Source organism: Pelophylax lessonae, assembly GCF_965119305.1.
Source record: "Pelophylax lessonae genome assembly, chromosome: 1".
NCBI lineage: Eukaryota > Metazoa > Chordata > Amphibia > Anura > Ranidae > Pelophylax > Pelophylax lessonae.
This window is the reverse complement of record NC_138768.1, coordinates 554253943-554537926: the sequence shown is the minus strand read 5'-3', so window position 1 is coordinate 554537926 and position 283984 is coordinate 554253943. Positions and strand designations below refer to the sequence as shown.

Here is a 283984-nt window from a genome sequence, read left to right as displayed (position 1 = left end):
AATATTGTGAGCTAAAGCTCTATTTGTTTGTTGGGCATACTTTGCTAATTAGCCAAGTATAAGGGATATATATATATATACCTTCAGTTAAATGTGTAGTAAAATGGTAACACTTGGCCATACCCATATGGAAGAAAAGGTAGTATTTGCAATATATTTCTAAAAACATTCTTTGGAAACACATAAAATATTGTCAAAATTGTGACATTTCCTTGATATGTGTGAAATGCTAATAATCTTTCTTTGAAATATGTTTTACATCTATTTTTTTTCTATCTGACGACCAATTCCCCAATGTAATATTTTGTGGGTTTTTTCAGAGAATGTGGAGGTTCTATATAAACACTGTAGATTTGACTGCTATGATTTCGGAGTTAGCAGGAAAGGTGTATGGAATGTGATGGTGTTTACTAAAGGATCCCTTGTTGGAAGTGTGCATGTTTTTCCAATTCCGCCGGTTTTTGCCATTTTCTATGGGCGAGACAGCGGATTTGCAAGCGGTATTCAAAAAAAAATTGACCCAAAATCGCGCTGGCGAAATTTTTTGAGCCAATTTGACGTTGCGCATGCGCACATTCGCGAGTTCGCAGCTCGCGGCTGGAGGAGCTGTTTAACCTTTCCACACTTTCGCAGATATCTCTCTTTCTAAGTCAGTTTTTGAGATTTTTTAAACGCAAGTCATCTCCAAATTGACTTCCACACCTTCCACAGTGATTTGGGATTTTTGGGGGTACAGGGGAAAATTTGGCTAAACTTTAGTCGAGCTTTTAGCTGGCGTGGTTTTAAGTCGCGCTCTGACCATATTGCATCTTAATGAATCTCACACTAGGCGCTATTTTCCGCCCGCCGTTCTTTGAATGCCAATTTCAGACTTAAATAATCGCCGCTTCGCAAAATCACGCCGAAACGCCAATTCGCCGTACTATGAATCAGGCCCTTATTATTTATGGACTCATGATTTATATAATCTCTGGACCCTTATATTTATTCACATTATTCATCATCCCACACATATGTTTTTGATTCACATATGTTTTATTGCAATTTTTGAGTTGTATAGGTTGGATTCACCACTTGTTTTAGCGCACCCTCGCTATTTATAATATACTGTATATACACTATATTACTAAAAGTATTGGGCTGCCTGCCTTTACATGCACATGGACTTTAATGACATCCCAGTCTTATAGGATTAAATATTGAGTTAGACCACCCTTTGCAGCTCTAACAGCTTCAACTCTTCCGGAATGGCTGTCCACAAGGTTTAGGAGTGTGTCAATGGGAATGTTTACCCATTCTTCCAGAAGCGCACTTGTGAGGTCAGGCACTGATGTTAGACGACAAGGCCTGGCTGGCAATCTCCGCTCTAATTCAACCAAAAGGAACAGCATTGGGATGAATTAGAGGGGAGACTGCGAGCCAGGCCTTCTTGTCCACATCAGTGCCTGACCTCACAAATGCGTTTCTGGAAGAATGGTCAAACATTCCCATAAAACCACTCCTAAACCTTGTGGACAGCCTTCCCAGAAGAACTGAAGCTGGTAAAGCTGCAAAGGGTGGACCAACTCAATATTGAACCCTACGGACTAAGACTGGGATGCCATTAAAGTCCATGCGTGTGTAAAGGCAGGTGTCCCAATACTTTTGGTAATATATATAGATATATATATATATATATATATACATATACTGTGTATATATATATATATATATATATATATATAAAATATATAGCCTGAAAAGTGAAACTTCCACCCTGGGGTGCCTTCCTGGTTTCTTCAGAGGTGTCTTGCCAAAATGTCTAAAAGTTGACCCAAAATTGTATACAAGCCGATGGGTGGATGAAACCTACCTTTTAGTTACTGAAAGCCATAGGTATTCATTGTACACCATTACAACCTTCTAGCTGCCAACCTCCTAGTGACCAATGACATCATCATTTGATAAGGAGGATGTCCATTGCCTGCATTTTATCCTTGTTTGGCTCTCTCTTTCATCTCTCCATCAGCTTCGGGCACTCATTAGCTAAGTGATGGGGAGAAAACTGAGGGAGAAGAGAAACATTGGAAAATTAATCAGTACCAGTTTGCAAAAGTGTATTTGCTTTGTAAGAATATATCACCTCTTACATGTAATGATGTTGCTGCATCATGTAAAACTATTCAAACAGTTTTTACATTTTAGAATGGAGTGCCTCAGGACTGTCCATAGTTTTGGAGGGTGCCTGGAGATTGTCAGTAATTTTAAAGGGTGCCTTGACTGAGAAAAGTTTGAGAAACACTGCACTAGAACAGAAATAAATGCATTATTTCCTGGCGCCATCTAGAGCAAATTGTTAGTATTTTAGTAGAATTAATACATGTATGTTGGAAAGTATTGTGTTCAGCAGAATGTGATGTTATTTTCTGGCATCGTATGCTGTGAGTTTTCTTTTACAGGCTGAACTAATTTGTTTCACTAAACACATTTATATGATTATGAACAGCTGTTTTTTCTACTCTTCTCATCATAAATGTAATTAAATAAAAACTATGTCTGACAAAAAAAAAAAAAGCTGAAAGCAGACCTTTAAGTGAAAAGCAAGGTCTGCTTATATACATAGGCCCCTCCCCCATAAAAAGCATTAGTAAACATAACCCCCATCTTCTGTACTACAGGGGCTGATGCCAGGGATTGCTGACCACACAAAATCCCATGAGATAACACCCCAGGGGCATATTTTTGCAAGATTGGGGATAGTCTGCATTCCCTTGCCATAAGAATTATGACACTCTTGCCTAGACAGTGTGGGAAAAAGCTGAGGGTAAGTTAAAGTGACATTAAAGTCTCAGTTTTTTTTTTTTTTTATTAAAATCATAAACATGTGTATACTTACCTGCTCTGTGCAGTTGGTTTTGCAGATCCTCCTCTTCTATGATCCCTCTTTTGTGCTCCTGGCCCCTCCCTTCTCCCGAGTGTTCTCACAGCAAGCAGCTGGCTTTGGGGGCACCCAAGCCGAGCCGCAGCTCCCTGTGTCCCTTTAGACACGGAGCCTCGGCTCGGCCCTGCCCCTTCTCTTTCCTCCTCGGCTCACAGATTTTAATTGACAGCAGTGGGTGACAGCAGTGGGTCCCTCAGCCATTGAGGAGGGAGAGTGCGGACAGTCGAGGCCTTTAATGCAACATCGCTGGAGCGAGATGGGACTCAGGTAAGTATTAGGGGGGCTGCACACAGAAAGCTTTTTATCTTAATGCATAGAAATGAAAATAGAAAATGAAAAATGCCTATAGTTCTACTTTAAGCTGGCCATACATGTATAGAAAATCATTAGCGAAATCTTTTGTTTTTGATAAAGATCTGTCAAACAACTATGTGTTAATACCATCATTGTAGCGAATTGTTTTCCATATATTATCGATTGTTAATGACATAAATTGTACATTTGTTGCCGTTTAATGAAAAATGAACATGCTCTGTACAATTTTACGAGTTATTTACAATCGTTTTTTCTACTAATGTTTGGAAAATCATTAGATTATGCAACAAAATAACATGACGGATCTTTCTTTTTGCATAAAACTTTGCATTTTGAGAATTGAAGTGCGCCCACTAACGTTTCAGAAGTCAAATGATCAGACATATTGAATGTTTTTTCAAAACAATTTTCTATCCATATATGGCCAGCTTTGTATGGTGGGTTAATACATCTTATCAAGCAAACTATGAGTCAAAGAATGGGTGACATGTAAAATTTACCCTCTATCAGCAGACAGGTGTTATACATTTCAGATATCAGTCCTCCTCCACCTGGCTCCACTGATATTAATAAACCTGTTTCCTCTTCCCCTTGGTTTCTATATTACAGCCATGGCTTCATTACTTCCCTCCCACTCTTCATACCCCACATCTTATACAACTTAAATGTGGGGACAGTCCCCTTTTTTTCTCCCCCTTTCCTTTGTTTCTTTTTCAAATGCTTTTAATTTTCTTCTCCTCCACCTAATATCTGATCTTTACATCCGCAACATGTAGCACTGTCCCTGTAGGGCTTCCTGTGTGATGACATGTTGGGCTTCCTCTGATTACCTGCAGACAGTCACTTAGGGACAGTTCACACATCCATCCTTATCGCCAATGGCTTAAGGAAAACTCTCACTTGGCCTCACCAGGTTACTTGTTGAAGTGGTCACACTGCTTTAACCATACTGCAACTTGAATGGGAAGAGTTAAGTCTTCTTACTCTCTCTTCAGCAATAGACTTGATGAACTACATTATCTTCAGGACACTCTCTAGAATCCTTTTTACTGACACCCATCCGCTGACTCTTCTAGCTGAAGGGATGGCCCCTTCAGGACAGGCCCCTTGACACAAATCTGTACTCACTGTATGCAGAATCAGATCTTTTCCAGTGTCTCCCTAGTCAGCTCTGCAGGACTTCTGGTTTCAGTTCCTCTCTTAATCTTAGACCCTCAGGTCGACCACCTGAGGCCACATGGCAACTTCTATAGATTAGGGGCAGCCTCCCTCCAGGACCCCGCTCTCCAGAATTGATACAGTATCCCAGCATGCACAGGGACACGTTCCTCTGCCAATCACCAGGGCTGTACTAAATGTCTGTGTACTCATTTATCAGGTTCTCTGGACAGCCGGAAGAGAGGATTCGGAAACCAGATCAAGTAAGAGAGTAGGGTGAAATCCATAATTAGAAAAAAAATGGGGACTGCTTGATGGCAGAATGACTGCCATTGTTGTATGCGAACTCTGCTAACAGTAGTAGTGGCACACTGTCATCCTGGACTAAGGACGTGAAGCACCGTATGTATTGCTCCAGGGTTTGATTAGTCCCCTCTGTCTGCCCATTGGTTTGGCGATGGTAAGCCAATGATAATGAAAACTGGATCTTTAAAGACTCACACAATGCCTTCCAAAATCTTGATGTAAATTGGACCCCTCGATCTGACACAATGTTTGCAGGGACATGTTGAGCTGTCTCAACAGCAGATGGTGTACTTTTTAGGGGCAAGAAATGCGCCATTTATGATAAGCGATCCACTACCACAACGATAGTGGTACAACCTTCAGATGTCTGAGGTTAGACTATAAAATCCATGGCAACCATCTTCCAAGGTCTATCAGGTACAGGCAATGATCTGAGCAACCCCCAAGCTTTAATATGGGTACTCCTACTCCGGATACAAGTGGTACAGGCGTTTACATAGGCCTTGCGGTCTTTCTCTAGCCCAGGCCACCAGAATGTGCGCTGCACTAAATGCATAGTCTTGTGAATCCCAAAATAGCCTGCCAGCGGGTGAAAAAAAAAAAAAGGACCCTAGGGCAATACCCCAAACATTTTCTGGCATGAAAATCTGCTCACCATTTCACAACAGCCCGTCTTTTGCCTGCAATGTGACCCCTGGAGGACTAGATGTTCCTGCTGAAGCTTGCTGCAACTGTGACAGAAGACCAGTTTGTAATAGTAGAAAGCTCCCGGCTGGCAGGATGGTGTCTGGCATTGGTATGTCTTTAGGATCCTCAAACATGCGTTGATAACACATGGGCCTTGGTGTTCTTTGACCCTGGTCTGTAGGTGATGTGGAAAGAGAATCTTGAGAAAAACAGAGCCCAGGGGCCTGGTATGGTCTGGGACATTTTGCAGATCACAAATACTTAAGGTTCTTATGGTCTGTGTAAATAATATCGAATGAGCAGCTCCTTCCAGAAAATATCTCCATTCCTCCAAGGCTGCCTTGAATGCAAGGAGCTCTCGATCTCCCACATCATAATTCCATTCTGCTTGGGTAGGTTTCTGTAAAAAGAAAGCGACTGGATGGTCCACGTCTTTGAGACCTTAACGTTGTGACAGGACTGCCCCAACTGTGCTCTTTGATGCATCCACTTCTAAGATATAAGATAAAGTGGAATCTGGGTGGCTTAAGACAGGAGCAGCAGTAAACCGTCTCTTTAACGTTTCAAATGCAGCCTGCGCCTCAGTAGACCAACAGAAACGAATGACTTGCTTGGTGCGTTGCGTGATGGGAGCGATGATGGCTGAAAAGTTCTTAATGAACTTGCGATAAAAGTTGGTGAAGCCCACAAATCATTGGATCCTCTTTTTGTCTGTGGGAGCTGGCCAGTCTAAGATGGCTGAGACCTTCTGCGGGTCCATTTTGATTCCGTCAGTGGAAATAATCAAGCCTAAAAACTGGATGCTTTGTTGCTCAAAGTTACATTTTTCATCTTAAGGCATACAGTCCATGCTGGCGGAGGCGGCAAAGAACACTTTTAACATGTTCCTGGTGCACCTCCAGTGATACAGGAAATATCAGAATATTGTCCAGATAGACAGTGACAAAGATATCCAGGAAGTCTCTGAAAATATCATTGATGAAGTGCTGGAAGTTGTCTGGTGCATTTCATAGGCCAAATGGCATGACTAAGTACTCGTAGTGTCCGAATCGAGTACGGAACGCAGTATTTTAATTCATCGCCCTCCCGGATACAGAGCAAATCATAGGCTCTTCTTAAGTCAAGTTTTGAAAAGATAATTGCAAATTTGAGTCTCTGGAAAAGTTTAGGAACCAAAGGAAGAGGATAACGGTTCCTAACGGTAGTCCACACATGGCCTCAGAGACTGGTCCTTTTTCTCCACAAAGAATATACCTGCACTGGCCAGTGAGGTGGAGGAGTGGATGAATCCTTTCTGCAGATTTTCATCAATATACTTCTTTAACACCCCCAACTCACATTCAGACAAAGGAAAGATGTATGCAAAGGGAATTTCGACTCCTGGAAGAAGTTTGATGGGGCAATCATAAGGTCAGTGTGGGGGAAGAGTGTCTGCACCCCGTTTACTGAAGACATCCAAGTACTCATGGTATGGCTTGGAAACTACTTGGCACAGATCTGTGTAGGATTCCATACACAAGGTAGTGGGTGGTGAAGGTGAAGCTGTCATGCAATGTTTCTGGCAGTATGGTGATAGAAACTTAATGTTTCCTGATTTCCAGTCGATATGAGGGCTATGGGCCTGCAGCCAGGGTAGGCCCAAGATGACAGGGAATAGTGGTGATGAGATTGCATCCAGGCGTAGTATTTCCCGATGATTGGTGGAGGTAGTGGTTAAGAGTAGTGGGGTCTCTTTAGTCACAAGTCCTGATTTGATGCAAGACCCGTTGGCCAGGAATACAGTGAGTCATTGTTCTTTAGATAGTAGCTGGATGTGTTGCTGAGCTGCGAAAGACAAGTCGGTGAAGCAACTGCAAGCTCTCTAATCAATAATTGCGGTCACTGACATGATTCTTCCCAGAAGCTGGAAGGAAATAGGCACAGCTATGTGAGCTGAGCTAGCAGACAGTGTTGACTAATTTGTTGAAGAAAGTGGAAGAAAGTGAAAGACACCTACACAAGTTAGCAGGGCAGATGCGTACGTAGTGACCAGTCTCCCCGCAGTATAGACAGAGGTTGTTCAGACATTGGCACTGGCGTTCTGCCGGAGTCAAGGAAGGGCGGATCAGGCCTAGTTGCATGGGTTTAGGTGCCTCTGGGACAGATGAAGTGGTATTTCCAAATACCGTGTTAGAAGGAGCAGGAATCTTGGGCAACATCCATACCGGACGGAACTGTTGCGTAGATCCTTCAGATCTTCGTTCGCCTGGGCGGCAATCAATCTGGATAGAAAAAGTGACTAAAGCTTCCAAAGAGCTTGGCAAGCCAACCTGAGCAAGTTCATCTTTAAAGTGTTACTAAACCCACAACAGTAAAATCTGTCTGTAGATGCAGGATAGCATGCTTGTTATACTCACTGTGTAACTTAAGTGATTAATTCTCGGCATTGTGCAAAAAGGCTGTGTGATCCTGTATCCACAGATCCTCCCACTCCTGCAAGTTCACTCTGGACAAGTCCAGATAAGCACCGTAAGTGTAGTTCAGCTGCACATGCTAAGTTTGGTCTCTATTGCTGGATAGAACACTGCCTGGTTTTAGCTGAGCTATTTAGGTCACATGATATTAACATCACACATTTGGGCATTCCTAAATGACAGCCCAGTCCTTCCCTTCTCCTCCATGCCCAGTAACTAAAAAAGAACACAGTGGGTGGGATGTCACCTCTTGATTAATGGATGATCCGCCTCCAATAAAAGCATGAGGATACAGACTGTAGTGGATTTCAATAGGCAATGATTCCATAAATGAGATAACACCACTGTACTCTACATCTTTTTACAGTGTTCTTTTTTGACTTCTCAACATCATCAGTTACAGCCTGCAGATGTTCATATTGAGGTCATTGATATTTCTGAACTTTTAAAAATATATTTATTTCTAAATTCATAAATAATAATAATAAATAATACAGATCATGCCAAAAATTTGTTATGTTTTCTTTTTTTCATATTTGTGATCCTTCTTTCTGTGCCTTTCCTATTTTTCTCTTTTTCTCTCTCTCTCTTCCCTATCATCCTCATCCCACCTGGCAACTAGCACCCCGCTCCATTATCTCCTGGGGAGCGCATGGATAATCATATCCATACTCCATGGCCACCTTCCTTTGGACAAGGTGTTGAAAACCTCAGAACCTAAAAAGTTTTTGCCTGTCTCCTCTCCCAGGTGGGGTGTAATGGGTCTCCACTTTCTTGATCAGGCTGGAGTAGGCGTCGTTCTGTGTCCAAGCCCGGGCATAAGTGCAAGGTGGGGATAGATCTGGGACCCTAGTGGCATAGGACATACAGAACCCCAAGTTCCTTGCACACTTTATCCTAACAACTGCTGCCTCTGTCTCTTCACTGAGTGAACTGGAACTTGCAGGACTTCTTCTTAATTCAGTTCCTCAGTCCCACTCAGCCTCCACTTCTGATCCCCAGTCATGGATTCCCTCTTCCAGGGATCTGTAGTGATACTGGAAACTGGGTGACCCTACATCAATGGCCCCTGCCTCCCCCTCACTGGAGGACTTCACCTTCTGGGTCCTCTGCCTCTTTAAGGGCTGGACTGCAAGTTGCTGCAACTGTCACCAATACACCTTGCGACCGCTGCTAGGCTCTTGTGTGCATTGCACCTCTGAGATGTGGGTCTCCCTAGTTTGGCAGATGGTAGTGCAGGTTTGCATCACTGGTCCCAGCACCAACGGTACTCTCGGCACTCCCTGTCCTCTCCCAGCAGGAATAGCTACTTTGGGTGTCAGCAGTTCATAAGTGGTTCCTACTTCCCAGTTCACATACAATCTTCTGGGCTGGCAATCACTCTGTTCTAGCTACAACAACATGTCACCGCAGTGCCCACACTGGCCTCACACTCACAGCCGCACGGACACATTCAGGCATCTGCCACAAACCAGTCCAAGCAGAGGCGTAACTAGAACCTTCAGGACCCAGTGCAAGAAACCATGAAGGGCCCCCAACCCTGGCAGGGGCCCTTTCCCCTGAGTCCAGAGCCCTCAATCTCCATCTCTGCAGCCTCAGCTGCACAGAATGAATGGACAGAAATAGCTCTGTACAGAGCTTCCCATTCATTCACAAACTGAAGCATAGTAAACAGTTACTATGCTTCAGTTATAAATAGACACAGTGAGGTACCAATCACTCACTGTGTCCATTCAGAAACAAAAGGGGCCAGAGGGGGGCACTGTAAAAGGAGGGTGTTAGTGTAACAAGAAGGGGTTAGTGACAGGAGGGGGTCAGTATGACAGGGGTGGTAGTGTGACGGATAAGTAGTATGATAGGGGTATTGTGACAGGAGGGGGGCAGTGTAACAAGGGGGCAGTGTGACAGGGGGCAGTATGATGGGGAAAGTGTGATAGAAGGGGGCAGTATTATGGGGTATTGTGACAGGAGTGAGGCAATATGACAGGTGTGGAGGGGGGAAGTGTGACAGGAGAAGGGTATCTGAGAAGTATGACAGGAGGGGGGAGTGTGATAAGAGGGGGCACTGTGAAAGAAGAGGGGCAGAGTGACAAGAAGGAGCAGTATGATGGGGGGGAGTGTGACAGGGAGCAGTATGACAGGGGGGCAGTGTGATAAGAGGGGGTGGTATGATGGGAATATTGTCAAAAGAGGGGACGGTGTGAAAGTAAAAGGGTACCTGGGAAGTATGACAGGAGGGGGGCAGTGTAATGAAGGAGCACTGTGAAAGGAGGGGGCTGTTTAACAAGAGGGGAGCAGTATGATGGGGGTAGTGTGACAGGAGGGGGGTAAATATGACAGATGGGGGCAGTGTGACGAGGGGCAGAATAATGGAGGGACAGTATTACAGGAGGGGCGCAGTATGACGGGGGGTATTGTGACAAGGGGGCAGTGTGACAGGGGACAGTGTGACAGATGGGGGGCAGTGTGATGGGGGACAGTATGACATGGGCAGTGTAATAAAAGGGGAGCTGTGTGACAGGTGGGGGGAGTGTGACAGTTGGGAGGGCAGCGTGATAAGAGGGGGGCAGTGTGACAGGTTGGGGGCATAGTGATAAGAGGGAGGAGTCTGACAGGTGGGGGCAAGTGTGACAGGTGGGGGGCAGTGTGACAGATGGGAGGGCAGTGTGATAAGAGAGGGGCAGTGTGACAGGAGGGGGGAGCAGTGTGACAGGTGGGGGGTAGTGTGATAAGAGAGGGACAGTGTAACAGGTGGGGGGAGGAGTGTGACAGGTGGGGGGCACTGTGATAAGTGGGGGGCGGTGTAATGAGGGGCAGAATGATGGAGGGGCAGTGTTACAGGAGGGGCGCAGTATGACAGGGAGATTGTGACAAGGGGGCTGTGTGACAGGTGGGGGGCAGTGTGACAGATGAGGCGCAGTGTGACATATGGGAGGGCAGTGTGACAAGTGGGGGGCAGTGTGACAGGTGAGGCGCAGTGTGACATATGGTAGGGCAGTGTGACAGGTGGGGGGGCAGTGTGACAGGTGAGGGGGCAGTGTGATAAAAGAGGGGCAGTGTGACAGGTGGGGGGGCAGTGTGACAGATGGGGGGAAGTGTGACAGGTGGGGGGCAGTGTGATAAGAGGAAGGCAGTGTGAGAGATGGGGGCAGTGTGACAGGTGGGAGGCCAGTGTGACAGGTGCGCATTGTTACAAAATATCACACACCCTGCTCAGGTGCCAGGCTTACCTTACAGGAGAGAAGCCTAGAAGCAGCAGCCCTTGTAAATAATGCTTCCCTGTGATGTCCACGGGATGTCCCTCGGGCTAGCAGTTCACTTCCCGAGTGTCAGTGTAGACAGTGGAGAGGCCTCTGACCCAGGCAGCTATCGGCAAGAGTGTACAACCAGAGCGACTCACTTGACATTTTTTACTCTAGACATGTCACTTGCCCTTCAGGCCAAAGAGTTCAATCTTTGTTTCATCAAGCCAGAGAATTTTGTTTCTCATGGTCTGAGAGTTCTTCAGGTGCCTTTTGTCAAACTCCAGATGGGCTGTCATGTGCATTTTACTGAGGCGTGGCTTCTATCTGGCCACTCTATCATACAGGCCTGTTTGGTGGAGTGCTACAGAGATAGTTGTTCTTCTGGAAGGTTCCCTGACTAAGGCTGGCCATACATGTTCAATTTTCTTGTACAATTTTCTGTTAGATTTACCAAAAAGCACATAATATGAGGTCAAAACTAACCAAAACTTTCAATTGTATCAATTTAGGCAGACCTTTGTACTACATAGTTGAAGGTAAATTTCAAGAAAACTGTACAGAAAATTGTAAGAAATTGTATAATGTATGGCCAGCCTAAGGCCCTTCTCACCCGATCGCTCAGTTTGGCCAGGCGACCCGCTCTAGGAAGAGTCCTGGTGGTTCCAAACGTCTTCCATTAACGGATGATGGAGACCACCGTGCTCACTGGGACCTTCAATGCTGCATACATTTTTCTGTACCCTTTCCCAGATTTGTGCCTCGATACAATCATGTCTTGGAGGCCTACAGAAAATTCATTAGACTTAATGGCTTGATTTGTGCTCTAACATGCACTGTTAACTGTGGAACCTTCTATAAACAGGTGTGTGCTTTTCCAAATCATGTCCCATCAACTGAATTGACCACAGGTGGACTCCAATCAAGTTGTAGAAACAGCTCAAGGATTATCAGCGGAAACAAGATGCAATTGAGCTCAATTTTGAGTGTCATCGCAAAGGCTGTGAATACTCATATACAGTACATGGGATTTTTTGCTATTTTATTTTTAATAAAAGTGCAAAGATTTTAAACAAACTTCTTTCATGTTGTCATTATGGGGTATTGTTTGTAGAATTTTGAGGAAAATAATGAATTTAATCCATTTTAGAATAAACCTGTAACATAACAAAATGTGGAAAAAGTGAAGTGCTGTGAATACTTTCTGGATGCACTGTACTTTCTCCGCCGACACTCCAGCTTCATACTTGAGAAGACATGGTGTTTCTTGAGTAAATGTCCGGTCGTTGCTGATAGCAACCGCTGCTGTGACCATGATTTAAAAGCCCACCTGCACTGATCACTGTAAAGCAGACATTACTTTCTCCACCGACGCTCCAGCACTTTAATGAGAAGACATAGCGTTACTTGGACAAATACCCAGCCGTTGCAGGTAGCAACCACTGCTGTAACCAGGGGAAATCCCGGACGATGCCCCCCAAATGTAGCACTGTCCCCTTAGGGCTTGCTGTGTGATGACTTGTTGGGCCTCCTCTGATTACCTGCAGACAGTCACTTAGGGACAATTCACACATCCATCCTTGCTCCCAGTGGCTTCTTACTCAATAAACAGTCCAGGGGTTTTGGTTTGTGAAATGTATTCCTCTCACTGTCCAATAAGCCTCCCTATTGGACCTGTGTAAAACACTTCAGACAAACTGAGTTGCACCTGAGCACCATGAGCAGACCTCACAAACAGATCCTGCTCTCTGGTAGGGAGAGAACAATGTAGATTTACCTGCAATCTTTCTGGTAAGCAGAAAAGATCCAAAACTATACTCTCTCTCTAGCATCACCCTAGGAGGGTGCTACAAACATATGTTATATCCTCCCTTAATGATTTATTTATATTTATTTTATTTACAGGTACTTATATAGCACCTTCAATTTATGCAGTGCTGCGACCTTAGTGCTGCTGGGCAGAAGTGTAACCACTTAGCCACTGTTTTTTATTTATTATTCATTCTCGCCATGCACGCAGAGATACACAGGTGCCCACAAACTGCTCCGGCTGATTAAGGATACCATTACTGTAGCTTTTTCTCTTTCCTGTGTATGTGACTTTTATTTGATTCTTCATAGTATTGTTTCGCTCAGTGTCAATTCATTTTATGATCTGCTTATTGTGCTCAAACACATGTGTAGCACCCTCCTAGGTAGGTGCTAGTGAGAGAATATCGTTTTGGCTCTGTCTGCCTATCAGATGAGCAGCAGGAAAATCTATATTGCTTTCTGCCTACCAGAGAGCAGAATCTGTTAGTTAAGTCTGCTCAGCGTGCTCAGTGTGTGATTCATTGGGTCTAGATAGTTTTTCACGCTGGTCCCATAGGGAGGCATGTTGGACAGTGGGAGGAAACCTGACCAATGGGTACACAGGCTTTAAATACAGTCCCAATGATTGGTAGAGACTGGCTGTCTCGGTGCATTATGGGATACATTTGGGAGCTTGTCCGAGATGCACTCCTGGGTTTCCGTAACGGTTGCTAGCGGCAACGGCCGAGAAATCCCATCAAGTAATGCCATGCTTTCCCAAGTAATGTACTGGAGTATCAGTGGAGAGGATAATGTCTGCCTTACAGTGATCAGTGAAAGTGTGCTGACAAGTCAAGTTAGTAACGGTGGTTGCCATGGGCAACAGACGGACATTGACCCAAGAAACAGTATCTGTTTTCAAGTAAAATGCAGGAGAGTTGATGGAGAAGAAATGCACTGTATTGTACAAAAAGACTGTGTCTGCTTTACAGTAATCGGTGCAAGTGTGGGTGAAGAGAGTGGTGACCCGGGACATAGGGATCGGTGTGTCGGGGGTCATGTCAAGTGTTGACCATGCAATTCATGACAGCGGGACAATTTTCCTTAACAGTATGGGAAGTCATGTCTGTACATATGCTGTAGAGAAAAGTGTTGACCGTGCAATTCATGACAGCGGGACAATTTTCCTAAGCAGTGTGAGCGGTCAGTTGGCTTGGCAAGATAGAGGTGCAACCGAGGCCCAAGTACAGACATAGATGGCGGGTGTGTGTGGATTGAGGAACACAGTCTGCCAGGTAGGCAGTGACCTTCGTGCTGGCTGAGCAGAGTTGGAGCAGCAGTGAAGAGGTTACTGCACCACACAGGAAAGCGCGCGCTGAAGAGATCTGCCTAACAGAAGGAGCCACCGCCAGATAGTCAGTTAGTCTGGAGTTGTGGGCGGGGTTGGCGCCCACAGACTGCCAATCTGAATGGAGGAAGAGAGCAGAGACATCACTTCCACCTTCGGGTGTAGCTGAGGAGCAGACACGTGTGTAGAGGAGCAAGATGGTGGATGCCAGAGTGAGCTGGAGCGCAGGGGCTGTCCCACGTGTTGGCCTGAGAACTTGGTAGAATCACCGGAGTGCGTTTGGTGCCCAAGGGAGGACTGGCGCTGCTCAGCGGAAAGGACAAGGAGCATCTATACGGCTGCAGGCCTGGAGTCCATGCGGACAATGCGGTGATTAACTTGTGCAGGCAGTGCAGAGTGAATGTCAGCCCAGGAAGCTGTGTGTGAGCTAGGAGACAGGATTCACTCAGGAGTTGCTGGTGCCCATGAGGATCCCTGTAGGCAGAGGAACAGTGGCGGAGCTAGACTTTTAAAACAGGGGTGGCAAAGGGGTGGCAAGGTATTATTTTGGGGGGTCAATATACAAAGTGTTATTTAGTGTCAGATTTGTCCACCGCAATGTAGCAGTCCCTCTAATAATCGCTGATCGCTGCCATTACTAGTAAAAACAATTAAAAAATAAAAAGTTCCATAGTTTGTAGATAACTTTTTTGCAAACCAATCAAAATACACTTAGGATTTTTTACAAAAAATATGTGGCAGAATACATATTAGCCTAAATTTATGAAAAAATTTGATTTTTTTCATTGGGAATGTTTTATAGCAGAAAGTAAAAAGGATTTGTCGCTAATTTTATGTTTATAGCGCAAAATATAAAAACTGCAGAGGTGATCAAATATCACCAAAAGAAATCTCTATTTGTGGGAAAAAACACATCAGTTGTATTTGGGTACAGCGTCGCACGACCTCACAATTGTCAGTTAAAGCAATGAAGTGCCGTATCGCAGAAAATGGTCTGGTCATTAAGGGGGTAGTAGTTAAAGGGTCAGTTTTTTCAGATAATTTTGCCCATTTAAGACTTTTTTCTGAGCGGTCAGGGGATGGTAAAAACAGGCAACTCAAAGTCTAGATCACAACTGGAACCCCTCTACATGTTATTAGCCCCATAAAAATGTGCCACTCTGCTAAAAATAAAAAAAATTGCGTGACTTTGAGGTTGCAAAAGTAAGAAAGGGGCCTTCAGTAATTAAGGTATAGTGTGCCCCCTTTCAATGCAGAAGACCAGCGTGCCCCCTTTCAATGCACAGTGACCAGCGTGCCCCCTTTCAATGCACAGTGACCAGCGTGCCCCCTTTCAATGCAGAGAGACCAGCGTGCCCCCTTTCAATGCACAGTGACCAGCGTGCCCCCTTTCAATGCACAGTGACCAGCGTGCACCCATTCAATGCACAGTGACCAGCGTGCCCCCTTTCAATGCAGTGACCAGCGTACATGCCCCCTTCAATGCAGTGACCAGCGTACATGCCCCCTTCAATGCAGTGACCAGCGTACATGCCCCCTTCAATGCAGTGACCAGCATACATGCCCCCTTCAATGCAGTGACCAGCGTACATGCCCCCTTCAATGCAGTGACCAGCGTACATGCCCCCTTCAATGCAGTGACCAGCATACATGCCCCCTTCAATGCAGTGACCAGCGTACATGCCCCCTTCAATGCAGTGACCAGCGTACATGCCCCCTTCAATGCAGTGACCAGCGTACATGCCGCCTCCTCCTCGGCTAATGGCAAGGGGTTTGCCTTGCGGCCAATCAAGAAGCACGTATCAGACGCGCTTCCTGATTGGCCAGGATCGGTGTGATAATAGCGAATTTTCATTCGCTATTGTCACACAATGGGTGGGCTCGGGACGCACTGCTCTGCACCCTGGGTCCACCCTTTGCATCGCCCTATTAGAGCCTCTGGCTCTAATCAGGTGATGCAAAAAAAAAAAAAATCCCATTGAACTCCATGCGTCCAGCACCTCTGCATGCAGATTAGGGGGCCGGACGCATGGATGTGGGGGCGGCGCCCCTGCGCCCTCTGTACACCGGCCGCCACTGTGGATGGATTCCAAGGATGCCCCTCCTATCCAGTCACACAGGGAGACTTGCTCAGGCACTCACCTTCTTCCTCCCCCCCCTCAGGCACTCACCTTCTTCCTCCTCCCTCCCCCCCTCAGGCACTCACCTTCTTCCTCCTCCCCCCCTCAGGCACTCACCTTCTTCCTCCCCCCCTCGGGCACTCACCTTCTTCCTCCTCCCTCCCCCCCTCAGGCACTCACCTTCTTCTTCCTCCCCCCCTCGGGCACTCACATTCTTCTTCCCCCCCTCGGGCACTCACCTTCTTCCTCCTCCTCCCCCCCCCTCGGGCACTCACATTCTTCTTCCTCCCCCCCCCTCGGGCACTCACCTTCTTCTTCCCCCCCCTCGGGCACTCACATTCCTCTCCCCCCCCTCGGGCACTCACATTCCTCTTCCTCCCCCCCCTCGGGCACTCACATTCCTCTTCCTCCCCCCTCAGGCAGTCGGGCACTCACATTCCTCTTCCTCCCCCCCCTCGGGCAGTCGGGCACTCACATTCCTCTTCCTCCCCCCCTCGGGCACTCACATTCCTCTTCCTCCCCCCCTCGGGCAGTCGGGCACTCACATTCCTCTTCCCCCCCCCCCTCAGGCAGTCGGGCACTCACATTCTTGGGGTGGAGGCGGAGCCAATGCTAGCCTAGGCGGCAAGGAGAGGAATTTGAAATCCTCCTCCTCTCGTCATGTGACAGCAGAAGAGGTTCTTGGAGCGGAGGAGGATTTCAAATTCCTCTCCTTGCCGCCTTGGCTAGCATTGGCTCCGCCTCCACCCCCCTCCGTCTTCTTCTGGCTGCAGCGCTGCTCAGCTGAGAGCCGAAGGAAGGAGGAGCAATGGCATATTTGACACTCGGGGGCTACGATCCACACGAGACCCGGGGCTTTTTGGGGGCACACTCGGGGCTGAAGCAGCCCCGTTCAGCCCCCCCTGCCGAAGCCACTGCTCCCTCATGACATGATCACCGAGAATTGGGAGGACACAAAGTAAGACACGATTGTCCGGTCTTCCTGTCTAAGTGCTCTCCATCCGCCTCCCTCCTCCCCCCGCAGCTCCCGGCCATACGGCGATCCCCTGTGTGATTCCTCCGCTGCCATGCACCCACCCAGGATTGGGGTGGCAACAGGGGTGGCAATGACTTCTTCTGGGGTGGCAATTGCCACCCCAGCTAACCCTCTGGCTCCGCCACCGCAGAGGAAGGGGAGTGCTGCGATGCTGCTGGAGCCAAGGTCAGTAGTGCAGACTTACACTGCCATATGCCAGACCAGGGAAACTCACACCTCGGAGGTTAAGTTCACCCAGGTGATTCAGGCCAAGTTGCAGCCAGGAAGAGGGCCAGCTACACCTGCACAGGCAAAACTAACTTCTTTTAAGGCAGAGGGGAATCAATGGGCTCCCGGGAAGAGGGCCTCCAGTGTGACGAGTGAAGGGGAGGCCTGAGCCATTGATACGTAGTCCCCCAGCTTTCAGCATCGGTTTGGATCCTTGGAGGAAGGGATAGATGTCTGGAAGTCTGAGGAAGAGACAGAATGGGACTGGGGAGCAGATGAAAGGAGCAGCTCTACAAGTCCCAATTTGCCTGATGAGACAAGGGATTCGGTGGTATGCATGCAGTGTGCCAGGAATTTGGGGTTCTGTGAGGCCAATGCTACAAGGGCTCCAGATTGGTCATCACCTTGTACCTATACCCAGGCTCGGGATCAAAACAAGGCCTATGCCAAGCTCATCAGGAGACAAGAGGCCCTGTATTCCCCGCCTGGGAGAGGAAACAGACAAACCCTCCCCAGTTTCTCAAGATGCTATCATCTAATTCAGAGGAAGGTGGCCCTGGAGTATGGGTACGACTACCCCTACGCTCCCCAAGAGATCATGTTGGATACAGAGGCCAGAAGAAAAGAGTGGTGCAGTGATGCAATTTGGGACTTCCGCTACATTTCCAAGCCGTACCGTAACAAAGAAAGGCCTGAACTATGGGACACCTTCTGCTCTGTGAAGACCAACTGGAACCTAGTGCGGGCCATCTACATAGATCGTGTAGAGGTTCGCCGTCCAAACGGAACAGGTCAGTCCATCCGAATCCCTCATCCTGACAATTACTGCTAAGGATGTAGGATCCCACCCCTGCAGAGGTACAGTTGTAAGGCTGGCTAGCCTGAGAGTTCTGTGGAGAAAAAAAAAGGGGCTGGAGGGCCTGAAGTTCAATTACAATTTCAACTACAGAATTCAAGTTGTTGTTGCTAGGCTCAGAGCCCTATACCCAATTACCCATTTCCCGTCTATCCTTGCAAAAGGGATCGGGAAATCAGCAAAACTGCTACCACTGGGCAGTACCATCAAAGAGGGATGACCCTCTAACACACAACGGACTTCTGTTCAAAAGGACTTAAGTAGTCAATTAATGTCATGCTTCAGTCACTATCAGAAGTTAGCTTCACCACATGCTCTATCAAGATCTTTTGGGTCATCGGGCCAGGATCACTTAATGGAACAAGTTAATGGACACTTTGCAAAGAGACTTGGGCCATCGGGCCAAGGGAAGGAGTACAGAAGAAGAGGATCCCTTCACAAAGATACTTTGTTCAAAAGACACTTTGTGAAGACCCTACTGGGCCAGTGGGCCGGTTGGAGAAACTTTGTGCAAGTTACTACCTCAGGAGAGCTGGTAGTGTCTCTTCAAAGAAGGAGAATGCCAGAGTGAGAGACCCCTTGAAGAGAATCATAACACTCACAAGTTGGACAAGTTTGCTCAAGCTCCAGCAAAACAGCTTGTCACAGAGAAAAGACACGTTTGCCTCGGTGTTACAGTAGGAAAGGTCACTGTGAACACCAGTCGGGTGAACTCTGCATGTCTTGGTTCCCGAACTTGTGAAAAAAAGAAAAGCAAGGTAGTGTTCTGTAGAGGGCTCAAGAGAGGTACACTTGAATTATGGTGGACACCTCATAAATTAATAAAGTACCTTAATAATTTACATAACCTTAAGTGGTGACCATTGGCATCAAACATATGAGCAAAAGAAAAAAGGGAAAGAGGTTGGGGAATCGTGAAAATACAAACACAAGTCTGTTATCCACTACCCCAACTACCAACTAAGGGCACCACAGGTATGTATTCTTTAAAAGATATAAGTTTATTAGGCACGTATGCCTGAAGGCAAAAATATGACAAAAACAAAGGCAGTGAGCCGTGGTGTTACAGGACAATGATTTAAAATCAACAATTGAAAGCACCCATGCACATTGAAAATAGAACCTTCTATCTAACTACACATGGACCCGACGGATATCAGCATGCAGTGGAGGCGGAATTATCCATGGGGTGCAGTGTGAGGACCTCAGTTATGTAGAAAACCCCTCCAATTCCCTATGGAAAATGAGTTTAGCTTGATTGTACCATGGATATATTCATTGCAGTGGAATGATCAATTCCTTGATAAGAACATGAATAGCACAGAAAGATTTAACTCATTGAGCACACTTTGGCCCGCCAATAGAATTGTCCATAAACAGTTAATAAGCTGTAAAAGATGATATAAAACTATGAAAAGCAGTGCTTTGAGTGGTCTGCTAAAGATTCAATGGTGAGTTTTCACAAGGGAATCCTAATGGATGAAGTAGTTGAAGGCCGTAGAAATCATTGAACAAAGCTCAAGATGAATCCCAAAGGAGCAATGGATATGATTAATGACATGCCGTCCTTACAAGTAGAACAGACCGATTAAAGGTGGAGCAGGTCAGGGAGTTACCTTAGAATATGCTTCATTCAATTGCGGCATGTACTTCATGTAGAAGGGGGAGGATAGATAGCGGTGTATCACGACAGGAGTTCCCGGTGTCCGGTTAGCCTGTTGCTATCGTCTTCAACCCGCGGCGTTCTTACCCTTCCGTATGGCTGAACCGGCGACTGCGGGGCTTGACTTCCGGGTCGGAGGTGTCCTCCCGGTCGTCACTTCCTGTTAGACTAGTCAGCCGGATGCCTTCTCGGGGAACAGCCTGGGGAGCGATAGGTGGCGGATCCCGTGCAGGGGATTCAGCTGTCGTTAGTGCATGGGTGCTCTGTGCACAGTGCTGGACGCTGACGCGTTTCACCAAAAGACGTTGGTTTCTTCAGAGCTACTGAATGGCCATAGGGTGCATCGATATATACCGCCCTTAATTGGCAATTATTGCTTAATTATCCATTGATGTGCGGGGGCAAAGGGAAGCGAACTCCCACAAACCTCCACAAGATGTCTTAGTTCTTAATGAACGGTGCGGTATAATACTTCGGTGCAACCTGCCATTCTACCAGCAAAGTAATTAGCACCCTCTCCAGACATATCATCATGGAGATGATGCCAAATCTTCATGTTGAACAAAGTGAACATATAATTAAAGGTGATTAAAAAATTACACAGCATAGTGTACATCAAAAATATGAGTAAATGACAGAATCTGCATTCTCTGACATGGTGAACTTTCAAAAGTTAAACAATAATGAGTTAGGAGCAATCATCCTTATAAATTCCCAGGGGGCGCAGCCTAAGACCGATGTATGTAAGGGAAAAATTGCAATTAGGTATGGGAGGAAATATCTAAATTCACTATATATTAGCTGCTTGTGATAGTTTTGTTTAATCTGATCTCCTAATCTACCAATTATATTTATAATATTTGGGCTAGCTAAAATCCACACTTAAGTGGAGATAATGGCTACTTTTGACTTATTAATAGTCAGTATTCGTCCAAAATTTGGATTACATACGACCGTTATCCCTATTCCATACCCTCTTTGAGATTTGCACTAAGGTTCCCGATTTTGGATACACAGCAACATTGATGGCCTATGGCAAATACAGTTAACCCTACGATTCACCGATAAAGCATCATATGGGTATCCAAGTTTTTACTCCTTACATAATGAGATGTAATTGACTAACTGGGAGAGATAGGTACTGAAGAGCATCACGATGCCACCCGCAAGGGACCCAGGGTTCAGGGGTTCAAGAAGGGCTGTAGGCTAAATTCCACGTTTAGTCCCATTGGTGATAATGATCCCATTTTATAGATCCACATCTTCTCCTTCTGGAGGAGGATCTTGTCAAAATCTCCCCTTCTAGCAGGTAATTTAAGAGCATAAATCCCCCTGACCCTGAGCCCCTCGGGACTGGCATCATGATGCTCTATGAAATGGAGGGGTACCGTTCTCTTATCCACCCTCTTTTTAATGTCGGCGACATGTTCAAGGATGCGTGTCTTGAGTTGACGTTTGGTCTTGCCAATAATCGGATTTTTGTAAGATCTTACCGTAAAATGCTTTTCTCTTAGCTCATTGACAGATGTAGTCTTCTTGATTCACAAGAACTGGGTTATGTTGTCTCCGCAGGAGCAGGACTAGGCAGAAAGAAAAAACGTTCTGGCTCCACCTTAGGGGCAGTCCCTGAGGGTATATCCTCCCTCTTTCTGCTACAAGGCATCAGTTCTGTCACAAAGCAGCAACAGAGAATTTAACCCAACCCAACTCAATGATAGAGGGGCGGGTACTACGTCTGTCAATGAGCTAAGAGAAAAGGATTTTACGGTAAGATCTTACAAAAATCCGATTTTCTCTGTCGCTCATTGACAGACGTAGTCTTCTTGATTCACAAGAACTGGGACATCCACAAGCAGTGCCACAAATGAGGGGTGGGATTGACCGAAATCAAAATCCAATCTAGAAGGCCCAACCGGTGCCAAACTAGAAGTTTTAAAGGCTCATTATAAACAAAGAATGAGACTCAAATGAAAATTTCCAACGGAAAAAAACCCTCGAGGCAGACCACTGGTCTCCTCAAATGGCGGCCTGCAAAACCTTGCGGCCAAACGAGGCATCAGACGATGCCATTACATCAACTTTATAATGTTTTGTAAAGGTATGCACCGACGACCAGGTAGCCGCCTTGCACACCTGGACCACTGACGCCTGATGGCGAAAGGCCCATGACGCACTAAGTGCCCGAGTGGAGTGCGCCTTAACAGGGAACGGGGGCTCCCGACCCTTAATAGAATAAGCCTGTACCACCGTCTGTCTGATCCATTTGGAAATAGTCGCGGCAGATGCAGGCAACCCCTTTTTGGGTCCATCCGGGATCACAAAAAATGAATCCGTCTTGCGAAACGAGTCTGTCGTTTTCAAGTATACCCTGATCGCCCGGACCACATCCAAGGAGTGTAAAGCAAACTCCCGAGGATGACTGGGCTTAGGACACAGGGAAGGTAATACAATTTCTTCATTCAGATGAAATTCTGAAACCACTTTTGGTAGGAAGGATGGATTCGGACGAAGAACCACCTTATCTCTATGAACCACCAGATATGGGGAACGACAAGATAAAGCGGCCAGTTCTGACACCCTGCGTGCAGAAGTGATAGCCACCAAGAAGGCCACCTTCTGGGACAACGTAGGTAGAGGAATCTCCCTAATATCTTCAAAGGGAGGTTTCTGAAGAACCGACAATACTAAATTAAGATCCCAGGGTGGTAACGGCGCGCGCACTGGCGGAGCCAGATGTCGCACCCCCTGGATGAAATTCCGCACCAAGGAATGAGTAGCCAAAGGCTTCTGAAAGAAGATAGCTAATGCTGAGACCTGACCCTTGATAGTGCTCAAGGCCAGTTTCTGCTCAACCCCTTGTTGCAGAAAAGCTAATATTCGACTAACCGAATAAGACCGTGGACGGAACCCCAGAGGTTCACACCATGCAATGTAGGACTTCCATGTACGATGATAATTCTTTCTGGAAGTCGCTTTCCCTGCTTTAACTAGAGTAGGAATAACTGAAGCTGACAATCCCTTGTCCTTCAGCACCTGGGTCTCAATAGCCAGGCCGTTAAAGCCAGCGATCGTAAAGCAGGATGGAAGATCGGTCCCTGAGACAGTAGGTCCTCCCTGAGAGGAAGTCTCCACGGGACGTCCGCCACCAGTCTGACCACGTCGGCGTACCAAGCTCGGCGAGGCCAGTCCGGAGCTACCAGGATTACTGGAATTCCTTCCTCCTCTATCCTGCGAAGAAGTCTTGGCAGTAACCCGAGAGGAGGGAAGGCATACATTAGCTGGTATTGCCCCCACGGGGCGATCAGTGCGTCTGCGGTCTCTGCTAGAGGATCGCGGGAGCGAGCCACGAATCTCTGTACTTTCCTGTTGAATCGTGATGCCAACAGATCCACATCCGGGGTGCCCCACCGTAGGCACAACTGGTGGAAAATTTCTGGATGGAGGGACCATTCCCCCTGATCCAGAGTCTGACGGCTGAGATAATCTGCCTGCCAATTCTCCACTCCCGGAATGAACACCGCAGAGATAGCTGGAACAAATCGTTCCGCCCAGCGAAGAATGCAAGCCACTTCTTTGGCCGCTCGGACACTCTTGGTGCCCCCCTGGTGATTGACATAAGCCACGGCCGTGGCGTTGTCCGACTGGATCCGAACCGGGCTGTCCTGGAGCTGCTCGGTCCAGTGAATCAGACAAAAGTCTGATCGCTCTCAGTTCCAATACATTTATCGGCAACCTGGATTCTTCCAGGGACCAAAGTCCCTGGACAGATAACTGACCGAGAATTCCTCCCCATCCGGATAGACTGGCATCCATGGTCACTATCGTCCAATATATTGGCAGAAATGACTTTCCCTGGCTGAGCATCGGAGACCGAAGCCACCAGACCAGAGACTCTCTGGTCTGTTTGCTCAATCGGATCCGATTGTCCAGGGATTCCGGATTCCGATTCCATCTGAGAAGAATCTCTTGCTGAAGAATTCGGGTATGGGACTGGGCAAATGGGACTGCTTCGAAGGAAGCCACCATCAACCCCAGAACCCTCATGCAAGATCGAAGAGAAGACCAGCTGTTGGATAGTAACAACTGGACTGCTGATTGAATCTTCCGGAGTTTCCCTACCGGAAGGAAAACTCTTGACCTGACTGTGTCTAGAATTAGACCCAGATATTCGAGCCTCTGGGTGGGAACCAGAAATGACTTTTGCTGGTTCACCAGCCACCCGAATTCCTGTAAAGAAATTATAGTAATTTCTATATTTTGTAGCAGGGTCTGAGGAGACTCTGCATGAAGCAGGAGATCGTCTAGGTAACCAAGAATCGATATGCCTCTTTGGCGCAGTAGTGCCAACATTGGGGCCAACACCTTCGTGAAGACCCGAGGAGCCGTGGCGAGACCGAAAGGTAACGACACAAACTGATAGTGGTTCTCTTTTACGGAAAAGCGTAGAAACCGCTGATGTCCTGCGAAAATGGGAATGGATGCAGGAAGGCTGCTACTGTGCGAATGGATTCCATCTTGAATTTCCTTATGTTGAGAAAGGAATTGAGTGCCCTTAAGTCCAGAATTGGACGCACTTTGCCCTCTTTCCTGGGTATTGTAAATAGGTTTGAATAAAACCCTTGAAAACGTTCTGTCCCAGGAACGTGGACTACCACTCCTTGTTGTAGTAAATCCGTGACTGCTCTCCGCAGATCTTCTAAACGATCCGGGGATAGTCGGATATTGGAAGGGAAGAATCGCGCCGGTGGGAGAGATCGAAACTCGATCTTGTACCCTGACCTTATGACTTCGCAAACCCACTTGTCCGGGATTCTGGAAAGCCATGGATCCGGGAACCGGCGAAGACCTTCAGGCTTTGGACGATTTATCTTCAGGTCTGGAGGGGGCGGACTTTTGCTTGCCTGACCAACGTCCCCTGAAGCCTCCTGAAGGAGCTTTGGAGGACTTAATTTTTTCACCCGCGGGACGAAAAAACTTTTTGTGAGCAGAGAAAGAAGGCCCTCGTCTTTGACGAGTTCCTTTACCCTTAACATTTTGCGGTAAAAAGGTGCTCTTTCCATCCGTGAGATCCTTAATGATCTCATCAAAGTTGGCTCCAAATAGACGCTCTCCTAAAAAGGGGATATTAGCCAATGCTTTTTTGGAACCTTGGTCGGCTAACCAACCTTTTAGCCACAGTGTACGCCTGAGAACCACTGCTGAAACTGATGCTCGCGCCAATAATGGAGTAGCGTCTAACGCCGCATCACACACAAACTGTAACCCCTGTATCATTTGTTCCAACAAATCTGATACCGCCTGAGGGACCTCTTGTAAGTCCCGGCGTAACCACTTGGTCCATTCAGTTACAGTCTGCGAAACCAGACCAATAGCAATTATTGGTCTGAAAGCTGATCCAATCAAGGAAAACATGGTGCGAGACATAGCTTCTATCTTGCGATCCACTGGATCTTTAAAAGACGGAGCGTCTTCTAAAGGAATAACCGTGGCTTTATTCAATCTAGCAATTGGTGAATCCACCACAGGTGGTTCTGTCCATTTCTTAATGAGGGTTTCCTCAAACGGATAACGCCTGTTAATGCGTTTAGAAATAGCAGAGGTGCGTTTTGGCAGACTCCATTCTTCTTTGATTGGATTGCCAAAACATTTGGGCAATGGAAAAACCTTCGCCACTTTGATGCGTTTTTTAGTCCCAAAAGGGATTTCAGTTTCAGCTATTTCCGACGGAATACCCTGTAATCTTAAGGTTTCTTGAACAGATACAATGAGTGCGTTTACCAACGCTTCCTCTCGGGCTATGGCTGATGCCGAAACATCCTCCTCACTGTCTGAAGAGACAGTACCCGAGACACCAATCCTAGATGAAGTACCTGCAACTGCAGAAATAGGCTCAGATTCTGAATCCGAAGTTTCAGATAATAAGGGGTTAGGCGGGGGTCGCTTTCTTGCGCCCTGTCCCTGACAAGCCACTTCCACCCGGGACACAAAAGTTTCCATAATAGCCGACAATGATTCAACCGTCAGTGGGGTGCTGGAGGATCCTGCAGACACCTCGAGGGGATCCGGTGGAGATACATGAGTGGCAGGGTCCATGTTAATTCAGGACACCTCTGCCAGAAAAAACAAAAAACTTTTTTTTTTTTTTTTTTTTATGTGTCTCCCCCTAGCGCAATAGCGCCCCTCAGAGTACCTGCTTCTCGATCCCCACAGAGAGAGAGAGGGACCCCCAAGGCTCACCACCCGATGCAGAGAAGTTTCCAACCAACTGCAGTCAGCGTCTGTCTTTTACAGACTGGAAAGAGCTGTGTTCGTTTTCCCGGGTAGAAGGACGTGGCTCCGCCCCCTGTGTACGCCTTCCGGCGTTCCCAGCTCTCCACGAGGTAGCTGGGCTCATCAAACATGGCCGCCCCCATACGGGAGACAATAGACTCCAAAAACATGGCGGCCGGCGTGACCTGAGGACATTCATGCACCCGGTCTTTGGCAAAATGGCGGTGGACTGCCGAAATCGTTTTTCCCAGCACATCCACCTGCATCTCTGCTAAGTGGCGGTTTATCGATCTGCAGGAGGTACACTACAATTAAGGTAGGATTATACCTCCTATGTCTGCTGTAATACTACAGTCTGCTGGGTAGAGTGTTAGCTCTCAAACCAAGTCCACTTCCCACCAAACACATACTGTATTTACAAGGGGGACTTTAGTGTCAGATATATACTGACCATGTATGGAGGGGCCCATAATTCATACTGCCTCATAACGAGGAAAAAAGGGAACGTTTACTCACCATACCGAACCGACAGGCACCCTCTCTTCACAATACCCTCTCCACCGGGGTGGGGGGTTGTGGACCACTCCGGACGCCTCGACTCTCTGGTTCCTGGCGTCCAAGCGAGACTTTTAACTCGCAAGGTCAGTCCCTCCAATGGGACTCCGTCGCGGCCGACCCAGCGCGGAGCTCTGGTCTGCACGCGCTCGTAGGCAGAAACCGGGGTGACCACTGGATCTCAACATCCAGCCCGTCGCCCGGCCCCGCATACTTACTTGAATGTGTCGCGGCCGACCAAGCGCAATGCAATGGTCTGCGCGCGCTCGTAGGCCGGCTGGGGTGACCACTAGTGTCGCCCAGTCCGGCGTATTTGCTTGAAGATCTCACAGGAAAAAACACTGGAGAAAACTACCTAAAAAATATTTTTTCTAAAGAAAAAATCTTGCCAGGACCAAAAAGATCCCAGCAAGGAACTTAGGTCCTTACTCCTGACTAGACAGAAAAAAACTGATGCCTTGTAGCAGAGAGAGGGAGGATATACCCTCAGGGACTGCCCCTAAGGTGGAGCCAGAACGTTTTTTCTTTCTGCCTAGTCCTGCTCCTGCGGAGACAACATAACCCAGTTCTTGTGAATCAAGAAGACTACGTCTGTCAATGAGCGACAGAGAAATATGATTTTTGACAGGGACATATTATTTCATAAATGACTTTTTCTGTTTGGCAATTAATAAAGTCATTAATGATGAAATCTTTTTGCCCATTACAGCTTTTGAAGGTTTTTGACTTTATGACCAATTTGCACATCTGACAGTGGCCGCATGGAAACATTCCTTGTAGACGTGGTAGAGAGGTCAACCAGTTGTCATCGCCATGTGATTTGACAAACTCTGAGTGGCAGAGTGTATCTTTTAAATTTCTTGCCCTTTTAGCTGTAAGTAGGGGTCTGGGGCCTACCAATTTTTCAATGAGGGGGGATACCGTCAGGACCTGCCAGTGTTTGGTTAAGATTGTTCTAATTTCTTCCCATTGTGTTCCGTACTGGGTAATAATACGGGGATATTTTTCATCGGTGGCCGCCACATGTGGGGTAGGAACTTGTGGACCCCCGAGTAAGGTGGATCTGGGTCTTGACGCTGCTCTTTTGCGCGCTTTCTTAATCGTACCGTGAGAGTACCCCCTCTCCCTGAATCTTTGGTGTAATTGCTTTGCCTCTTCCTGGTAGTCAGCCAGTTCTGAACAGTTCCTTTTGAGACGTAGGAACTGTCCGACCGGTATACTACTCACCAGGTGTTTCGGATGATGACTACTTGCGGCCAAAAGGGTATTAGCCGCAGTGTCCTTTCGATAGGTTTTGGTCTTAATTCCCCCATTATCCAAAGAGATAAGGAGGTCAAGGAAGGGGAGACAGTTTGTACTGGCCGTGTAAGTCAACCGTATGTTGCGGTCATTCTGGTTAAGATCGCCCATGAATTGGTCCAATTCAGCAGATGTACCCTTCCAGAGGAGCAGGACATCATCAATGTACCTCAGCCACATGTGGGAGTGGCTGAGGTACATTGAGGATGGATAGACAACCTGCTCCTCCCAGAGGCCAAGATGGAGGCACGCGTAGGCCGGAGCCCACGGTGCCCCCATCGATGTACCTTTAATCTGCTGATAGTACCCATTCATGAATTGAAAGAAATTATGATTCAAGAGGAAGTCCAAAAGTTCCATTACAAATTCGTTATGGGCACCAAGTTCAGGGAACTTGCTCTCCAAAAAGTGTGTGACTGCCCTCAGACCCCACTTGTGTGGGATATATGTATATAGACTCTCCACATCTATGCCAACCAGGAGTATGTCCAGGGGAGTAGAGGTCAAGGAGAGTCTACGAAGTACATCCCTGGTATCCTGTACAAAGGATGGGAGGGCAGTCACTAACTCCTTGATGAGAGCATCGACAAATTTGCCCATCCTTTCCAATGGGCCACCCACTGCCAAGACGATGGGTCGCCCTGGGGGATTGTTAAGTGATTTGTGTAATTTGGGTATTATATAAAACGTAGGGATGTTAAACGTTTTGACAAAGAGATATTCAGCTTCCTTTTTGGAAATCAGGCCTACTTCTTTGGCAATGGAAATTTTGTAGTTAAGGGCAGAGACAAGGGAGGGAAAGGGACTGTCACAGAGTTTTAGATAAGTAGTACTATCGTTCAATTGTCTTTGAACCTCCTGAATGTAATAGTCCTCACTCAACAGTACCACATTGCCTCCCTTGTCGCTGCCCTTTATCACCACATTGGGTGCCTCAGTGAGTTCTTTCAGGGCAATCCTCTCCTCATTACTGAGGTTATCGGATCTACCCCTTTGCCAATTTACCCTACCAAGGTCCTCCTTAACTAAGTCAAGGAAAACCTTGATATTACGATGTTTCGTAAGGGATGGCATTTTAGTCGATTTAATCGGTAGCTGCGCATCTCTTCTTATCACCCCCATTGGGGATATATCATCTTCAAGGTCTTGACCCTCATCCAACAGAGATGTAAGGATCTCAATTAATTCGGTGTCATCATCAGTCAATGGTATCTCCGCTTTGGTACTGCTTGCCCCCCTATCATGCCAGATCTTAAAGACGATCTTCCTAAGATATAGAGCTATGTCCTTAAAGACTTCAAACTCCGTCATTGCAGACACGGGGGCAAATGATAGACCTTTGCTGAGCAGACTGACGTGCCTTTCCTGCAGATCAAAGCTGGAAAGATTCACAACCTTGAGATCTCCCGAAGGTGAACTTACCGATGATTTTTGCGGCTGCTGGACCTTAGAGTCCTTTGTGAGCCTCCCCTGAACTGGCCCTCTTGGTTCTTGATTTTGGGGTTTCCCCTTTCTCTTTGTGATCCCCGTGGGAGTTCTGACTGCTGGGGGTAAGTGTCCTCGGATGGGGGATCCAAGTCCGGGACTAAAAAAGAAACGGACTTTTCTCCCGCATCCGATTCACTTCCGGATGACCAACCCCAGTTCCTATTCCTTCTACCTCTACCCCTGGATCTACTCCTATTCCTATTAATAGTTGGATTAAACAGGTCTTCACTTGCGCAGTCCTGGAGGTTTTGTTTACATTTATTTTGTTTATTACTTTTAAGATTTTTTTGAGTCTTTTCTACCTCTTTTTTAAGGATCTCGTTTAATTTTAGGAACTCTTCCCTCTCTTTATATTGTTCGAGGATAGCAGAACTTGCTTCAATTTCTATTTGTAAATCCTGAAGCTGTAGCTTTTCCTCTTCGATAATTAGGTTCATAACCTGAATGCCCCTGTCGATGCAATTTTTCTTCCACACCTCCAGAAATCTGGGGGTGTGTAGATGTTGTGCAGGGGTCACTCTTTCTCTTAAACCTCTGGGAATAATCTGATGCTTGATATGGGACTGCAATGATGCAATATCCCACTTCCTATTTAGGGATTTCAAGATTAATTTTTTATGCTGTTTAAAGAGTTCCCCTATTGGTTCTTGGGTAGAGGAGTCGGAGTTGCCTTGGTTATGGAAAGCGACCTCTATCTCCTGATCTATATCTGCATCTATGCAGTAGGCCATAGTAGGGGATAAAGATCTATCGTATTTACTTCCTGTGTTCACCAATAGAGAGCGCAGAAACTAGGCAGAAACACTTCTAATATAAATAGAATAATAAAAATGCTGTGTAATATTAATTGCCCTAATAACACATAGGCTCACAACCCTTCATGTTTTTGTCAGAGAAATAGGATAAAGTATCAAAATTTGTTTGGCCCAGAACACTGGAGGATCACAAGAAAATCCAAATTGAACATATAGCAAAAAAGAAAAGCAAGGTAGTGTTCTGTAGAGGGCTCAAGAGAGGTACACTTGAATTATGGTGGACACCTCATAAATTAATAAAGTCCCTAAATAATTTACATAACCTTAAGTGGTGACCATTGGCATCAAACATATGAGCAAAAGAAAAAAGGGAAAGAGGTTGGGGAATCGTGAAAATACAAACACAAGTCTGTTATCCACTACCCCAACTACCAACTAAGGGCACCACAGGTATGTATTCTTTAAAAGATATAAGTTTATTAGGCACGTATGCCTGAAGGCAAAAATATGACAAAAACAAAGGCAGTGAGCCGTGGTGTTACAGGACAATGATTTAAAATCAACAATTGAAAGCACCCATGCACATTGAAAATAGAACCTTCTATCTAACTACACATGGACCCGACGGATATCAGCATGCAGTGGAGGCTGAATTATCCATGGGGTGCAGTGTGAGGACCTCAGTTATGTAGAAAACCCCTCCAATTCCCTATGGAAAATGAGTTTAGCTTGATTGTACCATGGATATATTCATTGCAGTGGAATGATCAATTCCTTGATAAGAACATGAATAGCACAGAAAGATTTAACTCATTGAGCACACTTTGGCTTGCCAATAGAATTGTCCATAAACAGTTAATAAGCTGTAAAAGATGATATAAAACTATGAAAAGCAGTGCTTTGAGTGGTCTGCTAAAGATTCAATGGTGAGTTTTCACAAGGGAATCCTAATGGATGAAGTAGTTGAAGGCTGTAGAAATCATTGAACAAAGCTCAAGATGAATCCCAAAGGAGCAATGGATATGATTAATGACATGCCGTCCTTACAAGTAGAACAGACCGATTAAAGATGGAGCAGGTCAGGGAGTTACCTTAGAATATGCTTCATTCAATTGCGGCATGTACTTCATGTAGAAGGGGGAGGATAGATAGCGGTGTATCACGACAGGAGTTCCCGGTGTCCGGTTAGCCTGTTGCTATCGTCTTCAACCTGCGGCGTTCTTACCCTTCCGTACGGCTGAACCGGCGACTGCGGGGCTTGACTTCCGGGTCGGAGGTGTCCTCCCGGTCGTCACTTCCTGTTAGACTAGTCAGCCGGTTGCCTTCTCGGGGAACAGCCTGGGGAGCGATAGGTGGCGGATCCCGTGCAGGGGATTCAGCTGTCGTTAGTGCATGGGTGCGACTCCTCTACCCAAGAACCTATAGGGGAACTCTTTAAACAGCATAAAAAATTAATCTTGAAATCCCTAAATAGGAAGTGGGATATTGCATCATTGCAGTCCCATATCAAGCATCAGATTATTCCCAGAGGTTTAAGAGAAAGAGTGACCCCTGCACAACATCTACACACCCCCAGATTTCTGGAGGTGTGGAAGAAAAATTGCATCGACAGGGACATTCAGGTTATGAACCTAATTATCGAAGAGGAAAAGCTACAGCTTCAGGATCTACAAATAGAAATTGAAGCAAGTTCTGCTATCCTCGAACAATATAAAGAGAGGGAAGAGTTCCTAAAATTAAACGAGATCCTTAAAAAAGAGGTAGAAAAGACTCAAAAAAATCTTAAAAGTAATAAAACAAAATAAATTTAAACAAAACCTCCAGGACTGCGCAAGTGAAGACCTGTTTAATCCAACTATTAATAGGAATAGGAGTAGATCCAGGGGTAGAGGTAGAAGGAATAGGAACTGGGGTTGGTCATCCGGAAGTGAATCTGATGCGGGAGAAAAGTCTGTTTCTTTTTTAGTCCCGGACTTGGATCCCCCATCCGAGGACACTTACCCCCAGCAGTCAGAACTCCCACGGGGATCACAAAGAGAAAGGGGAAACCCCAAAATCAAGAACCAAGAGGGCCAGTTCAGGGGAGGCTCACAAAGGACTCTAAGGTCCAGCAGCCGCAAAAATCATCGGTAAGTTCACCTCCGGGAGATCTCAAGGTTGTGAATCTTTCCAGCTTTGATCTGCAGGAAAGGCACGTCAGTCTGCTCAGCAAAGGTCTATCATTTGCCCCCGTGTCTGCAATGACGGAGTTTGAAGTCTTTAAGGACATAGCTCTATATCTTAGGAAGATCGTCTTTAAGATCTGGCATGATAGGGGGGCAAGCAGTACCAAAGCGGAGATACCATTGACTGATGATGACACCGAATTAATTGAGATCCTTACATCCCTGTTGGATGAGGGTCAAGACCTTGAAGATGATATATCCCCAATGGAGGTGATAAGAAGAGATGCGCAGCTACCGATTAAATCGACTAAAATGCCATCCCTTACGAAACATCGTAATATCAAGGTTTTCCTTGACTTAGTTAAGGAGGACCTTGGTAGGGTAAATTGGCAAAGGGGTAGATCCGATAACCTCAGTAATGAGGAGAGGATTGCCCTGAAAGAACTCACTGAGGCACCCAATGTGGTGATAAAGGGCAGCGACAAGGGAGGCAATGTGGTACTGTTGAGTGAGGACTATTACATTCAGGAGGTTCAAAGACAATTGAACGATAGTACTACTTATCTAAAACTCTGTGACAGTCCCTTTCCCTCCCTTGTCTCTGCCCTTAACTACAAAATTTCCATTGCCAAAGAAGTAGGCCTGATTTCCAAAAAGGAAGCTGAATATCTCTGTCAAAACGTTTAACATCCCTACGTTTTATATAATACCCAAATTACACAAATCACTTAACAATCCCCCAGGGCGACCCATCGTCTCGGCAGTGGGTGGCCCATTGGAAAGGACGGGCAAATTTGTCGATGCTCTCATCAAGGAGTTAGTGACTGCCCTCCCATCCTTTGTACAGGATACCAGGGATGTACTTCGTAGACTCTCCTTGACCTCTACTCCCCTGGACATACTCCTGGTTGGCATAGATGTGGAGAGTCTATATACATCTATCCCACACAAGTGGGGTCTGAGGGCAGTCACACACTTTTTGGAGAGCAAGTTCCCTGAACTTGGTGCCCATAACGAATTTGTAATGGAACTTTTGGACTTCCTCTTGAATCATAATTTCTTTCAATTCATGAATGGGTACTATCAGCAGATTAAAGGTACATCGATGGGGGCACCGTGGGCTCCGGCCTACGCGTGCCTCCATCTTGGCCTCTGGGAGGAGCAGGTTGTCTATCCATCCTCAATGTACCTCAGCCACTCCCACATGTGGCTGAGGTACATTGATGATGTCCTGCTCCTCTGGAAGGGTACATCTGCTGAATTGGACCAATTCATGGGCGATCTTAACCAGAATGACCGCAACATACGGTTGACTTACACGGCCAGTACAAACTGTCTCCCCTTCCTTGACCTCCTTATCTCTTTGGATAATGGGGGAATTAAGACCAAAACCTATCGAAAGGACACTGCGGCTAATACCCTTTTGGCCGCAAGTAGTCATCATCCGAAACACCTGGTGAGTAGTATACCGGTCGGACAGTTCCTACGTCTCAAAAGGAACTGTTCAGAACTGGCTGACTACCAGGAAGAGGCAAAGCAATTACACCAAAGATTCAGGGAGAGGGGGTACTCTCACATTACGATTAAGAAAGCGCGCAAAAGAGCAGCGTCAAGACCCAGATCCACCTTACTCGGGGGTCCACAAGTTCCTACCCCACATGTGGCGGCCACCGATGAAAAATATCCCCGTATTATTACCCAGTACGGAACACAATGGGAAGAAATTAGAACAATCTTAACCAAACACTGGCAGGTCCTGACGGTATCCCCCCTCATTGAAAAATTGGTAGGCCCCAGACCCCTACTTACAGCTAAAAGGGCAAGAAATTTAAAAGATACACTCTGCCACTCAGAGTTTGTCAAATCACATGGCGATGACAACTGGTTGACCTCTCTACCACGTCTACAAGGAATGTTTCCATGCGGCCACTGTCAGATGTGCAAATTGGTCATAAAGTCAAAAACCTTCAAAAGCTGTAATGGGCAAAAAGATTTCATCATTAATGACTTTATTAATTGCCAAACAGAAAAAGTCATTTATGAAATAATATGTCCCTGTCAAAAATCATATATTGGCAAGACCAAACGTCAACTCAAGACACGCATCCTTGAACATGTCGCCGACATTAAAAAGAGGGTGGATAAGAGAACGGTACCCCTCCATTTCATAGAGCATCATGATGCCAGTCCCGAGGGGCTCAGGGTCAGGGGGATTTATGCTCTTAAATTACCTGCTAGAAGGGGAGATTTTGACAAGATCCTCCTCCAGAAGGAGAAGATGTGGATCTATAAAATGGGATCATTATCACCAATGGGACTAAACGTGGAATTTAGCCTACAGCCCTTCTTGAACCCCTGAACCCTGGGTCCCTTGCGGGTGGCATCGTGATGCTCTTCAGTACCTATCTCTCCCAGTTAGTCAATTACATCTCATTATGTAAGGAGTAAAAACTTGGATACCCATATGATGCTTTATCGGTGAATCGTAGGGTTAACTGTATTTGCCATAGGCCATCAATGTTGCTGTGTATCCAAAATCGGGAACCTTAGTGCAAATCTCAAAGAGGGTATGGAATAGGGATAACGGTCGTATGTAATCCAAATTTTGGACAAATACTGACTATTAATAAGTCAAAAGTAGCCATTATCTCCACTTAAGTGTGGACTTTAGCTAGCCCAAATATTATAAATATAATTGGTAGATTAGGAGATCAGATTAAACAAAACTATCACAAGCAGCTAATATATAGTGAATTTAGATATTTCCTCCCATACCTAATTGCAATTTTTCCCTTACATACATCGGCCTTAGGCTGCGCCCCCTGGGAATTTATAAGGATGATCGCTCCTAACTCATTATTGTTTAACTTTTGAAAGTTCACCATGTCAGAGAATGCAGATTCTGTCATTTACTCATATTTTTGATGTACACTATGCTGTGTAATTTTTTAATCACCTTTAATTATATGTTCACTTTGTTCAACATGAAGATTTGGCATCATCTCCATGATGATATGTCTGGAGAGGGTGCTAATTACTTTGCTGGTAGAATGGCAGGTTGCACCGAAGTATTATACCACACCGTTCATTAAGAACTAAGACATCTTGTGGAGGTTTGTGGGAGTTCGCTTCCCTTTGCCCCCGCACATCAATGGATAATTAAGCAATAATTGCCAATTAAGGGCGGTATATATCGATGCACCCTATGGCCATTCAGTAGCTCTGAAGAAACCAACGTCTTTTGGTGAAACGCATCAGCGTCCAGCACTGTGCACAGAGCACCCATGCACTAACGACAGCTGAATCCCCTGCACGGGATCCGCCACCTATCGCTCCCCAGGCTGTTCCCCGAGAAGGCATCCGGCTGACTAGTCTAACAGGAAGTGACGACCGGGAGGACACCTCCGACCCGGAAGTCAAGCCCCGCAGTCGCCGGTTCAGCCATACGGAAGGGTAAGAACGCCGCGGGTTGAAGACGATAGCAACAGGCTAACCGGACACCGGGAACTCCTGTCGTGATACACCGCTATCTATCCTCCCCCTTCTACATGAAGTACATGCCGCAATTGAATGAAGCATATTCTAAGGTAACTCCCTGACCTGCTCCACCTTTAATCGGTCTGTTCTACTTGTAAGGACGGCATGTCATTAATCATATCCATTGCTCCTTTGGGATTCATCTTGAGCTTTGTTCAATGATTTCTACGGCCTTCAACTACTTCATCCATTAGGATTCCCTTGTGAAAACTCACCATTGAATCTTTAGCAGACCACTCAAAGCACTGCTTTTCATAGTTTTATATCATCTTTTACAGCTTATTAACTGTTTATGGACAATTCTATTGGCAGGCCAAAGTGTGCTCAATGAGTTAAATCTTTCTGTGCTATTCATGTTCTTATCAAGGAATTGATCATTCCACTGCAATGAATATATCCATGGTACAATCAAGCTAAACTCATTTTCCATAGGGAATTGGAGGGGTTTTCTACATAACTGAGGTCCTCACACTGCACCCCATGGATAATTCAGCCTCCACTGCATGCTGATATCCGTCGGGTCCATGTGTAGTTAGATAGAAGGTTCTATTTTCAATGTGCATGGGTGCTTTCAATTGTTGATTTTAAATCATTGTCCTGTAACACCACGGCTCACTGCCTTTGTTTTTGTCATATTTTTGCCTTCAGGCATACGTGCCTAATAAACTTATATCTTTTAAAGAATACATACCTGTGGTGCCCTTAGTTGGTAGTTGGGGTAGTGGATAACAGACTTGTGTTTGTATTTTCACGATTCCCCAACCTCTTTCCCTTTTTTCTTTTTTTCCCGAACTTGTGAGTCTGACTGTGATGGGAGGAGAGTCAGTGCCCTAGTGATGAGAAGGGAATGTGCCTATATCTAGTCACTAAGAATGGTTCACAGAGATTAGACAGATAGTTAGCTTGGCAGGGTTTAATTGTTACCTGTTCCAGGAGTAACAATGAAACGCTGAGTCAAGTGTGTCCGGAGGGGACAGGAATTAAAGATCTGAATGTGCAGTTAGGAACAATATGGTGAGAAAGTCGCCTCTGAGGAGAGGACAGTCTCACTGGTGTAAGTAGTTATGTATTAACCCATGCTTAACTTAAATTCCTTTGCAGGCTTGCTTTGGATTTCCGGGTCTGTCTAGGCCCTCCATCATTTTATGCAATGTACATATTGTATCTAGTTAGCTAGACAGGATAATGTTTGTAGTATGGTAAGCAACGGGTTAAGTTGTTTTGTTACAATTATGTATATGTCTGGGAGCTGGGTGTGGCTGAAGTTAGTTGCATGCTGATGTGCAGTGAATAAAGAAGCAACCTGTACAAGCCTGTCTGTGTTAATACACTACATTTTGGCGACGAGGATGGCTAGTTTTCTGGATTTACCGGCTATCGGACCGTTTAATGTGTCTGGAGACCACACTAGTCTCTCACAGCGCTGGGACAAGTGGAAGAAGGGATTTCAGCTCTATGTTATAGCCACAGGAGTGACTGCACCTGCTCAGAAGAGAGCCATGTTGCTGCATCTAGCTGGACCTCAAGTTCAGGACATTTTTGAAACCCTGGGAGCAACAGGGGAAGATTCAGACTATGAGACAGCTATGAATAGACTGAGTGAGTACTTTGAGCCAAAGAAAAATATTCCCTATGAAAGATATAAGTTTAGACAGGCTGTGCAAGAACTGGGAGAAACCACAGACAGTTATGTGACTAGGCTGAAATATCTGGCAAAGTCTTGTGATTTTGGGACTGTAACTGAGGAGATAATCAGAGATCAGGTCATAGAGAAATGCACATCTGTGCACCTCAGGAGGAGATTATTGAGAGAACCTAGTCTCACACTTACTAGTCTGCAGGAGATTGCAAGAGCCATTGAACTGTGAGCTCCAGGCTCTGCATATTGAAACCAAGAACACTGCATCTGTCAATACAGTCTCCAAACCTACCTATAATAATAGGAATATCTGGAGTAGAAAAGAGAGTTTTCCACAGAGGACTTTACATATCACCTGCAATAAATGTGGCAGGGCGGGACACACAAGTCAGGACTGCACTGTGGTACAGAATAAAATGTGCTATGCTTGTGGAAAGACAGGTCATTTTGCAGCTGTGTGTAGAAGTACAACCAGAGATAACAAAACCAAAGGACAATCTGCACAAGTAAATGTTATAGCTGAGGATAAAGAGAGTGCTCCTGACTGTGAATTTATATTCTCCCTGTGTTCTCTGCAAGCCGGGACATTAACCATTAAGATTGGAAATACAGATGTGTCAGTGTTGATTGACTCTGGAGCTACATGCAATGTTATGGACTTGGCTTCTTGGCACAGTCTTAATGGCAGAGAAAATCACCTTAAATTGTGTAACACCACTAAACAGATTTATACTTATGGCTCCAGTACACCACTGCAACTTAAAGGCAAATTTTATACCTCTGTTCAAACACATGAGACTGGTCCTCCATTGCAGACCGAATTCTATGTTGTAGATGGCACAGGGTCGCCTCTGCTTGGTCGTCAAACCGCAATGGCACTAGGGGTGTTACAGATTGGCCGTGATGTAGGCAGCGCAAGAGTGAATATGGTGTCTCCTGTTATTTCTGCATTGAAAGAGGAATTTAAAGATTGCTTCTCTGGGTTTGGAAAATAAAAGGATTTTCAGTTGGAGCTTTACATTGATCCACATGTAAAGCCTATTGCACAGCCAGTACGCAGACTTCCTTATAGCCTGAGATCACCTGTTGAGCACAAACTGGCAGAGCTGTTAGACCTTGACATTATTGAACCTGTGGAAGGGCCCACTCCGTGGGTATCGCCGTTAGTTGTTGTACCAAAGGGCACAGATATTCGGATTTGTGTGGACATGAGATGTGCTAACCAAGCTGTGCAGAGAGAGAGACATCCAATTCCCACTATTGAAGATGTTCTACATGCAATGAATGGGGCAAGTGTCTTCAGTAAACTGGATTTGAAATGGGCAGGTGGTAATACGTACGGTGATACAGAGGGCGTGGACAGCCCAGGACCCTGGGTCCATTTAATTGAAATATATGTTTATATAGGTCCTATTTCCCTGCCTGGAGCACCTTTTAGTTTGAGGAGAGGTCAACCCTACTGCCACCTAGGACAAGTAGATTGGGGATACTTTCCCTACAAACTGCATAGAGGTCTCTAAAACCTGGCTCAAACGAGTGCAATAGTGACACTAAATGGAATGTACCTGAGGGTCATTGCATATATGGATAAACAATCCAGGAAGAGGACAATTATCTGCTAAGATTGGAGCTATTTATAGCAGCCTTGACCTTGATGATACAACTATAATTCAACACATCGGATATAATAGAAAAGTGTTTTACGTGACACCTATATAAATTCTGTATGGTAAAAATGGAGATATTATCTTCCGAACATTATATGCACCGCCACAGCCCTGCCGCCCACACAAGTCACTGTTAAAAAGGAAACATCGGTCTGTTAGGGTCTCTCAGGCCCTGAGGAAGCCTTAAGCGAAACGCGTCGGCTTGCTGGGGACCTATCGTGACCGAATCCAGCTTGAGACCTACCTTCCACCTATACAGGCTTTGTTTTTTCTGCTTCTAAACCCTTATGGGATATGTTTCTATAATCACAGTGACACTATATTTTTATCATTGTATGTTGTAATTGTTCGTTAATATACACGCATGGTCATCCATGCTTGTTTTTTATACCTTGAGAAACCAATAAAATGTAATTTTGATTTTACTACTGGTTCTATTTTCTGATCCTTCCACTCCCACAGGCCCGTAAAGCCCCGTCTTTCTCTGTCCCAAAATTTGGATTTGAAATGGGGTTATCATCAGATTGAATTGACCCCAGCATCTAGAGTCATCACTACATTTGCAAGCCATAAAGGTCTTTTTAGATACAAGAGGTTGATGTTTGGCGTATCGTCCGCACCGGAGGCCTATCAACATGTGATTCAGCAAGTGCTACATGGTTGTGAAGGCACGCATAACATTTCTGATGATATAATTGTGTGGGGAACAAACACACAGGAGCACGATGAATGTCTCCGTGCAGTGCTAAATCGCTTGAAGGAGAAAGGGTTGACATTAAATGAGAAGAAATGCACATTTCAAATGAATAAAATGACTTTTATGGGCCATGTGCTGTCTGACAGGGGCATTGGTCCGGAGGACTGTAAAATTAAAGCTGTGTCTGATGCCAGAAATCCTGAAAACCCTGCAGAAGTACGCAGTTTTCTTGGGCTAGTGAATTACTGTGCCAAGTTTATTCCAGATATGGCAACTGTCAGTGAACCTTTGAGAGTGTTGACTCGCAAAGCAGTCCCTTGGAAGTGGGGCTTTTTGGAACAAGGTGCATTTGATGAACTTAAGAGACGGCTGACTTGCGCCACAACTTTGGCTTATTTCAATCCTACTGCACACACCCAAGTTATTGTCGATGCTAGCCCTGTGGGGTTAGGCGCCATCTTGGTTCAGAGACAATGCACAGGCGATTACAGGCCTATTCAGTATACAAGCAGATCCCTCACTGATGTAGAGAGGCGTTATTGTCAGACCGAGAAAGAAGCTTTGGCTGTTGTTTGGGGATGTGAAAGGTTTCACACCTATCTCTACGGCCTTGATTTTGAAATCATCACAGACCACAAGCCTCTGGAAGTGATATATTCGCCACGCTCAAAACCATCCGCCAGAATTGAGAGATGGGTTCTCAGATTGTTACCATATCGCTTTACAGTGCGGTACAGACCTGGACCGACTAATGCGGCAGATGCACTTTCCAGATTGCCTCAGTCTTCTGCACCTGTTCATAACCTGGCAGAAGAGTACATTCGTTTTGTGGCTACTAACGCCATGCCTCAGGCATTGACACCGCGGGAGGTTGAAGAATTGTCATCTGTGGATCCGGAAATTGCTCGGTTGAGGAAATGTGTAAGACAAGGGGTTTGGGTGGATTGTGACCCAAGCTATCACAGAATCAAACAAGAGCTGAGTATTGCAGGACAACTAGTTCTACGTGGCAATCGTATTGTGATGCCTAAAGACTTACGGAAACGTACATTACATTTAGCCCATGAGGGCCATCAAGGCATTGTACGCACCAAACAAAGATTACGTGAGAAAGTCTGGTGGCCAGGAATTGACAAGGATGTGGAACGTTTGGTTTCTTCATGTCGAGCATGTCAGTTGGTGGGCAGCAAACCTAAACCAGAACCAGTAACTCACACTGTTCTACCTGAGGGACCATGGGAAGATTTAGCCATTGATCTGTGCGACATTCCATCTGGACACCATCTTTTAGTTGTTGTGGACTATTATTCAAGGTGGCAAGAGGTGGTAGTTCTCACTAAAGCTACATCATCAACTGTAATTGAGGGGTTGGAGAGCATTTTTGCATCTCATGGGTTTCCTAAACGGATTGTGAGTGATAATGGTGCCCAATTTACTTCTCAGGAATTTCAGGATTATCTGAAATCAAATGCTATTGAACATCATCGTACAACTCCATACTGGCCACAGGCTAACGGGGAAGTGGAACGCCAGAATCGAACCTTGCTGAAAGCTTTGCGGATTGCTCATTTAGAGAGAAGAGACTGGAAAAAGGAACTGTGGCGTTTTCTTTTGGCTTATCGCACAACTCCGCATACTGTCACTGGCGTTAGTCCTGCGGAACTTCTTTGTGGTCGCAAATTCAGGACAAAATTGCCAGACATTGGGGGTCCTCCTACAAGTCAGAAACCTTTTCGGCATATTGATGAGGAAAGGAAGATCCGGGCTGAACAGTATGCAAACCACCGCCGCCATTGTCAACCTAGTGGCCTTCAACAGGGTGATAAGGTGTTGCTTCAAAGTGATCGGTTTAACAAACTGGCTCCGTCCTTTGAACCTGAGCCTTATGTTGTAAAGGAGAAAAGAGGTACTCAAGTGGTTTTAGAGGATTTAGATGGTCACACAAAAGTGCGTAATTCCTCATTTGTGAAGAAATTTATTGAGTCAGAAGGTCAAGTATCGGAAGATGGCGAACAGGCAAAGAGTAGTGATGATACTGCCAGTGATCCAGACTTCAATCCACAACCATCCACATCGGAATGGCCAAGAGAAAAACGAGCAACAAATCCACCGGCCTACCTTAAGGACTATGTGTATAGTCAGGAGTTTATAGTTTAAATTTTTAGTTGTTCATCCATGCATTTTGTTAATCTTATTAATACGTTGTGCATGTTATGTTTTATTCAAAGAGAGGAGGGAATGTAGTATGGTAAGCAACGGGTTAAGTTGCTGTCTGCAAAATGTTACAATTATGTATATGTCTGGGAGCTGGGTGTGGCTGAAGTTAGTTGCATGCTGATGTGCAGTGAATAAAGAAGCAACCTGTACAAGCCTGTCTGTGTTAATACACTACAATGTTCTTTACCTGTCCAAGCAGATTTTTGTTTGGCGGGGGGGGGGGGGTGCATTGACCTAAATGCACCTGCTGTGTGAATATTTGTACAGCAGATATATATATTTTTTTCACGTAATCTATTATATCTATTGGCCACATATTGGGTATGCCCCATGGCCTTGTACATTTGTTATATCCCTTTTCCCCCTTTCCAGGTTTGTGGGATACTCCATAGGAATTTTTGGAAAATAATATTTGTAGGGGCGGCTGCCCAGAGCCAGTGAGGACATGGCTTCATTTGGCGGGGGGTGAGTGTAGCACACTCCTAGGTAGTTGCTAGTGAGAGAGTATAGTTTTGGCTCTGTCTGCCTATCAGAGGAGCAGCAGGAAAATCTATATTGCTTTCTGCCTACCAGAGAGCAGGATGTGTGAGTTAGGTCTGCACAGTGTGCCCAGTGTGTGATTCATTGGGTCTAGATAGTGTTTCACACTGGTCCAATAGGGAGGCATGTTGGACAGTGTGAGGAAACCTGACCAATGGGTACACAGGCTTTGATACAGTCCCGGTGATTGGTAGAGACTGGCTGTCTCGGTGCATTATGGGATACTATAAAAAAGACAGAAGCACATGTGCTGCGGAGTCTTTGGCTGGTGAGCAGAGTCCTGGAGGGAGGGAGGGTGGTGGCTGCCTCCTCCCCGGTAGCAGTGGCGCGTGGTCACAGGCAGTCGGCCTGGGGGACTAGAGGAAAGGAACTGAACCCAGAGGTCCTGGAGAACTGACTGGAGGGGTAGAGACACTGGAGACCCTTGAAAAACAGTATCATAAGTACAGGGGATCCTGGCTAGGGGCCTGACCTGAGGGGGGCCACCCCGGTGTAGGATATTCAGAGGACGGGTGTCAGTGTGACGAATGAAAGGGGATACTAGGCGGGTATCCTGAAGATAATTTACCCAACTAAGTCATCTGTACAGAGACTTAATCTAAATTTATCTAGTGGCAAGATGAATCTGCAGCCGGCCTGCATCTTCAGACAGAAGTCCTCATCCATTGTGAATAGTTTATTCTGGAGTATCCCACTCTTCCCTTCTCCCATCCCTTTTTAAAATAAAACACCAAAAACAACTACATACCCCTGGATTGATCATTGACTGAGCAATGAAGTAAAGTGTTAATCTGTGCATGCCAGTGTTCCAGTGTTGCTAAAAGTAACCCAGGGGGACCCGAGAGTGTGTTATTCAGCAGTCTTCAAGGGGGCAGTGCTACACATGTTTATGTCTCAGTCATTATCAGCTCCTGCATGAGCATGAATCTACTGTTTAATATAATCTTCTTTAGTTACATGCTGAGTCTGTGCGTTAACTTCTTTATTGCCTTTAAAATATTTTGGTACCTGAAAAATATCGCCACATGTTAGAAGGATTAACAGATCACCTCCTATGGGCCCTTGGGGAAGCTGCAGCCATTAAAAATTTCACCAATTAGCCCTGGTTCACACTGATGTGATGCCGGACACCGCACTTAATTCGTGCAGGAATCGCAGCACATTTCTGTGCAAATTACATGCGGTGTCTCTGGCGTACGATTTGAGCCATAGATTTGTATGGCTCAAATCACACTGCATTCACACCAAACTCGTGAAGGACCCTTTTTTTGTCCACACCAGAATCGGATTGCACGGGTATTCACATTTTGCAAATTACACTGCGTTTTGCAAACTGATTTCGGGGTGTGGTGGGGTTTCGGGGTTAACTACACTCCGCAATCGGTTTGCATAAACAGGTTGTGTTTATGATGCAGTGCAGTATCTGCAACTAATTCACTGTGAATTTGCACCGCATCTAGTGTAAACCGAGGCTCACACCCAATTCGTGTGTGGATTATGACACTTACAAGCCACATAAGACTTTGGAACCCCACATACACAGAATGACTGTCTTTTTCTTCAGCCAGCGACATGATCTGTTCCTACCTGCCCCAGCACTAGACTATGATCATTTTGAACAAGTAGCGCAGAACACTAACTTAAAAGGATTGTAAAGCAGAAGGTTTTTTTTAATCTTAATGCATTCTATGCATTAAGATAAAAAAAAACTTCTGTGTGCATCAGCCCCCCTAATACGTACCTGAGCCCGTCTTTATCCAGCAAAGTTGCCAGAGTTTCTCAGCTGCCCGGGATTCCCTCCTGATTGGCTGAGACAGCAGCGTGGCACGATTGGCTCCCGCTGTTGTCAACCAAACTCAGTCAGCCAATCAGGAGGGAGAAGAGGCGGGCCGGGTCGTGGCTCCATGTCTGTCCGAGAAATGCTAAACATGGTCTGGAACTAACAAGAAAAAAAATCTTAAACAAACTGTTGCCTCATTGATTCAAGAAGGTTTGTTTTATTTTATCTGGTGAATCCACCGACACTCTTTTTCTAATCGCCAATGATAGTAATAATCGCTAAAGTCATACAAAACTGCATCTTCTTTGTATTTCCATTCCATTACATCATAGATATAGCACCCTCCTAGGTAGGTGCTAGGTAAAGGCATTGTTTTGCTCCATCAACTTATCAGGGTAGCCTGATCAGTAGTTTTGCCTGTTACATGTGTCCATGTGTGATTCACTTGGTCTGAGGGAGTGTCCCCACTGTATCCAATAGGGGAGCCTGTTGGACAGTGGCGGAAACCCAGCCAGTGACACACAGGCTTTTGTGGCTGTCCCAGGGGGAGGGCACAAGAGTGGTGCATCCTGGGATAGGCTATAAAAGCCAGGGGCACATCTGACAGGGCGTCTTTGGGGGGGGAAGTCAGGTCCCAGGAGGAGGGTGATGTTGGTCTCTCCTCCTGTCAGCAAGGAAGGTGGTCACAGGCAGTCGGCCTAGTGGACCTAGAGTATGATGCTGAGCCAAGAGGTCCAGTATACTGACAAGTGGAGCTGAAGGCAGAGCAACCCAGGGAAAAACAGTGTCCCTGAGTACCGGGAAGCTTGCCAGAGGTCTGCCCAGGAAGGGGACCACTCCAGTAGAGAGTCAGTGGACAAGGGGCTAGCATGCACGGAAGTGAGAATAGGGAGTGCCAAGTCAGAACCCTGAAGAGAAATTCAGTCAGGAATCTATTTTCTTCATAACTTCAGTGGCAAGGTGAAGCGGCGGCCTTGCCGCACTCATTACAGATAGTGTCCTCTGTGCATTTGTGCATAGTTCAAGTTGGAGTATCCCACTCATCCCTTCTCCCATCCAAGCTCTAAAATAAAACACCAAAACCAAATCCCCTGGACTGTTCATTGTCTGAGCCACGTCTTAAAGTGATAGGTTTAATGGACTGTTGGGGAATCCTCACTCAGCAGCTCCCTAGGGGGCAGTGCTACATTTGGGGGCCCTTCCGGGATGTCGCCCTGGGTTACTGGAATGGTTGCTAATGCCAAAGAAAATTTGTGAAAATGTAATTTTTCTTATAAGGACTATGTTTTAATGCTCAAGAGAAGTGTGAGGCATGCTCTACAGGAGATAGGGAGAGTGGGATGAAGAATCAAATGCACAATAATGATTGCCTGTGGCAACGGAAGAATTCCTGTCAGAATCGCAAATTGTTTATTCAAGTGATGTGCTGGAGAGCGGGAGAGTTGCATCTTGCTGTGAAAATGGATTGTGCCTGCCTAACAGTAAAAGGTGAAAGTGGATAGTAATGCGCTTCAATAGTAAACCAACAATATTAATGTGTAAAACAATCAAATCTTGTAGGTGCAAAAATAGTGCACAAAATTGGAGGACTTCAGAATCATGTGTAAACAAAATACAGTTCATCAATTAAAGTCCATAATCAAACGTGCAAATAATATGTTCATTGGTGAGTCCACATTTAAATGGTGACTGTTTTCAAATTCCAACGTAGTGAATGGCCTCTTACCATGTGTTAGACAAAACAGAGCCTCCAAATAAACTTGACAATGTGATAATAAAATAACTCCCAGTGATAAAGATGGACTCTTACCAGAGATGATGGAGGTAAAAACTTCAAGCAAAGTAGGTAGATGATCCCGTGTTAGCAGGACTGAAGAGGTGGAGCACTCTCCTTGAGGATCCTCCAGATCACATCCACCCACAGCATCCAGAAAAAAACTTGGTGCGGCTCAAGATGAAATGGCCCAAAGATACATTCCCAAAAGAAAGAAAGGGACTAATGGTGCATTATCCTTTAAAACCAAATTTAATAAAGGCAAATACACTTACAGCAATCCAAGTTAAAAAGATGCAACAAGCTGAAGAACGTCACGCCCAATTTTTCAGTTTTTTATTTGTTAAAAAAGTTTGAAATATCCAATAAATTTTGTTCCACTTCATGATTGTGTCCCACTTGTTGTTGATTCTTCAAAAAAAATTACAGTTTTATATCTTTATGTTTGAAGCCTGAAATGTGGCAAAAGGTCGAAAAGTTCAAGGGGGCCGAATACTTTTGCAATGCACTGTAAGGCTTTGTATTTACAACAGGCTACATTCTTGCTACCATAACACTTAAAACTAGTCTGTGTTTCAATGACTTTTCTTGAAGGATATGACAGTTTTTTACTAAAGAAGTTTCTGGACATGGTGTTCTGTGAAATGGGTGATAATTCTCACTTTATTTTACTAGCAACTCTTTATGTATGACATTTTTGTTGCTCCGTTACCTTAATGCATGCCATACATTGCAGTATCACAGTAGTAGTGGACCCTCTGCATCACCATGTGAATGTAGCCTTGAAGAGGGCTGAGACTTAGAATTTAAGGAACTGCCCGGTCTTTCTTAAAACAGGCAGAGGTTGGCAACCAGGATCAGACATTTAGAAAGAGGTCACAGGAACAAGGCTAAATAGTTTTCCTGAACAAGAAGTGCTGAGTAGCATTTCTCAATAATAACCAGCAGGGGGAGAACCAGCATGCCTAAACATACAAATGAGTATGGGCTTCTTGCACAGGCATGAAATAATTCATTTATTTTATACACAGGATCATAAACGTGTGTATGATATACACGCATAAAATTATTTTTCAGCCTCTTCTACCTGTTAGTGTTTTAATGTACACGTACTATTATTATTATTGTTCAGGATTTATATAGCGCCAACAGTTTGCGCAGTGCTTTACAATGTAGAGTGGGGACAGTACAATTACAATACAGTTCAATGCAGAAGGGACAGGAGGGCCCTGCTCATTGAGCTTACAATCTAAAGAGCATATAAACCTAAATACACTTGCATATACATGTGTATAGGTTTTTTACTCTTTAACTACCTCCCACCCACTGTTTAGTCAAATGACGGCAAGCAGGATTCACACTCTGTCTGAGACAACACCATATGACATCGCCCCAATCTCACTGCTCTCGCGCGCCCACAGGGACACGCAGCGTGGCGATCACAGGCGCACTATGTTTCTGGGACACGCCACTACCCTGATCTCGGTAAAGAGCCGATGACGTGGCTCCCTACCCATCTGGTCAGCTGTGTCCAATCACAACTGATTACCTGTAAACAAGGAAGTGCTGATAATCTGATAATCAGCTCTCCTCGGCAGGTGAGTCTGCACTAATCTTTCCAATAATTCAGGAATTAAAGGCAGTGGATATTTATATTTAATGGTAATAGCATTAGTTGCTCGGTAATGCACACGTGAACGGAGGCCTCAATCTTTCTTTACTACAAATAAAATCCCAGTGCCAGCAGGGGAGGTAGATGACCCTATGAAACCCTTCTTTAAATATTCTTTCAAAACTTGTAATTCAGGCTCGGAAAGAGGATATGTCCTGTAATAAGGTATTGGAGCCCCTGATAACAATTCAATAGGACAATCATAATCTCGGTGTAGAGAAAGAGTATCAGCCCCATTCTTCTCCAAAATATCAACAAAGGCCAAATAGTGTACAGGAATCTTTGACATATTGTTATCATTAGTAGTAGGTTCCAACGTCAGATTCATCACGGCTTGAGGTATTAGACAACTAGATAGACAGTGTGTAGAAGAAAACTTTAATACATCAGTTTGCCAGTCTACTGTTGGGTTGTGTCTCCATAACCAATTTATTCCTAATACCAGTGGAAAAATGGAAGAACAGACAAGGTTAAAAGAGAGTGTCTCTCATTGGCATGATCCCAGGGTCATTTTTAGAGGAATGGTTTCTGTGGTAATAGGACCAGATTTTAAAATTCCATCTATTAACTGTATTTGTGTAGGTACTTCTTTATTGGTAGTAGGCACTGACAAAGCTTTAGCTAATGTAGTGTCCATAAAGCAGCCACTTGCTCCGGAATCAATCATTGCATTAAGATTCAGAGGCTTTTTATTCCACTGTAAAGAGAGGGAGATGATTAAGAGCCCATTCACACTAGCACGACTTGTGAGGCGACTTGTGTCGCCCCAGGTCGCTTGACATAACAAAAGCAATGTTAATCAATCAGTGCTGTCTTAAATGGCACTACTGAAGTTGATCCGACTTCAGAAAAGGGTCCTGTACTACTTTGAGGCGACCTGTGATCCGACTGTCCCATATACTTCAATGGGAGTCGCCTCCTTATCTTAATTGACACGACTTGTTATCAGACTTTCCAGGAAGAAGAAAGAGATTAGCCAGGCATTCCCCACAGACAAAGTCGCCTGTCTCTTCAAAGTAGTGCACAAGTCTCTAAACAAGTCTCTTCCAAGTCTCTAAACAAGTCTCTTCAAGTCACGGGGCGACTTTCTGGTCGTGGTAGTGTGAACCAGCTCTAAATGAGAGGACATGGTATGTAGCAATTGTTGTGAGACAGAGGATATATTAGATTGCTTACCTCCCCTCCCCTAGAACTTGGCTTAGCTTTACATTCCTTGACTTGATGTCCTGGCTTTCCACAAGATAAGCATAGTCCTTTAGTTCTACAATGAGATTTCTCTACATCAGAAAGAGGTCCTCGGGCTATTCCAATCTTCATTAGTTCATCTGTGGGAGCTTCGGAGGATATGGCAGAGAAGATACTGCGCCTCTGAGGAATAGTCTAAGTATTGGCCCGTTCTTGTCTTCTTTCCCGTAATCTGGGATCAACTTGTATACACAAGGAGACAGTGCTTTCAAGTGTGGATGGAACACAGAATCTGGCCAACTCATCCTTCAGGGCTTCAGAAAGTCCTAAGCAAAACGAATCTAGCAGAGCTGGTTCTACTGCCAGATGACAAAATTCTGTAATATATTCCTCAATATTTCTTCTTCCTTGATTGAGGGCTCAGAGTGAAGCTGTGGCAGAGGCATATGTGGATCTTCCTATTGTGCATCCATGGCTTGTATGAGGGAACTCCAGGAGTTCAAAATAGGTGTTTGTATATGTAGTAAATGATGTGCCCAGGTCTGAGGTTAACCTGTCAATAAAGACATCACAGTTTGTATCCTGACAAAATCTGTAGCATAGAAAAGAGGATCTGGCACGAGGTAAAAAAATGTTTGATAAGATGAGCGATCATTATTGAATTTATAAGTGTGCAGTAGGCTGCAGTCTGCTATCTCTCTCTCTGTACAGCAGACTGATGTGCACACGATGTGTTCCCGGAAAGCAAGAGGGCCCAGGCCTGTTCAGCAGATCCCTTTATAGCCTCTCCCAAGATGCTCCTCTGTAATCCAAAGCTTGCTGGGAAAAATAGTTCTTAAACAATCCAGTCACATAGTCATAGCCTTAAAGAGGATTACAATTCCCACAATGTCGCTCTCCCAGTCTCTTCAATATGATGATTTAACCCTGAGACCAACACTAGAGCGATACAAAGACAATCTGAAAGAACAGAAGGTGAGTCTGCACTATCAGATAATGGTGGTCCGGTCCCAGGCTACATCTATGTTGCTAATGCTTCAGCCAACCCCGCGGACTCCATACTGGCTCCGTTGTTATGTCAGCATTTAGATAGGGGGAGCCCATTAGCAGGGGTACACACCTTAGATAAGGATACTCAGGAGGTGAATCCGGCATAGTTTCCAAAAGCGTGGTACAAAAAGGGAAAGTCAAAAATCAAAGTCAAACATAGAAAAAGGTCAGGGCAGGTAGAAAAGGATCAGAGTCAATAAACGTAGGTCAGGTAGCGTAATCACACGGAAAGCAACAGGTACACACTGTGGACAGCTCTAAAACAATTGAGCACTCTCGCTCTCTCTCTGGAACCTTTTAGCTTTAAAGTGATCCAACAGGAAATTATCTCAGGAGGTGTGGTGGGAGTGATGCAATTGCTGTCTGAACCAAGAAGCACTTCAGTGCTGCCATTTTGATATGAGGATGCCATCAGACATGTGCTAGAGGTCTCACCATCCTAACACGGGGGTGCCACAGGACACAGACCACCCACAAAAGTGCCAAGGATTGACATGCTGCAAGTGCCAGGACCCCTGCGGTTAGTACAGGTAGTTTGCGGATTGTGACACATTGACAGAGTGTGAGGAGAAGAGAGCCAATCAGCAGCATTTCATTGCAGGGGAGACCTGTATAGGCAATCAGGGCATTGATTATCAGTGCCCTATTGATCAGTGCAGCCCCAACAGTGCCCAGCAGTGATGCCAGTCAGTGCCCAGAAGTGATGCCAATCTGTGCCCATCAGTGATGCAAGTCAGTGCTGCCTTTCACTGCTCATCAGTGCCGCCCATCAGTGCCGCCTATCCATGCTGCCTATCATTGTCCATCAGTGCCACCTATAAGTGCCCATCAGTGCTGCCTATCAGTGCTCATCAGTGCTGCATATCAGTGCCACCTATCAGTGCCCATCAGTGTGGCATATTAATGACTCCTTATCAGTGCCACCTCATAAGTGCCCTTCAGTGCCGTCTCATCAGTGCCCATTGGTGCAGCCCATCAGTATCCATCAGTGCCGACTCATCAGCGCACATCAATGAAGGGGAAAAATTACTTACAGTAGGGGAAATAAGTATTTGATCCCCTGAAGATTTTGTAAGTTTGCCCACTTACAAAAAAATTAAGGGTCTATCATTTTTATCATAGGTGTATTTTAAATGATAGAGACAGAAAAATAACCAAAAATCCAGAAAAAAAACTCATAAAACAAATGCTACAAGTTAAGTTGCAGTTCGGTGAATCAAAGTTTCAGCTCCCTCCGTAAATTTTCACTCCATGATCTTAATGCTCTTCTTCTTGAGCCACTACTTTGTTGCCTTTGCAGTATGTTTTGGGTCATTGTCATGCTGGAAGACCTATCAATGACCCATCTTCAGTGTTCTGGCTGAGGGGAGAAGGTTCTCCTCTAATATTTTATAATACATGGCCCCATCCATTGGCCCCTCAATGTGGCAGTGTCGGTCTGTGCCTTTAGCAGAGAAACAGCACCAAAGCATAATATTTCCACATCCGTGCTTGACTGTAGGGCTTGTGTTCTTAGGGTCATAGTCAGCATTTTTCTATAAATAAACTATATTTACTATGCTTTAGTTTGTGAATGATCAGGAAGCCACTGAGCAAACATAGCTCCCAACTGTCCCTGATTTTGAGGGACTGTCCCTGATTTGGAAAAAAGTCCCTCTGTCCCTCTTTCCTCCTCATTTGTCCCTCATTTTGGTCTGATCTATAAAGTTGTATATAAAATGCACTATTTATCTTTTAAAAAGTGTTTCCCAGTGCTAAACCTTTCATCAAATGTCTAAATTGCTGCAATTGGAAATTTCAAAAGCCAATATAAAAAAACTAGAAGTGGAAAAGAAAGCACTTTTAGGTTTACTAATATTTTTTTTTTGCATAATTTCCCTTTAAAGGGGTGTGGCGGGGGGTATGTCCTATTGCTACATACTTTTGCTAATAGGTGCCCCTTATTCCCATGTCAAAATGTTGGGAAGTGTGACAGGAGTCACTTTGGGTGGGGGACTCGTGGAACCCAGATTACTTTAGAGAAGTCGGGAAACTCCTTGTCCAGCTTCCCTGTCCCTTCTTATGTGTAAGTTACCCTGTGTCTATTAGGGGCACAGGGTGACCAAGAACCCCAGACGGGTCTGCACTAATCAGACTCGCTGTACAACCACACCGCATTTTGTGTTACCTCGATTATCCTGGGTTCTATATGTGTGGTTTGTGTTGAAAGAATGAAGGGCTTCTTTCACTTGGGACAATAATATTTCTGAACAATATCCCTCAAGAAATATATAAAGATAAACAATTTGACTTTTCAGATTGCTTGAATGTTGGAGTCTCTCATAGACCCTTGCTAGATAGTGAGGTGGGGTGGGGTTTGTTATTGGTAAGTGACTGTATCCCATTGTTCTATTGTTTCTGTCTGCCTTAAAGTGGAGTTCCGGCTTCAAATACCTTTTTTAACTAAAAATACCCCTATAATACTAATCCAGCGCCCTTTACAGAACCGATATTCTCATACTTACAAGTTGTACAGTATTGGATTTTAGTCAAAATCTTACTTTTAAAAATGCTGTCTGAGCGTGGCCATCTTGGATGTGGGCATCTGAAGCCGCAGTGTAATCTGCTGTGTCCTTCTTCCTGATTCCAGGGAGTGTTCTGGGAGTTCTTCCTGATTCCAGCCTCCTGGGAGTGATGACAAACAGCTCCCAGGATGCAATGCAAAGGCGGAAGTGATGTCGGTGGCTGCGGCCACAGAGGGGGGAGAAGGAGGAAGTACAATCAAAAATGCCCTGAAAATAAGGTAAGGGACCCCTGAAAAAAATTGAAAATGCCCAATTGTTGATCAGCATAGCGAGCACTCCAGGAATCACTAAAGTTGCAAAATAGGCCCGAACTACACTTTAAGATCAACCTATTATGGGATGTATATGTGTATGTGAATTGGCTGCTAAGGGGGAGGGGGGGGGGGGTTGTCCCACAGTGTATATCTCTTTGTGCCTGTGTTTCAATAAACAGTTCTTATTCTGGAAGGTTCCAAAATGTATACAAGCGAAGTTGTCGGCTAAGTTTGTCTGAGGACAGCTGGGAAAATCTGATATCTATGTTCACGACTGGGAGGAAGCCGTATACTGATGGAAGTCCACAAGTATAGTGTGGGTTGCGGTTCCGTTACAGGAGGTATGAGCACAGAGCACTTCCCATTTATTCACTGCCCCGTGCAGCTGGGGCTGCTGTCAGGGAATCAATACCCTGCGCAGGCGCACTGGCGCCGCTAACCGGCGAATGCCTATGCGCTTGCGCTTACGAAGAGGCACCTTGAATAGCTAGAGGCTACCTTACAATAGCTCGAGGCTACCTTGCAGTAGTTCGAGGCTACCTTGCAATAGTTTGAGGCTACCTTGGAATAGTCAGAGGCTACCTTGGAATAGTCAGAGGCTACCTTGAAATAGTTAGAGGCTACCTTGGAATAAGTTCGAGGCTTCCTTAGAATAATTCGAGGCTACTAAATTGGCGCCAAAACAGCCTATTTAAACACAGCAGTCACTCCCGATGGTTGCTGTGTTATCATCAGCTCTCTGTTTCCTGTGCCTGTTTATATTCTGCTGTTCCTGTTTACCTGACCCGGCTTGTCTTTGGATTCTGATTACCTGCTGCCCGCCTTGACCTTGGCTTGTCCTGACTATTCTCCTGCCTGATCCTGATCTGTTTATCCGCTACCAGCTATTGGTCCTGGACCTGATCCTGGCTCCACCAGGGAATCCGGGGGACTGCGACCTGGTGTTAGCAAGCAGCCAAGTCCATCCCCACCATCTGGGGCCCTGGTAAAAACCGGCTAACACTTAGACTCCGCACCTCTGGTGAACCTGTGCCACGCCAGTTACCCGGTAAGCCACTCCTCTTACGTCAGGCTCTGCCACATTACCCCGTGACAGCTGCAGAGAAAGCCATGTGTGTATGAGCTTTGGGGTGCACATCATAATGCAATAGGCTGCACACACCTATGATCATCATCATAATCAGACTTTATTGTCACTGTATAAAATCATACAGTGACCAGTGATGGGAATAACGGCGTTCTAAGTAAACGGTGTTACTAACGCTGTTTCTTTTTACAGTAAAAAGTAATCAAAAGAATTGCTGTTTCCCCCGTAGTAACGACGTTACCATTACTGACAATAAAATGCGTTGTTACTATAATTGCAGTGGCCTGCAGTGTAACATCCGATCCTGCATCCAGTGACTGGTAGGCAAGCAGGGGGCAGGCCGCAATGAAAGTAAGTGGAGCTGTCAAAATGAAACACTGATGTTGGGGTGGATGGGGCCAGTATGTGGGGCTCCACCCCCTTTTTCCGTACATAGACAAACAGCTGGCTGGGGAGGAAGGTGGCAGGGGGCGGGACCAATTGTAACTACTCTATGTGCATCCACAGAGGTGTGTAATAAACCTTAATTATACACCGCTGCTGGTGCACATACAGTAGTTACAATTGGCCCTGCCCCCTGCCACCTTCCTCCCCGGCCAGCTGTTGTTTGTCTATGTTTGTCTATGCATGGATGACATACACAGCTGGAACAAAGGTGCAGAGACCCGCATATCGGCCCCGCTCATCCCCGACATCACTGCTTCAATTTGACAGCTCCAATCACTCTCATTGTGGCTGCCCCCGGGTTGCCCACCAATCCCTGGCTGTGTTGGAAAGATCTTACACTGCTGCATGTTCTGCTCGGCTGCACTTATTTATGTTCCAACGAATGCCGCCATTGTTCCTGGCTCCTGTGTGCTGCTAATCAAGATTTTAAGATAAATGTGCAATGTTTAACTAATTCCCATACCTTGCACTCCGTACAATGCATTCCTGAACCTTGCACCCCGTACAATGCATTCCCCCGTACAATGCATTCCTGAACCTTGCACCCCGTACAACGCATTTCTGAACCTTGCACCCCATACAACGCATTCCTGAACCTTGCACCCCATGGAGCGCATTCCTAAACCTTTCACCACGTACAACGCATTCCTGAATCTTGCACCCCGTACAACGCATTCCCGAACCTTGCACCCCATACAACGCACTCCTGAACCTTGCACCCCATACAACGCATTCCTGAACCTTGCACCCCGTACAATGCATTCCTGTACCTCGCACCCCGTACAATGCATTCCCCCATACAATGCATTCCTGAACCTTGCACCCCATAGAGTGCATTCCTGAACCTTGCACCCCATACAGTACACTCCTGAACCTTGCACCCCATACAACGCATTCCTGAACCTTGCACCCATACAACGCATTCCTGTACCTTGCAGCCCTTACAACGCACTCCTGAACCCTGCACCCCGTACAACGCACACTCCTGAACCTTGCACCCCGTACAACGCTCTCCTGAACCTTGCACCTCATACAATGCACTCCTGAACCTTTCACCCCGTACAACACACTCCTGAACCTTGCACCCCGTACAACGTACTACTGAATCATGCACTCTGTATGTAATGCATTCCTGAACCTTGTACTCTGTAAGTAACACATTCCAGAACCTTGTACTCTGGGGGGGGGGCTGTGTAATGCAAAAGGGGTCCAGGGGTGTAGGGGGGGGGCGCTGTGTAATGTAAAGGGGTCCAGAAGTGTGGGGGGGGCTGTGTAATGTAAAGGGGTCCAGAGGTGTCGCCCCATCAAAATGCTCTAATTGGTGTTACACTCGCCTTTAACCACTTTACCACCGGAGGATTTTGCTGTCTTACGTCCAGGCCACTTTTTGCAATTCGGCGCTGTGCGACTTTAACTGACAATTGCGCGGTCGTGCGACGCCATACCCAAACGAAATTTACGTCCTTTTTTCCCACAAACAGACCTTTCTTTTGGTGGTATTTGATCACCTGTGCGATTTTTACTTTTTGCGCTATAAACAAAAAAAGAGCGTTTATTTTGAAAAAATAACAATATTTTTAACATTTTTTTATATGAAATTCCCCCCAAAAAGATGTAAAAACCAATTTTTTTAAAAATTTTTGGCCAATTTGTTTTGCTACCTATGTTTGGTAAAAAAAAAATCACAATAAGCGTATTTTGATTGGTTTGCGCAAAAGTTATTGCGTTTACTAACAAAGGGAAAGATTTCTGTCATTTTTGGTGTTTTTTTTTTTAACGCGTAATGGCGGCGATCTGCGATTTTTTTTGCGGTACTGCGACATTGCGGCGGACAGATCGGACCCTTGACTGACATTTTTGACACTTTTGGGGGTACCAGTGACATTACTGCAGTAATCAGTGCTATATATATGCACTGTTACTGTAAAAATGACACTGGCAGGGAAGGGGTTAATTTTATTGGAGAGGGAGGGGTTAATGTATGCCTGGTGCTTACTGACGTGTGTGGGGGGAGGTGACTGTGTGAGTCATGGACAGATCGGATGTCCAGCTATGCTGAACAGTCCGATCTGTCACTCCCTGTCACTATGGAGATCCGCCCGCTTTTGTTTACACAGGCGGGCGGATCTCCACACTAGATCCCCGACGATCGGGGGAAGAGCGGCGGCGATCGCCGCTGCTCCTCCCCTGGCCCGACTCCCGCTGTGACTGAAAACAGCGGGAGCGAGCCTCCGGCGGCGCGCAAGCGCCGCCCAGAAGGGGGAGTGTCTGACGACGTAGTACTACGTCGTCAGACGATAACGAGCCACTCTGCCGCAGTAATATTACTGTGGGCGGTGGTAAAGTGGTTAATCCAGCGCCGGGCAAAGCTCCCTGACGCTGATCTTCACGCCCACTTCTGATGTCAGAAAGGGACATTGTGGGATCAAATTTACCTTTAGGCTCAAGCCTCTGGTCTTTTTCCTACCTAGCAACACCCCTGTTGAGCCCACTGAAGCAGTTTTCATCCGAGTATGCTATCTCCCAGCAGTACCTGCAAAGTTTTTTTCTCTGGTGTGTGTGTTGGTGGGTGGGGTGGGACGGTACACATCACTGATGATTATTGGGGTGTGTGTGTGTGTGTGTGTGTTGGGGGGGGTGGTAGACAACCACAACTGATGATGATCGGCTTAGGGTACATTTCCATCGTTTGCCAACCAACCAGAAGCAGAGTAGTGCAAAAATAAAATAGTGTAGATTAGTGTACAATGTTTTAAAATAATAATTGATTCTATTTAGTGTCCATTTCATTCATTTAACATATTTAATATTGGAAGCATCCAAGTTATTTTTTAACGCAATAGTTACTTTCCCTGGTAATTAGTTACTTTTTTAATGATGTAACTAAGGTACTAACTTAGTTACTTTTTGTGAGAAGTAACCAGTAACTACAGTATAACTAATTACTTTTTTTTTAAGTAACATGCTCAAAACTGACAATGACATTTCTACTTATCTGCCAGTATATATCTGCCAGTAAGGTAAAAAATTTTCCTGGGCGCTATGATTTGTAGCTCATTTCTTGAATAGGCTACACAGATTTAAATAAGCCACTGTGGCAGGAATCAGTGAATTCATTGCATCCTGTGTTCTGAATACATGTAGGTGGATTAGGTGGATCAATGCCAAGCATTCCTTTACCACTAATAATAGAAAATAATGCATTATATAGTCACCTTTACATTTCTTACATAATTCAGGTTTCTTAGACAACTTGAGAAAAATAGAAAGGCATCTGCATCTGAAAAGTATGTTACACATGCTAGGTTGTAACTACATTTTTTGGTAAATTAGTACATTTTTTATAGGAAGGCTTCTTCACCCAACTCTCAGATCATGCAAGTCACAATGGAAGAAGTGCATCTATAATCAAAATATTTTTGGAAGACTTAAAATCCTAGTCATTTTTTTTTCTCTGCCCGTGTCCCATTGAGGAGATTGACCTTTAATTTCTGTCCCTGCAATGCAAAAGAAAGTGAAAAAACATATATCTAAAGAGAGGGTGAATCCCTTCTTAGACAATTTTCACTGGAACAAGTCACAGTTTCCTTTCTGAACCCAGCTAATTTCCTGCCTGTGAACTGGGACATTTTTCCCTGCTCATTATCTTTTTGGGCGCTGGTCCCCTTAATGCCCCCTGCACATTCTCCTGCCTCTGGAGCCTATAAGAGGGACCACGCCTCTGGACATATCCCCTCCACCAATAGGAGGTGCCCAGATCAAGCAGGGAGTGATGTGGATAAATGAAGAAGGACCCTAGGTATTAACCACTTCTGGACCGGAAGATTTTCTTTCTTAATGACCAGGCCATATTTTGTGATTCGGCACTGCGTTACTTTAACGGACAATTACGCGGTCATGCGACACTGTACTTAAATAAAATTGACGTCCTTTTTTTCCCACAAGTAGAGCTTTCTTTTGGTGCTATTTGATCACCTGTACGATTTTTCTTTTTGCGCTATAAACAAAAAAAGAGCGACAATTCTGAAAAAAAAAATATATATTTTTCATATTCTGCTATATAACATTCTCAAAAAAATAAAAATAATAATAAAGTTTTTTAACATTGTAGGCCAATTTGTTTTCTGCTGCATATTTTTGTTAAAAAAAATCACAATAGGCATATTTTGATTGGTTTACGCAAAAGTTATCACGTCTACTAACTACGGGAAAGATTTATGTCATTTTTATTTTCTTTTTTTTTTTTAAACTAGTAATGCCGGCGATCTGTGATTTTTAGCGGGACTGCGACATTGCAGCAGACAGATCGGACCCCTAACTGACATTTTTTACACTTTTGGGGGTACCAGTGACATTACTACAGTAATAAGTGCTAAACATCTGCACTGTTACTGTAATAATGACACTGGCAGGGAAGGGGTTAACATTGTGGGTGATCAAGGGGTTAAAGCGGAGTTCCGGCCACAAAAAAAAAATTTCAATGAACATACCCCCGGGACAGTCAGGGCTAGTACATTCCACAATGGCTAGCCTCTGATCTGTCCCGGTTCGCACTTACCTGCAAGAAAAAATACTCACTTTTAAAATTTCTTCTCCAGTGTTGCCATCTCTGTTGTGGGCAACTGAAGCCAGCGCAATCCTCTTCTGCGTCCTCTTCCATGTCTTCTTCTCCCAGAATGCGCCTGCACCGGCCCCTCTCGTCACTTCCGGTGCGGCGCCGCATTCCTTCACAGCTTCTGGGCAGGGAATGCGTCGTCGCACCGGATGTGACGAGCGTGGCCGGTGCCGTCGCATTGATTCCTGGGAGCGATGGCGTTCAGCTCCCAGGAATCATTGCAAACCGGAAGTGACGGCGTGGGCCGCGGCCGCCGAGGGAGGAAGTGGAAGAAAGGTGAGCATTTCTTTCTACAATAACAAGGTAAGTAAAAAAAAAAAATCCTAACTATCCATTTCCTTTTCAGGTGAAGAAAAGCAAGCGGATGGCCACAAAATCAATTATGTCGATTTTGTGGCCGGAACTCCGCTTTAAATGTGAGCCTAGGGGAGTGATTCTAACTGTGGGGGGCGTGGCTTCTGAAATTAATCATAGAGACCTGTGATCCTATATAAAAGGATCACAGGGGGCTCTGTGATCATTCCAGGGAGAAGAACGGTCAGCTGTGTTTACAACAGCTGCCGTCCTTCTCTCTCAGCGGGTAACAATCGAGGGTGTTAGGCGGCAATCGGAGTCGCCTGACCCATGCTTCGACTTCCCCGCTACCGAGTGGGGGTGGGAATACGCTGCCATTGGTGCGCGCTCGTCCCTTAGCTGCCTGCTCGCGACTGATGTAGACCTACGTCGATTTGCGCAGCAGAGCCACATCGCAACCGTAAATAGGTGGCGGCCGGTTGGGAACTGGTTAAAGGATGTTCACTTTAAAAAAAAATAATAATAAATGCTCTTTTTAAAATGTCTTTGCAGGTTAAAAAAATGTGCATTTACTATTTTTTTTTTTTTAGGAGCTTGGAAAGCATTATACCAGTGATAAGCAGATCGCTGATGCCATGTAGGTCTCCTGCAGACTGCCATTGTGAACTGTCTGCCCCGTACATTGTACAGTTTGGAAGACTTAATGAACTACCAGAGCTCTCAACAGTGGCGTGGTAGTTCATTGAGAACTACAAGTCGACAGCTGCAAAGGATGTTGGGACTTGTAGTTCATTCATACACAGAACTCTGTATATGAATGATACGGCAGTGTGGGTGGAGCCCCGCACAGCGGCTCTGTTTTCAAAAAGTGATAGCTAGTACGGGGAACTTTTTTCCCGTACTGCTGTCACAGGGAGAGGAGGGAACGGTGAGTGGCTGCAGCAGTGGGAACATGTTATTTGTTCCACCCTAAAAGCGGCCGGAACATGTAACATGTTCCCAAAGGTGAACTTATCCTTTAAGCTTAAAGAGGAGCTCCAGTCTGTAAAAAAAAAACTCAACCAGTTTTCTACTGTGCATGTCCAATGACATCATCAGTTGATAAGGGGGACATTGGGCCCCTGCACAGCATTCTCGTTTGTCCCTCTCTTGTCCCTTTCTGTCACCACTGGGGTCATATCAGCTGAGTGAGGGAGAGAAACTGAGGGAGAAGAGAAACATTGGAATACTAGTCATTGCCAGTGTGCAAAGGTGTGTTTGCTTTAAAAGAATTAATCAACACCAACGTTAGATGTTCTACGTGTGTTTATGTTGCTGCATTATGTAAAACTATTAGTTTAGTTTTAATTATTTTAGAATGGGGTGCCTCGAGATTGTGCAGAATTTTAAAGGGTGCTCTGACTGGAATAAGGTTGAGAGACACTGGCTTTGAGAACTGATTGGAAGTACCTCTCCGTCTATATGGAATTCTCTACCACAAATGGTAGTCACTGCAGGGAGTATGGCTACGTTTAAAAGACTCTTGGACATACATCTCAAGGATAAAAACATTCAGGGGTATGTAAGATGATTACGGCCACACACACACCTACACATGTTGAACCTGATGGACTATAGTCTTTATTCAACCTCATCTACTATGTAACTATGTAACTATATATACATATTTGTTGTTCTCTTAATAGGGTGGTATTGATCTGCTGTCTCCAATCTTCAAACGTAGGGGAGGTAGAAGACATCCAGCTCATGGCTATAGTTTTACGGGCTGTAAACAATAGCTGTAAAACTGGCATTCTAACCTCTGGTGGAAATTGTTCCTCATCTATGTCTCCCAGCAAGCTGATCCCTGGAGAGAGTTCCAGTTGCATATGAAATACTCTATTAATTGTGTCCACAACCTCTCACCAGTATCGAACAAGCTTGAGACATCGCCAAAGCATATGAAAAAAGTTGGCTGTGTGCCTCTGGCATTTTGGACAGTCCGGAGTAGATCTATAGCTCCATTTATATAATTTAATGGGGTTTCGACATACCCTATAGAGGATAAAAAAATTGGGTGAGTCTCTGCATTGGGGATAGAGTATTTTTGGTCACGTTCGAATTTAGTAGGCCAGGATTCATCTGCTATCTCGCCCAGGTTTCTCTCCCACCCACTATGTCCTGGGAGAACTAACCTAGCCAGGTACTTTTCCATATTACTGTTTATATAGGAATGAGATAAAACCCCTTTTTCTGGTTTTCCTTAGAGGGCCCTGCAACTGATCTTTGCTGCAACATTCATCTGGAGGTATGCTTATTAATACCTATAGCATATGTCTGGGTATATGTGCATAGTTCCACCAGTTTTCCTTTGACAGTAATACCTGTTTGTACATTAGGACTATATACTATTATTAATCTTTTCTTATATAAAGCTTTTATTGTTCCATACTGGTGTGCATCTATTTACCTTTGGATAGGCCCCATGCACACAAGACGTTTATTTTCCTCCACTGAACACCTATGCTCCAGGGGAGGAAACAGCAGCATCAAAAATGCACCTAAAGCCTAATTTTGCAAACATGTTTAACCACTTACCCACTGGGCACTTAAACCCCCTTCCTAAGCAGGCCAATTTTCAGCTTTCAGTGCTCTCACCATTTGAATGACAATTCAATTCATGCAACACTGTACCCACATGAAATGTTGGTTCTTTTTTCACTCAAACAGAGCTTTCTTTTGGTGGTATTTAATCACCATTGGGTTTTTTATTTTTTGTGCTATAAATGAAAAAAGACCGAAAATTTTGTAAAAAAATGAATTTTTCTTTGTTTCGGTTTTAAAATTTTGCAAATTTAGTAATTTTTCTTCATAAAATTTTGAACAAAATTTATACTGCTACATATCTTCAGTAAAAATAACCCAAATAAGTATACGTTTTTTGGTCTTTGTGAAGGTTATAGAGTCTACAAGCTATGGTGCCAATCATTGAAAATTGATCACACCTGATGTACACCCTATCTCATTTCTTGAGACCCTAACAAGCCAGTAAAGTACAAATACCCCCCAAATGACCCCTTTTTGGAACATAGACATTCCAAGGTATTTAGTAAGAGGCATGTTGAGTTTTTTGAAGTTGTAATTTTCTTCCACAATTCTTTGCAAAATTAAGATTTATTTTTTTCCCACAAAATGGTCTACTACCAAGTTATTTCTCACACACTTTATTGGCATACTTGCAACTACACCCCGAAATACATTCTGCTATTCCTCCTGAGTATGGCGATACCACATGTGTGGTGCTTTTCCACAGCCTGACCACATACAGAGGTCCAAAATCCAAGTAGCACCTCCAGGTGCTCTAGGAGCAAAAATTACATATATAATATCCTGACAATGCACCAGGACAATGGAAACACCCACAAAATGACCCCATTTCGGGAAGCAAACACCCCAACACATAATCTAGGAGGCTTAATGCATCTTTTAAACATGTCAATTTTTCCCACAAGTTTTTGGAAAATTGAGAAAGAAAATGACGCATTTTTTTTTTACACAAAGTTGTCCATTTATAAGACATTTCTAACACATAGCATGTACATAGCAAAAATGATACCCCAAAATACATTCTGCTACTCGTCCTGAGTAGGGGGATACCACATTTGTGACACTTTTACACAGCCTGGCCACATACAGAGGCCCAACAAGGGCACTAATAAGCACTGTAGTGGCACTGATGTGGCATGGATAAGCACTGATGTGGCACGGATGAGTAATGGTGTGCCATGGATGTAGCACGGATGAGCACTGACGTGGCATGGATTTGGCATGGATGCGCACTGATGTGGCGCGGATGTGGAGCGGATGAGCACTGACCTGGCATGGATGTTGCACGAATGAGCACTGACATGGCATGGATGAGGAACAGATGACCACTGACTTGGCATGGATGTGGCACGGATGAGCACTGATGTGGCATGGATGTGGCACCAATGACCACTGATGTGGCATGGATGTGGCAGGGATGAGTACTGACGTGGCATGGATGTGGCACAGATGAGCACTTATGTGACATTGATGAGCACTGACGTAGCATGGATGAGCACTGACGTGGCATGGATGTGGCACGGATGAGCACTGGCATGGCATGTATGAGCACTGATGTGGCATGGATGAGCACGGATGTGGCATGGATGAGCCACGGATGAGCAATGAGGTGGCATGGGTGGGCACAGATGTGGCATGGATGAGGCATGGATGTGGCACAGATGAGGCATGGATGTGGCGCGGATGAGGCATGGATATGGCATGGATGAGGCACGAATGGGCATAATTGAGGTATGGAGGAGGCGGGGGATGAGTGCAGCTGCAGTCTCTCTCCTCTCCTCACACACTGTACTGAACGTTGTGTACAGTGTGCGAGGAGAGAAGAAAAATGAACCGGACATGCACCGGTTTGTTGACAAGTGATCGCTCCGTCATTAAATATTGTATTGGAGTGCTGTGCTACTACATTTGAATGCTGCCCTGAAGGTTATTAATCCCTATTTAAATGTATGCTGCTAGCCTGCTACATTGTAGTCCTGCTGAGGAAGTTGTTGACCCTTTCCATGCGATGCTAGGCCTACTGGTCTTAGCTTAAAGTGGTAGTAAACCACAAAAAATCTTCTCCCTGAAAGTTAATGACATAATGTGCTAGTATGCATCGCATACATTATTATTATTATTATTTTTTTATTACTATCACATTTTTTTTATTATCACTTTATTTTTGCGAGGCTCTTTTGTAACTTTAATGTATTCTGTGTTATTTATCTCACAGCAGTGCAGAGTCGCTGCCACACCCAGATTCCAATCCAAATCGCACGGCAATGCTAGCAAAATGCAGCACATGTGTTTGTGTTCTATTCATTTTTAGTGTGGTTTTGCTGTGATTGTTGAGCAATTTATCACACAAGGATCCAAAACCACACCATGTTTTGGTGCCACTAAAAATGAAAGGAACACAAACACACGTGCTGCGTTTTGCCAGCATTGCAGTGTGATTTGGAATTGCAGGCAGAATCACAGGGATACTGCCAGCCCGTGATCCCAAATCACTACATGTGAACAGGGCCTTAATGACATTTACTAAGGCTGGGCTGAGTCTTCCGTTGCTGTTGTGATACTGTTGTGTTTCCCGGGTGCACCGCATTCTAAGTATCTTCTCTTTTTCTGTATGTATGGACTCTGCGGTGTCTGCAAAGTACCACTTCTCTTGTCCTGTATGCCTGTTTAACAAAAAATCAGTGTGTACTTTTCTGCTTCCTTCCACAAGATGGTGCCCTTTGCATCTGCCCAGTAAAAATCTCAAATTGCTACATGTGAAAGGTCAGGGCCTAACAGGCTAACACAACAGCAATTATAGAGGCCCTGGCCTCAATGTATTTTAAAGGTACAAGGAAGCCCAGGTAGTGTTTAACCATGTCTCTTAGACCCTCCCACTCTAATGTTTTGCCACACCGACTTTTTTGCGCGCCGCAAGTCACTTCCTCCCTGTCATGTCCCTCATTCTCTTTTTTTTAAATTCTTTTTATTTCAATATGTGCATAAAAACGAACATTCCAAACATCCTTTCAACAAAGGGACAAAACAATATAAAATAAAAAAAATTATACAATATCCAAATAATTATCTGTTTACTTAGTATTCATATCTCATATTCAATCTCTTTATGCCAAGGTATATCCATTTAGCTTAATTGATCGTCGTTGTCCCGGTGTGCCCCAACCCCTTGCTCCATTGCATTCATAAATTTATTTCCTCATCATACTATGTGCATCCCTCTATATCCTCTTAGTTATCTCCTTATATTCAACCATTGGTTAATGTTGATTGACTCCAATTATCCCAAATTTTATTATATTTCGTTGAGCATCCTCTATGCATATACAATACTTTTTCAAATGGTAAAATCTGATTTACCGCTCTTATCCAGTTCTTAACAACAGGGGGCTTCACTTGAATCCACTTAACTGTGATTGTTTTCCTTGCCATAAACAGCATTTCTCTAAGCATTATCTTGTGATATCTAGACCATGTTATTTCATCTAATATACCCAGCAAACAGGTTTCTGGGGTCAAAGGTACAGGCATATTCAGGACAGAGGATAATATTTGAATTATTTCCTGCCAGAATCTTGATATCACTGGACAAAACCACATAGTATGTATAAAGTCTGCCCGCTTAGCACTGCATCTCAAACATTTAGGAGATGCAATGCTTTGCATTGCATAAAGTCTACTTGGAGAGAGATATGATTGATGTAGCATATATAATTGTATTAACCTATTGTTTGCTGCTGGCGATACATATAAATGGAATGAACAGGCTTCTTTCCAATCTTCATCAGTTAAATTGGGAATTATTTCCTGCCATTTTGTTCTTATTGCCAAGGGATTCATTCCTGAATTAACCCTGGTTAAATGTGCATATATTTTAGAGATTAATCCTTTAGGGCCCTGGGACCTAAGGATACCAATCATTGGATATCTAGAGATCCCAGGTCCCAAAACTCCAAATTGCGCTTGTAACGCATGTCGCAACTGTAGGTATCTATATAATGAGGTATGTGGTATATCATATTTCATTTGTATATCTGAAAAAGAGTACATATGTGTTATGTCATATACGTCTGCAAGGACTGATATCCCCTTTTGTTCCCAGAACTGATACTCTACCAATTGTTTCAGTTGATTAAACATTGGGTTTCGCCATAGTGGGAGATCCATGTTTATTTGTGTGTTTCCCTCTATACGTTTTGCCTCTCTCCATATTGTACGAGCTAATGTTAACATTGGTATTTGCTTATATTTTAATTTATTCAAAGGTGCTTCTAGGGCTATAAGTAAATTATCGATTTGTAAAACATGAGCCAGGTGTGATTCTACCATCTGTAGTGTTACTGGTACTATCCATCCTGTTAGATGTTTAAGTTGTCCAGCGAGATAGTATCTGTATATATTAGGAAGTGCCATACCTGCTTCTGTTTTAGCTCTCTGAAGTGTGGTTAACTTTATTCTATTTCTACCCTCTCCCCAAATAAATGTGGTAAATAGGGCATCTATTTTTTTAAAAATAGTTTTAGGGACTATAACCGACATATGTGAAAAAATGTATAAACATTTCGGTAATAGGACCATCTTGATTAAATTTATTCTCCCTGCAACTGAAAGTAATTTAGCCCAAATAGCTAATTTAGTTTTAATTGTTGTCATGAGTGGATTAAGTTTAGCCTGTAAAGCTGCTTGTGGTAATCTTGTAATATTTATTCCCAGGTGTTTGAAAGAGGACATTACCTTTAATAAACTTGAATCCTTGCTTAGTGTGAGTAGTTGTGGTTGCAATGGCATAAGGGAGGATTTTTGCCAATTAATTTTAAGGCCTGAATAAGAAACAAATAGTTCTATTATATGCATAGCTGCTTCCAATGATCCATGTGCATCATTTAAATATAAAACAAGATCATCGGCATATAATCCCACTATATCTATCATTTCTGCCAATGTAATGCCCCGTACAGAAGGGGTTTGCCGAAGTCGAAGTGCCAAAGATTCAATAGCTACTGAAAATAAGAGTGGTGATAGAGGGCATCCCTGCCGGGTGCCTCTATATAATTGTATGGCCTTGGTTAAAAAGCCATTTACCAACAGCTGAGAAGTTGGATTTAGATACATTATTTCCACCCAAGTACAGAATTTCTCCCCAAATCCAAATGCCCTAAGCACTGCCTGCAAAAAGGGCCATTCAATAGAATCAAAAGCCTTTGCTGTATCAAGAGAGGCCAAGACACTTAAGTCTGGTAGTTGATCTCTAAGCTGAGCTATAAGTTGTGTTCTTCGAAGATTTATAGATGTGGATTCTCCTGGCATAAATCCAGTTTGATCTGGATGTATAATATTAAGTATTACATTGTTTAATCTATGGGCCAAAATTTTTGCAAGAATTTTGTAGTCTGTATTTAATAATGATATGGGTCGGTATGAAGCACAGTCTGTTAAATTTTTATCTGGTTTTGGAATTAGTACTACTGTAGCTAAATACATGGATTCAGGAATTCTTTTTACCCTGAAAGCTGCATCAAATACTTGAACTAGCACTGGGGCAAGAATATCCACGTATTTACTATATACTTCTAACGGAAGTCCGTCTGGTCCTGAAGCCTTTCCTATTGCTAGACTTGTTATAGCTCTTCTTACTTCTTCCTCGCTTGGATTTTCCTCTAATGATTTAACCTGCTCGGTCGTTAAGGCTGGAAAGTGTATTTCACTCAGATAAGTTGAAATTTCATCTGCATTATACGTAAGAGAGGTGGCATACATATCAGTATAAAACGAGTGAAAGCATGACATAATACCAGCCACATCCCTTACGCATTCCCCGTCAGGGCGCTGTATATTAGTTATAACTAAACTTGTACTTTGTTGCTTAGCCATATGTGCTAAAAGACGACTTGAAGTATTCCCTTGTTCAAAGTACTTCTGTTGATATTCAAATTGTTTGTATTTAGCTATTGCTGCTATATGTGTAGTATATTTTCTTACTGTCACTTCCCATTTTTCCCTATTTATTTCAGTTGGGGTTTTCAAAAACGCAGCTTCTGTATCTCTACATTGCTCTTCTAGATCTTCCGTTTCCTGCCTGGTGGCTCTTTTAATATATGATATTGTTGATCTAAGTGCCCCCCGTAGATATGCTTTCAAGGTATCCCAAAAGATCAAATCTCTTTGGGATCCATGTGTTTCTAAAAATATCTGCAATTGTTCAGGTAAAGGATTGTGCGTTCCAATCTGTGATAACCAATATGGCTGAAATTTCCAGTTTTGCTTCATTCCCTCAATTCCTATTGCTATATTTACCAGGAGTGGTGAGTGATCAGACACTCCTCTAATCAAATATTCAACAGAGACCACCCTAGAAATAATTTTATAATTTCCCAGCGCAAGATCTATTCTTGACAGACATCCCCTTCCTGGGATGGCCCAGGAATAAGCCCTGGTCTGGGGATTAAGCATTCTCCACAAATCTCTCCATCCAAATTCCTCCCCTAACTCACGAAACATAAGTGGTTTTCGAGTTCTTTTTAGGAGGGGTCCATGCCTGTCCACCAGCGGGTCCCACAGAAGATTAAAGTCTCCCAGGCATAGCACTAATGCCTCTGGGTATAAACTTGCAAATAGCATAGCTTCTTTAATTACACTTAATGTAGCAGTTGGTGAATTATATATACCTAAAATAACAAATGGTATATCATACACTTGAGCTCGTACAAATACATATTGCCCTTCAGGGTCTACCTTTTTTTGAAAGCACTTCCATGGTACCGACCTATGGACAAGCAATGAAACCCCCCTTGCATATGTTGAATAGCTCGAGTGTATTGACCATTGGATCCAGGGTTTACACAATTGGTTTGTTGTATCTGGGATCATATGTGTCTCTTGCAGGCATATAATTTGTGCTTTAGTTTGTAATATATTTGTAATTACCTGGGATCTCTTCTGGGGGGTCCCTAGACCCCTAACATTCCATGAAGGGAACCCACATTTTGTTGTCATCTTAGAGGTTTTTTTTCTATATATAGCTGTAGGTTCACTTCCCAAAAGGGATCCCATATATCTAACCGTCTATCTATGAAATTTATCATGATAATACCCCATAGCAATGTACTCCTTATATTTTATGTCCCTCATTCTCAGAAGCTCGGAAGTTGTGAGGTATGTTCTGCATGTATGAACAATGCACAGTGCTGCTTCTCTTGTCTGGTATGCCAGGTTAACAAAAAAATCAGTGAGTGCTTCCTTCCACAACATGGTGCCCTTTGCACCTGCCCAGTAAGATTGGCTATTACAGTGCACCACCCTGTGGGCAGTCCAATGGCTGAGGGCACTGTACACTGTGTTCTGGTGAGGGGGGAACACAATCGCACAGCTGGGGAGATCGCTGTACTAACACAGCAAGTTTTAGTACAGTGATCTTTTTATTATTATATTATATAGGATTTATATAGAGCCGACAGTTTACGCAGCGCTTTACAACTTGAGGGTAGACAGTACAAATACAATACCCTTTAATACAGAAGGAATCAGAGGACCCTGCTCGTTAGAGCTTACAATCTAAGACAGATGGTTAAGAGATACAAGAGGTAATAACTGTGGGGGATGGGCTGGTGGAAAAAATAACAGTACAGTTGTTAGGTGGATGCCAGATAGGTTTCTCTGAAGAGATGTGTTTTCAGGGATCCTCTGAAAGTAGACAAAGTAGGAGATAGTCGGACAGATGGGGGTAGAGCATTCCAGAGGATGGGAGAAGCTCGGGAGAAGTCCTGGAGGCGAGCATGGGAAGTGGTTACAAGGGAGCTAGAGAGCAGGAGGTCCTGGAAGGAACGAAGAGAACGAGTTGGTCAGTATTTTGAGACCAGATTAGTGATGTAGCTGGGCGCCAAGTTATGGATGGCTTTGTAAGTTATGGTTAGTAAGTTGAATTTAATTCGTTGGTTGAGTGGCAGCCAAAGGAGGGATTGGCAAAGAGGGGTAGAAGACACAGAGCGGTTTGCAATGTGGATGAGCCTGGCAGCAGCGTTCATTATGGAGTGGGATAGTCTTTTTAAAGGTAAGCCAATGAGAAGGGAGTTGCAGTAATCGAGACGAGAGATGACCAGGGAGTGGATTTAAAGCTTTGTGGTATCATTGGTTAGGAAGGGATGTATCTTGGAGATGTTGCGGAGGTTGATCTGTCAGTTTTTTCCTTTAGCCAGTACCCAGCTTTAGGCTGGACAATAGCCAACCAAACTGGGCAATGTTCATAAGAAGTGGAAGAAGGCAAAACTGAAATCAGGCTCAATTTTCAAGAGGATCTGAGAAAATAGAATTAAGAATGTGATTGCTTACTATGAGCAACACATAGTTTTTTTTCCTTTTTTCAGCTTTTTTTAATTTGGCACAACTAGTTTTTTAAAAAAAAGACTTTTACTTAGTACCTACTGCTGAACGGCCCTGGAAGGCACTATCCTATTTGGAGAGGGTAATTTCTCATAACCACCCCCAAAAGAGCACAAGGATTCACGTACCTTTGTCAAATACAGTGCTCATTTGCATTCTTTGCACAGAAACCCAGAAACATGCAAAATGTGAATGTGCTTTGCTATTAAATACATGTCTCAATAACTTTATTATTACAAAAACACAGTAACAGCAAGCAGTACTAATAGTGGGGGAGGTCAGTTGCTTACTAAGCCCCTGCTGTTTGCTAGAAGTAGCACTTGGCCAAGCTTTGAGCTTATATACTAATCCCATAAAATTATGTTTGCTAATCTTTCACTAGCTAGGTTACTGGGTCATTCACAGTACCTGGAAAAAATATTCACAACCTGCAGCATGCTGAAACAAATTTGCAATTGTTTTTCTTTTTTAACCACTTAAGCTTTTTGACTTTTTCAAAAATCCACTGCTGTCTGCTCTCAAAGTGCACCAATTACAGTAATTCACTAACCACACTGGTCACTGCAAAAAAAAAAATCAAAACAAAAAAAACAAAACACCTCCAATATCATTCACTACATTCAACATATAAAACAACATTCCTTTTCACATTTCGCAGAAAGTATAGTGATTTTAAACTTATGCTTTAAAGCCAGGACTAAAAAAATGAAATAAAAAAAAAGTTCCTTGTTTAGTCAGGTAAATGTTGCAAATTAATATTTGTATTATTTTCTAAGTCTGTAGATGGAGCTCCACTCACTTTTCACATATTTCAACTGTGCTAAAACAAGCCAGCCATTTACAGAACTTTACTAGTAGCTCCAGATGATCAAGTCAGAAGGAGATTGGCTCATTCCCAGGTTTCAATCTGACAAATCCTGCCTCAAGGCAGGTTTCTTCTGCTGCGCTTTCTTAAAGACATTTTTACCTCAATGTATTCCCTGCATTTAAGTAAAAAATGCCCTCCTGTGGTATTGCCGCCTCACCTCCCTAAATACTTACCTGAGTCCTATCTTGACCCAGCTCTGTGCTCATCTGCAGCGGCTCTCTCCTCTCTACCCTCACAGGAGATGGAGGCAGCAGTGGGAGCCATTGGCTCTTAATGCTGTCAATCAAATCCCGTGAGGAGGGAGTGAGGGGATGGAGCGAGCCCGCATGTGCACCTTCCTAGGAAGTGGCTTCTTATGGTGGCTCACCGAGAAGAGGAGTGGAGAGTGCCGGCAGGAGACTCCACCAAGAGCAGGTGTGTAGCTCAATCTTGACCCACCTACAAGCCTACAATCTCAACCTTGCACCACCTTTCCAACCAACTTATCATTCAGACTGCACCAGCAACCACAAAGCTCAAAGGGACGATATATCCGTAGTCGCTGATCCCAAGCATTGACCTACTTGCAATCCTAAACATTCTGGTCTTCTTAGGACTGATGAGAACCATAGTTCCTTTTTTAATGAAGATGATCTCACCTGCCCTTTTCACTTCTATTTATTAATGTCGCACACTTTGTTTCTACCTCTATGTTTGGCCTAGAGCATTAGAAACTTCACCCCTAGTATGGCTTATACCATTCTCCCTGGATTTTACTCATTGGCTGTACCTGTTACCCTTCTATAAGTGCACCTGTTCTTACTGCTCAGGGCATTAGCATAGGTTATGGAGCAGAACTGACCGCCATGCCAACTGTTACTTTCTCAAACAGCAAGAAAAAAAAAAAAAAGCAAAAGAATCCAGACAAGGGACTCATCATATTAACTGTAATTTAAGTCCATTGTGCTAATTTTTTTGTTTTTAGTTTTGGCTAAACTTAAGCCTTAAACAAATAATGTATCCATTCATGCTCACAATAAAGAACTATGCAACATTAACAACTGTGCAGTTTTGCAAACTCACACCTTGACTCCTCAGCCAGGGTTCCTTCTGCGGTTGCTAGTGACTCCTTTAGCAGTAACACAATGAACTCTCACCTACACTGGCTACCAATGCAATGGGGCAATTTTCCAATGGCCTTCAAAGTAAAGAGATTACTTGTACAATGACCACTAATGTAAGGTAACACCACAATATTCCCTTTCTGCTTTCTCTCCTCCTAATATTGTTTATTTCGCTTCAATATTTGTAATGAATGGGTTTAACAAAATGATCTGCCACAGATGTCTAATACTCTAGGAAACTACATCACTTCAATAACTTACAATCACACTATGTTATGTGAGCTGTGGGTATAATTATTTTCAGTGTTGGGGTAGTTACTCAAAAAATGTAACTAGTTACTAGTTACTTCTGTAAATTGTAACGAGATTACTTTACTAGTTACTGCATTTGAAAAGTAACTTCACTACTTTTTACTTTACTCTTTCTTAATTGACCGTGTAGAAGAAGATACATGACACTATTTCTGCATAGAGTTTATTGTATAAACACAGGCTTTGGGAAACATGAGAACAAAAACAGAATAAAACATAAAGTGCAACAAAAAGTCATAAACTTTGTTAGCTCATTCACGTCAGGAGGCAGTTGCAAGATGATTTTGCATTTAGGTCCCGGACCTAAGACCCTTCAGTTCTGACTCCCTCATGTAGTGAATTTTCCTTCTCTGGCCAGGAGATGTAAAAGCATACAGCACTTAAGCTTGATGAGAATACATCTGATTTATTTCATTTCAGCTCACATATTTATGGGCCATTTGAGCGGGAAAAAACAGTTTAAACTAGTGTACAATCCATGGGTCAGTTTAACAATAGAATATATCTACTAAGAAAATACATGAAAAGGTTTTTGTTTTCCCTAACACATTGCTGTAAATGTGGGGCGTCTTGTGTCTGAAGTTGCGTTTGTGGAAGGGCCTTTCCGGCTCAGCTGTCTGATGTGTTAATATCAAAAACGAAGAAATTTCCAGTCACAACTTACCAACCAGTCAGCGACCAATCGAATTGACCTGTCTAACAGTATGCGTTAAAAACAGGGGTTTGGTTGCACACATTTGCAAATGTGTAAGCTGTAAACGTAAGCTGCAGGCCCCGACAAGGCACCCTGTGATCTGCAGTCCCTAACTCTACAATTTAAAGAGTCTCTACAGTGAGAGCACATGTATTTAATGGGATAGATGGAGGACAGGTGACTAGAGGGAGCCCACCCCTGCTTAAAGGCACAGGGTCACACTGAACACCCAGCACATCGCACAATGGCGGCAAAGGTGTCAGTGCCTTGCCTGGCTCAATATAGATATCAATAATGCATAAAGTGGTCACCGCCTCCATCTATAACTGGTCTTGATGGTAAGAAGCACTGGAAGGGCGGAAGCATATCAAAAACGAAGAAATTTCCAGTCACAACTTACCAACCAGTCAGCGACCAATCGAATTGACCTGTCTAACAGTATGCGTTAAAAACAGGGGTTTTGGTCTAGAGCCCTCACTCCTTTTGAGACCCTTTGTGGATCGTCGGACCCACAACGGCATCTTATCTCCCTTCTGTACTCCATCCTCTCCATGCCATTACCCCCTCGCCTTGTCCGGTTACGGGCTCAATGGGAGGAGATTTCGGCCAAAACCTTGTCGGATGATGACTGGGATCGTATTTTCTTTCACATCCACAAGGGTTCCAGGAACGTCCTCACGCAGGAGACTGGTTTTAAAATCTTCGCACACTGGTACAAGACGCCTGAGCTCTTACATAAAATTTCGGCAGATCTCCCCTCCCTTTGCTGGCGTTGTCAACTTCACACAGGCTCCCTCCTGCATATCTGGTGGGACTGCCCTCGGATCCAGCCTTTCTGGAAGACTGTACATGCCCTCATATCCCGTATCACCACCTTTACTCCAGACCTCAGCCCGGCGCAATTCCTCTTGCATCATTCCTCCCTTCCACAACGAACGTATAGGAAGTCCCTGGTCTTTCATTTGATCTCCGCCGCCAACATGTGCGTCCCTTGCCTCTGGCTGTCTCCTTCCCCACCCACTGTGGTTGACTGGCTGCGGAGGGTGGGAAGGGTCTCCCGTATGGAAGATCTCACTTTTCAAGCCCTTGACACCCCCTCCAAATTTTACAACATCTGGGCCCCGTGGATTGAGTTTGCTGCATCGGATGAATACCGCCGCCTAATGAACGCTTAGTCTGCTCTGCACTTACCACACCCTACTTACATCCTGGTCGTCCTAAGGGGGAGTGCGCCCGCGCTCCTCTCTTCCTTCCCTCCCCAGTTCCTGTCTCCCTTATACTCCTCGCTCTTACTTTACTATCTCTACCCTACTATCCCCCCTTTTTCTGCCAATGTTCCCTCCACATATTGTCCCACGACGCTTCTGGCGCACGCCATTACCTTCTCTCTTTCCGTAACCCCCCCCCCCCTCCTGTCACCAACCCCACCTTCTCCTAGCGAGGTCTGGTCCATTCGCGTATGTGGACGATGCGCCTCTGGTTCTGGACACAGCTTGTTCCCCTCGGGGGTGTCCGTTCCGGGGGTGCTCCTCACAAGATTGTCACCTTTTTGCCTCCTGACCGCCTCACTACACGTATCTCCAGTTAGAGGGGACAGATCCCCTTTCCTTCCTTATTACTACCCTACCCAGTGGATTCCCAACACCCCGTATGATTGATCTTAACAGCACTACACACTGGCTTGGGCACATGCGACTGGGGTCTTTACCCGAGTCGCATCGGCCCTCTTAATCTGATCGGTTCTACTGATTTCCGTGCCGTTTATTCTACCTGGATGGGTCGATGCAGGCCTGTTTATATCTTAGTACTTATCACAGATGACATCTTACTGCTCCTAGGTATAGTCTAAGGTGCTTTTTGATGTGTGCTGTTATTTTGTATTGGATACTGCTTACTGTGTTATAATGTCATCACTTGTTAATGTTCATTTTTACTCTTCTCAATAAAAAACGTTTATTTAAAAAAAAAAAAACAGGGGTTTGGTTGCACACATTTGCAAATACATACGTAAGCTGCAGGCCCCGACAAGGCACCCTGTGATCTGCAGTCCCTAACTCTACAATTTAAAGAGTCTCTACAGTGAGAGCACATGTATTTAATGGGATAGATGGAGGACAGGTGACTAGAGGGAGCCCACCCCTCCTTAAAGGCACAGGGTCACACTGAACACCCAGCACATCGCACAATGGCGGCAAAGGTGTCAGTGCGTTGCCTGGCTCAATATAGATATCAATAATGCATAAAGTGGTCACCGCCTCCATCTATAACTGGTCTTGATGGTAAGAAGCACTGGAAGGGCGGAAGCATATCAAAAACGAAGAAATTTCCAGTCACAACTTACCAACCAGTCAGCGACCAATCAAATTGACCTGTCTAACAGTATGCGTTAAAAACAGGGGTTTGGTTGCACACATTTGCAAATACATACGTAAGCTGATGTGTTAATATGTAAGTATTTGTCAATGTATTCAGGTGTCGTCTGTAATCCATATGCAAAAGTCTAACTGTTAAGTGTCCAGGAGGTATGAATGAGATGTGTTAATGTAATTGCAAGAGACCACATTCCATTGTAAAGTGGGCACTAGCTGAAATGTATTTCTCTGGTATCATGAAATTTAATATTTCATTAAGGCACATTGATATACTCTTTCAACCCAACCTTATTCATAAGGGTGGGGTCACCTAGAGTCTGAGAATAGCACTATGTGCCCTCCTGGGTATGTTTGCTGTGCTCTTGCTGTAAGTATACATGTCCTACACATAGCTATGATATTAGGGATGCACTGAGCACATAACATGATGATACCCACAATCACCCCCACTAAGGTCATTAGTATCCGTTGGATACCTGGGATATATGTCCAACTATGAGTCCCACATGATAGTAACCATCCCTTAGGGTGCTGGACATTCTTGACATAACTGGGTTGCATTATTGTATGAGTGCACGTCATATTATTGGTAACTGACTTGCACAGACGAGGTTCTAAACAGGTGACATTATATTCTAAGATGTATGTAGGCTGGCGACTTGGTTGTGTGCACATAGGGATATAACTTCTATTGCAGGTCATGTTGTAACATACCTCAGCGGAGGTTACATATCCTGTATCTACCTCTACCATAGTTTCTGTGAGTGAATATGAGGATCTGTCACTACAATAAGCATATAGATTTGGATGAGTGTATACATCAGTGTCTTCCATACTTGAGTCGGCCCACACCCCACTATAATAGACTTTTAAAACATTAACTGGGGTAGGAACAGCTAGCAGGCAGGTAGAGAACAAATCATTGGAATTGTAGTGATCAGAAAGGCAAAAATCAGAAGAGTTCAGTATGTTGGCAGCAATAAACATCCATATGTTATCCTTTGTGTCCAATAGGCTTGACTTCAACTGGAGACATGAATGTCTCGTGTCTCTCTCATGTCCTGGGGTGAGGAAGGGCATAATAAGGAGAGGTTCTCCGGGTGGTGAGCACATGTTGCAAGTAACCAGACAGTGGCTACTAGTGTTGAGCTTGCTACAAAGAGTACCACTGCTGCACGAATGGGAAGTCTTACAGGAGTAGGGGTGTCCATTGGCATTGTACCAATGTGTCTGTCTGGATCCAACTGGAATTCGTCTGGTACTCGTCACAATCTTCGGTCTGCAGTCGTGGGATCCAGAGGTGGGGCTTCCTTCAGTCGCGATGCGTGGATCCAAACCGGGGAGTCATCTGTCAATACCGCTGTTCTGGTCACTGCTTGACCTGTCGCAGGAGGTTTGTAGGGTGGGTCTAGTGACTTCAGCTTATGGAGAGCCTTCACCAGGACTCTGTCTCCAGGCTTGAATGGGTGGGTCGGTGCACCTGTTGGCAAAGGAAACGAGAGCGAAATATCACCATAATCACTGTTTAATTTTTCAATTAATTTTGCCACATATTCCTCTTGCATCTGCTGCAGATCTCCAGGTATGAGAATTAATGGATTCATTGTCCATGGGGTTGGGGAGGGCCTCCCCATAAAAATTTCAAAAGGAGATAGCTTGGTTCTTGGGTCTGGAGTCATTCTGACTTCAGCAAGAATAGCAGGTAAGTACAGAGACAAGAACTTGGATAGCACAGAATACAAGATTTACAAGAATGGCAGCACTGGGCTTCAGGGCTCACAGGAAGGCAGGTCATTTTAAGACAGGAAGGATACCTAATGGCACTATCTGCGGAGACCACAGCATGTCCACACATGCAACAATGGTGAGGGCCCTTGGAAGGGTTGAGGTGCAAAGTCTAAGGAACTGCCTTGTCTTCTCCAAAGGTGGAGATGGGTTAACTTGCAGCCAGTTCCCAGGTTGCAGTCCTCTTACTCACCCAAGCAGGCAGCTGCCTAGAACTAAAAGCCAATAGACAACTGAGAATCCCTTGCATGGCTAAGGTGCTGGGATCACTAAACAGTAGGGAGTAAAATTCAAGCTGTCTTGTGTACATGGACACACAAAACAGCTAGAAGTGAGTACCCATGCAAACATAAATTTATAAGAGATGGTACAGTTGACCAGTGACACCAAACAGGAAATTGAAACCAAACAGGTTTGAAATAGACTTGGAGACAAGGCTTGACTACTAGGAACATTAATATGCAAAGCCTGGGGCAATGAGTCACCTTAGAATGAAAAGAGATGGCTTGGCTGGCCATGCAGCTAATTGAATTAACAACAGGAGGTTAAATCTTAGCAATACCAAAGTAACCTTAACAACTTGTAGTGACACTGACATATATTCATTATAATTCTTAGCACACTATAAGTGTAAAAATAGAGCAACAATTTATCCAATTCCATCCTATTCTTCCATCTCACAATATAATAAAAACTTTATAAGACAGGAGATGCTTAATTATCTAAGGCATAGAAACTCATTAATGCCATAGCTCATATATGTCAGATTAGAACACATCAAATAAATAAGAAATTTGAAACTGCTACAAGCAGTACAACACCAATATTAGCTATATGGGGGATGAAGTCCATAAACATTTACATATGAAAACAGTCTAATAAACCAGAAAAAAACAATTTGGAAACAATACTCCCATTGGTGAATTGTCTTTGAAGGCTGTGATCTTCTTTCGTTCTGAAAGTCTTAAATCAATAAAACCAGGGCATAGAATTTATCTGAGAAATAAGCATAAAAAAAATTTAGTAACAAAACATTATATTTTCCTCCTAAAAATAATCCAAAGGTTAGAGGAATTTAGCATACAGTAAGCATGTTAAACATTTTCTCTTTCTTAACAGTGCACTTTTCCAATACCAAAAATTGTTGACGTCAAATTAATTATTGCCACGTGGATTTCTGTTTTTTTTTTTTTGTTATGGTATACCATAAATTTAAAGAAAAAAATTATTGTTCACCATGGTTAACCTCCCTGGCGGTAGGATTATGTCAGGAATTACATACCAAAAGCGGTACAATTGTTTTCATGGAAATTTGGCTTTATGTATTATAGGCCTACAATTCTTAGTAATTACTAACTTAAACCTGACCAAAACAAGAGTATAGTAGACATACCAGATGTGATCAATTTGAAACACAAACGCATGAATTATAATCAAATCAATAATATAATTTTATTATTTAATATATAATAAAATTATATTATTGATTAGATTATAATTCATGCATTATATATAGATATATGTGTGTATACATACATACCGCATGAATTATAATTGAATCAATAATAGAAACATACATACATACTATAAAATGTGTTTTGTGCAACTTTTTTTTTTTTTTTTTTTTTTAATTTCCCTCCCTAGTTCCGCTCCCATGCAGCATTGCTGCTGCAGGGAACGGAACTAGGAAGTGATCAGACCGACGGAGGACGGAGGAGCGGCGGGACTCTCGGCTGGCGATCTCAGCAATGAGAGATCATCGCTGGATCGCCAGGAGAAGGTAAGAGAACACCGCTGCGCTCTCTGCACATCCACCCCGAGCGTGACTCGGGGTTACCGCTCCTGCAATGAAAAATCCACCCCGAGTCACGCTCGGGTTTACCGCCAAGGTGGTTAAAAACTGAGCAGCTCAAAAATACACATTAGTAATTTCCCATTTGGCTACAAGAAATTATACTTCACCATATTGCACCCATTTGGAACATTCTTCAAAAACTGTTTTTTTTTCTACAAAAGCAAAAATTATAGTTAATACACATCTGTATATTCAATTAACATATTCTTTTGTACTTTCCTCTTAAAATTTACTCGGCTCAGTCAATTTGCATGACAATACAGCTGTTTACACTCCCTAAGCCATGCAATTAACCAAATATATTTTCTTGCTTCTAAAAGTTGCCATGACCAGCATAGCACGGATTTGTTACCTTTAGTTGTACTTGTGGCAAAGTCACATCACTTTAAAACATAAGTAATAAACACAAAACAAATTATGCAACCAGTATTCATTCAGTGTTATCAAATGTTTTGCTGATACAGCAATTTAGGAACATTATTAAAACTAACACAACATAACAATCCATGGATCTCACACACCTCTACACGACTAAGGTTGCCCATACACGATACAATTTTCTTTAACATGACTTTCAGTTCTAACCTTAAATTTCATTTTTCCCTTGGGATTCTCCATACCTTGAGAATTGCCCATTATTCCAAGCTCAGAATATGAAGTGAGATTAGCTGAGTTTGAAGGTTTATCTAGGGACGTTGATGTCAGTATTTTAGACTTTACTGGCAAACCTGGTTTTCCAGCTTATGTGGTTTCCTTCGTCTTTCTAATCAGATTTATCTACACCCAATTTATGGTTTGCTTTTAACTATTCTCAGTGGGCAAGTTTATACCTTCAAGCTCAGCTTGATCTCACATACAATGTACATATACATCTATACAATGGCATGCAAATTATATATAACGACTAAAAATACACTTAAGTGTCTATACAGCAATATACAATATTTAGAGGGAAAATTCACTATCACACAGTACTGCTTTGTAACCGGGGCATCAGACCCTCTATTATCTTTCTAACTGGGGCATCAGACCCCCTATTATCTTTAGGAATATCAGATTCCTGGGAGGCGCTACAGTAGCGCTAACCGGGTACTGTTAATCTGCTCTGACAGTATAGGGTGGCAATAATAAAAAAATAATTACTCACCCGATATTGTATATGGCAGAACCCGCATTAAGACACCAAACTGTTAGCTCGTTCACGTCATGAGGCAGTTGCAAGATGATTTTGCATTTAGGTCCCGGACCTAAGACCCTTCAGTTCTGACTCCCTCGTGTAGTGAATTTTCCTTCTCTGGCCAGGAGATGTAAAAGCATACAGCACTTAAGCTTGATGAGAATACATCTGATTTATTTCATTTCAGCTCACATATTTATGGGCCATTTGAGCGGGAAAAAACAGTTTAAACTAGTGTACAATCCATGGGTCAGTTTAACAATAGAATATATCTACTAAGAAAATACATGAAAAGGTTTTTGTTTTCCCTAACACATTGCTGTAAATGTGGGGCGTCTTGTGTCTGAAGTTGCGTTTGTGGAAGGGCCTTTCCGTCTCTGCTCAGCTGTCTGATGTGTTAATATGTAAGTAATTGTCAATGTATTCAGGTGTTGTCTGTAATCCATATGCAAAAGTCTAACTGTTAAGTGTCCAGGAGGTATGAATGAGATGTGTTAATGTAATTGCAAGAGACCTCATTCCATTGTAAAGTGGGCACTAGCTGAAATGTATTTCTCTGGTATCATGAAATTTATATTTCATTAAAGCGGAGTTCCAGCCATTTACTCACCTGTCCAACGGTCCAGCGATGCGGCCGCCGGAAGCCTCGATCCTCTCCCTCGGCGCCGGCATCACTGCTGTGGGCACCCGGCTGTTACAGTTTGCGGCTTCACAGCCGGGTACCCACTGCGTATGCGCGAGTCGCGCTGCGCGCCGTGATTGGCCGGCAATCTTCTGGGACCTCTGACGTGTCCCAGAAGATTGCAGGGAGGGAGGGGGAGAGGAGAACTTCCGCTCAGGGCGCCGCAGCGCTCCGAGCGGAAGTGGGAGCGGGTACCTGTCAAAACTAGGTACCCGCTCCCCCCCCCAAAAAAATGACATGCCAAATGTGGCATGTCGGGGGGTCAGGACTCCCTAAAGCGGAAGTTCCACTTTTGGGTGGAACTCCGCTTTAAGGCACATTGATACACTCTTTTAAACTTCATCCCTCTCTATTCTTCGAAATAACGATTGTATCGCACGGCTTGGGTAACACAGGAAAGTGCGTTCCTACAGCCTAGTAAAGTAGTGTAGTTACCTCCTATAGCCTAGTAAAGTAGTGTAGTTACCAATATTAGTATTGTAACTAGTAACGTTACTTAATTACCAAAAAAAGTAATGTAGTTACTGTAATCCGTTACTTTGTAACTCGTTACCCCCAACACTGATTATTTTTATCAGGGGTTCCCAAGACCTGAAAATTATTTAAAGAATTCCTTGTTGGTTAAAAAGTAAAAACAAAAACTGCTCAAACTGGATGTCAGTTATGCATTCAGAAAAGGAAACCAAAATTAACCTGGGGGCAGAGGCAGCAATATGTGATCTTTTTAGGGAGCGGTGAATACCTATTACAGGAATAAATAAAGAAGCTTAAGGGGAAGTATGTATGTTTGCAGCTGGAGATGACACAATCTATATAGTTCATCTTTAAACCAAGAACAGCTTTCTGTTTTAGCAGGTCTTGGTAATTAATGTGAATAAACGTCAGACAAAGGTACAAAATACACCTAATTCATAAAGAACGTCTAAAGCACTCACGTGGTTGGTCACACTTCTCTGCCGGTAGTCCATGTTCCAAAATGGCAAAAGGTAGCTCTAAACCTGGGGAGACTTGTTCCCCCCAGCATAATTAAAGTGACATTGTTGCCACAAAAGAAAAGAAAAAGCCCCATAATCTATCTCTGCAAAAAAAAAAAAAAAAAAAAAGTGGTCTTATTCTTACTTCTCTGCCACCTGTCTTCTAAATCAGTCTTTTTACCAGCTACAGTGGCTAAAGAATCTTCAGCATTCATAACAATTCTGGGTGTATTGGAAGCCTGAGAGTGAACATAGGAGTACAGGAGGTGAAGATGTAAGTAGTAGACCTCTTCATTTTCAGAGACCTTATTGAGTGGCCATAGTGTCATTTTAAAGTAAATCTTTGATTATCACAACAGTACTGAATCAGCTATAGCACCATAAAGCACACACCTTTAAATATCCTCTTCTGCATACCACATGACCCAAATACGAGGTGCTGCAATATGCATATTTCCCACATATTCCTAGTGGCCTGTAAATCTGGCCATCAAAATGATGTGCCAATAGAGACATGTTGGATACAGGGTAGTGAATGTGCCCGGGTTTGATTTTCAGGAGTCTGTCAAATCCTGAGTGAAGTCCAAAGATTGGACCCTATTGAAATCAATAAGGGGCAAATTGTGATAATTAGTTCTAGCCATTTCCTGGACCAATAGGCAAGTAATTGTCAAAAAAGGTCATGGGTCGCTGGACACTGCTATGGAGGAAATGTACTAATACAGAAAACGATTTAAATACCATACAGTAGGGAGAGGGTCATCTCTTTAACTGCAACTTTTAAAACACCAATCCTTTAAATGACATGCCTAGGAGATGTCTTTAAACTGTATGTGGTAATATGGAATGATATGATTTTTACGGACAGCATCATAGTTCCATAGTTGATAAGGTTGCATAAAGATATAATTCCATTCAGTGTATGTATGTTTTACTACCATTTTCCATATCCCTGTACATTGTATTTGCTAAGAAACCAATCTAAAAGTGTTTAGTTTATCCCCACTCCCCACTGGCACAATTGTGGAAGGGAGTTCAACATCCTTACTGCTCTAACAGTAGAGAACCCCTAATGCAGTTTGAGATTGAATGCTTTTTTGTCCAATTTCATTGTGTGACTGTCCGTGTCTTTTTTAGAGACTTTAGGTTAAATCGTTTCCTCAAAATACTGGAGTCCCCTTTTAAAGATTTGTATGTTGCGATCATATCCCCTCTTAAGGAATGACTCTCCAGGGAGAAGTATGTTAATGCTTGTAGTTGCTCCTAATAATATTGGTCCACCAGCCGACTTTATAGCTTTGTTGCCCTTCTATGGACTCTCTCCAGATTAAGCATATCCTTCACAAGGATTGGTGACCAGACTTGGACAGCATACACAAGATTTAGCCGAACCAGGGTTTTATAAATTGGTAAAATTATAGTCTTATCTCCTAAAGGGTAACTCCAGTCAAAAATGAAAATTTTCCTAATATAAGTATGTTAATTATCTTTATCTTTGACATTATTCATTTACTGGCTAGCTGATTTTGTAGCTTAAAAAGTCTTATCTAAGCTAGACAATTTGCTTCTTACTGTTCTTTACCGACAACGCTATCTCCCTTTATCTGAATTTGCTAATCTGTCTTTCACTTCCTGAAAAGGTTGTCTGTTTTCCTTAGACAGGCATGCCTAGACCTGCCCAGCCCCAACCCCATCCCTCCTATCCTTCACAGAACATGATCTCCTCCTTTCTTCGTAGCCTCGTTTAGGCTAGCAGCTTTTATTGAGAGGGAGAGGGCAGGCTTTGGAAGCTGGTATGTTATGCTCACTCTTCATGGTTCAAGCAGCATTTAACACACACACACACACACACACACAGTTTGTTAGAAACTGTGGGATAGATTATGCAACACGCTGAAGATTTTCCAGAGTGTAGAACCACGTGGTTGTTGCTGCATGACACTATGATGGCACTGATGAGCACTGATGGGCACTGTGTGCATGGTGTGCATGGTGTGGCACATGCCCAGCTACTGTGGACTAAAGACTTGCCCATCTACTGTGGACTAAAGCTGGGGAAGAAATGTCACATGACCGGTGCAATATATGAAAGAAATAAGATACAAAGGAACATTTTTAAAGTTTAGAAGGATACAGATCAATTTCTATTGCTCATTACATGTAAGTAAGGAGTTTAAGGCTCCATTTCCATTAGCTTTGATCCAACTTTACACTCTTTGGATCAAAGTCGCATCAAAGTAGTGCAGGCACCTTTTCAAAGTCACTGATTTTCAAAGTCGCTTAGAACAATGGAACAGGTGCCATTGAAATCAATGGGCTGTGACTTGTCATGCGAGTTTATGTGTCCAAAGTTGCATGACAAGTCACATTAGTGGAAACGTAGACTTAGTGTAGTTGCCTGTACTATTCTTTTAATGCATAGTGATAATTGTAGACTGTGAGCTGAGGCCCCAGAGCACTTTCAGCTACACTGACAGTCCCCCCCCCCCCCCCGTGTCTAGCTTCCATCCCCTGTGGTAGTCTTCATTCAAAAGTCCAGCACAGCTATACTGTATACGTTTATGCACTGCAATGCCAGCCCCCCCCCCCCCCCTCCTGTGTGAATGGGTCTTTTTTTATGTCTTAATTTTCTCATGAATTAGGATGTACAATGCATCCTTACTGATGAGAGAACACTGGACAGGAACCTATGATCAGCTCCTCCCATTCTGTATACGCCCACTGGCTACACAGGGACAGTGTCCCCTCCTGGAAGTGATATCACTAGCTTTTAGTAACCACACCCTCTTGCTGTTCTGGGACTCAGAAGGAAGAGGTATTGAAGTCATGTGACAGCACTGGATACTGTAAAATAAGGTAGAAAAACTGGGATTCTTTCATTTTGAGTCATAGGTGGTTGTAACCCCCCCCCCCCCCAAAAAAAAATAATGATGCTCCTGTTCCTTAATGTGCAAACTGTAGCATAGTGCTTTTGTTTTTTCAATTACCCATTTGTATCTCCTACGTTTGATCCTGCCTGGTCCTGACTTCCCCCCCTGAGAGGAGACTACATTTATCATGACTGTTGAGCTATGAGATCGTGGTCAGGATACGTGTCTCCGTCATCCGCTCTGTCCTGTGTCCTGCTCTCCCCTCCCCTCCCTGCCTGTCAGCTCTGTGTGTGTGTGCATGTGAGCTGCCCCTCCTTCCGCTATTAGTATTCATTTAAACATTAAAAAAAATGACTGCCAGCCCCTCTCTTGTATTCAGCTATAACACACTAAGTGTATGTGGAAAACGATGCTTCTAAATACCATTTTTGAAGATATCTGCAGGCCGGTCACGTGACTCCCGGCCCCTCTCCTCCCCCATCTAAGGGCTACAGCAGGAGGAGCCAAATAGCCAGCACAGCGGTCACATGACCTCCCGGCTGATATCAGTGGGAGATCTCGGCTTTTCCTGCTGTAGCCCTGGATCGGAGTAGAAGAGCGGCCAGGAGTTACGTGACTGGCCTGGAGATATCTGCAAAAATTGTATTTAGAAGCTTTGTTTTCCACATACACTTACACAGTGTGTTATAGCTGAGTACAAGAGAGGGGCTGGCAGCATATCGCAACCCAAGGTTACAAACACTTTAATGATTGCAGGGGATGATTTAAGTATTAGGCTTTGCTTCCACTTTAAGTAAATACCCTTCTGGTCTTGCTTGCTGCAGCTTGGCATTGCATGGGTAGCACCCTCTAGTGTGCTGCAGGAAAATTTATGTGGACTCATGCGCACCCTGTGAGTCTTAAATTGGGTCATGGGTTTACTTCAGGTCAGGGCTGGATGACTCATGCAGACAAGTCTCTGGTGCCTCCCCCTGGGTCTGGACATTTGGAGAAATTTCTAGAGGCTAGTGGGCAGAGGCCAGGAGGATTAATGTGCATACTTAGGGGAGCTTGATCAATCCCCAGGCGGTGGGACTTAAAGGGCGGTTGGGCCAGCCCATAAGTATGGATGAGTCATGTGTGCAGGGAATCAGGGGGAAGATGGAGATGGAGTGCTGAGGGGACTGTCGGTGGCCCTTGAGGCAAACACCCTAGTCTGGGGGGGGGGGGGTGCTCTGCCTCGGGCCGGAGCTTAGGTGCTGGTCTGGAAGGATCCTGAAAACAGGACCGGTTTGGAGGGAGTCTTCCCTGGGAGGCAGCGGGAGCAAGAAGGACAGTGTGAGTACTACAGCACAGTCAGGGACTTACAAGGGAAGAGACTGCCACATGTAGCAGGTCTCTTTTGAAGATAACGCTATGCTCAAATCTTCCCTAACCTTGCCCTGGGAGATCTCCAGAGTCAGTCAGGTATACTGGTGAAGAGTTAGTCGGATAGACTGGTGAAGAAGCAGCCAGGTTGGCTGGCATTTCCTGCAGTGGGTAGAGCTGGGATCAGTATCTACAAGGGCATTGGATGTACTCCAGGATGCAGTTTACAGTCCTAGTCCTTAAGGGGCTTTTGCATCTTTTTTCTTAGAGACTGTCAGTGTCGGGAAGTGAAGACACAAATCAGAGTTGTGCAGAGAGAAGGGGAGGAATAATTCGGAGTTGTACATAGGCAGGAAGTTGTGCATCCCATAATTCCTATTCCCCATCCAAGTTATTACCCCTAATAAAACATAAAAACAAATAAAAACAAAGCTCAAAGACTGTTCCTTGCCTCTGGATGAAAGCTGAAAATTGCTGCTTGCCTGGCTCTGTAGGAGTGGGGAACCCAGTCATCTGCAACCCCTGCAGGGGTAGTGCTACACATGCTATACTGTAGATGCGCGTCCTCTATTCTATGTAGGTCTTCTTGTAAAGTTGCTATATCATGTTGTGAAGTTATTGCCCTGCTTAGTTTTGTATCATCAGAAAACACTGAAATTGAACTATTCATTCCAACCTATATAGTTTATGAACAAGTTAAACAGAATTGCTTCCAAGGCAGAGCACTGGGGCACACCGCTAACAACTCTAGACCATTAAGAAAATATGCCATTCATCACCACCCTCTGGACAAACTCCGGTAACCAGTTTTCTATCCAGATATATACAATATCATCAAAACCAAATAAACCTAATTTGTAGGTTTATGAATATAAATGCAAAAATGGCATATAAATGCCGTAGGGAAATCTAGATACACCATGCCCACAGACCTTTCTTTATCCAAATTACGGCTTACCTCCTCATAAAATGTCAAAAAGTTGGTCTGGCATGGTTCTTCATAAAACCATGTTGGTTACTATTAATGATACTATTCAGCAACACCATATTCAGGCATCACATATTTTAAATGTGTAATTAATTTTTTTTTTACTTTTTCATTCAGCAAAATACCCCAATATGATTAATTTCCCCTTGAAAAAAAGGCCACCTGATATTTTTTCTACAGCGGTAATAAGCCTGAATTGACTGCTTGTACTAGCCACAACAGATCTAAAAAAAAAGTTTATGTATGGACTTTACATTTGTACTCTATTTTTTCACTTGTATTTATCATATACTGTTTCACCCACATTGTGTGTTTTTAAACGAAAACTATATTGTTTCTTCATTATTGAAGAAACAATATAGTTGCACTATGCATCATTTGTGATTTTATTGTAATCATATACATTTTTGCACAATTTTTTTATAGCACCATATGCCTCCTATCAGGATCGAGTGTGGGCTTCTTTGCTGTTGCTTTTAAAACCTGAACGTGGATTATACATTTTACAATAAAAAATAAAGCTAAAGCCTTCAAAGCTAAAGCCAGTGGCAAAACAGTTTAAAGCGGAGTTCCGGGCAGAAATTTTTTTTTTACCTAAAAATTACCCCCAGTAATGGCTAGTGCATTTAAACAATAGCACCTGAACTGTCCCCTGTTTCACTTACCTGTAAGAAGAAATACTTACCTTGAAAATGTCTTGTCCTGCGCTGCCATCTCAGGTGTGTGCAGCTGAAGCCGGAGCATCCCTCTTCGTGTCCTCTTCAGTGACGTCGGAGTCCCAGAATGCCCTGCTCTTCACTTCCGGGGCATGTGCGTCATCCCAGAAGCTGTTCAGCAGGGAATGACGCGCCTGCACTGGAATTGACGAGTGTCTCCGATGCAGGCGCATTGACTCCTTGGATCGATGACGCTCATCTCCCAGGAGTCAATGCAAGGAGGAAGTGACGTTGGGGGCCACGGCCACAGAGGGAGGAAGAGGAAGTATATTATCATTAAAAACAAGGTAAGTGAAACAAAAAAATGTTTAATTATCCAATTCTTTCAGGTTTTTTTAAAGCAAGCAGACGGTGCAAAGAAAATTTTAAGGGTGGAACTCCGCTTTAATACTATAGTCTGTGAGCTTCTTTTTTTGCAGCTTCACTTTTGTCTCAAAATGTAATTGTCAAAAGAGAGTGCACAAAAACACTTTAAAACCAAAACCCCACATTCCCGCTCCCACCACCGTATGCTCAATTATTCCCAAAATATTCAAAATAGAGACATCAGCTATGCGTTTGGTAAAAACTGGCTAGCTTCAGGATGGTATGCGAGCAATTGAATAAGCAGCAAATAGAAAACGACAAGGCAGGTTTTACCTTGCAATAAAAATTCAAAGGTATTTGAGAGACAATAGCCAAAAGTATTGTTCAGTTGCTAGACATTATGTTAACACCTTGGTTAGGCTTTAATATGAGGGAGAGATGACAGATTTATTTTGCAATAAACATTAAAGTATTTTATCTGAGACAATAGCCACAAATATTTTTGCGTCCCAGGGCCCCTATTCTGGTGCTCCAGCACTCAAAACTATTTGTGGCTATTATCTCTCTTAATTTCAAGATAAGCGCTGTCTCATCTCTCCTTCTTACATTGTGACCTAAAGAAGCTGCTTACATACTGTCCAGCCACTTTACAATATTTGTGGCTATTTTTTAAAGAAAATATACTCAAATTTCTGCTTCGTCCCTCCCTCTTACATTGCAGCACCACTGTACAATATGTGTGGCTATTTTACCAGTTTTACAAAGTGGCGTTATGGCTGTGCCAAATTCATAAATAATTACCTCCCGTTTGAAGATAATGAAACTGGAGGTATCTAAGGCCAACTCTAAGTTGACATACAGAGACAGGCAAAGGATAAAGAGTGTCCCTGCCCATGTTTGCTGGACCAGGACAATCATCATGGCATTTTACCCTCTTAACCACTTGAGGTGGCATCATGTAAGCCTCTGAAACCCCATGTGAGACTTCCCTGCATATCACTAAAGGTAGCAGATGTTGCTGCAAATGCAGCAGACCAATATTGTGAAGGGGAGAGGAGGGAGGTAGGGAAAGCAGTAAAGATAGTACTTAAAAAGATTGTTTGGGTCTTTGAATGGGGATCAGGGGTACATAAAAATATGTTGAGGGACTGGCACATAACAAAAGCCCTTATTATTGGCCTCCTAAAGCCCCTGGGTTTAAAGACCAGTAACTGCATTACTGGTTGTTGGTTACTACTTTAAAATTGCACATAGAACACTTTTAAAGTAGTTGGAAAAAGAGCCATGAGTAAATAGCTACCGCTGCCAAGGTAAAGACCTTATAACAGTTTCATCTAGTTACATTATCATGCATGAGTTGGGCCTTAAAGCAACTCTGTTACTAACTCAAGGAAATAATGCTGACAGCCTGCAAAAGAAAAGGAATACTCTCCTTTCTGACTAGCAAAGTGTGTTGAAACATTTTTCTGTCTTGCAGAGCACCACTGCTATCCCATACTTGTTTGATAGTGTGTCCCCACCACTGGCCACTATGGTTCTTCCTAACGATCCCCATGTTATAGCAGGACAAAATAGTTTCACAGAATTTGGTGGAAGTAAAACTCCATCATGGGACGCACTGTCTAACACACTCAAAAGTGTCTCCAAGGGAGCAAAGTTCTAGTACAACAACCACCTGAAGGCTTTGGATCCCATTTCTTCTTTTGCAGGCTACAGTCATTGCATTAGTGACATGATTGTGTGTGTTTCCATACCTGGGAACTTGCTGCATGTGACATGACAATGATGGAATTTTGTAAACATTGCTAAACGTTGCTACTTGCCAATGCGGGAAGCCAGTACCGGTGAGAAAGAAAACTGGGAGGAGGTACGGGTGTACTCTCTCCTTCACCAGCTCATCAGGCCCACATTTCACCTCTGCCTTTTATGCTGCTCCCACAATCTTGAGCATTTTATGTTCCTGCTAGCTTTAGCCACCGCTGGAAACAGAATACAGTCAGGGCCCCTTTCAGTGCTAATGAACATATCCTCTGCTTAATGGTAAAGGCTCGTGTCCATGTGAAAGGGCCTTTAGGTATGTAACTTACATTATAACAAATCTGGGGATTCTGTGACGAAGGTTCTCTTTCAGGCATTTCTGGTATAGGATAACATCTATCTCCCAAGTGTAAAAAGGGAGCAAGTGTGAATAAAACAGGGGGACTAACGAAAACCTGCTCACCCGGCGCTTATACAGTAAATTGTCTTAAATTACAAGATTAAAATAACATATATCACATAAAAGTGTAAGCTGCTGCTATAACACAAAATCAAATAAATACAGGTGCATACAGAGATTGTGATGATCAAACTCAGAAAACTAAAGACGCACTAACAGCGCTCAAACAAAGTGCAACCCTATAGCTGGGAATACAGTCAATAAGAAAGTTCATGCATGGTGCCCAAATGACCTCCAGAAATGGCAGTCCAAAGCAAGTAGGTATCCTTAGACGTTCACCACACAGGACCCTTCACCTCACCACGGTGCTCACCCCTAAGGTAATACACTCACCAGATATCATGTCATAGAAAGCCCAAACAACATGCCGTTCGCCAGCTGAGAATGGACCATCCGACCTCCACTGTAAAGGGAATCGACCTCCACCAGAAATGCTCCTGATTGGTCTCAGATAACCCCGTATTCATTTGGTGGGGTGATCTCAAATTAGGCCCAAACGGTCAAAGGCAGTACATGTGAAAATAATAAGGTCTCATAGAACAGTACTGTTTGGCCAAAACCTCTTTATTTCCCAAAATCAAACATTCTCCTGTAGCAATTGCACTTACACAAAATGGTAAAAGACAGGCTTTAAAAGCATAGTGAGGTGTAACCTGCGTGTTGCAGCCGGTCCCTGTGCTGGGTGTTCGCCGCTGGTACCTTAGCTGGAGCGAGCATCCGGGTCCGGCCTCTGACGCAGGCGTACCTTGTGACCACGCTCTGACGCGTTTCATCAGTGACTTCAACAGAGGGCGTGGCCACGCGGGAACGGTCACCGCTATTTAGCTGTGCTGAGATGTGGCTCCAAATTAAAGTCCCCTATTTGTGAATGGGTCTGAAGACTGGATCAGCTGTTCATGTCAACCAATCAGTTTCTAACATTCATTTTTAAAGCGGAGTTCCGCTCCCCCTCCAAAAATTAAAAGTCAGAAGCTACACATACCGGAGCTGCTGACTTTAATATTAGGACACTTACCTGTCCTGGAATTCAGCAATGTCGGCACCGCAGCTTATGTTTCCATTGGCTGTCAGGTGCTCTCGCCTCCCATTGCCGGTCAGGGAACCTGTCAGTGAAGCCTTGCGGTTTCACGGGCGGGTCCCTACTGCGCATGCGCGAAGCACGCTGCACATTCGGATTGGCTCGGCCATGGAGGGTAGGAGGAGGGGTCCTCACTTCGCCTTTCTCGGAAGTGGGGGAAGGGTACCTGTCAAAAACAGTACACGTTCCCCCTTCCCCCCTGAAAGGTGCCAAATGTGGCACTGGAGGGGGGGGGGGAGCAAATGAGCGGAAGTTCCACATTTGGGTGGAACTCCACTTTAAGTACAACTAAACCCCTTATCCTTTACAGCCAAGGAAGCTGCCATCTTAGCCTCTGTTTGATCTGCAGTTGCCATGGTGCTGCACATGGGATCAGTTATGTGACCAGCCGTTTGATGGCTTGGCATTTCGGTTGAGAGCACAAACAACTGTGACACGTATTATTCATGGCTTGCCTTAAATGTAACTGTTTTGGAAATCAGTAAAGCGGAGCTAAACTTACCGTTACTTCACCGGTACCTGTTCCTTGTTGTCATCTTTTTTTTATACCGGCCCTTAACTGTCTTCTTTGGCTGCTATAGAATGATGTCACTTCTGCACATGCGACAGTCTGTAAGATTCTGGTACCTTTGGTACCCTTATTGCCCATTTTCCTCTTCATATTGCGTCCCACCTTTTTAGTTAGGTGGAACGCATATACATTTAAGCCGGATGACATCATCGCTGAGCGCCGCTCTGAGCGGCTATTTCAATCGCCGGCTTTCTCTCTCACGTTGTTCGTTCAATGTTACCGCATGCTCACAAGCCTTGTCTTATGCTGCCGGAGCCTCCAGCTATTCTCTTTACCTGGAACAGACCGGAACCTCGCTACTGATCCCGTATCTCGCTACCGGATCACTCCCTCACTACCGGACCCCTCTACTTACTAACCTTACTAGTGATAAGTACCCCACAGGGGATTCCTCCATAACTAACTTACACTATCTACCTCTGCACATTAAGGACTGTTACTATCTATGCATACTAATTCTATCATCTGCACTGTTACATAGATTGCTAGCTCTTGAGTCTACTACCATCTATCCTTGCACTGGGTTAGTCTATCCTGTATATATCATCTGCTGTCCTCACCACCTGTTACCATACATGATCACTAACCTATCTGCATTCTACCTATTACCATCTACTACTCTCCTGAACATTACTATCAAGTGCTTATCATTGCTGTCACTGCTCACACCTGTCCCTTCAGCACATCACCTCCATACTGTCATATACATCCCATCACTCCAGGAACATCTTATTGAGTGTGTGTGTATATCTATATGCTGAAGCAGACAGGCCCACAGTGATGAGTCTGGAGAGTTGGATCTGGTATTTCAACACATCTCTACATGACTACTGAGTGGAGATTCTGCAGCTGCAAATCCAGCTTACTATAAAAACGCAGGAGCGTTACAGTCATCCCGGCACACAGGGATCATGACAGTGATGTAAGCTGAGCTGCGCATGCGCAGCCTCAGTTTACATGCCAGGGAATGCTGCAAATAGTTAGGTAGGTGTACAGTATTTTAGTGCAGAAGAGACATTGCATGCCTCTTCTGCAATCCATGGCCCTACTGACATTGTCCACTGCCCTACTGATACAATCCACTCCCCTACTCATACTGTCCACTGCCATACTGATACCGTCCACTTCCCTACTGACATCTTCCACTGCCCTACTGATACAATCCACTGCTCTATTGACACTGTCCGCTGCCCTACTGATACAGTCCACTGCCCTACTGACACCTTCTACTGCCCTACTAACACCTTCCACTGCCCTACTGTTATAATCCACTTCCCTATTGACACCGTCCACTGCCCTACTGATACCGTCCACTGCCCTACTGACACTGTCCACTGCCCTACTGACACCGTCCACTGCCCTACTGACAACGTCCACTGCCCTACTGACAACGTCCACTGCCCCACTGACACTGTCAACTGCCCCACTGACACTGTCAAATGCCCCACTGATATAATCCACTGCCCTCCTTACCCCTTCCACTACCCATATTGACACCATCCACTGCCCTACTGATATCGTCCACTGTCCTGATACCGTCCACTGCCCTACTGATGCAATCCACTACCTTACTGACACCTTCCACTGCCCTACTGATACTGCCCACTGATACCATCCACTGCCCCACTGACACTAAACTGCCCCGCTGATGTAATCCACTGCCCTACTTACACCTTCCACTGCCCTACTGATACCGTACACTGTCCTACTGATATCGTCCGCTGCCCTACTGATATCGTCCACTGCCTTTCTGACACCGTCCACTGCCCTACTGATAAAATGCACTGCTTTACTGATACCATCCACACACTGTTCACTGCCCTACTGACTGACACTGTCCACTTTTAAGGTAGGCTAGCTATATACACAGTGACATTTGATTTATTATATTTTTCTACGTTTTCCTTACTATTTAGTTAGTCCTTGCTAGTAATTTCTTAAAAAAAAAAAGAAGGGCACCGAGCCCCTGTGCTGTGATCTTTGATCTCTTTCATGTTGTTCAGGTAGATCTCTATCTCTCAAAGGTTGGCTATCATCGGGCACTAAAGCATCTCGTACAGGAATTCATGTAAGAAGCTGATTGATAAGAACGGTTCCGGTGTGATGCCTTTCTTCAGTAAAGTTACCATTAACCGTTTAATGCCTGGTCAGAAGTTTCTCTCTTAAGTTGTGTATTTTAAGGTGTACCCAAAGTAGGCTAGAGTAGATACAGTATACTTTAGTCCAGCATGTAGTTTGCTTTTTAGTGTAGGCCTTATTGCCATTGCTAGGGTTAACCGTATATGTATCATAGCTTTAAGTGTAACTAAACCCAAGAGCCTTCATTCACTATATCTGCTCTCCCACAGTACACAGAACATGGAAATGCAATTATTTTAGTAAATACAAACTGCTAAATATCTTTTCTCATCAGCAGTATATAGCAGTCTTGTGACTTCTATCAGTGCCTGGTTAAAGCTTGTAAGAGGAGTTTTCATACTGCACTGGCTGTCCGATCAGGATGCAGGACCCCTGACCCTCTGTCTGGACAGTGCTGATTGGCCCCGTGCTGATCACATGCACTCTCCTAAGAAAAAATAAACTCTGTAGCAATACACACCAAACTGAGCATGTGCAGCCTGACTCCAAAGGCTCTGTCTTATTCAGACAGGTTTTGGAGTCAGTGGAAGAAGAGGAGCATCTGTGCATACAGGATCAAACAGCCTTTTTACGCAATGCAGAGGATAAACCCCTTAGGATCCACAACGAATATAACAAGCATGCTTTACTGCATATGCAGACTGATTTTACTGTTGTGGGTTTAATAACACTTTAAAGGATAAGTTCACTTTTTAGCAAAAAATAATAAATGCACATTTTTTTGTAGGTAAATCCAGTAGCACAGCTGGAGTCTGCGGACCCGGAAGGAAGAACAGGCGAAGATAGACGCGGCCTACAGAGGGGACAACGTGGGCTTCGTTTGTAGGCAATTGTCAAATAATGGGCTAATATGCTTTGCATACTAGCCCATTATGCCTTTACTTTGCAGGTAAGAAAAAAAAAAGAGAAAGCAGACTTTTAAAGACTATGGGCAGACAGGTAAGTGTGTCTTATTGCAGTGGAGACATAGCAAGTCGCAATAAAGAGCTACCTCCTCACAATATTTACAACTTTATGTTTAGTTCCAGTTTAAAGTACAACTAAAGACAAGTTTTTTTTTGTTTTTAGTTTTGGATAGATGGCCCTGTCAGGTTTTTGTTTTGCTGTATGTCCCGTTAGGAGATTGGCTCTCTCTATTTGTCCTGTTTACGATTATCATTAAAAGTGAAAGAAAATCACACATTTTGGGTTGTCCCCAGAAAAGTAATAGAAGGGAAATCTTCCAATGGGGACACTAGTTCTGGTGACCTGGAGGACCCCAAAGGATTCTTTAACCACTTCCCCCTGGGTGGACATCATATGACGTCCTAAACTTTGCGGGGGTATACCGGGATGATGCCTCTAGCTAGAGGCATCATCCCGGTACCGTGGTTTAAAGCCGACGGTCGGCTTTCCGTCGGTACCGATCGATGCGGCTCGGGAGCCGCTCGATCGTTACCCGGGGGGGGGGGGCGGGAGGGGACGTCCCCCCCTCCCGCGGCTTTTACCAGGGCTCCCGTCCCACCGGGAGCCCCGAGCACCCAGCCGGCGCGTCCGCCGGCTGGATGGAGTCCCGATGAATGCCGGAAACGGCATTGATCGGGTCTCCGATGACGTAACCCAGAGGCGGCGTCCATGACGTCACTTCCGGGTTAGTTTGCTGCAAAACGGCGGCAAATTTGAAAAAACGGCTGTATGCAAAAATGCCGTTTTTGGCGTTTTGCATACAGGGAAGTGTAGTGGAGGGGTCTAGGGTCCCTAGGGTTTTAGACCCTCGATCCCTCCATAAAGTGTACCTGTCACCGCATATTGCTGTCACAAGGGATGTTTACATTGCTTGTGACAGCAATAAAAGTGATCAGATTTTTTTTTTTTTTTTTTAAAAACTGTAATAAAGTTAAAAAAATAAATGGGAAAAAAAAAAAAAAAACCTTAGTTACTTACCGGTGACGGTATTTCTAAGAGCCTTTCAGGATAGCACCTGGAGAGAGCACAGCTCCACCCAATTCACAGGAAACACTGCAAGATAAAAACTCCTCCTCCACCATGCCTCAGTCATTTAGAGTAACCTCCGACATGCTGGAAAAAATAGAACATAAACAACAACTACCGCAGGTTAAACATTTACAAAAGATTATAAACAAAAAAACCAGGGGGGGGTAGCTGCTGCTGTCCTGAAAGGCTCTTAGAAATACCGTCACCGGTAAGTAACTAAGGTTTTCTCAGGTCGCCTTTCAGGACAGCACCTGGAGAGGATAAGCGAGTAACTTACACTTAGGGTGGGACCACTGCCTGCAGAACCTTTCTGCTGAAGGCTTGATCCTGAGCTGACAACAAGTCCAACCTGTAGTATCTAAGGAAGGTTGAGAAACTGGACCAGGTAGCTGCCTTGCAGATCTGTTCAGGCGAAGCCCCGGCCCTTTCAGCCCATGAGGTTGCCACAGACCTTGTGGAATGTGCTAGAATGCCTTCTGGAGGTTCTTCACCTTGAGCTACACAAGCTTGCTCAATAGCCCCTCTGAGCCATCTGCCTAGAGTGCTCTTAGATGCCTTTTCTCCTATGCGAGATCCCGAGAAAACAACAAATAATGCATTTGATTTTTTTAAATTCTTTAGTTACGAGGAGGAACTGAAGCAAACATCTCCTCACATTCAATGTGTGAAAGGATTCCTCACGAGTATTCTTAGGAGTTGAGGAGAAGGTTGGTAACAATTTCTTGTGACCTTGAAAAGATGAAGCAATCTTTGGAAGAAATGCTGGGTCTGTACGCAGCACAACTCGATCTGAAAAAACTGTCAGAAAGGAGTCGGACACTGAAAGGGCCTGAATTTCACCAATTCTTCTGGCCGAGGTAATAGCTATCAGGAAGATAGTTTTCAAAACCAAATTCTTCAGAGAAGCCTCTCTAATTAAAGTCTCTTGGGACAATGTCCTTTCGAAAAAACTGAAAGAGCCGCCACTTGCGTTTTTAGAGTGCTGGCTGCCAGTCCTTTCTCCATTCCTTCATGGAGAAACTTCAGCACTGAAACTAACTTTTAATCTCAAAAGTTGTTGCTGGAACACCAGGAGTTATACTTTTACCAGACTTTCATATAAATGTCCCTGGTCACCTTCTTCCTACTGGAGAGAAGGGTAGAGATGACCTTTTCCGACAGGCCTCTGGCTCTTAGGAGGCCTTCCTCAGAAACCACACTGTCAGTTGTAGACGGTCAAACTCCGGATAAATCAGGTTCCCCTGTGTTAGTAGATCTCTCCTGGATAGGAGCTTCCAAGGAGGCCGTGAGGCCAGATTCACCAGGGGAGCAAACCAAGGCTTTTTTGGTCAAAAAGGTGTGATCAGGATTAAACTTGTCTTTTCCTCCCTGAAATTCTTGAGAACTAATGGGATTAGTTGAAACGGAGGAAATGCATAAGACAAAGGGAAGTCTCATGGATGAGCTAGAGCATCCAAGCCCCAGGCCTGATCTTCCCTGTGGAGGGAAAAGAATCTTTGGACCTTGGCGTTCTGTTGACAAACAAACAGATCTATCTGGGGAAGTCCCCAGGCTTCCACCATCTCCAAAAATACTTCCTGGTTCAGACTCCATTATGATTCCAGTACTTTTCTTCTGCTCAGTAAAACTGCCAGAAGATTTTGTGATCCCTTTAGGTGAACAGCTGTCAAGGAGGCAAGATTTTTCTCCGCCCAGGAGAGCTGGATTGCCAGATATGAAAAGCAGCCTGCTTCTTGTGCCTCCTTGTTTTGACACGTAAGCTACCACTGTCATGTTGCCCGAGAGAACTTGGACATGATGGCCCTTGACTGCCTGTTGAAAAGACCAAAGACCTAGGAAAATGGCTTTCAACTCCCGCTGTGTTGGATGACCTCCTGGCCTTGTTTTGGACCATGTCCTTTGCATTGTCCGACCATCTAAGTGGGCTCCCCAGCCCCAGGCACTGGAGTTCGTGGTCAGAAGTTTGTCCGGATGGAAGGACCACTGCAGACCGTTTTCCAGATTTCTGGAATTCCCCCACCACCACAGAGACCTTTTTGCTTTTGTGGAAATTTTGACAAATTTCTCCAGAGGGTCCAGATGTGACCATTTCTGCAAAATGTCTCTTTAGAGGAGGCGAGAATGTAGCCTTGCCCATTGTACAGCAGGGATAGCAGCTGTGAGCAAGCCCAGAACTGCCATGGCTGACCTGACTAACCTGATGATTGGTTTGCATCCGGGCCCCGGCATTCTGGGTCTTCACTATCTTCTCTTGTGGTAAGAAGACTTTTTTGGAGGACAGAATCTATCCTGTACCCGAGAAGTTTTATCTGTTAGGATGGAATTAAACTGGATTTCTCCACATTCCTGAGCCACCCCAGACCCCTGAGGTGGTCCTGAGTCTCCTGAAGGTGTCCCAACGTCTGGCTTTTGGATTCTGCAAATATTAGCAGATCATCTAGATATGGGACAATGGAAATACCCTTCAGCCTCAGAGACTCTAGGGCATCTGCCATCACTTTGGTGAACACCCTGGGAGAGGATGAAAGACCGAAGGGGAGGGCTCTGAACTGCAGGTGCCAGACCGATTCCCCCAGATTTACTGCCAGCCTCAGAAACTTCTGGTAGTCTCGATGTATTGGGATGTGTAAATAAGCAACCCTCAAATCCAGAGATGCCAAAAAGCAGTTTGGGAACAGCAGCTTGGTCCCCGAGTAGATGGTGTCCATCCTGAAATGTTTGTACCCGATAGATCTGTTTAGAATCTTCCGATTCAAGATCATCCGATACTTGCCTGAGGGTTTCCTTACCAGAAAAATGGGTGAATAAAAACCCACGGCCTTGTTACTCCTTGGGAACTTGAAAGAGTACTTCCTGTTGAATCAGCTCTTGCCACAGAGACATGATTGAGGAAGCTTCACCACACAAGGTGAACAAACAACTCTTGAGTCTGGTGCCTTAGACCACTCGGCCATGCTGACAAGACATTCCGGATACCTTGAAAGTAACAAAAAATCTGCTTGGAGGAGTCTCTAGGAACTCCAGCATGTATCCCTAAGCCACAACGTTCTTTACAAAAGGGGCTTGCGGACACTTCTCACCGTGGGAGGAACCCTAAAAGTCTTCCCCCCACTGGAAAGCAGCTGTCACTTGCTTTGGGTCTGCTTGTCAGGAGGTAAAGAGAATTCCACTTTTTCCCTTACCTTTCTGAGAGGCCCATCTGGGTCTCTGGTCCTGTTCACGCTTTTTGTTGGATTGCGGGATAGGACGAAATCCCTTGCTTGGGATTGATTTCTTTTTGGACGGAAAGGCTCTTTTTATCTGCCGTTCTGTCAAAGAATTGTTTTTAATTCAGGCCCAAAAGCAAGTCACCAGAAAAGGGCAAACCACAAAGTTTGGCCTTAAAGGCTGAAACTCCCGACCAATTTTTCAACCAACTGCCCTTCGGAGAGAGTTGACAAGGGCTGCCGCCTGGCAGACATTATGATCGTTTCAGCAGAAGCCTCAGCCATGTATTTACTGCTTTTAGGATCAGCAGGAAAGACTCCAGGAGATCTTTCCTTGATGCACCAGCCTCCATATGTCCCTTGAGCTGGTCGAGCCACCACTCTAGATTTCTGGCTACGACCGTGGAGGCCATGGCCGGCTTTAGGCTGGATGTAGTAGAATTCCAAGCCTTCTTAAGGAGAGAATCTGCCCTTTTATCCATGGCGTCTTTAATATCCCCATATCCTCAAATGCCATCCGTGCGACAAGACACCTGTGAGAAAACCGCCTCTGGGTTTTTGTGTTCCACAAATGTGTCTGATCCCCTTCAAAAGGGAAACCTCCTTTTTAGAGATTTTAGAAAAGAAAGAGACCCCTCTGGGTCCTTCAATTCATTTCCAAAGAACCCTGTAAGGACCCTATGGCCCGGAAAGACCCTTTCCATTATGGATAGCCATTTCAAACGTGGAATAAATCGCTCCCAGATCTTTAACAATTTATATCTAGAGGATTCAGCCACTCTGAACTTTGAGGAACAAGAGCACATTCGCCCTTTCATCCTTTGAAACACTTAATACAGTGATTAGAAGTGCACCGATTGTTTGGTAATCTGAGGATAGGGTGCCATAAATGGATAAATTCACTATTCAGCTGAACAGTCTCTTTATAATGACACACAGCTGTGAGCACACAAGGTGTTATCATGGTTGGGCCTTGAACTCATGCCTATGAGCATCGACCACACCCAAAGAAATTACTACTGCAAACTGCAGAGGGGTTTCACCAGGAATCTCTTAAGTGGGTTTTAAACACAAAGGACACTTCCTTCTTGGTGTTGGGGCTCTGGTTTTCACTGTGGCTTTAACCTAATAAACAGAGAAGCCACCATGAATCCCCATGAAGCATTTAAGAAAACCACCACTCTAGTGATTAACAAAGCAGTGACCCACTTTAAAAGTAACAAGATTCCCAGAAACACATATCCTGCAAGACCGAGAACCGTATACCCAGTAACTGCAGGGCAGGACTCCCAAGGAGGCAAAACAGAAAACCCAATAAAGCTCAATAGTAAGGGAAAGAGGCACCACTGTACCTCTCCTACCTGAGCCTGGCCGGTGCTGGCGGTGCCTGCTTCCACCGATGCTGCAATCCTTTCTTCCATGTCAGAAAAGGTGCAGCGTGCCGACAGATTCTCTCCGAATGTTTGTACATTCAAATGCTGCTTTCCCACGTCCCCCACTGTGGACCGGAAGCACCGACCTTCGACCTGCCTCCTGACCCCTGCGAATGCGGCCGGAGCTAGAGCCGTCACGCCCCCTCCGGAAGTCTCGTCCACCGGAACTGACGCCACGCGTCCCCGGGATCAGGGTCCGAAAAATGTGGGAAATTTAAACGAAAAAACGATTCCCCGCCTGCTGCCGGTTAAGCAGCCGAACCGCGGACCCCCGACACCCGGACAAGGATCTTCCGAAGGGTCTCTGCTCCCCTGAGCGAGAGAGGTCAGTGGCTCCGGAGCGTACCCCCTTTGTACTCAGGGAGGGGAGCTGGGATGGTCCTCGATATACATCAACAAAAATGGGCATCAAACTTTTCCTCTCCCCCTGGAGAGAGCGCAGCCCTTCCACCAAGCTCCTGCAATGCTTCCACCATGGAGGAGGAAACACAAATGACTGAGGCATGGTGGAAGAGGAGGAGTTTTTATCTTGCAGTGTTTCCTGTGAATTGGGTGGAGCTGCGCTTTCTCCAGGTGCTGTCCTGAACGGCGACCTGAGAAAATTTAGCCGCCCCGGTCACCGTTAGCTCGCGCACAAAAAAAAAAAACGTATACGGAAGTCGAGCCGCGAATGAAATCGCTGTTCAAACCACACATGTGAGGTATCGCCGCGATCGCCAGAGCGTGGGCAATAATTTAAAAAAAAAAAAAAAAAAAAAAAGAGCTACACTAACTCTAAACTGGTAACCGTTAAATAAATTTAAAGTGTCGCCTATTGAGATCTCTATTGAACGTAGTTTGTCGCCATCCCACGGGGGGGCGCAATTTTAAACCGTAACATGTTGGGTATCTATTTACTCGGCATGACATCATCTTTCACAATATACAAAAAAATGGGCTAACTTCACTGTTTAGTATTTTTTAAATGCAGTGAAATGTAATTTTTCCCAAAAAAATGGCGTTTTAAAGACCGCTGAGCAAATACCGTGTGACAATATATTGCAATGACCGCCATTTTATTCTCCAGAGTCTTTGCTAAAAAAATATATATAATGTTTGGGGGTTCTAAGTAGTTTTCTAGGAAAAAAATACTGATTTTAACTTGTAAACAAAAAGTGTCTGAAATAGGCCCGGTGGTGAAGTGGTTAAATTTACAGGGATTTCTTCTCACTTTCTGTTTTGTCTGTGGGACAAAAGTGAAGGCAAATCTCTCCAATGACAAAGCTGTCTTTTTTTAAATGGTGGAAAAAAAATTGTATTTAAATATGTTTGTGATTTTTAAAACTATTTTCATTCAATAGTTGACATTTATAAAGATACTTTGTATTTGCTTAACCACTTAAATACAGGGCACTTTCACCCCCATCCTGCCCAGGCCAATTTTTAGCTTTCAACGCTGTTGCACTTTGAATGACAATTGTGCGGTCATGCTGCAACACTGTACCTAAACAAAATTTGTACCATTTTTTTTTGAGATAGATAGTTTTCTTTTGCTGGTATTTGATATCACCACTGGATTTTTTTATGTTTTGCTACACAAATGAAAAAAGACAGAACATTTTGGAAAAAAAAAAAAAAAAAGTTTCTTTTAACAGAAACTCTTTGTTTCTGTTATAAAATTATGTAAATAAATATGTTTTCTTCTTGCCTGATGAGGCTGCACTGACAGGCACTGATGGGCACTAACAAGGTGGCACTGATATGTAGCACGGCTAGGGTGTAGACATGTGCAATTTGTTTCGGTCCAAATAATAACTGGGACAAATTTTTGGTTATTTGAAGATTCAGTGTTACTATTTGTATGAAATAGTAACAAATTTAGTTAAAAATCTATTAAAATGTATTTTGTTTATTTGTTTTCTAACGAATTCCAACTTTTCAGTAGAATTAGAATCCAGATCGATTGAAAAACAATCAACCGAACCATATTCTGTGCGAAGAAAAAAAAAAACTGGTTGTTAAAGCGGAGTTCCGGCCTCAAAAAATCTTTTGGGGTAAAAATACCCCCGGGACAGTCAGGGTTAGTGCATTTCAGCAATGATCGCCTCTGAACTGCCCCCGGGTTCACTTACCTTTTAAAAGAAATACTTACCTTAAAAAGGTCTTGTCCAGCGCTGGCATCTCAGGTGTGGGCAGCTGAAGCCAGAGCGTTCTCTTCGGTGACGTCGGAGTGCCAGAATGCCCTGCTCGTCACTTCCGGAGCAGGCGCATTATCCCTGCACAGCTTCTGGGCATGCCCAGAAGCTGTTTAGCAGGGAATGACGAGCAGGGCCCTTGCAGGTGCATTGACTCCTGGGAGCGATGACGTTCGGCTCCCAGGAGTGAATGCAAGCAGGAAGTCACAGCGCGGGCCGCAGCTGAAGAGGGAGGAAGAGGAGGGAAGAGGAGGGAAGGTAAGTATATTTTCTTCAAAATCAAGGTAAGTAAAGCACAAAAAAAAAAAAAAAAAAAAAAATCGTGATTATCCAATTCTTTTTCAGGTTACTTAGAGCAAGCGGATGTCAAATTTTCATTTTCAGGCTGGAACTCCATTTTAAGCAGCGGGCCAGGAAGCCGGCCGCCCACGTCCTTAACAACCATGAGTCATCATCTCTCAGCCTGCTTCCCCACTGACAGATGAATGTAAAGAATAGAATGCCGGCAATAGAGAAATGTTAAAAAAAGTGGCGTAGGGCCCCCCCAGTCCATACCAGGCACTTTGGGCCAAAATTAAAAGAGAAAACGGCATAGGGTCCCCCCAAAAAAACCATACCAGACCCTTATCTGAGCATGCAGACCTGCAGGTCAGGAAAGGGGGGGGGGGGAGCAAGGGCACCTCCTGAACCATACCAGGCCACATGCCCTCAACATGGAGGGGTGGGTGCTTTGGGGCAGGGGGCTCTGCGCCAAACCAGAACCATAGGGACGTCCCCATGCAGTGCCAAACGTGAGGGATGGGACAACAAAAAAGATCCCAAGGCTAAACACAAGAAGCCAACCAGGTAACAGGAGTTCAACAAAAAACAACTAGAGCCTGATGAAGGAAGGCAAAATAAGCATTAAGCGCATAAGTTGTCACAAGGCTTACCTTTGTCGGAGTCTGTAACGCAGAGATGTACGCTCACCCTTGCAGATATCCACAGTCCAGGGTGACCAGGTAAGAAAGCCACCTGGCCTGTGAATTTGTGCACGGGGGCTTGGCAGAGTAGGTGCTCCAATAGGCAGGACCGGCAGGAATGCAATGGAAAGGGAAGTCCAGGAATAACAGAAGTCACTGGAAGACAGGAGTCCGGATAAGGATCACAGGAACAACAAGGTAAGGATGGAAGCCGGAGTCAGTCTGGAACACACGCTTGGGAAGCAGGAACAATGTCTGTCAACAGGAACAAGGTCTGGAACATAGATCAGCAACACAGGAACAAGGAAGGATCAGCAATGAACTGACAATGCTCTCAGTGAGACAGTGTTTTATAGCTTGCTTAATTGAGCAATTAGCTTCAGGTGGACAATGATAGGCAAGAGCACACTCAGGTGAAGTCCAGCCCCCTAGTGCTGAAGGGAATACCAGATTAACAAGACTGGATCCATATGAGCTGAAGTGTGGCTCAGAGGCAGGTTAACAGGACAGAATGACAAAGCACACAGGTTCAAATCCCATGTCAGGCACTTAACGGCGACCACGCCTGAAAGCCATGGCGAGAACCGTGACAGTACCCCCCCTTCAAAGACACCCTCCAGACAGGAACAGGTTCTTTGCAGAGGTCTTTTTCAGGATAGGCATTTGCAGCTTTTAATACTTCCTCGAACAACTTCAGATCCTCCTTACGTACCACAGTGCCATTAGAAGCATAAGTGCAGTCAGGTGAAAGAACTTCATTGTCAGGGCAGGAAGTAATAAGGGTGCTTGCTAGAACAGGAGTTTCTTTAGAAAGAGATACAGATGTTACTGGAGCTGGAGGAGGGACTTCCACAGGGGTATTAGTTTCCACGATTGCCATAGTCTGGGTGCCCTTTTCAGACACAGAACGGGGACAGGGCTGGCAGCAACCTTGGCAGTTTCCAGGCTGTGTTTCTGGGAAGACAGGACGGATCTGCATGGTATCCACTGGGAGAGCCGTAGGCCTGGATGGACGAGTTGGACAAAATGTGATAAAATGTCCCCTCTCGCCACAATAGAAACAAAGGCCACAGTTTCTCCTACGGTCTCTTTCTTTGGAGGACAGCCTGGTGCGCACGGCGCCAATCTCCATGGGCTCCTCTTTAACCTCTGGAGGATCAAGGCATACTGGATTAGTGTCAGGGTGACAAGGCCGGCTGGTGCAGGCAGCCTTGTACTGTGACCAGGCAGAGTCATATTGGTATGGGTTTGCTTTTTCTCTAGGTACCCGAGGTCTGCGGGAACCAGGAGCAGGCTTGGGAGTAGCTTTCTGGGAGGTATGACACTGAGTCCATGGCAATTATAAATGACTCCCAATTGTCCAAGATAGGACTTTTATCCTGCAGCTTCTGGTATGCCCATGTCTTCATCCTTCCGGAAAGCAGATTAATAGCGGAATGAACCTTGATAAAGTCACTGTAATAGGTCCTGGGCTTAAGGACAAACAGGAGCTCACAATCCATCCGGAAGTTTGTAAATGAGGAATGGGAACCATCAAATCTGTCAGGTAACAGGACATAGGGTTCTGGATGTGCAGGTTCCAGGGCTGGGCGTACTGTGCCTTTAAGTATCAGCACCTCTTGCTGCAACTCTGATACAGTCTGGGCCAGGCTGGACACCTGCTGGGTGAGCTGCTTGCACATCTCTGCGGACTCCATATGGTCAGTTTATTATGTCACAAGGCTTACCTTTGTCGGAGTCTGTAACGCAGAGATGTATGCTCACCCTTGCAGATATCCACAGTCCAGGGTGACCAGGTAAGAAAGCCACCTGGCCTGTGAATTTGTGCACAGGGGCTTGGCAGAGTAGGTGCTCCAATAGGCAGGACTGGCAGGAATGCAATGGAAAGGGAAGTCCAGGAATAACAGAAGTCACTGGAAGACAGGAGTCCGGATAAGGATCACAGGAACAACAAGGTAAGGATGGAAGCCGGAGTCAGTCTGGAACACACGCTTGGGAAACAGGAACACAGGAACAATGTCTGTCAACAGGAACAAGGTCTGGCACATAGATCAGCAACACAGGAACAAGGAAGGATCAGCAATGAACTGACAATGCTCTCAGTGAGAGACAGTGTTTTATAGCTTGCTTAATTGAGCAATTAGCTTCAGGTGGACAATGATAGGCAAGAGCACACTCAGGTGAAGTCCAGCCCCCTAGTGCTGAAGGGAATACCAGATTAACAAGACTGGATCCATATGAGCTGAAGTGTGGCTCAGAGGCAGGTTAACAGGACAGAATGACAAAGCACACAGGTTCAAATCCCATGTCAGGCACTTAACGGCGACCACGCCTGACCGTCTGAAAGCCACGGCGAGAACCGTGACATAAGTAGAGTGCGCCGTTACAGGGAAAGGAGGAACCTGACACTTAGAATAGGCCTGAGTCACTGTCTGTCTGATCTATCTAGAAATGGTCGCAGAAGAAGCGGACAGCCCTTTTCTTGGCCCGTCAGTGATCACAAACAGTGAGTCTGACCTCTGAAAAAACTCCATGGCTGCCAGATACATCCGAATCACCCACACCACATCCAGGGCATGCAACGCAAATTCCTTGGGATGAGTGGGCCACAAAGAAAGCAACACAATGTCTTTATTCAAATGGAAGTCAGAGACCACCTTAGGTCGGAACGACGAGTGTGGACGAAGAACCCCCTTATCTTTGTGGACCACCAAGGAAGGTAAACGACAGGGTAACGCCGTTAATTCCAACGCCTTGCGCACAGAGGTGAAAGCCACCAAAAAAGCTACCTTCTGAGACAACGTAAGCAGGGGAATCTCCTGAATATATTTTTAAAGGGAGGCTTTTGAAGAACTGTGAGCGCCAAGTTCAAATGCCACGGCGGTAGAGGTGTCTAACCTCTTGAATAAAAGTACGCACCAATGAATGCCTGGCTAAGGGTCACTGAAAGAAGATCAACAAGGCAGACACCTGTCCCTTGATAGTACTAAAGGCCAACTTCTGCTCAACACCTTGTTGAAGGAACGTCAAAATCCGAGCAACTGAAAAATAATGAGGTTGAACAAAAATAGACTCACACCACGAAATGTACGCTTTCCACGTACAATTGTAAATCTTCCTAAAGGTAGACTTCCTAGCTTTCATCAGTATTGGAATCACCGACCCAGGCAAACTTCTATCCCTCAGCACCTGGCTTTCAACAGCCAGACCGTCAAAGGAGGGCTTGAAAGGTTTTGAACACTTGTCAGTGGACCCTGAGGGACAAAAAAACTTTTTGTGTTTCGAGATAGAAGGGCCGCATCTGCGACGAGAGTCTTTCCCCTTCCCAGACTGTGGAAGAAAGGTGTTCTTCCCCACGTGAGACTCTTAATGATGAGGTAGCTCTAAAGAAGAGGAATTCCTCGAAAAGCGTCAGCCCACGGGGTCTTCAGTGACTGTTATATCTATATGTGTTGATACATTGGATAGAACTTAGTGAGATCCGTGATACACATTTTACTGTTGCCTTTGTGAGTACTGTATTATACTTACTGTGTTTTTATACAATAAATTATTTGTCTCAGGATAATGCACTAGGTCTGTGTGCCCTCTGTGTGTTTTCTATAGTCTTAATGATGTCATCCAGGGAAGCCCCAAACATGCAATCGCCTTGAAAAGGCAAATCAGTCAGAACCTTTTTAGAAGTCTGCTCCACAGACCAACACTTAAGCCACAACACACGTCTATGCACCATAGATAGCTTAGAAATCAAGGGATCCCGTCCAGAGAGGCATCGCAGACAAATTGCAGCCCCTGAACCAACTGGTCTGCCAATCTTAACAAAGGCAGGGGGAATCTGCTCACCCCCCAGATCATGGCGCAAAAGTTTAGCCCACTCAGTTAGTGTATGCAACACCAGGGCAATGGCCAGGACCGGCCGGACACTGCTCTATCATGGTTACCTTGTTCAACCTGGAGACAGGAGGGTCCACCACTGGTGGGACAGTCAACTTCTTGAGGAGTGACTCTTTAAAGGGGTATCTCACTGCAAAGAGTTTAGGAACCACAAAGGGATGTTTTGGCAGCTCCCAATCTTTATAGACAAACTTTTCAAAATAGGAGGAATAAGGGAAAACCTTTGCCGTGCAAGACGGCTTGTGGGTGCCAAAAGGGATGGCCACCTCCGCAGCTGCTTCAGCTGCATCCTCCATCTTTAAAGTCTCTCACACGGATGTAATCAGTGCGTCAACCAGCACCTTCTCGTGCACAGCCACAGCTTTGGAGGAATCATCCTCACTATCTGAGAAATCAGGAAGCATGGCTACATACCCTGCAAGGTGGGCCTCGTCCATGGCAGCAGAGCCAGATTCAAGATCTGAAGAGACAGATGAGGCAGGGGAGAGCGGGGGTGCTTTCTACCAGCCCGTCACCCAAAGGCCACCCTCATCTGGGAAATTAAGGACTCCAGGACCACCGTCAATGCATCAATAAAAGGCTGGGACCCCCGAGAGACCTGCTGCCTCTGGGAGGGGGGTAAGGTGGGGAAACATGCTCCTGAGACTCCATGAGTTAAAGGGGAAACCCACCAGAAAAAGTGTCTAGCACCATTAGGGGACTGACCCACCGCAGGCACTGCACCCGTATCGCCACAGGGACACCCGAAAACAGAGCACCCCACAACCTGCAAGTCAACACCAGGGGAAGGGAGGAGCCCCCACAGCCATAATTGCTGCCCAGAGGCTCCAGTGTCATGGCCGCCACTCTCAATGCACACCGGACCCACCAAAAAGGTCCTCCGGTATAGAGAAAAACACAGGCCCCAAAGCAATGGCGCTGACCATGGCAAAATGACCACCACACGGGGCGCCCACGATGCTCCCAGGGGCCCAGGAGGGACCCCTTGAGCCCAGACCACATATACACAGCAGAAGGGGGACCCCGGAACAGGACCACAAAAGACTGTCAGCGCCCACCCTAGCAGGGAAGTCCGTCCCACCAGCGGCATGCCCACCAGCCCCCCCCCCCAGCAGTACAGTGCTGCACACCAGTCCCATCCACCTGTCCACCCACCGCGCTACCCCAGAGGAGGGGGGGGGGTGTGGGGGTACAAAGATGGCCCACAGGAACAACACACAACAGAAGGGGGCTTGTAAGGGGAACCTGCAGGTCTGACCGTCCCAGGGGGTGCCCATGTCCACCCCACATCGTATCCAGGGGGAGAGGGGGGACATCCTACTAAATATATCACAAAACCAGGCGGGCACCACTCCAGACAGAACCCCTCACCATTAAAATGGGGGGCTGTCGGCCAGGAGGAATGCTGCGACTCGGGCCCAGACCCGTCGAATGCGACCTTGCGAGGCCTTTAACTCGCAGGCCAGCCCCATCCAGTGGGGCTATGTCGCGACTAACGAAGCGTGGAGCTCTGGTCTGCGCGCACTCGCGGGCCAGACTGGGGGGACCACTGGATCTAGCTATACAGCCCGTCGCTCAGCCCAGCAGTTGATTGTAGATCTCACAGGGAAAAAAAAACAGGAGAAAAAAAGCCATTTGAAATGAATAAATTGCCAGAACCAAAGATCCTGGCAGGGAACTAGGTCCTTACTCCTGACTAGGCAGAAAATAACTGAAGGCCTATAGCAGAGAGGGAGATATAATAAACAATATTTTTTAGTTTCTGCTATATAACATTCCCCAAAAAAAATTATTTAAAAATCAAACTTTTTCATCCTTTTAGGCCAATTTGTATTCTGCTACATATTTTTGGTAAAAGAAATTTGCAATAAGTGTATTTTATCGGGGAAGATATAGGGGAAAGATTTATGTCATTTTTATTTATTTATTTTTTACTAGCAATGGCAGCGATTAGCGATTTTTAGCGGGACTGCGTCATTGCGGCGGACAGATCGGACTCCTAACTGACATTTTTGGGGGGACCAGTGACATTACTACAGTAAGCTGTATACAGTACATACATACGTATACAGTAATAGTAAGCTGTAGCGATTGCGGGTACCCGTTGAGAATCGCAGCTGCCGACCCCATGGATCGGCATCCTCACTGCCTAGTGGGGGGCGGAAGTGCGCCACCTGAGGTGCGCACTCTCTCCCCAGCACCACGCGACCGATGTAGGGCTACGTCGGTTCGCGCAGGAGAGCCAGCCTGCTGCAAAAAAAGTGCGGCGGGCGGTCAGGAAGCAGTTAAACAGATTAAAACTTGAAACTGACTGATTATTTCTCTAGAATTCTCTGCTCCAGTTTTGATAAAGTTCTCCTTGTTGCTACGTCAGCAAACTGTATAATATCTAGGTAGACTTTAGGCCCCTTTCACACTTGTGTGACTTGGGACTGCAAAGTCGCATTACAAGTCGTACTCCATGATTTATAATGAGTACTGTTCATATCTGTGCACTACTTTGGTCCGACTTTGATGCGTTTCGAGGTCCCTTACACAGGCATTGCTTCAAATCCAGTCACAATCCCGTCAAAAAGTCACGCGATTTCGACTGGACTTGAAGCGATGCCTGTGTAATCCTGAAGTCTATGGACCTCAAAACACATTAAAGTCGGACCAAAGTAGTGCAGGGACTACTTTGAAGTCGTTGCGACTTGAAGTCACACAGATATGAACGGTGCTCATTGGAAATCATGGATTACGACTTGTCATGCGACTTTGAGATTCGACTTGAAGTCGCACAAGTGTGACAGGGACCTAAACCACGTTGAACAATTACGTAAAACTGGTCAAAACCAGCTCATTGCGCTGCAGCCGATAGTAGAGCACTCAGCACAGCACTTTCAGTCAGCGCGGAGACTACGTCATTTTCACGACAGTACGTAAGTGACGGCTCTACCATGCGCAATCCCAGTACACCGGGTGTGGCGGTTTACTTGTAGTTCCCGCCCAGCACAGCCCGCCCCCTGCCTGTGAAAGCTGCCGCTAGGAATTGTGGGTGCGGCTGAGGCGGTAAAATGGAGGACCTAGCAAACGAAGGTAAGTAGGAGAAAGCTGTGTTGTGTTAGTTGTGAGGCGGCCAATGTTGGACGTGCCTGGTACAGAGCGGAGGTGTTGTGCCGCTCTATGGAGGCAGTGTGGCTGTAGCCGTACTCTTGTCTCGAGGCTGGGGGCGCGGCTCTGACGCTATCCTGGTTACTGCAGGCCTCTGCTCAGCCGGGCCCTGTGTGTGGGGACGGTGGCCGCTCTCTTCCACTCTAGTACTGTCCTATGGACTTGTGGAGGGGAAGTGCTCTCCTGGTGAGGTGTGGGGGGCCTTCCTACCATGGCTCACACACCTGCCACTGCAACTTCTCCCTCCACCTGGGGGAATGCCCATTCATGGCACTGAATGGCTTGGACATAGCAATGGAATATCGTGTGTAGCAATGTTTGCTGGCACTAGAAAAGGGTTACCAAGGCCTCTGTTTACATCTTATTGTCAATAAAAATGAATTAGTATGTGTCTGTATTGTCATCCTTCATGACTGAAGAGCTGAACCTATGGAGATAAAGGGCACATACACATACACGTGTGTTCACTGACTGCAGTAGCCAATGATATAGAACTATAGGGTGGATGTTAAGTACCATCTTAAAGTGGTTCTAAAGTTTTAGTGCTGGGTTCACACAAGTGCGATGCCAGACATCCCGTTGTGATTCGCACCGCATTATTGTGCAGATCACATATGATCTCAGTCATATGGACTGTATGGGTGAAATCGCATCATATTTGCACCAAAATGGTGCAGGGCACTTTTTTTTTATGTTGGAACTGGAATCAGATTGCGTGGGTGCGATCTGATTCCTGCATCGTTTCACAGTTCACACTGCGATCTGCGAACCAATCTGGGGGGCGTCATTAACTTTACATTGACACCCCCCCCCAGCGATTTGCAGAACCCTATGTGAACCACTGTACGATTCTGGTGTAATGCGGGAGCAGGCACTGATTTGCAGGGTTTCCCGCATCGCACCAGTGTGAACCGGTGTAACGTGAGAATTGCCTACCCCGTGAGAAAAACCTACCCTCGTCACTTCCTGCCAGGAACAGCTGAGCAGTGCGCATGCTCACAGCCCCGGATACCTAATGGAACAGCTGAGGAGCTGACTAGTGCGCATGCGCACTAGCATGAAAAGATCACGGTGTACCGTGAAAAAAACCTACCCACGCGGCGGTTACATAAAACAGCTGGGCTGCAATACGAGTCATCTCTGCTCCTGTCCCTGTCACTTCCCTGATCTGGGCTAGTAAATATAAAAGCGGCTCTCGGCTCCGTGATTTATGTTTTCATACACCCGCCGCCGCTTTTATATTTCCTTGCAGAGATCAGGGAAGTGACAGGGACAGGAGCGGAGATGACTCGTATTGCAGCACAGCTGTTTTAATGTAACCGCTGCATTACATACAGTGCCGTGCACCCGGAAGTGACGAGGGGTAGGTTTTTCTAACGGGTAGGTAATGCTTACGGAACACCGGCACTTTTTTTTTTTTTTTTTTTTCCACCGTAATGCATTTTCTGCATTAAACGGGATCTTTAGGCTGTACAAAAAAAAAATGTAAAGTCAGCAGTAGGGATAGACTGATTATTGGTGGGGCTGATTATTGGAGGTCGATATTCACTTTTTTTTTTTTTTTAAGTATTGGCCACAAACTTGCTGATATGACCAGTTTGTCTTTAAAGCGGTTGTAAACCCAAAAACACAAAAAAAAAAACCTGCAAGACAAAGGCATAATGAGCTAGTATGCATCGCATACTAGCTCATTATGTATTACTTACCTTAGAACGAAGCCCCGACACGGACCCCCGGACATCGCTGCGGGCGCTGCCATGATCCCTCGGTGTCTCTTCCAGGTTTGGCGGCTCCGGCGCTGTGATTGGCCGGAGCTGCGATGACGTCACTCCCGCGCGTGCGCGATTTTCCGGCAAGCTCCCGGCAAGGGAAGCTGAAGGTCCGCCGGACCTTCAGAGCGCATGCGCGCTCTCTTGAGCGGCTGCATGCACTGCAAATATCTCCTAAACCTTGCCGGTTTAGGAGATATTAATTGTACCTACAGGTAAGCCTTATTATAGGCCTACCTGTAGGTAAAAGTAAAAAAAAGCGGGATACTACCGCTTTAAGTGGTTGTACTGGTGTTCTCTAGTTTTTATGTTTTGTTGAGCCTGGGTATGCCCACACGGCTCTGTTTTGTATACTCTTTTTTTAAAAAAACTACAATAAACAGAATTTTCAAAAAAAAAATAAAAGTGGTTGTACTGGAGTGATTCCTGCAGCTACAGGCATCGCCCCGATACCGTTGTTCAGAGCTGACTGTCGGCTTTTTTGTAATGACAACTGATGCAGTAGCTCGATTGTCATTACAAGGAGCGGGAGGGGACATCACACCCTCCCGCCGCCTTCTGCGGCTTGCCCAGGTCTCCTGTTCCACTGGGAGACCTGAGCGACCAGCCAGCACTTCCGCTGGCTGGCCGAAGATGCAAACAAAGCCGCATTCACATCTGATCGGGTCTCTGATGAAAAAATCTGGAAGCCATTTCATGTTGTGGGTACTGGAGTCTTAAAGGCACCAGATTAAAAAAAAAAAAAAAGACCGCATTCAAAACAGCGAAAAACTTGGCGTTTTTAATGCTTTTAAGTGCAGAGGAGGGGTTTGGGGTCTTTTAGTACCTAGGGTACCTGTCACTGCCTAATACTGTCAGAAAGGATGTTTACATTCCTTGTGATAGCAATAAAAGTGATCAAAACATTTTTTTTTAAAAAGGACAACGTAAAAATAAAAACTTTAAATGTGCAGAACATCGGCACCTAATATCGGCCTGAAGGGTGGCCGGAAAATCGGTATCAGCCCTAAAAAAAACAATATTGGTCGATCCCTAGTCAGCAGCTACAAATCCTGTACCTGCTGACTTCTTTTAAAGAGGTTCTAAACCTTGTGAAAAAAAAAAACCTGTAAGACCGGCATAATGAACTAGTATGTATCGCATAATAGCTCATTATAAATACTTACCTTAGAATAAAGTTGTCTCAGTAGCGCCCGCACACTGCTGAGATGGCTGACATCTTCCCTGGTGTCTCTTCAGGGCTCGCGGGTTCCGGCGTTGTGAGTGGCCGGAGCCTCAATGACGTCACTCACTGGCATGAGCGCCGGAGCCGCCATATGCGCCACGGGTTCTGAAGGTTCTGGAACAGTAAGCTGGACCTTCTGAGCGCATGCTCCGATGATGTCATTGGCATCATGCACTCGGCATGTTTCCTAAACTGTGCAAGTTAGGAGATATTCACAGTACCTACAGGTACATGTGGTAACTACAGGCTTACGAAAAACCTTAGCTCAGATCGCATAAGCGGGTCCTTTTCAAACAGGTTCCTGCTCTCCCACAAAAATAAAAAAAAAAAATGTAGTCTGAAAAGGGGAACTTTCCTCTTTGGGTGAAGTTCTGTTTTAAAGTGAGAACTTCCAACGACTTGTTTTCCCTCTCTCAACGTTCAAGCCCTCTGCTGCCTGCAGCATCACGATCCCCTCTTCCTGCTCATAGGAGACACAGGTAGCTGTGGGGGGTCATCGGCTTCTGCAGCTGTCAGTCCAATTCCTATGAAAAGTGGGGGTGTGGCTTACTGGCACTATGTTTAGAGCTATTGAAGCACACAGCCCAGATCAGGGACATGCCTGCCCGCGTGCCCTATGACACACAGCTTGCCGAGAGGGTACCTGGAGGAGAGAAGTAGCAAGACAGCACCTATGAATCACTCTCAAAAGATGAGGTAAGGGACCACTCTGTGCAGTACCATTGCACAGAGCAGGTCATTATAATTTTTTTTTTTTTTTTTTAGCTCCCCAGAAAATGGCCTTTACAGAAAAAATGTAAAGTCAAGCTATTACCGGACACTCTTTCCATCCCTCTAGCCCCTGCTGTACTTACTTTTATGGCTGTTGAGCTGTCTGTTCCCAAGCAACCACTCCAGTGGCTGTGAAATCTACTTCTCTATGCAGGGCTTGTGGGATTAATCACCAAGATGATCGGTGACGGAGCTGACTAATCGGCATCACTTTGATCATCCTGGGTGCGCTGCACAGAGGAGAGGTAGAATAGTGGGGATTTCCAGTCACTGGACTGATAGTTTTGCATCCCTGGATGTAAGTGTGGCAGGAACAGGGTTTGTGGGCAGGGTGTACAATATTCGTTCACATTTACATTTATTTTCTGTAAAGGTAAACTAACGCTTTAACCACTTGCCTACTTGGCACTTTCACCCCCTTCCTACCCAGGCCAATTTTCAGCTTTCAGTGCTGTCATGCTTTTTTCTTTTAACTAAACTGTCAAACCATCAAATGGCTGGTGTCATAAATGATCACATGTGGCAACTGCAAATGAAACAGAAGCTAAGATGGCAGCTTCCTTGGCTATAAAGGATAGAAGGGTTTAGTTCAGCTTTAACCCCTTCCTGCCCTGTTCCAGGGAGGCCTTCTAGGGCAAGCGGTTGGCTGCTACAGTGCTCACACGATAGGGCGCTTGTCTCACTGGCTCCCGGTTATTAGCCAGATACTGGTTATTAGACTGATAACACAGTTTGCCGGATACTGGTTATTATGCTGGCGATACACTAGCCGAAAAATAGTTTCGAAAATCTGTCATTTGGTCTGTTGGTCGTTTTTCGTCCAGTTACTGGGAACAAATAGAAAATCGGTTTTAACTTTGCAGAGCCAAAAAATGGAAGGTACAGTTTGGAAAATTCTGTCGATTGAACGATAAATTTGAAAGGTTAACCACTTGCCGACTGCCTCCTGTACATTTACTGCGGCACGTACTACGTCGTTTGCCAAAGAGCATGTAGGGGGTGCCGGGGGCGAGCGCGCGCCCCCGCTTGTTCCCTGCCTAGCCAGCGCGTGTGACCGGCGGCTCTGATGGCCGCTGGCCACTCTCGATCTCCCACAGGAGAGGGAGAAAGACAGATGGCTGATGTAAACACAGCCATCTGTCATTCTCACTAAAGTAGGCACAGAGGCTATGCGATCCTGCTATGTAGGATCGCGTGTCTCTGTGGTTTCTTCACTAGCCACGCCCCTAACAGTTAGAATCACGCCCCTAGGGACACACTTAACCCCTTGATCAGCAATAAGTTAACCCCTTCCCTGCCAGTGTAATTTTTACAGTAACAGTGCATATTTATAGCACTGATTACTGTAATAATGTCACTGGTACCCCCCAAAGTGTCAAAAATGCCAGTCAGGGGTCCGATCTGTCCGCCGCAATGTCGCAGTCCTGCAAAAAAAAATCGCAGATCGCTGCCATTACTAGTTAAAAAAAAAAAGATAAAAATGACATAAATCTTTCTACTCCCCCTAGTATGTATGATGCATGCATATTCTTAGCCCCCAAGTGCATAACTTTACATTTATCAACATTAAACCTCATTTGCCACATAGTTGCCCAATAAAACAGTGCATTGAGGTCAGCTTGTAAGTTGGAGACATCCTGTAAAGAAGTTATTCCTCTGCAAAGCTTGGTGTCATCTGCAAAGACTGAAATGCTACTTTAATCCCAGACCCTATATCATTTATAAAGATATATATATATATATATTTTTTTTTTTCAGCAGCCCCTGGACTCCCCTCTGTTATCTTATCTGTCCATGTACACTTGAGTATTTTATAGTCGTTTAGTGGCACAAAATTGCGTTCAGGACAGAAGTTTATTGGAATTTGAAACGCCAAATGCTTGTAAACCGCATGCAAATGCATCTAAACTAGGGTTGCCACCTCATCCCTTTTAACCAGAACACATTAATTACACAGGTTCTGAGGCTGATATAATTCACATAAGGGCTCTTTCACACACTGAGTCCATTTCTTAGATGTCTTAACAGGAGGGAGTTGAAGAGGTGCGATCCCAGGTGGCTGAAATGCCCATGCTGCGAGCCTGTGCATGGCTAGGGGAGCACTGGATATACATTCCCGGACAGCGCAGCCCTGTCCATACTCGGAGTCTTTCTATTTACACTAGCCAAATGCCAGCAGGCGAGTGTAAATTTTGAGGGCTGGTAAGACTGTGGGTGACCTCACTGCTTCAGGCTACTAACCATTGTCGAGTGCTCCCTCCTATCCCCTGCAGCACTGCTGGCAGACACTTAAGTATGTGCATCTTTCTAAAGCTGGCCATAGGTGGATCAAAGTTCACCCGGTTTAGCGGGGACCGGGCGAATTTCGATCTATGTATGGCTACTGTGGTTGAACTGATCGTTTTTCTGTTCAACCGCCCTGTTGAAGGGGGTGGGGGTGAGAATTATTGATCAGTACCCCTACCCAGTCATTGATCTACAGTCCTGATCAGTGTATTCTGACAGAATACAATAGCTCAATGGGGAGGATTTCCCCATCCACATTAAATGTGTATATGGGGGAAGCAGATCACTAATTGAACAAAAAACCTGACTTCTCTATATCCAGCGTTTAAACAGGTTAGGGAGCATAGGTCTCAGGGAGGCAGTATTGTTGAGATTAGCTAGGGTTATCGTGGAATTCTATTTTACAGCCCAACTCTGGGAAAACAAAATAAAACCTTCCTTGCAGCGGGAATGTGCCTTCGCCTGCACTGCATAGGTTAACTGCTTGTTTCTGTCTAGGGGATGAGAAAAGCACCATAACTTGATCTTCTGTTCCTTTTGCAGATGTTGCCCCCCCCCCCCCCACTCTGGTAGTGGACTGTTCCTCCGCATCCTCATGTCCAAGGCAGGTCTATGGGCTCTGCATCAGTCTTGATGTCATCAGAGGACCTTAGACCACCGTAGTGTAGGGGAGAGGAGGCTGCAGGGACTGGTCTAACACAGCAGATGATCAGATATGTAAAGGTGCTTTACCCAGTTCCTGGAGTTCAGCTATAGATTTGAACCTCCTCCCCTCATTGACATCTCTCCTCTTTTGGATCCTAAGAGAACCCCACCGTGGCAGAACCAGTAGGAAGTGTCAATGTGACCCAAAGAAGCAGCAAAAATGATCCTCTTTGTGGTGTTTGTTGGACAATATCATATTCCCCACGACTCACTCTTCAGAGAACACAAATGTAAACAAGCCCTTAGAAGAATGATTTAACAGTAGACCAACTCAAAAACTAGTTTTTTCTGTTTGGCTTCACCTTCACAAATGCCATTTAACTAACTAAAAGTGGGCTTACCTCTGAATTCTGACCCCTGAAGTGAAACATCAAAAATGTACACAGTGCTTGTCTTTCTGTCCCAAACCTAATGGCACGCATCTTGTGTTGTCTGAATTTTAGGGAGGATTTGTTAAATTTGAAAGTGGACCTATACTTACTATCTAATGTTTGGCTGTCTTAAGCCAGCCACACATATATCGAAATTCGGATGGTTTTGCGGTGACTGGCCAAATTTCCATCCATGTATGGGCAAGCTGGTTGCACAGATGTTGATGGACTTGTGTACAACCAGCCTGTCAGATATTCCCTGTTTGATCAGCGCCACTGGCTTTTTGATGGGTGGGTGGGTGAGTTGAATTCCACCATCTGCCTTAAATGTGTTTAGCCTGCTGGTTTAACAAGAAAAACGAATTTATGGCCTGCTTAAAGTGATTGTATACTATCACCTCTAAAACAACCCATTCAGTTTAAAAATGAAATTAAAGGCAAAACATTTTTGTATAGATGCAAAAAAAAAAAACGTTCTAAAATACCTTTTTTTTTTTTTTTTTTTTTTTTTATGCAGTGCACCTGGAAAGTATTCGCATCGCTTCACTTTTTCCACATTTTGTTGTTACAGCCTTATTCCAAAATGGATTAAATTCAATATTTTCCTCAAAATTCTACAAACCATACCCCATAATGACAATGTGAAAGAAGTTTGTTTTGAAATCTTTGCAAATTTATTAAAAATAAAAACCAAAAAAAGTCACATGTTCAGCGGGGAAAATAATTATTTGATCCTCTGCAGATTTTGTAAGTTTGCCCACTTCCAAAGAAATGAATGGCCTATAATTTTTATCTTTGGTGTATTTTAAATGATAGAGACAGAATATCAACAAAAAATCTGTAAAAAAACACATAAAACAAATGCTATAAATTAAGTTGCATTTCAGTGAGTTAAATGAGTATTTGATCCCCAAGCAAAACTTGACTTAGTACTTGGTGGAGAAACCCTTGTTGGCAAGCGGAGGTAAGACGTTTCTTGTAGTTGGTGACCGGGTTTTCACACCTCTCAGGAGGGACTTTGGTCCACTCTTTACAGATCTTCTATGGTTTCTTCACTGTCTCTTGGCAACTCGAAATTTTCAGCTCCCTCCACAAATCTTCTATAGGATTAAGGTCTGGAGACTGGCTAGGCCACTCCATGACCTTAATGTGCTTCTCCTTGAGCCACTCCTTTGTTGCCATGGTGAAATGTTTTGGGTCATTGTCATGCTGAAAGACCTATCCACGACCCATCTTACGTGTTCTGGTTGAGGGAAGAAGGTTCTCATCCAAGATTTGACAATACGTGGCCCGTCCATTGGCCCCTCAATGCAGCAAAGTCGGCCTGTACATTTAGCAGAGAAACAGCCCGAAACCATCATGTTTCCACTTCCATGCTCGACAGTAGGGATGGTGTTCTTAGGGTCATAGTCAGATTTTTTTTCCCCTCTAAACGGGGTGAATTGAGTTGATGCCAAAGAGCTCAATTTTGATCTCATCTGACCACAGCACTTTCTCCCAATCCTTCTCTGAATCATTTTAGATGTTCATTGGCATGACTGTGCCTTCTTGAAGGGGGGGACTCGCCCTGTTTGGAGGAAGAAAAATGACTATGACCCTAAGAACACCATCCCTACAGTCGACCACAGAGGTGGAAACATTATGCTTTGAGGCTGTTTCTCTGCTAAAGGTACAGGCTGACTTTGCCGTATTGAGCCGATGGATGGGACCATGTATTGTAAAATCTTGGATGAAAACCTTCTTCCCTCAGCCAGAACATTGAAGGTGGGTTGTGGATGGGTCTTTAGGCATGACAATGACCCAAAACATACCACCAAGGCAACAAAGGAATGGCTCAAGAGGGAGCACATTAAGGTCCTGATGTGGCCTAGCCGGTCTCCAGACCTTAAAGTGGATGTAAACCAAATTCATGAAATTTTACCTACATCTATCTGTAGTGTTTACCCATCTATCTTCAGAGCCCTAAGTCCTGTGGCTTTCTCCTGCACTGTTCTTCTCTGATCAGCATGATAACTTGTGGCAAGTTCTCTGTCAACTGAGATAAAACCAGGCTGAAATTTGTGTTGGGGTGGGTGCTGTCTCCATGCCTGCTGTGGAGCAGATTGCACAGGGGTTCTGTACTTCTTTGGCTCTGTTTTAGGTCCGAATTCAGGCAAAAATTTCAGGCCTGATTCGTCCCTGAAACAGAGAACAGGGGACGCACCGGACCCCTGCTGTGAGCTGCATTCGGTATGAACCCAGTATAGAGTGAGTGTAAAGTCTTGTGTGTGATTTTTTTTTTTTTTCTCTAAATAACAAACATATTATACTTACCTGCTCTGTTTAGTGGTTTTGCACAGAGTAGCCCAGATCCTCCTCTTCTATGGTCCCTCTTCTGTGCTCCTGGCCCCTCCCTCCCTTCGAGTGCCGCCACAGCAAGCAGCTTACTATGGGGGCACCAGAGTCAAGTCACAGCTCCGCGTATCCATTCAGACAAGGAACCATGACCCAGCCTGCCCTCTCTCTCCTGATTGGCTGACAGACTTTGAGAGCAGCGGGAGCCAAATGCGCCATGCTGCTATCTTAGCCAATGAGGAGGAGAGTCCCAGGCAGCTGAGACACTCCTGCAACTTAGCTGGATAGAGATGCAACATTGCTGGATAGAGATGGGGCTCAGGTAAGTAATGGGGGGGGGGGGGCTGAGGGGAGCTGCTGCACATAGGTTTTTTCATCTTAACCACTTACCCACTGGGCACTTATACCTCCCTTCCAAACCAGACCAATTTTCAGCGTTCAGTTCTCTCATTTTGAATGACAATTACTCAGTCATGCAACAGTGTACCCATATTAAATTTCTGTCCTTTTCTCTTTCGTTCATTGATGGACACAGCTCCTGATTTTCTTAACCATTGTGTTATACTGCCCCCTACAGGAGTCGGACACTAGGCAGAAAATATCGGGCTATGCCTATGGGCAGTCCAAGGGGGTATACTCCCTCTCTCTGCTATAGGTACTCCACTTTTTTCTGCCTATTCAGAAGCAAGGACCTAGTTCCTTGCTGGGATCTCTGGTCCTGGCATTTTTTTTTTTTTTTTTTTTCTTTTTAGGTAGAATTTTTCTCCGTTCTTTTTTTTTTTTCCCCTGTGAGATCTACAATTAACTGCCAGACTGGGCAACGGGCTGGATAATCTAGATCCAGTGGTCACTCCAGTCTGGCCAGCGAGTGCGCGCAGACCTTAGCTCCTCGCTAGGTCGCCCACGACATAGCCCCACCGGGCGGCAGCTGGCCTGCAAGTTAAATGCCTCGCGAGGTCGCAGCGTTCCTCCTGGCCACCAGCCCCCCATTTCGATAGAGAGGGGGTTCTGTCTGGAGCAGTGCCTCCCCTGGTTCCTGGTATGGTAAGTGACTGTCCCTCCCCCTGGAGGGTTTTGGGGTGGAAGTGGGCCCCCTCATGATACTGTCGGACCCCTGGGTTCCCCTACTTCCCGTTAGGCACCCACCCACATCGGTCTGGTGGTCCCTGTGGGCCATATCTGCCCCTCCTTTACTGACGCTGGGGCTGTGGGGTGGCCTGGTCCACCGCCTGGGGTGGGGGGCAGGGTGCTGTGCTGGCGATGGGGGCGGGGAGGTGCGCTGCCGGCGACTGGGCGATCGGCTGTGGGGGGAGGGGCTGTACCTAGTGGGGTTCCTACCAGGGGCCCCCGTTCCTGCCTGTCCTGTTTTCTGAGGCCTTGGGATGCCTCGTGGAGCCGCCATTTTCTTGTAGCCTGTGTGCTTAATACACGACAGCCATGTTTGTGTAGTCTGGCCATTTTCGGTAGTTTGCCAATAAAAATAGAGGCGCCCATGACAGTGGAGACCTCTGGGTGGCGATTTCGGTGGGGGTAGCCCCTCCTCATCCTCTAGTGCTGACTCATGGATCTTTTTAGTTTCCTGATGTGCCGTTCGTGCAGTGCAAATTCTCCTGTGCGGGGTAGTGAGTCTGGAGGGGTCCTCTCCCTCTCTACTGAGGATCGATTGGTGCTCTGTGGCTGGCAACCAGGTGGGCTGCCAGAGTGGTGGGGGTTGTCCCTTAGCAGTGTTTTTACACTTTTTTTTTTTTTTTTTTTTTTGTGGGGTCCCCCTGGTGACTCGTGGAGTCTTTGGAGCACATCTCCCTTCCTGATCCCATCCGACCATCGATGCACTGACGGCATTTCTGAAGTCCTTGGTGTCCCGAGTGGAGTTGGCTTTTAGGCGACAGGCTTCCAAAAAGCGCACCCACCTTCCCCTGCCTTATCTGTCTCATTAGATCCTCAATCTGATTCGGCCGCCGTGGATGTGGGTCACCCTGCTGGGTCTGCAACCATGCGCCCAGAATCCTTAGTGAGGAGGATTCCTCCACTTCTGCAACCGCGTACAAAAAGGCGCTGGTGAACGCACTGATTGTAGATGTGCGTGAGATCTTAAAGATGACCGACGCAGCTGAAGCTGCAGCAGAGGTGCAGGTTCCCTTTGACATTCACAAGCCATTCAGAGCGGAAAAGGTGTTCCCTTTCCCCTCCTATTTTGACAGATATGTCACTAAATAGTGGGGACAACCAAAGCGTCTCCTTGGGGGCCCCTAAGCGATTTTTGCTAGGCGATACCCCTATGAGGAGTCCCTTCTTAAGAAGTGCACCCTCCGGTTTCTAGATTGAACAAGGCAACGAAATTTCGGTCGAAGAGTCCCCGGCCTTTAAGGACCCGGCTGACAGGAAGACGGAGGCTGTGGTCCGCAATATGTACACCCTGGCTGGTTCAGCCCTGAAGCGGATATTCACTTTTTTAGGCTTTTGCACCATGACCTTGAGGGGTAGTAGCTCCCCCTGCCTTTGCTGAGCTGGCGCACCAGCTGGTCCAGGGGCTGCAGTTTAACTTTGATATCTCTTTGGATGCAGCTCCCATAGTGACTCAGCTTTCTGTTTCAGCAGTGGTCCTTCGGGGTGTCTTTTGGCTCAAATGCTGGTCTGCGGACCAGACTTCTTCTAAAAAAGGCCTTGACTGATCTTCCCTTTCAAGGAGATCTCCTGTTTGGTGCTACCCTGGATGACATCATTAAAGGTCTCACAGGGACCTTTCTTCCGAAGGCTACTAAGGGAAAGGACCCTCGTAGTAGACGTTGGCCATCCTTCTTGGTAAAGCTGAGACTTTTTTCTTTTGGATTTAATCATTTTAAATTATAATGCACAATACTAGTAAACTTTTACTTTAGACTGCATTCACATTGATCCGACTTGGACCGTGACTTGTCAGCCTGACAAGTCGCGGTCCGTCACGCTCCAATTGTGTAGTACAGGAACGGTTCTAATAGGAGCGACACAAGTCGCTCCGACTTAGAAAAAGGGTCCTGTACTACTTCGGGGGTGACCTGGAGGCGACTTGCATAGACATTGATTTTATGAAGTCCGTGCAAGTCGCGCCGAAGACGCGCTGCACGTGACTTCACAGGTCGCCCCCTAAGTCGGAGCGACACAGTGTGAACCGGCACTAAATGTAATTGTAATGCCTTATATCACCTCTAGTCTATCGGCCTCCACCTTCTCTGGGTTCAGATGCTGATCTTCCCTGCACAGAGCCCTAAAGTGATTGTGAACATTGGATTTTCTTCTTTTTAACAACAATCTTGTCATACTTATCCTCTTTGTGTAATGATTTTTCACAGAGCAGCACTGATTCTCCTCTTCCCCCTCCCACGGCACTTCTAGCCCCTCCTGCCTTCAAAGTGCCCCTATAGGAAGCAGCAAAGTAGAATACTGTATAGTGTCCCTATAGCAAGGTAAAAAAAAACCTCTGCCTTTATAATCACTTGGTTCCTTCTCTTGCCCAGGACTACATTTCCCATGAGGCATTGCTCCTCACACATTCACAAGTTCTCTGCCATCTACATACATGTATGGACGGTGTACTGAGCTGTATGTGCGTTGCACTGTATTTTATGATATTTAAACAAATAATTTATTCTGTATGCAGGACAACTAATCGGCTGACCGATTAATCGATTACGAGACAACTATTTTCATAGTCGATTAGTTGTCGATTAGTTGTTTCAGCCCTACATGACACTCAAAATTGTGCTCAGGTGCAACCTGTTTCCACTAATCATCCTTGATGTTTCTACAACTTGATTGGAATCCACCTGTGGTAATGTCAGATGATTGCACAGGATTTGGAAAGGCGCACACATCGGTCTATATAAGGTCCCACAGGTAACAGTGCATGTCAGAGCACAAACCAAGCCATGAAGTCCAAGAAATTTTCTGTAGACATCTGAGACAGGATTGTATCGAGGCACAGATCTGGGGAAGGGTACAGAAAATTTACTGCAGCATTGAAGGTCCCAATGAGCACAGTGGCCTCTATCATCCGTAAATGGAAGAAGTTTAGAACCACCAGGACTCTTCCTATAGTGGGCTACCCGGCCAAACTGATTGATCGGGGGAGAAGGGCATTAGTCAGGGAGTTGACCAAGAACCCGATGATCACTCTAACAGAGCTCCAGCGTTTCTCTGTGGAGAGAGGAGAACCTTCCTGAAGAACAACCATCTCTGCAGCACTCCACCAAACAGGCCTGTATGGTAGAGAGGCCAGACGAAAGCCACTCTTTAGTAAAAGACACATGACAGCGCACCCGAAGTTTGACAAAAAGGTGCCTGAAGGACTCTGACCATGAGCTACATAATTCTATGGTCTGATGAAACCACGATTGAACTCTTTGGCCTGAATGGCAAGCGTCATGTTGAGGAAACCAGGCACCACTAATCACCTGGCCAATACCATCCCTACAGTGAAGCATGTTGGTGGCAGCATCATGCTGTGGGGATTTTTTTCAGGGGCAGGAACTGTGAGACTAGTCAGGATCAAGGGAAAGCATTTTGCAGCAACGTAAAAATACTCATAATGAAAACCTGCTCCAGAGTGCTCTGGACCAAAAACTGGGGCGAAGGTTCACCTTCCAACAGGACAACGACCCTAAGCACACAGCCAAGATAACAAAGGAGTGGCTATGGGACAACTCTGTGAATGTCCTTGAGTGGTCCAACTAGAGCCCAGACTTGAACCGAATTGAACAACTCTGGAGAGATCTGAAAATGGCTGTGCACCGACGCTCCCCATCCAATCTGATGGAGCTCGAGAGGCCCTGCAAAGAATGGGAGAAAACTGCCCAAAAACAGGTGTGCCAAGCTTGTAGCATAATACTCAAAAGACTTGAGGCTGTCATTCTGTGCCAAAGGTTTTTCAACAAACTATTGAGCAAAGGCTGTATATACTTATGTGTTGTGTTTTTTTTTTTTTTTTTTATCTTTTTAATTAATTTGCAAAGATTTCAAACAAACGTCTTTAATGTTGTCATTATGGGGTAATGTTTGTAAAACTTTGAAGAAAATAATGTATTCATTTATTTGGAAAAAGGCTGTAACCTAAAATGAGGAAAAATTGAAGCGCTGTAAATACTTTCTGGATGTGCACTGTTAGGCTCCATGTACACGGGACGTTGTAAATGGCCGTTTAGGAGCAGTTGGGCGTTCTTTTCAGAAGCCCCTGAACGCAGCTCCATGTTATCTTATCTGTCCATGTACACAGGGTCGTTTACAGTCATTTGCAGGCAGTTGCGTTCAGCGATGTTTTTTTAGAACGCAATTATTTGCGTTCGAACGTGTGTTTCCCGGCATTTCAAACACAAAAACGCGACCAAACGAGATGTGGCAGCTGCATTTGATTTATTTTCGGACCAGAAAATTAAAGCCTAATTCTTGCTTCCCACTGCCTTCAGTAGGGCTGCCTCCTGCAGCTCATTGCCCACTGGGGTTCTCTCCTGTACAGTAATCAATGTTGGGCTGATTTGTTGGTGTGACTGTAGCCTAAGCTGAATAAAATCTGACCATTGTAAGCAATTGTCATTGCTAAATGGTTTGTTTCAACCCTCTAAAGCATAGGTGTCCAACCTTTTGGCTTCTCTGGGCCACATTGAGTGTAGAGAAATCTCGGGCCGTATATAAAATATATACTTAAGTTAAGGTATATAAGTAATAAAACGCTCCCCTGCGCCCCCCCCCCCCCGCACTAATTTAACACAACCAGAGGATAATCCAATGAAATGGAATCAGTATACAGAGGATTACTTCTTCTGAGAGATATTAAAGGATCACTCTAACCACCATGATCACTTCAGTGATTTGAAGTGGTCCTGGTGGTAGGAGTCCGAAACACTGCACATGCTTGCCTTCCTCCTCTCCGAGGCAGCCTCTGCCTACCGTTAGTTGGAAGCCGCTGTGGTCCTGCCCCCGTCCAAACTTCCTTCCCAGCAAAAAAAAAAAAAAAATTGTCAGGGTAGTGGGCCGCATTGCCTTCGGTTCCGGGCCGCAGGTTGGACAAGCCTGCTCTAAAGCTTTATGCAAACTGCCACTTTTTTGCATTGCAGCTTTTCTAAACGCAGGAGAAGTTATCTAGGAAGTATAAAAAGTTTTTGCACCCTCAGAATTTTTTCCTGCCTTTAGATCTTACTGCCCTAAAACAGGTAAAGGGCTGGTTTACACTAGGAATTGCACCAACGCATTTTGTATTCCTGTGTGATTCACATGCAGTTCTGTGTGCGCCACACTTTTGGAATCTCACTGGAACCGCATCACTTTATACTTCTGTACCATGCGGACTAGTGTGGGCAGACATATTGCATTTCTGGTCTGTGTTTGAGGTGTCATTTATTTATTATTGACACCTGCTGCAGATGGCAAATGTAGTGCGTTTTTACTGGAAACATGCATGGAATGTGGATTTTCCTTACCATGTTCTGGCGTGAACTTGCCTTTTTAGATGCTTTTAATTACATTTACATGTGATAACATCTATTCAATATATAATACTTGAATATAATTTAGTTTTTTCTGTTTTTACTCTAAACAGCGCTAACCTATGTACTATATCCCATCTATTTGCAAATATTGCTAATACAAATAAAACGTATTTGAAAAATTATCCACAGTGAATACAAAATTACATTTTTCCAAAATCAAAGTGTCAACGTGCTGTGCAATACATTTTTAGTATTAGAATATTCCACAAAAAAGTGCAAAATTAGACTAGAAGTTCCACATTCATCAAAAAGTACCAGCGAGTTGTGCAGCTAAATTTTTGCGACCAAAATGTTCCACAGTTTTAGTGTCAAGAATGTTCCACCATAAATGCAATATCCAAATCCTCAAGGAAACATGCTGGTACAAGTGAAGTGCTATCCAACAATATTAAAGGGGCTTTAACAAAGTGCTTTAGTGCTCCATCACCTTTTTAAAATCTAGAAAACTCACCAGATCACCATGAGCACCCATTATAGATAAGTCATGGAAGGCATATTTGTAAGGAGTTTCCTTTTTATCTGTGGTGTTTTTTTTTTTTTTTTGTTTTTTTTTTTTTCAGTCTCCAACAGAGGATCTCATTCCTCCTAGGTTAGTATCCTTTTCACATGGGTTTATCCGATCTTGCATAAGAAAGGGGGGGTCGATACAGTGTAAAACCTTTTTATTTAGGCACAAACCCTTTTCCTCTTTCCACTCAAATTGTGTGGTGCTTCACCTCACACTGAGGAGTTTTCACTATAAGTACATAAAATCACTGCAGTGTTAATGCTGTTGTCTAAATGCCGAGTGTATAGTATGCATACTACAGTATCTCCTCTCTTGGTTCTCCCGGGTGTACCAAGGTCTACTTCCAGGTGTATGCTGCGTGATCGTTTCATTTCCAGGCCCTCCCTAATGCGTTTCGGCACATGGACATTATTAAGAGGCATGGCTGGGAGGTCCCCAACCACTATATTGGACACACAGCTCATACCTCGGGGCCAACCCAGCCACATGTGGTATTTTACCTCATTTTATTAGCTGTTATTTAACTCTCTGTGAATTGACCCCAATGTCTTCAAACATTGAAAGCATCAATGTGGCATCCAAGCAACTACTAACCTTTCCAATAATCCATGAAAGCGCTATACTGGACATATTTCTGTCATGACAGGTTTCAACTGTGCATCCATTCATGTTCCATACAGCTTCTAGTGTATGGAAACTTAGTTTGTTGGGACATGACCTGATGAATAGCCTTTTCATTAATGGTCTAATTACCTTTTTAGGGTCATTAAAATACACCTGTCATAAAACAAATGTAGTGCCATTGCTGGCCTCCATGTAAATATTTGTGTTCTCCTCAGGGCTTTTTTCGCTGGATGCTCCACCTTGCTGTTGGCAGCTACCCAGCAAATAAACCCGTTCACTTGGCTCCTTTATAAGCCCGAGGTCGTTGCAAGAGATGGAGAGTGATCTGGGATGGGTGATGATCTCCGCAGTTGTAAAAAAAAGAACTTGAAAGTGTTCAGCTTTTTTAGGGGTCGAGACTTCAGAATACAAAAAATCCAGGGACTCCTTCATATGTTTTTGTGTACCACGCTGTGTTGTAATGGCTTATTTGTTATTTAGCCCCGGTTCACACTTATGCGAGTGCGGGGTTCGCATGTAATGTCGGAGCGCACTGCTCCTTCATTACATGCGATCGGCTGTGCGGTGCGAGTTTAGCCATACACTTTGTATGGCTAAATTCGCACCGCACCCGCAGCAAACACGCACAGGGACCCTTTTTGGCAGCCGCATCAGGATCGGATCGCACAGCGGTTCACACTTGTGCGATCCGATCCTGTGCGAACTGCAAGATCGCACTGCGATATGCGATCAAACTGGGGGTGTCGTTAAGATTACATTGACACCCCCAGCGTATCGCATATGGCAGTGTGAACTGCCAGGGGTGCGTGTGCGATGCGGGAACAGGCTGCGGATTCACAGCCTTCCCGCATCGCATAAGTGTGAACCGGACCTAAATGGCCTTGCAAAGTCCCTCAACACTGCATGGTTTTTGGCAATATTATGCACTACAATGCACACCTGATGTACACTATAGTGCAGATGTGTTTAATTGTGAGTTAGTGGGCCATTTGGTAAGAATGGCAGCACACCAGAGTGTCCAATATACCATGTGTTCCTTTTTTTTTTAATTAGCCAAAAAGACTCCCATCGCACATGCAATACACAGTATTCGAATTAGGGCTGAAACCACTAATCTATTATGAAAATAGTTGTCAACTATTTTCATATTCGATTAGTTGGTCAGCCGATTAGTTGTCCTGCATACAGAATGCATTATTTGTTTACATATCAGAAAATACAGTGCAACGCATAGAAACATAGAAACCTAGAATGTGTCGGCAGATAAGAACCATTTGGCCCATCTAGTCTGCCCAATATATCTGAATCCTATGAATAGTCCCTGGCCCTATCTTATATGAAGGATAGCCTTATGCCTATCCCATGCATGCTTAAACTCCTTCACTGTATTTGCAGCTACCACTTCTGCAGGAAGGTTATTCCATGCATCCACTACTCTCTCAGTAAAGTAATACTTCCTCATATTACTTTTAAACCTTTGCCCCTCTAATTTAAAACTGTGTCCTCTTGTGGTAGTTTTTCTTCTTTTAAATATGCTCTCCTCCTTTACCGAGTTGATTCCCTTTATGTATTTAAAAGTTTCTATCATATCCCCTCTATCTCTTCTTTCTTCCAAGCTATACATGTTAAGGTCCTTTAACCTTTCCTGGTAAGTTTTTTCCTGCAATCCATGTACCAGTTTAGTAGCTCTTCTCTGGACTCTCTCTAGAGTATCTATATCCTTCTGGAGATATGGCCTCCAGTACTGCGCACAATACTCCAAGTGAGGTCTCACCAGTATTCTGTACAGCGGCATAAGCACTTCTCTCTTTCTACTGCTTATACCTCTCCATCAAAGCATTCTGCTGGCATTTCGTGCTGCTCTATTACATTGTCTTCCCACCTTTTAAGTCTTCTGAAATAATTACTCCTAAATCCCTTTCCTCAGATACTGAGGTCAGGACTGTGTCAAATATTCTATATTCTGCCCTTGGGTTTTTAAGCCCCAGGTGCATTATCTTGCACTTATCCACATAAAATTTCAGTTGCCAGAGTTCTGACCATTCTTCTAGTTTTCCTAAATCCTTTTCCATTTGGCGTTTCCCTCCATACAGAAAAAAATACAGCTCAGTACATTGTCCATACATGTATGTAGATGGCAGAGAACTTGTGAATGTGTGAGGAGCAATGCCTCATGGGAAATGTATTCCTGGGGATGAGAAGGAACCAAGTGATTCTAAAGGCAGTTTTGTTTTTTTTTGTTTTTTTTAACCTTGCAATAGGGACACTATATACAGTACCATACTTTGCTGCTTCTATATGGGCACTTTGAAGGCAGGAGGAGCCAGAAGTGGAGAATCAGTGCTGTTCTGTGCAAAACCATTACACAGAGCGGGTAAGTATGACAAGTTGACAAAAAAGGTTGGGAGGTGGAGGGACAAGGATTTCCCTCCGTGAATGGTTGCAATGAGGGGCTCACAGGGATATAGGTGCAGACAAAAAAGCTTTATTAGTGAAGATGTACACACATGAAAAATATATACACGTAATTCTATTCAGTAAAAGAGGTGTGGAAGCTCATCAGGTGAACTGATTGACTCCGTGGGCCCCTAGGGGGTCAGGATGCTACAGACAGCAATAAAACACATTGAGGTCCCCACCCACCCAGTCCCAGTAAGGCACTGTTGTTGACGGGCTTGGTGTGATTAGTCGAGGATGCACGACCTAGAAATCACTCTGAAAGCCCGAGCAACAGTGCTATGGCCAGGAAGGGGACTGTAGTAAGCCCTAGGAGAAAAAAGCACATAGGAATGCCCATAAAGTGTAGAGTGGCAACTGAAAAAATTGCTAAATATATATGACGTTGTGTCATGAAATGTCATCAGTGCATCACAAAATTAGGACAAAATAAAGCATCATTGTCTCATGTAGTAACAAACAACACGGGCCAACTCCCTATGATGTAAGTCTCATTTCCTGGCTCTGAGCCTCCAAGGGAACCTAGCCCCATGGGGCAGTGCACGGTATAGTAGTGCTTGGAGGGATCGTGGCTTAACCAGCCGTTTTGCTTAATCAGCAAATAACAATAAGGTAGGATGTGTTGGAGGGATCCGGGCTTTAACCAGCCAATTTGCTTAAACAGCAGTATGGGTGAATGTTTGTCTCCTGAAAGAGATCTCCCGTGTATGTAGAAGAAGGACTATGAATTAGTCCCAAATGGTGGCTGATCGCCAGAGATGCTTGCTTGCTGGCTGGCTGATCCAAAACGTGGCAGTACTGGGACGGCTCATAAGTATTAAGTCTGCATGAGAGAAGTCCCGGTCAGACCATTGGCTGGAGCTGCTAAAGGTATCGGGGATGAGGTGTAGCGACCATACTTAACTGGTGATCCAAGGTTGGATGTGTATAATAAGAAGTGTTGGTCTTACCAGATATCACCTGTTCTCATCCGAGATTACAAGGATGGAGATAGCGTGCTCCGCACTTAGGTCACAGTCAGGGGTGGCAAAAGCAGATGAAGGATTATTCGGCTGTCCGATGGATTTGTAACTACCAGTGGCGTTGTAGCCTTCACCGTCAAGGAAGCTGCAGGGGCAGACTCAGTTCCGTGTCCGGGTGCAATCCCGGTGCTGCTTCCGGGTCGTGGTGGATGTGTTCAGCCAGTCAAGTGCGATCTCCTACGGGGACGAAGGGTGGGCGGGGCGTCAACGTGTGATGTCGACGCGTTTCGCATGCTTACGCACGCTTCCTCAGGACGTCATCACGTTCTCCGGGGTTCGTTTATATAGGCTGTAACCATGGTGACAGCAATCAGCAATTAGATGTTCCCGGGAATGTTTAGACTGAGGCCATCTGGTGGTATAAATGTGGTACTTCCACCACATTACCACAACGGTACAATCTGGTATTTGTTCCCGATGTCGGTCAAATTTGACCATATAAAAGACCTGGCGGTGAAGGGTAATAAAAATCCAGTGCAGGGGAGGGGGGGGGGGGACAAGTCCATCTCACAAAACACAATGCCGGGGTCTATGTAGCTTATACTCTTGCTTAGCAATGACCAAGTTAATAAATAACCATTTAGTGTATAAAATAAGTAGATAAATAAACACTAAGGTAGATACACATTCCCACTTAGAATTGGCATAAGCTGGGGTACAACTCTAATTATTACCCTTCACCGCCAGGTCTTTTATATGGTCAAATTTGACCGACATCGGGAACAAATACCAGATTGTACCGTTGTGGTAATGTGGTGGAAGTACCACATTTATACCACCAGATGGCCTCAGTCTAAACATTCCTGGGAACATCTAATTGCTGATTGCTGTCACCATGGTTACAGCCTATATAAACGAACCCCGGAGAACGTGATGACATCCTGAGGAAGCGTGCGTAAGCACGCGAAACGCGTCGACATCACACGTTGACGCCCCGCCCACCCTTCGTCCCCGTAGGAGATCGCACTTGACTGGCTGAACACATCCACCACGACCCGGAAGCAGCACCGGGATTGCACCCGGACACGGAACTGAGTCTGCCCCTGCAGCTTCCTTGACGGTGAAGGCTACAACGCCACTGGTAGTTACAAATCCATCGGAAAGCCGAATAATCCTTCATCTGCTTTTGCCACCCCTGACTGTGACCTAAGTGCGGAGCACGCTATCTCCATCCTTGTAATCTCGGATGAGAACGGGTGATATCTGGTAAGACCAACACTTCTTATTATACACATCCAACCTTGGATCACCAGTTAAGTATGGTCGCTACACCTCATCCCCGATACCCTTAGCAGCTCCAGCCAATGGTCTGACCGGGACTTCTCTCATGCAGACTTAATACTTATGAGCCGTCCCAGTACTGCCACGTTTTGGATCAGCCAGCCAGCAAGCAAGCATCTCTGGCGATCAGCCACCATTTGGGACTAATTCATAGTCCTTCTTCTACATACACGGGAGATCTCTTTCAGGAGACAAACATTCACCCATACTGCTGTTTAAGCAAATTGGCTGGTTAAAGCCCGGATCCCTCCAACACATCCTACCTTATTGTTATTTGCTGATTAAGCAAAACGGCTGGTTAAGCCACGATCCCTCCAAGCACTACTATACCGTGCACTGCCCCATGGGGCTAGGTTCCCTTGGAGGCTCAGAGCCAGGAAATGAGACTTACATCATAGGGAGTTGGCCCGTGTTGTTTGTTACTACATGAGACAATGATGCTTTATTTTGTCCTATTTTTGTGATGCACTGATGACATTTCATGACACAACGTCATATATATTTAGCAATTTTTTCAGTTGCCACTCTACACTTTATGGGCATTCCTATGTGCTTTTTTCTCCTAGGGCTTACTACAGTCCCCTTCCTGGCCATAGCACTGTTGCTCGGGCTTTCAGAGTGATTTCTAGGTCGTGCATCCTCGACTAATCACACCAAGCCCGTCAACAACAGTGCCTTACTGGGACTGGGTGGGTGGTGACCTCAATGTGTTTTATTGCTGTCTGTAGCATCCTGACCCCCTAGGGGTCCACGGAGTCAATCAGTTCACCTGATGAGCTTCCACACCTCTTTTACTGAATAGAATTACGTGTATATATTTTTCATGTGTGTACATCTTCACCAATAAAGCTTTTTTGTCTGCACCTATATCCCTGTGAGCCCCTCATTGCAACCATTCATGGAGGGAAATCCTTGTCCCTCCACCTCCCAACCTTTTTTGTCCCCATATCTCAGGTTGCGCTGGGTTCCCGGTCCCAATTGACCGTGTGGTACGTGCCCTACTGGATTCTCGCCGACCCACCTAGTCTGGCTTGAGAATACCACCCTAGCTACTCAGTTTTTTATAATTATTTTTTCAAGTATGACAAGTTGTTTAAAAAAAAAAAAAAAAAATCCAACGTTTTCCAATTACTTAAGGGCTCTTGTGCAGTGAAGATCCGCATCTGAACGCAGAGAGGCTGGAGGTTAATAGACTAGAGGTGATATAAGGCATTACAATAACATTTAAAGTGAAAGTTCACCAGTATTGTGCATTTTATTTGAAATTATTATATCCATGAGAAAAAAATCTCAGCTTTTAGTACTACTTTAACCACTTGCTGACCTCGCACCGCAGATATACTGCGACAGGCTGGCTCGGCTGCACGAACCGCCGTAGCTGTACGGCGGTTCGCGGGAGTGCTTCTTGGGGCACGCGCCTACCCCCATTAGGCAGCAAGGATTGCCGCCGGGCACCCAAGAACGATGGTCTGCTGTTGTAAACACAGCAGACCATTGTTCTCTCTGGAATAAACACAGAGTGCCTGTGATCCCTAATTTAGGATTACAGGTCTCTGTTGATTCCACAAGTCCCTCCCCCATACAGTTAGAAAACACCCCCCTAGGCTCAAACTTAACTCTTTGATCGCCCCTGGGTTAACCCCTTCCCTGCCAGCGTCATTAGTACAGTAACAGTTCATATTTTTAGCACTGATTACTATAGTAATGTCACTGGTCCCTCCAAAAGTGTCATGTCAGGGGTTCAATCTGTCCGCCCCAATGTCGCAGTCCCGCTAAAAATCACAGATCGCCGCCGTTACTAGTAAAAAAATTTAAAAAAATAAAAATGACAAATCTTTTCCCTAGTTTGTAGACGTCATAACTTTTGCCCAAACCAATCAAAATTCACTTATTGGGATTTTTTTTTGCCAAAAATATGTAGCAGAATAAAATTGGCCTAAACGGATGAAAAAATGTTGATTTTTTTTTTTCTTATTTATTTTTTCTCCCGAATTCACATTTTTTTTTTTTTCTCTTGCGTCCTCCGACAGTCGCCGCCTCTTCTAAGTCATCACAATGGGGTATTGTCCACCTGTCCGTAGGACCAGCTAGGCATATAGACTTAGTCAAAAGACAAAAAGCATTAGCATAAACACACCCACAGGGGTTGTCCCATCTGGCCAATACCCCCCCTGCATCACCACTCCCAACCCAGTTTTAATCTGCCTAGCATCAGGACTAGTTAGGCTCTCCTTGTGCTGGGGCTTTAGTCTCAGCCTTCCTGATCTTTTATTTGATTTTCTTTGAAAATGTCAGTTTTTTTCTCTCACTTTACTAGCTGTTTATTTTGTCAGCTTTAGTGTTAGTTTAGTCTTCGGATGAAGATGGATCATGCGGTGCTGGGATTCGGACTGGCCGCCCTGGTTCTCCAGGGCACTGAGGGTCAGATGGACCCCCAGCCCGCCATCGAGCGTTCAGCTATGGTTCGCCCTGGCACTAAGAACGACCCATCCCTGTTCGATGCAGGGATGCAGCCGTGAGGTGGCTACCTCACAGGACTCGTCTGCGGTACTGCAGCGTCATGTCCCTGGCTCATGGCACTCCCTGTCAGATGAGGACAGAGGTTTATCCGTGCATAGAGGCTTCCCCACGCCATCGGGTACAGGTAAGTACTTTTCTGTGTGGGGCCTCTGTCTGGGGTGGCAGTCTGTGTTGCTGTGTGTCCCCATGTCTGTGCCTGTGTGACTGCCTGTGCGATCCCTGCGGGGTTCGTTTTTTGTACAGATATGTCTGATTGCTGGGGGTCCCTTTCCCTGTGTCACCTTAGGTGCATGCTTGGGGGTACAGCCGTGTCTGGTGCAGCGACCGCTGCGGGCGAAAATTCGCGCGGTCCACCATGTTTTTTTGCTATGCACACTGTGTGGCCCCTCGGGGGCGAGTATAACGCTCGTTTTTGGCGCCATCCACCGCCATTTTAGGGGCGGGAGAACGATCGGTTCGGCCGCATGTCGGCGGCCATTTTAGTGAAGCCTCTGATGCTTCCCTATGGGGCAGCCATTTTCCCTGAGGTCTGGCTTATAGCCAGCCCCTCCCAACAGCATTTCCTTTTTTTCTCTGCGACAGCACAGGCACAGGTAGCAACGATCTGCGGGCTCTGCAGTGTATCCCTCTGTCTTCTTCTGCATACTGCTTCTGGCTCAGTTTTTCTTTCTCCTTTGGGGGTCTTCATTGCTCTAACAGTAGCGGTGGGCTGCGCACTCCGCAGCGATATTTAAGGGGACAGTACACTGATTTTTTGCACTGTAATTTTTTACTGTATTGAGCCAGGGATTCTCAGGAAAACAAGTTTCCTCCAGCTTTGGTGGGGGGCCCCAGTTCTCCTGTGGCCCCGCTGCGACCTGATCTGGCTGCTGTAGTTGCGACTTTAGAGGCAAATGTGGAAATGCTGATGTCTGAACGGGCTGCGAGAAAACGGCCCAGGCTGTCTCTCTCTTCTGATTCAGATGGGGATATGGCTGATGCTGCTGCTGCGAGCGTGCCCTTTTCAGGGTCCCGCTCATCCCTGGACCCCCCGGGGTCTGAGGGGGAGGCTGACATTGAGGGTGTTGACACATCCTCCCTAGGGTCCCCTGATGAACGGGCGACCATGGATGAGTTAATTGTTTTCTGTAACGGAAACTTTGCATTTAGAGGGTGAGCCCGATCCTCCGGGCATTGTGTCCTTTTTTGGGACGTGCAGAACCCGCAAGTCTGTGCAGGTTTTTCCCTGCCCAGCTGCTTTTCATTACACTGTTAATGAAATGTGGCGCACGTTAAAACGTCCGTTTCGTGGTGCCTAGTCGGTTCAAATTGCTTTATCCTTTTGCGCCGGCTACGGACTCGCGTTGGTGTGTGCCTCCACAGGTAGATCACACTGTGGCCGTGCTGAACAAGGCTACCTTAGTTCCTATTGAGGATACTCCGGTTTTCCGGGATCTCACGGACCGGCAGTTGGAGTCTCTAGCCCGCCATTCCTATACGGTGGCGGGTTCGTTGCTCAAACCTGTTTTCGCTTCCGTTATGGTGGCTCAGGCGGTAGCTGATTGGATCTAGGTGCGTCGTAGCTACCTGGTGTCTGATGATGTGCCGCATGCCCGACTGGAAATGGTGGATCAGGTCCACCAAGGAGTCATGTGTCTGTGTGATGCAGCCTTAAATGAGGCCCCCTTGGTGGCTCGCCTCTCGAGTGTCGCGGTGCTTCACCAGCGACTGATATGGCTGAAGAGCTGGTCGGCCGACCAGTCCTCACGGTGAACTGTTGCTGATTTTCCCTATGTTGACTCTCGTCTTTTTGGCGAGGCGTTGGATACCCTGGTAAAAGGCGCCACGGGGGGCAAGAGCACTATACTGCCCCAGAACCCGAAGAACAAGTCCTTCCGAGACAAGCGGGTTTCTGCGCCTAGGTCTAATCAGGGGTCCTTTCGTGCCTTTCGGAACCAATCCATGGGCAAGCTTTTCAAGGCCCAGGGCAACCAGAGGAAGCCCTGGGCGGGTAAGCAGAAAGCCGGCAATGCCGGCTCGGCGGGACACTCCGCCTCTGCCTGAATGGGCGCCCTCACCCGTTTCTGGGGTGGGGGGACGTTTGCGCGGTTTCCTCCAAACCTTGCCTGCTCCGGATATCGGACAGGTGGGTCCAGGAAATCGTTCGATCAGGATGCAAGATCGAATTCCTTTCAAGGCCGGCAGACAGATTCTTTCCCTCCAATCTACATCTGCTTCCGGGGCGTCTGCAGGAGTTGCATCGGGCGGTGCAGGACCTGCTGGCTCAGGGAGTGGTTGTCCCGGTGCCTCATCAGGACAGGTTTCGGGGTTTTTATTCGAATCTGTTCACTGTGCCCAGGAAAGTAGGCAAGGTGCGTCCTATTCTGGACCTGAAAGCACTGAACCCATTCGTGCGAGTTTGAAGGTTTCGAATGGAGTCTCTCCGTTCGGTTGAGGCCGGGAGAATTCCTGGCTTCGATAGTTCTTAAGGATGCGTACCTGCACGTCCCCATTTTCGAGGGTCATCAGCGGTACCTTGGGTTTGCTATTGCAAAGGACCACTACCAGTTTGTGGCGTTACCTTTCGGTCTCGCTTCGGCACAAAGGGTGTTTACCAAGGTGTTGGTCCGGTCCTGGGCCTGCTACGGGCCCAGGGCATTGCGGTCCTGGGGTACCTGGACGATCTGCTTCTGAGATCAAGAGCCAGCCAGGACCTTGTGCGCGATCTGTCCATCACGGTACAGACGCTCCGGGAGTTCGGGAGATACATTCCGGGTGTGAAAAATTGGCAGGCCGACTATCTGAGCCGCCAGACCCTGGACCAGGGGGAATGGTCCCTTCACCCGGAGGTCTTTCAGATGCTGTGTGCGAATTGGGGATCCCCAGATGTGGATCTGTTCGCATCCCGGCTACACCGAAAGGTGGAAAGCTTCGTGGCAAGACCGCGCGATCCGTTGGCGGACGCCTCGGATGCGTTGGTGGCCCCTTGGCATCAGTATCGTCTGCTGTGCGCCTTTCCTCTGATTCAGTTGCTATCCAGATTCCTTCGCAGATTGGCCTCGGAACCGCACATGGAGATTCTGGTGGCACCGGACTGGTCTCGCCGGTCCTGGTACGCCGACATTGTTCGCCTGGCAGTGGCACCTTTGTGGCGCCTGCCTCTGCGGGAAGATCTCCTGTCTCAAGGTCCGATCTTCCATCCTGCTTTACAGTCGCTGGCTTTAAAGGCCTGGCTGTTGAGACCCAGGTCTTGAAGGACAAGGGTCTATCCTCTGAGGTTATTCCTACCTTGATCAAGGCTAGGAAATCTTCCTCTGGTAAGATCTATTACCGTACCTGGAAGGCCTACTTCACCTGGTGTGAGTCCAGGGGGTTTTCCCCTCGTTCTTACTCTGGGTCGAGAATCTTGGCTTTCCTCCAGTCTGGAGTGGATCAGCGCCTGGCGCTGGCCACAATAAAGGGCCAGGTGTCAGCACTGGTGGTCCTTTTCCAACGCCCTGTGGCGTCTCGTTCCTTGGTGCGCACATTCATTCAAGGTGTGCGACATTTGGCTCCTCCCAGGAAGGAGCCTTTACCTCCATGGGGCCTGAACTTGGTCCTGTCCGCGTTGCAGCGTGCTCCCTTTGAATATATCAGGGAGATGTCGTTGCCTCTGCTGTCGAAGAAAGTTGCTTTTCTTGTGGCGATCACTTCGGCTCGCAGAGTGTCGGAGCTGGCGGCGTTGTCTTGCCGCTCCCCTTACTTGATAATTCACAGGGATAAGGTGGTTTTGCAAACACTCCCATCCTTCCTTCTCAAGGTGCTCTCGGATTATCACCTTAATGAGGACACTGTCCTGCCTTCGCTTTGTTCGAAGACAATACATCCAAAGGAGATTGCCTTGCATTCCTTGGATGTTGTCAGGGCGATCAGGGTTTCCCTGTCGTCTACGGAGTCTTTTCGGAAGACGGATTCCCTCTTTGTCCTTCCTGAGGGACCTCGGAAGGGCATGGCTGCGTCCGCAGCGACTATTGCCAAGTGGATCAGACAGACCATTGAACAGGCTTACGCCTTGACGGAACGGGTTCCGCCCTTCCCTGTTAGGGCGCCCTCTACCAGGTTTTTGAGTACTTCCTGGACCTATTGGCATCGGGCCTCGGTGGCCCAGGTGTGCAAGGCGGCGACTTGGTCGTCGGTGCACACGTTTTTCCAAGTTCTACGAAGTAGACGTTCTGGCATCAGATGATGCTTCTTGTGGCCGCAAAGTTCTCAGTGCGGCTGTGCCATGATGGACCCTTGAGTTTTTTTCTCTGGGTCCCTGGCTGTTGGCATTGGCTTTCCTGGGCTGTTGCTCCTGTTGAGCTTGTTTTTTTTTTTTTTTTTCCTGTTGCCCAGTTGGTTCTTACAGTGCATGTAAGATTCCTTTCTCTGATGTGGGTACTGCGTTGCCTTTTCTACGGTTGCGTCTCCCACCCCTCATGTCTATACTGCTTTGGGACATCCCCATTGTGATGACTTAGAAGAGGCGGCGACTGTCGGAGGACGTAAGAGAAAACTGAATTTTTGTAAAATCTTACCGTAAAATTCCTTTCTCTGAGTCCTCCGACAGTCGCCGCCCCCGCCCCTCTTTTGTGGGGTTCTTATTACCTACTGCTATGCTCCCGTTGGGAGTGGTGATGCGGGGGGGTATTGGCCAGATGGGACAGCCCCCGTGGGTGTGTATATGCTAATGCTTTTTGTCTTTTGACTAAGTCAATATGCCTAGCTGGTCCTACGGACAGGTGGACAATACCCCATTGTGATGACTTGGAAGAGGCGGCGACTGTCGGAGGACTCAGAGAAAGGAATTTTACGGTAAGATTTTACAAAAATTCAGTTTGGTTTTTTTTTTTTTTTTTTTTTTTTTTTTTAATGTTTATAGCACAATAAATAAAAATTGCACACGTAATTGAAAGCCTTATTTGTGGGGGAAAAAAAAAGGACATAAATTTTATTAGGGTACAGCGCCGCATGCGTGCAATTGTCAATAAAAGTAAAGCAGTGCTGAATTGCAAAAAATAGCCTGGTCATTAAGGGGGCAAAACCTTCCGGGATGGAAGTGGTTAATACAAAAATGTGATCTCCCCCCTCCACCCTTCATATAGTTTTATGTCTGGCTCTCAGTTAAAATACCCTGCATATCCGACTTCTGGGCATATTTATTATATACATACACGTGTTAACAGATATTATACTTTCACTGTTTCACAGTAGAATTTATAATTATATTCTAGTAGTGATTATCAAGGGCTATCTTATTTTTTTAAGCCCATCATGACAGGCGAATAGAAAAAAAAAAAAAAAAAAAATATAAAAAATATTAAAAAAAAAAAAGCATGCTGCTGCTACTAAATGTCTTATGCTGCCCATCATGTATTGATTCGTTGAATGGATAAGTGTTTGTTGAAAAATTCCATTTGCTTTTAACATTTAATTTTAAAATGAATAAAACTTCTGAGCAAAAACCACATACACTATTTGAAGATTGGTTTGATCGAGGTTTGTATGCTGCTCCTTCGAATTTTCCTTTCACTGTGGTTGACAACAAACACCGAATAGACCCCACTAATGGTTAGAGAATCCGATGAATGTTCTTAAAAATTTTCTAAAGAAAAATTAGTTTGTGTATGGCCAGCAAAAGTGACAGCAGGCATAGGGAGCTTGTATCAAGCTGTCTGTCATGAATATTCTGTAACAATCCAGTCTGAAAATTTGCAAACCAGTGTTGGGTCTTTTAACATTTAAAAAATTTTGATCTCGAAGTCTGTTATGTACCACATTTAAACCTCTAATACATAGTGGATTAAATATCCAACTATATAGCTGGATAATCTAGATTTACCACTGCATATAGATATTCAAGAATATTAACGAAATTACACCAACTTTTTTTTTTTTTTTTTTTGTTTTTATCCGATTAATCGAAACCACAAGTAAATGTAACCCACTACGCACTCCTATATACATGAGAAGTAGAAGAATTTGTTTTTTATTTAGGTTCAAGTCTAAACTAATAAGTCATAAAGGGTTTTAACGTGTCATTATTGTACAGTTTTGAGCATTGTAGTTCTTCTGCTGTTTTTAACTACCTGGTTACTTTTATCCCACCCAGTCAAAAAAAATTCAAGGGAAAACCCTGCAAATGCCTGTGTTTGACGTTTTCTGAGTTACAGACCCAGAGCAAGCATAGATTATATGACAGGAAAAAGTCAGCACCTGTAGAAAAAAGTCAACATTTTTATGCCCATGTTTGTCTTGGGTCAGTGTCTCCATGTTTTAAAGCCAAATCATCAAGAACGTGGCCAGGCTATTAGAAGTGAAAAATGGCAGCTCACATACTTTGATGGGTGTCCTTTCAGTTAGTTGGAGCCTGTGTCCAACTCCACTATTGACTCTTCATAAGTGATTTGTGAAACAGAGAAAATAATGGTTCAGAGAAAAAACCTTTTCTTTGTAGCATAGGGCTTCAAGTGGTGTTCATAATAGGTTTTTGGCCTCTCAGAATAAATAAATTCATGACGCATAGTTAAACCTTTTCTCTAAAATCTCATTTAAGGCAGAAGTTCATCCAGAAATAGAACCTTTTTTTTTTTTTTTTTAAATATTTTTTTTATTTATTTTTTTTATTTGGTGAAGACACTTGCTAAACTTATTTTGAACTTTATTAGGCTGCATATGTAACAAATAATTATTTGCAGAATCGCCTGATGAAAGCAAAGGGTAGAAAAGACTGCAGCCACCACATTTAGGGCTAATAAGCTGCAGTATACAGTGATCTATTATTATTTTTTTTTTCTTTGGTTTAGATGTACTTTAGGGTAAATATTGACTTAAAGCGGAGTTCCACCCAAAAGTGGAACTTCCGCTTTATGTAGTCCTAACCCCCTGACATGCCATTTTTAGAACTTCCACCCTCGGAGCACGCGGCGCCTGGGGTGGAAGTTCTCCTCTTCCCCCCCCCCCCCCCCCCTCCCTCCCTGCAATCTTCTGGGAAATGTTAGAGGTCCCAGAAGATTGCCGGCCAATTAAAACATGCAGCACAAATCACGCATGTACAGTGCGTACCCAGCTGTGAAGCCACAAGCTGTCACAGCCGGGTTCCCACACCAGTGATGCCGGCGCCGCTGAGACCAGAGGGAGAGGATCTAGGCTCCTGCCGGCTGGATCGTAGGACAGGTGAGTGTGTGTTTATTAAAAGTAAGCAGCTACACTTTTTGTAGCTGCTGACTTTTAATAAACACAGAAAAGGCTGGAAAACTGCTTTTAAGAAGAGAAATATTTTTGTATCTTGATGAGCATATTTTAATGCCCCCTTCCAATCCAGGTCTCTTCGGGACAAAGAAAAGGAGAGAGCCCACATCCACCCTGGTGTACAATTTATTAAAGCAGAACTCCACCCAAAAGGGAGAAGTTCTGCTTTAAGGACTCGCCGCCGCTGCTCTTGCACAATTGGCACTTTTGAGGAGCAGGGGGGGGGGGGGGGGTCGGTAAGCTTTGAGGGGGGCTGCTGCACACAGGTTTTTTTTTTTTTTTTTTAGCTTAATGCATAGAATGCATTAAGCTAAAAAACCTTCTGAGTTTACAACCCCTTTAAGAGCAATGTTTAAAATCTCCTTCAATACACTCACATTTTGTAGTAAGTATACAGGCATGTAAGTAATCTTAGTCCACTCTCCTGGGTCAACACTGTAAGATCTGGATGGGAACTTCGGATCTCCAAGGAGCTAGCTGACCGCTAATGATCCCAGCTTAGACCGCCCTGACTCTGCTCTAGCGTGCCTGATCCACTGCGCATGCGCCGATCCAGCTGATACCACACTCTTTAGACATGTACCACAACACAGATGAGAGCAAGAGGGAGAGACCATTTGCCAGGGTTTCTATGATGTGTTTTTGAGGCGTGGTCTCCTTTGTCAAGTCCCGCCCACTCAAGATGCACACTGCATTATATAGGAATGCAAAACTCCTCCCCTGCCCCAAATCCTAAACGGGACCATACCAGGAGAGGCTGACCTATGTAAATTACAGATGATTTGACAACCGACAATGTTAATGTATCAATCTAACCACGATTCGTTAAATATATATATTTAACCCTAAAAAAACACTGTTTCCATAAAATAATTACTTCCCTCCCTCACATGCAGTGCAATACTAGAAGCCTGGAAATTACCAGCTATCATCAACTACACTGTGGGCCAGGAAGGGAATCCACATATTACTAAAGAATCATTATATATTGTACATGCTAAAAATTCACTTATACCTAAAACCGATTGCCATAACAAGTGCCATAGAAAAGGAGAAAGAGGAAGAAAAAAAAGGGGGGGGGGTGGAATCTGTTTTTTTCAAAAAGTACCCATTATATCAAAGTGTTAATCTCTAGTTCTTTGTTTAATCCATCAGGAGACCGTGCCCGTTTACACCCACCTACCTCCGGGTCCGATCAGACCCACAGAAAAAAGATAACTGCGTCATCCTCCATTTGGGTGGATCAAAGTGGGGGCAGCTGGGTATAAATGGACAACAGAGTCTGTATACTCTCAACTGCCATTAGAGCAGAGCGGGCTCTGGCCATGTCCACTCTGCATAATATCAGCTAACACAGACCTGTCATCAGCCTTTCTAGGGAAATTGCAATTGTGTTTGTTTGTCAGGGGCAAAGAGACGTGCTCATATGGAGGCCTATATGCTAAAGGTAGATTTTGTCCAAACTAGCTCTTTAAAAAAAAATGTAAAAGCTGAACTCCAGGAATTGAGCTGCTTTCTAAAATGTTTTGGATTACTATGGGTTAATTCCAATGAGGTGTGTGCCACCTCTTGTACTTTTTTCGCTATACTTCTAGCATTTTTATTCTGGACCCTCTGGTCTCAGCTGCAGTCTTATGGGAGAGGGTAAAGGTGAGGTACAGGAGCTTGGAGGACATAATGAGGCAGAAAAAAAAACGGAGTAGGAAACTATTTTAGAAGCCTTTATGTAGTGAATGTGTATGAATTGAACATGTGAATTTGGGACCGAAGAAGGCACCGGTGAGCCACTGTTTCTATCCAGGGAGTTGGTTTGGATGTAGTAGAGAATTACTAGTATCTGGGGGTGCACATAGATAATAAACTGAACTGGACTAAGAATACTCAAGTGCTTTACAGAAAGGGCCAGAGCTGCCTCTATTTTTTGAGGCGGTCTTTCAACATCTGCCCGGCGATGCTGAAAATGTTTAGGAGTCTGGGGTGGCTAGTGCTCTCCTGTAAAGAGGTGGCTTGCTGGGGAAGCAGGCTTAAAGGGTAACTTTACTTTTTTGGGTATAAAACAAATATAACGTATACTAGAGCTGCACGATTCTAGATAAAATGAAATTCTCAGCGTAACAATTTGTTTATTTTTGTTTATTTTTTGACAGCTGTGAGTGAGCAGAGAACGGCTCTGCGCTGTATGAATTGTGGGCCAGATTAAGATCTTGGGGAGGGAGGTGGGTGTTGAATCAAAATTGTAATGTATTTTTTTTTTTCCTTTAACGATTAATCATGCAGCTCTAGTGTATACAATTGCTATACAAGTCACATTGTAATTAAATGTTAATAAAAAGACCTTTTGTTTTCAATCTGCAGTTCTGTGATTTTCTATAAAAATGCAATATGACAACCTGGAGGCATTATGTACAGAGGGTGTACTGCACACGGGGGGTGTTCAGTACACCCTCTGTACATAATGCCTCCAGATCTGCACTAAGATACAAGTCAGATTTTGGGCATTTCCTGCAACAAAAATATATTTTTTGGTGAGCTAGTCCCAAAGGGAAATCGCCTCTAATGCTGGCCATACACTATACAATATTATTTTTGGCCAGTTAATGGGCAAAGGACAATTTTGGAAATTTTCTGCCCGAACGATAAATTGAAAGGTTAATGTGTTTCTTGTCCAAACTGCACTAGTTATATGTGGAAAAGCGAACAAAAAAAGATTAATTTATGTCCATTGAACCATTAATCGGCCATTGCATGATCAAACGATTTTTCATATAGTGTATGGCCAGCAAAAGGGGATGCAGACCCTGCCCCCTACATATTAGAAATGCAGCAGCTAATTGATAATTATAAAATGACCCCCATTAGAATCAATTTTCACATGGACACAAACGGCTATTTCTTCAGAATAGCAAATTGGGTATCTGCAACAAAGTTTGTTAAAATTTTGCAATGTACAGCTGTGGCCAAAAGTTTTGAGAATGACACACATTCTTTTTCACAAACTCTGCTGCTTCAGTGTCTTTTTAGATCTTTTTGTCAGATGTTACTATGGTATACTGGAGTATAATTACAAGCATTTCATAAGTGTCAAAGGCTTGTATTGACAATTACATTAAGTTTATGCAAAGAGTCAATATTTGCAATGTTGACCCTTTTTAAAGACCTCTGCAATTCGCTCTGGCATGCTATCAATCAACTTCTGGACCACATCCTGACTGATGGCGTCCCATTCTTGCATAATTAATGCTTGGATTTTGTCAAAATTTGTGGCTTTGTTCACCCCCCCCCCCCCCACCCCCTTGATGATTGACCATAAGTTATCAACGGGATTAAGGTCTCAGGAGTTTCCTCGCCATGTGCCCAACATTTTCGATGTTTTGTTCCTCAAGCCACTTATCACATTTACTTTATGGCAAGGTGCTCCATCATGCTGGAAAAGGCATTGTTTGTCACCAAACTGTTCTTGGATGGTTGGAAGAAGTTGCTCTTGGAGGATGTTTTTGTACCATTCTTTATTTATGGCTGTGATCTTAGGCAAAATTTTGAGTAAGACCCACTTCCTTGGCTGAGAAGCAACCTCACACATGAATGGTCTCAGGATGCTTTATTGTTGGCATGACATAGGACTGATGGTAGCACTCCCCTTTTTCTTCTCCGGACAAGGTTTTTTTCCGGATGCCCCAAACAATCAGAAAGGGGATTTCTCAGAGAAAAGGACTTTATCCCAGTCCTCGGCAGTCCAAGCCAGGTACCTGTTGCAGAATATCAGTCTGTCCCTGATGTTTTTCCAGGAGAGAAGTGCCTTCTTTGCTGCCCTTCTTGACACCAGGCCATCCTTGAAAAGTCTTCTCACTGTGTGTGCACTCACACCTGCCTTTGAGCAAGCTCTGCACAGGTGGTCCCCCGATTTCCCCCCCCCCCCCAGCTGAATCAACTGTAGGAGACAGTCCTGGTGCTTCCTGGACTTTCTTCAGGCTCCCTGAAGCCTTCTTCGCAAATGTAGTGCAAATGTTATTTGAAATTTAAGTTAATTTTCATGGCAAGGAGGGACTTTGCAATTTATTGCAATTCATCTGATCATTCTTCATAACATTCTGGAGTATATGCAAAATGCCTTAATAAAAACTGAGGCAGCAGACTTTATGAAAATGAATATTTGTAGTTTAGTCATGGCTGTACATAGATCCACAAAAGTGAAGTTGCTCTTTAACCACTTGCCGACCGCCAGCAGTACATATACTGCGTAAAGTCAGCTCTATTGCGGGAAATGGCATACCTGTACGACATTTCGGGCAATAAGCCAGTGGTGGCATGAGCAAGCCAGAAGTGGAGCCTACCAGCGGGTCCGGCGGAAGCAATCGCTCCCCAGAGACAGAAAAGCGATCTGCCTATGTAAACAAGGCAGACTGCCCTTCTGTCAGGGATGAACACATGGATCTTGTGTTCCTGCTATTTAGTAGCACAGATCTGTGTTTCTCTAGTGAGGCCATCCCCCACACCTCTGATCCATATCAGTGGGGTTATACTGCCCCCTACAGGAGTAGGACACTAGGCAGAAAAAAAGTTCGAGTTAGGCCTATGGGCAGTCCCGGAGGGTACACCCTCTCTCTTCCTGTATAGGATGTCTGTTTTAATCTACCTAGTCAGGAGTAGGGACCTAGTTCCTTGCTGGGATCTTTGGTCCTGGCATTAAAGTATTTTTTTAGTTAGCCTTTTCCACTGGAATTTTTTCCTGTGAGATCTTCAAGCAACTATGCCAAGCTAGGCAACGGGCTGGATATCTAGATCCAGTGGTCACCCCAGTCTGGCCAGCGAGCGCGTGCAGGCCTTAGCTCCGCGCTGTGTCGGCCACAACATAGTCCCACTGGACGAGGACTGGCCCCGCGAGTTAAACATCTTGCCAGGTCGACAGGGACTAGGCCTATGTCGCACCGTTCCCATTTGGCCGACAGCCCCCAAACTGCGGTAGAGAGGGGTCCTGTCAGGAGATGGTGCACGCCTGTGTTCCCGGTACAGTGATTTAAATGCTTCACTGGTGAATTTTGGGGTGGACGCGGGCCCCCCCCCCCCTGGGTTGGTCGGACCCTCACACTCCTGGGTTTCCCACCCCCCCCTTCCCACGTGGGGGACTGTTTGGGCCTACCTGAGGCTGGGACCTGGGGGGGTGTGTGTCTCCATGTGGGTCCTGGTGCTGCGCGGGGTCGCCATTTTGTTGTAGCCTCGTCTGCTATTATGGCGGCGCCTATCTTGGTACACCCGTTTTCGGCCATTTTGCGGTGGATTCTCTGCTTTGAATCTAAGTGGGAGTGCCTGGAGGCGTTTTCCTGGGGAGCGGAGCCCCCAGGGAGGGCTTGCTGGTTACTCGTGCTGTCCTGAGAATGCATATTGGCACAGTGGGTTCTTCTGGGGGCCTATTTTTTTTTTCTCTCTGTTGGGGGTCTGCGGGCGTGCCTGACCTGCGGGGCGCTGTAGCACAGTGGGAAGCATTTGGGCCCAGGTGGAGGTGGCCTTGAGACGCTGAAATGTTTCTCCACCTACCCCTGCCTCATCTAATGTCTCGGATTCTGAGTCTGATTCAGCCGCCGCAGTTGGGAGCCTCCCTGCTGGGTCTGTTACCTCGCGCCCAGTCTCCTCGGATAATGAGGATGACATTTCTACCTCCCCTGCCATGTATGATACAGGCGCTGGTGGAGGCACTGGTTGTTTCGGTGCCTGACACCCTGCAATTTGGAAGATGCGGCGGCTGGGCCTGGGGCGCAGGTTGCATCTGGCACACATGCCATCCGGAGCAGCCTAATTTGCTTTCACATAAAGAATGTGACCGTCTCAGACGTTCCCCTAGGGTGTTTAAGCGGCTGCTAGGCGTTACCCATTTGATGAGGTGGACTGTACCGCCTAAGATGGACCTACGGTCTCTAGGCTGAATAGGACTGCCCTTGTTCTGGTGTAGGTATCCCTGTCCTTTAAGGACCTGGGGGATAGTATGACGCGGGCTATGGCCTGCAATCTGTATGCCCTGACGGGGTCTGCCCTGGGAACAGTGTTTGTGATTGCCCTTGCCATGAAGACTCTGCCTGATGGGTGGAGTTCTGCAAACGCCGTGACCTGGTGAGGAGCGAGTCCCTCCTGCCCTGGGGGAGCTGTTGGAGCAACTGGCATGGGAGCTGCAATTTATTGCGATGCCGCGCTGGGCACGGCTCCTTTTTATTGGGTCACCTGACGGTTTCATCTGTGGTTATCCGGCGTATCCTTGGACGGAGTGTTGGTCTGCGGATCAAACTTCTAAGAAGGGCTTAATTGATCTCCATTTTCAGGGGGATTGCCTGTTTGGTGCTTCCCTGAATAAAATTCTATAAGGGTCTCATGGGGGGGGGGGGGGGGGGGAGAGCGCTTTTCTTCCTCTAACAAGGGTAAGGGCCTTTCGTCGTGGACGGGGTCCCTCCTTTTCTGCTTGCGAACAGTTTCTTCGTCCCTCGGAGTTAGTTGATGTGGCAAAGTCTTTCAAGCTTTCCTCGGGTGGTTCCAAACGACCCTGGTCTGGCAAACAAGAGATCGTTTTTTTTCCAGACCTGCGGACAAGGCCTACATATATGGGGTGGGGGGACGTCTTTGCCAGTTCTCGGACCTGCGGCTGGCCCGGATCCCAGGCAGCTGGGTTCAGGAGGTCATGTGGTCCAGTTGCAAGATCGGGTTTCGATCCGTTTTTTTTTCCGGTAAGGTTTTCCCTTCCAATGTACGGCTGTCCCCCGGATCGCTTGCAGGCACTCTATAGGGCAATTCAGGCTCTGGTTCAACAAGGCTGGACCTACTGGCCCTTTGATGGTTCAGTGCGGATCAAAAATTCAGGATGGTATCTGTTCGCACAATGATGGCTTCCCTACATCAGAGGGATTCCTGGCCTCCATAGAGATCTAAGATGCCTACCTTCACATCCCGTTATGTGCAGAACACCAACGGGTTCTCCATCTTTGCCGTGGGGAAGGATCTCTATTGGTCTCGCTTTTTCTCCTCGGGCCTTCACAAAGGTGTTGACTCCGGTCCTGGCGCTGTTGCGGCAGCGGGTGTGTATCAGTCCTGGGTTTCCGGCCGATCTGCTTCTCCATGTGGAGTCCCCTACAGTGCTGATGATGAATTTGGAAGTCACCATGAGAATTTTGGAGGAGTTCAGGTGGGTTCTGGACCTCCAGAAGTCATCCCTGGTTCCTTCCATGAAACTGGACTATCTGGGCCTGTCTTTTAGACTCGTCCTCAGTCAGGGTGTTTCTCCCTCTGGGGAAAAAACTCTTGGAACCTCAGTTTCCAGTTCAACTGTTACTGTCCAGCACATGGTCATCCCTTTGGACCTACATGCAAGTTCTGGGACTGATGGTGTCTTTCGAGGCAGTCCCATTTGCTCAATTCCTCGCGAGGATCCCCCAGAAGGCAATCCTTCTCAAATGGGACTAGAATCCAAACTCTCTGGACATTCGGATCTGGCTGGGCCAGGTGACCAGGGAGTCTGGATCTGGAATCCTTCCTCCCCTTTTTACTGGACAATTGTCACTGCGGATGCAAGCCTGTCAGGGTGTGGAGGAGTCCTCGGCAGGTTCTCTGTTTTGGGAGTATGGTCCCTGGAGGATCCAGGTTGCTGATCATTGTCCTGGAGCTGAGATCTGGCTTTGCCTAGTTCACTGGATCGGGCACCTGCAGCTGTCCAGTGCGCATTCATTCGGATTGTGCCACGACCGTGGCCTATGTCATTCACCAAGGAGGCACCAAGGGTGTCCTTGTGGTCTTGGAAGTAACAGACATTCTTTGTTGGGTAGAGTGCCTTGTTCAGCTCTCTCCACTGTTCCCTTTCCAGGTGTGGAAAATTGGCAGGCGTATTGCCTCAGTCGACAGGCTTTGGATGCAGGGGAATGACCCCTTCATCCGAAGGTGTTGCAGCAGTTGTGCCTTCGTTGGGGAGCTCCAGACGTGGATCTGTTGGCGTCGCATCTGCAGGATAATGCAGATCTTCCATCCTGCTTTACGGACGCTGGCTTTGTCGGCTTGGCTGTTGAAAGCCAGGTGCTGAAGGGCAGGGGATTGTCTGCTTCAGTGGTTCCCACCCTGCTTAAAGCGTGGGAAGCGACTTCTAGGATGGTTTTTCATCGTACGAGAAAGACTTGTATTGTGTGGTGTGCGTCTCTTTGGGCTCCCCCTCGCTCTTACTCGGTGTCCTGGATCTTGGCTTTCCTTCAACGGGGTGTTGATAAAAATTTGGCCTTGAGTACTATTAAGGGTCCGGTTTCGGCTTTGGCAATTTTCTTCCAAAGGCCGTTGGCCGCCCGTTCCCTGGTGTGTAACCTCTTCCAGGGGGTGTGACACTTGGTACTTCCGGTGTAATCTCTCACCAACTGGGGACCTTGATTTGGTGCAGTCAGTTTTTCAAGAACCTCCTTTTTGCAAGTATTCAGGGGGTATCCCCTGCCTACCTTTATTACAGAAGGTGGCCGCCGTGTCGGCACTGGCGACTTTGCCCTATTGTTCTCCCTATGTGTTGGATCATGGAGACCAGTGGTACTTAGTCTGGATCCGTCCTTCCCTTCGAAGGTGGTTTCTAGTGTTCATTGGAACAAGGACATTGTATTACCATCTTTGTGTTCTAAAGCCAAAACATCCTAAGGAATGTGCATTGCATACTCTGGATATAGTTCGGGCACTGAAGGTGTACTTGGCGACTACTGAGTCTTTTCGTGAGTCAGGTTCACTCTCTGTATTCACGTATGGCCCAAGAACAGGACTGTCTGCGTCTGCTGCGACTATTTTTCCAGTTGGATTGGACAGACGGTGGTGCAGGCAAATTCAATTAAGGGTCAGGTCCTACCTTTCCCTGGTTCAGCGCATTCTACTTCGGGCGCCTAGTGCTTTCTTGGCTTTTTGCCATACAGGCATCTGTGCTTCAGGTTGCAGGACGGCAACCTGGTCGCCTGTTCACACCTTTTACCAAATTTTATAAGATGAATGTGCTGGCATCTACAGATGCCTCTTTTGGCCGCAAAGTTTTGCTGGCTGCTGTCTGGAGGGCTTTTGGCCTTCCTTGAGGGGGTTTGCTTTTTCAGGTGGGCCTCATCTTTTGTTCTGATGAGTTCTGTTACCTGGTTGGCTATGTTTAGCCTTGGGGACTTGTTCTTTTCTGCGGCTCCACCCCTCATTTTATGGCACTGCTTTGGGACGTCCCTACTGATATGAATCAGAGGACTGCATCCGTCATTGAACGAGAAAGAAAACTGGATTTTTGACTTTCTGTAATATCCTTTTTGCTTAAGTTCATTAACAGATGCAGTACCTGCCCCTCTATTTTTAGTTGGGTTGGTGTTCCTTTTCTGACAATGCTTTGATACAAAACTGACATTGTATGCATGTATGCAAGAAGAGAGAGGGTGTACCCTCTGGGACTGCCCATAGGCGTAGCCAGAACTTTTTTTTTTTTTTTTTTTTGCCTCGTGTCCTACTCCTGTAGAGGGCAGTATAACCCTACTGATATGGATCAGAGGACTGCGTCCGTCAATGAACTTAAGAGAAAAGGATTTTATGGTAAGTCAAAAATCCAGTTTTTTTTTTTTTTTTTTTAAGCACTAATTACTGTAGTAATGTCACTGGTCCTCTCAAGTGTCAGGTGTCTGATCTGTCTGCCGCAATGTCTCAGTCCCGCTAAAGATTGCTGAACGCCGCCATTACTAGTAAAATGGAGTAGGACACTAGGCAGGAAAAAGCTTGACTACGCCTATGGGCAGTCCCAGTGGGTATATACCCACTCTCAGCTATAGGGCACTCCATTTTTTTCTGCCTAGTCAGGTGTAAGGACCCAGTTCCTTGCTGGAATCTCTGGTCCAGGCAAATTTTTTATTTTTGTTCTTTTTAAATGGAAATTTTTCCCATCTTTGTTTTTGTTCCTGTGAGAATCTACAATCAATTGCCCGACTGGGTGACAGACTGGATCATCTAGATCCAGAGGATACCCCCCAGTCTGGCCAGCGAGAGTGTCCACGACATAGTCCCACTGGACGAGGGCTGGCCTGCAAGTTAAATGTCTCGTGAGGACACATACGTCCTGGCCTCGGCCTGAGTCTCAGCGTTTTTCCTGGCTGACAGCACCCACTTTACAATGGAGCTGTGGTCTGTCCGTAGCCTGTCAATACTAGGTTAATTTAAGTGTAATATCTTTTTGAAAAAAAAGTGACTGAACTGATGAAGTAAACAGTCTGCATGTGTGAAAGAGGCCTTCCAGTTTAAAAAAAAAAAAAAAAAGTTACATTCCTGGCATGCTGGGAATGCGAACCCATATTTTGCTTGTACTTTCAATCACTGTCAAACCATCAAATAGCTGGAGTAATAACTGATCACATGGGCAGCACCATAGCAATTGCAGATCAAACAGAGGCTAAGGTGGCAGATCCCTTGGCTGAAAAGGATAGGTGGGTTTCGTTCTGATTTTGGTATAGTTAGGATTTGACTGAACTTACACCTAAATGTTCTGTTTTTATTTTTTTTACTTGATTGCTTTTATAAGGGGTTAATAAACACCCATGTTAAAGCATTGGGCAGGTGACGGGTTCTCTTTTGGGGACATTGGGGGTCTAGGGGAGCACAATGCCCTTCACACCATCTAACCAAGCACAGATCTCGGCTGAGCTAATAAAATAAACGGGCTGCCTAAACGCAATACAGGTTAACAGGTAACACATTTTGGTAGCATAAATAACTTCTCTGGTTATTCTGTTATGTGGTTTTGATATTGTGAAGGCTAAATTGTATTTTTTTTTTTTTCTTCCAATTAGACAAACCCGCCATAGCCCCTCCAGTGTTTGTGTTTCAAAAAGACAAAGCCCAAAAGGTAAGTAAGTTAAATCTCTACAAATGTGTGTTATCATAAGTTATATGTTAATTTTGGCAATATGTAGCACTGCTTGTGGAAAATTCAGACAGATGCTGGCTTCTTACATTCCTGCCACCTTTATTTCAGCTGTGTTTTGTTAATAAAATGTATTTTTTTTTTTTTTTGCAATTATGCATTATTATTATTATTATTATTATTTTGCACAGCACTCTGTAGGATATTGCACGTCTGGAATCCTATTTTGATTCCCCATCTGAATTTGTAGAGTCAGTATTTGGTTTTAGCTGAATACTGTACCATTCTGAGGTCTGGTTTATCTAAATCAATTTCAGTACTTGCCGGTTTTAAAGTATTTTTGTTCTGATTAAAAATGTTAGCAATCAATATTCGCTTCTGTTAGGACACTCATTTAAAATGTGAATGCTTTTCTAGCATTGAACTTTCGTTTAAATGTTTGTTTCTCTATCGTTCATTGACGGACACAGTCTCTGATCTCCATATCAGTAGGGTTATGCTGCCCCCCTACAGGAGTAGATCACTAGGCAGAAAAAAAGTTCTGGCTACATCTATGGGCACCAAGGGGTATACCCTCCCTCTTCCTGCTATAGGATGTCAGTTTTAATCTGCCTAGTCGGGAGTAAGGACCTAGTTCCTTGCTGGGATCTCTGGTTCTGGCAAAGTTGTTTTTTTTTAGAAGTTAACTTTTTTCTATGGATTTTTTTTCCTGTGGGATCTACAAGCAACTATGCTGGATCTGGGCGACGGGCTGGATGTATAGATCCAGTGGTCACCCCAGCCGGCCAACGAGTGCACACAGACCTTAGCTCCACACTGGGCCGGCCGCGACCTAGTCCCACTGGACAGGGACTAGTCCCACAAGTTAAACGTCTCGCCAGGTTGCATACGACCGGGTCCAGGCCTGAGTCGCAGCATTCCTATTTGGCCGACAGCCCCCACTTCGGTGGAGAGGGGTTCTGTCAGGAGATGGCGTCCGCCTGTTCCGGTTTGGTGAGTAAATGCCCCCCCCCCTTCCCCTGGTGGATTTTGGGGTGGACGCAGGCCCCTCCCTGGGACGGTCGGACCCTCTGTCCTGTCAGACACCACCCCCCACTGTTGATATTGGGATGTGGGCGACTACTTCTGGGGAAAGAGTCCAAGTTTTCAGGCCACAGGTGGGGGCGGGGGTGCACCGCCGGTAATGGATGAACGATCATGCGGGGGGGGGTTTCTACCTGTCACTCCAGGGTCCACCTTCCAATTGATCCCGTTCAGGAGGCTGGGGGGTCCTCACGAGGGTCCTCAGTAGCGCTGCAGGCCGCCATTTTCTTGTAGCCCATGTGCTCTGCATGAAGCGGTGGCCATCTTGGTACACCCAGCGCCATTTTTCGGTGTTTTTTTTTTTCTAATAGGAATCACTGAATGGGAGTTCCTGGTTGCGTTTTTTTGTGGGTGGAGTCCCTCCCTATACCCTGATGCTGATCTTCAGATCTCCGTTTTGGATAGAGATCGCTGCTGACACGTGCTGTGCAGACGTTCTGGGCCTCCTAGTGCATCTTTGGTTTAGGGTAGTGAGTTTGGGGGGGTGTCTCTCTCTCTCTGCTGGGGGTCTACAGTGTGCTCTGCCTGACCTCTTGGGGGCGCTGTAGCACGGTAGGACGTTTTTAAATAAACAAAACAAAAAAAAACTTTTTTTTTTCAACTTTTTGCTGATGGGTTTCCCTGGTGCAACATGGACCCTGCAGACCATGTGTCCCCGCCTGACTCCCTCAGGGAGGCCGCAAGGCCCTCCCGATACCAGCTGTCAATGGATGCACTTTCGGCAGTCCTGGAATCGTTTGTGTCCCGGGTGGAGGTAGCCCTTAAAGGGGGAGGTGGTAAGAAGCGCTCTCCGCCTACCCCTGCCTCATCTGATGTCTCAGATTCTGAGTCTGACTCAGCCACCGCAGACGCGGGTCTCCCTGCCGGGTCCGCTACCTCGCGCCCTGTCTCCTCTGATAGCGAGGATGACATTTTTTTACCTCCACTGCCACGCAAGACAAGGCGCTGGTGGATGCACTGGTTGTATCTGTGCGTGAGACCCTGAAAATGCAGGACGCAGCTGCGACTGAGCGCAGGCTACGTTTGGCACTCACAAGCCATCCAGAGCGGCAAAGCTTTTCCCTTTCCCGCGTATTTTGACGCCACGCTCAAAAAAGAATGGGACCGCACAAAGCGTTCCCCTGGGGTGCCTAAGCGTATTGCTAGACGCTACCCTTTTGAGGAGTCCCTTGTAAAGAAGTGGACTGTGCCACCTAGGGTGGACCCTTCGGTCTCAAGACTGAATAAAGCAACCATGATCCCAGTGGAGGATTCCCCATCCTTTAGGGATTCGGCGGATAGGAAGGCGGAGTCTGTGGCCCGCAATATGTACTGCCTGGCGGGGTCCGCACTAAGACTGGCGTTTTACGTTTGCCCTGTTCTCACAAACATTGACTGAATGGGCTAAGTTGCTACGCTGTGACCTGGAGGGCAAACGTCTCCCTCCTGCCTTTTTGAAGAGCTGTTGGACCGACTGGTGCAGGGGCTGCAGTTTGTTTGCGATGACGCGCTGGATATTGCTCCCATACTGGGCCGACTGTTGGTTTCGGCTGTGGTCCTCCGGCGTATAGTTTGGTTGAAGTGCGGATCAGACTTCAAAGAAGGCTTTAACTGATCTACCTTTTCAAGGAGATTGCCTGTTTTGGGCTACCCTGGATGACCTTATCAAAGGTCTCACAGGGGGTAAGAGTACCTCTCTCCCGCAGGCAAACAAGGGTAAGGACCCTCCTCGCAGACGGGGGTCCCTTCTTTTCAGTACACAAAAAAGTTATTTTGTCCCTCAGGGTCAGTAGATAAGGCGAAGTCCTTCAAGACCCCCTCGGGTAGTTCTAAGCGACCATGGTCTAGCTCTAGCAAACGGAAATCTAGTTTCTCTTACGTCCTCCGACAGTCGCCGCCTCTTCATATTCGTCACAATGGGGTATTAGACTTTGCTCCGTAGGAGTAGCTAGGCAACAGAATATGTCAATATTAAAGCTTTTAACATATCTCACCCCCAGGGGGTGGTCCCCTCAGTCTATACCCTCCTGCTTCCTGTTCCATACCTCAGTTTCAATGTCTAGCTTTCAGGAGTTAGCTGGCTGTTTCTGTGCTGGGGCATTTTGTCTCAGCCTTGATCTTCTTTTTTGATTTTATTTGAGTTTTTTTCTCTTTCTTTACTTAGCTGTTACTTTTGTCAGCATTAGTTAGTTCTTCTGATGAAGAGGATCGTGCGGGCTGGGTCTCGGGCTGGCCCCCCTGGTCGTAGGTTGTGGGCCAGTGGCTTCCCAGCCTGCCATCGAGCGTTCAGTCAGGTATTTTTCCTGGCACATGTGAACGACCCATCCCTGTTTGCTGCAGGGATGCTATGGTGAGGTGGCTACCTCACTGGACGCCATGCGGTTTCGCACCGCAGTCCTCCTGCGTCCTGGCTGCGACTCTCCCTGTCACATGTGCAGTGGCTTGATCGCTTGTGCGGGTTCCCCACGCCACTCAGCAGGTAAGTGTACTCTGTGTGGGGACCTGTCTGTTTGGTGGGTGTCAGTCTGGGACTGTGTAACCCTGCATGTCTGGTCACACTGTGTGTCTCCCTGTCTGGATGCTGCTGTGGGCTGCAAGGAGGGGGGCTGTTATACACTGTTCTGTGTGCATAACTGTGTGATTTATCTGTGTGACATGCTGTGTGTTGTAGGACATGCTGTGGATCATGTTTTGTGCAACATGCGGCGGCCGCTGCTGCGGTCCACCATTTTAATGATGATTACAGGCAATGAGGGCTTCTTCTATAGCTGGGAGCGTCGTTTTTGGCGCCAAGCGCTGCCATTTTGGCGGCGATCGCTCCGACCTCATGTAGCACTGCATTTACCTCCTCCCCCCGGCGGCCATTTTTTTGTAGCCTTCCATAGGCTTTATAGGAGCGGCTTCTATTGCATCACTTCCTTTTCCCTGGGCACACCGATCGATACAGCAGCAGCAGTGTTCTCTCCAGGTTTTTATCCTCCTTAGTCCTGTTTTCCTTGCCTGAGTTTGTAGTTTTCCCTGTGGGGGTCGCATTGTGCTGGTGTGTGTGTGTGCGGTGGGCTGCGCTAGCCGCATTTTTAAAGGGGCAGTTACCCTTTTTTTCTCCTGCACACTTCTGGGGGCATGGATTCTCAGGAAATCAAATTTCTTCCCACCTTACTGGGTGGACAAGGGGCTGCTGCTGTTTCCCCTGAGGGGGGCGATTTGGCCACCGTTGTGGCTAACCTGGCTGCTCAGGTGCAGATGCTTGTGGCTGCTCAATCCACTAAAAGGCCCAGAGTTTCAATCTCCTCTGATTCAGAGGGCGAAGGTGATGGGGCTGCTATGGCTGGGGTCCCCTTATCGGGGTCCCCGTTCGTCCCTGGACTTTGCAGGGTCAGAGGGGGATGCAGAGGTTAAGGGGGTTGATGATTCTCCCCCTGGCTCATCTGAAGAGCTTGCAATCATGGATGAATTGGTTGCTTCTATCAAACAAACGCTGCATTTACAGGATGAACCATGTCCACCTGCCATTCTGGCTTCTTATGGGACACAGCGGAGGCGCAAAACATCACAGGTTTTTCCTTGCACTGAGGATTTTCAGCGCGCTGTTAGTGAACAATGGCGCAATCTAAAAAAGCCTTTTGCTGTGCCCAGTAGGTTTAAGCTGCATTATCCCTTCACACCCGCCACTGATGAACGTTGGTGTGTGCCACCTCCGGTGGATCACGCGGTGGCGGTTTTGAATAAATCCACTGCGATTCCGGCAGAGGATACCCCGGTGTTCCGGGAAGCTACGGACAGGAGACTGGAGTCTCTCGCCCGTCATACTTACTCGGTTACCGGTTCCATGCTAAAAGCTATTTTTGCTTCCCTTATGGCAGCTCAGGCTGTTGCGGATTGGACGCAGGTACTCAGGTGCGTCCTGGTGGCTGATTCTGCCCCGCCGACGACGTTGGCTATGGTGGATCAGATCCATCAGGGTGTCATGTATTTGTGTGATGCGGAATTGGATGTAATTCCTTTTGCTGCACGTGTGCACGGCGTGGCGGTGTTGACACGCCGTTTGATTTGGCTAAAATGTTGGTCTGTGGACCAATCGTCTCGCAAGACCTTGGCTAATTTGCCCTATTCAGGATCTCGCCTTTTTGGCGACTCACTGGATACGCTGATTAAGGGGATCTCTGGGGGTAAGAGCATGCTCTTGCCCCAATCTCACAAGGCTAAGGGCGCTCAAGGTAAGAAGCACGCTTCATTTAGGCCCCCTCAGGGGTCCTTTCGTGCCTTTCGGTCGCACTATAAGGGCAAGCCCTTCAAGGGTCAAGGCTCCCAAAAGAAACCATGGGCAGGTAAGCAGAAGTCCGGCCAGTCCGGATCCGCTGCCCATAACAATGCGGCCTGAAGGGACGCCCTCACCCGGTTCTGGGGTGGGGGGACGTTTGCTCGGTTTTCTTCAACCCTGGCTGGCCCGCGTTCGGGACAGGTGGGTTCAGGAGATCGTTCGGTCTGGATACAAGATCGAGTTCCTCTCTCGGCCGGCGAACAGGTTTTTTCCCTCAAACCTTCAACTGTCTTTGGAGCGTTTGCAGGATCTGCGGGCTCAGGGAGTGGTGGGTTCCGGTGCCTCATCGGGACAGGTTTCGGGGGTTTTATTCAAATCTGTTTACTGTGCCCAGAAAGGAGGGTAAGGTTCGTCCAATTCTGGACTTAAAAGCTCTGAACCGCTTTGTGCGGGTTCGCAAGTTCCGCATGGAATCCCTGCGCTCGGTGGTGGCTGCCCTGGTTCCAGGAGAGTTCATGGCCTCCATCGACTTGAAGGATGCGTACCTACACATCCCCATTTTCGAGGGTCACCAAAAGTACCTTCCATTCGCCATTTGCGGAGGATCATTATCAATTTGTGGCGTTACCCTTCGGTCTCGCTTCGGCTCCGCGAGTTTTCACCAAGGTGCTTGCGCCGGTTCTGGCCTTATTGAGAGCCCAGGGTATCTCAATCCTGGGGTATCTGGACGACATTCTGGTCCGGTCTGCGACCAGTCAGAGTCTGAAGGACCTGTCCGTCACGATGCAAACTCTACAGGAGTTTGGTTGGACGATAAACTTCCCAAAATCGACGCTGTGTCCGTCGGTTCGTCTTCCCTATCTGGGTATGATTCTGGATTCGGTTCAGGCAAAAGTCTTCCTGCCGGAAGACAAGCTCAAGACGCTTCAGGACGAAGTCAGGTCCCTTCGGGACGTTCCGTGCTCATCCCTCCGGACGGGAATGAGGTGTTTGGGTTTGATGGTCTCGGCTTTCGAGGCGATTCCCTTCACCCAGTTTCACACGAGGGATCTCCAGGCGGAGATCCTGTCCAGGTGGGACGGGCGACCACAATCTCTGGATCTTCAGATCTCTTTGAGTCTTCGTACGAGAAGGAATCTTCTATGGTTGCTGCAGTCCCCGGCGGTGTCGGGGGGGCAAGTCGTTTCGTCCGTTTTCATGGACGGTGATCACCACGGATGCCAGCCTGTCGGGCTGGGGTGGTGTTCTGGGCGTTCTGTCCGCCCAGGGTACTTGGTCGGAGGAGGAATCCTCCCTTCCGATCAACATTCTGGAATTGCGGGCGATAAATCTTTGCCTTCAACGTTGGACGGACAGGCTACAGGGCTGTCCGGTTCGGGTTCAGACGGACAATGCCACAGCGGTGGCCTACATCAACCACCAGGGGGGCACCAGGAGTGCCCGAGCGGCTCAGGAAGTGGCCAACATTCTGTCTTGGGCCGAGACACACGTCCCGGCGATAACGGCAGTTCACATTCCGGGGGTGGAGAACTGGCAGGCGGATTATCTGAGCCGTCAGACTCTGGACCAGGGGGAATGGTCGCTCCACCCGGAGGTTTTCCAGATGTTGTGCGCGAAGTGGGGTCTTCCGGATGTGGACCTGTTCGCATCTCGTCTGAACAACAAGGTGGGAAGATTCGTGGCCAGGACGCGCGATCCTCGGGCAGACGCGTTAGTGGCTCAGTGGCATCAGTATCGGCTGATGTATGCTTTCCCACCAGTTCAGTTGCTGTCCCGGTTCCTTCGCAGGTTGTCCTCAGAACCAAGAACGGTGATTCTGGTGGCGCCAGACTGGCCCCGCCGGTCTTGGTACGCAGACCTCGTGAATCTGGCGGTCGACGCTCCATGGCGTCTGCCTCTTCGGGAAGATCTTCTGTCTCAAGGACCAATATTCCATCCTGCTTTACAGTCGCTGGCTTTGACGGCCTGGCTGTTGAGACCGAGGTCCTGAAGGATAGGGGTCTCTCTCCGGAGGTCATTCATACTTTGATCAATGCTAGAAAGGCCTCTTCGGGGAAGATATACTACCGTGCTTGGAAGGCCTACTTTACCTGGTGTGAGTCCAGGGGGTACTCCCCTCGCTCATATTCGGTTTCGAGAGTGTTGGCTTTCCTTCAAACGGGCGTGGACCAGCGTTTGGCGTTGGCCACGATTAAGGGTCAGATTTCTGCTCTGGCCGTTCTTTTTCAGCGCCCTGTGGCGTCTAATTCTCTGGTTAGCACCTTTGTTCAAGGGGTGCGACACCTGGTCCCGCCTAGGAGGGAGCCTTTGCCTCCATGGGACTTGAACCTTGTTCTGTCCGTGTTGCAACATGCTCCCTTTGAAAAGATCAGGGAGATCTCGTTACCTCTGTTGTCCAAAAAGGGTCGCCTTTTTGGTGGCGATCACTTCGGCTCGCAGAGTTTCGGAGCTGGCAGCTTTGTCGTTCAGGTCTCCGTATCTGGTACTCCACTTGGATAAGGTGGTCTTGCGACCTAATCCTTCTTTTCTTCCGAAAAGGATTTCGGAATTTCACCTCAATGAGGACATTGTCTTGCCTTCGCTTTGCGCGAAGCCTAAGCATCCGAAGGAGGTGGCTTTGCATTCCTTGGATGTTGTTCGGGTGATCAGGGTTTACCTGAATTCGACAAAATCCTTTCGCAAGATGGATTCTCTTTGTCCTTCCTGAGGGACCTCGGAAGGGCATGGCGGCGTCGGCTTCTACCATCGCCAAATGGATCAGACAGACCATTGAGCAGGCATATGCTTTTAAGGGGAAAGTTCCCCCCATGCCTGTGAAGGCGCACTCTACCAGATCTCTGAGTACGTCTTGGGCCTGTCATCATCGGGCCTCTGTGGCCCAGGTGTGTAAGGCGGCGACTTGGTCGTCCGTTCACACCTTCTCAAAGTTCTACAAAGTGGATGTTCAGGCATCGGCAGATGCTTCCTTTGGCCGCAAGGTTCTTAGGGCGGCAGTACCTTAAGGTCCCTTGTTTTTTGGGCCCTTGGCTGTTTGGGATGCTTTTTAGGTTATTTGTTCTTCCTGGGTTGTTGCTCCTGTTGAGCAAGCTTTTTTTCATGTTGCCCAGTTGGTTTCCTTCCCTTGGTAAGGTTACTTTCTCTGATGTGGAGACTGCGTTGCCTTAGGCACGGCTGCGTTTCCCACCCCTCATGTTTGCACTGCTTTGGGACGTCCCCATTGTGACGAATATGAAGAGGCGGCGACTGTCGGAGGACGTAAGAGAAAACTGAATTTTTGTAAAATCTTACCTGTAAAATTCCTTTCTCTGAGTCCTCCGACAGTCGCCGCCCCCGCCCCTCTTTTGGGGTTTGTGTATGTACTCTACTGCTATTCTACTGAAACTGAGGTATGGAACAGGAAGCAGGAGGGTATAGACTGAGGGGACCACCCCCTGGGGGTGGGATATGTTAAAAGCTTTAATATTGACATATTCTGTTGCCTAGCTACTCCTACGGAGAAAAGTCTAATACCCCATTGTGACGAATATGAAGAGGCGGCGACTGTCGGAGGACGCAGAGAAAGGAATTTTACAGGTAAGATTTTACAAAAATTCCGTTTTCTCCAGACCGGAGGACAAGGCCAGTTCGGCCCAAAGGTGCACCCTCCCCCCGTATCTGGGGTAGGGGTACGTCTTTGCTGGTTCCCGGACCTGTGGCTATTCCAGATACCAGACAAATGGGTTTAAGAGGTCATACGGTCTGGTTACAAGATCAAAACTGTCCAGCCGAAACTGTCTCGGCGACTGTCCCCTGATCGCTTGCTGGCACTCTCTGGGGCAGTACAGGACCTGGTACAACAGGGAGTAATAGTTTTGGTTCCGTGTGCGGAACAATTTCAGCATTTTTATTCAAACCTGTTCAAGGAACAGGAAGGAAGGCAAGGTGCGTCCAATCCCGGACCTGAAAGCACTGAGCTGCTTTGTGCGTGTTCAAAAATTCAAGATGGAATGCACTGTGTTGTTTGCACGGTGATGGCCTCCCTACATCAGGGAAATTTCTTTGCCTCCATAGACATCAAAGATGCCTACCTCCACAACCCAATCTGTGCAGGACACCAACAGTTTCTCCATTTTGCAGTGGGAGAGGATCAATATCAGTTTGTGGCGTTGCCCTTTGGTCTCACCTCTGCTGCTTGGGTCTTCATGAAGGTGTTGGCTCCGATTCTGGCGCTGTTACAGCAGCGGAGAATATCGGTCCTGGGTTACCTGGACGATCTGCTTCTACGTGCGGAGTCTCCCAAGGTGTTGGTGACAAATCTGGAAATCACCATGAGAACTCTGGAGCAGTTTGGGTGAATTCTGGTCCCTTTCATGAGACTGGACTACCTGGGCCTGACTTTGTACTCGTCCTCAGCCAGGGTGTTTCTTCCTCTGGAAAAACTCCAGATTGCGGTTCAGCTGTTGCTGTCCAGCAATTGGTTGTCCCTTCAGACCTGTATGAGAGTGCTGGGACTGATGGTGTCGTTATTCGAGGCGGTCCCCTTTGCTTAATTCCTCACACGAATCCTCCAGAAAGAAATCCTTCTCAAATGGAACAAGAATCCGAATTCCCTGGACAATCAGATCCAGCTGAGCCAGGTGTCCAGGGAGTCCCTGATCTGGTGGCTTCGGGCCCCGATGCTCAAGCAAGGAAAATCCTTCCACGCTATATATTGGACAATTGTCACCACAGATGTAAGTCTGTCTGTCTGGGTGGGGTCGGTGTTCTCGGCAGGTTGTCTGGTCCCTGGAGGAATCCAGGTTACCGATCAATGTTCTGGAGCTGACAGCAATTCGGCTTTGCCTGGTCCACTGGACCAAGCACCTGCAGGGTTGTCCAGTGTGCATTCAATCGGACAATGCCGTGACTTACGTCAATCACCAAGGGGGCACTAAAGTGTCCTTGCGGCTTTGGAAGTGGCAGGCATCCTTCGATGGGTGGAACGCTTTGTTCCAGCTCTCTCCGCTGTTCACAAAAATTGGCAGGCAGATTACCTCAGTCAACAGGCTTTGGATGCAGGGGAATGGTCCCTCCATCCGGAGGTGTTCAGCAGTTGTGCCTTCGTTGGGGCACTCCAGATGTAGATCTGTTGGTGTCTCGGATCAACCGAAAAGTGCAGAGATTTGTGGCCCGTTCTGGGACCCTCTGGCGGACGCCGCAGATGAGCTGGTGGCCCCGTGGGCTCAGTATAAGCTGATGTATGCCTTTCCTCCTCTCAAGTTACTGCCAAGACTTCTTTGCAGGATCGAGGTGGAAGGGATTCCGGTCATTCTTGTGGCTTCGGACTGGCCTCGCCGAGCTTGGTACGCCGACCTGGTCAGGCTGGTCGCAGGGGCTCCTTGGTGACTCCCTCTCAGGGAGGTATTACGGTCTCAGGGGCCAATCTTCCATCCTGCTTTGACGGCTTGGCTGTTGAAAGCCAGGTGCTGAAGGACAGTGGATTGTCTGCTTCAGTGATTCCCACTCTGATAGAGCGAGGAAGGAGACTTCTAGGAAGATCTATTAATGTACGTGGAAGTCGTACATTGCGTAGTGTGAGTCTCTTGGGGCTCCACCTCGCTCTTACTTGGTGGCTTGGATCTTGACTTTCCTTCAACGAGGTGTTGATCAAAAGTTGGCCTTGAGTACTATCAAGGGTCAGGTCTCGGCCTTGGCGATTTTTTTTTTTTTTTTTTTCTTCCCAAAGGCCATTAGCCACCCATTCCCTGGTGCGTAACTTCATCCAGGGGGTGCGATACTTGGTACATCCGGTGTGTCCTCCTTTGCCACCTTTTGGGACCTTTTTGAATTTGGTGCTGTCGGTTCTTCAGAAATCTCCTTTTGAAAGTATTCGGGAGATTCCTCTGCTTACCTTATCCCAGAATATGGCCTTCTTGGTGGCTATTACTTCTGCACACAGGGTGTCAGAACTGGCGGCGTTGTTCTCCCTATCTGCTGGTTCACAGGGATAAAGTGGTACTTCGTCCGGGTCTGTCCTTCCTTCCGAAAGTGGTTTCCAGTTTTCACTTAAATGAGGACATTGTGTTACTCTCTTATGTCCTAAGCCAAAACATCCTAAGGAATTTGCACTGCATACTCTGGATGTGGTTCGGGCAATCGGGGTGTTCTTGGAGACTACGGAGTCTTTTTCGGAAGTCTGATTCGCTCTTTGTAGTTACAGATGGTCCAAAGAAAGGACTGCCTGTGTCTGCTGCGACTATTTCCAGATGGATCAGACGGACAGTGGTGCAGGCTTATTCGATTAGGGGTCAGGTTCCTCCTTTCCCTGTTAAGGCTCATTCTACTCTGGCTACCTTGGTTGTCTGTTCATACCTTCAAAAAATTTTATAAGGTGGATATGCTGGCATCTGCAGATGCCTCTTTTTGGCTGCAAAGTTTTGCAGGCTGCTTTTTTAAGGGGGCTTCTTAGCCATCCTTGAGGGTTTTTAATGTTCTTTTCAGGTGGGCCTTACCTTGTTTGTTCTGATGAGTCCTGTGTTGCCTGGTTGGCTATGTTTGGCCTTGGGGACTTATTTTTCCGATATTCCCACCCCTCATTTTATGGCACTGCTTTGGAACATCCCTACTGATATGGAGATCAGAGACCGCGTCTGTCGATGAACGATAGAGAAAATTGGATTTTTGTCTTACCGTAAAATCCTTTTTCTCTGAAGTTCATTGATGGACGCAGTTCCCGCCCCTCTATTATTACTTGCGTTGATATTATTTTTCTCTGACGCTGCTTTTGATACAAAACTGACATCCTATAGCAGGAAGAGAGAGTGTATACCCCCTGGTACTGCCCATAGGCGTAACCAGAACTTTTTTTCTGCCTAGTGTCCTACTCCTGTGGGGGCAGCATAACCCTACCACTATGGAGATCGGAGACTGCGTCCGTCAATAAACTTCAGAGAAAAGGATTTTACGGTAAGAAAAAAATCCAATTTTTCTTCTTCCAAGTCTTGGGTGAAAAAATGCTGTAAACTAAAGCATAAATGCTTTACATATAAAATCAGCCCTTAGAAATGGGGTGTTTTGGAAGGCCAGACTGTCCTGGCTGTGGTGGAGTTCCTGCGAGTCAGAAAAAACCCTTCTCCCCACAGCTTTCCATCAACATCCAGGAACTTGGGGCAATTTAGGCTGTCCCATCATCACCAGACCACTCAGGTGTCATATCACCCAAAATCCAATCAGACAATACTACAGCTGGGGCCTACATCAACCATCAAAAGTTGCACTGCTTAAAAGGGTCTCCATACCAGGCGTAGAAATTTAGCAGGCAACTTTCTGCATTCGCATCTATCCTTTTGGCCCAGATGGGGGGGCGTTTAATCTTCTGTTCTGGCATCTGGCTTCAATAGCAAATTAGACATGCTTGTCGCCAGGGACCCATATGCTGGCCATTTATTGGTTTAAATTGGCATTCGTTTTCGACCGCAATGACGAGGAAATTCTAAGGAGCAAGAACGAACAAATGAATACCTAATAGTGTAAATGTTTTTTGTATGGTAAAGTACATTCATTTCAAAATCCAAATATTTTAAAAGCAAATGAAAACCTCTTAACCACATTTGAATGTTCGGAGAATTTTTGTACAAATTTTCCTCAGACTTTTCCATAGAATTTTTGTTTGAAATTCTATCCATCTATGGCCAGCTTTGAACCTGAACAGTGGACACTCTGATGACTCAGTGAGGGTTGTGAACAAGCACGTAGACCCGTGTGAAACATAACAGTTCCTGTCTGTTTGGATGTATGGCATGACGATACTTCAATAAATTCAAGCAACTTCATTCCATGACGGAGTGCTACCTATTTCTTTTTCTACAAAGACTTACTGAGATCATTTCCACCTGATCTACATCTTTCCAGCTTCTCCCTCATCTGCTCTGCAGGTTTGAAAAGGAGGGTATACCCATTATTCTCATTCCACCAAACTGTTCTAGGAGAACATAGTACTTGGCATTCTCAGACCCTTAATGGGTCCTTCTGGATCCTCTGGACCAGCTGTTCAAAGGGCTGATGCACCATCTTGCTTCTTGGTTTCTGGCTTTTTAATAGAATGGCTGCTGAAGGGTCCTGAGGGATAGAGGCTTATAAAATGTGATCATCCCTACCCTCCTAAAGGCTAGGAAGGTGGCTTCCAAAAACGTCTATCATCACACCTGGAAGGATTGTGTGCTGCGGAGGTAGGAAGTGTCATCCTAGGAAGTGCTTTGTAAAATGCATCCTGTATTTTTCTATTTAGCCTGGAGTACCATCAAGGGGCCAATCTCGGCTTCAATGTTCTGTTTTCCGAGACCATTGGCCTCTCAGACTTTGTGCACGGTGTCACATACATATTCAACACCTCCTGTAACTCAATGGGACCTTAACTTGGTTCTTTTGGCTCTTCAAACCTATTGGGTATATACCCTCATCTGATCTTATTTGCAGGGTGGTCTTTCTCAATAATTTTACATCTGAGCATAGGGTCTCTGAGTTAGTGGCCTTATCCTCTAAGAGTCCTGTAGAGTCTTTACTAGTGTTGCATAAACACATGGTTGTCATGAGGCTTAAAGTGATACTAAACATAAAAGTTTTAATTGCCTTAATTCATTCACATAAATCTGATATATCATGCAGTGTATGGTCACATTATCTTTCCTTGTTCTTTGGGAGGGGCTTCTATTACTCGATGTATGCCCTCTACAGTGTGAGTCTGTCTGTCTCTGGCAAGCCTTGATTGGTGCTGTGCCATTTACATGACAAAAATAAAAAAATTCAGAAGAGCAATTCAAATTGAATTATACATATTAAATCACTGTTTATAGCTCACAATAAATCTTTATTGAACATCAAAATGTGTTTTTTTTTTTTTTTTTATTGTGCATTAATAGGGTGTAGGCAGAGTCAGATGACATTGGCTTTTACTTTGTTCAAAAGGCCTCTACATCCAAGGCTCTTTTTGTTTTACTTTAGCAATTCCACTTGATATGACATTGGTTTACACTATTGCACAAAAGTCTTAGGCCTCATGCACACTGGGCGTCAGAAAAAATGAGCTGCAGAGCCACTTCTAAGGCCTCATGCACACTGGGCATCAGAAAAAACGAGCTGCAGAGCCACTTCTAACGCCGGGAAAAAGCAGTTGTAAAAACGTGCTTTCAGTAGCTTTTTCAATTTGCGTTATTGCAGGTTTGGCCACGTAGCTTTTAGGAGTGTTTTTTTCTGCCTCCATTCAAAATCAATGGTTCCCTCAGGATGATCCGACTTGCGGTGGTACTTGCGCTGTGAGAATCTTGAGGGGGAACTCCATGCCAAAATGGGGGAAAAAAACGGCGTGGGGTTCCCCCCCCAGGTTCCAAACCAGGCCCTTCGGGTCTGGTATGGAATTTGAGGGTAGCCCCATGCCGAAAAAACGGTGTGGGGTCCCCCCCAAAATCCATACAAAACCCTTATCCGAGCATGCAGCCTGGCAGCTCAGGAAAGGGGAGGGGATGAGCGAGTGGCCCCACCCCCCCCCCCTGGACCATACCAGGCCACACGCCCTCAACATGGGGGGATTGTGTGTGCTTTGCGGCAGGGGGGGCTCTGCACCCCCACCCCAAAGCACCTTGCCCCCATGTTGATGAGGACAAGGGCCTCCTCCCCACAACCCTGGCCGGTGGTTGTGGGGGTCTGCGGGCAAGGGGCTCATCGGAATCTGGAAGCCCCCTTTAACAAGGGGGCCCCCCAGATCCCGGACCCCCTCCCTATGTGAATGGGTATGGGGTACACTGTTCCCCTACCCATTCACCCCATAAAAGGCAGTGTATGTAAATAATGACAGGAGACATTTTGAAAAGTTTATTAAAAATCTTCATCCAGTCTTCTGCCCTCCGCTCTTCTGCTCTTTTGCCTCCTCTGGTCGTCTTTTTCCTCCGGTCCTCCTCAGACTGTCTCTGGTGATTTATGCCGGTCTCTGCAGCTTATTATATAGCCATTAGGGGCGTGGCCTCCCGGTGACTTCACCGGGAGGCCCCGTCCCCTTATGTCACCGACGTCATCTGTGACATAAGGGGGCGGGGTCTCCCGGTGACGTCACTGGGCGGCCACGCCCACAATGGCTATATAACAAGCTGCAGAGACTGGAGACCGGCATAATCACCGGAGACATCGTCTGAGGAGGTCCGGAGGAAGAAGACGACCAGAGGAGGTAGAAGAGCGGAGAGAAGACCGGATGAAGATTTTTCATAAACTTTCCAAAACGTCTCCTGTCATTATTTACATACACTGCCTTTTATGGGGTGAATGGGTAGGGGAACAGTGTACCCCATACCCATTCACATAGGGAGGGGGTATGGGATCTGGGGGGCCCCCTTGTTAAAGGGGGCTTCCAGATTCCGATGAGCCCGCAGACCCCCACAACCACCGGCCAGGGTTGTGGGGATGAGGCCCTTGTCCTCATCAACATGGGGGCAAGGTGCTTTGGGGTGGGGGGGTGCAGAGCCCCCCCTGCCCCAAAACACCCACACCCCACATGTTGAGGGCGTGTGGCCTGGTATGGTCCAGGGGGGGTGGGGCAGCTCGCTCGTCCCCTCCCCTTTCCTGGGCTGGCGGGCTGCATGCTCGGATAAGGGTTTGGTATGGATTTTGGGGGGGACCTCACGCCGTTTTTTTCGGCGTGGGGCTACCCTCAAATTCCATACCAGACCCGAAGGGCCTGGTTTGGAACCTGGGGGGAACCCCACACCGTTTTTTTCCCCATTTTGGCATGGAGTTCCCCCTCCAGATTCTCACAGCGCAAGTCGCACCGCGATTCGGATCATCCTGATCCGACTTGCGGTGCACCTTCCTTTCAAATCAATAGGCTCCCATAGGGAACCATTGATTTTGAATGGAAGAAAAAAAACGTTAAGCAACGTTATTCAACCTTTAGCAGCGTCAGACGTTTTTACAGCTTGACGCTGCAGCTCCAGAACGCACAGGTCCTGGGTTTTTTTTGGAGCTGTAAAACGCCTATGCCACTTGGAGCTCCTAAAAGCTCTGTGTGCATGAGTCCATAGAATAACATGGATGGGCGTTCTGCAGCTGCAAAAAAAAAAAAAGTCTGACGCTGCTAGCAGCTCCAAAAACGTCTAGTGTGCATGGGGCCTTAATACTGCATAGGACATGGAAACAAGGCTGAAGCGTCTGAATGTTCAAAAACATAGAAACTGGGTGCAGAAAATTGGCAGCAGGTGCTTTGGACTGAGTCAATTTGAAATATTTGGCTGTAGCAGGAGGCAGTTTGTTTTTTGAAGGGCTGGTGAGCGGTACATTGTGTGTCTGAAGGCAACAGTGAAACATAGTGGAGGTTCCTTGCAAGGTTGGCGCTGCTTTTCTGTACCTGGAGTTGGAGATTTGGTCAGGATCAATGATGTCCTCTGCTCGGAAATACAGGCAGATGCCTAGCCATCATGCTTCAGTGGAAAGAACAAGGAGTCCTGAAAGTGATGGTTTAGCTCTCACAGAGCCCTGATCTCATGGAGTCTGTCTGCAATTACTTAAAGTGACAGAAGAATTTGAGGCAGACTACATCCACAGAGTACCTGTGGTTAGTTCTCCAGGATGTTTGTAATGATCTACCTGTCAAGGTCCTTCAAAAACTGTGTGCAAGTGTATCTAGAAGAATTGAAGAATTTAATGCTGTTTTGAAGGCAAAGGGAGGTCACACCAAATATTCAGACCGGATCGGCTTCAGAAAAGGTATGTATAATTTTGTTTTTTATTTTATTTTTTCGCTTTGCAGTGTTGGATAGATTATTTTAGAATGCGGCTGTTAGTAAATTTAAATTTCTTCTTTATTTTGCTTTGTACTTAAAAATTAGAATCCACTTTTATTTCACTGAAAGAAATAGAAAGTGTTCTATAAGGCTCCATTCACACCTGGGCGTTTTTGAGTGTTTTTCAGCTCCAAAAACGCAAAAAAAACGTTCCAAAACGCCCAACAAGTAAAACCCCATTCATTTAAATGGCCCCTGTTCACATCTGAGCATTTTGCAAAACTCCTGTAGCTGAAAAAAGTTCATGAGCTACTTTTTGTGCTGATTACCAGCGTTTTTGATAGTCCATGCCTGCCTCCAAAAACGCCTGAAAATCGCGGTAAGACGCTACGCTCAAGTGTGAATGCAGCCTTACTGTTCTAAGGTTATTAAAATATTTTACGATTTTATTCTCCATTGTCTACAAAACCACAGTGGTGTCTGTTTTTTTTTTTTTTTTTTTTTTTTGCATCCGTGCATATGAAAAAACATCTAAAAATATTTTTGTCTTGTTATCTGATACTTTTGAAAAGAAATGTAGTTAAGTGAAAATGTACAATTGTTTTATAATCTTCTCTCTACTGTCCCCTTGTAGAGGTCTGCAGAGGGATCCAGTCCAGAACAAGGTGACGGTAAGACAAGATGGCTTCTTGCTGAAAATGTTATCCATGCTGCTCACATTTTAGTTTATAATGTATATAAGAAATTTCAATCATTACACTGACTTCTCTGCTTTAGATTCTGATAAAGAGGATGGAAGTTATTGTCCTCCACCAAAAAGAGAACGGACATCATCCTTTTCACAGTTTCCACCTTCTCAGTCAGGTACAATTTATTGGTGGTGAAGAATGTTTACACCATGTTGAATGAATGTAAAACCTTTTTTCAGAAAGTTTTATACTGAAGAAATGGCACCTCCTTTGTGTAAAAATTAATTACCATGCAGCTGCAGTCAATTTTGGAAATTAACCCAAAGTGCCCGAATAAGTCATTTAAATTTGAGGTGCTGCGTGGGTTAGTAATACTTGTTTTGGTGCGTAAATGTAAGACCTGTAAAATTTGTGCCATAAACCATCAAAATATTCACATAAATATTGCGAAAATTATTACAAAGAGAAATGAACATGTATATTGATAAAATAGATTAAAAAAAGAAAAAAAAATGAATGATATAAAAAATTTGTCCGAAATGAACAAAAATGGTGTCTTCTACACCCCGTGCCTAAGTGACACTCCTTCACCTTTAGTATAAGGGGGCCACTTACCAGATGGATCTGGGCCACCAGGACCCTCAACGCTTTGTATATATAATTGGTCTCAACTTAAAAGTCTCATCTTTGGAACCAATTAATTCAATCAAAATGATCTTGACCGTGGCAGATTTATTTATTTATATATATATATATATAATTATATTTTTTGCATTGAATCAGGCTCAAAATCACTACAGTCCCCAGAATAAAGTATAAGACATATATCCATGTATTAAAATCTCTTTTTCCGCATAAAATAATCGATAAAACATTCACAATGACTTCCTGATGACACCTTCCGGCGAAATGCATTGAGGTCTGTAGCGGTGATACTTCCGGTTTGGGTGGAACGCAGGTGACACGCACGCCAGTCCATAGTGCGGATGGCGCTGATTACTGTACACCTAAAGAAAATAGTGGGTGCCGCTTGTAGGCACAAAAAATGTGAGTGTTTCATCGATTATTTTATGTGGAAAAATTCATTTTAATGCATCGCATGATTATATGCCCTATGCTTTATTCTGGGGACTCTGGTGATTTGGAGCCTGATTCAACGTAAAAGAAAAATATATATCTATCTGCCAAGGTCGAGACCATTTTGATTGAAGTAATTAGTTCCGAAGATGGGAGTTTTAAGTTGAGACCAATTGTATATACAAAGCTGTGAGGGTCCTGGTGAACCCCCAGATCCATCTGGTGAGCGGCCCCCTTTATACTAAGGTGGAGGAGCATCACTTAGGAGCACGTGTGAGACGAAACTATAGAGCTAGTTTAAGCATGGGGTGTAGAAGACCCAATTTTTGTTCATTTTGGACACATTTTTTACATCATTCATTTTTTTCACTTTTTTCAGAAACCTGGTCCTAAAACAGGATTGTCTAGTTGTGCAGATAAAACGTAAGTAAATCCAGAATGTATTTTTCAGCACATTTGGCATCAAGCCTCGCTGTATACGGTTTCCTTTAAGGCGTACCTATGATTTAAAATGTAAAATGGTATATTCATTTCTCCATTGTATTACAACTATTTTTATATCTAACAAAGTCAAAGAAAATTCCCATCTCAACTTACCAACCAGCCTGCAACCAACCAAATTACCCTGTTTAATAGTTTAAATTAAAAACGGGTTTAGTTTGCACACACATGCATAAGCTGCAGAGGACCCCATTATTATCTGCAGTCCTAACTATAAATTTTTGAGAGACTTCATAGTAGAACGCAAACTGGTAGATGGGATAATTCAGTTGGTTGCAGGCTGGTTGGTAAGTTGAGCTGGGAAATTTTTTTGGGCTTTGCATGACGTGCTCGTTGCTACGCAGGCCAGTTATGGGCGGTGAAAGGGGCCATTTTGTACAAATATTTCTAGCTTACACTCTTTAATCGGAATTAACTTAGTTTGTAACTTTACTTTGTGAAGGTTCCCATACACCTACCTTCTTGAATTCTGTGACGCATATTCACTATGCCGTGTCAGTAGGCACTGCTGCGTCACAAACTTCAGAGCCTGCCTTCTGGACTACAGAGCTGCTGAGAGGAGGTGTTTCAGGTAGGGGAGTCAGTACAGGAATCACAGCTTGCAGGGAGCAAGGTACTATGGGATATTATGTAGTGCATAGAAATTGAAAGTAAACCGCAGAGGAGAAGCTGCAAACCATGTGGGGCATTTGGAGGTTGTGGATAGAGATGACCAGCAGATAGGCAGCTTTCACATGAAAAGAGATTTTTCAAATAAACTTTGGAAAAAATAATTTTCTCTATTGTCCCATCGACAGACGCATCCTCATCTCCATGAGCTGAGTGGGTTTATGCTCCTCCCATCAGGAGTAGTCTAGGCAGGAAAATTTGAGTACACACGCCCAGGGGGCTGTCCCTCCAGGCATTAACCCCCACTGCACAACCCAGCACATCAGTTTGTTTTCTACCAAGAGAAGGAGTAGACCTGTTTCCTGCTGAGACTCCCTTCTCAGTTTTTATTTTTTTCAGAATTTCTTTTTTTTTTTTTTTTTTTTTTTCGCTTTACTCGATTGCTAGCTAGTGTTCAGGGAAGAATTATCTGGTGATCTACAAGCAACGATGCCGGCTAGGGCTTCGTACTGGATATTATAGATCCTTATGATCCCCCCCCCCCCCCAGTCTGGCCTATGAGCGTGAGCAGGTTATAGTCCCAACCTAGGCCTAGCCACGATCGTGCCCCCTTGTCCGGAGGGGGACGAGCCTGCGAGGGAATGCCTCGCCGGGACGCAACGACCTGGAACGCCCTGAGTTGCAGTGTACCCTTTGGCTGGCAGCACCCCCACTTCGTGTGGGAGGCAGTCTGCCCGGAGCGGATGGTATGGTGAGTAACTGTGCACCCCTTGCCCCTGCTGGTCTTGGGGGGGGGGATGTGGGCCCTCCCCTGGGGATAATGGGATTTGTGCCTCCCAAGAGATCCCCCTGGTTTGCCTGGTCTGTGTAGCCTTCCCTCTCCCTGTCCCTGCGGGGGCTGTGTCTCTGGAGTGCTCTGGGGAGGGGGGTCGTTATGGGGGTTGACACGATACCTTGGGCTTGCTTGTCCCTTTTGTGGTTCTTGAGGCCTTCATGTGTCGGTCCCTAGCCGCATGGGGCGCCACCATCTTAGGCGTGGGTAATGGAATTTTTTTTCCCCATAGACTTGTATAGGGCAGCCATTTTTCCTGCAGCTTCCTATTGTTTGTTTGGGCATCCATCTTTGTGTAGCCCCTGTGCTATTTTTGGCAGTGGCAGTGTATCCCTATCAGGGGACATCACTTCCTGTGTGGTCATTTCCTGCTGCTGAGCCGAGGTCACTTCCTGCTTCCCTCTCCATTCTGTGGAAGATTCAGGAGGCTGTGTCTGAGGTGGTAATATATTGAGGGTCCTTATGGGCATATTCTTGCACTTTCTGCTCTGTTTGGTTTAAAGGGGCTCCCTGCAGACCACTGCGTTTGGTGGTGGATATAGTACTATGTTTTTTGTACTTTGTACTTTACACTTGAGTCCCAAACTTGAATTTCACCCTCAGACCCTCTTTGTGTGAAGATCTCCTCCTGGCTCAAGCAGTGATTGTGCCAGTTCCCCCTGAAGAATGCTCTCAAGGTTTCAATTCAAACCTGTTCATCGTGCCCAGAAAGGAGGGCAAGGTGCATCCAATCCTGGACCTCAAGGCTCTGAACCAGTTCATGCGGGTGCAGAAATTCCAAATGGAGTCCATTCTGTCGGTGGTGGCATCTTTCAATCGGGAGGATTTTCTGGCTTCCATCGATGCGTATCTCCACGTCCCCATATTCGGAGGGGAAGCAGAGGAGCACTTTCACTTTGTGGCGTTACCCTTTGGGTCTCGCCTTTGGCTCCCAGCGTTTTCACCAAGGTCCTAGCCCCAGTGCTGGCCTTGTTGCGTCGACGAGGTATCTGGACAAACGTCTGTTGCAAAAAGTTTTCCATTTGGACCTGCTGGAAAACATCTCCATCACCATTCGGACCCTTCAGGACTTTGGATGGACGATCGATCAATGTCACCAAATCTGCCCTGACTCCGTCTGTGCGGGTCACCTATCTGGGGGCTGAACCTCAAATCTGCTCGGGGGAGGTCTTCCTTCCCTTGGATGTGCTTCAGAGGATTCAAAGGGTGGTCCAATTGCTAATGGAGGCCGATCAGTCCTCCTTGCGGGCTTGCATGAGGGCCCTGGGTCTGATAGTCTCGACCTTCGAAGCAGTCCCGTTTGCTCAGTCTCATATGTGACTGCTGCAGAAAGAGATTCTGTCAAACTGGAACAGAGATCCTCGCTCATTGGACCAGAAGATTCGGTTGAGCCATCTCACGAAGTCGGCTCTCTTGGTGGATCCAGTCACCTGTCCTGTGCCATGGCAATTCCTTCCTGCCGGTGTCTTGGACAGTGGTCACCACAGACGCCAGCCTATTCGGCTGGGGTGGAGTGCTGGGGAAGCTCTGTGCTCAGGGGACTTGCCGATCAAGTCGACCTCTAGGAAGATCTATCATCGTATCTGGAAATCGTACATTTCTCTTACGTCCTCCGACAGTCGCCGCCTCTCCATATTCGTCACTATGGGGTTATTGACCTTTGCTCCGTCGGAGTAGCTAGGCAACAGAATATGTCAATATTAAAGCTTTTAGCATATCCCACCCCCAGGGGTGGTCCCCTCAGTCAATACCCTCCTGCTTCCTGTATCCATACCTCAGTTTCATTGTCTAGCTTTCAGGAGTTAGCTGGCTGTTTCTGTGCTGGGGCATTTTGTCTCAGCCTTTATCTTCTTTTTGATTTTATTTGAGTTTTTTTCTCTCTCTTTACTTAGCTGTTACTTTTGTCAGCATTAGTTAGTTCTTCTGATGAAGAGGATCGTGCGGGCTGGGTCTCGGGCTGGCCCCCCTGGTCGCAGGTTGTGGGCCGGTGGCTTCCCAGCCTGCCATCGAGCGTTCAGTCAGGTATTTTTCCTAGCATATGTGAACGACCCATCCCTGTTCGCTGCAGGGATGCTGTGGTGAGGTGGCTACCTCACTGGACGCCATGCGGTTTCGCACCGCAGTTCTACTGCGTCCTGGCTGCGACTCTCCCTGTCCCATGTGCAGTGGCTTGATCGCTTGTGCGGGTTCCCCACGCCATTCAGAAGGTAAGTGTACTCTGTGTGGGGACCTGTCTGTTTGGTGGGTGTCAGTCTGGGACTGTGTAACCCTGCATGTCTGTTCACACTTTTGGGCTCCCTGTCTGGATGCTGCTGTGGGTTGCAAGGAGGGGGGCTGTTGTACACTGTTCTGTGTTACAAACTGTGTGATTCGCTGTATCTTGTAGGGCGTGCTGTGGTACATGTTTTGTTCAACATGCGGCGGCCGCTGCTGCGGTCCGCCATTTTATTAATGGCTGCAGGCATATGAGGGTTTTTTCTGTATGCTGGGAGCGGCGTTTTTGGCGCCAAGCGTCGCCATTTTGGCGGCGATCGCTCCGGCCTCATGTAGCACTGCATTTACTTCCTCCCCGGCGGCCATTTTTTTATAGCCTTCCATAGGCTTTATAGGAGCGGCTTCTATTGCATCACTTCCTTTTCCCTGGGCACACCGATCGATACAGCAGCAGCAGTGATCTCTCCAGGTTTTTACTCTCTTTATTCCTGTATTCCTTGCCTGAGTTTGTAATTTTCCCTGTGGGGGTCGGCTTGTGCTGGTGTGTGTGAGCGGTGGGCTGCGCTCGCCGCGCTTTTAAAGGGGCAGTTACCCTTTTTTTCTCCTGCACACTTCTGGGGGCATGGATTCTCAGGAAAGCAAATTTCCTCCCACTTTGCTGGGAGGCCAAGGGGCTGCTGCTGTTCCCCCTGAGGGGGGCGATTTGGCCACCATTGTGGCTAACCTGGCTGCTCAGGTACAGATGCTTGTGGCTGCTCAATCCACTAAACGGCCCAGAGTTTCAATCTCCTCTGATTCAGAGGGCGATGGTGATGGGGCTGCTATGGCTGGGGTCCCCTTATCGGGGTCCCGTTCGTCCCTGGACTTTGCAGGGTCGGAAGGGGAGGCAGAGGTTGAAGGGGTTGATGATTCTCCCCCGGGCTCGTCTGAAGAGCTTGCAATCATGGATGAATTGGTTGCTTCTATCAAACAAACGCTGCATTTGCAGGATGAACCATGTCCTCCTGCCGTCCTGGCCTCTTATGGGACGCAGCGGAGACGCAAAATGTCGCAGGTTTTCCCTTGCACTGAGGATTTTCAGCGCGCTGTTAGTGAACAATGGCGCAATCTAAAAAAGCCTTTTGCTGTGCCCAGTAGGTTTAAGCTGCGTTATCCTTTCACGCCTGCCACTGACGAACGCTGGTGTGTACCACCTCCGGTAGATCACGCGGTGGCGGTTTTGAATAAATCCACTGCGATTCCAGCAGAGGATACCCCGGTGTTCCGGGACCCTATGGACAGGAGGCTGGAGTCTCTTGCCCGCCATACTTACTTGGTTACCGGTTCCATGCTAAAAGTTATTTTTGCTTCCCTTATGGCAGCTCAGGCTGTCGCGGATTGGACGCAGGTGCTCAGGCGCGTCCTGGTGGCTGATTCTGCCCCGCCGACGACGTTGGCTATGGTGGATCAGATTCATCAGGGTGTCATGTATTTGTGTGATGCGGAATTAGATGTAATTCCTTTGGCTGCACGTGTGCACAGCGTGGCGGTGTTGACACGCCGTTTGATTTGGCTGAAATGTTGGTCTGTGGACCAATCTTCTCGCAAAACTTTATCCAATTTTCCATATACGGGATCTCGCCTTTTTGGCGACTCCCTGGATTCACTGATAAAGGGTATTTTTGGGGGTAAGAGCACTCTTTTGCCCCAGACTCACAAGTCTAAGTTTGTTCGTGGTAAGAAGAATACCTCGTTTAGACCCTCTCAGGGGTCCTTTCGTGCCTTTCGGTCGCACTATAAGGGCAAGCCCTTCAAAGGACAAGGCTCCCAGAAAAAGCCGTGGGCAGGTAAGCAGAAGTCCGGCCAGTCCGGGTCCGCTGCCCATAACAATGCGGCCTGAAGGGACGCCCTCACCCAGTTCTGGGGTGGGGGGACGTTTGCTCGGTTTTCTTCAACCCTGGCTGGCCCGCGTTCGGGACAGGTGGGTTCAGGAGATCGTTCGGTCCGGGTACAAGATCGAGTTCCTATCTCGGCCGGCGAACCGTTTTTTTCCCTCAAACCTTCAGCTGTCTCCGGAGCGTTTGCGGGATCTGCACCTGGCGGTGCAGGACCTGCGGGCTCAGGGAGTGGTGGTTCCGGTGCCTCATCGGGACAGATTTCGGGGGTTTTATTCAAATCTGTTCACTGTACCCAGAAAGGAGGGCAAGGTACGTCCAATTCTGGACTTAAAAGCTCTGAACCGCTTTGTGCGGGTTCACAAGTTCCGCATGGAATCCCTGCGCTCGGTGGTGGCTGCTCTAGTTCTGGGAGAATTCATGGCCTCCATCGACTTGAAGGATGCGTACCTACACATCCCCATTTTCGGGGGTCACCAGAGGTACCTTCGATTCGCCATTGCGGAGGATCATTACCAATTAGTGGCGTTACCCTTCGGTCTTGCTTTGGCTCCGCGGGTTTTCACCAAGGTGCTTGCACAGGTTCTGGCCTTACTGAGAGCCCAGGGTATCTCAATCCTGGGGTATCTGGGGTGTCACGATGCAGGCTCTGCAGGAGTTTGGTTGGACGATAAACTTCCCAAAATCGACGCTGTGCCCGTCGGTTCGTCTCCCCTATCTGGGAATGATCCTGGACTCTGTTCAGGCAAAAGTTTTCCTACCGGAAGACAAGCTCAAGACACTTCAGGACGAAGTCAGGTCCCTCCGGGACGCTCTGTGCTCATCCCTCCGGACGGGCATGAGGTGTTTAGGTTTGATGGTCTCGGCCTTCGAGGCGATTCCCTTTGCCCAGTTTCACACGAGGGGTCTCCAGGCGGAGATCCTGTCCAGGTGGGACGGGCGACCACAATCTCTGGATCTTCGGATCTCGTTGAGTCCTCGCACCAGAAGGGATCTTCTGTGGTGGCTACAGTCCCCGGCGGTGTCGGGGGGGTAAGTCTTTTCGTCCGTTTTCATGGACGGTGATCACCACGGATGCCAGCCTGTCGGGCTGGGGTGGTGTTCTGGGCATTCTGTCCGCCCAGGGTACTTGGTCGGAGGGGGAGTCCTCCCTTCCGATCAACATTCTGGAATTGCGGGCGATATATCTCTGCCTTCGACGTTGGACGGACAAGCTTCAGGACCGTCCGGTTCGGGTGCAGACGGACAATGCCACAGCGGAGGCCTACATCAACCACCAAGGGGGCACCAGGAGTGCCCGAGCGGCTCGGGAAGTAGCCGACATTCTGTCTTGGGCTGAGACGCACGTCCCGGCGATAACGGCAGTTCACATTCCGGGGGTGGAGAACTGGCAGGCGGATTATCTGAGCCGCCAGACTCTGGACCAGGGGGAATGGTCGCTCCACCCAGGTGTCTTCCAGATGTTGTGCGCGAAGTGGGGTCTTCCGGATGTGGACCTGTTCGCGTCTCGTCTGAACAACATGTGGGAAGGTTCGTTGGCAAGGACGCGCGATCCTCGGGCAGATGCGTTAGTGGCTCTGTGGCATCAGTATCGACTGATGTATGCATTCCCACCAATTCAGTTGCTATCCCGGTCCTTCGCAGGCTGTCCTCGGAACCAAAAACGGTGATTCTGGTGGCGCCGGACTGGCCCCGCCGGTCTTGGTACGCAGACCTCGTGAATCTGGCGGTCGACGCTCCGTGGCGTCTGCCTCTTCGAGAAGACCTTCTGTCTCAAGGACCGATATTCCATCCTGCTTTAGTCGCTGGCTTTGACGGCCTGGCTGTTGAAACCGAGGTCCTGAAGGATAGGGGTCTCTCCCCGGAGGTCATTCATACTTTGATCAATGCTAGAAAGGCCTCTTCGGGGAAGATATACTACCGTACTTGGAAGGCCTATTTTGCCTGGTGTGAGTCCAGGGGGTTTTCCCCTCGCTCATACTCGGTGTCTAGGGTGTTGTCTTTCCTTCAAGCGGGTGTGGACCAGCGTTTGGCGTTGGCCACGATTAAGGGTCAGATTTCTGCGCTGGCCGTTCTTTTTTAACGCCCTGTGGCGTCTAATTCTCTGGTTGGCACTTTTGTTCAAGGGGTGCGACACCTGGTCCCTCCTCGGAGGGAGCCTTTGCCTCCGTGGGACTTGAACCTCGTTCTGTCCGTGTTACAACATGCTCCTTTTCAAAAGATCAGGGAGATCTCGTTGCCTCTGTTGTCCAAGAAGGTCGCCTTTTTGGTGGCGATCACTTCGGCTCGCAGAGTATCGGAGCTGGCAGCTTTGTCCTGCAGGTCTCCATATCTGGTGCTCCACTTGGATAAGGTGGTCTTGCGACCTAATCCTTCTTTTCTTCCGAAAAGGATCTAGGAGTTTCACCTCAATGAGGACATTGTCTTGCCTTCACTTTGCGCGAAGCCTAAGCATCCGAAGGAGATGGCCTTACATTCCTTGGATGTTGTTCGGGCGATCAGGGTTTACCTGTCGGCGACTAAGTCTTTTCGCAAGACGGATTCCCTCTTTGTCCTTCCTGAGGGGCCTCGGAAGGGCTTGGCGGCGTCGGCTTCTACCATCGCCAAATGGATCAGACAGACCATTGAACAGGCATATGCTTTGAAGGGAAAAGTTCCCCCTATGCCTGTGAAGGCGCACTCTACAAGATCTCCGAGTACGTCTTGGGCCTGTCATCATCGGGCTTCTGTGGCCCAGGTGTGTAAGGCGGCGACTTGGTCATCCGTTCACACCTTCTCAAAGTTCTACAAAGTGGATGTTCCGGCATCGGCAGATGCTTCCTTTGGCCGCAAGGTTCTTAGTGCGGCAGTACCTTAGGGTCCCTTGTTTTTTTTTGTTTTGGGCCCTTGGCTGTTTGGGATGTTTTTTATCCCTAGGTTATTTGTTCTTCCTGGGTTGTTGCTCCTGTTGAGCAAAACTTTATTTTCATGTTGCCCAGTTGGTTTCCTTCCTTTGGTAAGGTTCCTTTCTCTGATGTGGGTCCTGCGTTGCCTTGGGCGCGGCTGCGTTTCCCACCCCTCATGTTTTTGCACTGCTTTGGGACGTCCCCATAGTGACGAATATGGAGAGGCGGCGACTGTCGGAGGACGTAAGAGAAAACTGAATTTTTGTAAAATCTTACCTGTAAAATTCCTTTCTCTGAGTCCTCCGACAGTCGCCGCCCCCGCCCCTCTTTTGGGGTTTGTGTATGTACTCTACTGCTATTCTACTGAAACTGAGGTATAGATACAGGAAGCAGGAGGGTATTGACTGAGGGGACCACCCCCTGGGGGTGGGATATGCTAAAAGCTGTAATATTGACATATTCTGTTGCCTAGCTACTCCTACGGAGCAAAGGTCAATAACCCCATAGTGACGAATATGGAGAGGCGGCGACTGTCGGAGGACTCAGAGAAAGGAATTTTACAGGTAAGATTTTACAAAAATTCAGTTTTCTTGGTATGAATCGCTGCAGCTGCACCCTCGCTTGATTTCTATAGCTAGGGTTTTGGCCTTTTTACAAAATGGGTTGAGCAGCGCTTGGCACTATCAAGGGCCAGGTTTTGGCCTTGGCTATTTACTTCCAACATCCGTTGGCTACTCATAGTTTGATTCGCACCTTCGTTCAGGGGGTGCGTCATCTGGCCCCTCCGAGGAGATGCCTGTTACCGCCGTGGGAACTTAATCTGGTTTTGTCTGTTATTCAAAAGCCTCCTTTTGAGAATATTACGGAGATATCTCTGCTTTCTTTGTCGCAGAAGGTTGCCTTCCTAGTGGTTATCACTTCTGCCGGCAGAGTCTCTGAGTTGGTGGTGTTGTCCTGCCGTTCGCCTTATTCGATGGTCCTCCAACCTAATCCGTCCTTTCTTCCTAAGGTGGTGTTGGATATTCACTTGAATGAAGACATTGTGTTGCCTTCCTTATGTCCTAAGCCTAAACCTCACAAGGAAGTTGCTTTGCACTCTCTGGATGTGGTTCAGCGATAAGGATTTATCTGATGGTTACCGAGTCCTTCAGGAAGTCGGACTCTTTGTCCTTCCGGACTTTCCTTGCAAAGGTTTGGCTGCATCCGCTGCGACCATTTCGAGATGGATCAGGAATACGGTTGTTCAAGCTTATTTGATCGTCAGGTGCCTCCTTTCCCTGTGAAGGCGCATTCTACTAGAGTGCTGAGTGCCTCTTCTGCTTTTCGCCATCAGGCCTCTGTTGTACAAGTTTGTAAGGCAGCGATTTGGTCGTCTGTGCACACCTATACCAAATTTCTCTGTCGCTCATTGACAGACGCAGGACTGATATCTTGATATCCGTAGGGTTATACTGCCCCCTACAGGAGTAGGACACTAGGCAGTCCCAGGGGGTATATCCTCTCCCTGCTATAGGATGTCAGTTTTTTTTCTGCCTAGTCAGGAGTAAGGACCTAAGTTCCTTGCTGGGATCTCTGGTCCTGGCAAGCTTTTTTAGATCTTTTTTTAGTTAGCTTTTTTCTCCAGTTGTTCCTGTGAGATCTTCAAGCAATTATGCCGGATCTGGGCGACGGGCTGGATGTTGAGATCCAGTAGTCACCCCAGCCGGCCTACAAGCGCGTGCAGACCCAGCTCCGCGCTGGGTCGGCCGCGACATAGTCCCGCTGGACGGGGACTGGCCCGCGGGTTAAACGTCCCGCCGAGTCGCAGCGTCTCCTTTGGCCGACACAAAGCCCCCCCCCCCCCCCCCCACTGGGCGGTGAGGGGTTTTGTCTGGAGTGGCGCCCGCTCTGTTCCGGTATGGTGAGTAAGTGCATCCCCCCTGCTCCTCATGGCTGACTCTGGGGTGGGCCCGGGCCCCTCCCTGGGACGGTCGGACCCACACTAATCTGGGTTCCCCTGTGCACCCTCCCCCTGTGGTGGGGGGGGGGGGTGTTTTGTTTGTGTGTGTGTGTGGTGGCTCGCCGTTCATGCAAGCCGCTAAGGGGGTGGGGGGGTCCCGAGTGCGGACGGCTGTGGTGCGGGGGGCTTCCTCTCTGGCTTCCCAGGGCCTATCTGCCGATCGATCGTCTGTTAGTGGATGTGGGGACCCCCCTTCCCACCGCAGCACGCGGGGCCGCCATTTGTTTGGAGTCCCTCGTGGCTCATGGGGGCGGCCATCTTGGTACACCCAGCTCGTTTCGTTTGCAGAGCTGGGCAGCTGTGGGAGTTACCGAGGGCGTGTGAGGGGGCGGAGCCCCTCCCTAGACCCGGGAAGATCACTCCACAGGACTTCCTTGTCATGTAGACAACGCTGAGAGCAGTCCTTTTGAACTCTGGTGCATCGTGTGGTGAGCCTTTTGGGGGTCTCTCTCTGCGGGGGTCTTGAGGCACGCTGTCTCATTGAGGAGTGCTGGGTGACATTTTGCAAAAAAAGAAGTTGTTTTTTTTTTTTTTTTTTTTTTTTTTCATACTTTGCTGACGGGTTCCCCTGGTGTTGCCATGGACCCTGCTGCACATGTGTCCCCACTTGATCCCCTCAAGGTGGCCGCAGGGCCCTCAAGTTCTCCGCTCACCATTGATACTTTCGGCGGTCCTGGAGTCATTTGTGTCCTGGGTGGAGGTGGCCTGTCAGGGACGGGGGGCTAAAAAGCGACCCCCGCCTACCGCTGTCTTGTCTGATGCCTCCGATTCTGATCCTGAGCCAGTCGCTGCTGCTGCGGGTTCCTCCTCTGGGGCTGCTGTCTCGCGCCCCGTCTCCTCTGATAGTGAGGATGACCTTTCTGACTCCGCCATAGCGCAAGACAAGGCACTGGTGGACGCACTGATTGTCTGTCTGTCCGGGAGACCCTAAAACTGGAAGTTGCACCTGCAGATACAGCTCATACGGAAGTTGCCTTTGGCACTCGCAAGCCCTCCAGGGTGGTGAAGGTGTTCCCCTTTCCCAAATGCTTTGACAATATCATTAAGAAGGAGTGGGTCCGTCCAAAACGACCCCCTGGGATGCCCAAACGGATTGCTAGGCGCTACCCGTTTTAAGATTCCCTCCTTAAAAAATGGACGGTGCCACCTTCGGTGGATCCGCCGGTTTCCAGACTAAATAAGGCTACTGTTATCCCGTTGGAGGATTCCCCGTCCTTTCGGGATCCAGTTGATCGTAGGGCGGAATCTGTGTCCCGTTCCATATTCTCCCTGGCAGGGTCGGCCTTGAGGCCAGTGTTTACCATTGCTCTGGTTTCACAGACGTTGACGGAATGGGCCAAGTTGTTACGCCATGACCTGGAGGGGAGAAGTCTCCCCCCTGCCGTGGCGGAGATGCTGGAGCAAATGGTGCAGGGGCTACAGTTTGTGATGCCGCACTGGACGCTGCTCCATTGCTGGGGCGTGTGTCGATCTCGGCGGTGGTCCTCCGGCGCATGCTATGGTTGAAGTGCTGGTCGGCGGATCAGGCATCCAAAAAAGCCTTGACTGATCTCCCTTTTCAGGGGGATCGCCTGTTTGGTGCTACCTTGGATGAGATTATCAAGGATCTCACTGGGGGCAAGAGCACCTTTCTACCACAGGCTAATAAGGGTAAGGGACCTTCCTTTTCAGCTCACAAGAAGTTTTTTCGCTCCTCCGGGGCGGGCGACAAGGCGAAGCCCTCCAAAGCCCCCCCCGGGGGGTTTCAAGAGACCCTGGTCTGGTAAACAAAAATACGGTCCTTCCAGACCATAGGATAAGACCGCTTCAGTCTGAAGGTGCGCCCCCACCCAGATCAGGGGTGGGGGTGGGGGGCGTCTTCGCCGGTTCCCAGACCCGTGGCTCTCCAGGATTCAAGACAAATGGGTTCACAAGGTCATACGGTCGGGATACAAGATCGAGGTTCGATCGCTTCCACCGGCGCGGTTCTTCCCTTCCAATATGCGACTGTTCCCGGATTGCCTAACGGCTCTGTTGGGGGGCAGTGCAGGACTTGATGCAACAAGGAGTGAAGTCCATTCACACATTGGTAGCCTCCATGCATCAGGGGGATTTTCTGGCGTCCATAGACATCAAGGATGCCTATCTTCACGTTCCCATTTACGCAGGACACCAGCGGTTTCTGCGCTTTGCTGTGGGAAAGGACCACTATCAATTTGGGGCGTTACCCTTTGGTCTCGCCGCTGCTCCCCGGGTTTTCACAAAGGTTTTGGCCCCAGTTTTGGCGCTGTTGCGGCAGTGGGGCATATTGATTCTGGGCGACCTCCTCCTCTGTGCGGAGTCGCTTCAGGCTCAGTTTCATACGCGGTTCCTCCAAAAGGAGATTCTTCTCAAATGGAACCGGAATCCCGATTCCTTGGACAATCGGATCCGGCTGAGCGAGCGGACCAGGGAATCTCTGGTTTGGTGACTTCGGTCTCTGATGCTCAGTCAGGAGAAGTCCTCTCTTCCGATCTATTGGATGATTGTCACCACGGATGCCAGTCTATCCAGGTGGGGAGGGATTCTCGGCAGGCTATCTGCTCAGGGGCTGTGGTCCCTGGAAGAATCCAGGTTGCTGATAAATGTGTTGGAACTGAGAGCGATCAGGTTTTGTCTGGTTCACGGGACCGAGCATCTTCAAGGCTGCCCGGTTCGGATTCAGTTTGACAATGCCACGGCCGTGGCTTATGTCAATCACCAAGGGGGCACCAAGAGTGTTCTGGTGGTCGTGGAAGTGGCTGACATTCTTCGTTGGGCGGAACGGTTTGTCCCGGCGCTTTCCGCAGTTCACATTCCGGGTGTGGTGCTGGTTGCTCCGTGGGGGGCAGTATCAGCTGCTGTATGCCTTTCATCGTTAAGTTGCTGCCGAAACTTCGTCGCAGGATAGAGGCGGAGGGAATTCGTCATCCTTGTAGCTCCGGACTGGGCTCGTCGGGCCTGGTACACCGACTTGGTCGGGCTGGTCGCGGACGCTCCTTGGCTACTTCCTCTCAGGGACCGATCTTCCATCCTGCTTTACGATCGCTGGCTTTGACGGCTTGGCTGTTGAGAGCCAGGTGCTGAAGGACCGGGGTTTGTCTGTTTCAGTTATTCCTACTCTGATTAAAGCGAGGAAAGCGACTTCCAGAAAGATCCATCATCGCACATGGAAGTCTTATATCCCGTGGTGTGAGTCCCTCGGGGTTCCTCCACGTTCTTACTCGGTGGCTCGGATATTGGCCTTCCTGCAACGGGGGGTTGAGCGGAAGCTGGCCTTGAGCACTATCAAGGGCCAGGTTTCAGCATTGGCGATCTTCCAGAGGCCACTGGCTGCTCGTTCTTTGGTGTGGAATTTCATCCAGGGGGTGCGGCACCTGGCTCCTCCGGTGCGCGTGCCCTTGCCGCCCTGGGATCTTAATTTGGTGTTGTCGGTTCTCCAGAAACCTCCCTTTTGAAAATATTAGGGAGATTCCCTTGCTTAACTTATCCCAGAAGGTGGCCTTTTTGGTGGCTATCACTTCTGCATGCAGGGTGTTGGAACTGGCTGCGTTGTCCTGATGTTCCCCATATCTGGTGGTTCATAGGGATAAGGTTGTTCTTCGTCCGAATCCATCCTTCCTTCCTAAGGTGGTTTCCGACTTTCACTTGACTGATGATGATGTGTTACCTTCCCTGTGTCCTAAGCCCAGTCATCCTCGGGAGTTTGCGTTACACTCCTTAGATGTGGTTCGGGCGATCAGGGTGTACTTGGCTACTACTGACTCTTTTCGTAAGGCTGATTCACTTTTTGTGATCACGGATGGCCCTAGAAAGGGGTTGCCTGCGTCTGCCGCGACTATCTCCAGATGGATCAGACAGACGACAGACGGTGGTGCAGGCTTATTCTATTAAGGGTCGGGTTCCTCCGTTCCCTGTTAAGGCGCACTCTACTCGGGGTCTTAGTGCTTCCTGGGCCTTCCGCCATCAGGCGTTGGTGCTTCAGGTTTGCAAGGCAGCTACCTGGTCGTCAAGTCATACCTTTACATAATTTTAAAAGGTTGATTTGCTGGCATCGGCGGGTGCCTCTTTTGGCCGCAAGGTTTTGCAGGCTGCTGTTTGAGGGGACCTTTGGTCTACTTCGGGGGTTTTTGTTTTTTTCAGGTGGGTCTCGTCTTCTTGTTTCGATGAGTCCTCTGTTCTTCTGGTTGGCTCTGTTTTGGCTTTCTGGATTGGATTTTATTTCTGTTATCCCACCCCTCATTTATGGCACTGCTTTGGGACGTCCCTACGGATATATCAAGATATCAGTCCTGCGTCTGTCAATGAGCGACAGAGAAAACTGGATTTTTGACTTACCGTAAAATCCTTTTCTCATAAGCTCATTGACAGACTCAGTACCCGCCCCTCTATTTTGAGTTGGGTTGGTATGAGTCTCTGACACTGCTTTGTTACATAACTGACAATCCTATAGCAGGGAGAGAGAGGATATACCCCCTGGGACTGCCCATGGGTGTGGCCAGAACTTTTTTCCTGCCTAGTGTCCTACTCCTGTAGCGGGCAGTATAACCCTACGGATATCAAGATATCAGTCCTGCGTCTGTCAATGAGCTTAAGAAAAAAGGATTTTACGGTAAGTCAAAAATCCAGTTTTTACAAGGTGGATTTGTTGGCTTCTTCGGATGCCTCTTTTGGCCGCAAGGTTTTGCAGGCTGCTGTTTCATAAGAGAATGTTTGTTTGTACTTCTCTTAGTGGTCTTTTATCTGGGTGAACTCCTTTTTGTTTGGTTGAGCTCCATGTTGCCTGGTTGGCTACGTTTAGCCTTTTAGTGTTGACTTTACTGTCTGGTTGTGTTTTCCACCCCTCATGCCAATACTTCTTTGGGATGGAGCTGAGGCTGCGTCTGTCGATAGAGAAAATAAGATTTTTGTAAGATCTTACCGTAAAATCTTTTTCTCTGATGTCCATCGACAAACGCAGCACCCACCCCTCTGTTTGGGGTTGGTTCTGTTGTCTTCACTGCTTTTAAACTAAACTGATGCGCTGGGTTGTGCAGTGGGGGTTTAAGCCTGGAGGGACAGCCCCCTGTGGTGTGTATTCAAATTTTCCTGCCTAGACTACTCCAGATAGGAGGAGCATAAACTCAGCTCATGGAGATGAGGCTGCGTCTGCCGATGGACATCAGAGAAAAAGATTTTACTATAAGTTCTTACAAAAATCGTATTTTCTCTATGGTCTATCGAGCTGGTGCTCTAGAATAAAAGTGTATGCTGTTCCTTTTTGGAGTGGTATTAAACCTCAAATCAAGATATAATGTAATGTAATAAGATGTAATATATCGCAACCTACTAATCCCGAGGTGGCTGCATTTAGTTTTTTTAGGATTTTATGTAAACATGGTGATTCTGCCTGTAACACTTTTCCTATCTTGGGGTGTCTCCACTCTGGATGGAGGAGCAATTGAGAGACATCTTTGCACAGCAGCGTTGTCATTTTGGTGAAAGGGTAGTGTTGGTTGCACAAGCAGATTTGGATAGACTGGACTAAAGAATTAAGGCCAAATTCCAGCTAATTTTTTTAACCAGATAACAGTGCAACCTTTTGTTTTTTTTTCACACAAAGGATTGTTAGCACCCATCAGTGTTACATGGTTTGTCTCAACCCTCTATTTGCTACTTTTCCTGGACAGCTTGGTCTTTTTAAAGCAGAACTAAACCTGTCAATATAATGGTTTCCCTAAGCCATTAAAATTCAAGGCATGCCGTAAATGGCTACCTCAATTGCTTGTATTGAACTGTCAAGGCTTGTGTCCTAATTGTTTACATGTACAGCACCATGGCAACTGTAGATCAAACAGAGACTATGGTGGCTGCTTACTTGGCTGTAAAGGATAGGAGAGTAAGTTCCGCTTTGGAGAAAGTGGCAGGATCAACAACTGAAAACTAGGAAAAAGCCTAAAAAAAAAGAAAAGAAAAACGAATGTAGCCACCATATTGTAGAATTGGTAAGCTAAAACATCCTTTTTGTTTTTGGGGTTTAAACCACTTAGTGTTTTGTGGGTTTTTTTTTTTTTTTGCTTACCTGGAGATTTTGCAAGTAATAGAACTTCCTGTTGCAGTCTGACAACTGTAATAAACCGCTTTATAATTAAAAACAGTGTTGTCAGTCTGCTATGCAAAACCACCTTCAGTTGGTCTTTGGACTGCATTTTAGGTCTGCACATGCCTCCTATAGACCAGATGGGCATCTCTATGACCATAGAAGGAGCATGCCGAGCAGGATTAAAGTGATGCCTGAAATTGGAGGCAGCAGCTTATATTCAGCCTGCAACAGGAGGTACTGTTACTTGCAAGATCTCCTTATGTAATTTTGCCACAGATTTACAAATCTTTACTTGCTGAAAAAATAACTGCATACATCGAGACATGATGCCAAAGACACTGAAAAAAAAGATTTTTGGTTTAGGTACTTTTTTATGAGGGTTTTGTAAGTAATAAGCATGGTACACAATACTGCACAAGCAAACATAATCGAAAAGCGCAAAGGAAATGGTAAAAAACGCACTGAACAGGTCACATCGGATAGACCTGCAGATCAGCAAGTACAGTATATCTTGACAAAAAAAACCCCGTAAAGTTGTTGTTTTAGTTATAGCAGTGTAATAGATAAGGGAGTATTATGAATTTGGCCTTTAGGGTGGTATATCCATACATTACATTTTAGAGTGGAAATAAATGCAAGGGGCAGAAGCGGATTTAAATTTTGCTAGTTATAGTCCACATAGCTGCATGCAAGTGAGTTGTTCTAAATCAAGGAGGAAGCACTCCTATCCCCAAGTTCAGTAAAGCCAAAGCTTAAGAGAGTTGATAATGAATCCAATATTATTTGCCAAAAGTTTAATTTGAGAGTTCCAAAAACTTGTATTCTGAAAATCAGCTAAGCTTTTACAGTTCCAAAGCATGCAAGGAAGGGTTCCTCTCTGGCCAAATTTCCACCACCAAATGTGGGAGACAGAGTAAAGATCTAAAATACAGGATTCTGAACCACCATGAAAGATCTTGGTTTAGCTCCCATTAGCCTGTGCATTGAATGTAATGACTATTTGCGTGTTGCCAATTTTATAGTTCAAAAAGGTACCTTTTACATTGAGCCTTTGCATATGGAAAAATCTACTATAACCACAGTTGTGGTGAGAAGCAATTCTCATACATGCTGGTGCCTTCTAGAACACCCTTAGGCTTCATGTACTGTACATTACAGCGTCTAAACTTGAGTTTAGGAGCTTTTGGCATTTTTTTTTTTTGCCTAAACTCCTAAACTCCATAATAGCCTACATGTCCATGTACTCATAGGTTTTTACAAGAGTTTAGATGCTGCTGTGGTTAGAGGAGTTTCAACCTTCCTCTCCTAAATGCAAAAGAATTGCATTCAGGATAGGAACGTTTTAACTGCGGGCCGCAAAGAGAGGTAAATTCGCATTGCGATTTTGCCGTGTTTTTCGTTTTTCTACGGCTGGCGGTCAACCTAGTTTGTGTGAACGTGAGCCCTAAAGCCTGAGTAACTCGGATATGCACTTAATCACTTTGCTTCTTAAAAGGGAAGTGTAGCTTTTAATGTTTTCCCCCATTTATACTTGCCTAGGTGGATGCAGCATCGGTCCCCTCGCGCCTCTGCACTTAAAACCAAGCGACCGAACACCGCTGATCACTCAGTTCTCACCGCTCCCTGAGCAGAGAGCTGCTGGCTGTCAGCAGCTCTCCGCTCGGCCTCCTCCTCGCTCACTGGCGCGCTGGGCTGTGGAGGGGCAGGGAGTGGGTGGCTCAGGCTCTCACCTGGGTGTCAGTTCAGACACCTGGCTGATGCTGACTTCCATTGTTGCTATGATGCTGTGCCTGGACTGACTTCTGTGATGTCGGCAGAGAGCGGACTTCAGCTCATTTTGACTTCTTGCACTTTAGGCCTGTCACAGCATACATAGACCTAAATAAGGAAGCGCTGCTATTCCCCCACCAACTCATTCACGTACTGATACGTATAAGGTTTTGAGTTATAGGCAGCTAGGAAGCAATAAAGACTTTTCTTTTTAAGATGCCCAACATGCTCTAAAACAGCCTTTTTGAACCAGGGTACCTTGAGGTTTCTTCAGGTGTGCCTCAGCAAAATGGCTAAAAATGACCCAAAATTTGCATACAAGGCAGTAGGTGGATGAAGCCTGCCTTTTTTAGTTGCCTTTTAGTTACACAAAGCTACAGGTTTCCATTGTGCACCATAATGACCTTCTAGCTGCCAACCAGCTAACGACCAATGACCCCATCAGTTGTTAAGGAGGATGTCAGTCGCGTGCATAGCATGCTTGTTTGACTCCCCCCCCCCCCCCCCTGTCTCTCTCCATCAGTTTTGGGGTCACATTAGCTGGGTGATGAAGAGAAACATTGGAATACTAGTCCGTACCAACTTGCACCTCTTTGGGTGTCCTATGTGTGGATGTTTGTGCATTATGTAAAGCTATTAGAATAGTTTTTACATTTTAGGATGGGGTGCCTCAAGACCGTTTAGAATTTTAATGGGTCCCACGATAATATCCATAATTTTAAAGGGTGCCTTGACTAAAAAAAAGGTTGAGAAACACTGCTTTACAAACTTCATGTCATATAAGCCCCCTGTATTTGTTTGATTTTTAATTTTAAAAAAAATTAAAATCAGCAAGTTAATTTTTTTAAACTTTGGCCTTTTTAAACTGTTTCTCTTTTAAAGAATTAATCTAAAAGCTTATTCAACCACAATGCTGCACAGATAGTTTAGTAGCACAAAAGCTTTGTTTTTCGCTGTATTTCCTGAAGAGATTGGCTCCACCTTCTTTAGACCAGCCATTGTCGAACTGAAGTGGGCCTAGGCCGATAGTCCCGACAGATTCCTGTGGGAGGGAGCCTTTTTCTAGTGCAGAGTTCGACTGACTCGATTTTGTGAAGAACAGTCAGCTGTGGCCATCAAACTTCTGGTAACTCTCATTAATTTGTTCAGCATTATGGCTGCATTGGTTTTGTACATTCTGCAGTGAATAAAAGATCTGCTAAAAGCTATTCATGTTCCAAATAATAGCATGGTAAAAAAAATCTGCACTCCATTGCAGTTTAGTCAACACAAACCCAAATTGGTACGTATGTTTGATAAAACTGACTGTATTGCTTGCCTTAAAGTAGAACTATAGGCAAAACTTTTTTCTCTTACGTCCTCCGACAGTCGCCGCCTCTTCATATTCGTCACATATGGGGTATTAGACTTTGCTCCGAAGGAGTAGCTAGGCAACAGAATATGTTAACATTAAAGCTTTTAACATATCCCACCCTCAAGGGGTGGTCCCCTCAGTCAATACCCTCCTACTTCCTGCAACCATATCTCAGTTTTAATGTCTAGCTTGTCAGGAGTGGCTGGCTTTTCCTGTGCTGGGGCTTTCTGCCCCAGACTCTTTCTTCTTTTTGAAATTTTGTTTGAGTTTTCTCTCTACCTTTACTCAGCTGTTATTTTTGTCAGCGTTAGTTAGTTCTTCTGATGAAGAGGATCATGCGGGCTGGGTCTCGGGCTGATCCCCCTGGTCGCAGGTCGTGGGTCAGTGGCTTCCCAGCCTGCCATCGAGCGTTCAGCCAGGTAACGCTCCTGGCACAGTGAACGACCCATCCCTGTTCGGTGCAGGGATGATTGGTGAGGTGGCTACCTCACTGGACACTGTGCGGTTTCTTAACCCCCATTTTGTGCGTCTTGAATTGCGACTCTCCCTGCCTCATGTGCAGCGGCTTGTTCGCCTGTGCGGGTCCCCCACGCCATTGAGAGGTAAGTGTATCTATGTGGGGACCGGTCTGTCTGGGGGGGTGTCAGTCTGGGACTGTGTAACCTGCCTCTATTCACACTGCTTGTCTCCCTATCTCTCGGCTGCATGCTGTGGGCTGCAAGGGGGGGGGGGGGGAGCTGTGTGACACTGTGTGTGTCAGCCTGGTCAGTGTGAAAAGCTGTGTGCTGTGGGGCATGTTTTTTTGGCATGTTTGGGCATATACAGCGATCGCTGCGGCGATCTGACATGTGTTCTTATGCATGGATGACGTGTGCATTACTGCACTGTGGAGCGGCGGTTTCGGCGCCAAACGGCGCCATTTTGCCTACACTCGCTCCGGCCGCATGTTTTACATGCATGGCGGCCATTTTCTTGTAGCCTCCATAGGCTTTCATAGAGCGCCCTGGCAGCATCACTTCCTCTTTCCAGGAAGGCTCTGAACCGCTCTGTGCGGGTTCGCAAGTTCTGCATGGAATCCCTGCGGTCGGTGGTGGCTGCCCTGGTTCCGGGGGAATTCATGGCCTCCATCGATTTGAAGGATGCGTATCTTCACATCCCCATTTTCGAGGGTCACCAGAGGTTCCTTCGGTTTGCCATTGCGGAGGATCACTACCAGTTCGTGGCGTTGCCTTTTGGTCTCGCCTCGGCTCCGCGGGTCTTCACCAAGGTGCTTGCACCGATTCTGGCATTATTGAGGGCCCAGGGCATTTCTGTCCTGGGGTATCTGGACGACATTCTGGTTCGGTCTGCGACCAGCCAGGGTCTGGAGAAGGACCTGTCTGTCACGATGCAAACTCTGCAGGAGTTTGGACGATAAATTTTCCAAAGTCGACACTGAGTCCGTCGGTTCGTCTTCCCTACCTGGGAATGATTCTGGACTCGGTGCAGGCGAAGGTCTTCCTGCCGGAAGACAAACTCAGAACTCTTCAGGAGGAAGTCAGGTCCCTCGGGGACGTTCCGCACTCGTCTCTGCGGACGTGCATGAGATGTCTGGGATTGATGGTCTCGGCCTTCGAGGCGATTCCCTTCGCCCAGTTTCACACGCGGGGTCTCCAAGCGGAGATCCTGTCCAGGTGGGACGGGCGACCTCAATCTCTGGATCTTCAAATCTCGTTGAGTCATCGCACCAGAAGGAACCTTCTGTGGTGGCTCCAGTCCCCGTTGGTGTCCGGGGGCAAGTCGTTTCGTCCTGTCTCGTGGACGGTGATCACCACGGATGCCAGCCTGTCGGGCTGGGGTGGTGTTCTGGGCGTTCTGTCCGCCCAGGGAACTTGGTCGGAGGGGGAGTCTTCCCTTCCGATCAACATTCTGGAATTGCATGCGATAAGTCTCTGTCTTCATCGCTGGACGGACCGGCTGCAGGGCTGCCCGGTTCGGGTGCAGACGGACAATGCCACGGCGGTGGCCTACATCAACCACCAAGGGGGCACCAGGAGTGCCCGAGCGGCTCGAGAAGTGGCCGACATTCTGTCTTGGACCGAGACTCATGTCCCGGCGATAACGGCGGTTCACATTCCGGGGGTGGAGAACTGGCAGGCGGACTATCTGAGTCGCCAGACCCTGGATCAGGGGGAATGGTCTCTCCACCCGGCTGTCTTCCAGATGTTGTGCGCGAAGTGGGGTCTTCCAGATGTGGACCTGTTCGCGTCTCGTCTCAACAACAAGGTGAAAAGGTTCGTGGCAAGGACGCGCGACCCTCGGGCAGACGCGTCGGACGCGTTAGTGGCCCCGTGGCATCAGTACAGGCTGATGTACGCGTTTCCACCGATTCAGTTGCTGTCCAGGTTCCTTCGCAGGTTACACTCGGAACGCAGCACGGTGATTCTTGTGGCACCGGACTGGCCTCGCCGGTCCTGGTACGCAGACCTCGTGAATCTGGCGGTCGACGCCCCGTGGCGTCTGCCTCTTCGAGACGATCTACTGTCTCAAGGACCGATATACCATCCTGCTTTACAGTCGCTGGCTTTGACGGCCTGGCTGTTGAGACCGAGGTCCTGAAGGAGAAGGGTCTCTCTCCAGAGGTCGTTCATACTTTGATCAACGCGAGGAAGTCTTCCTCGGGGAAGGTTTATGACCGTACTTGGAAGGCCTATTTTGCCTGGTGTGAGTCCAGGGGGTTTTCACCCCGCACGCACTCGGTTTCCCGTGTGCTGTCTTTCCTTCAAACGGGTGTTGATCAGCGTTTGGCGCTGGCTACGATAAAGGGTCAGGTGTCTGCACTGGCCGTTCTGTTTCAACGTCCCGTGGCTTCCAACTCCTTGGTTGGCACTTTTGTTCAGGGTGTGCGGCATCTGGTTCCTCCTAGGAGGGATCCTTTGCCCCCTTGGGACTTGAATCTCGTTCTGTCTGTGTTGCAACGTGCTCCTTTTGAACAGATCAGGGAGATCTCGTTGTCTATGTTGTCCAAAAAGGTCGCCTTTTTGGTGGCGATCACTTCGGCTCGCAGAGTGTCGGAGCTGGCAGCTTTGTCCTGCAAGTCTCCGTACCTGGTTGTTCATTTGGATAAGGTGGTCTTGCGACCTAATCCTTCTTTTCTTCCGAAACGAGTTTCGGAATTCCATCTTAATGAGGATATTGTCTTACCTTCGCTGTGTGCGAAGCCTAAACATCCGAAGGAGGTGAGATTGCATTCTCTGGATGTTGTTCGGGCGATAAGGGTTTACCTTACATCGACTGAGTCTTTTCGTAAGACGGACTCTTTGTTTGTTCTTCCAGAGGGTCCTCGGAAGGGCATGGCGGCTTCGGCCTCTACCATCGCCAAATGGATCAGGCAGACCATTGAACAGGCCTATGCTTTGCAGGGGAAGGTTCCCCCTGTGCCTGTGAAGGCGCACTCTACTAGATCTTTGAGTACGTCTTTGGCCTGTCGTCATGGGGCTTCTGTAGCCCAGGTGTGTAAGGCGGCGACCTGGTCGACCGTGCACACTTTCACAAGATTCTACAAAGTAGATGTTCAGGCATCGGCGGATGCTTCCTTTGGCCGCAAGGTTCTTAGTGCGGCAATTCCCTAGGGTCCCTCGTTGGGGACCTCTGGCTGTTGGGATAAGTTTTGTATCCCCTGGTTTTTTGTCTTTTCCTGGGTTGTTGCTCCTGTTGAGCACTTGTTTTTTTTCTGTTGCCCAGCTGGTTTCCTTCCTTTGGTAAGGTTCCTTTCTTTGCTGCGGAGACTGCGTTGCCTTTCGGCGCGGATGCGTTTCCCACCCCTCATGTTTGCACTGCTTTGGGACGTCCCCATATGTGACGAATATGAAGAGGCGGCGACTGTCTGAGGACGTAAGAGAAAACGGAATTTTTGTAAAATCTTACCTGTAAAATTCCTTTCTCTGAGTCCTCCGACAGTCGCCGCCCCCGCCCCTCTTTTGGGGTTTGGTTGTATACTCTACTGCTATTCCACTAAAACTGAGATATGGTTGCAGGAAGTAGGAGGGTATTGACTGAGGGGACCACCCCTTGAGGGTGGGATATGTTAAAAGCTTTAATGTTAACATATTCTGTTGCCTAGCTACTCCTTCGGAGCAAAGTCTAATACCCCATATGTGACGAATATGAAGAGGCGGCGACTGTCGGAGGACTCAGAGAAAGGAATTTTACAGGTAAGATTTTACAAAAATTCCGTTTTCTCTTGCGTCCTCTGACAGTCACTGCCCGTTCAGTTAGCCTTCACTAGTGGGTAATGGCGCCCTCTGCAGGCGCAAGCTAGGCAGTTTTAAATGTTAATAAAAAAACTTTCTACACTTAGGCACACCTCCAAGGGGCCGTCCCTCAGCTATTATCCTGATCCAGTTACCACTGTCCCTCAGTTTTATGCTGCCTAGTGTCAGGAGTAGGCTAGGTTTCCCTGCTGGGACCTAGTGTCGCAGTTTCTTTCTTTTTTACTTTAAAAAGTTTTTTTTTTTTTTTTTACACACACATATGCTCGCATGGAATCTAAATTGGCGGCTCTGTCTTGCCGTTCGCCTTATCTGGTGGTTCATGGGGGTAAAGTGGTTCTGCGACCCAATCTGTCTTTTCTCCCCAAGGGGGTGTTGACTTTCCACCTCAATGAGGATATAGTGTTACCTTTGCTTTGTGAGAAGCCCAAGCATCCGAAGAAATTTACCTTGCATTCCTTGAATGTGGTCCGGGCAGTCAGGGTTACCTGTCTGCCACGGAGTCTTTGAGGAAGTCTGATTCTCGGTTTGTCCTTCCTGAGGGACCTCAGAAGGGTTCGGCTGCTTCCGCGGCAACCATTTCTAAGTGGATCAGACAGACGATTGTTCAGGCCTGTTCTATCAGGGGTCAGGTTCCGCATTTCCCTGTAAAGGCTCATTCTACTAGAGTTGTTGGCGCCTCATGGGCTTTTCGCCACCAGGCTTCTGTGGCTCGGGTGTTAAAAGCGGCGACCTGGTCGTCTGTGCACACTTTCACAAAGTTCTACAAATTGATGTGCTGGCATCCTTGGATGCTTCCTTGGCCACTAGGTTTTGAGTGCAGCGGTTGTTTGAGGAAATGTGTTTTTTTCTGTCTCTTCCTGGAGTGTTTTTTTTTTTTTTTTTTTTTTCTGGGTTAGCTCCTGTTTTGAGCTTTGTTGCCCTGTTGGCTCAGCTTTTTCTGGCCTGGTTGATACGTTACCTTTTCGGTAGGTTGCGTCTTCCCACCCCTCACACCGGCACTGCTTTGGGATATCCCACTAGTGAAGGCTAACTGAACGGTGATGGGTCAGAGGACATAAGAGAAAACAGAATTTTTGTAAGAACATACCGTAAAATTATGAGTCCTCTGACAGTCGCCGCCCCGCCCCTCTGGTTCTTGGATCTTGGGGTTATTGCCTTCCAGTACTGCTTGCAACAAACTGAGGGCCAGTGGTAACTGGATCAGGATAATGGCTGAGGGACGGCCCCCTGGAGGTGTGCCTAAGTAAAAGTTGTTTTTTTATTAACATTTAAAACTGCCTAGCTTGCTCCTGCAGAGGGCGCCATTACCCACTAGTGAAGGCTTACTGAACGGGCGGCGACTGTCAAAGGACTCTCTTACAAAACTTCTATTCCCCCCCCCCCCCCCCCCCATTTTGGCCAGAGTAAGGGAGGGTTATAACCCCTGTTAGTGTTGTGGTGTTTTTTTTTTCTGTAATCTGTGTCCCTTCAGGGAGATTTAGCTCTGGAGTCCCATAGCCAAAACCAGAGGCGTGAGTGAATTCCTGCAAATTAAAGTGGTTATAAAGGCTCAAGGTTTTTTAAAAGCCTTCTGTGTGCAGCAGCCCCCCCCCCCCCCCTCCTTATACTCGCCTGAGCCCCATTGTGATCCAGCGATTTGCATGAAAGCCTTAGATCTCTGGGGACTCTCCCTCAGGCTTTGTGTGTGAATGGACATGCAGAGCATCAGGCTGTTTGGGTGCCCCCATAGCAAGCTGCTTGCTGTGGGGGCACTTGGCAGGAGAGAGGGGCCTGAAGTGCTAGCGGGGGATGTGCGAAGAGGAGGATCTAGGGCTGTCGTGTGCAAAACCACTACACAACCAAGTATAACGTGTATTTTTTTTTTATTTTTTATACCCAAGCCTTTAACCACTTACCGACCGCCCGCCGTCGATTTACGTCGGTACTTTGACGCTAAATACCAGGGTTATGGCAGCAGATAGCTGCCATAACCCTGGTATTTTTCGAATCGGCGGTTGTCCTCTTTCAGGTAAGAGTGGTCCCAGCGGCGGATTCGCTGCGGGATCAACCTTACGGTGTGGCAGAAGAGGTGCGCCCCCCGTCCCGGCCATTTTCCCCGCTTCCTAGACCCGCCGGCAGCGGGGAAAACTATCCGGTCCCCGCCTCCTCACAGACAGGAAGTCGACAGAGGGCAAGATGGCCCCCACTCAAATCTATGGTCTTGGAGGACCGGAGCGACGTCATCTCCTAGCAACTGGTTTAAAGAGCCAATTTTTTTCAGCATTTTTCCTTTTTTTTTTTTTTTTTTGTGTTTTTAAAAAAAACTGTGTAAAAATAATCAATAAAATGGGGGGGAAAAAAATTAATGCGCCCTGTCCCCGTTAGCTCGCGCGCAGAAGCGAACGCATACACAGGTCCCGCCCACATATATAAACGGTGTTCAAAACCACGCGTGAGGTATCGCCGTGATCGTTCGAGCGAGAGCAATCATTTGAGCCCTAGACCTCGTAACTCTAAGCTGGTAACCTGTAGAAATTTTTAAAGTGTCGCCTATGGGGATTTTTAAGTACCAATGTTTGGTGCCATTCCACGAGCGTGCCCAATTTGGAAGCATGACATCTTGGGTATCTATTTACTCGGAGTAACATTATCTATCACATTATAGAAAAAAATTGCGCTAACTATACGGTGTGATAAACAAATATTGCAAGGATCTCCATTTTATTCTCTAGGGTCTCTGCTAAAAAAAAAAAAAATGTAATGTTTGGGGGTTATTTTTCTAGCAAAAAAAAAAAACTGATTTTATCTTGTAAACAATAAGTGTCAGAAATAGGCTCAGTCCTTAAGTGGTTAATACTACTTCAAGGGAATCATTTGGGGGGCCCCAGGAACCAGAACTAGTGTCCCTTTTGGAAGATTCCCCTCTTACTGCTATGGACAAATTATAGAGGGTGAATCGGAGGAAAAAAGTTTGGCCTTTCGTTCTACTTTAAATGAGTTCTGAAGCATCTGGCTGAATATGAGCAGATAATATTGCCCGAAACACTTCAGAATTCATCCTGCTGCTTTTGTCAGCAGTCACATCATCAATAAATACAAGAGAACCAGTTCCATTGGCAGCCATACATGCCCAGGCCATGACACTACCACCACAATGCTCCACTGATTGAGGTGGTATGCTTTGGATCATGAGCAGTTCCTTTCCTTCTCCATACTCTTCTCTTCCCATCACTCTGGTACAAGTTGATCATGGTCTCATCTGTCCATAGGATGTTGTTCCAGAACTGTGAAGGCCTTTTTAGATGTTGTTTGGCAAACTCTAATCTGGCCTTCCTGTTTTTGAGGCTCGCCAATGGTTTAATTCTTGTGGTGAACCCTCTGTATTCACTCTGGTGAAGTCTTCTCTTGATTGTTGACTTTAACACACATACACCTACCTCCTGGAGAGTGTTCTTGATCTGGCCAACTGTTGTGAAGGGTGTTTTCTTCGGGGAAAGAATTCTTCGATCATCCACCACAGTTTTTTTTTTCTGTGGTCTTCCGGGTCTTTTGGTGTTGCTGAGCTCACCGGTGCGTTCTTTCTTTTTAAGGATATTCCAAACAGTGGATTTGGCCACACCTAATGTTTTTGCTATCTCTCTGATGGGTTTGTTTTGTTTTTTTCTGCCTAATGATGGCTTGCTTCACGGATAGTGACAGTTCTTTGGATCTCATATTGAGAGTTGACAGCAACCGATTCCAAATGCAAATGGCACACTTGAAATCCACTCTGGAACTTTTATCTGCTCCTTGTAAATGGGATAATGAGGGAATAACTCACACCTGGCCATGGAACAGCTGAGCAGCCAATTGTCCCATTACTTTTGGTCCCTTAAAAAGTGGGAGGCACATATACAAACTGTTGTAATTCCTACACCTTTCACCTGATTTGGATGTAAATACCCTCAAATGAAAGCTGAAAGTCTGCACATCTTGTTTGTTTCATTTCAAATCCATTGTGGTGTATAGAGCCAAAAAGATTAGAATTGTGTCGATGTCCAAATATTTATGAACTTGACTGTAGCTAGAGCAACTTTCAGTACCTGAATAGAAGCCCATTCTTATTATGCAAAGCTTCAACACTGTGCCTTGGTGTCAAAGCATGCCTGCTTCCTCATGACCCACCACTATAATGGGTTGTACCAGCAATTAAGAATGTGTGGAAGAGGCAACCTTTGACACCCCAGGAAGTGCAGAAGCAGTGACCTCTCTGCTTTTGAGTGGACCTGACAACTGAGCAATCACATGATGGCTCGGTCTCAGGTCTTGAGCTAGTGGGGGACAGCTGCAGCATTCGACCAATGTTGCAGCAGGTAGGTAAGTATGTATAATTTCTTGAATTCCCACATGTCTCCTCTAATGTTGGTAATGCTACCTGGTCCTGCAGGAGCCAATGCTCCAATTCTCTTTACATACAATGTGGTGTGATGGCCGTTGGTCCTACATTGTATGGGATGATGACAAGCCCATTTTTTAAATCTTTTTCTTTTAACCAAAGAACACAACACATTTTCAGTGTATATTTAAAGTAAACTAGCTCTAATAGTAGTAAATGACAGCTGCTCTAAAATAGAGCATTAAAAGCTGGGCATATACAGTATGCATATTATAACAGAATTATTTGAAATCTGTTTACCTGCAGTGACAAAGAACAATGTCTTTATGCCATCCAGCTTCTGTCAGCCTTCCACTGGTAACTCAGACTCCGAACCAGGTAAGTTGTTTCACGTCTGGTTTAGTGACAAATTGGTCTCCTTCAAGCTTTGTATTATGCATGCTTGATCTTGTGAAATATGGGGCAATGACATAAACCCTTAGGTTCTGTTTATTTTCATATTACTTGTGTGGTAATATCTACAGCTCTCTTTATGAAAATAAATAAACCAATATGTTTTCAATCCTAATAAATGAGATCTTGCTGTGATAACTAAGCAACTGATATCTTTTTAGAGGAGAAAGCCAGTGGGTTTAGGCTAAAACCGCCTACGTTAATTCATGGACAAGCTCCCAGTGCAGGTATTTATCAATGTGTGTTTTCAAAAGCATGACTTCTCAAAAGCATGACAGACTTTGCCTCATTGCTTTTTTGTTTTGTAGTTGGCCTTTATTTCTGTTGTGTCCATATACATAAGCTAAATTTTTAAAATGCACTTAATTTTAGTTGCTTTTTCAGTGAAATGTTTTGAAAGCCCGTTTTTGAAGTCATTCACCTTTTTTTTGTTCTTCTTGAGAAAGAAATATATAGTTATAGTTTTTAGATAATTGGCAGCCATCCAGAGCATCCTCACGCAAACTTTTGTAGTGCTGAGGAAAAGAGGGGATGTGTCTGACCCAGTGTTTTTTAACCACTTAAGCCCCGGAGGATTTGGCTGCGAAACGACCAGAGGGTATTTTGCGATTCGGCACTGCGTGACTTTAACGGACAATTGCGCGGTCGTGCGACGCTGTACCTAAACGAATTTGGCGTCCTTTTTTTCCCACAAACAGAGCTTTCTTTTGGCGATATTTGATCACCTGTGCGATTTTTTGATCACGCGCTATAAACAAAAAAAGAGCGTAAATTTTGCAAAAATAGCAATATTTTTCCCTTTTTTTTATATGAAATTCCCCCAAAAAAAATGTAAAAATCAAAATTTTTTAATATTTTCGGCCAATTTGTTTTATGCTACCTATGTTTGGTAAAAAAAATCGCAAAAAGCGTATTTTGATTGGTTTGCGCAAAAGTTATTGCGTTTACTAACAAAGGGAAAGATTTTTGTCATTTTTGTTGTTTTTTTTTTTAACGCGTAATGGCGGCGATCTGCGATTTTTTTTTTTTTTTTTTGCGGTACTGCGACATTGCGGCGGACAGATCGGACCCTTGACTGACATTTTTTACACTTTTGGGGTTACCAGTGACATTTCTACAGTAATCAGTGCTATATATATGCACTGTTACTGTAAAAATACACTGGTAGTGAAGGGGTTAACTTTATTTGAGAGGGAGGGGCTGTGTGTGTCCCTAGGGGCGTGATTCTAACTGTGATTGGCTGTGGCTTCAACTGTATGCAGAGTGATCAATGGATCTACATAGTAGATCCATGTGATCATCTCTCATAGAGAGAGGAGAATGACAGGCAGCTTGTTTACACAAGCTGCCTGACTTTCTCCCTCTCCCCCGCCGATCGCAGAGTGGCCGGCGGCGATCGGGTCCGCCGGTCACACGCGCGGGGGGGGGGTCCGTGACCACGCGGGAGCGGGAGCGCGCCTCCGGCGGCGCGCGCTCGCTCCCCTAAACCCTCACAGGCGAGCGACCTACGTCACTTTGCCTGTGAGGGGCTGACCGCCGCCGTAGATAGTCGTGCGGCGGTCGGCAAGTGGTTAAGATGACAGTCCACTGGAAATCATGGTTCAACTAAACTCTGGTGTCTATTAAACTGCTTAGTCATATTTAGGCACACTGCACACTGCTGCTTGAACAGAAAGATGAAGGTAAGATTATGAAAATTGAGCCATTACACTGCCCATCTGTTGAAATATCAATTTTTGTGACTTCAAGTTCTCTTTAATGCTAGGTGCAATTAATTGTTGTATTGATTATAACTATATGAAATGGCTTTTTTAATATTGTTTTACACATTTTAGGACTCCCCAGCCAGAAACCTAAGGAACAGCAGCGCAGTGTGCTACGTCCAGCAGTGTTACAGGCCCCACAGCCGAAGGCTTTCTCGCCACAGTGTTAGTATGAATCTTGTCTAACATCTACTACTCTGGGATGAATTGAAATATCTCACGGATATTCTTATGTTCTACAGTTTTCAACAGCGGGACAAATGGCATCAGTGTGTCCTCTGAGCCGTGTGTATCATCCCCAAATAAACCTATTTTAAGTGCAGCTGCCCCAACACTTACCTCTGATAAAGTAAGTTGTCATTATTTTGAATTGTGAGCATATGCTTTTTTTCATGGTTGTTTCACAATCAATTTTTTTTACAATAACTAACTGTATTATTTAACTAATGTGCCTTTAAAACTAGCCATACAGTAGCAAGACTTGTGGCGTTTATATATTTTTGGCTTAGTGCAGTGTAGAAACAATCATAATTACTTTGAAAAACCAACCCGAATAGGACAATGTTCCTTTCTGGTTCATTGTGGGACACAAGAATTCAGAAAGTTATATTGATATCTACAGGATGATTTGGACACTGGCAAACAAATAATTGTGGCAAGCCCAGTATAACACCTCCAACTCCAAGTATGCCTTAGTTTTTTGTTTTTTTTTTCCTCTATCCATCCACAGACGCAGCCTCATCTCCATGAGCTTAGTGGGTTATACTCCTCCCATCAGGAGTAGTCTAGGCAGGAAAATTTGAATGTACACGCACTAGGGGCTGTCCCTCCAGGCATAGCCCCCACTGCCCAGCACATGAATTTGTTTCTGCTTAGAGAAGGAGTGGGACCTAGGTTTCCTGCTGGGACTTCAGTCTGTTTTTCTATTTCTTTAAAGAATATTTTACTTTTATTTCTCTTTACTCGCTTGCTAGCTAGTGTTCAGGGAAGAAATTTCCTGGTGATCTGCAAGCGACGATGCCGGCTGGCGCTTCGCACTGGATAATCTAGATCCTTATGGTCCCCCCCAGTCTGGCCCACAAGCATGAGCAGGTTATAGTTTCGACCTAGGCTTAGCCACGACAATCCCCCCTTTTCTGGAGGGGGACGAGCCTGCGAGCTGATGCCTCACCAGGACGCGACGACCTGGAACGCCCTGAGTCGCAGCGTACCCCTCGGTTGGCAGCACCCCCACTTCGGATGGGAGGCAGTCTGCCTGGGTGCTTGTGACATGGTACCTTGGGCTTGCTGGTACCTGTTGTGGTTCCTGAGGCCTTCTTGTGTCGGTCCCTAGCTGCATGGTTCGTCGTGGGTGCCGCCATCTTAAGTGTGGGCAATGTGATTTTATTTTTCCCCATAGACTTGTATTGGGCAGCCATTTTCCCTGTAGCTTCCTATTGTTTTGTATGGGCATCCATCTTTGTGTAGCCCTGGTGCTATACTCAGCAGTGTAATTTTATTCAGGCGACATCACTTCCTGTGTAGTAATTTCCTGCTGCTGAGCCTAGGTCACTTCTGCCTTTCTCTCCATGCTGCTGAAGGATTCAGGAGGATGGTTTGTCTGAGGTGGTACATTACTTGGGGTCTCTGCATGCATATCTTTGCACTTTGTGCTGTCAGTTTGGTTTAAAGGGGTTCCCTGCAGACGGCAGCGATCGGTGGGGGATACCGCGATCAGCGTTCTTAAAGCAACAGTACATTTTTTGAAAATTGCAATATGGAGTCCCAAACTGTACAATCACCCTCAGACCCACTCTGTGCGACTCCCGGACAGTCTGAATCGCAGTCGCTGGCCGCGATTTCAGCAGCCCTGGAAAGCCTGATGACTAAAGTTGATTTAGTCATGGAAAAGGTTGATGGCCGAAAACGGCCGCTGCCTTCTCCTTTTTTAGAGGTTTCCTCTGATTCACAGGGTGATGGGGTCGCCGCGGACGCCCTCCTACCTGAGGGGTCACTGTCCTTGCAGTCAGATGGTGAAGAGGACCTGTCTTCTTCCTGTGCAGCGCGGGAACGCGCCTTACTGGAAGCCCTGGTTATTTCAGTGCGGGATACTTGAAAATTGGCTGAAGAGCCCACACCGGCAGGGACGCGGGTGGCTTTTGGCTCTCAGAAGTCTCCAAAAGCTAAAAGGGTTTTCCCTTGTCCTGACACTTTTCACGATATTGTAAATGACCAATGGCGGCACGTTAAGCACGTGTTAGTGGTGCCTAAACGCTTTAAACACCGGTACCCTTTTGTTGAAAAGGTCTCAAACCATTGGACGGTGCCACCTAAAGTGGACCATCCGGTTTCCAGCTTAAACAAATCTACCCTTGTTCCTGTGGAGGATTCCCCAGTTTTTACGGCTCCAGTGGACACGCAGGTGGAATCCCTTTCCCGCCATCTTCATGTGCTGGCGGGTTCCATTTTATAACCGTTTTTTTGTGTCTGTCTTAGTGTCACAGACGGTAACAGAATGTATTCGGGTTTTGCCGGAGTCCTTGGACCCCGAGGCTGGAACTGTTGTACCAGGTGATCCAGGCTCTGGTGTTCATGTGTGATGCATCTATGGATGCGGCTCCCTGGTGGCCAGGGTCTCGGCTTTGGGCATTGTTTTAAGACACATGGTTTGAAGAGCTGGTCGGCTGACCAGCTAAGGTTTTCTTAGCAGCTTGATCTCCCTTTTCGGGGAGACAGGTTGTTTGGCGACTCATTGGATGAGATAACCAAGGACCTGACTGGAGGGAAGAGTACTCTTTTTCCTCAATCCTCCAAGGGTAACACACCCTGTACAAAGTGGGGTCCCTCCTCCTTTTTTTTTTTTTTTTTTTTTTGCAGGGTGGCGATGGAAGACATTCCGGTCGTTCTGGTGGCACCAGACTGGCCTCAGCAGTCTTGGTACGCAGAGCTGGTGAAAATGGTCGTGAATCCTCCATGGTGTCTTCCTCTGCGGGAAGGTCTACTATCTAAAGGACCGATCTTCCATCCTGCTTTACGGTCGCTGGCTTTAACAGCTTGGCTGTTAAAAGCAAGGTGTTGAGGGATAGAGGTCTCTGTGATTTTATGATTCCTACCCTTTTTGAAGATCAGGAAGTTGACATCTAGGAAGATCTATCATCGTATGTGGAAATTGTACATCTCTTGGTGTGAATCGCTGCAGCTGCACCTTCGCTTGTTTTCTATAGCTAGGGTTTTGGCCCTTTTTACGAAAAGGGGTTGTGCAGCAATTGGCGTTGTACTATCAAGGGCCAGTTTTCGGCTTGGCTATTTACTTCAACGTCCGTTGGCTACTCATAGTTTGATTCGCACCTTCGTTCAGGGGATGCGTCATCTGGCCACTCGGAGGGGATCCCGTTACCACCGTGGGATCTTAATCTGGTTTTGTCTGTTCTTCAAAAGCCTCCTTTTGAGAATAGTAGGGAGATTTCTCTGCTTTGTCACAGAAGGTTGCCTTCCTAGTGGATATACCTTCTGCTCGCAGAATTGGCAGCACTGTCCTGTCCGCCTTATTTGGTGGTCCACAGGGATAAAGTGGTCCTCTGACCTAATCCGTCTTTTCTCCCTAAGGTGGTGTCAGATTTTCATCTTAATGAGGACATTGTGTTGCCTGCCTTATGTCCTAAGCCCAGGACTTTTCTTTAGCTGGAACTTGGTGGGACTCAGTTCCACCATCTCTGCCTCAGGCCCTTGGCTCCCTGCTCATCAATCTTCACTTGTAAACAAAAAAGTCCTAGAAGTCCGGCTTCTGTATTTACGAGTGATAGCTTGTCTCTCAATGGTTCCCACTGAGTGCAGGATGGGGACAGGGGAGAAGCGGATTCCCAGGCTGCATTGTGGATGCCAAAATCCCCACTGATTGAACTCCCTGAAAATAAGAGAGGCAGAGCCACCAACAGTGTGCGGGGAGGTACCAGAGCCGATGCTTTAGCTTAATGCAGCAACAAAAGTAAGATATGTGGAAGATGGGGGGGAGGGGTTGCATGCAGAGGTCAGAGCTGAAGAGGGATGAAAGGGAGATGTGGATGGGGAAAGCAGAGGTAGGCAGCTGTGGGAGAAGGCTAAACTCTGTTTTCTGTTTGTAGAGCATCCTCGAAATCTGCACCTAGCACACCCCCAAACTCTGCGCGTAATGCACTCCTGGTATTTAATGCCCCTTTAAGACCCTCCGGTTAGTGAAATTCTACCACATCCACTATTTGGTGTGGTTTGGAGGGTGGGGGTGGTATTTGGGGGGATCGTGGGTTGAGTTCCTGATCCTATTTTCTGAGAAAAAAAGCCCTGCCTAAGTCTATACATCCCAAAGAGATTGCCTTGCACTCTCTGGATGTGGTTCGGGGGATAAGGGTTTATCTGACGGTTACTGAGTCCTTCAGGAAGTCGGACTCTTTGTCCTTCCGGACGGTCATCGCAAAGGTTTGGCTGCATCCGCTGCGACCATTTTGAGATGGATCAGGCAGACGATTGTTCAGGCTTATTCAATCAAGGGTCAGGTTTCTCCTTTCCCTGTGAAGGCGCATTCTACTTGAGCGCTGAGTGTCTCTTGGGCTTTTCGCCATCAGGTCTCTGTTGTACAAGTTTGTAAGACAGCTACTTGGTGGTCTGTGCACACCATTACAGAATTTTACAAGGTGGAGTTGTTAGCATCTTCGGATTCCTCTTTTGGCCGCAAGGTTTTGCCAGCTGCTGTTTCATGAGAGAATGTTTGTTTTTTTTTTTTTTTTTTTTTTTTTGTTCTCTTAGGGGGTCTTTTACCTGGGTAAGCTCCTGTTGGTTACTTGCCCGGTTGGCTAGGTTTAGCCTCTGGAGTTGAAGTTACTGTCTGGTTGCGTTTTTCCCACCTCTCATGCCTATACTGCTTTGGGACGTCCCATTCAGCTCATGAAGATGAGGCTGTCTGTCGATGGATGATAGAGAAAATTTTCTCTAATTTTTCTCTGATGTCGATGGACATCAGAGAAAAAGATTTTACGGTAAGATCTTACAAAAATCGTATTTTTTTGCGATGGCTGGATGGCCTGCTAAAAAAAAGTCTAACCTTTTTGCTAGCTATTTTTTCTCTTCAATCAAAATTACCTTTGTTCAGTCAAGATTTCCTTACAAGCTCCTTGAGCTGTTCTCTATTAGCAGCTATCCTGATTAGCATTTTGTCAGCAATAGCTCTGTAGGCTGTACCCAAACCCTGCTGAACTAGATGACTGTGGCGCTAGCCTGGAATGAGACCCTTGGGCACTGGGTTCTGCATTGTAATGCTTTCTAGTCTTCAATGTATTGTGTTGGCCATGGAGTGTCTTCTGGGTCCAGAGCCATGGCACAGCCCGTGTCTCTGAGGAAACAAATTTTACTTCAGTACACTCCTCACAGCCAAAGACTATAGATGGGTACTGAAGGATGTTGCAGTAAATCAAGTCCATAGACCGAGTGTCAAGCAATTGTTTTATTCGCCACCATGAAAGCAAATATGGCATTGAAGTAGCATAGATTAACCAAACTCAGGAAGTAACTAGAAGTCTCTGTGTGGAAATAGTGGTATAATTGATCCTGTCCTGGGCAGAACTTCATGTTCAGCCTTGTCTGGTGTTCACATGGAGGGTGTGGATATTTGCAGCCGACTGCGCCTGAACTTGGAGGAACGAACCTCCTGGCCTTCAGGTTCATCTATAGCAGTGGTCTTCAAACCTTGCCCTTGCAAATGTTTATCCGGCCCTTGGGGCATTGTTCCTACCACTGACGCCAACAATGAGGCACCATTTCTTTCATAATACCAACAATAGGGCACTATTTTCTTTCACGGATAGACTCCAATGATGGGGCCCTATTCCTCCAACTAATACCAAAAATGGGGCACTAATCCTCTTTCTAGTGACCACCAAGTCTGAGACGTTGTCTACTCCCACTGATGCATTTTCTTCTCTCACTGGCCACAGTCCAGCCCTCCCAAAGTCTAAGGGACCGTAATCTGGCCCTTTATAAAGTTTAGAGACTTATAATTGGTCTATATTCACACAGATCATCTGGTGGATGCTCAAGTACCTTAATGGGATCAGTACAACCTTTCCTCCCCTGACACTTTCTCCTTGTCTGCTGCTCAGGATTGAGATGGAGGACATTCTGATAATCTTCATCTGTCCCTGGAACCAAATCGCCTTCCTACTTGGTGGTCACTGGCTTTAACAGCATGGCTATTGAGTCTGAGGGACGAGTATCTCTTAACAGTAATATGCACGATGCTTTATTGATGATAAACCTACAGTTTTTTAGGCACTTTCAGCAGCTGAATTACGGATTATGCACCTTCTGCATCTTTTTTCCTTGCTTATGTTTTTGCTTATCTGATGTCATGACCGCTGCCTCCTATTTCAGGGTAGCTCCCTCCCTGCAGTGTTCTAGGGAGCCAGCCTGGCATACAGGGACTACAATTGTCTCCATACACTGTGTACATGCATACAAATTTTTAATTGTGTGCAGTGTCTTGAGCTAAAAAATGCTGAAGGTTTAACACTACTTTAAAGCTAGGAGGTTTACTTCAGGTAGGGTTTACTATAGCACATGAAAGGCATGCTTCATTTGATGTGAGGCAAACTAATTCCAAGAAATGTTTCCATGGGACGAAACCTGGCTTTTCTGCAAATGACCTATATTGGCATTTGGCCTTGAGTACCATCAAGGGGCAGATATCTGCACTTGCGATCTGGTTCTAAAGACAACTACACTCTCACTCTTTAAGACTTTTATACAGGATGTTTCTCATTTGGCTTTTCTGCAACCCCGCGGGATCTGAACCTTTTTTTTATGTTTTAGTGACCAAACACCACCTTTTTTTTTTTTTTTTTAACCTATCAGGGATTTTCCTATTTAGACTCTCACAAAGTTGCTTTTCTTATTGTCTTTAATTCTGTTTAGGTGAATGTCTTAGCTGGCCCCTTATTATGCAAATCTTTTTTTAGCCTTTTATACAAGGACAAGGTGGTCTTGAAACTACTTTCTAAGGTAGTTTCGGCCTTTCACCTTAACCAAGAAATCATTCTGCCATCTGTCCAGCCCCAGTTCATCAGAAGGCGATTGTCCTCCATTGCCTGGAGGTACAGTGCCTTGCGAAAGTATTCGGCCCCCTTGAACTTTTCGACCACATTTCAGGCTTCAAACATAAAGATATAAAACTGTAATTTTTTTTGAAGAATCAACAACAAGTGGGACACAATCATGAAGTGGAATGAAATTTATTGGATATTTCAAACTTTGTTAACAAATAAAAAACTGAAAAATTGGGCGTGCAAAATTATTCAGCCCCTTTACTTTCAGTGCAGCAAACTCTCTCCAGAAGTTCAGTGAGGATCTCTGAATGATTCAATGTTGACCTAAATAACTAATGATGATAAATAGAATCCACCTGTGTGTAATCAAGTCTCTTTATAAATGCAACTGCACTGTGATAGTCTCAGAGGTCCGTTTTAAAGCGCAGAGAGCATCATGAAGACCAGGAACACACCAGGCAGGTCAGAGATACTGTTGTGGAGAAGTTTAAAGCCGGATTTGGATACAAAAAGATTTCCCAAGCTTTAAACATCCCAAGGAGCACTGTGCAAGCAATAATATTGAAATGGAAGGAGTATCGGACCACTGCAAATCTACGAAGACCTGACCGTCCCTCTAAACTTTCAGCTCATACAAGGAGAAGACTGATCAGAGATGCAGCCAAGAGGCCCATGATCACTCTGGATGAACTGCAGAGATCTACAGCTGAGGTGGGAGACTCTGTCCATAGGACAACAATCAGTCGTATACTGCACAAATCTGGCCTTTATGGAAGAGTGGCAAGAAGAAAGCCATTTCTTAAAGATATCCATAAAAAGTGTTGTTTAAAGTTTGCCACAAGCCACCTGGGAGACACACCAAACATGTGGAAGAAGGTGCTCTGGTCAGATGAAACCAAAATCAAACTTTTTGGCAACAATGCAAAACGTTATGTTTGGCGTAAAAGCAACACAGCTCATCACCCTGAACACACCATCCCCACTGTCAAACATGGTGGTGGCAGCATCATGGTTTGGGCCTGCTTTTCTTCAGCAGGGACAGGGAAGATGGTTAAAATTGATGGGAAGATGGATGAAGCCAAATACAGGACCATTCTGGAAGAAAACCTGATGGAGTCTGCAAAAGACCAGAGACTGGGACGGAGATTTGTCTTCCAACAAGGCAATGATCCAAAACATAAAGCAAAATCTACAATGGAATGGTTCACAAATAAACATATCCAGGTGTTAGAATGGCCAAGTCAAAGTCCAGACCTGAATCCAATCGAGAATCTGTGGAAAGAACTGAAAACTGCTGTTCACAAACGCTCTCCATCCAACCTCACTGAGCTCAAGCTGTTTTGCAAGGAGGAATGGGCAAAAAATGTCAGTCTCTCGATGTGCAAAACTGATAGAGACCTACCCCAAGCGACTTGCAGCTGTAATCGCAGCAAAAGGTGGCGCTACAAAGTATTACCTTAAGGGGGCTGAATAATTTTGCACGCCCAATTTTTCAGTTTTTTATTTCTTAAAGATTGAAATATCCAATAAATTTCGTTCCACTTCATGATTGTGTCCCACTTGTTGATTCTTCACAAAAAATTACAGTTTTATATCTTTGTTTGAAGCCTGAAATGTGGCAAAAGGTCAAAGTTCAAGGGAGCCGAATACTTTTGCAAGGCACTGTAACTAGTGCTGTGGGTGTCTACCTTGCAGCCACCGCTTTTATTAGAAAGATAGACTCTTCCATTCCTCCAATGCTGGGAATGAGCATCCCAATGGTTTTGGTGTCCTAGAAACAAGACAGGACATGGGGGGTTGCTTGCTAGGTTTCTTCTTCTTCTTTTTTTTTTTTTTTTTTTGTAGCTGTTTTTCTGAGGGGACCCAAATGGCATACAGCTAAAACAATAAAATAAATATAATTTTACAAAGCTGCACAGATTTGTAATATCTTGACTGCATAGGCTATTTTCTTGAGGGTGCACTTGGCTATGAAGATTGCGTTGCCAGTTATTTTGTTATCTTGTTTTTACTTTTTTACTTTTTTCAGTTAATCAGCCCTCAGTTGGACTTCTAGATGTCCCAACAGTTTCCTAAAGAGGCTCTTCACCCTGTGAACAAAAGTTTAACGCTAGCATTTTTGTGGCCCGCGTTTGCGCAGGCACTGCAGCCCTTTAAATGCATGCACCCTCCGACGTGTACCTGCCCTACTCTGGGGCTGGTGACGCATGGGTCGTAGTAACTTTTGAAGCTTATTTTGGGCGTCCCTCTGGTCAGTCAGATCCCTTCGAGAATACCTCTCTTCCCATTTTAGTAGGGGATGGGGGGATATCCACTTTTTTTTTTTTTTTTTTCCTTTCTCTCTCTCTCTCTCTCTCTCTCTCCTCTCCCCCTTCCCCCTTGCCTTTCTTCTTTCACAATCCTCCTTTCTATCTCTCTTACAGCATCTTTCCTTCTCCACTTTCACACTTGGAAACAAAAAATTAAACACATGCATGCACTTTTTTTTAAAAACGCAGCCCGCAGAGAAATGACCATGCAATTTCCCTGCAGTTCCTGCACATGGAAACGCACTGCGTCTTTACATGCGTGGGGGTGCCTTTCAGAATGCGACTCCCGCAGCCACAGGTGTGAACCTAGTGTAAAAGTCAGCAGTTACAAATACTGCAGCTGCAGACTCTTAAACACACACTTGCCTGTCCCAGGATCCAGTGATGACCTCACATGAACCGCCTCTTTGCCAGCCTTTTGGGTAAGGCGCCTGAATCCTAAATGTTGCCCACTGTGCATGTGTGAGCCATGCTATGCCCTGTGAATGGTTCAGTCTCCTCGGACCTGTGACATGTCCCAAGAGGTTGCCGGGAATGGCAGTGGGTACCCCCCCCCCCCCCCCCCAAAAAAAAAATACATTCTTTTCTCTATCGTTCATTGACCGACTCAGTCGTCTTGTTCTCAATAGCAGTAGGATTATGCTGCCCCCCTACAGCAATAGGACACTAGGCAGAAAAAAAGTTCTGGCTATGCCTATTGGTAGTCCCAGGGGGTATATACCCTCTCTCCCTGCTATAAGATGTCAGTTTTAATCTGCCTAGTCCAGGAGTTGGGACCTAGTTCCTTGCTGGGATCTATCTTTGGTCCTGGCAAAAGGATTTTTTTTTTTTTTTTTTCTCTAGCTAGTTTTTTCCTGTGAGATCTACAAGCAACTATGCCGGATCTGGGCGACGGGCTGGATATATAGATCCAGTGGTCACCACAGCAGGCCAGCGAGCGCACGCAGACCCCAGCTCAGCGCTAGGTTGGCTGTGACATAGTCCCACCTGGATGGGGACTGGCCCTGCGACTTAAACGTCTTGCCAGGTCGCATACGACCGGGTCTAGGCCCGAGTCGCAGTGTTCCTATTGGCCGACTGCCCCCCCCCCCCCACTTCGGCGTCGAGGGTTTCAGTCAGTAGATGGCGCCTGCCTGTTCCTGGTATGCTGAGTAAACTGTTACCCCCCCCGGTGGGTTTTGGGGTGGACACGGGCCCCTCCTTGGGACGGTCGGACCCTCGCGTTCCTGGGTTCCCCTCTGACCTGGGGAGATAGGAGCTACTCCTGGGGGCTGGTACCCTGTGTAGGCTGACGGGACAATCGATCATGCGGGGGGGGGGGGGGATTTACCTGTTTTTCCCATGGCCCCCTTCCTGTCGATCCCCTCCAGGAGGCTGGGGGGGGGGGTCCCCTCGAGGGCCCCTAGAAGCTCTAGGCCGTGCGGGGCTGCCATTTTCTTGTAGCCTATATGTGCTGAGATCAGCGGCCATCTTAATACACCCGGCATGGTACCATTGTAAAGCAATGGCGGCCATGTTCTTGGAGTCCCTAGAGGTGTTTTATGTGGTGGTGGAGCCCCTGCCTATACCCTAGTGCTGACACTCAGATTTTTCTATGAGGATCGAGATCTCTGCAGACACGTGCTGTGCAGACGTTCTGGGCCTTCCTGGTGTATCTTTGCTGGGGTGGTGAGTCTGGGGGGCTCTCTCTGTGGGGTGTCTCTGTGCATTCTTCCTGACCTCTTGGGGGCGCAGTAACGCGGTGGGACGTTTTAAAAAAGAAAAAAGTGTTTTTTTTTTTTTTTTTTTTCAACTTTTTGCTGCGGGGTTCCCCTGGTGCAACATGGAGCCTGCGGAACATTTTTCCCCATCTGACCCCCTCAAGGAGGCCGCAGGTCCCCCAAGATCCCAGCTATCTATAGATGCACTGTTGGCGGTCTTGGAATTCTTTGTCTCCCGGGTGGAGGTGGCCTGTAAAGGACTGGGTGCCAAAAAACGCCACCTCCTACCCCTGCCTCATCTGATGTGTCAGTTTCTGAATCTGATTCAACTGCCGCAGACGTGGGTCTCCCTGCCGGGGTCTACTACCTCGCGCTCGGTCTCCTCGGATAGTGAGGATAACACCTCTCCCCCCACTACCGCGCAAGAATAGGCGCTAGTGGACGCGCTGGTTGTTTCTGTGCGTGAGACCCTGAAAATGGAGCACACAGCTGCGACTAAGGCACAAGTTACTTTTGGCACTCACAAGCCATCCAGAGCGGTTATTTTGACATAGTCAAAAAAGAGTGGGACTGCCCAAAGCGTTTCCCTGGAATGCCTAAGCGGATTGCTAGGCGCTACCCCTTTTGAAGAGTCCGTTGTTAAGAAGTGGACTGTGCCACCTGCGGTGGACCCTCCCGTCTCCAGACTGAATAAAGCTACAATGATCCCAGTGGAGGATTCCCCGTCCTTTTTAAGGATCCGGCGGATAGAAAGGCGTAGTCTGTTGCCCGCAATATGTACTCCCTGGCGGGGTCTGTGCTCAGAAGGTGTTTACAATTGCCCTTGTGTCACAAACTTTGACTGAATAGGCTAAGTTATTCCGCCGTGACCTGGAGGGGTTACGCCGTGATCTGGAGGGGGTACAACTTCCCCCTGCCTTTCAGGAGCTGACGGACCAGTTGATCCAGGGGCTGCAATTTGTTTGCGATGCAGAAAAGCTGAGTTAGACTTACCGGTAACTCCTTTTTCTGGGAGTCTTCCAGGACAGCTGGATTCCCACCCGGTAATGTCTTGTATTATGCATATGTTTTACAGGATGTCGTACGCTTCTCGAGAATGCTAAAGGGTGAGGACTGGAGGACCGCCTTTTATCTGGTGGTAATGTGTTTCCTGTCCTGGTGGGAGGAGCCCTAGGTCTCGCGGGCTGTCCTGGAAAACTCTCAGAAAAGGAGTTACCGGTAAGTCTAACTCAGCTTTTTTTAGTCTCTCAGGATCGCGAGTGATAAAGGGATCAAAGTCTTTTCAAGGCCTCCTCCGGTGGCTCCAAGCGATCCTGGTCTGGAAAATAGAAATTTCTCCAGACCTGCAAATAAGGCTCCTTCAGCCTGAAGGTGTGCCCTCACCCTTATCTGGGGTGGGGGGACGTCTTTGCCCGTTTCCGGATCTGTGGCTATCCCGGATACAAAACAAGTGGGTGCACAAGGTCATGCGGTCCGGCTACAAGATCGAGTTTTGATCTGTCCCTCCGGTAAGCTTTTTCCAATGTGCGACGGTCTCCGGATCTCTTACAGGTGGTACAGGACCTGGTACAACAAGGAGTAATCGTTCGGGTTCCGTTCTCTGAATGTTTTCAGGGCTTTGAGGGTCCCCAGGAATGAGGGCAAGGTGCGTCCAATTCTGGACCTGAAGGCTCTGAATTGCTTTCTGCGAGTTCAAGAATTCAAGATGGAATCCATTCGCATGGTGGTGGCCTCCCTTCACCAGGGGGATTTCCTGACCTCCATGGGCATCAAAGATGCCTACCTTCACATCCCAATATGTGCAAGACCTCAACAGTTTCTGCGTTTTGCCGTGGGGAGAGGATCACTATCAGTTTGTGGCGTTACCCTTTTGTCTCGGCTCTGCTCCTCGGGTCTTCACAAAGGTCTTGGCTCCAATCCTGGCTTTATTACGCCAGCGGGGGATATCGGTCCTGAGTTACCTGGACAATCTGCTTCTCCGCGCAGAGTCTCCCGCGGTGCTGGTGACAAACTTAGAGATCACCATGAGAACTCTGGAGGAGTTCGGGTGGATTGTGAATCTCCAGAAGTCATCCCTGGTTCCTTCCATTAGACTGAACTATCTGGGCCTGACTTTGGATTTGTCCTCAGCCAGGGTGTTTCTTCCTCAGGAAAAACTTCAAAAACTCCAGTCTGCAATTCATCTTTTGCTTTCCAGCAAATGGCTGTCCCTTCGGACTTGTATGAGAGTTCTCTGACTGATGTAGTCTTCCTTCGAGGCGGTACCTTACGCTCAATTTCACACGAGAATACTCAAGAAGGAAATTCTTGTCAAATGGAACAAAGATCCAAGTTCTCTGGGCAATCCAATCCAGTTGAGCCAGGGGGTCCCTGTTATGATGGCTTTGGTCCCTGATGCTCAAACAAGGAAAATCCTTCCTCCCCATATATTGGACAGTGATCACCACAGATGCCAGTCTGTCCGGGTGGGGAGGTGTTCTCGACAAGCTTTCTGCTCAAGGGGTCTGGTGTCTGGAGGAATCCAGGTTACCGATCAATGTTCTGGAGCTGAGAGCGATCAGGCTTTGCCTTTTGGGGCTCTCCAGTGTGCATTCAATCGGACAATGCCAGAAATGTCCTTGCAGGCTTGGAGGTGGCAGGCATCCTTTGGTGGACGGAATGCTTTGTTCCGGCTCTCTGCACCGTTCACATTCTGGGAATGGAAAATTGGCAGGCGGATTACCTCCAGTCGGCAGACCTTGGCTCCAGAGGAATGGTCTCTCCATCCGGAGGTGTTTCAGCAGCTGTGCCTTTTGTTCAGTCTTGGCGTGAGTTTTCCTCCCCTCGGACAAACTTTTTCTGAGTTATTGGGTGACTCGCCTACGCGATTGTCCGGTTCGGGTTTAATCAGACAACGCCACTGCTGTGGCTTACATAAGAAACTTCTGCCGTTTCTACTGCGCAGAGGTGGAAATCATTGCGGTCATTCTGGTGGCTCCAGACTGGCTTTGTCGGTTTTGGTATGCAGACCTCATAAGTTTGGCCACCGGTACCCCTTGGAGGCTTCCTCTCAGGAAAGATCTGTTGTTTCAAGGTCCGATCTTCCATCCTGCTTTACAGTCGCTGGCTTTAACGGCATGACCTTAGAGAGACCCTATCTCTCAACACCTGACTTTTAGAGTCTGTAATCTCCACTCTCTTGAAGGTTAGGAAGTTGATTTCTCGAAAGTCTATCATCGCATGTGGAAATAGTACATTTCATGGTGCGAATCGCTGAACGTGCACACTTTGCTTGTTTTCTATCGCCAGGGTTTTGGCTTTTCTACAGAATGAGGTTGAACAGTGGTTGGCCTTGGGTAAGGCCAAGTTTTCGGCTTTGGCTGCCCATTAGCCACGCACACCCTTATCCGGACGTCTGTTCAAGGTGTGCTCCATTTGGTGCCTCCGCGGCGATCCCAGTTACAGCCATGGGATCTCAATTTGGTGCGGTCTGTTCTTCAAAAGCCTCCTTTTGAGAAAATTCAGGAGTTTTCGCTGCTTGCTTTGTCTCAGAAGGTTGCCTTCTTGGTGGCGATCCCTTCTGCCCGCAGAGTATCTGAATTGGCGGCGTTGTCTTGCCGCTCACCTTATCTGGTGGTTCACAGAGATAAGGTGGTACTTCAACCTAATCAGTCGTTCCTTCCTAAGCGGGTTTGATTTTCATTTAAATGAAGACATTGTACTGCCTTCCCTTTGTCCTAAACCTCCGCATCCTAAGGAGTTTGCTTTACTTTCTTTGGATGAGGTCTGGGCTATCAGGGTCTACTTAGCGACCACTGCGTCCTTCAGAAAATCGGATGCTCTTTTTGTCCTTACGGATGGACCCTGTAAAGGACTGGCTGCGTCTGCTGAAACCATTTCCAGATAGATCAGACTAGACGGTGGTACAGGCCTATCCACTGAAGGGTCAGATTCCTCCTTTTCCAGTGAAGGCGCATTCTACTAGAGCGCTGAGTGCCTCCTGGACTTTTCGTCATCAGTTGCTGCAAGGCGGCAACTTGGTCGTCTGTGCATACCTTTACAAAATTCTACAAGCGGATGTGGATGCTTCTTTTGGTTGCAGGCTGCAGTTTGAGAGAACACCCTTTTTTTTTTTTTTTGGTTTCTCTTTGAGAGTTCGTTGTTCCGGGGGAGCTCCTGTTTCTGGTTGAGCTCTGTTTTACCTGGTTGGCTACGTTTGGCCATTGGGGCATTCAGGTTTTTTGTTCCGGTCTTGTTCCAACCCCTCATGTTTTTACTGCTTTGGGACATCCCTATAGTCTATGCTTAAGCAGAGCTGCGTCTGTCCATGAACAATAGAGATAACTGGATTTTTGTAAGAATGTACCATAAAATCCTTTTCTCTGAAGTTCGACAGTCATAACACCCGCCCCTCTTCTCTTGAGTTATGGGGTCTTTTTCTGTCACTGTTTGCAACACAACTTTTTGAGTATAGCAGAGCCTGAGGGGTTATGCCGGCTGGGACAGCCCCTATAGGCGTGGACAAGCCTTTTTTCCGCCTAGTGCCTATCCCTAGTGTGAGGAGCATAACCCTATAGTCTATGATTAAGCAGAGCTGCGTCTGTCGATGGACTTCAGAGAAAAGGATTTTACGGTAAGTTCTTAAAAAAAAAAAAAAACCCAGTTTTTCTTTCCACAAAATCTATTTTTATGGAGTTCAGGGAAACGCAGGTCCCTCTGTATCTGATGCTCTTTGTGTACGTTTCATGTACTGCTTTTTACAAAACAAAGTCTTTCATGAGATTGGGGAAAGTTCTCCTGGGCTGGCCACAATTTGTTCTTTTTTTATTTGCCAGTGTTAAAATTCCCCTGTAGATGGTGGTATAACCCAACAGTATCTACTTTCTAGAAGTTCATTGAAGGGGTATGAGGGTTTAAAAAAAAAAAAATCCTCATATTAATCGCATAGTACAGAGTTCGTATTCATAGACCATGGGTTATATGCTCTACCTTCAGGTGGCTGGACACTGGCAATAACTCTTGCTAGGGCTACCCATATAGCGCATTGCCATATAACCCTATCCAATTCCTCAAACATTTGGCTGAATAATCAATTTGCCAAAGTATGCTCTCGAGCCCTCAGTGTCTGGAGTATTTGGATCTAAACTTGGACACAGCCCAAGCCAGAATCTTCCTCCCTGAGGAGATAACTAACTAGCTCTTGGACCTTCGGGTCACAACGCCACTCCTATCCACTCTGGCATTCTTGGCTAATATCTTGTCCGCCTAGAATATTTGTTGGGAGAGCATGCATGTATACCAAACATTTGGTTTGGACTTTTTGAGCAGATATTGATGTGAATGTTGTGTCCCTTTTTTAAAGGGTTGCTTTCTCGTGAATTTTAAGAGTGATAAATTTACTAACGCTGATTCTCAACTTTAGGCCAATGAGGCTCAGCCAGAATCTTCTGCTAGTAAATTTGCCACAGAGGGAGTAGAGCGAGGGGAGCAAAGTTCGCAGCAGTCGTTTATTTTTGGTCAAAATCTTAGAGACAGAGTAAAAGTAAGTTAATCAATTGTTTTTCTTTTCTGATAAAATATTTTAAAAGAATGCACTTTCAACCTTGTTTTTCACTTTTTTTTAAACAAATTAAACAGCATTTGTTTATATGAATTGATGTTTACAAAAACGTGAGTTCTACCTTATATTACCATCTGCTGACTAAGACTTTAAACCCCCCTTTTTTTTGTTCCCCATAGCTTGGAGCAGAAAATGAATCGCTCGATGGGGAAAAGTCTGGCCCACAGAGTGCTGATGCTCCAGCGCAGACTAACTACTTCCTACAGTATATTAGCTCCAGGTGAGGTCCTCCTGAACACATTTTATGGTTAATGTATAGCTTTGCATTAGAGCAGTATGGGTGCAGTTGTTGTTTATGGAACTTAACCCTATTGGTTTCACTGTTACCTGGGGGAAAAGGTGTGGGGTGTCTGGTGCATACATATCATTTTTGAAAAGATCTAGATTAAAAATAGGCTTGAAAAAATGTGTTTTCCGAAGACCTGCTCCTAAAAACCCAAATACTTAATCAGCTTCATCAGAGTCAATAAAGGCCACATACATTTTCAGATTTTTTTTTTTTTGTATTCTATATAATTCTTTATGCTCCAAGCCGTAAATTTTCATTTGATTTCTGAAATCATGATTATTTTTTTCTTTTCTTCAGTAAAAATAACTGATAGCTTAAAGGGGTTGTAAACTTCAAATAAAAAAAAAAAAAAAATCATATCTCTCTTTAGTGTGTACTTGTCCCAATCCAGAGCACTAAGTGTCATTTCTCTGTGCCGCCTTATTCCTCTACTACCAGCATGAATCACTTCTGCAAAGTTTTCCTGACACCAAGAGAAAAAAGGTGACCGGGTCGGGATCTCCAGCACACAGCCTGTGATTATACAGCCTCCGCTCTTTTCCTGTATGAAGGGGGATTCCCTTCCCCCCTCCCTGAGCTTTGCAGAGTGTAACTTCATGTCCGTGTCCCCTGCTTTCTGAAAGCTCAGACAGGCTGTGTAAATTCTGCACTTTAAATCGGTGTAGAGGAGAGAGGACTGCAGATAAACGGGTACAACTTATGTAGGAGAATTTGCTTCATCTGTGAATCACCTGATGCTAGTCACTTGAATGGATTTATAACCACTGAGTCGTTTGGTTTACAACTACTTGTGAGAGTTAACTTTACACCTGTGTTGCGAGCAAGGCTTTTTTTTTTTTTTTTTTTTTTTTTTTTTATTTATTTAAAAGCCTATGCGCTTGTACCTTTTTTTTTTTTTTTCCTTTTGGTTTTATTGAACAAAAATTACTTCCATCGTTCATTGACGGTCGCAGTCTCTGTTCTTCATAACAGTAGGTCTTATACTGCCCCTTACAGGAGTAGGACACTAGGCAGAAAAAAGTTCTGGCTACGCTTATGGGCAGTCCCAGGGGGTATACCCTCTCTCCCTGCTATAGTATGTCGGTTTTATTTACCTAGTTCCTTTTGCTGGGATCTCTGGTCCTGGTCAAAGTTTTTTTTTTTTTTTTTTCCTAGTTAGGTTTTTTTCACCGGATATTTTTCCTGTGAGATCTACAAGCAACTATGCCGGATCTGGGCGACGGGCTGGATATATAGATTCAGTGGTCACCCCAGCTGGCCGGCGAGCACGCGCAGACCCCAGCTCCGTGTTAGGTCAGCCGCGACATAGTCCCACCGGACAGGGACTGGTCCTGCGAGTTAAACGTCTCACCAGGTCGCATACGGCCGGGTCTAGGCCCGAGTCGCAGTGTTCCTATTGGCCAACAGCCCCCCACTTCGGTGGAGAGGGGTTCTGTCAGGAGATGGCGCCTGCCTGTTCCAGGTATGGTAAGTAAAATGTCCGCCCTCCTCCCCTCCTGGCGGGTTCTGGCGTATACTTTGGCTAAAATGCTGGTCTGCAGATCAGACCTCAAAGAAGGCCTTGACTCTGATCTACCTTTTCAAGGTGATCACCTGTTTGGGGCTACCCTTGATGACCTTATCAAAGGTCTTACAGAGGGTAAGAGTACCTTTCTCCCACAGGCTAACAAGGGTAAGGACTCTCGTAATAGACGGGGTCCCTCCTTTTTACCATACAAAGTTTTTTTTTTTTTTTTGTCCCTCAGGGACAAGTGATAAAGGATCAAAGTCCTTCAAGGCCTCCTCAGGTGGCTCCAAGCGACCCTGGTCTGGCAAACAGAAATATGGTTTCTCCGAACCTGCGGATAAGACCCCTTAGGCAAGAAGGTGCGCCCCCACCTGTATCTGGGGCCAGATACAGGTGGGGGGGGGGTGTCTTTGCCAGTTCCCAGACCTGTGGCTATCCCGTATACAAGACGAGTGGGTTCACGAGGTGATACGGTCCGGTTACAAGATCGGGTTTCGATCTGTCCTGCCGGTAAGGTTATTCCCTTCCAATGTACGACTTTCCCCGCATCACTTACAGGCTCTCTTTGGGGCGGTACAGGACCTGTTACAACAAGGAGTAATAGTTCCGGTTCCGTCTTCGAACGTTTTCAGGGCTTTTACCCAAACCTGTTTACGGTCCCCAGGAAGGAAGGCAAGGTGCGTTCAATCCTGGTCCTAAAGGCACTGAATTGCTTTGTGCGAGTTCAGAAATTCAAGATGGAATCCATTCGCACTGTGGTGGCTTCCCTACATCAGGGGGATTTCCTGGCCATCATAGACATAAGATGCCTACCTTCACATTCCGAAATGTACAGGACATCAACGTTCTGAGTTTTGCCTTGGGAGAGGATCACTAACAGTTTGTGGCATTGCCCTTTGGTCTCGCCTCTGCTCCTTGGGTCTTCACAAAGGTCTTGGCTCCGGTCTTGGCGGTTGTTATGCCAACGGGAGACATCAGTCTTGGGTTACCTGGACGATCTACTTCTCCGTGCAAAGTCTCCCACGGTACTGGTGACAAACTTACGGATCACCATGAGAACTCTAGAGGAGTTCAGGTGGATTCTGAACCTTCAGATGTCGTCCCTTGTTCCTTTCATGAGACTGGACTATCTGGGCCTGACTTTGGATTCGTCCTCAGCCAGGGTGTTTCTTCCTCCGGAAAAAAGGCAAAAGCTCCAGACTGCGGTTCAGCTATTGCTGTCCAGCGAATGGTCATCCCTTCGGACTTGTATGAGGGTTCTGGGACTGATGATGGTGTCGTCCTTCAAGGCGATCCCTTTTGCTCAGTTCCACACGAGAGTCCTCCAGAAGGAAATCCTTCTCAAATGGAACAAAGATCCAAATTCCCTGAACAACCAGATCCAGCTGAGCCAGGGGACCAGGGAGTCCCGGATATGGTGGCTTCGGTCCCCAAAGCTCAATCTAGTAAAATCCTTGCTCCCCCTATATTGGACAGTGATCACCACGGATACCAGTCTGTCTGGGTGGGGAGATGTTCTAGGCAAGCTTTCTGCTCAAGGGGTCTGGTCTCTGGAGGAATCCAGGTTACCAATCGATGTTCTTAAGCTGAGAGCGATCAGGCTTTCCCTAGTCCACTGGATGGAGTACTTTCAAGGCTGTCCAGTGCGCATTAAATCGGACAATGCCATGGCTGTGGCTTATGTCAATAACCAAGGGGACACCACGAGTTTCCTTGCGGCCCTAGAGGTTGCAAGCATCCTTCAATGGGTGGAATGCGCTCTGTTTCAGCTCTTTCAGCCGTTCACATTCCAGGAGTGGAAAATTGGCAGGCGGATTACCTCAGTCGGCAGGCCTTGAATCCAGGGGAATGGTCTCTCCACCCGTAGGTGTTCCAGCAGTTGTGCCTTTGTTTGGGTACTCTAGAAGTCGATCTATTGCCGTCTCAGATCAACAGCAAAGTGCAGAGGTTTGTGGCCTGCTCGGGACCCTCTGGCAGACGCCACAGATGCGCTGGTGGCTCCGTGGGCTCAGTATAAGCTGATTTATGCTTTTCGCCCTCTCAAGTTGCTGCCAAGACTTCTTTGCAGGATCGAGGCGGAAGGGATTCCGGTCATCCTTGTGGCTCCAGACTGGCCTCGCCAAGCTTGGTACGCCGACCTGGTAAGGCTAGTCGCAGACGTTCCTTGGAGATGTACTTGGTGACTACTGAATCTTTTTCGAAGTCTGATTCGCTCTTTGTACTCACGGATAGACCAAGGAAAGGGCTACCTGCTTCTGCTGCGACTATTTTCAGATGGATCAGACAGACGGTTGTGCAGGCTTATTGAATTAAGGGTCAGGTTCCACCTTTCCCTGTTAAGGTGAATTCTACTCGGGCGCTTAGTACTTCCTGGGTCTTTCGCAATCAGGCATCTGTGGTTCAGGTTTGCAAGGCGGCTACCTGGTCGTCTGTTCATACCTTTACAAAGTTTTAATAGGTGGATGTGCTGGCATCTGCAGATGCCTCGCTTTTGGCCGCAAAAGTTTTGCAGGCTGCTGTTTAAGGGTGTTTTTAGTCTCCCTTGAGGGCGTTTAATGTTTTTTTTTAGGTGGGTCTCATCTTGTTGTTCTGATGAGTCCTATGTTGCCTGGTTGGCTATGTTTCAGCCTTGGGGAATTATTTTCTGCTGTTCCCACCCCTCATCTTTAAGGCACTGCTTTGGGACATCCCTACTGTTATGAATAACAGAGACTGCGTCCGTCAAAGAACAAGAGAGAAAATTGGATTTTTGTCTTACCGTGAAATCCTTTTCTCTGAAGTTAATTGACGGACGCAGTACCTGCCTCTCTATTTTGAGTTGGGCTAGTATTGTTTTCTCTGACATTAATTTGATACAAAACTGACATACTATAGCAGGGAGAGAGGGTATACCCCCTGGGACTGCCCATAGGTGTAGCCAGAACTTTTTTATCTGCCTAGCGTCCTACTCCTGTGGGGGGCAGTGTAAGACCTACTGTTATGAAGAACAGAGACTGCGTCCGTCAATGAACTTCAGAGAAAAGAATTTTACGGTAAGACAAAAATCCAATTTTCCTGTTTGCTATGTTTTTTTCTAATTTACCAAATTTTTCTTTTTTTAGCTTAGAGAATTCGGCACACAAAGCAGAAGCAGCAAGTAATAAGTTTGTATTTGGACAAAATATGATTGAGCGAGTCCTGGTGAGTATCATCTCTGATACAGATGTGGATTCCACAGCACTAGTTTTATTGCTAATTGTTACAGGCTTTCCTTTTTGCTAAAACTTGACCACACGCCCCACTTCTTTTCTGCAGGGCAGTGGGGGTTTCCTGCATGGAGAGTATGCTGACTGTGTTGTCTTCACTGCATTTCATGCTAAGCTTTCTTTGTCATAGCCATCGAAACCTATTCAGTGTGTTTCTAAAACCGTCCTGCACTAGTGCATCTCAGCCCACTCTACAAAGTGCTGGCTTTTCATAAGGTGGGCTGTGTGCATCAAAACCAGATGAGCGGTTTTTGCAGTGGTAACTTTGTGGTATTCCGTAACACTGCTGGCAGTGGATTGGCTGGACTTCTCTGAAGGGACACCCACGCAATGGTCAGTGTGAGGAGGTGGAACATGTTTGATGATTTTTCCACACTGCTTCAAAGTGAAATGCCGCTTTAAATCATAAATGAACACGAAATTTTCAACTTATTATTTTTTTTTTTTTTTGGAGGAATTCCAGCCTAAATGTAATAATTCTCCCATAGCAGTGATGTCTTTTAACCACTTTAATACAGGGCACTTCCCTCCCTTCCTGCCCAGGCCAATTTTCCCCTTTTAGCGCTGTTGCATTTTGAATGACAATTGCGCGGTCATGCAACACTGTACCTACACCAAATTTGTCATTTTCCCCCCACAAATAGAGCTTTCTTTTGGTGGTATTTGATCACCTGTGGGTTTTTTCCTTTTTGCTAAACAAATAAAAAAAGACCGAAAAATTTGAAAAAAAAAAAAAAAGTTTTTTTTGTTTATGTTATACAATTTAGTAAATAAATAAGATTTTTCCTGCACTGATGAGACTGCACTGACAGGCACTGATGAGGAGGCACTGATATGTGGCACTGATGGGCACTGATATGTGGCACTGATAGGTAGCACAGATGTGCAGCATTGGTGGGCACTGATAGGCGGCATTGATAGGCACTGATAGGTGGCACTAATGGGCACTGATAGGCGGCACTGATGGGCACTGATAGGCGATACTAAAGGATGGCAATGATGGGCACTTGTGGGCAGCACTGATAGGGAGGACACTGGCGGGCAGCACTGATGGGGAGGGCAATGGGGGGCTCCCTGAGCCCTGATTGCCATCCCTGGTGGCCATAGTGGGCATCCCTGGGGTCATAGTGGGCATCCCTGGTGGATCTAGTGGCATCCCCCCCCGAGGGTCTGCACTGGTAATCAATGATCTGATTACCAGTGCCGACCCCCCCCCCCCCCGCAGTGTTTTTGTTCCTTTGTGAACTACAATCAACAGCTGGACTGGGCGACACACTGGATATCCTAGATCCTGATTCTTGTGGTACTCCAGAAATGCGCGCGGGGAAGATTCACTAGTCAGTGGGGTACCCCCACAATGCATGGTTGGAAGGCCTAAGCGTTTCGCTGGGAGATATCCTCTTGAGGAGCCTCTCTTGAAGAAACTTGCAATTCCACCATCGGACTCAAGTTTCCAGGATAAATAAGGCCACACTTGCCGGTGGAGGATTCTCCATCCTTTAAGGATCCTGTGGACAAGAGAGCTTAAGGTTGGGTCCGTTACTTTTTCACAGTGGCAGGTTCAATGTTCAGGCCGTTGTTTGCTATCACCTTGATATCCCAGACCTTAACGGAATGGGCTAAGATTTTACACCCGGATCTGGAAGGGGGTCAACACCTTCCTGAGCTGGGGGGGTCAGTTGATCCAGGGGTTACAGTAAATTTTGTGATGCAGCCCCCTTGGCCGGCAGAGTATTTGTGACGGCAGTGATTCTTCACTACATGATTTGGTTGAAGTACTGGACGGCCGACCGGGCTTCTAAAAAGGTGCTGACTGATATACCTCTTGTAGGTGACCGTTTGTGCGGTACCTCTATGCAAGAGATCATCAAGGGCCTTACGGGAGGTAAGAGTACATTACTTCTGCAGGTTGCTAGGGGTAAGGAACCTCGTCATAAACTTGGTCCTTTTCTCTCGGCTCACAAGCGGCCCTTTCATCCGTCTGGATCGCAGGAGAAGGGTTAGAGATCCACCCGTAACTTTGCGAGAGGCTCTAGGAGACTCTGGAATGGTAAGTCAAAGGCGGCACCACCGGTTCTGCAGACAAGCCTTCCCCAGCCTGAAGGGGCGTCCTCACCTACATCTAGGGTGAGGGGACATATTCGCCTTTTCCGGAACCGTGGACCTTGCTCATTCAGGACAAATGGTTCCACGCATTGATTCAGTTCGGTTACAAGATTACGTTTCAGTCCTTGCCTCCGGCAAGGTTCTTTCCTTCCAACTTGCATCTGTCTCACGATCGGCTACAGGGCCTTTACAGAGCAGTGCAGGACCTGTTAGCACAAGGAGTAATTGTGCCGGTTGCAGAGTTGGAACGTTTTTCAAGGTTTTTATTCAGATCTGTTTACAGTTCCCAAGAAGGAAGGCAAGATTCGTCCGATCTTGGAACCCAAGGCTCTGAACCGCTTTGGGCGGGTTCAGAAATTTCCGATGGAGTCCATTCGCACGGTAGTAGCTTTCCTATATCAAGGGGATCTTCTGGCTTCTATCGATCTTAAGATGCTTACCTTCATATTCCAATATATGTCGGGCATCATCATTTTTTTTTTTCGTTTTGCCATGAGCGAGGAGCACTATCATTTTGTGGCGTTACCCTTTGGTCTCGCCTCAGCTCCTCAGGTGTTCACAAAGGTTTTGGCCCCAGTGCTGGCCTTGCTATGGCAGAAGGGAATTGCGGTACTAGGTTACCTGGACGATCTGCTTCTGCATGCAGAGTCTTCTTCAGCTCTAGAAGTTGACTTGGACATCACTGTGTGAACTCCTACAGAAGTTCGGATGGACACTGAATTTTCTGAAATCGGCTTGGACTCGGTCCACCAAGCTGGACTACTTGAGTCTGACGCTGGATTCAGCGTCAGCCCTGGTGTTTCTTCCACAGGCAAAACTTCTGAAGCTACATGATGTGATTGGACTCCTGTTGCCCAGCCGTTGGTCGTTGCTCAAGACTTGCATGCAAGTGCTGGGCCTGATGGTTTCCACCTTCGAGGCGGTTCCATTTGCTCGGTTCCATACCAGCCCTCTGCAAAAAGATTCTGGGCATATGGAACAAGGATCCGCTGTCTTTGGATGATCTGATCCTGGTGAGTCGGGGTACGAGAGGGTCTCTACTATGGTGGCTCCACTACCTGGCGCTTCGCCTGGGAAAATCCTTTTTACCCCCTGTACTGGCCTATGGTCACCACAGATGCCAGTCTGTACGGGTGGGGAGGTGTCTTTGGAGTGTACTCAGCCCAAGGTGTTTGGACGAGAGAGGAGTCCAGTCTGCTGATCAACATCCTGGAGATTCCAGGTTGTGGGCTCCCGTGGTAGTCTGTACACACATTCACAAAGTTTTAGAAGGTGGATGTACTTGCATCTCTGGATGCGGTGTTCACAAAGTTTTGCAGGCTGCAGTTGCAGAGGCTCCCGCCTCTTGAGGGTATCATTTTTTTTTCCTGGTGGTGAGCTCCAGTTGTTCTTGGTTGAGCGCCTGTTTTACCTGGTTGTCTATGTTTAGCCTTGTTGGTAATTATATCTCTTGCTGTGTTTTCCCACCCTTCATATTGACACTGCTTTGGGACATCCCAATGGTCTAGAAGACATGGAGCTCTGTCTGTGAATGAAAAAAAAACTGGATTTTTGTCTTATCGTAAAATCCTTTTATCTGAGCTTCATTGACACACAGCACCCGCCCCTCTGGGTTGAGTTATGTTTTCTTGTGACGCTGCTTGTTACAAACTGAAGTCCTATAGCAGGAAGGGATGGTATCGCCCCTGAGACTGCCTCAGAGGCGTAGCCAAATTTATATATACTTCTTACACTGCTTGCAACAAAACTGAGTACCTGTAGCAGGAAGTGGGAGCATATCCCCTGGGTCTACCCCATAATATTGGCATATGCTATAGGCCCCCCAACCAGAGGGAGGAGGGGGAGGCAGACCTCCTTTCACAGATTGGATTGGCAGCAAGGATGGGAAATGTCATTATAATGGGGGATTTTAATTATCCAGATCTAGACTGGGCAGAAGGAACCGCGCATTCATCCAAGGCTCGGCAGTTCCTAAATGTTTTGCAGGACAATTTCTTTGGTCAGCTGGTAAACACACCGACAAACAATGTGGTACTTAACCTACTGATTACCAACAATACAGACCTGCTCACAGATATAGAAATATGGGGCAACTTAGGAAAAAGTGACCATGGGTCAATTAGTTTCAGTATTAATCATAGTCATAGGAAACACAAGAGTAATACAAGGACACTGAATCTCAAAAGAGCCAATTTCCCAAAACTGCGCTTTTTGCTAGAAAATATCAAATGGGATAGAACCCTGGGAACAAAGAACACGGAGGAAAAATGGTATTGCTTCAAGAGCATACTAAACAAAGGGATTGGCCAGTGCATTCCTAAGGGAGATAAATTTAAAAGAGCAAAACTAAACCCTGGGTGGCTAAACTCCAACATAAAAATGCATATTAATGCTAAAGAAAAGACCTTCAAAGAATACAAGGCTGAGGGGTCATTGGCAGCATTCAAGCATTACAAAGAGTGTAATAAGAAATGTAAGGGTGAAATCAAGGCGGCTAAAATGGAACACGAGAGAAATATAGCGAAATTCTTTACTTTAAGTATATAAATAGTAAGAAAGCGAGACCAGAACACATTTGCCCCATAAAAGATGATGAAGGGAAGCTGGCCACAGAGGACAGAGAGAAGGCGAAAGTGTTAAATCATTTCTTCTCTTCAAAATAATTGGGGGGCTACACTAACCCAGCTTGCAATGCTAAATTAAATAATACACCTCAGGAAGTACCCCCATGGCTAACAGAGGATAGACTTGGAACTAAACTAGAGAAACTTAACATAAATAAATCATTGGGACCGGATGGCTTGCACCCAAGAGTTCCTAAAGAGCTCAGCCAGGTGATAGCTAGACCATTATTCTTGTTCTTTAAGGATAGTCTACAGACGGGTATGGTAGCCAGCTGAAAAAAAGCCAACGTGGCACCAATATTTAAAAAGGGGCCGATATATATCCCGGGTAACTATAGGCCGGTCAGCCTAACATCAGTAGTCTGCAAGATTTTGGAGGGGATTTTAAGAGACTACATACAAGATTTTAGTAATGAAAAGTTATTAGTAGTAATCGGCATGGATTCATGAAAAATCATTTTAACCTTCTACGATGAAGTGAGTTGCCATCTAGATAAAGGTAAGCCTGTGGATGTGGTGTATCTGGACTTTGCAAAGGCATTTGACACAGTTCCCCACAAACGCTTACTGTACAAACTAAGGTACATAGGTATGTACCATAGGGTGAGTACCTAGATAGGGAATAGGGGAGAGTCCAGAGGGTGGTGATTAATGGGGAGTACTAGGATTGGGCGGGTGTGGAAAGTGGGGTGTCCTGGGACCAATCCGGTTTAATTTATTCATAAACAACCTAGAGGAGGGGATATCCAGCATAATCTCGGTATTTGTGGATGATACTAAACTAAGCATGCCAATATCTTCTATGCAGGATGTGGAAACCTTACAAGCAGACCTGAACAAAATAACGGAGTAGGCAACTACATGGTAGATGAGGTTCAATGTTGAAAAATGTAAAGTAATGCACTTAGGCGTCAGAAACACGAAAGCAAGCTACTCCTTGGGTGAATCGAAGATGGAAAAGGACCTGGGGGGTACTAGTGGACAACAAGCCGTAATATTTGTTGGGAAAAAAAAAACTGCCTCCTAACTTTTTTTTTAGCTGGCTCCTAGATTCAAAGCAAATTTGTCAAGCCCTGCCTTAGGGCTCTTTCACACGGCCGTTCAGTTTTTTTTGGCTCCGCTCCGGTCCCTTTTTTTTTTTTTTTCACGGAGTGGATGACACTTGTGTCATCCGCTGTGTATCCAGAGGGCAGGACCCCGACACGGAGGACTCGGGCAGGATATTGGACCACACTAGTGACACAGTAACCAGACAAGGGGACCCCCAGGATTATATATCCAAGGCTTGATACCCCTGCAGGGGTGATCAAATCTGGTGAGTGCGGTCCAAGGGGTGCGGGGAGCACTGAATGGTCACCGGCACTCGAGCACCACCATAACTTCTGCTAGAGCACCTGCACCAGTCACTTTTTGTACCCCTAATTTAGGGAGTGGTTTACCATAGTGGGACTCACCTTTCCTTTAGGACTATAGCCATTACGGACTAACCAGTACCTGGAATTCTGATGTTATATCTTTGAGTGGTTTTACAATTTATATACCTGCGTTTTTACAGTTTTATGTCAACATTTGATGCTTCTTATTGCAGAGTTTGCACCTTCTAAGGATTTCACAGTTCACATATGTATTAATATATGATTTTAGGTTGATCCACCAGAGTTTTATTAATCTTTATAGGTTTGGCTTCACTCATTTTTTATGGTTTTACTCACTTAAGAACTTTTATTCATCTATTTATATTTGTAGTTGGTACCAGCACCATTGTGCACTTTTTACAGAGCTGGATCACCTATATTTTTTGCACTTACCATAGATTTTTCACCAGTATGAAGCACATGACACTTTATTAATTTTATATTCAACATTTATTTAGCATCATTATAAAATACACGGATTAGCAGGTATACACTGGCAGCGCCATCAACCTTTTCTTGCATTAAACCTTCTGACTTAACCCCTTTAAGCTGGCCATAGATGGATCAAAACTCAGCCAGTTCAGCAGGGATCGAGCAACTTTCGATTAAGGTGTCGATTGTGTTTGACAGAAGGCGATCGAGAGTGTTGTAAATAGGGTATTTATTTATTTATTTTATTGTTTAGCCAGCAGGCTAAATGGGAACAAAAAAATCCTCCTGTGGCCAGGGTTAGGACAATTACAGGCTAGTATCTTCAGCCCTGTTTGATGTTGAAGCTCTTAAAAATGTCATTCAACAAGTCTCCCATCGCTCCTCTGAGGACATGTGCAGAATGTTATGGTTAAAAGTTTTGTCTACTTAACATGCTTGTAAGAAACATCTTCTATGCATGTCCTTTGATGGTAAATACTTCCTTGGGAACGTCCTTTACCAATTCATCAAGGAAGTTGCTGCTTGCAAGGCACTCCTACCCCACAAGAAAAAGCTTAGGCTGCCTCCTATGGTTTCTCCTCGTACCTAAAGGGGTAAATTTGTTATCAACCTCAAAACCAAGGCCTAACACTTGTCTTTGTTGTATGCCCTGGCCTACCAAAACTTCCCAGAAAGTCCTCACAATGAAGGGCTGCTCCCACTCCTGTTGGTGTTTGCCAGTCTTCATCCAAGACATTCCAGGCCTCCGGGTTCAACTTGGGGGGTTTTTTTTTTTTTGGTACAAGATGTTATTTCTTTTCATACCCCCCCTCACTTTTATTACCTTCAAATCGGCTAGCTTCAGACCAAAGTAAGTCCGATTTGATGACTGCTATGCACCAACGTCAGGCACAAAGAGTTTACAAACATATTCCTAGCCCCAAAACTAAATGGGGGCATCTACCCAATACTGAACTTAAAATTGTTACTAAACCCACAACTGTAAAATCAGTATGTATATCCGGTAAAGCATGCTTGTTATACTCACTGTGGAACATAAGGGTTTGATCCTCTGCATTGTGTAAAAAAGCTGTTTGATCATGTCTTCTCCGATCCTCTCTTTCTTCCACTGTCCCCAATCTGTCTCCTGATAGTACAGAGCCTTGAAGGCACTCCACACATGCTCTGTTTAGTGCAGTGGTTCTCAAAGCCGATCCTCAGGACCCACTAACAAGCCAGATTTTAAGTATTACCTCTGGGAAATGCAGACTAGAATACTGCAACCACTGAGCAGCAAATGATATCACCTGTGATGTATTGCAGTTATCTTGAAAACCTGGCCTGTTAGTGGGTCCTGAGGAGAGTTGAGAACCACTGGTTTAGTGTGTATTGCTAGAGATTTTTTTTTTCTTGGGAGGGTGCATGTGATCAGCGCAGCCAATCGGCACTGTCCAGACAAAGTCAGGGGTTATGCAAGCCTCATTGGACAGTCAGAGGAGAGTGAATACTCCTCCTACAAGCTTTAACCAGTGCTCAGCCGGATACTGATAGAAGTCACAAGATTGCTTTACAATGCTGATGAGATGAGAAAAGGTATTTAGCAGTTTACATTTACTAAAATATTTGCATTTCCATGTTCTGTGTACTGTGGGAGACCAGATATAGTGAATGCAGAGTCCTGGGTTTATTAATATTTTAACCCCTTGGAGCCGAAGCCTTTTTTCTGACATATGTTGCTTACAAGTTAAAATCTGTATTTTTTACTAGAAAATGATGTGTGTGTGTAATATATATATTTATTATTATTATTATTAATTTTTTTTTTTTTTATTTTTTTTTTTTTTTAGTAGAGACCCTAGAGCAGGGATCCTCAAACTACGGCCCTCCAGCTGTTGCAGAACTGCATGTCCCATGAGGCATTGTAAAGCTGACATTCATAGACATGACTAGGCATGATGGGAATTGTAGTTCCTGAACAACTTGAGGGCCATAGTTTGAAGACCCCTGCCCTAGAGAATAAAATGCCGATCGTTGCAATATTTTGTCACATGGTCTTTCAAATACAATTTTTTGGGTTGAAATACACTTTTATGATTTAAGGGCTCTTTCACACGGGCGTTCCGATCAGATCCGCCTGTCAGTTTTTTAGGCGTATCTGATCGGATGCCCCATTCAGCCCTATGGAGCAGCGGATGTCAGCGGAGACCTGTCCGCTGACACCCGCTGTCATCCGCATCCGATCCTGTCCGTGAAATCCGGAGGGATGGAAACCCTATTTTCCATCCATCCTTGGGATCAGATGAGAGCGGACAAGCGGTCCGCTCTCATCCGATTCCTCATAGAGAGCAGCGGGGCTCTGACACCTCCCTCTCTGCACTGTGTGCAGAGGCGGAACTGTCATCCGCCGGCTCAGCGGGGATCGGCGGATCGATCCCGGCTGAGCAGAGCACGGTCCGCAGCGGAATGCGGACCGTGTGAAAGAGGCCTTTAAAAAAAAAAAAAAAAAGTTGGCCCAATTTTTTTGCATAATATGAAAGATGATGTTACACTGAGTAAATGGATACCTAACATGTCATGCTGTAAAATTGCACACACTCATGGAATGGCGACAAACTACGATACTTAACAATCTCCATAGGCATTACTTTACGGATACGACTTTCAGGGTTACCTGTTTAGAGTTAAGCCCTGTACACACTTACCGATTGTCGGCCGTAAATATTCAGCCGACGACCGATCGGCCGATTGTAGGCTTGTTAGTATGATGCTTCCGACAGCGCATTTTCGGCCGAACAGAATCTGTCGTGCAGGCATTAAAATTTTTGTTGGCCAACACCAGAACAGCCGATTGTTCGCCAGTCAGTACAGATTTCGGCCGACAGACAGCAGATTTGCAAGACTGGGCATGCTCAGAAAAGAAAAAAGACAAGGAAAGTTAACCATCACATGACATCACTTCTGCAGTCGGCTGTTGTTGGCCGACAAAATTCGTGTGCAGTCTTTTTCAGTTTTCAACAGACATGACAGCCCTGGACAAAAGACGGCCGATCATTCGGCCGACGATCGGTACGTGTGTACGGGGCATTAGAGGGAGTCTTGTGCTAGAATTATTGCTCTCACTCTGATCGTGGTGATACCTCACGTGTGGTTTGAACACCCATTACATATGCGGGCGCATTAATGCGTTCGCTTGTGCGGGCGAGCACGGAGGGATGGGTCGTCTTAACTTTTTTTTTTTTTTTTTTATAATTTTAGTTTTGCTGCTTTGTTCGGGTCTTCGGCCACCTGGCTGTGGGACGGGAGACCCGGTAGCGAGCCAGCCGCATCATTTGTCATTACAAGAAAGCCGGCTCTAAACAACAGTACTGGGGTGATGTCTCTAGGTGCAGGCATCACCCCTGTACAACCCCCTGAAGCTGAGGCCGACTAATTGCGTTCCGTCAGCGTGAAGGGGTTAAAATCACAGATTTTTCGGTGTTCCAAAATTTCAGATAAAATCTAAAAGATTGATCATTGCTTCTTCAAACAAGGGGGATATCTTGCATTAGTAGATGTAAAAGATGCCTATATCCATATTCCCATTTTCTCATCTCTCCGCCTCCTGTGTTTTGCTGTGGGAGACCAGCATTTCCACTTTGTGACCCTGCCATTCAGGCTCTCCCCTGCTCCCCAAGTGTTCACAAAAGTCTTACCCCTCTTCTGGCTGTTAACGAACCCAGGTCGTTCATGATATCCAGATACTTTGACAATGTTATGACAGTGCATTTGTTTGTCAAGTTAAAGGACTTGGCAAACTAAAAACTGCTCCAAAACACAATGTCATAGTAGCTAGGGACGCCCTTCTCGCTACCCGGATGAAGCTTTCCCAGCCCTGTACACAGTGCACACACTGCTACACAGCTGCTCTGTTAAGATAGTGTGGTATTCACAATAGGACTTGTATTCACCACTGTCCGTTTCTCCACACAGCCCCCCCCCCCCAGTGAGTTCATCCCACAGTGATCTCTAGTCGCCACCAAATTATGGACTGGATTTTCACCACCCCCACTGCACTGCAAGTTCAAACTATGCCCTAAAATTAACATATTTTTTTACTGAAAATTTGCATTTCATAAATAACTGTGCTAATATTGTAAAAAGGAACTACCACCATTTTATTCTCTTTCTGTTGGGTGTCCGCTTTCTGAAAATATGTTTTTTTTGAGGGTTTTACATAATCTTCAGGCCTAAAATTATTTTATTTTTAAAACGTGTACAAAAAAAAGGAAAATTAGCTCTGGGTTTTTACAACAGACCTTTTTTTTTTTTTGTGGGCCTTTTGATCGTTCTCAGTTGGTATGTTGTTGCCCACCCTCAGTTTCATTGCTTTGGTACGCCCAATGGTCTACGAATACCAGACATGTACTGTATGATTAAAGTAAAACTGAGGGTTTTTTTTTTTTTTAATCATACTTCCCCTAGGTGGGTGCAGCATTGGTCCCCCGCTGGCGTGAAGACTGAGGCCTGAGGGATCAAAGACCGTTGATCACTCAGTTCTCAGAGCTCCAAGAGCAGAGAGCTGGTCAGTCACTGCTTTCTGCTCTGATCTTTCATTGCTTACGAAAAAAAAGCTGGAGCCTCACAGAGGGCAACATTGTATGGAAATGCTCTATGGGCAGCCCTAGCAAAAGTTTTTCAGTGTTTAATCACCCACTGAACGGTAGCAACATCTAACCCATGGTCTATAATTACCAGTCCTGTACTGCACTCCAAATATAGAATTTACAGGTAAGACAAATTCCTACTTTTTTGGTCCCTTTTGTCACCTACATTTTGTAATGTTTGTTTTGGTTTTTTTTTTTTTTTCCTCTTTCACTTTTTAACCATCAAGTCAACCTTCTGTTTTAGAGTCCACCCAAAGTAGAGGCAAGTTCTGATAGCAATAAGGAAAATACTGGTCTGGAGTCTGGTTCAGAGGGTTCTTCGTTGGAAAATACCCCAGACAAATGTAAGCTGTGTGTGTGCGTGCATTTTTTATTTATTTTTTTGCCATAATAAATGTAGTGCTTATGATGTTTTTTTTAATGTTTTGTAGCCAATAACATCTCTGAATCACTAGCCGAATCTGCAGCTGCTTATACAAAGGCCACAGCAAAACGGTGTTTACTGGAAAAAGTGGAAGTGATCACAGGAGAAGAAGCAGAGAGTAATGTACTACAAGTAAGGAGACCACAGCGATCTACACAGCCTTACTACTTTGTCTTTCTGGATGGATTAGCTGGTGTGCATTAAAGTGGAACTAAAAATATTTTGTAGCCACCAGGTGCTCTTGCTATAACGTGCAAATATGCTTGGCATATTTGTACATTACGGCACACTTATCTTCAGATTCACCCTTCCAGCTATACAAAGTCTATGGTTTTTCTAGTCACCAGTGATTCCACCTTCGCTAGTCTAATGGGCTCTTTGGTCATCCTAATCGGCAAAGCCCAATGCACACAAAGGTAAAAGAATAATAATTTTGAAAAGCAGGGAGAAGCATTTGACATACAGAGTTCCTTCTGTCATAATATTAAAACAAAAAACAGCTTAGGACTTAACCACTTTAAAGTCGAACGCCACCCAAGAGGGCAAGTTTCACTTTAAGCCCTTTTCCCCGGCCATATTTGGCATATTTATTTATTTTTTGGGGGGGGGGGGATTAGACCTAGTCTAGACAGGTACTGGCTCCCACTTCTCTTCTCTCTGTCCCCGCAGTCTTCTGGGACACATCCCAGAAGACTGCAGGGCCATTCACAAAGCATAGTGAGGCAGGCAGCCCGTGGGACGGTAGAGCCCGAAAGACACGCTGGGGGGGAATTTCCTCCCGCCGCTTGTAATGGCAATCGAGAAGCTGGTTAGCTTCTTCGATTGCTATTGCAAGTAAACTATACCAGGATGATGCCTGCATTTGCAAGCAATCCTGCTATAACCAGAGTATGTACTAGTACATTGCTGGGTGGTAAGTAGTAAAAGGCATTGTTTGCTTTGAAATGGTTTCAGTGTTTAGCTACTGGTGTAAATTTATTTTCTGTGGTGTTTGTTTTGTTTTGCCTTACCTTGTGGCTGCAATTTGTGGTGTCATGGCTGATCGATTTCCCTATGTACATGAATTGCTGCAGCTAGCTGGTCCCAGTGTGCCAAGGGGACAGAAAAAACTTCTGTACCGGATCACAGCTTCCAGTGCATGCCTCACCATCCCCTTTTGTTGTGTCACAAATATGGGGAGGGCTATTACGATTAAACACTCTTTTTCTGCATGAGTGAGCTCTCTGTGTGTCTGTCAGTGCTCTACCTGCTTGTGTCTGTGTCAGATTTAATTACTATGTAACTCTCACCTGCACAAGCACTACAATGAAAGGTCCAGGATTTGTGGGATAATGGAAAATGTACTATCAAATACTTACTGTTAATTTTCCCTTTCCTGATGGACTCCATGGCAGCATACATCTGGGTTTGCTTCTACCCCATAGGACCCCCCCTTTTCAGGCTGAGCCAGAGGCTGCGTTCCGTAACTAGCCTACTCATGACTGGAAGGGAACTCCTGCTGCCATGGAGTCTTGCATAGTGTCCTACTCCTGTAGGCAGTATAACCCAATAGATAAGAATCAGGAGCTGTGTCCGTCAATGAACATCAGATAGATGGATTTTTACGGTAGTTCAAAAATCCCATTTTCTGTCGGACACAGCTCCATGTCTTCTTAGACCATTGGGCTTGTGCTGCTCTCTAGGTGGTAGGTGGTGGTAGGACTAGGTGGAAACAATTTTGGCTACGCCCCTTAGGTCTCAGGAGGTATACCATCACTCCCTGCTATAGGTCTTCAGTTTTTTGCTGCCTAGTCAGGAGTAAGGACCTGGCTCCCTACTGGGATCTGCGGTCCTTGCATTTTTGTTTTTTTTTTTATGGAATTTTCTCTTTCGTTGACTGATGGACATAGCTTCAAGTCTTCAGACCATTGGGCTTTATGCTGTCTCTCTGCAGATCTCACAGGAAAAATCTAGGAGGCAAAAATTTGCTATCTAAAAAATGTTGCCAGAACCAAAGATCAAAGGAAGGAACTAGGTCCTTACTCCTGACAAGGCAGAAAAAAAACTGAGTGACTATAGCAGGGAGAGGGAGTATACCGCCTGGGACTGCCCATTGGTGTAGCCAGAAGTTTTCTCTGCCTAGTGTCCTACTCCTGTAGGGGGCAGTGTAACCGAATGGTCAGGAATGACAGGAGCTTTGTCCCCTAATGCCAAGGTGTGGTGAGCAGTGTCTCCCCTCTTTTCTCTGGGAATTGCTGAGGTGGTCGCTGACCCTTCCTGGGGATGGTAGGGATGCAGGGATTCCTAGCGGGATTCTCCCTGCATTGGTCGCTCTCCCCTAGTCCCCCTTTGGGGTGCACGGGTGTTTCTGGGTGGGGGGTGTTACATTGGGGCTGGGTCGGAGGGTGGTGGGAATGTGCCGCTGGCGGCCCCCTGTTGGGGGTGTCTGCGTTTATTGCACTGCAGGGGGAAGGTTCCTGGGGGGCTCCCACTGGTGGACTAGTACTTTCGTGAGGTCCTGCTTGGCGCTGCCATTTTTCTGTGGATGGGCGCTGCCATTTTTCTGTGGATGGTTGCCTTGGCGGCTTTGTTTGAGTAGTCCGGCGCCCATGTTTTGGGTTTCCCATTGTAGTCTATGCGGCGGCCATTTTCTTGAAGTCCAGTGTGGTGACATGTGGCGAGGGCCTCTAGTGACAGTGTCAGCGCTTCCTCTTTGATCGCAGTGTGGCAGGCTGTTTGCCACTCTGGGTGCATGGTGGTGAGTTCCTGTGGGGGTATACAGTCCTTCCTCTGCTATATAAAGCGCCGTGGGTGCGCTGATCCTTGTGGTGCTCCAAGCGGTGTGCAGGGTTTTTTTTTTTTTTCCCAATTTGGGCACAATATGGCTCTGATTTAACCATGGAGCTCCTGGAACGTGTATCGCCTCCTTGAAGCTGCGGGACCCTCTGGGTCTCAGTCTGCCCTAGCGGCCATGATGGTGGCCCTGCAGTCACTTGTGTAAAAGGTTGATATGGCCCTGCAAAAGCGGCCTCGTGGAATTTTCCTGTGAGATCTACTATCAACTGCCGGACTGGGCCATGGGCTGGATAATCGAGATCCATTGGTCACCACAGTCGGGCCAGCGAGCGCGTGCAGGCCTCAGCTCTGCGCTAGGTCAGCCGGGCCATAGCCCCACTGGATGGGGGCTGGCCCAGCGAGGTAAAGTCTCAAGAGGTCGCATACCAGGCCTCAGCCTGAGCCACAGCGTTCCTCCTGGCCGACAGCCCCCCCATTTCAATGAAGAGGAGGATCTGTCTGGAGCGGTCCCCACCTGGTTTCTGGTATGGTGGGTAGCCATCCAACCTCTGTCCCTGGAGGGTTTTGGGGTGGACGTGGGCACCTCCTTGGGACAGTCAGACCCCCCTCCTTCCCGCAGGCTTCTGCCAGGGCCCCCCGTCTTGCATGGATCTGTCCTTGAGGCCTGGCTCCCATTTCTGGGTCCCTGTAGGCCATTTAGTTGTAGCCTGTGTATTGCTATGTACGGCGGCCATGTTTCTGTAGTCTGACGGCCATTTTCTTGTGGTTTGCATTGCAAATAGCAGCGGCCATAACAGCAGAGCCCTTTGGGCAGCGACTTCGGCGGTGGGAGCCCATCCTTATTCCCTGGTGTTTACTCCTGGATCATTTAGCTTCCTGATCGCCGCACGTGTTGTACAGATTCTGCTGGTGGTTGCAGGTGCCTGTGTCGATGGGTGGCGAGTCAGGTGATGGGGTCCTCCTCCTCTCTGCTGAGGATCACTCTGTGCCTTGTGCTTGGGGATCGGGTTGTGCTGCCAGCATGGTGGGGGTCGTCTCTTAGCAGTTTTACACTTTTTTGTGGGGTCCCTCTAGTGACTCGTGGAGTCTTTGGAGCACATTTCCCCACCTGATCCCCTCTCTGAGGCTGCGGTCCCAACCCAACCATACATGCAGTGACGACGGTCCTTGAGTCCCTTGTGTCCCAGGTGGAGCTTGCTTGTGGGCGATGGGCTAGCATCGTGCGTTAGACCTTGAAGATGGAGGCGCAGGTTCCCTTTTGGCACTCGCAAGCCATCCAGAGCAGAAAAAGTGTTTCCTTTCCCTGCCTATTTTGACAGAATTGTAGCTAAAGAGTGGGGACGACCAAAGCATCCCCTTGGGGTCCCTAAGCGGTTGGCTAGGCGATACCCCTATGAGGAGTCCCTTATAAGGAAGTGGACTGTTCCACCGGTAGTGGACCCTCCGGTTTCCGGTTTGGTTGAAGAGTCCCCGGCATTTAAGGATCCGGCTGACAGGAAGGCGCAGGCTGTGGCCCGCAATCTGATTCGGCGGACGTGGGTCATCCTTCTGGGTCCACGACCATGCGCCTGGAATCCTCTGATAGCGAGGATGATTTCTCCATGTCTGCGACAGCGCATGAAAAAGGCGATGTTGGATGCACTGATTGTATCTGTGCGTGAAACCCTGAAGATGGAGAGCGCAGCTGAAGCTATCCATCCAGAGCGGCAAAGGGGTTTCCTTTTCCCTGCTTATTTTGACAGAATTGTCGCAAAAGTTTGGGGACGACCAAAGTGTCCACGTGGGGTTCCTAAGCGCTTTTCTAGGCATTACCCCTATGAGGAGTCCCTTCTTAAGAAGTTGACTGTCCAACCGGTGGTGGAACCTTTTTGGTTTCCAGATTAAACAAGGCAACCATGATTCCGGTTGAAGAGTCCCCGACCCTTAAGAAACCCAGCTGATCGGAAGGTGGAGACTGTGCCCTGCACTATGTACACCTTAGCTGGTTCGGCAATGAGTCCAGTATTTACTATTGGCCTGGTGTCGCAAACTCTGACCGAGTGGGCTAAGCGTTTACGCTGTGACCTGGAGGGAAACTGCTCCCCCTGTCTGAGTTTGTCAACCGGCTGATCCAGGGGCTGCAGTTTATCTGTGATGCGTCTTTGGATGTGGCTCCTCTGATGGCTCACCTCTCTGTTTTGGCGGTGGTCCTTTTGGTAAAGGGAGATTCTGACCAAGTGGGACAAGACTCCGCAGTCTCTGGACAGTCCAATCCAGCTATGTCGGGAGCGAAGGAGTCCCTGATATGGTGGCTTTATTCTCTGGTGCTTCGGCTAGGAAAATCCTTCCTCCCCTTGTATTAGACAGTGGTCCCCACGGATGCCAGCCTGTCCGGCTGGGGAGGCGTCCTCGACAAGCATTCTGCTCAGGGGATCTGGACGCTGGAAGAGTCCAGACTACCGATTTAATGTCTTGGAACTCCAAGCAATCAGACTGTGCCTGGACCATTGGATGGATCACCTTCAGAGATATTCAGTGTGCATAAAATCAGACAATGCCGCAGCTCTAGAGGTAGCCAGCTTCTAGGGTGGGCAGAACAGTTTGTTCCAGCCCTCTCCACCATACACATTCCCGGGGTGGAAAACTGGCAGGCGGATTATCTGTCGGCAGGCATTGGACCAAGGGGAGTGGTTCTTTAATCTGGAGGGGTTTCATCAGTTGTGTCTCTAGTGGGGCGTCCCCAAGGTGGATCTGTTGGCATCTCCGCTAAACAGAAAGGTGCAGAGGTTTGTGGCTCGGTCATGGGAACCTCTGGCGGACGTCACCGACGCGCTGGTGGCCCCATGGGGTCAGTATCGTCTGATTTATGCCTCCTCTCAAGCTTCTGCCAAGACTTCTACGCAGGATCAAGGCATAAGGGATTCTGGTAATCTTATTGGCTCCGGACTGGCCTCGGCGGGATTGGTACGCCGATCTGATGCGGCTGGTTGCCGACGTTCCTTGAAAGCTTCCTCTCAGGGAGGATCTGCTGTCCCAAGGACCAATCTTCCATCCTGCTTTACAGTCGCTGGCTTTGACTGCTTGGCTGTTGAATGCCAGGTGCTGATGGATAGGTTTGACTGCTTTAGTTTTCCAATGCTGTTAAAAGCTAGGAAATCTACTTATAGGATGATCTACCATCGTACGTGGAAGACGTACATTGCGTGGTGTGAATCTCTTCGGGTTCATCCTCGCTCTTTCTCGTGGCTCTGTCTCATCTGGAGCCAGCAAGCAAGCCCAGAGCAAGATGTAAACCCTGCATAGAGAGACTTGGTTCTCCAAGTCTCAGATGCAACTTCAAAGTATTGAATGAGTAAGGGATAGTCTACCCAGGAGACATTGGATATGATAGGGACTGCAGAGATTTGCCCTCTAATGCCCCATACACACGTGCAGATTATCTGCAGACTTTTGTCTGCAGACTTACCTTTTCTATGTAGTGCAAGGGCCTGCCGGATTGCATACAAATTGAAAGTGTTTAGGTTTGACCTCATATTATATGTTTTTGGTAAGTCTGCAGACAAAAGTCTGCAGATAATCTGCACGTGTGTATGGGGCATAAGAGAGCTTTAGGATCAGTTGAAGTCTGGAATGCACCTGACCAGAGGAATGAAGCAAAGAAAACAAAGCAGTCAAACCTGGAACAATGTGTGCAATTTGGGTGGGTGGTGCGCTTCAGAAGTGGAAATATAACTTAAAAGGGTGTGGCTTAAAACATGGCTTAAAATTGTGAATATATAAAATACAATAAAGACGTGTTCCTGTGGTAAAGTTGTGTTATCGTTAAATTATGCCGTGGTGATAAAATAAATTAAAATGTAAATAAACCATTACAATATATCTTCTATACGAAAAAGTGCTGAGTACTTCAATTTCATAAAAAACTCAGTGAATAAATAATCCGTTAACAAAGTATAAATATATAAATAGAACTTCAAAAACAATTAAAGGTGCTTTGTGCTTTCTGAAATAAATAAATAAAGTGCACTGTTCAAGGTGTCCATTCATAAAAATCCAAAAGTCAGGTGCAATTCCCTTCAATAGCTTCAAAGAATAGTAAACGTGCTCTCATGCAAAAAATAAGGGTGTTGTGACTTGCTGCCTCCACCAGGTGTCACATCTAGGTGTTCTATATTCTCACCTCAATAAGGTGTATATTGCGCCTGTATATAAAGCTTAGCCTCCGGGTAACATGTAGGCTTTTGCTAATTCCAATCTCCTGTTTCGACCTCCGGGTATTTTCCTGTCCTGTCCTTTCAGCTTTTGGGGTGTTAAGCTTTCTGGCGTCCTTAACTCCTTATCGTAACCTCGGGTTGTCGGTCCCCATAGACGGCTCTCTCTCCGCTCTCCGGTTCGCCTCTCAGCCCCGGATCATCACTCAACCCGAGGTTACGATAAGGAGTTAAGGACGCCAGAAAGCTTAACACCCCAAAAGCTGAAAGGACAGGACAGGAAAATACCCGGAGGTCGAAACAGGAGATTGGAATTAGCAAAAGCCTACATGTTACCCGGAGGCTAAGCTTTATATACAGGCGCAATATACACCTTATTGAGGTGAGAATATAGAACACCTAGATGTGACACCTGGTGGAGGCAGCAAGTCACAACACCCTTATTTTTTGCATGAGAGCACGTTTACTATTCTTTGAAGCTATTGAAGGGAATTGCACCTGACTTTTGGATTTTTATGAATGGACACCTTGAACAGTGCACTTTATTTATTTATTTCAGAAAGCACAAAGCACCTTTAATTGTTTTTGAAGTTCTATTTATATATTTATACTTTGTTAACGGATTATTTATTCACTGAGTTTTTTATGAAATTGAAGTACTCAGCACTTTTTCGTATAGAAGATCTATTGTAATGGTTTATTTACATTTTAATTTATTTGATCACCACGGCATAATTTAACGATAACACAACTTTACCACAGGAACACGTCTTTATTATTGTATTTTATATATTCACAATTTTAAGCCATGTTTTAAGCCACACCCTTTTAAGTTATATTTCCACTTCTGAAGCGCACCACCCACCCAAATTGCACACATTGTATTGACTGGTTCCTGGTGCCAGTACTGTGGTGCAGCAGCAGGAAGGGAAACATATACGACCTCGGATAGCGCAGGAACCACTCATACATATAAGATTGTCCAAACCTGGAACAAGCTTTATTGAAATCTGTTTGTAGGATTTGTAGATATTCGCTTAGAGAAACAACCAAGCCTGATTAGTCTCTTCCGGCCAGGATGAGAAAGTGGAAGAGATGAACAAAGGTGAAATATTGTTCTTCACGACAGAAGACTCATCGGAGAGAAAGGACTTCAATCCGATACCCTGGTATCAAAGGCGGGAAACAAGGCCTGTTTAGCCAATAGGGAATTACTGCAAACGTTGCCATGGTCTTAGCAACAGACCCTCCCAAAAAAACTATATGGATCGAACTGGAAAGCATTCGGCTTGTTCGAGACCTTTCCTGATCTGACACAGCATCCACGCCCAGGCCTTTAGGGAAAGGCTTTCCAGCTTGTAACAATAAGGAGATGGCAACAGCTGTAACTCTGAAATCTTGCCCAGAGATACAATCCACTCAGAGGGACCATGTATATAGGAACAACTTATTGCTCAATTGGGCCACAGAATATGGATTCTTCCCAGAAATTATATGTAGATTTATGAGATGAGGAAGATTCTACTCCACCCAGATCAGTCATCTCTACCTCTTCTCAGTGGACTGACGCTGCAGGTTCTGACCTGCCCCAGATGTAGGACACCACTGTGAAGTTGTTCAGCCTCACATGAGACTAAAAAGCCTGATGTCAGATGACAAAAGCCGAAGGGAGCATGAAAGGACTGGCCACAAAACTAGAGTGTTCAAACGAACTTCCCAACCGGGGAGTTCTACTGGCAAAACAACTTCCTGACAGAGGAGTTCCACTGGATATAACTCAGCAGCACAGATTTATTACTATTCCAGCACCCACGGCTTCATCTGCCTGTTTGCAAGTCATGAATCGCTGGGTGCATGATCAACATTGGAGAAAAAAAACCCTTTCAGGACAGGAGCACACCTCAATATAAGGATGGGAGAGACCATGGTCCTGATCATCAGGTATTGAGACACTGACAGGTGAAGAAAGAAAAGTCAGGAATATCCAGCATCCTACCGCCAGTATGCTCTAGTCTAGTGGCAAAAACTATACATCCTGAAACGTGATGGATTAAGCTCTTAGATACACAAGGATTTGCGTAGGAGTCGCAAGACCCTTTTTGAAAGACTAGCCAGCCAATCTCTTGTAGGGTATACGTGACAGGAATTCCTGTCTAGAAGAGGAGTGGATCGAGAACCCAGCCAGTAGACATATGGTATATGCTGCATGACATCTTAACCCATGTAGAAACAGAGGTATGTCAGAAGACCGCTCTGGGAATTGGAAATAGGCATCCCTCTGAGCAACAATAGTACTCAAAATCACATGTGCTGGAATTGGAATTGCTGTCCCTAGAGACGGTAAACACGTTGGCTAGAAGAACTTGCTTATTGTTGCTGGAGCAAAGGATTCCTCATGGCACAGTCAGAGGGTTGAAGATGGCTGATTGACCAACATGGTCTGAAGTGCTTGAACGGAAGTTCCAACTGTCTGAGACAAAAGCTGTATCTTCCTAGCACAAGAGGAGCATATGGGTGGCAAAAATATGGAAAAAGCCAGTAAGCAACCCCCCCCAGAAGTGGGGCTCTTTGCTGACTACTTGCTTGAGGACTCTTTCTTCAGTTCTTTTTTCCAAATATTTTATTTATACAAAATCACACCTACAGGTTATTAACAAATCAATACATCACTTTCCTTGCTTATCCATCACTTTAATGTGATATATCAACAAAACCAAAGCGAAACAAAACAAAAAAAAAAAAAAAAAAGGAAGGAACAGAAGGGAAAAAAAAAGGGGAGGCCACCTTGGATTCACCTAGAATAGTACTACTCAAACCTAGGGACGAATTCCCTGACCTTCCGACTCAGTAATGGCTGTTAAACTCGCGGAGCACAATAAATTCCTCCCCCGTTCTGTTAAGACAAACCTGTTCCATGCACCCCATGTTTTGTTATAAAATTGCTTTTTAAATTGTGCAAAGAGACGCAAGTCTTCCATTTTATTAATATCTTCAATTTTACGGGCACAATCACTAATCGTTGGAGGAAGAAGTGTCGTCCAACGTAAGGGTATGCAAGATTTAGCTACGTTCAAGATATGGAACAGGATCGATTTCCTGTAACTCTCAAAGGGCATGGTGGAAACATGTAGTAAAAAAAAAAGCCGCATTATTCGGGATCTCCCCCTCAGAGAATTCTTGGGCTAACGCATACACCTCTCCCCAGAAACGAGCCAGGCGAGGGCATTCCCAAAAAATATGTAAAATGGTCCCCGGTTCCTCCTGGCATCGCCAGCACTGATCTGAGAGACTTGCAGAAAACTTATGCAGTAAAAAAGGCACCCGGTACCATCTCGTAAGTAATTTATAGTTCATTTCCTTCATCTTACAAACGGGGGTTTCCAGTGCCAATGTAATAATATCCCTTTCTTGTTTCGCCGTGAACCTACAGTTAAGGTCTCTTTCCCATTTATCCAGGCAGGGCAATCGTTTGCCCTCTGGAGGTAACGCCAATAGATGGTAAACTTTAGATAATAAATTCGGTAGTACGTCATTACCCACAGTAACTCCAGGCCATAACTGCAGGTACAAACTTGGGAGTTGGGCACTGACTCTTGAGTTGCAGTCCTCTTTCATTCAGCAGATATGTACTCTGAGGGAAGGAGACCAGACTAAACAAAGCTCATGGTTGTAAAATGAGGCTAGTCATTGAAGGGTACTGTTTAGACTCTCAGAATGAAGACAAGATTGTCCTAATTGTAGAATTCCCAGCTATTTGCTATCAAATAAAGCTAGCCCTTGAAGGGGACTGCTAGACTCTTGTAATGCAGACATGATTGTCCCACTTGTAGAATTATTCCAAGCTATTTGCTATCAAATTGAAGCTAGCCCATTATCGGGATTGTTTAGACTCTCGCAATGCAGACAATAATGTTCTACTTGTAGAATCATCTCCAGCTATTTGACATCAAGATAAAGCTAGCCCTTGAAGGGGCAGAATAAACTCTTGCAATGCAGACCAGATTGTCCCACTTGTCCTCATAATTATTATTTAGGAACGAATATTCTTCATCCCAACTTCCATTGGATTGGAAAGGAGGCAAGGGTTAAGGCAGGCTGCAACTGCAGACAGATATACCCCTTAGGGACAAGTCCAACACACGGCTATCACCAGGAGACGCTACACCCCCCTTTTGCAAGGAGGAATGGGCAAAAATCCCAGTGGTGAGATGTGGCAAGCTCATAGAGACTTATCCAATACGGCTTGGAGCTGTGATTGCCTCAAAGGGTGGCTCTACAAAGAATTGTCTTTAGGGGGGTGAATAGTTATGCACATTGACTTTTTCTTGTTTTTTGTCCTATTTTTTGTTTGCTTAACAGTAATAAAAGAACAACATCTTCAAAGTTTGTGGGCATGTTCTGTAAATTAAATGATGCAAACAATCCATGTTAATTCCAGGTTGTGAGGCAACAAAAGACGAAAAATGCCAAGGGGGTGAATACTTTTGTAAGGCACTGTACGGTAACAGTACACATCTTATGCAAGTGGAACAAAAAAGTGCAGGTAGAGAAGTTTGCCATTATTTTAAGATGGTTCCGGATCAGGCTTTCTTTGCTATGTAGTTTCTCACTGGAAAAGATTAGCCTATTCTATTCCTTCTATTTGTCCTAGTGACTTCCTAAGAGGGGATTTCTCATTAAGGGAGATTTCCTTTCACTTCCTGTGAGTCTCTAGGAAATTAATGAAGGGCTAGTGATTCTAGCCACACCTACTATCTCCAAAATAAACTGTTTAGGGCACGATCTTTAGTTCTGTGTCATATTTAACCGGTTGCCGACCGCCGCAAGTACATATACTGCGGCGGTCAGGCCAGGCAAAGTGATGTACCGGTACGTCACTAGCCTGGGAGCCCGACTCGGCTCGTTCATGGACACCTCCGTGCGTGTGACCGGCGGACCCGATGTCCGCCGGTCACTCGCCATCGTCCGCTGTGAAGGATGAAAGGCAGGCGGCTAATGTAAACAAAGCCGCCTGTCATTCTTCCCTGTGTAAAAGCACTGATCTAACGGTCCTGCTATGTAGGACCGTTGATCTGTGCTGTTACACACACAGCCACATCCCTGCACAGTAAGAAGCACGCCCCTAGGGACACACATAGTCACTGCATCTCTAATAAAGTTAACCCCTTCCCTGCCAGTGTAATTTTTACTGTAACAGTGCATATGTATAGCACTGATTACTGTAGTAATGTCACTGGTACCCCCAAAAGTGTCCAAAATGTCAGTCAAGGGTCCGCTCTGTCCGCCGCAATGTCGCAGTCCCGCAAAAAAAATCGCAGATCGCCGCCATTACTCGTTATAAAAAAAAAAAAAAAAAAAAAGCACCAAAAATGACAGAAATCTTTCCCTTAGTAAACGCAATAACTTTTGTGCAAACCAATCAAAATACGCTTTATTGTGATTTTTTTTTTTTTTTTTTACCAAACGTAGGTAGCAGAAAACAAATTGGCCAAAAATTTAAAAAAAAAAATGTTTTTATTTTTTTTGGGGAATTTCATATAAAAAAAATGTGAAAAATATTGTTATTTTTGCAAAATTGTCGCTATATTTTTGATTATAGCGCATGATCAAAAAATACCCCCTGGTCAGAAAGGGGGTCAAATCTTCCGGGGCTTAAGTGGTTAAACATCCTTTAATATCCTCCTTTGAAAAGGGGAGATTTTCTGTAAGCAGGCAGCATTGACTTGGTTTCTGATATGTGCACAGTTGGGTTGTGGTAAATGATCATCTAAAAATGTTTGTCCTTTTTTACAATTTTCTTTTCTTTCTTTTTTTTATTCATTTTGTGTCAATAGATCCAGTGCAAACTGTTTGTGTTTGATAAAGTGTCTCAGTCTTGGGTAGAGAGGGGACGAGGTCTTCTCCGACTGAATGATATGGCCTCCACCGAAGATGGCACGTTGCAGTCTAGACTGGGTGAGTGGATGTGTGTGTGTTTGTGTATGTATTTGTATATATTGTGTACACACAGGGGTTGATTTACTTAACCACTTACCGCATACTAACGTATATATACGTCGGCAAACTTTGCGGTAGTATACCGGGATGATGCCTCTAGCTAGAGACACCATCCCGGTACCGTGGTTTAGAGCCGACGGTCGGCTTTCCGTTGGTGACGACCGATGCGGCTCGGGAGCTGCTCGATCGTTACCCAGGTGAGCGGGAGGGGACGTTCCCCCCCTCCCGCCGCCTTCTGTGACTTTGCTCGGGGCACGTCCGCCGGCTGGATGGAGTCCCAATCAAAGCCGGAAACTGCTTTGATCGGGTCTCCAATGACGTAACACGGAGGCGGCGTCCATGACGTCACTTCCGGGTTACTGTGCTGCAAAAGGCGGCAAATTTAAAAAACGGCTGTATGCAAAAACGCCGTTTTCTGCGTTTTGCATACATGGACGTGTAGTGGAGGGGTCTAGGGTCTTTTAGACCCTCGATCCCTCCATAAAGAGTACCTGTCACTATATATTGGTGTCACAAGGGATGTTTACATTGCTTGTGACAGCAATAAAAGTGATCAGATTTTTTTTTTTAAAAAACCTGTAGTAAAGTTAAAAAAAAAATAAAATTAAATTTTAGCCGCCCCCGTCACCGTTGGCTCGCCCACAAAAAAAAAAAATGTATACGGAAGTCGAGCTGCGAATGAAATCGCTGTTCAAACCACACGTGAGGTATCGCCGCGATCACCAGAGCGTGGGAAATAATTTAAAAAAAAAGAGCTACACTCCAACTCTAAACTGGTAACCATTAAATAAATTTAAAGCTTCGCCTATTGAGATCTCTATTGACCGTAGTTTGTCGCCATCCCACGGGGGGGCAATTTTAAACCGTAACATGTTGGGTATCTATTTACTCGGCGTGACATCATCTTTCACAATATACAAAAAAAATGGGCTAACTTTACTGTGATGTGATTTTTCAAATTTTTTCCAAAAAAATGGCTTTTTAAAGACCGCTGCGCAAATACCGCGTGACAAAAAATATTGCAATGACCGACATTTTATTCTCCAGAGTCTTTGCTAAAAAAAATATATATAATTTTTGGGGGTTCTAAGTAGTTTTCTATGAAAAAATACTGGTTTTAACTTGTAAACAAAAAGTGTCCGAAATAGGGCTGGGGTTTAAGTGATTAAGTTGAGAGTGCACAGTCTGGTGCAGCTGTGCATGGTAGCCAGTCAGCTTCTTATGTCCCGTACACCCTATAACAAAATCAGGCTGACATTTTTGTTTGAGGAACCATCCTAGGATTTTCTGATAGCATGTACACAACTTTCAAAAGCAGATTCTGACCTTTCCCAACGAAGGGGCAAGCGCCAAAATTGTTCTTATAAGGGAACAGAACGAACGATTTTCGTTTTTAATGTGTACCATTCTTGTACGAGAATTATCAGATACGAAAGACTGCACATGATCAGAAACAAATAACAAAAAATCCTTTGTCGTTCAAGCATTTTCGTACATTATTTGTATCCTTGGTTCCGACTTGCTGTGAAAACATCGAGGAAAACAGGCGGATCATTAGCCAGGTTTTCTCATAGTGTATGTGGGGCATAGCTTCAGCTTGATCAATTAGGCTTTGACAAAAAAAAAAAAAAACCTGGAAGCTGATTGGTTTTTATGCAGAGCTGCACTAGAGTTTACACTCTCAACTTTATAAATCACTGTTTTTAAATACATTGGTTTTTTTTTTCCCACCTAATAATCTACACTCCATAAACCATAAGGACAAAATGAAAACCAAATTTTAAAAATGTTTTCAATTGTATGAATTGAGAAGTAATTTTTTTTCTACTCTACCACTTGTGGTGATACATTTTGGCAAGTCTTAATGTGCCACTGCATCTGCGAACCACAAACCAAAAATGCCATTTCATTATTTTTTATATTTAAAGCAAACTCACCCGTCTATCTATGTCTCCATGCTTTCTTTTCCTGAGAAATAATAAAGCATTTCTGGCAGTGGCCATCTTGAGTAAGGGTAGATGATTTATGTATCATTTACTTCCCGAAATCCATCTGCCCCTAGCTCAGGCATAGGCTGAGCTGAGAAACACTCCTCACCTCCTGCAGATTCCTGGGACATCATTTGCATATGCATGGAACAAGAAGTAACTGTACAACAATAAAAAATGTAAAAAAAATAAATAAAAATGATATACTTTTCCATCTATTTACTAATGCTAGCAACATAATGATTAAAAATAGTCCACATTGATTGAGAGAGTGGACTATTTTTAATCATTACTACTGGTATTTAAATTGGTTGTAACCCTAAAAAAAAAAAGAGCTCTTGTATCTCATAGCAGATTAATCACCTCCCGCCCGCCGTATAGTAAAATGATGGCGGGCAGGATCCCCTCTGGGATCGTTCTTGGACGACATCCTATGACGTTGCCTCAGTGTCACCGCTCCTGCGGGGGGGCGTTGATCACAGTCGTGCCACTTCCCTAAGATATGGCACGACCTTGATGACGCGGCTCTTTAAACATGTCATAGGCTGTGTCCAGTCACATGTAAACACGGAAGTGCCATTTATCGGCTCTCCTCGCCTTACACTGACAAAAGTGTGAGGTGAGGAGAGCTGATCAGCGGCATCTCCTTGCAGGGGAAACCTGTACTGTTAATCAGAGTCCTGATTATCAGTTGAGTCCCAGTAGTGCCCATAAGTGACCCCCAATCAGTGCGGCATATTAATGCCTCTTTATCGGTGCCGCCACATCAGAGGAGAAGAAAAATGACTGACTTACAAAATTTTCTGAAGGAAACTAAAACTTTTTTTTTTTTTTTTTTTTACATTTTCAGTCTTTTTTTCTTTTATAGCAAAAAAACAAAAGAAACCCAGTGGTGATTAAATACCACCAAAGAAAAGCTCTATTTGTGTAAAAAAAAAAAAGATATAAAAATTGAATTTTAGTTTAGAGTCGCATGACCGCACAATTGTCATTCAAAGTTTGACAGCGCTGAATTTTGGCCTGTCCAGGAATGAGGTGAAAGTGCCCTGTATTGAAGCAGTTAAACAGCACAGTGCTTGTGCTATCTAATCTGCCTCTTTCTAAGCTGTAAAAAATTTGGTTGATCCTGTTGCCTGTTCCTCTGTGTGCTGACCACAGTAATCATGGCTGTTGATCCCTGATTACCGTGGTCATTTTACATGCCGCCGTCATCTTCTCCTCCCTCCCTCTCCCCCCACCTAAATGCCTTTCAGCTCCTGTGTGAGTCTCTCCCCCTCTCCACCCCCCTCCTGCTGCTATTAGTAGCTGACAGTAAAAGTAAAGCAAGATTACAGCCAGCCTCTCTGTTCTATTCATCTATTCTACAATGTGTACATGTTTTTTAAAAACTATGCCTGTAAATACCTCATCTTGGCTCTCTTCTTGCTGGTCACGTGACCTCAAACCGCTCTCCTCCTCCATCTAAGGGCCACAGCGGGAGGGGCTGAGCAGCCAGCACAGCGGTCAAGTGACCTCCCCAGGTGAAGTCTGAGGAGATCTGGGCCCCTCTCGCTGTAGCCCGTAGAGGAATAGAGCGGCCGGTTGTCACGTGTCCGGTCAGAAGAGATCCAAGATGAGGTATTCACAGGCATACTTTTAAAAAAAACATGTACGTGGTGTAGGATAGGTTAATAGAACAGTTGCTGGCTGTAATTTTTGTTTATCTTTACAACCACTTTAGTAGCTGCATTCTTTGAAACCCTAATTTTAATAGCTTGATATTTAGACCTCTGTGTGGTCACAGTTGAGGAGGCCTATTCTGATTTTGTTTAGAACATGGAAAGGCAGCATTTATTTACTCTATTATATGTGACTTTTCCTGCCCAGTGATGCGAACTCAAGGCAGTCTGCGATTAATTCTCAACACTAAGCTCTGGGCTCAAATGCAGATAGACAAAGCTAGCGAGAAGAGCATAAGGATTACTGCAATGGATACAGAAGACCAGGGTGTAAAAGTATTTCTAATATCTGTGAGTATTTAACAGATTTTTATATTTTGTAGAATTTGTCTCCTGCTTTATCTAACAGAGTATGTTTATTTTCTCTCCTTAAAGGCAAGCTCTAAAGACACAGGTCAGCTTTTTGCTGCTATTCACCATCGCATCCTTGCTCTAAGGAGTCATGTAGAGCAGGAGGCAGAGACCAAGTGCCCTGAACCAGTCAGGGAGGTGGCCCAGTGCAATGAGGAAGACAGTGATGATGACGTCCTTACGCCTGCTGTCACAACCACAATTGGTAAATATACTTGCCCTGGAGTAGCTAGAGTGATTTTAGTGTTCATTAAACTATGGTGTGAAGTGACACTGTATTTCTTGGCAAAAATACAGAAATACATGCCTGGTTGCGATATTTATTCAAGCTGCTTTGATCTGCAGTCGGTTTCAGAAACTTTTTGGGAACATCCATTTGCCCTTTTAGGACAGTTGTTCCAGTAAGGCCTTATAACCTTAACCACTTCACCTCTGGAATATTTACCCCCCTTCATGACCAGGCCATTTTTTTGCGATAATGCACTGCTTTTACATTTAAGTGACAATTACACAGTCATGCAATGCTGTAACCAAATAAAATGTCTATTTTTTTTTTTTCTCTATCGTTCATTGACAGACACAGTTCTCTGATCCATATCAGTAGGGTTATACCTGCCCCCTACAGGAGTAGGACTCTAGGCAGAAAAAAAGTTCTGGCTACACCTATGGGAAGTCCCGGAGGGTACACCCTCTCACTTCCGTCATAGGATGTCAGTTTTAATCTGCCTAGTCAGGAGTAAGGACCTAGTTTCTTGCTGGGATCTTTGGTCCTGGCACAATAGTATTTTTTTTATGTAGATTTTTTTTTTTTTTTTTAGCTAGCCTTTTTCTCCAGAATTTTTTCCTGTGAGATCTTCTAGCAACTATGCCGGGCTGGGCGAAGGGCTGGATCTCTATATCCATTGGTCACCCCAGTCTGGCCAACGAGCTTGTGCAGGCCTTAGCTCCGTTCTGGGTCGGCCGCGACATAGTCCCACTGGACAGGGACTGGCCCCGCGAGTTAAACGTCTCGCCAGGATGCACACAACAGGGTCTAGGCTTATGTCGCAGTGTTCCTATTTGGCCGACAGCCCCCCCCCCCCCTTCGGTGTTGTGGGGTCCTGTCAGAAGATGTCGCCCGCCCGTGTTCCTGGTATGGTGAGTAAATGTAACCCCTCCCCTTCCCTGGCGAATTTTGGGGTGAACGTGGACCCCCTCCCTGGGATGGTCGGGTCCTCACACTCCTGGGTTTCCCTCTATCCTGTTGTGACCTCCCCTCCCTCCCTTCACGTGGGGGACTTTTTGGGCCTACCTGGGGCTGGGACCTCTTTTGCAGGCCGCATGGGGCCGGGGAGTGCACGGGGGGGGGGGGGGTGAGGTTCCTACAGCTGGATGGTGTAGATGGGCTGGTGGGGGGTCCCTCTGTAGCCTCCGTCTGCTTATATGGTGGCGGCCTTCTTGGTACACCCGTTTTCTGCCATTTTGCGGTGGATTTCTTGCTGTGAAGGCCGGTGGGAGAGCCTGGAGGCGTTCTTTTGGTAGGAGAAGCCCTTCCCTTCGCCCCAGGCAGCTTCCTGGCTCACTTCCTTTCATTGAGTCACCACTGAGAACCTCCTAATCCGATTGCTTGCATGGGGACATTGAGTCACGAGGGTAGTCTCTCTCTGTGGGGGAGCATTGGCGCGTGCCTGACCTCTGGAGGGCGATGTGGGGCCACTCTTTTCAAAAATTTTTTATTTTTTTACAAATTTTGCTGGCGGGTTCCTCAGGTTCAGTATGGACCCTGCAGGCCATGTGTCCTCACCTGACCCCCCTAATGAAGGCCGCAGGGCCTTCCGGATCTCCCCTGTCCATAAATGCATTTTTTGGCGATTCGGGAAGCATGTGAGCCGGGTGGAGGTGGGAGGTGCCCTGAAACGTTTTTCCACCTACCCCTGCCTCATCTGATGTCTCGGATTCTGAGTCTGCCTCAGCCGCAGCAGACGTGGGCCTCCCTGCCGGGTCTCTTACCTCGCGCCCTGTGTCCTCTGATAATGAGGATGCCATTTCTACCTCCCTTGCCGCGCAAGATACAGGTGCTGATAGATGCACTGGTTGTTTCGGTGCGTGACACCCTGCAATTTGGAGGACACAGCGTGTCTGGCACTCACCTGCCATCTGGAGCAGCTTATTTTTAGGGATGCACCGATCCAACTTTTTTGGTCCCGGTCCCGATCTTTTGCTTTGTGAAATCGCCGCTTATAACAATCGCAGCTTATAACAAAATAATACTTCCGGATCGGTATTGGCAGATACCTCATAACAATTGTGCATTCAAAATCTAAAATGTCATGGGTTTAGTCTTTAAGAGGTTAAACTTCCCTCCTCCGGCAGACGGAACGAAAAGATACATTGTAATCATTGTGTTTACTTAACTGGGAGAGTTGAAAGGCATTTGCAGGAGGCTCTTTTTTTTTTTTTTTTTCTTTGAGTGCCGGGGCACACTTGTACAAAGCGGGAAAGCTGCGAAATTTGCAGCCTGTTCCCGCATCGCAAATGCACATCTGGCAGTTCACACTGCCATATGCGATACGCAGGGGGTGTCAATTAAATGTTAACGACAACCCCAGTTTGATCGCATATCGCAGTGCGATCTGATAGTTCGCACAGGATCAGATCGCACAAGTGTGAACCACTGTGCGATCCGATCCTGATGAGGCTGAAAAAAGGGTCATGTGCGACTTTTGTGCGGGTGCAGTGCAAATTTAGCCATACAAAGTGTATGGCTGAATTCGCACTGCACATCCGATCGCATGTAATGAAGGAGCAGTGCGCTCCGATATTACATGCGATCGCCGCACACGCTATAGTGTGAACCGGCACTGACCGCTGTTCTCTGCTCCCTCACAAGCTATAAAGAGCAAAACCGGATCGGCCCGTGGATCTGTTAATTTTACCGATCCCCCAGTCCAGCTATTTTGCCCATATCTGGGCCGATATCCGATCCGAATATCGGATCGGTGCATCCCTACTTATTTTACTAGCATGCTCTTGTAGGATGGGACAGTCTGAGACATTCCCTTGGGGTCTCTAAGCGGCTGCTAGACGTTACCCTTTTGAGGAGTCTCTGGTACAGTGGACTGTTCTGCCTTTGGTGGATGTACGGTCTCTGGGCTGCATAGGACTACCGTTGTTCTGGTGGAGGAATCCCCGTCCTTTAAGGACTTGGATAGGATGGCGCGGGCTCTGGCCCGCGATCTGTACTCCCTGGTGGGGTCTGCACTGGGAACAGTGTTCATGATTGCCCTTGCCACGCAGACTCTGCCTGAAGGGCGGAGTTCCAACGCCGTGACTTGGTGAGGGGCAAGCCCTCCTGCCCTGGGGGACCTTTTGGTCCAGCTGGCACAGGGGCTGCGATGCCACGCTGGATGCGGCTCCTTTTGTATGGATCACCTGTTGATTTCCGCGATGGTGGTCTGGCGTATATTTGACCGGAGTGTTGGTCTGTGGATCAAACTTATAAGAAGGCTTTAATGGATCTCCCTTTTCAGGGGGATCGCCTGTTTGGCGCTTCCCTGGATGACATTATATAAGGGTCTCACGAGGGGAAGAGTGCCTTTTCTTCCACAGGCTAACAGGGGTTATGGCCTTCGTCGCAGACGGGGTCACTCCTTTTCGGCTCTCAAACAGTTTCTCGTCCCTCAGGTAAAGTCGACGTGGCGTAGTCCAAGACTTCTTCAGGTGGTTCCAAACGACCCTGGTCTGGCGAACAAGAGATCGTTTTTTTTTTCCAGACCTGCAGACAAGGTCTACCTTAAGGGGAGTCCTCACCCATTTATGGGGTGGGGGGATGTTTTTGCTTGTGCTTGGACCTGCGGCTGGCCCGGTTTCCAGGCAGCTTGGTTCAGGAGGTCTTGCGGTCCGGTTGCAAGATCGAGTTTATCTTGTTTCTTCCCCCCCCCCCGACACGGTTTTCCCCTCCAATGTACGGCTGTCCCCGGATCGCTTGCAGGCGCTCTGTGGGTCAGCTTAGACTCTGGTTTAACAAGCTGGACCTACTGACCCTTTGGTTCCGTATGGATCAATAATTCATGATGGTATTGGTTCGCAGGATGGTGGCTTCCCTACATCAGGGGGATTCCTGGCCTCCATAGACATCAAGATGCCTACCTTCACATCCTGTTATGTTCAGGACACCAAGGGTTTCTCAGTTTTGGCCGTGGGGAAGGATCTCTATTGGTTTGTGGCGCTACCCTTTGGTCTCGTCTCTGCTCCTCGGGTCTTCACAAGGGTGTTGGCTCCGGTCCTGTCGCGGCAGCGGGCGTATCGGTCCTGGTTTCCTGGCCGATTGCTTCTCCGTGTGGTGTCCCCTACAATGCTGACAATGCAGTTGGAAGTCACCATGAGAACTCTGGAGGAGTTCAGGTGAGTTCTGAACCTTCAGAAGTCCTCCCTGGTCCCTTCCATGAGACTGGACTATCTGGGCCTGATTTTGGACTCGTCCTCAGGGTGTTTTTTCCCTCCGGGGAAAAAACTCTTGAAACTTCGGACTGTGGTTCAACTGTTGCTGTCCCACACATGGTCGTCTCTTCGGTCCTGAGGAAGCGTGCGTCAGCACACGAAACACGTTGACGTCACACGCCAACGCTTCGCCCACCTTAACCTGCTCGTTGACGCTGTGTGGACTTGGCCGGTCATGATAATCGTGCCGTGACGCCTTAACGCTGAAGGATCACTTCCGGGTCCTGGACGGTGCATTACACATGGCTATGTGGCAGGAGTTTTGAATCCCTTCCCAAGCTTTGGAGCGGTAAAGCATCGGCAGCTGACGGCACTGTGGGGTATGGACTGTACTCCCCGTCTGAACTCAGCATCCGAGGTTGTGAGACATCACTGGATCAAGGACTAACTGGGTATTTCGGTAAGAGCCATTTCTTATCAACCTGACCGGATCATTTACGATCATTATATGGTATGCCATACCCCTGCTGTGTGAGTCACCTCTGTTAGGAGTTATCAACAGACATTGTCCACCTCATCTGCATGAATTTGTGGATGTGCCAAAGCGCTGCTTCATACATGTTTAAGAGATGCTTGTCTCCCGGCCACTTGCTGTTGTCATCCCGGAGTGATCTATCCTCCACGGCCTTTGTGCCACCTTCCCTTGCTTTAATTGGCAGTCAGACTATATACTGCTATATGCATCCACTGGCCATTACGACTGCCAAAGCCCTGGAGGCAGTATGGATTATTCCACTGCCCATACAGTATTTCCTGGACTTTATATCAAGAAGTAAGGCCAAGCATTACCAAGGAATAAAGGAGCTTTTTCCTTCATGGTTCATGTCACAGGAGTCCTGGATTTTTAGCAAGTGACACTCCTGTGAGGTATTCACCACACAGCCCATTAGCCATTCAGCTCACCGCTTTGACATATGGGTATGTCTTGTCGCATTGTAGGGCACCCGAGTATGTCTTCATATGGCATATAGTACCCAGTTTTCCGGGTTCAAGTGAGTGACCGTAGGTCCATTAGTGACCAGTCACACCTTACCTGTGCAAACTGTGTCATACAGCAGCATTGGGCGGGCAGAGCCTAGACGTGTGTATTGTCGTTTAACATCCTGACACCCGACAGGGCCTTCAGGGTCTTCCAGTCATATTTTGACAAGTTATACACACATCTTTGTGTGTTTTTTAACTTTTTGTATCCTCACCCAAATAAAGTATTTTTTGCACTGTTATTCCTGTGAGCCCCTTGCAACCTTTTTGAGACGGTCCCTTCCTTCTCGTTTGTTGCATTCTTGTTATTGGTTGCGTGGGGTTCCCGGCTTACATTAGACCGTTGGGTACAAAGACATATATATTTCTCGCCTGCTGTACTAGTAAGGCTTGAGAAAACTATCTCGCACTCCAGTCTTAAGACATCCCTTTTCTTAAGAACATTCCTTAAGTTCAACTTGAACGATGCCGAGAAGTTTAGCGTGGTCATCTGCGCAAGGCTGATGTTGGCATGGTCGTGCGAGAGTGCTCACGGATGGGCCAAGGTCAGTATCAGCTGCTGTCTGCCTTTCCTCCTCTCAAGTTGCTGCCGAGAATTCTTTGCAGGTTCGAGGCGGAAGGGATTCCGGTCTTTCTCGTGGCTCCGGACTGGCCTCGCCAAGCTTGGTACGCCGACCTGGTCAGGCTAGCTAGGCAGACGCTCCTTGGAGAATACCTCTCAGAGAGGAGTTATTGTCTCCAGGGCCAATCTCCCATCCGATTTTCTCTATCGCTCATTGACAGACGTAGTCCTCGGTGATTCAACACCCTCGAGTTATGCTGCCCTCTACAGGAGTAGGACTAGACAGGAAAGAAAACGTTCTGGCCACACCCTAGGGGCAGTCCCAGAGGGTATATCCTCTCACTTCCTGCCCTAGCACATCAGTTTTTTTCTGTCTAGTTAGGAGTAAGGACCTAGATACCTTGCTGGGATCTTCGGTCCTGGCAGGATTTTTTTCTTAGAAAAGATTTTTTAGACCGCTTTTTTTCTCCAGTGTTCCTGTGAGATCTTCAAGCAAGAAAGCTGAACTGGGCGACGGGCTGGATGTTGAGGTCCAGTGGTCACCCCAGTTCAGCCTACGAGCGCGTGCAGGCCATAGCTCCGCGCTGGGTCGGCCGCGACATAGTCCCACTGGACGGGGACTGACCCTGCGAGTTAAACGTCTCGCTGAAACGCCAAAGACCATGAGTCACGGCGTCCGTATTGGTCGACAGCCCTCCTACCTCGGTGGAGAGGGGTACTGTCAGGAGTTGGCGCCCGCCTGGTTCCGGTATGGTGAGTAGTATGTTCCCCCTTTCCCCCTGACGGGTCTTGTGGTGAACGCGGGCCCCTCTCTGTAATGGTAAGGATGGGTTCCCCTCTATCCTATAACATGTCACAGATCCCCCTAATTGAGTGTGATTTTTGTGTACAAGAAGCCAGGAGGCTTGGTTTGGGAGCTGACCATCTAATTGTAAAAATGTGAAAAATTGTAGTCAGTGGCAGTACTAGAACTTTACTGTGATAGTATAAGGTATCCTACCTGTCAGTAGCCACAGGGCGATGTCTATACATGTATACTGCATTCCAGATCATTCCTCCAGCTAAGCAGATGCCTCCCGACGGCCACGGACCGCATACGGCCCGCCAGGGTCCGGTACCGCTGACCACCATGAGGGTGAAGGGTTGTGAGGCCGAGATCCTTCTGCAGACATGCCGTTATTCTGTGCAGGCCGCCGCCATTGTCTGGTAGATCGCACAAGGCCGCCATTTTGGTGTAGCCTCGTGTCTCCAGCATGGGGGCGGCCATGTTTGAGGTGACTCAAACACCTCATGGAGCCAGGGGGAGGCGCCGGCAGGCGTGTTAAGGGGCGGAGCCGCCTCCTTTACCCAGGAAATAGGGCCAAAGACTTCCTGTCTGTAACAAGACAAGCACTGAGCAAGCTGATGAAAACTTCTGTGCATCAGGGATGAGCCTTGGGGTCTCTCTCTCTCTCTCTCTCTCTCTCTCTCTCTCTGTGGGGTCCAAAAAGGCAGGTAACACTGAGGGGGCGCTGTTGCGAATGGGGGACACAAAAAAAAAAAAAAAAAAGTTTTTTACTTTGTCATTTTTTGTCGCTGGCAAGTGTCTTGTATAATCATTGACCCTGCTGCATAGGTATCCCCACCTGATCCCCTCAAGGTGGCCGCAGGACCCTCCAGTACCCCACTTGTTTTTAATGCATTATCAGCAGTTTTGGAGTCTTTGGTATCCCGGGTGGAGGTGGCCTGTCAGGGACGGGGGTCAAGAAGCGACCCCCGCCTACCCCTATTGTTTATCAGATACTTCAGATACGGATTCGGAGCTGGTCAATGCAGTTGCAAGTCCCTCTTAGGGGGCTGTTGTCTCAGGTAATATCTCCTCAGCAGTGAGGAGCACGTTTCTGCCTCCGCCATAGCACAAGAGTGGTGGATGCACTAGTTGTGTCCGTCCGGGAAACCTTTAGTCTTGAGGTTACACCGGCAGAGGTAGCTGAGACTGAGATTCCTTTTTGGTACTTGTTAGCCTACCAAAAGGGCGAAGGATTTTCCTTTACCCAAATGGGGTCGTTTTGAAACGAACCCCTGTTATTTCCAAACGCATGGCTAGGTGCTATCCGTTTGAGGAATTCCTCTTTATAGGATAGATGGTACCACCTGCTGTCTTGCCACAGACTGTTAGGATAAAAGGACCTCGTAACTAACGAGGACCTTCCTTTTCTGCTCATAAAGAGTTGTTCATTCCGCCAGGGCGGGCGATAAGGCGAAACCCTCAAAGCCCCTTTAGAGGGGTTTCAAAGGGCGCTGGTCGGCTAAACAAAAAGTCCGGCTCAGCCAAGCCTGAAGATACAGCCTGATGCGCCCCTACCCATCTCTGGGGTGGGGGGGGGATGTCTTCACCGGTTTCTGGAGGACACAGGATTAAGTTTCGATCACTTCCACCGGTGCGATTCTTCCCTTCTAACATTGAACGGTTTCAGGGGTTCTATTCAAACCTATTCACAATGCCCAGGAAAGAGGGCAAGGTGCGTCCAAATCTGGACTTGGGAAGAAATAGAGTCCATCCGTACAGTGGTGGCCTCCCTGCATCAGGGGGATTTCCTGGCGTCCATAGACATTTAGGAGGCCTATCTTTATATCCCCATCATCGCAGGACATCAGCGTTTTTTCGCTTTCCCAAAGATCATCCCTGGTTCCCACCAGGAGACTGAACTATCTGGGCCTAAGGTTGGATACATCCTGGGCAAGAGAGTTTCTCCTTGCGGAGAAACTCCAGAAGGTTCAGTCAACGATTCGGATGTTGCTGTCCGTCAATTGGCTGGGACTGATGGTGGCCTTCTTAGAGGCAGTACCGTATACCCAGTCTCATACCCGAATTCTCCTGAAGGAGATTCTTTTTTAATGGAATCGGAATTCCGATTCCCTGGACAATCGGATCCGGTTGAGCGAGCGGACCAGGAAGTCTCCGATGCTCAACCAGGAGAAGTCATTTCTTCCGATAGTATCCAGATTAGCAATAAGGGTATCGGAACTGAGAGCGATCAGATTTTGTCTGATTTACTGGATCGAGCAGCTCTAGAGCAGCCCGATTTGGATCCAATCGCATATGGCCTCTTCATCCAGAGGTTTTTCACTAGCTGTCCCTTCATTGGGACATCCCGGATGTGGATCTGTTGGCACCTTGGCTTAACAGGAAGGTGCGGAGGTTTGTAGCTCACGCCGCGATCCTCTAGCGGACGCAGCAGAAACGCTGATCGCCCCGTGGGGGCAGTATCAGCTACGGCATCCTCTCAAGTTGCTGCGGGAACTTCTTCGCAGGATAGAGTTGGAGGGAATTCCAGTTATTCTGGAAATTCCGGACTGACCTCGTCGAGCCTGGTACGCCGACTTGGTGAGGCTAGTCGCAGACGCTCCTTGGAGAATTCCTCTCAGGGAGGATTTGCGGTCTCAGGGACCGATCTTCCATCTTGCTTTACAGTCGCGGGCTTAATGGCCTGGCCATTGAGACCCAGGTACTGAAGGACAAGGGAGTGTCAGCTTCAGTTATTCCTACCTCCAGTTAAAGCAAGGAAAGCGACTTCCAGCACATGGAAGTCTTATATTGCATGGTGTGAATCTATTGGATTTCCCCCCACATACCTATTCGGTGACCCGAATTTTGGTCTGTCTGCAACAAGAGGTTGAGCAGAAACTATCCTTGAGCACGATCAAGGGTCAGGTTTTTGGCGTTAGCAATCTTCTTTGAAGAAACCTTTGGCTAATCATTCCTTGGTGCGGAATTTCATCCAGGGGGTGCAACATCTGGCTCCGCCAGTGCGCGCACCCTTACCGCCTGGGATCTTAATTTAGTGTGGTCGGTTCTTCAGAAACTTCTCTTTAAAGATATTAGGGAGATTCCCTTGCTTACATTATCCCAGAAGGTGGCCTTCTTGGTGGCCATTACTTCTGTACGCAGGGTGTCAGAACTGGCCGCATTATCCTGTCGTTCCCCAGATCTGGTGGTTCATAGCGATAAGGTGGTTCTTCTTCCGAATCCATCCTTCCTTCCTAAAGTGGTTTTCGTAAGACGGACTCCCTTTTTGTGATCACGGATAGCCCTTGAAGGGGGTTGCCTGTGTCTGCCGTGACCATATCTATATGGATCAGTCAGACGGTGGTACAGGCTTATTCTATTAAGGGTCGGAATCCTCCATTCCCTGTTAGGGCGCACTTCACTCGAGCGCTCAGTACTTCCTGGGCCTATCGCCATCAGGCGTCAGTGGTCCAGGTATGTAAGGCGGCCACCTGGTCGTCGGTACATACCTTTACAAAATTTTATAAGATTGATGTGATGGCATCGGCGGATGCCTCATTTGGCCGCAAGGTTTTGCAGGCCGCAATTTGAGGAGACCGGTGGTCTACCTCGGGGGTTTTTTTCTGTTGAAAAATTTCTGTTGAGTCTCATCATTGAGGATGAGCATTGTAAACTTCTAGTTGGCACCGGTTGGGCCTTCTAGATTGGATTTGATTTCCATTTTCCCACCCCTCATTTGTGGTACTGCTTTGGGATGTCCCGAGGGTGTTGAATCACCGAGGACTACGTCTGTCAATGAGCGATAGAGAAAAATGGATTTTTGTAAAATCTTACCGTAAAATCCTTTTCTCTTAGCTCATTGACAGACGTAGTACCCGCCCCTCTGTTTTTGAGTTGGGTTGGGTTAAATTCTCTAAACACTGCTTTGTGACATAACTGATGTGCTAGGGCAGGAAGTGAGAGGATATACCCTCTGGGACTGCCCCTAGGGTGTGGCCAGAACGTTTTCTTTCCTGTCTAGTCCTACTCCTGTAGAGGGCAGCATAACCCGAGGGTGTTGAATCACCGAGGACTACGTCTGTCAATGAGCTAAGAGAAAAGGATTTTACGGTAAGATTTTACAAAAATCCATTTTTACGGTCGCTGGCTTTTTCGGCTTGGCTGTTTAAAGCCAGAGGCTGAAGGACGGGGGATTGTCTGCTTCAGTGATTCCCACCCTGCTTAAAGCGTGGGGAGTAACTTCCAGGATAATTTTTCCTCATACGAGAAAGTCGTGTATTGTGTGGTGTGAGTCTCCTTGGGCTCCCCCTCGCTCTTACTCGGTGGCCCGGATCTTGGCTTCCTTCAACGTGGAGTTGATCAAAAGTTGGCCTTGAGTACTGTCAGGTTTCGGCTTTGGCAATTTTCTTCCAAAGACCATTGGCCACCCGTTTTCTGGTGCGTAACTTCCTCCAGGGAGTACGACACTTGGTACTTCCGGTGCGACCTTCGTCACCAACTGGGGTCCTTGATTTGGTGCAGTCGGTTCTTCAAGTACCTCCGTTTGCAAGTATTTGTGGTTATCCCCTGGCTACCTTATTATAGAAGGTGGCCTTCTGGTTGCTGTCACTCTGTGTGCAGGGTGTCGGCACTGGCGACTTGTCCTGTCGTTCTCCCTATGTTGGTTCATGGGGTCAAGTGGTACTTCGTCTGGATCCGTCCTTCCCTCCGACGGTGGTTTCTGGTGTTCACTTGGACGAGGACGTTGTATTACCATCTTGTGTCCTTGCATCCTAAGGAATGTTCATTGCGTACTCTGCATAGAGTTTGCGCACTCAAGGTGTACTTGGCATTGTCTTTTCGTGAGTCAGGCTTGCTCTCTGTACTTACGGATGGCCCAAGAACAGGGCTGCCTGCGCCTGCTGCGACTATTTCCAGATGGATCGGATAGTCGGTGGTGCAGGCTTATTCAATTAAGGGTCAGGTCCTACCTTTCCCTGTTTTGGCGCATTTTACTCGGGCGCCTGGTGCCTCCTGGGTTTTTCGCCATACAGGCATCTGTGCTTCAGGTTGCAAGGCGGTTACCTGGGCCTTCGGCCACACCACCCTGAATGCGCCCGCTCTCGTCTGATCTCGGAAGCTAAACTGGGTCGGACCTGGTTAGTGCTTCATCTGTTCACACCTTTACCAATTTTTATAAGGTAGATGTGCTGGCATCTGCGGATTCCTCTTTTGGCTGCAAAGTTTTTCCTGGCTGCTGTCTGGAGGGCTTTTGGCCTTCCTTGAGGGTGTTTACTGTTTGTTTCAGGTGGGCCTCATCTTTTGTTCTGAGGAGTCTTATGTTGCCTGGTCGGCTATGTTTAGCCTTGGGCACTTGTTCTTTTCTGCTGTTCCCACCCCTAATTGTATGGCACTGCTTTGGGACGTCCCTACTGGAATGGATCAGAGAGCTGCGTCAGTCAATGAAAGATGGAGAAAACTGGATTTTTGACTTACCGTAAAATACTTTTCTCAAGTTAATTGACGGGACACAGTCCCCGCCCCTCTATTTTGAGTTGGGTTGGTGTTCCTTTCGGACACTGCTTTGATACAAAACTGACATCCTATGCAGGAAGTGAAAGGGTGTACACTCCGGGACTGCCCATAGGCGTAGCCAGAACGTTTTTTCTGCCTAGTGTCCTACTCCTGTAGGACGCAGTATAACCCTACTGATATGGATCAGAGAACTGCGTCCGTCAATGAACTTAAGAGAAAAGGATTTTAAGGCGAGTCAAAAACCCTATTTTTCCATCCGTTCAGGGATCGGATCGGTTCAGAGCGGACAGACGGTCCGCTCTCATCCGATCCCCCATAGAGAGCAGCGGGAGCTGTGACACCTCCCTCTCCGCACTGCAAGCGGAGACGGAGCTGTCATCAGCCGGCTCAGCGGGGATCGGCGGATCAATCCCCGCTGAGCAGCACGGATCCGCCTACGGAGGCGGCCCGTGTGAAAGAGCCCTTACAGTGTAAATTTGCTGTCCCCTCAAAATAACTCCACACACAGCCAATAATGTCTAAACTGCTGGCAACAAAAGTGACTACATGCCTAAGTGAAAATGTCCATATATATATATATATATATATATATATATATATATATATATATATATATATATATATATATATATATATATAGTGCAAATCTACATTAGAGTGGTCCTTAACTGGTTAATATCAATTACAAGCTAAATTTCCTTTAACCAAAACTTTTCTCTATCGTTTGACAGACGCAGCTCCATATTCTTCTTGACCATTGGGTTATACTGCCACCTACAGGAGTGTACGACACTAGGCAGGAAAAATAAAAGCTTTACCACCACGCCTGTGGGGCAGTCCCTGAGAGTATACACCCACTCACTCTGCTATAGGCATTCGGGTTTTTTTCTGCCTAGTCAGGAGTAAGGACCTAGTTCCCTGCTGGGATTTCGGTTCTAGCATGTTTTTTATGTAAAAAGGGAACCTTTTGTCTAAAAAAAAAAAAAAATTTTTTTTTTTTTTTTTTTTTTAGCTAGTTTTGTTCCTGAGAAAACTACAATTAACAGCCTGGCTGGGCATCCCACTCGATATTCTAGATCCTTATGGTCCCCCAGTCTGGGCAGCGAGCGTGTGCCGGTCGCAGCTGGGCGCTAGGCCTTGCCACAACATAGTCCCACTGGACGGGGGCTGGCCCGCGAGTGAAACACCTCGCTGGGAAGCACACGACCTGGTTAGGCTTGAGTCGCAGCATATCCCTTGGCCGTCGGCACCCCCACCCCGGGTGGGGAGATGGTCTGTCCGGAGTGGCGCCCACCCGAATATGTTGGTATGGTGAGTAGTGTTCCCTTATAGCTCTTGCAGTCTTGGGGTGGAAGTGGGCCCCTCCCTGGGACGGTCGGACCTTCGGGTTACCCCCCTTGTATATGGGGTCCCTAGGAACCATCGATCATCAAAGGCTCCCCCCTCAGGCCATCCTCCCCACTATTTTATAGGGGGTCCCTACCTTAGCCGGGTACGGTGCAGGGGCTGTAGCAGGCGATTGGGGCCCTCGGGGGTGATCCGCTGGGAGGGGGGGTTAATTCTGGTGGGGTTCCCTGCCAGGCCCCCCCCCCCCCCATGCCTGATTGATCGCTTGACCCCTCAGGGGATTCTGTAGACCGCATAGCGTGCCGTGGACACCGCCATTTTCTTGTAGATCAGCTGTACAAGGCTCGGCAGCCATTTTTTAGTAGTTTCCCTATTGAAATGCATTGGGCGGCCATTTTGTTGTTTTCCCTATTGAAATGCATTAGGCGGCCATTTTCGTGGAGTCCGAGAATGCTGTACAGCAGTGAGTGGCAAGGCTTTTACCTCTGGTGCTGACCCAGGTACTTCCATTTCCTGTGAGGATTGTTTTCTGTACACTTCAGACAGGCTCGGCTCTCCCGAATATCGGGCGGTGGTGAGTCTATTGGGGTCCCTGTAGGTTGTTCCCTTACTATACTATATTGCTTAGTGTGTTGGGACTTGTATATAACTTAGTGTGCTGGGACTTGTATATAACTTAGTGTGCTGGGACTTGTAGTACCGCTGGTGCAGCGGTGTGGGGCCGTTTTTTTTTTTTTTTTTTTTTTACAGTATTCTTAAAGTGACACTGCCCTGTCCCCGGGTTAACATGAGTCCCAGGAGTAAGTATCACCTACTGATCCCCTCTTTGGTGTTGTTGGGATCTCTGGGTCGCAACCCTTGTCTGCCTTAATGGCGTTTTTTCTTTTTTTTGTTTTGTTTTTTTAAACCCTGGTGTCAAACGTTATGTAAAAAGCGCCCGCTGCCCTCACGTGCCTCATCTGTATCCTCGGATTCTGAGGTTGATATGGCTGCCACGGATGTGAGTTACCCTGAAGGGTCTGCATCATCGCACTCGGATTCGGACAATATAATCTCATCTGCAGCTGTGCGGGGAAAAAGCGCTGGTGGAGGCACTTGGTGTCAGTGCAGCAAACTAAAAATGGCAGATGATTCTTCAGCGTCAGGGACGCAGGTGTCTTTTGGCAGACACAAAATCCCAAGTCGGTCAAGGTTTTCTCCTGTCCCAGCAGAAGTCCATTCGGGGGAAACGCATAGTATTTGAAGAGAGCCGTGCCGTCAATATCCTTTGCACGGTCCGCACTGCAGGCGGCCGTGCCGGCTTGAATCCATGCTTGTTATTTTTCGTCTGTGTGTACACTTAAAGGACTTTAGGTAGACTCTGCTTGCTGAAAAACAAACACCTGTAGGATATGACTACCGATGAAGTAGAAAGTCGGAGAGTTGGGGAGTCAGGCTTTGGTTGCGGCATTTACCACCAACGGATTGCTAAGATTGTCCTTGCGCATTTTGCACAGCTAAAATTGTTTTCTACACCAAGTGCCAATTTGTATGTGGATATATATTGATGTGAGATCTATATGGTCTGGTCGGATCACACGCTGAAAGGATTACGCTTAAGTGACCCCCCTATTATCAAGGGGTCCTATATTTCTGGTAAGCAGTAAAATTTGCTTGCACTGGGTGAACGAGTGGAGGTGGAGGCTTAAAGGAATTCAAACTCCTATCAAGTTTAAGATTTTCCATCAGCTGCTGATATTTGGATTATCTGTTTTGATATTTTTTGAGCACCAGAGACTTGATTTATGTTGTTGTCACTCTTTATTGATTGAGCACCAAAGTTTGACATATTTTACCTCACCCTTCATTTAGCACGTTGTGGTTTAGCTAATTTTTATATTGTGATTCACTTTTTGTTCAGCGCCATACTTTTATATTTTGCAAGGTTTTCCCTTGTCCGGAAATTTTTGGGAAAATTGTCACTGAACAGTGGGGCACCTTAAACACGTTAGTGGTGCCGAAGCGTTTCATGAGATGCTATCCCTTTGCGGACGCTGTGATCAAAAAATGAAGGTGGTCCGCCCAGTCTCCTGACTGAACAAATCCATTGTGATTCCGGTGGAGGAGCCTCCGGTCTTTAAAGACCCTGTTGATAGAAGGAAGAAGCTCTGTCCCGCCACTTACATATGATAGTGGGCTAAATACTTAGACTGGTCTTCATGATCGCTCTGTTGTCCCAGACCATTACGGCATGAGCCAAGCTCTTGAAGAGTGATTTGGAAGCGAGACAGCTTCCCCTGACTTTGCCAAACTGGCGGACAAAATGGTCCCGGGTATAAAATGTATATGTGATGCGTCTTTAGATGTGTCCCCCCCTTGCGGCTAGAGTATCCGTGGTAGGGGTAACCATGAGATGCATTGTGTGGCTAAAAAGCTGGTGTGCAGACCAGGCTTACAAAAAGGCTCTGTCAGACCTGCATGGTTTCTTCTTTTGATGAACTTTTTAAGGGTCTTACTGGTGAGAAGAGTACTCGTCTTCATCAATCTGCTCAGAGATCTGCTTCATCTCCTCGTCATGACATGGTCCCTCTTTTTCAGCATACAAGCGGCCCTTTCATGCCTCCTGCAGGCAGGAGAAGGATCGGGGGGGGGGGGGTCCTAGAAGACATGATCGGGTAAACCCAGAGAAGGTTCCTCTAGTTCTGCAGTTAAGCCCTCGTCATTGTTTCTTTCCGAAACCATGGACCTTCTTGATTAAGGACGAATTGGTCCACAAACTGATTCAGGTCTTGACCTTCGGACAGATTCTTCACACCCAATCTACGCCGATCTCCAGACTGGTTAAGGGATCTACTAGAAGCGGTACAAGATTTGCTGTTGCAGGGGTGATTGGGCCGGTTCCCCCTCGGGAATCCTTTTAAGGGTTTTACTGTTCACTGTGCCCAGGAAAGATGGCAAGTGTGTCCTATTGTGGACCTCCAAGGCTCTGAACTGCTTTGTGTGGGTATAGAAATTTTGAATGGAGTCCATTGGCACGGTAGTGGCATCCCTACACCAAGGAGACCTTTTGGCCTCTATCGATATCAAGGACGCCTACCTTCACATCCCTATTTATGCTGGACACCAGCGTTTCCTTTGCTTCGCTGTGGGCGAGGAGCATTATCAATTTGTGGCGTTACCCTTTGGTCTCGCCTCAGCTCCCACGTTCTTCACCAATGTGTTGGCTCCGGTATTGACATTACTGTGGGGGGATTGCAGTACTGGGGTACCTGAACGATCTCCTCTTAGGAGCAGGCTCCCATTCAGCCCTGCTGGCCGACTTAACCATCACTGTACGGATTCTGCAAGAGTTCGGTTGGAACATTAATTTCCAGAAATATGGTCTAGTCCCATCCACCAAACTGGATTATCTGGGACTCACTCTGAACTCCGCTTCAGTAAGGGTGTTTCTTCCTCTGGACAAACAGCCAAAAATTGCAGAGGGCAATTCACCTGCTGTTATCCAGCAAACTATCATTTCTATGAACTTGCTTGCGGGGGCTGGGCCTGATGGTGTCTACCTTTTTCAAGGCGGTTCCGTTCGCACAGTTTCACATGAGACCTCTGCAAAGAGAATTTCTTGTCAAGTGAAGCAAGGATCCAAAATCTTTGGGCTATCTGATCCTGCTGAGCCAAAAACACAAGAAGTGTTCTGCTGTGGTGGCTCTGCTCCCTGGCTCTGTATTTGACTGTGGTTACCATAGATGCCAGCCTGTTTGGTTGGAGTGGGAGTACTTGGAAAGATGCATGTCCAGGGGACCTGAACTCTAAAGGAGTCCAGATTACCGATCAATATTATGGAACGCAGAGCAATAAAGCTTTGCTTGATTTACTGGACAAATTACCTTTGAGGGTGTCCGGTTCGGATTCAATCACATATTGCTGCTGCCATGACTTGCGTCAATCATCAAGGGGGCACCAAGTGTGTCCTAGCGGCTCGAGAGGTGGCAGAGATCTTAATCTGGGCAGAAAACTTTGTTCCAGCCCTATCCGCCGTGCATATCCCTGGAGTGGAGAATTGGCAGGCGGATTACCTGAGTAGTCAGATGTTCGATCAGGGAGAATGGTCCCTTCACCCGAAGGGGTTTCACCTGTTGTGTGTCCGGTGGGGGGACTCCCGATGTGGATCTGTTGGTCTCTCGGCTCAACAGGAAGGTACAGAGGTTTGTATCCTGTTTTCGGGATCCTTTGGCAGACAACACAGACGTACTAGTGGCTCCTTGGGGACAGTATCGGCTGATCTATGCTTTTCCCCTGGATATTGACTTTACTCCAAAGAGGGGTTACATAGTCAGGTTGAAAAAAAGACACAAGTCCATCTGGCTCAACCAATAAAAAACAAAAAATAAAAAACAGTAAAGAGGAGGGTTGAGCAGCGGTTGGCCAGGTGTCGGCTCTAGTGGTGTTTTTTCAACGCCCTTTAGCCACGTATTCTTTGATTCACATTTTTATTTAGGGTGTTCGCCACATGGCTTCCCTTATACGTTCCTCGTTACCTCCGTGGGATCGTAACCTGGTACTGTCAGTTTTTTAGAAACCTCCTTTTGAAAACAGGGAGATTCCTCTGCTTACACTGTCACAGAAGGCAGTCTTTTTAGTGGCTTTTATCTCTGCTTGCAGAGTATCCAAATTGGCAACGCTATCCTGCCGCTCACCTTATCTGGTGGTCCACAGAGACAAGGGGTACTTCGACCCAATCAGTAGTTTCTTCTTAAGGTGGCCTTGGCTTTCCATTTTAATGAAGACATTGTGCTGCCTTCATTATGTCCTAAGCCCAAGCATCCTAAAGAATTTTCCTTTTGGATTTTGTTAGGGTAATCAGGGTTTACCTGGTGTCTATTGAGTCCTTTGGAAAATCAGACTCGCTTTTGTCCTCACGGACAGACCTCAGATAGGATTGGCTGCGTCTGCTGTGACCATATCTAGATTAATCAGGCAGACTGTCGTACAGGCTTATTCAATTAGGGTCAGGTTCCACCTTTCCCTGTGAAGGCGCATTCTACTGAGTGCTGAGTGCCTCTTGGGCTTTTCGCCATCTTGCGTCAGTGATACAAGTTTGCAAGGCGGCAACTTGGTCGTCTGTGCACACATTCACAAAATTCTACAAGGTAGATGTGTTGGCATCTTTGGATGCTTCTTTTGGCCGCAAGGTTTTTGCAGGCTGCGGTTTTAAGAGAATTGATTCTCTTTGAGGGTGTATGTTTTTTTTCTAGGTGAGCTCCAGTTTGTTCCTGGTTGAGCTCCATGTTACCTTGTTGGCTAAGTTTAGCCTTTGGAAATTATGTTCTTTTCTGCGTTGTTTTCCCAACCCTCATGTTAATACTGCTTTGGGACGTCCCAATGGTTAAGAAGAATATGGAGCTTCGTTGGTCAATGAATGATAAACTGGATTTTTGGCTTACAGTAAAATCCTTTTCTCTGAAGTTCATTGGCAGACGCAGCACCTGCCCCTCTATATATGAGTTGGGTTGGGGTTTTTTCTCTTCCGACACTGCTTGCAAAACTGAATGTCTATAGCAGAGTGAGTGGGTGTATACCCCCAGGGACTACCCCATAGGCGTGGTAAAGATTTTTCCTGCCTAGTGTCCTACTTCTGTAGGGGGCAGCATAACCCAATGGTTACGAAGAATATGGAGCTGCTTCTGTCAATGAACTTCAGAGAAAAGGATTTTACAGTAAGTCAAAAATCCAGTTTTTGTGGATACCTACAGCTTTGGCATGTCACAAACATCCATTTTGCTCAGTCACATTTTGGCATCTAATGTGTCTGATTTCTGTGCTGTGCCCCCACACTCGGTCCAGAAATGTTTGTGTGTGTGTGTATGATGTGAAGGAGGCAGTGCTATCGGGCAGATGTTTGATGTGAAAAGGGAAGAGCACACAGTGTTTGGGGGGGGGGGTGTATGGGGAGGCAGTGTTTAGGGGGGGTTTGGAAGTGTGCAGTTCTTCTGGAGGGGGGTGGTGTAAAGTCCACGGAGGACAGTACTGTGAGGGCAGTACTGTGAGTGAGAGATATGAAGGGGCAGTACTGTGGGGCGGGGGTGATGATTTTAAGGGGCTGTGAATATTAAAGGTGTGTCTTGTGAATAGGGTTCAATACACTATCGTGATGTGTGGGGGCTGAGGACACTGATGTTGGGGATTGTGATATAGGAGGAGAGGGCTGTAGAGAAATGCAGTTGTGATCTCTGGTGGAAGAAAATTTTACTGGTCTGACCTTTGTGAATTATAATTCAATACCCCTGATTTGAAGCATCTGGAAATACCAAACCCTTTCTAAATCCATTGATGGTAAAATAAATGAACATTTTACTTATAAATGACAAGTATTAGCCTCATTCCACCCCCCTCCTGTGATGTCATGTTACATCTGCTTTGTTTACACCTAAATATAAAGCCAGTTCACTTGAAATACAACAGGAAGGGTGAGGCAGTCTCTCCTAAAGTAAAATCATTTTAGGAAGTTGTAACTATATCCCATTGGAAGATCCCCCCCCCCCCCTCTATCCTGGTGACAACTCAGGATTTTCTATCACTTCTTGTTAAAAGGACCTCAGACCTTGTGCTATCTAGATGTACCCAAACTCTATTATACATATGGATTAGGGCTTGGAAAGCTCTCTCATGAGATGACCAATTGGAAATACCTAAATTGGTCTCCATTGTTTAAGTTTGTAAAAACTGTATATTCCCTTAGTGATTGCAGTGCAAAATGTAATGTGTGATCTTCCAAAAACTTTTGATACCTTGCCAGTGTCTTGCATTACAATTTCAGTTTGTTGTTTAGGCGTGGGGCACTGTAGCAAAAATAAGCAAGTTGCTGAGTTTTTTTTTTTTTTTTTTTTTTTTTTCTTTTTTCTTTTTTCACTCACTATTATGCTTGTTAACGTTTTTCCTAAAATTTTGCTTTGCTACTTTGGATGTTGCGCTACACTCTTTAACTATTTTTTTTTTTTTCCCCCTCAGCACCTAGCGATGAAGGAGACAAGCCACCTACATCCAGTACATAGCACCTGCTTACCTTGTCACCAAATGATGGTTGTCATAACCTGGCAGGGTGACAATCCACAGCTTCCTCTTTCTTTAATGCCTCATGGAGTATTTTAAGACCAGCTCCCAATTTAAGGCTGGACTGAGGACACAGACTTTTCATCCACCCCAGGAACTGTACTATCTTTTTGTTCACTTTAAGTAAGCCAGATAATACATTCAGTCCCTAATTATTTTTTTTAATAGTTTTGAAGGGGATCAGGGTGGTATCCAAACTAAACATCATGTAGAATGCTTGCCTGGATGCTGACAATGAATCAACTCATCATATTGATGAGCTGAAAGAAATCCTCTTCTCTCCTTTCTTGTTAACAGCTGTGCAATCTGAATTGCCTTTTCCGAAATTTAACTTTCTTTTATACGTGCAAATTTTAGGTTTTTTTTTTTTTTTGGTTTTGTTTTTTTCCTCTCTCCACTCCTTCAACTTACTCAGTGTACAAATTGCTTTCTCCAGTAGTTGATTTTTACATTTGGATTCCAGTCTTTGCAGGAACAAATTGGTTACTGAACACGTAGAGGGACTCCTTGCTTGGATCTAATCACCTCTGCATACCCTCGAGCAGCTGCCTTTTGGACTGGAATACTTTCAACAAAGCCGGACTTTACAATGCTCTTAAACTAAGAGCTTCTTCCTATTAAAGACTTAATAGTCAAATTGAATATTCCCACATCTTGTTTTCATTTCCCTACTTCCTTTTGGTAATTTTTCTGTTGTGTTTTTTTTTTTTTTTTTTTTTTTTTTTAGTTTAACATTAATATGCTTTTTTGTGTGCGAAAAAGTGAAATGTTATTTTTTTGTATCCATATTTAAGGGAAAGAGTTAAGGAATACTGTATCCTAAACTTTGTATTCTTCGGTGAGTTTTATTTTTTTGTCTGGTGCTTGTGTTTTCTGTTGAATAGTGAGAAACCTCACTAAGTGACAAGAGGGTTGTGCCTAGTTAACCATACTCTGATTTAAAGAGATCCAAAACCAAAAAGTGTTAAATACGTCTAATGTACATTTTCAATGTTTATTCATTATCCTTTTATTTTGGAATTTGCATCACAGCCTTTCAATATGCATTTTGTGATGTTGCAGAACTATCTCAGGAACTATCTCAGTTATAGTAGCCGGTATATTTTGGACCCGTTAAGTCTGGTCTCTTATCTATTCATAGTCCAGTACAGTACTGTACTCCCTCGTTTTGTGACCATTTAGAAAAAAAAACAATTTTTTTTTCCCTCCCCCCCCCCCCCCCCATTAGTAGAAATGCGTTTTTTGCCCTCACACTCCAGTTATATAATAATCAAGTAAAAAAACAAAACACTGGGGTTTAAATGATCACTTTTTTTTTTTTTTTTCTGTGCTGTGAAAATGAAGTGTTTTAAATCCAGCTCTGGTAACTATTGGACTTCACAATTATATTCAGACACCCTGCAAATAAGCTGTAACTGGAAGTGGAGATAAGACCGATAATGAAGGCTGTTCGATATGTAGTTGTATTGAAATCATGCTATTGCTGTGACTTTAATTGTACTTTACCCACTTCCCTAACGGCCTATTGTGGAATGACGTCCGCAAGGTGGCTCAGTTATCCTGACTGGGCGTCATATGACGTCCAGCAGGATAAGCCGGTAGAGTGCACCCACAGGGGCGCACAGAGTGGCGATCAGTAGTGTGGTGTATCACTCTGACACACCGCATCTTCAATCTTGGTAAAGAGCCGTTGTCGTAGGCTCTTTACCATGTGATCAGCTGTGACCAATCACAGTGGTAACCAGGAAGTGCCAGTAATCAGATTTCCTCAGTTCCCACGAGCAGGGGAGAGCGATCAGCAGCTCTCCCAATGGGGGGGGGGGGGGGGGGTGGTCTGCTCTGTTCAGCACAGCACATTGATTATCAGCGCAGCACCAAGTTGCCAATCACAGCAATCGATCAGTGCTCATCAGTTGTCAATCGGTTCAATCAGGATTTTACACAATTTTTCTTCACTTATGAATTTGAAGCACTACTTCATTTCTGCATACCCTTTGAACTCACTTATGAAGTTTTATACATTGGTTATATGAATTTATTGAATTTATATTTGTTCACTGATTTAGCGCTGCACTTTTATGTTTTAATTTGGTTTATATAACAGGTGTCAGTTGATGTGCTAGCAGCTTTATTTTCAGTTACGGTTATGGTTAGCGCGGTTGATTTATATTGTTTCAGATGTCAATCAGTGCCTATCAAAAATGTCAATCAGTGATTTCTCAGTGCCCATCACAGATGCCAGTCAGTGCCCATCAGTAATGCCTGTCAGTGCTGCCCATCAGTGCCCATGAGTGCCACCTATCAGTGCTTCATATTAATGCCTTCTCATCAGTGCCACCTTATCAGTGACACCTCATCAGTGCCCATCAGTGTCGCCTCATCAGTGCCCGTAGGTGAAGGAGAAAACAAAATTTTATAATGGAAACAAAAACTTGTTTAACAAAAAATAAAAAACCCAGTGGTGATTATCAATTGCCACCAAAAGAAAGCTCTATTTGTGGGGGGAAATTATAACATTTTAATTTGGGTACAGTGTTGCATGACACTGGAATTGTCATTTGAAGTGTGACAGCGCCGAAAGCTGAAAATTGATCTGGGCAGGAAGGGGGTGAAAGTGCCCTGTATTGAAGTGGCTAAAGTGTAGGAGACCAGAAACATGGATGACTTTAGAAATACATTACATACTTGCAGTTACATGAGCCAAGTTATGCCTGCAACTCTAGAGGGTTATCTTTTGCAGCTGCCTGCATAAACAGAACGTCTTTGGAAAAAGGGTTCCATCTTGTACAAGACACAGGCTAGATATTTATAGACCCTGGGTTTTAGATTGCTACCTTCAGGTGACTGGACACTTGCAAAGCCCTTGGACACACCCCTCTCTATGAGACCTAGTGTCCTGTAGGTGATCCCCTTTTCCCTTTTATGAGAAGTATCTATGCTCGGTTTGTTCTTAATTACTTGGAATTCTTTAACTCTTCAGTCAAAATCTTCACTGCCTACTAGAGGTGCACCGAATGGAAATTTTGGTACCGAAGCCAATAAAGAGTATCTGAAAATGCCAAAGCCTTTCTAAATCCATTGAGGTTTAACCACTTCAACCCTGCTCACATTGCTGCTACTGCGGCAATGTGGCACGATCCCTGATTTAGCTGCTGTAGTTGCGACTTTAGTGGCAAATATGGAAATGCTGATGTCTGAACGGGGTGCGAGAAAACGGCCCAGGCTGTCTCTCTCTTCTGATTCAGATGGGGATATGGCTGCTGCTGCGAGCGTGCCCTTTTCAGGGTCCCGCTCATCCTTAGACCCCCCGGGGTCTGAGGGGGAGGCTGAAGTGGAGGGTGTTGACACATCCTCCCCAGGGTCACCTGAAGAACAGGCGACCATGGATGAGTTGATTGTTTCTGTAAAAGAAACCTTGCATTTGGTGGATGAGCCCAATCCTCCGGGCGTGGTGTCCTCCTTTGGGACGCACAGGACACGCAAGTCTGCGCAGGTTTTTCCCTGCCCAGCTGAATTTCATTACACTGTCAATGAAATGTGACGCACGTTAAAACGTCCATTCGTGGTGCCTAGTCGGTTCAAATTGCTTTATCCTTTTGCGCCGGCTACGGAATCGCAATGGTGTGTGCCTCCACAGGTAGATCACACTGTGGCTGTACTGAACAAGGCTACCTTGGTTCCTACTGAGGATACTCCGGTTTTCCGGGATCCCACGGACCGGCGGTTGGAGTCTCTAGCCCGCCATTCCTATATGGTGGCGGGTTCGTTGCTCAAACCCGTTTTCGTGTCCGTTATGGTGGCTCAGGCGGTGGCTGATTGGATCAAGGTGTTTAGAAACAACCTAGTGTCTGACGACGTGCCGCCTGCCCGACTGGAAATGGTGGACCAGATCCACCAAGGAGTCATGTATTTGTGTGATGCAACCTTAAATGAGGCCCCCTTGGTGGCTTGCCTCTCGAGTGTCGCGGTGCTTAACCGGCGACTGATATGGCTGAAGAGCTGGTCGGCCGACCAGTCCTCACGGAAAACAGTTGCTGATTTTCCCTATGCAGGCTCTCGCCTCTTTGGCGAGGCGTTGGATACCCTGGTGAAAGGCGTCACGGGGGGCAAGAGCACTATGCTACCCCAGAACCCGAAGAACAAGTCCTTCCGAGGCAAGCGGGGTTCTGCGTCTAGATCACTCAGGGGTCCTTTCGTGCCTTTCGGAACCAATCCAAGGGCAAGCCCTTCAAGGCCCAGAGCAATCAGAAGAAGCCCTGGGCGGGTAAGCAGAAGACCGGCAACGCCGGCTCGGCGGGAAAATCCGCCTCTGCCTGAAGGGGCGCCCTCACCCATTTCAGGGGTGGGGGGACGTTTGCGCGGTTTCCTTCAACCTTGGCTGCTCCGGGTATCGGACAGGTGGGTCCAGGAAATCGTTCGATCAGGTTACAAGATCGAATTCCTTTCCAGGCCGGCGGACAGATTCTTTCCCTCCAATCTTCATCTGCTTCCGGGGCATCTGCAGGATTTGCATCAGGCGGTGCAGGACCTGCTTGCTCAGGGAGTGATTGTACCGGTGCCTCACCGGGACAGGTTTCGGGGGTTTTATTCGAATCTGTTCACTGTGCCCAGGAAGGAGGGCAAAGTGCGTCCTATTCTGGACCTAAAAGCGCTGAACCGCTTCGTGCGTGTTCGAAAGTTTCGAATGGAGTCTCTCCGTTCGGTTGTGGCCTCCTTGAGTCCGGGAGAATTCCTGGCTTCGATAGATCTGAAGGATGCGTATCTGCACATCCCCATTTTTGAGGGTCATCAGCGGTACCTTCGGTTTGCTATCGCAGAGGACCACTACCAGTTTGTGGCGTTACCTTTCGGTCTCGCTTCGGCTCCTAGGGTCTTCACCAAGGTGTTGGCCTCGGTTCTGGGCCTGCTACGGGCCCAGGACGTTGCGGTCCTGGGGTACCTGGACGATCTGCTTCTGAGATCGAGGGCCAGCCAGGACCTTGTGCGTGACCTGTCCATTACGGTACAGACGCTTCAGGAGTTCGGATGGACCATCAACGTTCAGAAATCAGCGTTGTCTCTGTCGCTTCACCTTCCCTATCTGGGAATGGTTCTGGACTCTGCTCAGGCAAAGGTGTTCTTGCCGGAGGACAAGCTCCGGACTTTGCGGGACGAACTCAGGTCCCTCAGAGACAATCCGTCCTCGTCACTCAGGACCTGCATGCGGGGCCTGGGGTTGATGGTGTCGGCCTTCGAGGCGATTCCCTTTGCCCAGTTCCACACGCGGGCTCTCCAGACGGAGATCCTGGCCAGGTGGGACAGACTTCCTCAGTCCTTGGATCTGGAGGTGTCCTTGAGTCGCCAGACCAGATTGGCTCTTCTGTGGTGGATCCAGTCCCCGGCGGTGGCGGAAGGCAAGTCCTTCCGTCCGTTAGTGTGGACGGTGGTTACCACGGACGCCAGCCTGTTGGGCTGGGGTGGAGTCCTGGGCAACCTGTCTGCCCAGGGCACTTGGTCGGAGGAGGAATCCTACCTCCCGATTTAATGTGCTGGAACGAAGAGCAATAAAACTCTCTTCCAGTGGTCGGACCGTCTCCAGGGCCTGCCTGTTCGTGTACAGACGGACAATGCTACCGCGGTGGCTTACATCAACCACCAAGGGGGCACCAGGAGTGCTCGAGCGGCCCGGGAGGTGACCGACATTCTGTCTTGGGCCGAGGCTCATGTCCCGGCGATCTCGGCAGTTCACATTCCGGGTGTGGACAATTGGCAGGCCGACTATCTGAGCCGCCAGACCCTGGACCAGGGGGAATGGTCCCTGCACCCGGAGGTCTTTCAGATGCTGTGTGCGAAGTGGGGATCCCCAGATGTGGATCTGTTCGCATCTCGGCTAAACCGAAAGGTGGAAAGCTTCGTGGCAAGAACGCGCGATCCGTTGGCGGACGCCTCGGATGCGTTGGTGGCCCCTTGGCATCAGTATCGTCTGATGTACGCCTTTCCTCCGATTCAGTTACTATCCCGGTTCCTTCGCAGATTGGCCTCGGAACCGCACATGGTGATTCTGGTGGCACCGGACAGGCCTCGCCGGTCCTGGTACGCCGACGTTGTTCACCTGGCAGTGGCACCTTCGTGGCGCCTGCCTCTGCGGGAAGATCTTCTGTCTCAAGGTCCGATCTTCCACCCTGCTTTACGGTCGCTGGCTTTAACGGCTTGGCTGTTGAGACCCAGGTCTTGAAGGACAAGGGTCTATCTCCTGAGGTTATTCCTACCCTGATCAAGGCTAGGAAATCTTCCTCTGGTAAGATCTATTACCGCACCTGGAAGGCCTACTTCAGCTGGTGTGAGTCCAGGGGGTTTTCCCCTCGTTCTTACTCGGTGTCGAGGATCTTGGCTTTCCTCCAGTCTGGAGTGGATCAGCGCCTGGCGCTGGCCACAATAAAGGGCCAGGTGTCAGCACTGGCGGTCCTTTTCCAACGCCATGTGGCGTCTCATTCCTTGGTGCGCACCTTCGTTCAAGGTGTGCGACATTTGGCTCCTCCTAGAAAGGAGCCTTTACCTCCATGGGACTTGAATTTGGTCCTGTCCGCTTTGCAGCTTGCTCCCTTCGAGAATATCAGGGAGATATCGTTGTCTCTGCTGTCGAAAAAGGTTGCTTTTCTTGTGGCGATCACTTCGGCTCGTAGGGTGTCGGAACTGGCGGCGTTGTCTTGCCGTTCCCCTTACTTGATAATTCACAGGAATAAGGTGGTTTTGCGACCACCCCCATCCTTCCTTCCCAAGGTGATCTCTGATTATCACCTTAATGAGGACATTGTCCTGCCTTTGCTTTGTACGAAGCCTAAGCATCCGAAGGAGATTGCCTTGCATTCCTTGGATGTTGTTAGGGCGATCAGGGTTTAACTGAAGTCTACGGAATCCTTTCGGAAGACGGATTCCCTCTTTGTCCTTCCTGAGGGACCTCGGAAGGGCATAGCTGCGTCCGCAGCAACTATTGCCAAATGGATCAGACAGACCATTGAGCAGGCTTACACCTTGAAGGAACGGGTTCCGCCCTTCCCTGTTAAGGCGCACTCTACCAGGTCTTTGAGTACTTCCTGGGCCTATTGGCATCGGGCCTCGGAGTGCTCGCTATGCTGATTCCTGGAGTGCTCGCTATGCTGATCAACAATTGGGAATTTTAAATTTTTTTTCGGGGGTCCCTTACCTTATTTTCAGGGCATTTTTGATTGTACTTCCTCCTTCTCCCCCCACTGTGGCCACGGCCACTGACATCACTTCCGCCTTTTGCATTGCATCCTGGGAGCTGTTTGTCATTACTCCCAGAAAGGCTGGAATCAGGAAGAACTCCCAGAACACTCCCTGGAATCAGGAAGAAGGACACAGCAGATTACACTGCGGCTTCAGATGCCCACATCCAAGATGGCCAGACAGCGTTTTTAAAAGTAAGATTTTGACTAAAATCCAATACTGTACAGCTTGTAAGTATGAGAATAGCGGTTCTGTAAAGGACGATGAATTAGTATTATAGGGGTATTTTTAGATAAAAAAGGTATTTAAGGCCGGAACTCCGCTTTAAATATAAAGCCAGTTTACTTGAAATACAACCAGAAGTGAGAGGCAGTCTCTCCAAAAGTAAAATCATTTTAGGAAGTTGTAAATATATCCCATTGGAAGATCTCTCCCCCCCCCCCCCCCCTTTATTCTGGCGGCAACTCAGGATTTTCTATCATTTATTGTTACAACGGCCTCCTAGATGTTACAACGGTGCTACCTAGATGTACCCAAACTCTATTATACATATTAATTATGTCTTTGAAAGCTCTCTCATGAGATGACTAAATACCTAAATTTTCCTCCATTGTTTGAGTTTGTAAAAACTGTATTTCTCTTACGTCCTCCTACAGTCGCCGACCACTCATTCAGTCTTCACCAATGGGTATTGACCTCTTATCCATAGGAGCAAGCTAGGCATAAGACTTGTTAAAAACAAAGTAATTTACATAGACACACCTATGGGGGCTGTCCCACTGGTCCAATACCCCCCTGCTATCAGCCATCCCAACTCAGTTTGTTTTCTGCCTAGTTAGGAGTGAGTTAGGCTCTCCCTGTGCTGGGGCTACAGTCTCAGCCTTCCTGATTTATGATTTTATTTCTCAAAATGTGTTTTTTCTTTGCACTACTAGCTGTTTATTTTTTCAGCATTTAGTCACTTCTTCAAGATGATGACGGCGTCGCTGAGCTGGGAGTTGCACTGGTCGTCCTGGTATCCCAGGACAGAGGGCCTTATGGAATCCCAGCCTGCCATCGAGCGTTTAGCAGGCTATGTGTTTGCCCTGGCCTCGCAAACGACCCATCCCTGTCCTCAGGGATGCAAGCCTGCGAGGTGGCTACCTCGCCTGGATGTCTCTTCACGGGTTTCCGTGCACTACTAGCGTCCTGCGTTTTTTTGGCTGACGGCACCCCCGCCATCTGAGGGTGGGAGGTTTCCCGTCGATGAGAGGCACCCCACGCCATCGGGTACAGTAAGTACACTGTGTCTGGGGCTGGCAGTCCTGGGTGTCTGTGTTATCCCCTCATGTCTGTGCGTTTTTGGGCTCCCTGATCCCGGTCCCTGCAGGGGCTCTCACAGCTGTTATGCTATGTGGGTTTTGTGGGGGTCCCTCTCCTATGTCACTTGTGGTGTTTTTGGAGGTGCAGGCACGTGCCGCGACCGCTACGGGGTTAAAAACCGCTGGTCCACCATTTTAGGTGTGGGCAGCATGCTGGCTTCACTGTGGGCGCTTATACAGAAGTGTATGTAGTGTGTTTTGGCACCTTGCTGGTGGTGCCTTGGCATCAGTATCATCTGATGTATGCCTTTCCTCCGATTCAGTTGTTGTCAAGGTTCCTTCGCAGGTTGGCCTCGGAACCGAAGTTGGTGATTCTGGTGGCACCGGACTGGCCACGCCGGTCCTGGTACTGTCGAGCCTCCATGGCGGCTTCCGTTAAGGGACGATCTACTGTCTCAGGGACCGATCTTCCATCCTGCTTTACGGTCGCTGGCTTTAACGGTGTGGCTGTTGAAAGCCAGGTCCTGAGAGATAGGGGGTCTTCCTTCGGAGGTCATTCCTACCTTGCTCAAGGCTAGGAAAGCCTCGTCTGGTAAGATCTATTACCATACCTGGAAAGTTTATTTTGCCTGGTGTGAATACAGGGGCTTCTCT

At 46.4% G+C, this 283984-nt stretch overlaps 1 protein-coding gene and 1 pseudogene across 3 annotated transcripts; one reads left to right on the top strand and one right to left on the bottom strand.

The window, feature by feature from the left end:
- Nucleotides 1-60747: 60747 nt before the first annotated feature.
- On the bottom strand, nt 60748-77178 carry LOC309548504 (annotated as a pseudogene). Its single transcript has 2 exons — nt 76438-77178; nt 60748-60854 (listed from the first exon to the last, which is right to left on the bottom strand). The product of its transcript is annotated as an uncharacterized misc_RNA (transcript).
- A 34117-nt stretch (nt 77179-111295) lies between these two features.
- Nucleotides 111296-275633, top strand: RANBP3 (RAN binding protein 3). Of its 2 annotated transcripts, XM_082245299.1 has the most exons (17): nt 111296-111388; nt 153899-153954; nt 171653-171689; nt 171796-171882; nt 201815-201886; nt 202123-202188; nt 203797-203889; nt 203967-204073; nt 220184-220303; nt 220501-220601; nt 225279-225357; nt 236866-236965; nt 237053-237177; nt 249845-249965; nt 253862-254004; nt 254089-254269; nt 274701-275633. In XM_082245299.1, the coding sequence occupies exons 1-17, from the start codon at nt 111367-111369 to the stop codon at nt 274742-274744; spliced, it is 1554 nt and encodes a 517-aa protein (XP_082101425.1). In that variant the 5' UTR covers nt 111296-111366; the 3' UTR covers nt 274745-275633. The 2 variants fall into 2 exon arrangements, with proteins under 2 accessions (XP_082101425.1, XP_082101426.1); XM_082245300.1 differs by lacking the exon at nt 220184-220303.
- The last annotated feature ends 8351 nt before the right edge of the window (nt 275634-283984 follow it).

Coding starts and splice junctions, on each gene's coding strand:
- RANBP3 (XM_082245299.1), top strand. CDS start 111,367: ATGGAGGACCTAGCAAACGAAG. Junction 171,883..201,814: donor GTTTCCACCTTCTCAGTCAG/GTACAATTTATT, acceptor GTTTACCTGCAG/TGACAAAGAACAATGTCTTT. Junction 237,178..249,844: donor CAGAGAGTAATGTACTACAA/GTAAGGAGACCA, acceptor TTGTGTCAATAG/ATCCAGTGCAAACTGTTTGT.